A 252,270-nucleotide genomic window follows, 5' to 3' on the forward strand; every position below is an offset into this window, starting at 1 on the left:
ATTAAAGCAAATCTGTCATGAAATTTAAGAAAACAAACTGGATTAATGATAAAATAGATCTCTTAGACCTGATGAGGCTGGTGCACTTACTTTGAAAATCCATGTCAAAATGGCCCTATAAAACTTCCTGGAAGCTTTGCCGTCTGAGCAGAACTCCTAAAATGTTCATTTCAATATCAGGATTAAACAGGCATTCTGGCATGGATGTTTAGAGTAAGTGTAGCTGCCTCAACTGGTCCAAGAGATCTTTAAGTAAAACTTAAATGAAGTTCTATAACTTTCTAATAGACTTTCTTATAATCCTATGCCATATTCAAGACCTCTGTTATTTTTTCCTTAATTTTGTGCATTTTTGCAAAAACTTTTTCCATTCAATAGGTCAAAGAAAAGAAATATTTTGTTATTTGTGGGGGAGGAGGGTTTCACTTTTTTTGTCTTTTAGTATTTGTTAACTTTTCTCGTCAAATTCTAAAAATATTCTTTATTTTTGCCTTTAACCCGTTTTGCAGCTTTCTGGTGCAAAAGAAAAGGGTTACATTTTCTGCTATAAAGCCAGAAGTACATAAAATCACTGCAGGGGAGTATATTTGCATCTTAAAAAAGTCACTTTTTTGAGAAGACGTATAGAATAGATTTTTATAAAAAAGGTGATAAAATTAAAAACAAGAATGATGCGCAAATGAAAAACAGGCAAAAAAGAAAACTAGACGCAAAATGCAATAATACATATTTTATTTTTTTTTCCTGCAGTTCAATGCACTGTCCACCAGAGTGCAATGCTTCTCCTTTTAAGAAGAATAGCTAGAAAACATGGGCAGGGGATGGCAGATTGTGGCAGTGGATGGGATGGCAGGGGGTGGCAATGTGGGCATCATTTAAAGCAGAAGTTCTACTTTTGGATAATCTGGGATCCATAAACAACATGTTTGCTTATTCCACTCTGCATAGTGTAAAAAAAAAATACTCTGCACAATGTAAAAAAATATTTTTTTTGGTGCATGAAAACCATCAGCAAGCAGGGTAGTTTTTGAACAAAAAAAATAAAATTTTCTGCAAATCCCTCTGCCATCTGATCCGGTTACATCTGCCGATCTTGACCACTTCAGCATCTGAATAGCCTGATCCCGCCCCACCAGCATCCAACGTTCACGTCCTACGATATGAGCGGCCGCCGGATGTAGAAGATATTGATAAACCAAGGAGACCGGAGACTTATTCACAGCAGGGCGTCATAATATTAATCAGTGACTCATGATAAGAAAAGCGGATCTGTCAACAGCAACCAACCTACTTGTTGATGGTTTCAGCAGATCTGTCAACAGCAACCAACCTACTTGTTGATGGTTTCCCTTTTCTTTTCCTGTAAGGCTTAAAGTAATGCAGCAATATTACCATGGGGATCAATTGTATTGCAAAAATGTAGAAAAAAAAATTCTAGAGGGGGAAAAAATGGAAAATGTGGCAGTGAATTTGCATCTACCTGATGCGGCCCCCGGCGGTGTAAGGGTTACGTTACTCCATTTTTATGGCTGTGAATGGGGGAAATTGCAGCGAGAGCGAGGAGGGGGGCGCGGATTTTATAAATATTCATAGTGCAGCGGGAATAGATGGATCAGGATGCGGCTATATACAGCAGGATATTTATCAGCGTTACATCCATCAACCTGTCCAGAAAGACGGAGCGGCCCCTCCATGATAACATCTGGATCAGACACGGAGATTAAAGGCGCAGCACCTTCAATTTAAAAAAAAAAAAAAAAAAGATCAAATTTTTTTAAAAAAAATTCCTGAATTTTTTCTAATTTTATTTAAATTTATTTATTTATTTTCTGACGGTTATAGCTGTTCCTGGGAGCAAGAAAGTAATTTGTTTAGGGGGTCTGGTATGGGGTCTTAATTTTATCAGTACATTTTGAAGAGAAGTCTGGGACCATTTGGGGGTCTAGTCGCAAGTCTGGATTAATGTTTGGGGTTTGTATTCAGGATTAGTTTTGTGGGCTGTGAGCTCAGGTCTGGGGTTCATCTGGGGTCGGGAATAATTTGGGGACTGGTCTGCAGGGATCAGGAGATCGTCTGGGATCTGGATCACTTGAGGGGTCTGCTTTGTATTCCTAGGGGTCCTGTCTGCATCGGGATTCATTTTGTTGCTGGTCTGGGTTCTGGAGAATAAATGTTCATTTGGGGGTCTGGCCTAAGCCTGAATTCATTCTGAGGGTCTGGTTTCAGGTCTTGATTCATTTTGGGGTCTGGATTCATCTTTTGGGGATGCTCTGGGTGCAGATTGCTTTTTGGATTTTGGGGTCTGCACTGAGGCCTGGATCCTTTGTGGGGTGCTTGCTTATTCATTTTGGGGTCTAGTCTGATACCTTCATTCCTATATGGGTGTTGATTGATTTTGGGGTCTACACAAGTCTTTATTAATGTTTGGAAATGTTCCGGGGTCTGGGTTGTTTTTTGTGGTCTTGCCTGAGGTGTGACTAGAGGAATCTGTCTTTGCTGTGGATCAGTGTCGGCCTCTGGTCTGGGGTGTAGATTATTTGGGGGGTCTGGTCTGGGATTTTATTGCCTCCGCTGCTCCCATCCTACAGTTTTTACATCATTTCTCCCAATCTCTACACAAGAGCGGTTTAGACATCTAGAAATGATAAGGAGTGAGGTGGAATCTGAAATTCCCGATGATGACCCTGGAGATGATTGGTAGCTCTCTCAGCTCTGCTACATCCACAAGACCCCGCCACATCCTTCCCCGGCGTTTCCCTCTCCCCTGATATAATGACTCTGCAAAGTGACGTTAACTCTATTAGTAGATTCCTCCCCGCAGGGATTACATACCCGTGCAGTGGATTAACACTAGTGGCAGTAATGGGATGAGAGACGCGGCATGACAGCTGCACGCCAAATTACCAGCAATGTAAAGTCAATGAAGTGAATAAACAGCAGTTTTGTGGTGCAATGTGTCAGCGCCAGAGCTGTCAGGAGGCTCCCGGACTAATCATCATCCGAATCTATGGTTCATTCATGCTCCTGCATCAATGAGTCCTGGAGTCTGACTTGTGTCTGCTGTACAGTGCACTGCCTCTCCGTGCTGCACAGACTTGTTTTAGGTTTCTTCTACTCACCATGGACCTGTAAGGAGGTGGAGGGGAACCTCACATGCCTCCTTTCCCCTGGACGCTGTTCGCACGCTTACATGCGGCACCTCATTGTTCATTAATGTGACATGTAATGTTTATGTACTGTGATGTTATGTATCTGCCATGTACTGTGTATATGTTTAGGATTAAGGATAGAAGTTAGCATAGAGTATCAGCGGAGTTAGAATAGAGGGGGCACATTAGAGAATAGATAGAAGTATTAGATGCAGGCAGCATATAGGTTAAGCAAATGGGAGGGATCACAGAGCAGAGCAGCACAGAGCAGGGACATATATGAAAGGCACTTCCTGATTAGAGGCAGAAGCCCGGGCAGCCTTACCCAGGGCAAGGTGCATGCAGTGGATGAGACAGTTGCAGGCCATGGGGATAAAGCTGCTACAGCAGAAAGGGGCCCCAGGCTGGAGAATAGTAAAGTCGTGCACCAGCTCAACAGGACCATCCCCAGAAGGATTCGGGGTCTAAGACCAGGGCGGGAGCAGCTGAGATGGCATTCTCGCCATCTTTTCCAATTGGAACAGGAGAAAGGGCTGACAGGGTCTTGTTGACGTGGAAGGCACAGATGGGACACGGGCTGTCCAAGAAGGCACAGACAGAACAGAGTTTGACTAGAGGTACGGCAGTGAATGCCCGGAGGAAATTGAGAGATTACAGAAAGAATAGAGTCTGCCCAGAAGGCAGTGAAAGTGCAGAATATGTGGCTCTGTGTGAATTGTGCTGGCAAGATGATGAGTGCCCTTCTGATAAGTAAAGTTGAACTGTTGGAAAAAGACTGACTCCAAAGTGTTTTGTGGAACTGGATAGTCAGGAACCGGAGAGCCAGAGCTGGAAGGAACTCTGACAGTAACCATAAGTGCTCTGCTGCGCACACTGCATGTACAGCAAAAGGGACTTTGTGGTTGCATCTGTGGGGCACCAGGGTGTGGGAACACTACAACTCATTGCCACAACTACCACATTGGATGCCTTACAGACCTGCAAAAGTGAACACAATGGGAGAAGAGCCGCTACACTGTAGAGACCGGCCTGTAACACCGAGTACAGGAGACAAGAGCTGCTACACTGTAGAGACCGGCCTGTAACACCGACTACAGGAGAGAAGAGCCGCTACACTGTAGAGACCGGCCTGTAACACCGATTATAGGAGAGAAGAGCTGCTACACTGTAGAAACCGGCCTGTAACACCAACTACAGGAGAGAAGAGCCGCTACACTGTAGAGACCGGCCTGTAACACCGATTATAGGAGAGAAGAGCCACTACACTGTAGAAACCGGCCTGTAACACCAACTACAGGAGAGAAGAGCCACTACACTGTAGAGACCGGCCTGTAACACCGACTACAGGAGAGAAGAGCCCCTACACTGTAGAGACCGGCCTGTAACACCCACTACAGGAGAGAAGAGCCGCTACACTGTAGAGACTGGCCTGTAACATCGACTACAGGAGAGAAGAGCCGCTACACTGTAGAGACCGGCCTGTAACACCTACTACAGGAGAGGAGAGCCGCTACACTGTAGAGACCGGCCTGTAACACCAACTACAGGAGAGAAGAGCCCCTACACTGTAGAGACCGGCCTGTAACACCGACTACAGGAGAGAAGAGCCGCTACACTGTAGAGACCGGCCTGTAACACCGACTACAGGAGAGAAGAGCCGCTACACTGTAGAGACCGGCCTGTAACACCGACTACAGGAGAGAAGAGCCGCTACACTGTAGAGACCGGCCTGTAACACCAACTACAGGAGAGAAGAGCCCCTACACTGTAGAGACCGGCCTGTAACACCGACTACAGGAGAGAAGAGCCGCTACACTGTAGAGACCGGCCTGTAACACCGACTACAGGAGAGAAGAGCCGCTACACTGTAGAGACCGGCCTGTAACACCCACTACAGGAGAGAAGAGCCCCTACACTGTAGAGACCGGCCTGTAACACCGACTACAGGAGAGAAGAGCCGCTACACTGTAGAGACCGGCCTGTAACACCGACTACAGGAGAGAAGAGCCGCTACACTGTAGAGACCGGCCTGTAACACCGAGTACATGAGAGAAGAGCCGCTACACTGTAGAGACCGGCCTGTAACACCGACTACAGGAGAGAAGAGCCCCTACACTGTAGAGACCGGCCTGTAACACCGACTACAGGAGAGAAGAGCCGCTACACTGTAGAGACCGGCCTGTAACACCGACTATAGGAGAGAAGAGCCCCTACACTGTAGAGACCGGCCTGTAACACCGAGTACAGGAGAGAAGAGCCGCTACACTGTAGAGACCGGCCTGTAACACCGACTACAGGAGAGAAGAGCCCCTACACTGTAGAGACCGGCCTGTAACACCGACTACAGGAGAGAAGAGCCGCTACACTGTAGAGACCGGCCTGTAACACCGACTACAGGAGAGAAGAGCCCCTACACTGTAGAGACCGGCCTGTAACACCGACTACAGGAGAGAAGAGCCGCTACACTGTAGAGACCGGCCTGTAACACCGACTATAGGAGAGAAGAGCCCCTACACTGTAGAGACCGGCCTGTAACACCGAGTACAGGAGAGAAGAGCCGCTACACTGTAGAGACCGGCCTGTAACACCCACTACAGGAGAGAAGAGCCCCTACACTGTAGAGACCGGCCTGTAACACCGACTACAGGAGAGAAGAGCCGCTACACTGTAGAGACCGGCCTGTAACACCGACTACAGGAGAGAAGAGCCGCTACACTGTAGAGACCGGCCTGTAACACCGACTACAGGAGAGAAGAGCCCCTACACTGTAGAGACCGGCCTGTAACACCGACTACAGGAGAGAAGAGCCGCTACACTGTAGAGACCAGCCTGTAACACCCACTACAGGAGAGAAGAGCCACTACACTGTAGAGACCGGCCTGTAACACCGACTATAGGAGAGAAGAGCCCCTACACTGTAGAGACCGGCCTGTAACACCGAGTACAGGAGAGGAGAGCCGCTACACTGTAGAGACCGGCCTGTAACACCAACTACAGGAGAGAAGAGCCGCTACACTGTAGAGACCGGCCTGTAACACCGACTACAGGAGAGAAGAGCCCCTACACTGTAGAGACCGGCCTGTAACACCCACTACAGGAGAGAAGAGCCGCTACACTGTAGAGACCGGCCTGTAACACCCACTACAGGAGAGAAGAGCCCCTACACTGTAGAGACCGGCCTGTAACACCGACTATAGGAGAGAAGAGCCGCTACACTGTAGAGACCGGCCTGTAACACCGACTACAGGAGAGAAGAGCCGCTACACTGTAGAGACCGGCCTGTAACACCGATTACAGGAGAGGAGAGCCGCTGCACTGTAGAGACCGGCCTATAACATCGACTATGGGTCGCCCTCCCAGGGCTGTGGGGTACTCTGTACCGGGCCGGTGTCAGGGGAATGTGTCACAGCAGCGGTGACCTGGTCCGTGGCCCTGGGCGCCCAAGTAATGGGGGAATGTAGTTTAAGTGGAATAGAATAGTTCGTGACGCCACCTGTGGTGCTCGGCAAGGGAGGTGTTAAGCCGACGCTGCATGCAGATCCTCCGGGACATATGTTGTGGTGCAGCAATTATGGTATAGCCCTCCACAGGCAGGGCTGTTGTCCCAGGGCAGTGTAGATGTGGGGACACTTAGGTGGTGTAGTGTCCGGCGCACGGACTCTAGCAGTATCAGGCAGACGGACGCAGGAAGGAATGGAGGACACCAGGGCATGTAGTTCCAAAGCTTTACTCACAGTCAGTAATGCCCGCTTCTGTGCCGTGTCCTCCAGGTCAGGGACTCAGTCAACCTCCAGGCAAGATGGAAAGCTCCCCTCCAACACTCCGCCAACTTATGTGCCTTTCCTGAATGTCTCCTCTATAGCGCCTTTAAGTGTGAAGAGCTCCAGTATCGTGGTACTCTGGAGTTCCTCCTGACAGATGTTCCCAAGAACTCTACTTGTACGGCAGACAGCTGTAGCCTGCTTCGGGGACTCCCTTCTCCTGAGTCCCGCTCTCTATCCGATTGCTGTTGTGCCCCAAGTCTTAGATGGGAGTAATGCATTTACAGCCCACTACTCCACCGGTGTCTGCTGCAGAACCATAAGTGTCCATACAACCTCGGGGACCGGGCTCCGGCCTTGCGCTGAGAATCTATAGGCAGAGTTCCTCTTCTAACCCACGTCCTCTCTGTTCTCTCTACTTCTTCGTTCCGTACTTGTCTTTCTCTCTCTTATGGAAGCTTAGGTTTCAGTTCTACGTCTTTCTCCTTCTTTTCCTTTCCTGTGCCAGCTGGCTCAGATCACTGAGGCAGCTGCAGCACTCCTTCTAGCATCCCTTCTTCCAGGGATCCCCACTCCTCCCGAGTGGCTTCCTTCCTTACTGACCTCCTGTCAGACTGACCTGTCATCCTACACTTTCCCACTCTTTTATGTATCTTAACTACACCCACCTCCCAGCACATCCAGTGTTCCAAGCAGGGAACCACCAAAGGTGCTCTGCTACTCTGTAAGCACTGAGCCGCAATGTGGTTGTGCAGAACTACCCTGTTGTGTGGGGTGCGAGTGTTGGAGTGTGGAAAGGAGTTCCCACCTTACCTGGATGGTGGGGCACTGCACCTTAGGAGAAGGTGCAGTACCTCTGTGGCGACCGAGCCTCAGGGGCGCCACATACCCCCCCGTTAAACACAGCATGGCCGCGGGCTTCAAGATAAACAAAGTTGACAGTACAGGAACATACAAAATTTTTGTAATGCTGCATAAACATTTCCTATACTAAACTTCCTAATATAGGAGGCATTGTTTCTTGAACGTTGCAAACAATTCTTAATTAACTATCTAAACTTCAAGTCAAAGGTGCTATTTTTCATATTCTACGTAATTCTAAGTGCTATCATCTGTGACTCACTATCACTTCCGTATTCTTCATCTTTCCTTCTCTAGTAAACATTTCTTCTCTTTCTAGTGCACATTTTCTATTTTCTTTCAAGTGACAACTGTGACCTGGTTCACCATTTACATTTTCAGCTCTTTATTCAAATCTCTCATCTCTGTATCAAAACATTTCTCATTCTATATAAAAGCCATTTCCTAGTTACTAATACTCTCATAAGATACATCATTATCAAAATACTTCACATTAAAACTTTCAACAATTATTCTTGTAAGTGCTGGACACCGCTCCCAGCCGGGATCTCTTCCAGTGTCCTTTGAGGTAGACATCATCTTCGCAAAGTGTCATTATGTAAAACCAAGAGAGGGCACCTAAAGAGGTGCAACTGTTTACAATTACAGTTTTGGATCATACGGCGTTCATGATCTCCTCAGTTCCAAATGTAGAAACGCTGCCAATCAAAACAGGGCAACTCTGGAAATCCAAAAACTAAACCATGATATGGAAACAAAAAAAGGCACAACGGTGCTAAATACCCTCCTGGGTCACGAGAGTTACTGTAACTCCTAGTGTTCGTCCCCTCCTGGGGTGGAAAACAAATTGACTTTCCGCAGGTACTCTTCCTTCCAAGGAGTGAAATTGGCGGCCTCCTGTACCTTTGGCTTAGGCTGCTTCCAGGGGAGATGCTCTGGGTTGCCACCTCCTGGTGGGTTGATGACTTTCCGATCCATGGTTGCCTGAGGTACAACAGGGGCAGCAACAGGTACCAGGGAAGGAACACGCGCTTTCTCCTTCAGGTAGGTAGACAGCAAGGCTTCTGGTATACGACGGATGTTTAACGCGTACCAGCTGCGTAGCCCCTCATGCCGGGTGTAGGTGACATATTCCCCTGGCTGTAGGTCACGCGCTGGGTGTCCCTTCCGGAGGTGAGACTCCACGTCCCTCCGGCTGAAGAATAAATCAGAGATCCTCTGGGGGTCTGCAATGAACCCAAACCCCCGTTCCCGGTTCGCGTTGAGGACCTGCCCCCATCCAACCGAGTCCCGGGGACCGTAGCGACCCGCGCGGGCCTTCTCTTTCCCATCCAGATCTGGGCCTAATATCGCTAGCCAGCGCTGCTCCCACTCCCGGTGTTCGGCTGCCAGTTGCCGGATGGTCTGCTGGCAATAGGCATCAACCTTCTCTTCTTCCTCCCGGGACCTGCTTTTACCCACTGGGGCCCGCGGCACCACCGTTAGGGGTTCAGACATTTCCCCCCTGGGATTAGCATCTCGGTCCCAGACAAGGTTCAGCACGACCTGTCCTGCCGCTACCACGGGCATACACCCCAGGGCCTCCCCAGGTGCAGGGGCTGCAGTCATACCTGGGGCCTCCTGGCGGTGTTCCGGCTCTGGTGCAGGCTTGAGGCGATGGGCCGCTGCAGGGATGTCCACCGGAATGGCTGGTCTGGGTGCCGGCAGTGGTGGAGCGGATGATGGCTCCGGGTCTGCAGGGGCCTCTGGTGGGACCTGCGCAGCCGAGTCAGGTCTAGGCGAGAGCACGGCCTCGGCTCCCGGGGTCTCTGGTGACTCCTCCAGGCGGGCCGCGACCAGCTGTATGGACAGCGTGGAGGTGTACACTGGCGCTGCCTGAGGACAGTCCGGTGCAGCGGTGGCAGGTACCGGTGTCGCAGGTACCTGGTCCAGAGGTGACGGTGGTGTAGGCCCCTCCTGGGCGTGCGGCCTGCTCAGCCTCCACAAGGCCTCCTGCCTCAGCCGCAGATGGCACGTCAGCTGGGCGATGTCATCTTGTAGCTGCTGGCGGCTCATCTCAGAGACGGGGTCGGAGCCTTCAGCCAGGGAGATCCAACTCAACCTCCGCGTGCTCTACAGGCCTCTGTTATGATTGCGTCACCGAGGAGGAAAAAACAAAACACAAGCTCAGCCCAGAAAATCAGAGAGGTTGGAAACTAGCGTATTGCAGACCCCTAATCCTATCACACAACTAGCAGTAGCCGTGGAGTGTTCCTACGGTGATCCTAGACACCTCGTCACAGCCGGAGATCTAAATAAGCCTAAAGAGAGAAAAGGGAAAAACTGACTGCCCCAGAGCAGACCCCAAAGCAATAGGCAGCCCCCAACATATAATGACGGTGAAGCAAGATGAAAACACTAACACAGATAGAAAGATAGGTTGAGCAAACGATGGGGCCCAAGCTAACTAAAAAGGACAGGACAGAAAAGCTGCTGTCTGCAATCCGAGAAAACCCTGCTAAAAATATTACCAACACAACTGATAAGCAAAAAGGACCCTGAAGTCACTAGACTTCAAACCCTATATCAGAACTTAGAATATTCTGAAAGCAGAGCAAAAGAGAACACTGATCAAGGAAAAAGAATCCTGCACACCCCCGGACGGGGATGGCTGAACTCAAAAAACAAGGTAAGCAAAACCAAAACTAATAAGTTCAATAGCAGAGCAAAAACTTATCTTTGCGAAGCAGGAATCAGACTGGTCTCCAAGAATCCAGCAGAGAAATCACCAGCCACTCAGAAGGGCGTCGGCTGCCTTATATCCAGTCTGAAGTTCCGTTACCCAGTCACAATCCACCTGATCAGGTGTTTGGTTTCTTTCATCCAAATCAGCCTCACTACCTTCCTTCACCAGAAGAGGGAGATCCTCGGACACAAAAGGTGAATGAACAGATGAGCTCACAACAGGCCTCCTTCCCTCACTCTCCAAAATGGCATTCTTCTTCCTGCCTCGGCCCCTTTCCCGCCACTGGCTTCTTCTGCCCCTCCTTCCGGGGGCTGCGTCTTCTTCCAGCGCCTCCATACCAAGCCAGTATATGAACCCCTCGGGGGGTGGGCCATGTTGCTATCACATAGTAATTCAGGCAGGGGAGGCCCAAGACTCTTCGCGGTCTTTTCCTAGGACCTCCTATCCACGCCCTTCTTCTCCGCGCCAGCGGCCATTTTTAATATTCATGTCACAGTCTATTAAACTGGGTCGTCTGCACATTTTCAAAAGTTCAAAGTCCAACAAATCTCAGGCACACAGAACCCGATGGCATCGGGTCTTGTCATCCTGTTCGTGACGCCAAGTTGGGTTGCCCTCCCAGGGCTGTGGGGTACTCGGTACCGGGCCGGTGTGTCAATGTGTCACAGAAGCGGTGACCCGGTCTGTGGCCCTGGGCGCCCAAGTAATGGGGGAATGTAGTTTAAGTGGAATAGAATAGTTCGTGACGCCACCTGTGGTGCTCGGCAAGGGAGGTGTTAAGCCGACGCTGCATGCAGATCCTCCGGGACAGATGGTGTGGTGCAGCAATGATGGTATAGCCCTCCACAGGCAGGGCTGTTGTCCCAGGGCAGTGTAGATGTGGGGACACTTAGGTAGTGTAGTGTCCGGCGCAGGGGATGTAGCAGTGTCAGGTAGACGGACGCAGGAAGGAATGGAGGACACCAGGGCATGTAGTTCCAAAGCTTTACTCACAGTCAGTAATGCCCGCTTCTGTGCCATGTCCTCCGGGTCAGGGACTCAGTCAACCTCCAGGCAAGATGGAAAGCTCCCCTCCAACACTCCGCCAACTTATGTGCCTTTCCTGAATGTCTCCTCTATAGCGCCTTTAAGTGTGAAGAGCTCCAGTACCGTGGTACTCTGGAGTTCCTCCTGACAGATGTTCCCAAGAACTCTACTTGTACGGCAGACAGCTGTAGCCTGCTTCGGGGACTCCCTTCTCCTGAGTCCCAGCTCTCTATCCGATTGCTGTTGTGCCCCAAGTCTTGGATGGGAGTAATGCATTTACAGCCAACTACTCCACCGGTGTCTGCTGCAGAACCATAAGTGTCCATACAACCTCGGGGACCGGGCCCCGGCCTTGCGCTGAGAACCTATAGGCAGGGTTCCTCTTCTAACCCACGTCCTCCCTGTTCTCTCTACTCCTTCGTTCCGTACTTGTCTTTCTCTCTCTTATGGAAGCTTAGGTTTCAGTTCTACGTCTTTCTCCTTCTTTTCCTTTCCTGTGCCAGCTGGCTCAGATCACTGAGGCAGCTGCAGCACTCCTTCCTCCATCCCTTCTTCCAGGGATCCCAACTCCTCCCGAGTGTCTTCCTTCCTTACTGACCTCCTGTCAGACTGACCTGTCCTCCTACACTTTCCCACTCTTTTATGTATCTTAACTCCACCCACCTCTCAGCACGTCTAGTGTTCCAAGCAGGGAACCACCAAAGGTGCTCTGCTACTCTCCAAGCACTGAGCCGCAATGTGGTTGTGCAGAACTACCCTGTTGTGTGGGGTGCGAGTGTTGGCGTGTGGAAAGGAGTTCCCACCTTACCTGGATGGTGGGGCACCACACCTTAGGAGAAGGTGCAGTACCTCTGTGGCGACTGAGCCTCAGGGGCGCCACAACTACAGGAGAGAAGAGCCCCTACACTGTAGAGACTGGCCTGTAACACCGACTACAGGACCTTTTCTTCCAGGAGTTCTTCTTGATAGTGCTGGTTCCTGCTCTTTGCTGCCCCCTATGATCGGTGTAATCTTTCAGCACTACACTGAATATACTTTATGTGATCTCAGACTCGCTGCCGTTGATCTCTTCTGGGATCATGGAGCTTCAGCATTTTGTAACCTCTGTGAAATGCTAACTTGAAACAAAGGTGAAAAGTTGATTTAGCTTTCGAATGAGCCCATGGGAGGCCCTGGCAGCAGACGAAAGGGATTCCATCACAGCGGGTCCCCAATGGAGAATGTAATACACAAAGGCAAAGACTTCATGGATTTTTCAAATTAACTCTGTCACTGCTTTAATTTATGGCTTCATAATGAAGAAGTCACAACGTCCAAGATGACTAGCGAAAAGTAGAGCAGCAAGAAAATTTCATCCTGAAAATGAGTGTCTGCCCCATATTATATTTTCAATTTTTCCCACATTCTGTGCTGATCAGATAGGATCTTATCATGTATCTCTGTATACAGGGAGCTCCCAATAGTGGTGGCTGCAGACAGGATCTTATCATGTATCTCTTTATGCAGGGAGCTCCCCCTAGTGGTGGCTGCAGACAGGATCTTATCATGAATCTCTGCATACAGGGAGCTCCCCCTATTGGTGGCTATAGACAGAATCTTATCATGTATCTCTGCATACAGGGAGCTCCCCCTATTGGTGGCTGCAGACATGATCTTATCATTTGTCTCTGTATACAGGGAGCTCCCCCTAGTGGTGGTTGCAGACAGAATCTTATCATGTATCTCTGTATACAGAGAGCTCCCCTTAGTGGTGGCTGCAGACAGGATCTTATCATGTATCTCTATATACAGGGAGCTCCCCCTAGTGGTGACTGCAGACAGGATCTTATCATGTATCTCTGTATACAGAGAGCTCCCCCTAGAGGTGGCTGCAGACAGGATATTATCACATATCTCTGTATACAGGGAGCTCTCCCTAGTGGTGACTGCAGACATGATCGTGTCATGTATCTCTATATACAGGGAGCTCCCTCTAGTGATGGCTGCAGACAGGATCTTATCATGTATCTCTTTATGCAGGGAGCTCCCCCTAGTGGTGACTACAGACAGAATCTTATCATGTATCTCTGCATACAGGGAGCTCCCCCTATTGGTGGCTGCAGACATGATCTTATCATCTGTCTCTGTATACAGGGAGCTCCCCCTAGTGGTGGTAGCAGACAGAATCTTATCATGTATCTCTGTATACAGAGAGCTCCCGTTAGTGGTGGCTGCAGACAGGATCTTATCATGTATCTCTATATACAGGGAGCTCCCCCTAGTGGTGAATGCAGACAGGATCTTATCATGCATCCCTGTATACAGAGAGCTCCCCCTAGAGGTGGCTGCAGACAGGATATTATCACATATCTCTGTATACAGGGAGCTCTCCCTAGTGGTGACTGCAGCCATGATCTTGTCATGTATCTCTATATACAGGGAGCTCCCTCTAGTGGTGGCTGCAGACAGGATCTTATCATGTATCTCTGTATGCAGGGAGCTCTTCCTAGTGGTGACTGCAGACAGGATCTTATCATGTATCTCTGTATACAGGGAGCTCCCCCTAGTGGTGGCTGCAGACAGGATATTATCATGTATCTCTATATACAGGGAGCTCTCCCTAGTGGTGGCTGCAGACAGGATCTTATCATGTATCTCTGTATGCAGGGAGCTCCCCCTAGTGATGACTGCAGACATGATTTAACCATGTATCTCTATATACAGGGAGCTCCCCTTAGTAGTGGCTGCAGACAGGATCTTATCATGTATCTCTGTATTCAGGGAGCTCCCCCTAGTGGTGACTGCAGACAGGATCTTATCATGTATCTCTGTATGCAGGGAGCTCCCCCTAGTGGTTACTGCAGACAGGATCTTATCATGTATCTCTGTACACAGGGAGCTCCTCCTAGTGGTGGCTGCAGACAGGATCTCATAATGTATCTCTGTATACAGGGAGCTCCCCCTAGTGGTGGCTACATACAGAATCTTATCATGTATCTCTGTATGCAGGGAGCTCCCCCTAGTGGTGGCTGCAGACAGGATCTTATCATGTATCTCTGTATACAGGGCGCTCCTCCTAGTGGTGGCTGCAGACAGGATCTCATGTATCTCTGTATGCAGGGAGCTCCCCCTAGTGGTGGCTGCAGACAGGATCTTATCATGTATCTCTGCATACAGGAAGCTCCCCCTAGTGGTGACTGCAGACAGGATCTTATCATGTATCTCTGTATACAGGAAGCTCCCCCTAGTGGTGGCTGCAGACAGAATCTTATCATGTATCTCTGTATATAGGGAGCTCCCCCTAGTGGTGGCTGCAGACAGGATCTCATCATGTATTTCTATATACAGGGAGCTCCCCCTAGTGGTGGCTGCAGACAGGATCTTATCATGTATCTCTGTATACAGGGAGCTCCCCCTAGTTGTGGCTGCAGACAGAATCTTGTCATGTATATCTGTATATAGGGAGCTCCCTCTAGTGGTGGCTGCAGACAGGATCTTATCATGTATCTCTATATACAGGGAGCTCCCCCTAGTGGTGGCTGCAGACAGGATCTTATCATGTATCTCTATATACAGGGAGCTCTCCCTAGTGGTGGCTGCAGACAGGACCTTATCATGTATCTCTATATACAGGGAGCTCTCCCTAGTGGTGGCTGCAGACAGGATCTTATCATATATCTCTGTATACAGGGAGCTCTCCCTAGTGGTGGCTGCAGACAGGATCTTATCATGTATCTCTATATACAGGGAGCTCTCCCTAGTGGTGGCTGCAGACAGGATCTTATCATGTATCTCTGTATACAGGGAGCTCCCCCTAGTGGTGGCTGCAGACAGGATCTTATCATGTATCTCTGTGGCTGTTGATAGAATCTTTTAAGGAGTATTCACACAGTTATGGCACATTGTTTGGAAGACTTATTGCAAAAAAAGTGGTTAAATCATAGAAGTGTTGTAACCTTTAGCTGAAATCATGAAAGAGATTTCATTTAAATACATCTTTATGGCATCTTTATGGCACAGAAGAGATTCTATCCTAATGTCCTGCAGCCTATATCTGCTCCGAGACCCTGCAGCACATCCCACCACTGTGCGCTGATGTATGATGGAGTGATATAGTTTACACCAGGTGCTCCCATCTTCCCTGCGGAGTCACGCAGCCGGCTTTATACTTGTATGGACAGCTGCGTCCAGATCTCCTTCACATATCATGAGTTTTGGAGGAAACAAAGTTGTAATTACGAGATAAGACAAATCATAGACACATTTCCTTAAATAAGAAGACTGATCTTCCTGGAGGACCCAAGGGGTGACCATTGTGAATGAGAAATCCCATCCTACAAACGTCTGTCCATTGACTTGTATGGTCACAATGCTGCTGTCAATTACTCCCATTCATCTCTTCATTGTTGGTAGGGATTGGGGGGAAACTGGGAGCTAGCCCTGCACCCATAGCGCCCCACACCCTCTCCATCTTCTGCCCTAGTCTCTATTTTTTTATGATCAGTACAGGGCACAAAAAGAGCAATAAATGATGGGAGACACCGCCACTCTGTTTGCTGGACTTTTCTACAGAGTGGATAATCCCGTACATACCGTAAATTTTTCCCCTAGCCCACCTGGGATATTATATGTAAGGCCTGGAAAACCAAGGATTTTACTGTAAAACTTCTTTATCATCACAAAGTAGGTTCCATTATCGTCTTTACTAGTGTAGACCACCAGCGATATGACTATTAAATCTCTTTTCCAACCCAAGCTCACCAGGAATCTTAAGGTTAATCCAAAGTCAGAAAATCACTTTAGATTCCGCAAGGACCTTTTAGAACATCTATAGAGCCAGGAGAAGCACGGAGATCAAGCAGCTGCAAGAGAGGGGAGTAAGCTGTCAGAGACAGCCATTATTTCCAAAGAGAAGGCAGAGATTATTTATTACCGCCTCTGCCTTCCTGACCCCTGCATTCATACTGTAACGCTATATAAGTGCTGTGTATACAGTTCAGAAAGCAGCAACAGTGATCACCTGATCGGCAAATGATTAAAAGATGCTGTAGCTGATCAAAAGACTAAATTTTCCCTTTAACTGGGGCTAAAATGTCAGCACCAGTTACAGGGGAAATTAGCAAAATAAAAAATATATGATCATGTAGAATATGTTTTATGACCTCTTTGAAAAAATTATCTGCAAAATAAATTAAAAAAAGTAACAATAAACAAAAAAGCAAATAAAAAAAACAATAACCCAAACTGAAGTTTCTAGCTCAACTTCTGCTCATTCTTCAGGTGATCGGGAGCCTGTTCACACTGAAAGATTTTATAGTGGTTGTTAACGATTATTTTTCAGTGTAAATGCAGCTCTACTTGCACTGAGATAATGGGAGTAATACTCGTTTGTAAAAGAAACTCCCTTATTACATAGTGTCCCCTTTTGTTATTTATAGTGCTGACCCTTATTATACAGTATTATCTCTTGTCATGTACAGCACTGTCCCTTATTATATAGCATCCTCTCTTGTTATGTATAGCACCATCCTACATTGCATAGCACCCCCTCAGTATGTATAGCACCATCCTTTATTACACAGTATCCTCTCCTTATGTACAGCACCATCCCTTATTACATAGTATCCTTATTTGTTATGTATAGCGCTGTCCCTTATTACAAAGTATCCTCTCTGGTTATGTTCAGAAGTCAGCTCCATCCCTTATTAAATAGCATCCCCTCTTGCTATGTACAGTTGTATAGTGCCATTTCTTATTACATAGCATCCCTTCTTGTTATGTACAGCACCATGCCTTATTACATATTATCCCCTCTTGTTATGTACAGTGGGGAAAAAAAGTATTTAGTCAGTCAGCAATAGTGCAAGTTCCACCACTTAAAAAGATGAGAGGCGTCTGTAATTTACATCATAGGTAGACCTCAACTATGGGAGACAAACTGAGAAAAAAAATTCCAGAAAATCACATTGTCTGTTTTTTTTTCATTTTATTTGCATATTATGGTGGAAAATAAGTATTTGGTCAGAAACAAAATTTCATCTCAATACTTTGTGATATATCCTTTGTTGGCAATGACAGAGGTCAAACGTTTTCTGTAAGTCTTCACAAGGTTGCCACACACTGTTGTTGGTATGTTGGCCCATTCCTCCTTGCAGATCTCCTCTAGAGCAGTGATGTTTTTGGCTTTTCGCTTGGCAACACGGACTTTCAACTCCCTCCAAAGGTTTTCTATAGGGTTGAGATCTGGAGACTGGCTAGGCCACTCCATGACCTTGAAATGCTTCTTACGAAGCCACTCCTTCGTTGCCCTGGCGGTGTGCTTTGGATCATTGTCATGTTGAAAGACCCAGCCACGTTTCATCTTCAATGCCCTTGCTGATGGAAGGAGGTTTGCACTCAAAATCTCACGATACATGGCCCCATTCATTCTTTCATGTACCCGGATCAGTCGTCCTGGCCCCTTTGCAGAGAAACAGCCCCAAAGCATGATGTTTCCACCACCATGCTTTACAGTAGGTATGGTGTTTGATGGATGCAACTCAGTATTCTTTTTCCTCCAAACACGACAAGTTGTGTTTCTACCAAACAGTTCCAGTTTGGTTTCATCAGATCATAGGACATTCTCCCAAAACTCCTCTGGGTCATCCAAATGCTCTCTAGCAAACTTCAGACGGGCCCGGACATGTACAGGCTTAAGCAGTGGGACACGTCTGGCACTGCAGGATCTGAGTCCATGGTGGCGTAGTGTGTTACTTATGGTAGGCCTTGTTACATTGGTCCCAGCTCTCTGCAGTTCATTCACTAGGTCCCCCCGCGTGGTTCTGGGATTTTTGCTCACCGTTCTTGTGATCATTCTGACCCCACGGGCTGGGATTTTGCGTGGAGCACCAGATCGAGGGAGATTATCAGTGGTCTTGTATGTCTTCCATTTTCTAATTATTGCTCCCACAGTTGATTTCTTCACTCCAAGCTGGTTGGCTATTGCAGATTCAGTCTTCCCAGCCTGGTGCAGGGCTACAATTTTGTTTCTGGTGTCCTTTGACAGCTCTTTGGTCTTCACCATAGTGGAGTTTGGAGTCAGACTGTTTGAGGGTGTGCACAGGTGTCTTTTTATACTGATAACAAGTTTAAACAGGTGCCATTACTACAGGTAATGAGTGGAGGAAAGAGGAGACTCTTAAAGAAGAAGTTACAGGTCTGTGAGAGCCAGAAATCTTGATTGCTTGTTTCTGACCAAATACTTATTTTCCACCATAATATGCAAATAAAATGAAAAAAAACAGACAATGTGATTTTCTGGATTTTTTTTTCTCGGTTTGTCTCCCATAGTTGAGGTCTACCTATGATGTAAATTACAGACGCCTCTCATCTTTTTAAGTGGTGGAACTTGCACTATTGCTGACTGACTAAATACTTTTTTTCCCCACTGTATAGTGCTGACCCTTATTGCACTGTATTATCTCCTGTTAAGTACAGCTCTGTCCTCTATTGTTATGTATAGCTCCATCCTATATTACATAGCATCCCTTCTTGTTTATTATTACATAGTATCCCCTCTAGTTATGTACAGTGTTGTCCCTTAGTATATAGTATCCTCTCGTTACGTATAGCACTGTCCCTTAATACATAGTATCCTCTCTTATCTTTAGCGCCATCCCTTATTACAAAGCATCCTCCTTTGCTTTGTATAGTGCCATCCCTTATTACAAAGCATCCTCCTTTGCTTTGTATAGCGCTGTCCCTTATTACAAAGCATCCTTCCTTGCTTTGTATAGCGCTGTCACTTATTACATAGTATTTTCTCTTGTTATGTATAGCGCTGTCCTTTATTATATAGCGTCCTCTCTTGCTTTGCATAGCACCATCCCTTATTGCATAGTATCTTCCGTAATGTACTGCTCGCTCTCTTATCACATAGCGTCCCCTCTTGTTATATATAGCTCTGTACATAAGTGAAATATGTGTCTGTTTCTATGTCCTTATATCTGCAGATGTGCACCAGAGCACCTATGTGTTCATGATGTGAACTACTGCATGGACTCCTAAAATCATGTGACATGTTGCATGATATATCTGGTGCAGACTTGCCCACACACCCTAAACTGCCCAGGGCCTTGGCTGCCCTTAATCTGCTCCTGTCTATTTAGCAGCACTATTTTTATTCAATTTGGATAGCTAAAAGCATCAAACAATGCCAACATTAAGTACTGACATTATTTGACCAGATTACAGCAGTATTATGTATACACTAACTGGTAATATTATTTGTATACAATATAGAGGTTTTAGGCATTGTATGGTGGCATTATTTAGGAAATGGTGGCTTTACTTGATACTTTGGCAGTGTTGTGGAGGCACTGTGCGGAGTCATTGTAAGGTGGTATTCAGAAACACAGATTAGGACGACAGCTCCATGTATAATTTTATATGGCGGTGAAGTGTACGGTACGTGTCCTAACACCATCATCTATATTACCCTCTACAGGCGCAGAGGTTTCTGCTCTTCTCGTGTTTTCTGCACATATCACTCTTAGTTTTCCTTGCAGCGCTCTGGTGACATAATGTTTTCTGACATCTACAGCTCAGCGTGTGAACCCGCTGGTTTAGCAGCCAGATTACCTGGAGGTAGGAGAGATTTATCTCTCATCTTCAGGCCTGAAGTTCGTAACGAAAATGTATGGCATGACCCGGGCACAGTTTAGGACGGTGTCAGATTTATATGGCACTGACACTACATAATCAGGTTGTGGGTATGGTAAGAAACAATGTGAGGACAGTATGGCGCAATGTCAGCAAAAAGTATGACTTAAAACTTGCAATACATGACATTCTAGGGGGTATGGACACAGTATGGTGTTCCAGACACAGGATGGTGAGTGGTGGGATGGATGCGAACACAGTATGGTGACGGGATGTGTGCCGGACACAGCATGGGGAGCGAGGGTGACAGGATGTGTGTAGACACAGTATGGGGAATCGGGCGGATGTGTGAGTAGGCGATATGGAGAGTGAGAGGGTAAATATATGATTAGGCAATATCATAGCTCCCAACTGTCCCGATTCTCACAGGACAATCCCGTTTTTTACACCCGCGTCCTGCCCGAGATGCTATTTTTCCCACATTGCACTGAGCCGCCATGTGCCCCCATGCACCGACCCCATCCTCGTCCTCCCAGAGAGAACCACCGCAGCCTGAAATGATGTGGCTGGGCTGTGTTCTGTGTGCACAGGACCTGTGATGAGGTCACAGGGGGAGGAGTCAGGGGTCACATGATCAGGGGCCTCCGTGTCTGCAGGACTCTGCTGTGCTGGTTGTCATGGTGCTGAATGGGGTAAGTTTTTGTGTGGGGTCAGGATGGGTTTACAGGGTGGATGTAGCAGAGCTGTGTGTGTTCGAGGTGTACGGAGCAGAGCCGCATGTGTACGAGGTGTACGGAGCCACGTGTGTACGAGGTGTACGGAGCGGAGCCACGTGTGTACGAGGTGTACGGAGCAGAGCCACGTGTGTACGAGGTGTACGGAGCGGAGCCGCGTGTGTACGAAGTGTACAGAGCGGAGCCGCGTAGGTACGAGGTGTACGGAGCGGAGCCAGGTGTGTACGAGGTGTACGGAGCGGAGCCGCATGTGTACGAGGTGTACGGAGTGGAGCCGCATAGGTACGAGGTGTACGGAGCGGAGCCGCACGTGTATGAGGTGTACGGACCGGAGCCGCATAGGTATGAGGTGTACGGAGCGGAGCCGCACGTGTATGAGGTGTACGGACCGGAGCCGCGCGTGTACCAGGAGCCGCGCGTATATGGGGTATGCGGAGCGGAGCCGTGTGTACGGAGTGGAGCCAAGTGTGTACGAGGCATACAAAGTAGGCTTTTCCCACGGACACAGGAGTACATGGCGGAGCCCCGAGGAGCATTTTAAAACTCGTACATGACGGTCCACCGGAAGTGATGTACTGGAAGCGGACCCGAAATGAGGCAATTTCATGAGGAGATTGTGACGGAACCAGGAATGCTTCAGATCCATCATCATGTCCTCCTCCGACAGCGCGGACAGCAGGATCGCCTTGGAATCGGGGATGCCGGCCATGCGAGCGGATCATGATATGCCCTGCATCGGGAGGCTCAGGTGGGCATTAGAATGGGAGCCGGGCTGCTATAGTATCTTTATAGAATCTTTCTTTATTTTTTCTTTCTCTCTCTCTGTTTCTTTCTCTGTTCTTTCTCTCTGTTTCTTTCTCATTCTCTGTTCTGTCTTTCCCTCTCTTTTTCTTTCTCTCTCTCTGTTCTTTCTTTCTCTGTTATTTCTTTCCCCTCTTTCTTTCTCACTTTCTTTCTTTCTTTTTCTTTCCTCTCTTTCTTTCTCTTTGTTCTTTCTTTACTTCTTTCTTTTTTTTATCTCTCTCTGTTCTTTCTTTGTCTCTCTCTGTTCTTTCTTTCCCCTCTATCTCTCTGTTCTTTCTTTCTTTCCCCTCTTTCTTTCTCTCTCTGTTCTCTTTCTTTCTTTCTCTTTCTTTCTTTCTCTCTCTGTTCTTTCTTTCCCCTCTATCATTCTCTCTTTTTCTTTTTCTCTTTCTTTCTCTCTGTTCTTTCATTCTCTCTGTCCTTTCTTTCCCCTTTCTTTATCTCTCTCTGTTCTTTCCCTCTGTTCTTTTTTCCGTCCCTGCTTTCTCTCTCTGTTCTTTCTTTCCCCTCTTTCCCTCTGTTGTTTCTTTCTCTCTCTGTTCTCTTGTTTTCTTTCCCCTCTTTCTTTCTCTCTCTGATCTTTCTTTCCCCTTTCTTTCTCTCTCTCCATGTTTTCTTTCGCTCTATGTTCTTTCTTTCTTTCCCCTCTTTCTCTCTCTCTCTGTTCTTCCTTTCTTTCTATCTGTTCTCTCTCTGTTCTTTCTTTCTGTTCTTTTTTTCTGTTCCCTATTTCTTTCTCTCTCTGTTCTTTGCTTCCCTCTCTTTCTTTCTCTCTCTCTGTTCTTTCTCTCTCTAATCTTTCTTTTTTTCTTTCTCTCTCTGTTCTTTCTCTCTCTCTGTTCTTTCTTTCCCCTCTTTCCTTCTATTTCTTTCCACTCTCTTTCTTTCTCTCTGTCCTTTCTCTTTCTTTCTTTACTTCTTTCTTTCTTTCTTTCTTTCTTTCTCTCTCTCTGTTCTTTCTTTCCCCTCTTTCTTTCTCTCTCTATTCTTTCTTTCCCATCTGTCTTTCGCTCTCCCTCTGTTCCTTTTTCTGTCCCCTCTTTCTTTCTCTCTGTTCTTTCTTTCCCCTTTTTTCTCTCTCTGTTCTTTCTTTCCCCTCTTTCTCTCTCTGTTCTTCCTTTCTCTTTCTCTCCCTGTTCTTTCTTTCTCTCTCTGTTCTTTCTTTCCCTCTTTCTTTCTTTCTTTCCCCTCTTTCTTTCTCTCTCTGTTCTTTTTTTCTGTCCCTTCTTTCTTTCTCTCTGTGTACTTTCTTTCTTTATCTCTTCTTTCTTAATTTTCCCTCTTTATTTTTCTCTGTTCTTTCTTTCTTTCCCCTTTCTTTCTCTCTCTGTTATTTCTTTTGCTCTCTGTTCTTTCTTTCCCCTCTTTCTTTCTCTATCTGTTCTTTCTTTTTTCTCTCTCTGTTCTTTCTTCTGTCCTTTCTTTCTCTTTTCTTTCTCTCTCTCGCTCTCCTTTCTTTCTCTCTCTCTGTTTTGCTTTTTCTCTCTTTGTTTTCATTCCCCTAGTACCAGTCAGTGTGCCCACAATACCAGCCACAATGCCTTCAGTATCAATCAGTGTGATCAGCAGTGCTAAATGGGTGTGGTTGTGGCGTGGCCGAAAATCTGCTATATATACAGTGCACATTATAGTAGAGCACCATGCAGTGCCCAGATATATAGTGCACATTATAGTAGAGTGCCATGAGGTGTCCAGATATACATTGCACATTATAGTAGAGCATCATGCAGTGCCCAGATATATAGTGCACATTATATTAGCGCAACATTCAGTGCCCAGATATACAGTGCACATTATAGTAGAGCAACATGCAGTGCCCAGATATACAGGGCACATTATAGTAGAGCACCATGCAGTGCCCAGATATACAGTGCACATTATAGTAGCGCACCATGCAGTGCCCAGATATACATTGCACATTATAGTAGAGCACCATGAAGTGCCCAGATATACAGTGCACATTATAGTAGAGCGCCATGCAGTGCCCAGATAAACAGTGCACATTATAGTAGAGCGTCATGCAGTGCCCAGATATACAGTGCACATTATAGTAGAGTATCATGCAGTGCCCAGATATACAGTGCACATTATAGTAAAGCACCATGCAGTGCCCAAATACACAGTGCACATTATAGTAGAGCACCATGCAGTGCCCAGATATACAGTGCACATTATAGTAGAGGGCCATGCAGTGCCCAGATATACAGTGTACATTCTAGTAAAGCACCATGCAGTGTCCTGATATACAGTGCACATTATAGTAGAGCACCATGCAGTGCCCAGGTATATAGTGCACATTATAGTAGACCATATGCAGTGCCCAGATATACAGTCCACATTATAGTAGAGCATCATGCAGTGCCCAGATATACGGTGCACATTATAGTGGAGCATCATGCAGTGCCCAGGTGTATAGTGCACATTATAGAAGCGCACCATGCAGTGCCCAGATATACATTGCACATTATAGTAGAGCATCATGCAGTGCCCAGATATACAGTGCACATTATAGTAGAGCGCCATGCAGTGCCCACATAAACAGTGCACATTATAGTAGAGCACCATGCAGTGCCCAGATATACAGTGTACATTATATTAGAGCACCATGCAGTGTCCAGATATACAGTGCACATTATAGTAGAGCACCATGCAGTGCCCAGGTATACAGTACACATTATAGTAGAGCACCATGCAGTGCCCAGATATACAGTGTACATTATAGTAAAGCACCATGCAGTGCCCAGTTATACAGTGCACATCATAGTAGAGCTTCATGCAGTGCCCAGATATACAGTGTACATTATAGTAGAGCATCATGCAGTGCCCAGGTATACAGTGCACATTATAGTAGCGCACCATGCAGTGCCCAGATATACAGTGCACATTATAGTAGAGCATCACGCAGTGCCCAGATATACAGTGCACATTATAGTAGAGCACCATGCAGTGCCCAGATATACAGTGCACATTATAGTAGAGTATCATGCAGTGCCCAGATATACAGTGCACATTATAGTAGAGCACCATGCAGTGCCCAAATACACAGTGCACATTATAGTAGAGCACCATGCAGTGCCCAGATATATAGTGCACATTATAGTAGAGCGCCATGCAGTGCCCAGATATACAGTGCACATTATAGTAGAGGGCCATGCAGTGCCCAGATATACAGTGTACATTCTAGTAAAGCACCATGCAGTGTCCTGATATACAGTGCACATTATAGTAGAGCACCATGCAGTGCCCAGGTATATAGTGCACATTATAGTAGACCATATGCAGTGCCCAGATATACAGTCCACATTATAGTAGAGCATCATGCAGTGCCCAGATATACGGTGCACATTATAGTGGAGCATCATGCAGTGCCAAGGTGTATAGTGCACATTATAGTAGCGCACCATGCAGTGCCCAGATATACATTGCACATTATAGTAGAGCATCATGCAGTGCCCAGATATACAGTGCACATTATAGTAGAGCGCCATGCAGTGCCCACATAAACAGTGCACATTATAGTAGAGCACCATGCAGTGCCCAGATATACAGTGTACATTATATTAGAGCACCATGCAGTGTCCAGATATACAGTGCACATTATAGTAGAGCACCATGCAGTGCCCAGGTATACAGTACACATTATAGTAGAGCACCATGCAGTGCCCAGATATACAGTGTATATTATAGTAAAGCACCATGCAGTGCCCAGTTATACAGTGCACATCATAGTAGAGCTTCATGCAGTGCCCAGATATACAGTGTACATTATAGTAGAGCATCATGCAGTGCCCAGGTATACAGTGCACATTATAGTAGAGCATCATGCAGTGCCCAGATATACAGTGCACATTATAGTAGAGCACCATGCAGTGCCCAGATATACAGTGCACATTATAGTAGAGCGCCACGCAGTGCCCAGATATACAGTGCACATTATAGTAGAGTGCCACGCAGTGCCCAGATATACAGTGCACATTATAGTAGAGCGCCACGCAGTGCCCAGATATACAGTGCACATTATAGTAGAGCGCCATGCTGTGCCCAGATATACAGTGCACATTATAGTAGAGCACCATGCAGTGCCCAGATATACAGTGCACATTATAGTAGTGCACCATGCAGTGCCCAGATATACAGTGCACATTATAGTAGAGCGCCATGCAGTACCCAGATATAATGTGCACATTATAGTAGAGCATCACGCAGTGCCCAGATATACAGTGCACAATATAGTAGAGCACCATGCAGTGCCCAGATATACAGTGCACATTATAGTAGAGCATCATGCAGTGCCCAGATATACAGTGCACATAATAGTAGAGCACCATGCAGTGCCCAGATATGCAGTGCACATTATAGTAGAGTATCATGCAGTCCCCAGATATACAGTGCACATTAGAGTAGAGTATCAAGCAGTGCCCAGAAATGCAGTGCATATTATAGTAGAGCATCATGCAGTGCCCAGATATACAGTGCATATTATAGTAGAGCATCATGCAGTGCCCAGATATACAGTGCATATTATAGTAGAGCATCATGCAGTGCCCAGATATACAGTGCACATTATAGTAGAGCTCCATGCAGTAACCAGATATACAGTGCACATTATAGTAGAGTATCATGCAGTGCCCAGATATAGTGTACATTATAGTAGAGCATTATGCAGTGCCCAGATAGACAGTACACATTATAGTAGAGCGCCATGCAGTGCCCAGATATAATGCGCACATTATAGTAGAGCATCATGCAGTGCCCAGATATACAGTGCACATTATAGTAGAGCACCATGCAGTGCCCAGATATACAGTGCACATTATAGTAGAGCACCATGCAGTGCCCAGATATACAGTGCACATTATAGTAGAGCATCATGCACTGCCCAGATATGCAGTGCATATTATAGTAGAGCATCATGCAGTGCCCAGATATACAGTGCATATTATAGTAGAGCATCATGCAGTGCCCAGATATACAGTGCATATTATAGTAGAGCATCATGCAGTGCCCAGATATACAGTGCACATTATAGTAGAGCTCCATGCAGTAACCAGATATACAGTGCACATTATAGTAGAGTATCATGCAGTGCCCAGATATAGTGTACATTATAGTAGAGCATTATGCAGTGCCCAGATAGACAGTACACATTATAGTAGAGCGCCATGCAGTGCCCAGATATAATGCGCACATTATAGTAGAGCATCATGCAGTGCCCAGATATACAGTGCACATTATAGTAGAGCACCATGCAGTGCCCAGATATACAGTGCACATTATAGTAGAGCACCATGCAGTGCCCAGATATACAGTGCACATTATAGTAGAGCATCATGCACTGCCCAGATATGCAGTGCATATTATAGTAGAGCATCATGCAGTGCCCAGATATACAGTGCATATTATAGTAGAGCATCATGCAGTGCCCAGATATACAGTGCATATTATAGTAGAGCATCATGCAGTGCCCAGATATACAGTGCACATTATAGTAGAGCTCCATGCAGTAACCAGATATACAGTGCACATTATAGTAGAGCATCATGCAGTGCCCAGATATACAGTGCACATTATAGTAGTGCACCATGCAGTGCCCAGATATACAGTGCATATTATAGTAGAGCATCATGCAGTGCCCAGATATACAGTGCACATTATAGTAGAGCACCATGCAGTGCCCAGATATACAGTGCACATTATAGTAGTGCACCATGCAGTGCCCAGATATACAGTGCACATTATAGTAGAGCGCCATGCAGTACCCAGATATAATGTGCACATTATAGTAGAGCATCACACAGTGCCCAGATATACAGTGCACAATATAGTAGAGCACCATGCAGTGCCCAGATATACAGTGCACATTATAGTAGAGCATCATGCAGTGCCCAGATATACAGTGCACATAATAGTAGAGCACCATGCAGTGCCCAGATATGCAGTGCACATTATAGTAGAGTATCATGCAGTCCCCAGATATACAGTGCACATTATAGTAGAGTATCAAGCAGTGCCCAGATATGCAGTGCATATTATAGTAGAGCATCATGCAGTGCCCAGATATACAGTGCATATTATAGTAGAGCATCATGCAGTGCCCAGATATACAGTGCATATTATAGTAGAGCATCATGCAGTGCCCAGATATACAGTGCACATTATAGTAGAGCTCCATGCAGTAACCAGATATACAGTGCACATTATAGTAGAGTATCATGCAGTGCCCAGATATAGTGTACATTATAGTAGAGCATTATGCAGTGCCCAGATAGACAGTACACATTATAGTAGAGCGCCATGCAGTGCCCAGATATAATGCGCACATTATAGTAGAGCATCATGCAGTGCCCAGATATACAGTGCACATTATAGTAGAGCACCATGCAGTGCCCAGATATACAGTGCACATTATAGTAGAGCACCATGCAGTGCCCAGATATACAGTGCACATTATAGTAGAGCATCATGCACTGCCCAGATATACAGTGCACATTACAGTAGAGCATCATGCAGTGCCCAGATATACAGTGCACATTATAGTAGAGCACCATGCAGTGCCCAGATATACAGTGCACATTATAGTAGAGCATCATGCAGTGCCCAGATATACAGTGCACATTATAGTAGAGCGCCATGCAGTGCCTAGATATACAGTGCACATTATAGTAGAGCAATATGCAGTGCCCAGATATACAGTGCACATTATAGTAGAGCGCCATGCAGTACCCAGATATAATTTGCACATCATAGTAGAGCATCATGCAGTGCTCAGATATACAGTGCAGATTATAGTAGAGCACCATGCAGTGCCCAGATATACAGTGCACATTATAGTAGAGCGCCACGCAGTGCCCAGATATACAGTGCACATTGTAGTAGAGTGCCACGCAGTGCCCAGATATACAGTGCACATTATAGTAGAGCGCCACGCAGTGCCCAGATATACAGTGCACATTATAGTAGAGCGCCATGCTGTGCCCAGATATACAGTGCACATTATAGTAGAGCACCATGCAGTGCCCAGATATACAGTGCACATTATAGTAGAGCGCCATGCAGTGCCCAGATATACAGTGCACATTATAGTAGAGCAATATGCAGTGCCCAGATATACAGTGCACATTATAGTCGAGCGCCATGCAGTACCCAGATATAATTTGCACATCATAGTAGAGCATCATGCAGTGCTCAGATATACAGTGCAGATTATAGTAGAGCACCATGCAGTGCCCAGATATACAGTGCACATTATAGTAGAGCGCCACGCAGTGCCCAGATATACAGTGCACATTATAGTAGAGTGCCACGCAGTGCCCAGATATACAGTGCACATTATAGTAGAGTGACACGCAGTGCCCAGATATACAGTGCACATTATAGTAGAGCGCCATGCTGTGCCCAGATATACAGTGCATATTATAGTAGAGCATCATGCAGTGCCCAGATATACAGTGCATATTATAGTAGAGCATCATGCAGTGCCCAGATATACAGTGCACATTATAGTAGAGCTCCATGCAGTAACCAGATATACAGTGCACATTATAGTAGAGTATCATGCAGTGCCCAGATATAGTGTACATTATAGTAGAGCATTATGCAGTGCCCAGATAGACAGTACACATTATAGTAGAGCGCCATGCAGTGCCCAGATATAATGCGCACATTATAGTAGAGCATCATGCAGTGCCCAGATATACAGTGCACATTATAGTAGAGCACCATGCAGTGCCCAGATATACAGTGCACATTATAGTAGAGCACCATGCAGTGCCCAGATATACAGTGCACATTATAGTAGAGCATCATGCACTGCCCAGATATACAGTGCACATTACAGTAGAGCATCATGCAGTGCCCAGATATACAGTGCACATTATAGTAGAGCACCATGCAGTGCCCAGATATACAGTGCACATTATAGTAGAGCATCATGCAGTGCCCAGATATACAGTGCACATTATAGTAGAGCGCCATGCAGTGCCCAGATATACAGTGCACATTATAGTAGAGCAATATGCAGTGCCCAGATATACAGTGCACATTATAGTAGAGCGCCATGCAGTACCCAGATATAATTTGCACATCATAGTAGAGCATCATGCAGTGCTCAGATATACAGTGCAGATTATAGTAGAGCACCATGCAGTGCCCAGATATACAGTGCACATTATAGTAGAGCGCCACGCAGTGCCCAGATATACAGTGCACATTGTAGTAGAGTGCCACGCAGTGCCCAGATATACAGTGCACATTATAGTAGAGCGCCACGCAGTGCCCAGATATACAGTGCACATTATAGTAGAGCGCCATGCTGTGCCCAGATATACAGTGCACATTATAGTAGAGCACCATGCAGTGCCCAGATATACAGTGCACATTATAGTAGAGCGCCATGCAGTGCCCAGATATACAGTGCACATTATAGTAGAGCAATATGCAGTGCCCAGATATACAGTGCACATTATAGTCGAGCGCCATGCAGTACCCAGATATAATTTGCACATCATAGTAGAGCATCATGCAGTGCTCAGATATACAGTGCAGATTATAGTAGAGCACCATGCAGTGCCCAGATATACAGTGCACATTATAGTAGAGCGCCACGCAGTGCCCAGATATACAGTGCACATTATAGTAGAGTGCCACGCAGTGCCCAGATATACAGTGCACATTATAGTAGAGTGACACGCAGTGCCCAGATATACAGTGCACATTATAGTAGAGCGCCATGCTGTGCCCAGATATACAGTGCACATTATAGTAGAGCACCATGCAGTGCCCAGATATACAGTGCACATTATAGTAGAGCACCATGCAGTGCCCAGATATACAGTGCACATTATAGTAGAGCGCCATGCAGTACCCAGATATAATGTGCACATTATAGTAGAGCATCACGCAGTGCCCAGATATTCAGTGCACATTATAGTAGAGCACCATGCAGTGCCCAGATATACAGTGCACATTATAGTAGAGCATCATGCAGTGCCCAGATATACAGTGCACATTATAGTAGAGCATCATGCAGTGCCCAGATATACAGTGCACATAATAGTAGAGCACCATGCAGTGCCCAGATATGCAGTGCACATTATAGTAGAGAATCATGCAGTCCCCAGATATACAGTGCACATTATAGTAGAGAGCCATGCAGTACCCAGATATAATGTGCACATTATAGTAGAGCATCACGCAGTGCCCAGATATACAGTGCACATTATAGTAGAGCACCATGCAGTGCCCAGATATACAGTGCACATTATAGTAGAGCACCATGCAGTGCCCAGATATACAGTGCACATTATAGTAGAGCATCATGCACTGCCCAGATATACAGTGCACATTACAGTAGAGCATCATGCAGTGCCCAGTTATACAGTGCACATTATAGTAGAGCACCATGCAGTGCCCAGATATACAGTGCACATTATAGTAGAGCATCATGCAGTGCCCAGATATACAGTGCACATTATAGTAGAGCGCCATGCAGTGCCCAGATATACAGTGCACATTATAGTAGAGCAATATGCAGTGCCCAGATATACAGTGCACATTATAGTAGAGCGCCATGCAGTACCCAGATATAATTTGCACATCATAGTAGAGCATCATGCAGTGCTCAGATATACAGTGCAGATTATAGTAGAGCACCATGCAGTGCCCAGATATACAGTGCACATTATAGTAGAGCGCCACGCAGTGCCCAGATATACAGTGCACATTATAGTAGAGTGCCACGCAGTGCCCAGATATACAGTGCACATTATAGTAGAGCGCCACGCAGTGCCCAGATATACAGTGCACATTATAGTAGAGCGCCATGCTGTGCCCAGATATACAGTGCACATTATAGTAGAGCACCATGCAGTGCCCAGATATACAGTGCACATTATAGTAGAGCACCATGCAGTGCCCAGATATACAGTGCACATTATAGTAGAGCGCCATGCAGTACCCAGATATAATGTGCACATTATAGTAGAGCATCACGCAGTGCCCAGATATTCAGTGCACATTATAGTAGAGCACCATTCAGTGCCCAGATATACAGTGCACATTATAGTAGAGCATCATGCAGTGCCCAGATATACAGTGCACATAATAGTAGAGCACCATGCAGTGCCCAGATATGCAGTGCACATTATAGTAGAGAATCATGCAGTCCCCAGATATACAGTGCACATTATAGTAGAGAGCCATGCAGTACCCAGATATAATGTGCACATTATAGTAGAGCATCACGCAGTGCCCAGATATACAGTGTACATTATAGTAGAGCACCATGCAGTACCAGATATACAGTGCACATTATAGTAGAGCGCCATGCAGTGCCCACATATACAGTGTACATTATAGTAGAGCATCATGCAGTGTCCAGGTATACAGTGCACATTATATTACAGCATCATACAGTGCCCAGGTATACAGTGCACATTATAGTAGAGCACAATGCAGTGCCCAGATATACAGTGCACATTATAGTAGAGCTCCATGCAGTAACCAGATATACAGTGCACATTATAGTAGAGCGCCATGCAGTGCCCAGATATACAGTGCACATTATAGTAGAGCATCATGCAGTTCCCAGATATATAGTGGACATTATAGTAGAGCACCATGCAGTGCCCAGACATACAGTGCACATTATAGTAGAGCACCATGCAGTGCCCAGATATACAGTGCACATTATAGTAGAGCATCATGCAGTGCCCAGATATACAGTGCACATTATAGTAGAGCACCATGCAGTGCCCAGATATACAGTGCACATTATAGTAGAGCACCATGCAGTGCCCAGATATACAGTGCATATTATAGTAGAGCGCCATGCAGTGCCCAGATATACAGTGCACATTATAGTAGAGCATCATGCAGTGCCCAGGTATAAAGTGCACATTATAGTAGAGCATCATGCAGTGCCTGGATATACAGTGCATATTATAGTAGAGCCCAAGCAGTGCCCAGATATATAGTGCACATTATAGTAGAACATCATGCAGTGCCCAGATATGCAGTGCATATTATAGTAGAGCATCATGCAGTGCCCAGATATACAGTGCACATTATAGTAAAGCATCATCCAGTGCCCAGGTATATAGTGCACAATATAGTAGAGCATCATGCAGTGCTCAGATATACAGTTCATATTATAGTAGAGCACGATGCAGTGCCCAGATATACAGTACACATTATAGTAGAGCACCATGCATTGCCCAGATATACAGTGCACATTATAGTAGAGTATCAAACAGTGCCCAGATATACAGTGCATATTATAGTAGAGCATCATGCAGTGCCCAGATATACAGTGCATATTATAGTAGAGCATCATGCAGTGCCCAAATATACAGTGCATATTATAGTACAGCATCATGCAGTGCCCAGATATACAGTGCACATTATAGTAGAGCATCATGCAGTGCCCTGGTATATAGTGCACATTATAGTAGAGCATCAAGCAGTGCCCAGATATAGTGTACATTATAGTAGAGCATTATGCAGTGCCCAGATAGACAGTGCACATTATAGTAGAGCGCCATGCAGTGCCCAGATATAATGCGCACATTATAGTAGAGCATCATGCAGTGCCCAGATATACAGTGCACATTATAGTAGAGCACCACGCAGTGCCCAGATATACAGTGCACATTATAGTAGAGCGCCACGCAGTGCCCAGATATACAGTGCACATTATAGTAGAGTGCCACGCAGTGCCCAGATATACAGTGCACATTATAGTAGAGCGCCACGCAGTGCCCAGATATACAGTGCACATTATAGTAGAGCGCCATGCTGTGCCCAGATATACAGTGCACATTATAGTAGAGCACCATGCAGTGCCCAGATATACAGTGCACATTATAGTAGTGCACCATGCAGTGCCCAGATATACAGTGCACATTATAGTAGAGCGCCATGCAGTACCCAGATATAATGTGCACATTATAGTAGAGCATCACGCAGTGCCCAGATATACAGTGCACAATATAGTAGAGCACCATGCAGTGCCCAGATATACAGTGCGCATTATAGTAGAGCATCATGCAGTGCCCAGATATACAGTGCACATAATAGTAGAGCACCATGCAGTGCCCAGATATGCAGTGCACATTATAGTAGAGTATCATGCAGTCCCCAGATATACAGTGCACATTATAGTAGAGTATCAAGCAGTGCCCAGATATGCAGTGCATATTATAGTAGAGCATCATGCAGTGCCCAGATATACAGTGCATATTATAGTAGAGCATCATGCAGTGCCCAGATATACAGTGCATATTATAGTAGAGCATAATGCAGTGCCCAGATATACAGTGCACATTATAGTAGAGCTCCATGCAGTAACCAGATATACAGTGCACATTATAGTAGAGTATCATGCAGTGCCCAGATATAGTGTACATTATAGTAGAGCATTATGCAGTGCCCAGATAGACAGTACACATTATAGTAGAGCGCCTTGCAGTGCCCAGATATAATGCGCACATTATAGTAGAGCATCATGCAGTGCCCAGATATACAGTGCACATTATAGTAGAGTATCATGCAGTGCCCAGATATAGTGTACATTTTAGTAGAGCATTATGCAGTGCCCAGATAGACAGTACACATTATAGTAGAGCGCCTTGCAGTGCCCAGATATAATGCGCACATTATAGTAGAGCATCATGCAGTGCCCAGATATACAGTGCACATTATAGTAGAGCACCATGCAGTGCCCAGATATACAGTGCACATTATAGTAGAGCACCATGCAGTGCCCAGATATACAGTGCACATTATAGTAGAGCATCATGCACTGCCCAGATATACAGTGCACATTACAGTAGAGCATCATGCAGTGCCCAGATATACAGTGCACATTATAGTAGAGCACCATGCAGTGCCCAGATATACAGTGTGTATCAAATCATGTCCAGGAACTAAAAATCGCCCCAGCAAATATAGAATCCACAAATCACGATAGCGGTAACTGGTATTACCAGTATCAATACACGCTAACAGCAGAGATCAAAGTGCTGGTGGACATGATAGATGACCATCAGAAAAAAGCCACCCCAGCTGATGTAAAATAAGTAGTCATGGAGGTAGAGGCTAGTAATACAAATGCCAAAAATACACTGCCAATAGTATCAAAGAGCGCTGGTAGTGGTACAAAGTCGAATAAATGACAACTCACCAGGGAGGGGAAAAGGGGGGGGGTCCAGTAGTGGGGCCTCCGACGCGCGTTTCGCGACGTCCCCCGCCGCTTTATCAAGGAGGAGAGTGAATAGAAAGATCCCAGTAGGGCCTTCAAATAGCCCCTGACCCCGGTCACATGGGGATTGATGCTCTGCATATGGGCATAAGGGGTGGGGACCATAGAAAGATCCTTGGGCAAATGGAGGTTAAGTGGATTGTCCGATTGGACACTATGAGACCTAGGGGACTGAATGAGTCCTTGAGTTTTATTCCATTTTTGTGACACTCCATTTGGCCAAATAAAATTCTGTGGTTGTCCGTTCCCCCTTTTTTTGACCCCTGTTCATTTACAACATCTCACTTTATGTGAGATTACCTTTTCTTCTTTGATCCAACCTGAATGAATTGTAACATGGTTTCCCCAGTCTTTTTTAAGTCCCGCAGGACTCTATATTTCCTATGTTTTCCCTTAGTGGTTGTTTTTAATCTATTTTCTTCCTAATCTTATTGTTTTTAATTCTGAGATATGTGTTTTGTTATTTTCAGTATCATCTTATATGTCCCGGTTTTGCCTCAAGTAGCCCTATATACTGGATCTGATTTTCCTTTGTCTACAATCAAGAACATCCATTCAGGGGTTGAATAACATCGAAATTGCTGTTTATTTGAATTTTTTGCTGTATATTGTTGTATTTCACTCTTTATGTATTAATGATCTTCTGCTCACTCCTTATAATTAATATAATGTACGATACTATATACATATTATCGGATGGGGGGGTTATTTGTGGATCATTGTCTATAGTATTTTTTAGGACTTTCATACAGCATCGTTGCTCCTGATATTATGGGGCTTATTCTTATGTCATCTTGGCCCCTTGCTAGGGAATCTTGGATCAGGGATTACATACACTGTGTCCTAGTTCAATCGTTATATGGCTGTGCGCATCGCCGTGCTGTGTGCTGCTCCATGCTGCGGTCGGCGTCCCTTTACACAGTGCGCTGTGCCTCGGGTACCGACGCATGCGCAGTGTGTGGACGCCGGGCTGCAGCATAGGACCTGCGGACACCACGGCGCATGCGCCGCTTAGGCCATTTTGATTGGCTGACGCCGGTCATGTGACCGGGGTCAGGGGCTATTTGAAGGCCCTACTGGGATCTTTCTATTCACTCTCCTCCTTGATAAAGCGGCGGGGGACGTCGCGAAACGCGCGTCGGAGGCCCCACTACTGGACCCCCCCCCTTTTCCCCTCCCTGGTGAGTTGTCATTTATTCGACTTTGTACCACTACCAGCGCTCTTTGATACTATTGGCAGTGTATTTTTGGCATTTGTATTACTAGCCTCTACCTCCATGACTACTTATTTTACATCAACTGGGGTGGCTTTTTTCTGATGGTCATCTATCATGTCCACCAGCACTTTGATCTCTGCTGTTAGCGTGTATTGATACTGGTAATACCAGTTACCGCTATCGTGATTTGTGGATTCTATATTTGCTGGGGCGATTTTTAGTTCCTGGACATGATTTGAGGCCGTCAGTATATTCTCACCTGGTTTTCCATCTGGAGGGGATTTGGTCGGTACATGGGATTTATGGTCCATATTGTTTATGAGCACATCTTGTTGTATCCATCTTTTGTAAACTATTTAATAATAATAATAAAAAATTTATATTTTTTCTATATGGAACTTATTGCGTGCTCTCATGTTCTTTCTCCTAAGTATTACATGTTATTGAGCTTGCTTTAGGGTGTTGGAGCTGGGTTGTCCCTTGTCTCCTTCATATCCCTCATTTATGGGACTTTTGTTGTTAATAATGTGCACATTATAGTAGAGCATCACGCAGTGCCCAGATATACAGTGCATATTATAGTAGAGCACCATGCAGTGCCCAGGTATATAGTGCACAATATAGTAGAGCATCATGCAGTGCCCAGATATACAGTGCATATTATAGTAGAGCACCATGCAGTGCCCAGGTATATAGTGCACAATATAGTAGAGCATCATGCAGTGCCCAGATATACAGTGCACATTATATTAGAGCATCATGCAGCGCCCAGATATACAGTGCACATTATAGTAGAGCACCATGCAGTGCCCAGATATACAGTGCACATTATATTAGAGCATCACGCAGTGCCCAGATATACAGTGCACATTATAGTAAAGCATCATCCAGTGCCCAGGTATATAGTGCACAATATAGTAGAGCATCATGCAGTGCCCAGATATACAGTGCACATTATATTAGAGCATCATGCAGCGCCCAGATATACAGTGCACATTATAGTAGAGCACCATGCAGTGCCCAGATATACAGTGCACATTATAGTAGAGCATCTTGCAGTGCCCATGTATACAGTGCACATTATAGTACAGCACCATGCAGTGCCCAGTTATACAGTGCACATTATAGTAGAGCGCCATGCATTGCCCAGATATACAGTGCACACATTATAGTAGAGCGCCATGCAGTGCCCAGGTATACAGTGCACATTATAGTAGAGCATCATGCAGTGCCCAGATATACAGTGCACATTATAGTAGAGCACCATGCAGTGCCCAGATATACAGTGCATATTATAGTAGAGCATCATGCAGTGCCCGGATATACAGTGCATATTATAGTAGAGCTTCATGCAGTGCGCAGATATATAGTGCACATTATAGTAGAGCATTATGCAGTGCCCAGATATACAGTGCACATTATAGTAGAGCGCCATGCAGTACCCAGATATACAGTGTACATTATAGTAGAGCGCCATGCAGTGCCCAGATATAATGCGCACATTATAGTAGAGCATCATGCAGTGACCAGATATACAGTGCACATTATAGTAGAGCACGATGCAGTGCCCAGATATACAGTGCATATTATAGTAGAGCACCATGCAGTGCCCAGATATACAGTGCATATTATAGTAGAGCATCATGCAGTGCCCGGATATACAGTGCATATTATAGTAGAGCTTCATGCAGTGCCCGGATATACAGTGCATATTATAGTAGAGCACCATGCAGTGCCCAGATATACAGTGCATATTATAGTAGAGCATCATGCAGTGCCCGGATATACAGTGCATATTATAGTAGAGCTTCATGCAGTGCGCAGATATATAGTGCACATTATAGTAGAGCATTATGCAGTGCCCAGATATACAGTGCACATTATAGTAGAGCGCCATGCAGTGCCCAGATATACAGTGCACATTATAGTAGAGCGCCATGCAGTGCCCAGATATAATGCGCACATTATAGTAGAGCATCATGCAGTGCCCAGATATACAGTGCACATTATAGTAGAGCACGATGCAGTGCCCAGATATACAGTACACATTATAGTAGAGCACCATGCATTGCCCAGATATACAGTGCACATTATAGTAGAGTATCAAGCAGTGCCCAGATATACAGTGCATATTATAGTAGAGCATCATGCAGTGCCCAGATATACAGTGCATATTATAGTAGAGCATCATGCTGTGCCCAGATATACAGTGCATATTATAGTAGAGCATCATGCAGTGCCCAGATATACAGTGCACATTATAGTAGAGCATCACGCAGTGCCCAGGTATATAGTGCACATTATAGTAGAGCATTATGCAGTGCCCAGATATAGTGTACATTATAGTAGAGCATTATGCAGTGCCCAGATAGACAGTGCACATTATAGTAGAGTGCCATGCAGTGCCCAGATATAATGCGCACATTATAGTAGAGCATCATGCAGTGCCCAGAGATACAGTGCACATTATAGTAGAGCACCATGCAGTGCCCAGATATACAGTACACATTATAGTAGAGCACCATGCAGTGCCCAGATATACAGTGCACATTATAGTAGAGCACCATGCAGTGCCCAGATATACAGTGCACATTATAGTAGAGCGCCATGCAGTGCCCAGATATACAGTGCACATTATAGTAGAGCATCATGCAGTGCCCAGATATACAGTGCACATTATAGTAGAGTATCATGCAGTGCCCAGATATACAGTGCACATTATAGTAGAGCATCATGCAGTGCCCAGATATACAGTGCACATTATAGTAGAGCACCATGCAGTGCCCAGATATACAGTGCACATTATAGTAGAGCAATATGCAGTGCCCAGATATACAGTGCACATTATAGTCGAGCGCCATGCAGTACCCAGATATAATTTGCACATCATAGTAGAGCATCATGCAGTGCTCAGATATACAGTGCAGATTATAGTAGAGCACCATGCAGTGCCCAGATATACAGTGCACATTATAGTAGAGTGCCATGCAGTGCCCAGATATACAGTGCACATTATAGTAGAGCGCCACGCAGTGCCCAGATATACAGTGTACATTATAGTAGAGCGCCATGCTGTGCCCAGATATACAGTGCACATTATAGTAGAGCACCATGCAGTGCCCAGATATACAGTGCACATTATAGTAGAGCACCATGCAGTGACCAGATATACAGTGCACATTATAGTAGAGCGCCATGCAGTACCCAGATATAATGTGCACATTATAGTAGAGCATCACGCAGTGCCCAGATATACAGTGCACATTATAGTAGAGCACCATGTAGTGCCCAGATATACAGTGCACATTATAGTAGAGCATCATGCAGTGCCCAGATATATAGTGGACATTATAGTAGAGCATCATGCAGTGCCCAGATATACAGTGCACATTATTGTAGAGCACCATGCAGTGCCCAGATATACAGTGCACATTATAGTAGAGCTCCATGCATTAACCAGATATACAGTGCACATTATAGTAGAGCGCCATGCAGTGCCCAGATATACAGTGCACATTATAGTAGAGCATCATGCAGTGCCCAGATATATAGTGGACATTATAGTAGAGCTCCATGCAGTGCCCAGATATACAGTGCACATTATAGTAGAGCACCATGCAGTGCCCAGATATACAGTGCACATTATAGTAGAACATCATGCAGTGCCCAGATATACAGTGCACATTATAGTAGAGCACCATGCAGTGCCCAGATATACAGTGCACATTATAGTAGAGCACCATGCAGTGCCCAGATATACAGTGCACGTTATAGTAGAGCACCATGCATTGCCCAGATATACAGTGCATATTATAGTAGAGCGCCATGCAGTGCCCAGATATACAGTGCACATTATAGTAGAGCATCATGCAGTGCCCAGGTATAAAATGCACATTATAGTAGAGCATCATGCAGTGCCTGGATATACAGTGCATATTATAGTAGAGCGCCACGCAGTGCCCAGATATATAGTGCACATTATAGTAGAACATCATGCAGTGCCCAGATATGCAGTGCATATTATAGGAGAGCATCATGCAGTGCCCAGATATACAGTGCACATTATAGTAGAGCATCATGCAGTGCCCAGATATACAGTGCACATTATAGTAAAGCATCATCCAGTGCCCAGGTATATAGTGCACAATATAGTAGAGCATCATGCAGTGCCCAGATATACAGTGCACATTATAGTAGAGCATCATGCAGCGCCCAGATATACAGTGCACATTATAGTAGAGCATCTTGCAGTGCCCATGTATACAGTGCACATTATAGTAGAGCACCATGCAGTGCCCAGATATACAGTGCACATTATAGTAGAGCGCCATGCATTGCCCAGATATGCAGTGCACACATTATAGTAGAGCGCCATGCAGTGCCCATGTATACAGTGCACATTATAGTAGAGCATCATGCAGTGCCCAGATATACAGTGCACATTATAGTAGAGCGCCATGCAGTGCCCAGATATGTAGTGCACATTATAGTAGAGCATCATGCAGTGCCCAGATATACAGTGCACATTATAGTAGAGCACCATGCAGTGCCCAGATATACAGTGCATATTATAGTAGAGCATCATGCAGTGCCCGGATATACAGTGCATATTATAGTAGAGCATCATGCAGTGCACAGATATACAGTGCACATTATAGTAGAGCATTATGCAGTGCCCAGATATACAGTGCACATTATAGTAGAGCGCCATGCAGTGCCAGATATACAGTGTACATTATAGTAGAGCATTATGCAGTGCCCAGATATACAGTGCACATTATAGTAGAGCATCATGCAGTGCCAGATATACAGTGCACATTATAGTAGAGTATCAAGCAGTGCCCAGATATACAGTGCACATTATAGTAGAGCGCCATGCAGTGCCCAGATATAATGCGCACATTATAGTAGAGCATCATGCAGTGCCCAGATATACAGTGCACATTATAGTAGAGCACGATGCAGTGCCCAGATATACAGTGCACATTATAGTAGAGCATCATGCAGTGCCCAGATATACAGTGCACATTATAGTAGAGCATCACGCAGTGCCCAGGTATACACTCACTGGCCACTTTATTAGGTACACCATGCTAGTAAGGGGTTGGACCCCCTTTTGCCTTCAGAACTGCCTCAATTCTTCGTGGCAGAGATTCAACAAGGTGCTGGAAGCATTCCTCAGAGATTTTGGACCATATTGACATGATGGCATCACACAGTTGGCGCAGATTTGTCGGCTGCACATCCCTGATGCGAATCTCCCGTTCCACCACATCCCAAAGATGCTCTATTGGATTGAGATCTGGTGACTGAGGAGGCCATTTGAGTACAGTGAACTCATTGTCATGTTCAAGAAACCAATCTGAGATGATTCGAGCTTTATGACATGGCGCATTATCCTGCTGAAAGTAGCCATCAGATGCCTGTTCTTAGCTGAGAGGAGTGGTACCCAGTGTGGTCTTCTGCTGCTGTAGCCCATCTGCCTCAAAGTTCGACGCACTGTGCGTTCAGAGATGCTCTTCTGCCTACCTTGGTTGTAACGGGTGGCAATTTGAGTCACTGTTGCCTTTCTATCAGCTCGAACCAGTCTGCCCATTCTCCTCTGACCTCTGGCATCAACATGGCATTTCCGGCCACAGAACTGCCGCTCACTGGATTTTTTTTCTTTTTCGGACCATTCTCTGTAAACCCTAGAGATGGTTGTGCGTGAAAATCCCAGTAGATCAGCAGTTTCTGAAATTCTCAGACCAGCCCTTCTGGCACCAACAATCATGCCACGTTCAAAGGCACTCAAATCACCTTTCTTCCCCATACTGATGCTCGGTTTGAACTGCAGGAGATTGTCTTGACCATGTCTACATGCCTAAATGCACTGAGTTGCCGCCATGTGATTGGCTGATTAGAAATTAAGTCTTAACACACAGTTGGACAGGTGTACCTAATAAAGTGGCCAGTGAGTGTATAGTGCACATTATAGTAGAGTGCCATGCAGTGCCCAGATATAATGCGCACATTATAGTAGAGCATCATGCAGTGCCCAGAGATACAGTGCACATTATAGTAGAGCACCATGCAGTGCCCAGATATACAGTGCACATTATAGTAGAGCGCCATGCAGTGCCCAGATATACAGTGCACATTATAGTAGAGCGCCATGCAGTGCCCAGATATACAGTGCACATTATAGTAGAGCACCATGCAGTGCCCAGATATACAGTACACATTATAGTAGAGCACCATGCAGTGCCCAGATATACAGTGCACATTATAGTAGAGCGCCATGCAGTGCCCAGATATACAGTGCACATTATAGTAGAGCGCCATGCAGTGCCCAGATATACAGTGCACATTATAGTAGAGCACCATGCAGTGCCCAGATATACAGTGCACATTATAGTAGAGCATCATGCAGTGCCCAGATATACAGTGCACATTATAGTAGAGCGCCATGCAGTGCCCAGATATACAGTGCACATTATAGTAGAGTATCATGCAGCGCCCAGATATAGAGTACACATTATAGTAGAGCATCATGCAGTGCCCAGATATACAGTGCACATTATAGTAGAGCACCATGCAGTGCCCAGATATACAGTGCACATTATAGTAGAGCAATATGCAGTGCTCAGATATACAGTGCACATTATAGTCGAGCGCCATGCAGTACCCAGATATAATTTGCACATCATAGTAGAGTATCATGCAGTGCTCAGATATACAGTGCAGATTATAGTAGAGCACCATGCAGTGCCCAGATATACAGTGCACATTATAGTAGAGCACCATGCAGTGCCCAGATATACAGTGCACATTATAGTAGAGCACCATGCAGTGCCCAGATATACAGTGCACATTATAGTAGAGCATCATGCAGTGCCCAGATATACAGTGCACATTATAGTAGAGCACCATGCAGTGCCCAGATATACAGTGCACATTATAGTAGAGCACCATGCAGTGCCCAGATATACAGTGCACATTATAGTAGAGCACGATGCAGTGCCCAGATATACAGTGCACATTATAGTAGAGCACGATGCAGTGCCCAGATATACAGTGCACATTATAGTAGAGGAATATGCAGTGCCCAGATATACAGTACACATTATAGTAGAGCGCCATGCAGTGCCCAGATATAATGTATAGGCTCTGATCTGATTACAATATCTTTACACTGTTACTTAGTACAAGTGCTGGGTAATAATCCTGATGGTTTTTGGATCCAGTGCCCGGTGCCCCATATCGGAGGCCGGATGTTCCCTTGTACCACAGTCTGATGTGATGACCCGGCATCGATGCCATTTAGACAATGACTAATAATCAGATTAGGATTTGCCCTCATTTCTTTGCGTTCTCAGGCTCCTCAGCGCGTCCCTACAAAGGCCTGTCCCAAAAATTGGAGACATCTGGCGCCTTTCAGGCTATTGTGCATTCACGGCGATGATGGCGATCTCAGACCGTATAACACGGCCACGGCTCGCCGGGAGGAAGCTGCCGAAATACTGACAGGCGATCCCCTATATGAGGCTCATTGTTCTGCTTGTCGCCGCGTCATGATCACAAGCGATGTTATTACCGTCACATAATCTCCTCATATTGTTCATCACAGAGGCCAAAATAGCTGCAGCTCCAGCAACTTGCTGCAGAATTACAGATTTCAGCTCCTGGAGATCGTTTCCTTCTATCGATCTGAAATAGAGGTCACATGAGGCCAAGAAGTCAAAGAGCGGTACTACCTGACCGACACTGTTATGGGGGCACATGGCCATTACTGACTACAGGGTTTGGTACTGTTATGGGGACACTGTGGATATCACTGTTACAGTAGTGGCCAAAAGTATTGACACCCCTGCAATTCTGTCAGATAATACTCAGTTTCTTCCTGAAAATGATTGCAAACACAAATTCTTTGGTATTATTATCTTCATTTAATTTGTCTTAAATGAAAAAACACAAAAAGAATTGTCCTAAAGCCAAATTGGATATAATTCCACAACAAACATAAAAAAGAGGGTGGACAAAAGTATTGGCACTGTTCGAAAAATCATGTGATGCTTCTCTAATTTGTGTAATTAACAGCACCTGTAACTTACCTGTGGCACCTAACAGGTGTTGGCAATAACTAAATCACACTTGCAGCCAGTTGACATGGATTAAAGTTGACTCAACCTCTGTCCTGTGTCCTTGTGTGTACCACATTGAGCATGGAGAAAAGAAAGAAGACCAAAGAACTGTCTGAGGACTTGAAAAACCAAATTGTGAGGAAGCATGAGCAATCTCAAGGCTACAAGTCCATCTCCAAAGACCTGAATGTTCCTGTGTCTACCGTGCGCAGTGTCATCAAGAAGTGTAAAGCCCATGGCACTGTGGCTAACCTCCCTAGATGTGGACGGAAAAGAAAAATTGACAAGAGATTTCAATGCAAGATTGTGCGGATGTTGGATAAAGAACCTCGACTAACATCCAAACAAGTTCAAGCTGCCCTGCAGTCCGAGGGTACAACAGTGTCAACCCGTACTATCCGTCGGCGTCTGAATGAAAGGGGACTGTATGGTAGGAGACCCAGGAAGACCCCACTTCTTACCCCGAGACATAAAAAAGCCAGGCTGGAGATAAAAAAGAGGCATTCAAAGAAAAGAACACGGTCCCTACAGTCAAGCATGGCGGAGGTTCCCTGATGTTTTGGGTTTGCTTTGCTGCCTCTGGCACTGGACTCCTTGACCGTGTGCATGGCATTATGAAGTCTGAAGACTACCAACAAATTTTGCAGCATAATGTAGGGCCCAGTGTGAGAAAGCTGGGTCTCCCTCAGAGGTCATGGGTCTTCCAGCAGGACAATTACCCAAAACACACTTCAAAAAGCACTAGAAAATGGTTTGCGTGAAAGCACTGGAGACTTCTAAGGTGGCCAGCAATGAGTCCAGACCTGAGTCCCATAGATCACCTGTCGAGAGATCTAAAAATGGCAGTTTGGAGAAGGCACCCTTCTAATATCAGGGACCTGGATCAGTTTGCCAAAGAAGAATGGTCTAAAATTCCAGCAGAGCATTGTAAGAAACTCATTGATGGTTACCGGAAGCGGTTGGTCGCAGTTATTTTGGCTAACGGTTGTGCAACCAAGTATTAGGCTGAGGGTGCCAATACTTTTGTCTGGCCCATTTTTGGAGTTTTGTGTGAAATAATCGATGTTTTGCTTTTTGCTTCATTCTCTTTTGTGTTTTTTTCATTTAAGACAAATTAAATGAAGATAATAATACCAAAGAATTTGTGTTTGCAATCATTTTCAGGAAGAAACTGAGTATTATCTGACAGAATTGCAGGGGTGTCAATACTTTTGGCCACAACTGTATTATGGGGCACTGTGGATATCGCTGTTATTATGGGGGCACTGTGGATATCACTGTTATTATGGGGGCACCGTGGATGTCACTGTTATTATGGGGGCACTGTGGATATCACTGTTATTTTGGGGGCACTGTGGATGTCACTGTTATTATGGGGGCACTGTGGATATCACTGTTATTATGGGGGCACTGTGGATATCACTGTTATTATGGGGGCACTGTGGATATCGCTGTTATGGGGGCACTGTGGATATCACTGTTATTTTGGGGGCACTGTGGATGTCGCTGTTATTATGGGGGCACTGTGGATAACATTGTTATTATGGGGACACTGTGGATATCGCTGTTATTACGGGGACACTGTGGATATCGCTGTTATTACGGGGACACTGTGGATATCGCTGTTATTATGGGGGAGCACTGTGGATATCACTGTTATTTTGGGGGCACTGTGGATGTCGCTGTTATTATGGGGGCACTGTGGATAACAATGTTATTATGGGGACACTGTGGATATCGCTGTTATTACGGGGACACTGTGGATATCGCTGTTATTACGGGGACACTGTGGATATCGCTGTTATTATGGGGGAGCACTGTGGATATCACTGTTATTTTGGGGGCACTGTGGATGTCGCTGTTATTATGGGGGCACTGTGGATAACAATGTTATTATGGGGACACTGTGGATATCACTGTTATTTTGGGGGCACTGTGGATGTCGCTGTTATTATGGGGGCACTGTGGATAACATTGTTATTATGGGGACACTGTGGATATCGCTGTTATTATGGGGACACTGTGGATATCGCTGTTATTACGGGGACACTGTGGATATCGCTGTTATTATGGGGGAGCACTGTGGATATCACTGTTATTTTGGGGGCACTGTGGATGTCGCTGTTATTATGGGGGCACTGTGGATAACAATGTTATTATGGGGACACTGTGGATATCGCTGTTATTACGGGGACACTGTGGATATCGCTGTTATTATGGGGACACTGGATATCACTGTTATTATGGGGACACTGTGGATATCGCTGTTATTATGGGGCACTGTGGATATCACTGTTATTATGGGGGCACTGTGGATATCACTGTTATTATGGGGGCACTGTGGATATCACTGTTATTATGGGGGACACTGTGGATATCACTGTTATTATGGGGCACTGTGGATATCGCTGTTATTATGGGGGCACTGTGGATATCGCTGTTATTATGGGGGCGCTGTGGATATCACTGTTATTATGGGGGCACTGTGGATATCACTGTTATTATGGGGGCACTGTGGATATCGCTGTTATTATGGGGCACTGTGGATGTCACTGTTATTATGGGGGCACTGTGGATGTCGCACTTATTTTGGGGGACACTATGAATGACACTGTTGTGGGGTCATTATTCCATACAGATTCTGTACTAGTGGATAATGTGATATCTGCCCAGATTCTTTTTTTTTTTTATAAAAGATGATATTGTAAAATAAGAAACACAGGTGACATTTCTTGTTGATTCAGGGTTGTAACGGGGTCTACCAAGCTGGGCTACCTCTTTCAGTACCACCCCGTGTTTTCGGAGGTCTGCTCTGCGTTGGCTGGAGTCTGAATGAATAACGCTGGCTGGAATTCCTTGGTTAAATGGGCGCATATAAAAGATCACTGCTTCTCCATGTATTTCCAGTCTGACAACACTTTACTCACAGGACACAGAATATATCACACAGATACAGAGGGCAGGCCAATAGAAAAGCGGCAGGCCAGACATGCATTACAAAAGCTGCAGGTGGCCGGAGCCTGCGGAGGTTTACTGTGGGAATTACAAAGGTGGGGGGAGGGCGGACAAAAGGAGAATATCGTGTCCCCTCTGCCCAGGGGCGCAGCCTGTGAACTGATGCATTAGGGACATGCATCTCACATAGGACCTATTATACATACATATAACTGCACAACATATTCTGGGTGCTGAGTGGTTCTGTAACACGTAACAGGGGTCTTCTATGATGAGAATTCCTCTGTTGCTTGTACCAGGATGAAATACCCTGCGGATTGTGCTGAGTCCATTTCCAGTTCTGCATTGTCTGCTGTGTTCCTCCCCTATCTGTTAACTGATCGCACGATACAAGCTCACACTGCTGTTTGTGGATACAACAAGGGGAACACAGCCAAATTCTTAATGATTGAAACAGGTCATCCATATTGAAGACCTGTATAAAGCAGCCAGAGGCAACGCATCATCATCACTCCCAGCCGCCTGGGCCATCCTATTTATAGAGCACAAGATCTCATTGTGTGAGGCGTTCTGTGCACAGATTAATGCTGCTGGCCATACATTACCGAAAAACAACAGGGGGAGATAGGAAGTAATGTATCAGGAGAAACAAACAGGAGCGTTATCTACACAGGATAAGGATCACTATAATACTGCCCCTATGTACAATAATAACTACTATAATACTGCCCCCTATGTACAAGAATATAACTACTATAATACTGCCCCTATGTACAAGAATATAACTACTATAATACTGCCCCTATGTACAAGAATATAACTACTATAATACTGCTCCTATGTACAAGAATATAACTACTATAATACTGCCCCATATGTACAAGAATATAACTACTATAATACTGCCCCTATGTACAAGAATATAACTACAATAATACTGCTCCTATGTACAAGAATATAACTACTATAATACTGCCCCTATGTACAAGAATATAACTACTATAATACTGCTCCTATGTACAAGAATATAACTACTATAATACTGCCCCATATGTACAAGAATATAACTACTATAATACTGCCCCCTATGTACAAGAATATAACTACTATAATACTGCCCCTATGTACAAGAATATAACTACTATAATACTGCCCCTATGTACAAGAATATAACTACTATAATACTGCCCCTATGTACAAGAATATAACTACTATAATACTGCTCCTATGTACAAGAATATAACTACTATAATACTGCCCCATATGTACAAGAATATAACTACTATAATACTGCCCCTATGTACAAGAATATAACTACAATAATACTGCTCCTATGTACAAGAATATAACTACTATAATACTGCCCCCTATGTACAAGAATATAACTACTATAATACTGCCCCCTATGTACAAGTATATACCTACTATAATACTGCCCCCTATGTACAAGAATATAGCTACTATAATACTACATCCTATGTACAAGACCATAACTACTATAATACTGCTCCTATGTACAAGAATATAACTACTATAATACTGCTCCTATGTACAAGAATATAACTACTATAATACTGCCTCTATGTACAAGAATATAACTACTATAATACTGCCCCCTATGTACAAGAATATAACTACTATAATACTGCTCCTCTGTACAGGAATATAACTACTATAATACTGCTCCTATGTACAAGAATATAACTACTATAATACTGCCTCTATGTACAAGAATATAACTACTATAATACTGCCCCCTATGTACAAGAATATAACTACTATAATACTGCTCCTCTGTACAGGAATATAACTACTATAATACTGCTCCTCTGTACAGGAATATAACTACTATAATACTGCCCCTATGTACAAGAATATAACTACTATAATACTGCCCCTATGTACAAGAATATAACTACTATAATACTGCTCCTATGTACAAGAATATAACTACTATAATACTGCCCCCTATGTACAAGAATATAACTACTATAATACTGCCCCCTATGTACAAGAATATAACTACTATAATACTGCTTCTATGTACAAGAATATAACTACTATAATACTGCCCCCTATGTACAAGAATATAACTACTATAATACTACCCCCTATGTACAAGAATATAACTACTATAATACTGCCCCCTATGTACAAGAATATAACTACTATAATACTGCCCCCTATGTACAAAAATATAACTACTATAATACTGCTCCTATGTACAAGAATATAACTACTATAATACCGCTCCCTATGTACAAGAATATAACTACTATAATACTGCCCCCTATATACAAGAATATAACTACTATAATACTGCTCCTATGTACAAGAATATAACTACTATAATACTGCCCCTATGTACAAGAATATAACTACTATAATACTGCCCCTATGTACAAGAATAGAACTACTATAATACTACCCCTATGTACAAGAATATAACTACTATAATACTGCCCCCTATGTACAAGAATATAACTACTATAATACTGCCCCCTATGTACAAGAATATAACTATAATACTGCTCCTATGTACAATATAACTACTATAATACTGCTCCTATGTACAAGAATAACTACTATAATACTGCCCCTATATAACTACTATAATACTGCCCCTTATGTACAAGAATATAACTACTATAATACTGCCCCCTATGCACAAGAATATAACTACTATAATACTGCCCCCTATGTACAAGAATATAACTACTATTATACTGCCCCCTATGTACAAGAATATAACTACTATAATACTGCTCCTATGTACAAGAATATAACTACTATAATACTGCCCCCTATGTACAAGAATATAACTACTATAATACTGCCCACTATGTACAAGAATATAACTGCTATAATACTGCCCCTATGTACAAGAATATAGCTACTATAATACTGCCCCTATGTACAAGAATATAACTACTATAATACTGCTGCTATGTACAAGAATATAACTACTATAATACTGCCCCCTATGTACAAGAATATAACTACTATAATACTGCCCCTATGAACAAGAATATAACTACTATAATACTGCTCCTATGTACAAGAATATAACTACTATAATACTGCTCCTATGTCCAAGAATATAACTACTATAATACTGCCCCCTATGTACAAGAATATAACTACTATAATACTGCTCCTATGTACAAGAATATAACTACTATAATACTGCCCCCTATGTACAAGAATATAACTACTATAATACTGCCCACTATGTACAAGAATATAACTACTATAATACTGCCCCTATGTACAAGAATATAGCTACTATAATACTGCCCCTATGTACAAGAATATAACTACTATTATACTGCTGCTATGTACAAAAATATAACTACTATAATACTGCCCCCTATGTACAAGAATATAACTACTATAATACTGCCCCTATGTACAAGAATATAACTACTATAATACTGCTCCTATGTACAAGAATATAACTACTATAATACTGCTCCTATGTACAAGAATATAACTACTATAATACTGCCCCCTATGTACAAGAATATAACTACTATAATACTGCCCACTATGTACAAGAATATAACTACTATAATACTGCCCCTATGTACAAGAATATAGCTACTATAATACTGCCCCTATGTACAAGAATATAACTACTATAATACTGCTGCTATGTACAAGAATATAACTACTATAATACTGCTCCTATGTACAAGAATATAACTACTATAATACTGCCCCTATGTACAAGAATATAACTACTATAATACTGCCCCTATGTACAAGAATATAACTACTATAATACTGCTCCTATGTACAAGAATATAACTACTATAATACTGCCCCTATGTACAAGAATATAACTACTATAATACTGCCCCTATGTACAAGAATATAACTACTATAATACTGCTCCTATGTACAAGAATATAACTACTATAATACTGCTCCTATGTACAAGAATATAACTACTATAATACTGCCCCCTATGTACAAGAATATAACTACTATAATACTGCTCCTATGTACAAGAATATAACTACTATAATACTGCTCCCTATGTACAAGAATAAAACTACTATAATACTGCCCCTATGTACAAGAATATAACTACTATAATACTGCACCCTATGTACAAGAATATAACTTCTATAATACTGCCCCCTATGTACAAGAATATAACTACTATAATACTGCCCCATGTACAAGAATATAACTACTATAATACTGCTCCTATGTACAAGAATATAACTACTATAATACTGCTCACTATGTACAAGAATATAACTACTATAATATTGCCCCTATGTACAAGAATATAACTGCTATAATACTGCCCCCTATGTACAATATTATAACTACTATAATACTGCCCCTATGTACAAGAATATAACTACTATAATACTGCCCCCTATGTACAAGAATATAACTACTATAATACTGCCCCCTATGTACAAGAATATAACTACTATAATACTGCCTCCTATGTACAAGAATATAACTACTATAATACTGCCCCCTATGTACAAGAATAAAACTACTATAATACTGCTCCTAAGTACAATAATATAACTACTATAATACTGCTCCTATGTACAAGAATACCTACTGTTATACAGCCCCTATGTACAAGAATATGACTACTATAATACTGCCCCCTATGTACAAGAATATAACTACTATAATACTGTCCCCTATGTACAAGAATATAACTACTATAATACTGCTCCTATGTACAAGAATATAACTACTATAATACTGCTCCTATGTGCAAGAATATAACTACTATAATACTGCCCCTATGTACAAGAATATAACTACTATAATACTGCCCCTATGTATATGGATGTGTGAGCTATGAAAGCACAGGAAACTTGGTCAAAGTTGAAGGAAAGATGAATGCAGCACGTTATCAGCAAATAGTAGAGGCAAATTTGCAATAATCAGCCTGGAAGCTGCGCATGGGATGTACTTGGTTGTTCCAACATAAAAACAATCCAAAACACAAGGCTAACTCGACCTGTCATTGGCTACAGCAGAAGAAAGTGAAGGTTCTGGAGTGGCCATCTCAGTCTCCTGACCTCAGTATCATTGGGCCATTCTGGGGAGATCTCAAGGGCGCGCAGTTCATGCTAGACAGCCCATGAACTTACAGGAACTGGAGGCTTTTTGCCAAGAAGAGTTGGCTGCTTTACCATCTGAGAAAATAAAGAACCTCATCCACAACTACCACAAAAGACTTCAAGCTGTCATTGATGTTAGAGGGGGCACTTCACGGTATTAAGAAATGGGGTATGTGAACTTTTGATCAGGGACATTTGGATGTTTTGGGTTGTCATTATGATTTAAAAAGAGAAAACACAGTAGTTTGACAATAAATGGCTTCACCCAACCACTAACCATGAGTGGAGAAAAAGTTTTGGTGTTATCATTTATATTCTCTGAAAAAAAGGCCAAGAAAGCAAAAATTCTGCTGGAGGATGTAAACTTTTGAGCACAACTGTACAAGAATATAACTCCTATAATATCACTTGGTGTCAGTGCTCTGTGTGGTCCTGATGATATATGTGCCTGATGTATCTGTATCTTCCGTCGCTCTGATCTCCATGTGATATACTCGCTCAGTCCTGGAATGTAGGTCAGGACGCTACTTGTCTCCCACCTCTTACTATTTCTATGGTGACTTATTATGAAGCCTCTCGTAGTGCTGCCGGCTGTACCGACGCTCCAGGCTTGTTTAGTTACTATGGATGGACCAGATACATCTGTGGATGACGTATATAGGCTATTGAGGATGACTTTAAGTATACAGGAGCAGAAACCCCAGAGGAAAAAAAAACATATAAAATAATAATTTACTGTGAGATACAGCTACAGGGGTGCAGAGGTAGACGTGGCTATGATTTAATCCGTATCATATATGGGGACCCCGCTATGACTTTTTATGGGGGCCCTTGAGCTCTCTCCTGCCCCCTATGGGCTGGATGTACAGCCGATATTTTCTTTCTCTGAGCGTGCTCGCACTTTAACCAAGTGCCCCCTCGTGATGGAGATGAAACAGTATAGAATATTAGGTTTGGACGGGGTCAGAGATGACGTGCCCTCCTCGTCTGCGCGGAATGACATAAGGCAGAACAATGTGGCGCGCCGCGGTAATGTGATTTCTGTGCGGCCAGATGCACTGCGAAATTAAATGAAAAAGCACTTCATTTCTGTAATTCTGTGTCTGTGGCGGGAGGAGAAGCGTCCATTCCTGTGCAGCAAATTGCTCGCCTCGTGACATGGGGCATCTGCTACTTAAAAGCTTCACAAACAGCGGCGAGGGCAGGAAGCCCAGTACTGGAATATGTAATGGCCTACTCCTGCTGTGAGGGGTGGGGAGGCAACACCTGTGACCCCCCCCCCCACAATGCAGGGACACAACGGTGCTTCCGCAAATGTGCAGCACCTTCATGCTGGCTATCGGGTTTTCAAAAATCTCATGCCACAATAGCATCAGCAACATGAGGTCTGGCATGGTCACGTCGAAAAACAGCTCCTGGGAAACTTTGGGGCAATGGCCGCACCAGTGGGTCCACGATTGATCCATTCTGTGCTGCAAGTCACACAGTGTCTGCACCACATGAGGTCAAAAGATGGACGTCCGGCTATAGGAGACCACTGACCACAAGAGACCACGCCACCGATCTCAAATGCTATCTTGGTGCAGAGCAATGGAGGTCTGTCCTCTCCAGCGATAAGACCTGCTTTGTCTTGGGTGCAATGATAGCCGTAAATTGATCTGGAGACCATGTGGGCAGCTCCATGAAGAGTTTGGTGCGGTCGGTCCTTCTCCTGAGATAACGGTGTGGGGTTGCATTAGTGTACGGTAGCCGGACCTCTCTAGTCTTCAGTCCATGTCACTAACTGCTGAACGTTTCATTTATTTGGTCGTGGAGCGGCCATTTTTACAAAGTGTCATTTTCCAACACGACATTGCCATCTGCATGTTCCTCGTTCTCCTGTGAGCCACCTGTGTGGCCAAAACCTGCTCCCATGGCTGCAGTGTCTCCAGACTGGTCTCCGGTGGCTGCAGAGTCTCCGGTGGGACTGGTCTCCGGTAGCTGTAGCATCTCCGGTGGGACTTGTTGTCACGGGGTCCTTCTCCGGTATCACACAATCAACAGAGCGAGGGAAGTGTGAACAATCCCAAGACCTTTATTATAGGCAAAATTAGAAGGTCCATAACCAATCCACCACACTGAGGATACAATAGTCCAGAACACGAATGAAGTTCAGTAACAGGATAAGGGTGTGTGCACACGATACGGATTGTGCTGCAGAGCCGCAGCAGTTTCTGCTGCGATGTACAGTGCCATTATAATCAATGGAAAATGAAATCTGCAGTGCACACGGTGCAGAATTTTCCGTGCGGATTTGCTGCAGTTTCAAATCCGCAGCATGCCAATTCTTTGTGCGGATTCCTCTGCGGTTTGGCACCTGCTCCATTTAGCAGCCTTTTGGAAGGTAATTGAGACTCCAGACAATATGGAGAATACACGAAATGATACAAGGCAACAAGAAAACATTATGAAAATCAGTGAAATAGAAATATACACAAAATTATATCCACATAGCATATCACACCATCACACTTGTCTGCTGTGGCTGCAGTGTCTCGGGCAGGACCGATCTCCGGTGGCTGCAGCGTCTCCGACGGGACCGGTCTCCGGTGGCTGCAGCGTCTCCAGCGGGACCGGTCTCCGGTGGCTGCAGCGTCTCCGGCGGGACCGGTCTCCGGTGGCTGCAGCGTCTCCAGCGGGACCGGTCTCTGGTGGCTGCAGCGTCTCCGGCGGGACCGGTCTCCGGTGGCTGCAGCGTCTCCTCTCGGGCGGGACTGGTCTCTGGTGGCTGCAGCGTCTCCTCTCCATGGGACTGGTCTCCGGTGGCTGCAGCGTCTCCAGCGGGACTGGTCTCCAGTGGCTGCAGCGTCTCCAGCGGGACTGGTCTCTGGTGGCTGCAGCGTCTCCTCTCCATGGGACTGGTCTCCAGTGGCTGCAGCGTCTCCAGCGGGACTGGTCTCATGTGGCTGCAGCATCTCCGGCGGGATTGGTCTCCAGTGGCTGCAGCATCTCTGGCGGGACTGGTCTCAGGTGGCTGCCGCGTCTCCGGTGGGACTGGTCTCCGAGTGGCTGCAGCGTCTCCGGACTAATCTCCAGTGGCTGCAGCGTCTCCGGTGGCTGCAGCGTCTCTGGCAGCTGCAGCGTCTCTGGACTGGTCTCCAGTGGTCCAGTGGCTGCGGTGTCTCTGGACTGGTCTCCGTTGGCTGCAGCGTCTCTGGACTGGTCTCCAGCGGCTGCAGCATCTCCGGACCTGTCTCCATTGAGCACATCTGGACGTCATTGGCTGATGATTACACAGGAGATGCCAGCAGTGGATCTTGATGATTTGCAGAAGTGCATTCAGCGGCAGAACCTTCCTCAGACGACCATTAATGACCTCGGTGATAGCAGCCGAGGCTGGAGGTGCCGGGATTTTGGCACGTGGCGCTCATAGGTTTCTATAGATAGATGACAGGTAACACAGCGGTATAAGACCCTTCTCCTATTAGGACACATCGCTCTATCTTTCCGCCGTGCACCGATTCTCGTCACAGATGAACAATTTCTATTTATTCGATGGATTTTTTATTTGACTTTTCAGAGCTCAATTTGATGCCCGCAGCGATGATGTGACACGAGGTCGGAACTGCTCTGAGGAGGCCGCGGCGTCTATTGAGTCTCCTGCGGGAGCGGCCTGGAGTCTGCGGATTAAAATAGACTGGATACATCGCGAGATACCATGAGCGGAGCAGACGTGCGGCTCTTGTGTCCGTCCAGCCCGTGTGACACTACCATCATCCTGCAGACAGAATGATGGGAGTTGTTGGCTTCTAAAGAGCTGGTCTCTCCAAAACAACCACCATCTGCTTCTTTCTCCTCCTGGACTGATCTTTCATTCTCAAAATTGCCATTACTGAGATAGGAGATAACAGTTGGTGCTTATAAACTTCTATGGAGAACTGTAACTTTCGTTTCAGTGGAACTTGCAGCAGAACGTCTGTGTGTTCCATTAGCTCCGCCCTCCATACAATCTTATAAGCACCAACTGCTGGGAATGGAAAAAAACTGTTTCACTGGATATAGATTTTATCCATGAATTTAGAGTGAATGATCAGTCCTGGAGGATAAAAAAGCCGATGTCTCTGATAATATATCTATTACGAAGTAGCTTATTTTCATGTGCACTATTCAGTTATGCAATAACATTATATTGCCTGTTACGTTTTAAGACCCCCACATTTTCACCCCAAAAAACAAAGTAAAGATTATTAGGAAATATGAACCCAGTAAAAGGTAAAGGGATAATCCAGAGTAAGTAATCACCTTTTATTGTAAAGATCCCCAGACAAATATGATAATCTCAAGGTGGGACGCCAAGTAAGGCTACTTTCACACATCAGTTTTTTGCCGTCAGGCATGATCCGGCTTTTTTTAGAAAAAACGGATCCGGCATAAATTTTGGAGAACTGTAGAAACGGATCCGTTTTTTTGCTGGATCCGTCTCTGTTCCTGGCGGCTGGCCAATTGGATCTGAGCATGCGCAGACTTAAAAAAACCGGATCCGGTTGCTGGATCCGTCTTTTTCTGGATCCGGCGCATTCCGGCGCCCATAGACTTTCATTGTAGCAAAAAGCTGGAAGCGCCGGATCCGGCGCTTCCGGCTTTTTCGCCGGAGACAAAAAACGTTACAGTAGACGTTTTTTCAAGACGCCGGAATGAGACAAGTTGCCGGATCCGGCAAAAAACGGATGAAACGCAATGCCATCCAGCACGATCCGGCGCTAATGCAAGTCAATGGGGAAAAACCATTTTTTCCAAAAAAAGCCGGATCGCGCCTGAAGGCAAAAAACTGATGTGTGAAAGAGGCCTAATCACCTCTAATCTGTGGTGCAAAATGGCAGCAAATATTCTTCCCGCTGCAGGAGAAATGAAGAATGACAAGATGTCCAATGAAATCAATAGGCTCCCTATATAAAGTAATGGTGAAAAACAGTGGAGGTGGACAAACGCTGAGACATCTGTGATCCACCTTGTTGATTGTATACGTAGTTTATTCTCTGCAGTGAACTCTTCCCCAGTCAGTGCTAAACCTCCAGCCCCATTAGAATCATAGAATTGTAGAGTTGGAAGGGACCTCCTGGGCCATCTGGTCCAACCCCCTGCTCAAAGCAGGATTCGCTAAATCATCCCAGTCAGATGTCTGTCCAGCCTCTGTTTGAAGACTTCCATTGAAGGAGAACTCACCACCTCTCGTGGCAGCTTGTTCCACTCATTGATCACCCTCACTGTCAAAAAGTTTTTTCTAATATCTAATCTGTGTCTCCTCCCATTCAGTTTCATCCCATTGCTTCTAGTCTTTCCTTGAGCAAATGAGAATAAAGATGATCCTTTTACAATGTGACAGCCCTTTAGATATTTGTAGACAGCTATTAAGTCTCCTCTCAGTCTTCTCTTTTGCAAACTAAACATTCCCAAATCTTGCAACCTTTCCTCATAAGACAGGGTTTGCAGACCGGTCACCATTCTGGTCGCTCTTTTTTTTTTAAAATGTGGTGCCCAAAACTGGACACAATATTCCAGATGAGGTCTGACCAATGAGGAGTAGAGGGCAATAATAACTTCACGTGATCTAGACTGTATGCTTCTGTTAATACATCCTAGAATTGCATTTGCCTTTTTTGCTGCTGCATCACACTGTTGACTCATATTCAGTCTGTGATCTATTAGTATACCCAAGTCTTTTTCACATGTGCTGTTGCTTAGCCCTATTCCTCCCATTCTGTATATGCTTTTTTCATTTTTATTGCCCAGATGTAGTACTTTGCATTTTTCCCCTATTAAAAACCATTCTGTTAGTTGCTGCCCACTTCTCCAGTTTATTTATATCTTTTTGAATCCTCTCTCCCTTCTTCTCTAGTATTAGCTATCCCTCCTAGCTTTGAGTCATCAGCAAATTTAATCAGTTTACCCTCAATTCCTTCATCTAAGTCGTTGATAAAGATGTTGAACAATACAGGGCCCAGGACAGAGCCCTGTGGTACCCCACTTGAGACATTCTTCCAACTGGATGTGCAGCCATTTACGACCACTCTTTGGGTCCGATCACTAAGCCAGTTATGAATCCACCTAACAGTTGCCTTGTCCATTCCATACTTAGTCATTTTTTCAATAAGGATTGTATGAGATACTTTGTCAAATGCTTTGCTGAAGTCAAGATATACTATATCTACAGCATTTCCTTGATCCACCCAATCAGTGATTCCGTCATAGAAGGAAATTAAGTTAGTCTGACATGACTTATTAGTTACAAACCCATGCTGACTCTGTTTAATCACTTCATTCTTATCCAGGTACTTACATACATGTTGTTTAATAATTTGTTCAAAGATCTTTCCTGGTATAGAAGTCAGACTCACCGGCCTATAGTTGCCTGGGTCCAGCTTCTTCCCCTTTTTGAAGATAGGAACAACATTTGCTCTTCTCCAGTCTTCTGGGACTTCTGTTCTCCAAGAATTTTCAAAGATTATGGAGAGGGGTTCAAAAATTTCTTCTGCTATCTCCTTCAGTACTCTGGGGTGTAATTCATCTGGACCTGGAGACTTGAATTCATTTAGGTTAGCTAAGTGTTTCCTCACTATCTTTCTGTTTATAGATATCCTGGTTTCTTCTATTCCCTTAATAGGACAGTGAAGAACAGTTGATGTTACATTTCCTTTCTGAGAGAAAACAGATGCAAAATAGGAATTTAAAAGTTCGGCCTTCTCAACATCCTGTCTTACCATTTCATCATTTTCATCCTGTAAAAATTCTATAGCATCTTTGACTTTTCTTTTACTTTTGACATATCCCCAAAATCCTTTATTATTGTTATTGACGTCTCTTGCAAGCCTCAATTCATTGTCAGCTTTAGATAATCTGATTTGTGCCCTGCAGGTTCTGCAGACAGCATTATATTCTTCTTTAGATATGCCTCCCTCTTTCCATTTTATAAACATTTTTTTTCTTCCTTTTTAGCATGTGCTTAAGTTCTGTGTTCATCCATCCTGGTTTCCTTAAATGCTTCCTATTCTTCCCTCTTTTCGGAATTGTTAACGATTGTGCTTTGATAATTTCATTTTTCAAGATTTCCCATCCTTCCTGGACATTTTTGTCTTTAAGGATATCCAGCCATTGGATCCCTCCAATTCTCTTTCTGAATCCCTTAAATCTGCCTTTCTGAAATCTAACCTTGAAGTCTGAGTCTTCACAGGTCTTCCTCCTCTAGTTATCTAGCGATACCATCCGGACCACACATGCACGAATTGAATCGGGGTCTAGAGGGTCTTCTTTTATCCATTCACACAACAAGGATGGCTGCTCCAACGATCCACCGACAGATCACTAAAACCACAAAAGAACGACACACTCTTTCCAGCAGCGTGGGAATAATCTAGGAAAACCTTTTTGATGAATTCTCATTTATTTCCAAGCAGGACGACCACACCAGGTCCACCGCTATACTGATCGGATTAGCCCAGTGCTCTACAATCTGCGGCTCCTCCTGTTGGGAGTTGTAGTCTCACAACAGCTGGGAAGAAGCCATATTAGATTAGTTAATGTGAGATGATTGGATTAGTCGATAGAGGTTTAAAGGGGTTTGTCCAGGCGCGGGATGAAAGGCTGCATTTGCAGTTGCACGCAGTACATGGTGCTTGAGGGTCCGTAGATCCCAAAGTATAAACTATTAATATAAATTGCATATGGTAGAAAGGGACCCAGGGGCTTCACCCTCTAGTGGTGGCTATTTAGATCTGTATGTAGTGAGCCCCCCTTAGTGGTGACTGTATAGACCATTATGTAATGAGCGCCCCCTAGTGGTGGCTGTATAGACCTTTATGTAGTGAGCTTCCACTAGTGGTGGCAGTGTAAATCTGTATATACAGAGCTCCCCCTAGTGGTGGCTGTATAGATCTTTATGCAGTGAGCTATCCCTAGTGGTGGCTGTATAGATTTGTATGTAGTGAGCTCCCCCTAGTGGTGGCTGTACAGATCTTTATGCAGTTGGCTCTCCCTAGTGGTGGCTGTATAAATCTGTATGTAGTGAGCTCCCCCTAGTGGTAGCTGTATAGATTTGTATGTAGTGAGCTCCCCCTAGTGGTGGCTGTACAGATTTTTATGCAGTCGGCACTCCTTAGTGGTGGCTGTATAGAGCTTTGTGTAGTGAGCTCCCTCTAGTGGTGGCTGTATAAATCTATCTGTAGTGAACTCCCCTCCCCCTAGTGGTGACTGTATGTAGATCTTTATCTAGTGAGCTCCCACTAGTGATAGTAGTGTAAATCTGTATGCAGTGATCTTCCCCAAGTGGTGGCTGTACAGATCTTTATACAGTGTGTTCCCCCTAGTGGTGAATGTATAAATCTGTATGTAGTGAGCTCCCCCTAGTGGTTGCTGTGTAAATCTGTATGTAGTGAGCTCCCCCTAGTGGTGGCTGTATAAATCTGTATGTAGTGAGCTCCCCCTAGTGGTAGCTGTATAAATCTGTATGTAGTGAACCCCCCTAGTGGTGGCTGTATAAATCTGTATGTAGTGAACCCCCCTAGTGGTGGCTGTATAAATCTGCATGTAGTGCGCTCCACCTAGTGGTGGCTGTATAAATTTGTATGCACTAAGCTCCCTCTAATGGTGATTGCAGGCATCCTCCCAGAACAGGCAGTGTACATGTTAGGTGCCTTTCCTCTATGATAGAACAACCTATGGCACCCTTACTACATAGCTGGATATCAGTTGGATAGTCATTGAGTGAGGACACCACTTGAGTCACTCCTGGAGTGTTCGCTGCCTTTATCTGGAGGAGCCCACGGTCTTCAGAGAGTCAGGACATGCAGTGAATCAGTGTCTTCCATTGTACAGTGTTGATTAGTGGGGGCACTGAGGGGCCGTTATTCCCACTGGAGTCAATGAAAAGAGACAGTTTACATCCATTAGCGGAGCTGAGTCAGTCACCAACAATGGATGTCACTCGTAAGATGGACATTACTAATGCAGCGCCGGTGTGAAAAGGGTTGAATGGGTAATCACCTTCGCTGTGTAGGGGGGGTTGTAGAAAAAAATCTATGCACGGTACCTAATGCACTGTATATTATTATTATTTATTATAGCGCCATTTATTCCATGGCGCTTTACATGTGAGGAGGGGTATACATAATACATACAAGTACAGTAATCTTAAACAATGCAAGTCATGACTGGTACAGGAGGAGAGAGGACCCTGCCCGCGAGGGCTCACAATCTACAAGGGATGGGTGAGGATACAGTAGGTGAGGGTAGAGCTGGTCGTGCAGCGGTTTGGTCGGTCGGTGGTTACTGCAGGTTGTAGGCTTGTCGGAAGAGGAAGGTCTTCAAGTTCTTTTTGAAGGTTTCCATGGTAGGCGAGAGTCTGATATGTTGTGGTAGAGAGTTCCAGAGTAGAGGGGATGCGCGGGAGAAGTCTTGTATGCGATTGTGGGAAGAGGAGATAAGAGGGGAGTACAGAAGGAGATCTTGTGAGGATCGGAGGTTTCATGCAGGTAAGTATACGGAGGGCTCAGGTTGTGGATGGCTTTGTATGTCATGGTTAGGGTTTTGAACTGGAGTCTTTGGGTAATGGGGAGCCAGTGCAGGGATTGACAGAGGGGAGAGGCCGGGGAATAGCGGGGGGACAGGTGGATTAGTCGGGCAGCAGAGTTAAGAATAGATTGGAGGGGTGCGAGAGTGTTAGAGGGGAGGCCACAGAGCAGGAGGTTGCAGTAGTCAAGGCGGGAGATGATGAGGGCATGGACTAGGGTTTTTGCAGATTCTTGGTTGAGGAATGTACGGATCCGCGAAATATTTTTGAATTGAAGTCGGCAGGAAGCGGAAAGGGCTTGGATATGTGGTTTGAAAGAGAGGTCAGTGTCAAGGATAACCCCGAGGCAGCGATCTTGTGGGACTGGAGAGAGTGGGCAGCCGTTTACTTTAATGGATAGGTCTGTTGGGGGGGTCACGTGAGATGGGCGAAAGATGATTAATTCTGTTTTGTCCATATTAAGTTTTAGAAATCTAGCGAAGAAAAAGGATGAAATAGTGGACAGACATTGAGGGATTCTGTTTAGTAAGGAGGTGATATCTGGTCCAGAGATGTAGATCTGTGTGTCATCAGCATAGAGGTGATACTGAAAGCCAATGGACTCTATGAGCTGTCCGAGGCCGAAGGTGTAAACGGAGAAGAGCAGGGGCCCTAGGACTGCACCTTGCGGGACTCCGACGGATAGGGGGCGAGGTGAGGAGGTGGTGTGCGAGTGCGAGACGCTGAATGTCCGGTCTGCTAGGTATGACGCAATCCAAGATAGGGCCAAGTCAGTGATACCAAGAGATGAGAGAATCTGTAGTAATAGGGAATGGTCCACTGTGTCAAAGGCAAAGGACAGGTCCAGGAGGAGGAGGACAGAGTAGTGTCGCTTGGCCTTGGCAGCTAGTAGGTCATTGGTGACCTTAGTTAGGGCAGTTTCAGTGGTGTGGTGTGGCCGGAAGCCGGATTGCAAGTGGTCAAGGAGGGAGCAAGAAGAGAGGTGGGAGGATGGACGTGTTGTTCCAGTAGTTTTGAGGCGTAAGGGAGAAGAGATATAGGGCGATAGCTAGATACAGAGGATGGGTCAAGAGAGGGCTTTTTGGAGGATAGGTGTGATTGAGGCATGTTTAAAGCTTGAGGGGAAAACACCAGTTGTTAGTGATAGGTTGAAGAGATGGGTTAGGGTTGGGATGAAGACTGTGGTGAGGTTTGGGTTGAAGTGGGATGGGATCGGGTCAAGTGCACAGGTAGTGAGATGTGATCTTGAGAGTAGAGTGGAGAGTCGATCTTCTGTAATGGTGGAGAAGTTGGTTTTGGGGGAGGAGGGCAGGGCAGGTAGGAGGAAGGGCACTGGAGGTTGTTGACCAAAACTGTCTCTGATGTTATCAATCTTCTCCTTGAAAAATGAGGCAAAGTCTTCAGCTGAGATGAGTGGAGAGGGAGGAGGTGCTGGGGGGTGGAGGAGAGAATTGAAGGTGTTGAATAACTGTTGAGGGTTGTGAGACAGGGAGGATATGAGAGATGAGAAGTAGGTTTGTTTTGCTGCAGCGAGTGTGGCCTTGAAAGTAGTGAGGGACTGTTTGAATGCGATGAAGTTCTCATTGGAGTGGGATTTTTTCCATCTCCACTCAGCAGCCCTGGAAGCCCGCCTCAGTTCTTTGGTCAGACTGGTGTGCCAGGGCTGTCTGTTGATTTTGCAAGTTTTGGTATATTTGAGAGGGGTAAGGCTGGTTTCACATTAGCGCTTTTTAAGCGCACGCACGGCCGGGGGTAGCTCCGCCCCCGAGCCGGCTCTCTGCCCGGCGTGCCCGCCCCTTGCTTGTAGCGCCGCCTCCTAGCGGACAGCGGCGCCTGCGATCGGCGCACCCTATCTTTAGAATAGGGTGCGCAGATCGTGCGCAGGCCGTGCGCTAGTTGCGCTTTGACCTGCGCTGCGCACTTTTGACGGTGCGCCGTGCGCGCCAAAGTCCGAAAAGTTCGATTTTGGCGCGCACGGAGCACCGTCAAAAGTGCGCAGCGCAGGTCAAAGCGCAACTAGCGCACGGCCTGCGCACGATCTGCGCACCCTTTGCTAAAGATAGGGTGCGCCGATCGCAGGCGCCGCTGTCCGCTAGGAGGCGGCGCTACAAGCAAGGGGCGGGCACGCCGGGCAGAGAGCCGGCTCGGGGGCGGAGCTACCCCCGGCCGTGCGTGCGCTTAAAAAGCGCTAATGTGAAACCAGCCTAACTGATTCCAAAGCTACAGCTATTGTGGTGTTATATAGAGCGGCAGCGGCATCCGCATTGTGTAGGGAACTTATGTCTGTATATTATGTTTATTGCCATATGAGAGGCAGCACAGAGTATTTCAGGAGAGGAGCGTGATGATCTTCTGGAAGTTCATTGGCTCAATGTTATATAGTGGAGGGATTGGGGTCTCCAGCAGCAGAGAGCATTTCAGGAGAGGAGTGTGCTGATCTTCTAGAGGTTCATAGACTCAATGTTATATAGTGGAGGGATTGGGGTCTCCAGCAGCACAGAGTATTTCAGGAGAGGAGTGTTTCAATCTTCTGGAAGTTCATAGACTCAATGTTATATAGTGGAGGGATTGGGGTCTTCAGCAGCACAGAGTATTTCAGGAGAGGAGTGTGCCTATCTTCTGGAAGTTCATAGGCTCAATGTTATATAGTGGAGGGATTAGGGTCTCTACCAGCACAGAGTATTTCAGGAGAGGAGTGTGCCTATCTTCTGGAAGTTCATAGGCTCAATGTTATATAGTGGAGGGATTAGGGTCTCTAGCAGCACAGAGTATTTCAGGAGAGGAGTGTGCCGATCTTCTGGAAGTTCATAGACGCAATGTTATATAGTGGAGGGATTGGGGTCTTCAGCAGCACAGATTATTTCAGGAGAGGAGTGTGCCGATCTTCTGGAAGTTCATAGGCTCAATGTTATATAGTGGAGGGTTTGGGGTCTCCAGCAGCAGAGAGCATTTCAGAAGAGGAGTGTGCTGATCTTCTGGAAGTTCATAGACTCAATGTTATATAGTGGAGGTATTGGGGTCTTCAGCAGCACAGAGTATTTCAGGAGAGGAGTGTGCCGATCTTCTGGAAGTTCATAGGCTCAATGTTATATAGTGAAGGGTTTGGGGTCTCCAGCAGCAGAGAGCATTTCAGAAGAGGAGTGTGCTGATCTTCTGGAAGTTCATAGACTCAATGTTATATAGTGGAGGTATTGGGGTCTCCAGCAGCACAGAGTATTTCAGGAGAGGAGTGTGCCGATATTCTGGGAGTTCATAGACTCAATGTTATATAGTGGAGGGATTGGGGTCTTCAGCAGCACAGAGTATTTCAGGAGAGGAGTGTGCCTATCTTCTGGAAGTTCATAGGCTCAATGTTATATAGTGGAGGGATTAGGGTCTCTACCAGCACAGAGTATTTCAGGAGAGGAGTGTGCCTATCTTCTGGAAGTTCATAGGCTCAATGTTATATAGTGGAGGGATTAGGGTCTCTACCAGCACAGAGTATTTTAGGAGAGGAGTGTGCCTATCTTCTGGAAGTTCATAGGCTCAATGTTATATAGTGGAGGGATTAGGGTCTCTAGCAGCACAGAGTATTTCAGGAGAGGAGTGTGCCGATCTTCTGGAAGTTCATAGACTCAATGTTATATAGTGGAGGGATTGGGGTCTTCAGCAGCACAGATTATTTCAGGAGAGGAGTGTGCCGATCTTCTGGAAGTTCATAGGCTCAATGTTATATAGTGGAGGGTTTGGGGTCTCCAGCAGCAGAGAGCATTTCAGAAGAGGAGTGTGCTGATCTTCTGGAAGTTCATAGACTCAATGTTATATAGTGGAGGTATTGGGGTCTTCAGCAGCACAGAGTATTTCAGGAGAGGAGTGTGCCGATCTTCTGGAAGTTCATAGGCTCAATGTTATATAGTGAAGGGTTTGGGGTCTCCAGCAGCAGAGAGCATTTCAGAAGAGGAGTGTGCTGATCTTCTGGAAGTTCATAGACTCAATGTTATATAGTGGAGGTATTGGGGTCTCCAGCAGCACAGAGTATTTCAGGAGAGGAGTGTGCCGATATTCTGGGAGTTCATAGACTCAATGTTATATAGTGGAGGGATTGGGGTCTTCAGCAGCACAGAGTATTTCAGGAGAGGAGTGTGCCAATCTTCTGGAAGTTCATAGGCTCAATGTTATAGTGGAGGGTTTGGGGTCTCCAGCAGCAGAGAGCATTTCAGGAGAGGAATGTGCTGATTTGTGGAGGCTGTGATCTGCCCTGGCTGTGATGATATTAGTGAGGACAGGATGTTTGTGACGGGGTAGTGCTCTGTAGTGGTGGAGGATATTGATACGTATGTTGGGGCCCTTAAGTTGCGGGGCCCCTGGCGGTCACCTGAGCAGTATTGGCTGCGGTAATCTCCATTTATGTGTCGTTCTGGCAGCGCAGTCACCATTCTCTACATCTCCAGTCTTCATCCTCAGATGTGTGGGGCCGCGGTGCACGATGGGAGTGCGAGTCCCGCACCCTATAGCGTATTTACTGCTCTCCGGGGACGTTACGTGTGTAATGAGTTTATACTGCGACGACACCCCGAGCTATAGTCTCTCCTAAATGGGCTCCGATATATGGAGCTCATCAATCATCCGCGTTTCATATCGCTGGGCTTAATAATAAAATCGAAAAAGCAACGGCTGCAATTTACAGACGCGGGAGATGTTCAACTGCTTGTGGAACTACATTATAACAGGATGGGGACATTATTCCAGGATGGGGACATTATACCAGAATTGGGGACATTATATCAGGAAAGGGGACATGATACCCAGGTGGGAGACATTGCACCGGGATAGGGGCATTATACTAGAATGGGGACATTATACCAGGATGGAGACTTTACAGCAGAATGGAGGACATTGTACCAGGATGGGAAGAATTATACCAAGATGGGGGACATTATAGCAGGATGAGGGAAATTATACCAGGAAAAGGGACATTATACCACAATGGAAGCATTATACCGGGATGGGGAAAATGTTATAGCATGGGGCAAAGGCTGTGGAGCATTATTATGTAGAGGGTGAACAAATGTCTTTATAGCATCTAGAATGCAATAAGGGCCCATACATCTGGCCAATATGGAGGAGGGGGCCCAGGTCCAGGTTTTGCACCAGGGCCTTTCGGACTGAATATGGTGCAGTACGTGGCTCTGTTATGTGGGCGCTCAAGCTGCTGATATTTAGTGGTAACGTGGGCATTGTTATGCAGGTACTTTGTGTTGGGCTCACTGGTTGGCCATATTAGTACTGGTATTAGAGGCACTGTGGGTGGTAATATGGGGCACACTACTTGGCGGCATTACAAGGGCTTGGTACATGTATGAATGGCGCCTATGACCTTGTGATCTTGGCATGACCATAGGCAACTTTGCCTTTCAGGACGCGTATGGAGTCAGTGTATTTATCCTCCCTGCAGATTTGTCATTCCAGAATTCCGGAAAGCTGGGTGATCTGTAATGATTGCACTCAGCTTTCCAATAAAACAAAACACATGAATTCTTAAAAAAAAAAAAAATTTGCATGAAATGTCCACAAACCCCTGGATTTTTCTTGATTTTTGTAGAATTGTGGGGGCTGTGACTCTCACTTCTCTGTCAGGTATTAGCGATGCAGGGGGGTAAACGTATAATTCAGGACATTGGCGTTACAATTAGGAAGGAAGAGTCTGATTTCCCAGAAGACAATGGGGATTATAGAGAACATATTTTGGCAGCTGCATGTTGTGAAAACGATGGTATTGTATCACGCGCTGTGCTCCAAGGTCAACGCTTCAAGGTCACCGTACACAGCGGCAGCGTCATCCTGTGCACCGTACTACAGGGAATGTGACCACGGAAAAGGTGTCAGTCCTGAAGATAGATTGAAACCTGCTTAGGGTAACACATGGCATTAACCCCTTCCTTCATTTTATATATATATATATATATATATATACATACACACAGGGGTGGGATGACAAATGTATACACACTTCAGCATGAAAATTTTTTAAAAGTTTTATTACTAGATTTTATATAGACAAGAAGGGGCGCTGTACGTCACGTTTGATTTCTGCAATCACATTAAATGCAGAAAGTGGCGACCATAAATATCCAGACACATCTGATTCTGGCAAACTACTGCACAAGCAACTTTAATTGCATCGACCACAGGGATTCCTTTGCACCACATTTCACTTTCATCCTATAGTGCAGCCTGTGTTTAGCTCCATCCATCTTTCCATCAAGTCTGACCAGCGTCCCTGCCCCTGCTGAAGAAAAGCCTCCTCACAGCATGATGCTGCCACCACCATGTGTGACAGTGGGGATGGTGTTTCTGGTTGGTACATACACATAGCGTTTTGCATTTAGCCCAAAGAGGTCTCATCTGACCAGTGCCCCTTCTACCACATGCTCGCTGTGTCCCCTACATGGCTTTTAGCAAACTGCTAACGGAACTTATTATGACTTTCAAAAAGGCCTTTCTTCTTGCTACTCTTCCATAAAGGCTAGATTTGTGGCGTAAATGACCAATATTTATCCTGTGGACAGATTCTTCCCCCTGAGCTGTAGCTCCTCCTTACTGACCTTGGGCCTCTTGGCTGCTTCTCTAATTAGTGCTCTCCTTGTTTGGGATGTCAGTGTAGGCGGATGGCCATTTCTTGGTAGGTTTGCATTTGGGCACACTCCTTCCATTTTCGGATGATGGATTGAACAGTTTTCCGTGAGATGTTCAGAGCTTGGGCTATTTTTTCTAACCTAACCCTACTTTACTCTCCTCCATGACTTTATCCCTGACTTGTCAGGTGAGCTCCTTGCTTTTCATGATGCTATTTGATCCCTAATGTTCTTAAACCTCTGAGGGCTTCACAAATTTATATTTTTAGAATATTTAGCACACCCTGTATCATTTCCTTTACACATCACAAATACTTGCTACTTTTTGATGGTATCACAGAAAATCCCAATAAAATGCACTAAAGTTTGTGGGTGTAATATGAAAATATAAAAAAAAAAAGTGGAAATGGTCACAGGGTATGAATACTTTTTCAAGGATATATATTTCCTATATATCTACTATATAATCGTCTAATTCTGTCTGTAAGGGAAATCCTACATCGCTGATTGGTTACGCCCTGCCGGCCGCGACCAATCAGCGACAGGTGCAGTCCGGCTGCGATTTGGCGCGGAATTCGAACGATGCACGCCACCGCTACTGTCGGGAGATCAGAGGGAGACCCCAGACGTATCCACGAGCTTTTCCTTCACTTCCAATGTTCACTAAATAGAAACAACATTTACAAAACAGTCAGTGACATACATATACAGTAATGTGCGCGGATCTGCTCAGCTGAATTGGAGGCCGGGATTTCTTGACAAACCTGACAATCACAGGTTCTACGCCAGATCAGGCTCAACACCGGAGCCCGCACCTTTTCCTGATTAGATCAGCTGACATGTGCCGCTAACAGCTGCGGGAGGAATCGCGATCCTCCTGCGGCTGTTAACCCCGTTAAATGCCGCTGACGGCGGCATTCCAGCAATCACGAGGGAAATCCACCCACTGGTGAAAACCATCACGTGAATCGCTGGACACCGATGGGTTGGCATGACATCCAGAGGTCTTCTGGAGACTTCTATGGTTGTCACTGCTGGCTTCCTGTGAGCGCCACCCGGTGGTGAGCAATTCTACTACATAGAGGTGATCTGACCATCACGTGTATGTAGCAGAGTCGATCAGGTTATGGCAGCTTCTAGTCTCCCATGGAGGCTATTGATGCATGCCGAAAGTTAAAAAAAAAAAAAGTTTTTAAAAATGTAAAAAAGTAAAAAAATATAAAAGTTCAAATCACCCCCCTTTCTGCCCCATTCAGAATAAAAAAAATCACACCTACACATATTTGGTATTGCTGCGTTCAGAATCTCCCGATCTATCAATAAAATAAAGGATTCACCCGATCACTAAACAGCGTAGTGAGAAAAAAGTCAAAGCGCCAGAATTACTTTTTTTTGCAATGCATTAAAATAAAATAACTGGCGATCAGAAGATCGCATCTGCACCAAAATGGTATCAATACAATCGTCAGCTCAGCGTGCAGAAAATAAGCCCTCGCCCGACCCCAGATCACGAAAAATGCAGACGCTGCGGGTATCAGAAAATGGTGCCTTTTTTTTTTTTTTTTTTTTTTTTTTTTTTAGCAAACTTTGGAATTTTTTTTTCTGCACGGAAATCAAAAAGAACCTAGACATGTTTGGTGTCTATGAACTCATTTTCCAGTACACGATATGGTAAAAACCAATGATGTCGTTCAAAAGTACAAATAAAAAAAAAAAAAACAGGCCCTGACATGGCCATAGTGAGGGAAACATAAAAAAAGTTTACGGCTGTGGGAAGAAGGGGAGCGAAAAACGAAAAGGAAAAAAAAAAAAAGCTCCGGTCATGAAGGGGTTAATAATAATTATAATAATTATAATAATTAACAGTTTGTGAATACTGAAGGTTATGTCACTGATAAATGTGATAAATCCCGCTGCTCCTGGATCCGGACTGCTGAGCTGGGGGGGTCACCTCTGAGGTGCGTGTCCCTTTAAGGTTTCAGGCGTGTCAGTGATAGGGGTGCGTGTCTCTTTAAGAGCCGGGGCGGGGCGTGGTTTCTGGGCGGAGTGTCGGGGCGGGGCCTGCGGGCTGAGTACAGCGGGGTCGGTGCAGTGGTCACACGGAGCGCAGCTCTCCGCACACCCGGACGGCGGCACCGACGCTGCCGGACACCTGCACAGGGTAAGCGTGAGCCCGCAGCCGGTCACTGCCGGCCCCAGCCTGCGGGGGGCGCACACGAGCATGCATGGCCGCGCCCGCCCGGGGATGGCACTTGTAGTTGTCACCCATAGGCTTCCCGGTACTTGTAGTCCTCCGGCAGTAGCATGGCAATGCTCAAGACCCTCTGTGCGTTTCGACTTCCTGGTACTTGTAGTTTTCCAGCATGAGGAGGTCAGTGTATGGGGAACTACAGGTGTCAGCATGCCTCTCTGGTACTTGTAGTTCTCCAGCAGTTACATCTGGGCGGTTGGTTAAGTGCTCCTCACAGTATGACCCCCCCCCCTACAGCTGTTAGTCTGTCTGGTACTTGTAGTTCTCCAGCACGTGGAGGCAGGGCATGAGGAACTACAGGTGTCAGCACGCCTTTCTGGTTCTTGTAGTTCTCCGGGAGTTATATCTAGGAGGTGGGTTCTGCTACCAGTGTGACCCCTACAGCTGTTAGACTTCCTGGTACTTGTAGTTCTCAGGGAGATACACTCTCATCGTTTGGGGGTCTCAGCATGCCTTTCTGGTACCTGTAGTTCTCCAGCAGATACTTCCCAGAATGAGGAATGTGTGAATGGGGGAACTACAAGTGCCAGGAATGCTGTCAGCTGTGGGGGACATACTGGGACTTGTAGTTCCTCTCTATTGAACCACAAGACTTGTTGGTACTTGCAGTTCTTCATGTAGTTTCACAGTCCTAAGGCATCCTGGTACTTCTGGTTCCCTTGGCAGGAGGATGGAATGGACGCTGCCGGGCACAAGGCAGGACCAGGTTTGTGTTTTGTTACACACAAGTTCTGCAATGATTGTTTTTCTGTTCTCGGCCATTTTCAGGACCCGGCTTGCTGTCAGGGATCCCCGAGATCAGATACAAATGATAGCAAACCTGCAGGATGTCAACCAGGAGGCTGCCACTCACTGACAGCAAGCAGATGGATGACGGCTTAAAACTAATATTCATGCCACGCTGCCATCTTATGACTGCTGGGTGTTTGGATGACGCCACTGTTTGCCTGGTGTCAGGCCTGTGTGGGGGGGTGAGCCCCTGGTGCCCGGCGTGTGTGGGGGTGAGCCCTTGGTGCCCCGGGCGCTGTGTGTGTGTGTGGGGGTGAGCCCCTGGTGCCCCGGGGTCGCTGTGTGTGTGTGTGGGGGTGAGCCCTTGGTGCCCCGGGGCGCTGTGTGTGTGGGGGTGAGCCCTTGGTGCCCCGGGGCGCTGTGTGTGTGGGGGTGAGCCCTTGGTGCCCCGGGGCGCTGTGTGTGTGGGGGTGAGCCCCTGGTGCCCCGGGGCGCTGTGTGTGTGGGGGTGAGCCCCTGGTGCCCCGGGGCGCTGTGTGTGTGTGTGGGGGTGAGCCCCTGGTGCCCCGGGGCGCTGTGTGTGTGTGTGGGGGTGAGCCCCTGGTGCCCCGGGGCGCTGTGTGTGTGTGGGGGTGAGCCCCTGGTGCCCCGGGGCGCTGTGTGTGTGTGTGGGTGAGCCCCTGGTGCCCCGGGGCGCTGTGTGTGTGTGTGGGGGTGAGCCCCTGGTGCCCCGGGGCGCTGTGTGTGTGTGTGGGGGTGAGCCCCTGGTGCCCCGGGGCGCTGTGTGTGTGTGTGGGGGTGAGCCCCTGGTGCCCCGGGGCGCTGTGTGTGTGTGTGTGGGGGTGAGCCCCTGGTGCCCCGGGGCGCTGTGTGTGTGTGGGTGAGCCCCTGGTGCCCCGGGGCGCTGTGTGTGTGTGTGTGTGTGGGGGTGAGCCCCTGGTGCCCCGGGGCGCTGTGTGTGTGTGTGTGTGGGGGTGAGCCCCTGGTGCCCCGGGGCGCTGTGTGTGTGTGTGTGGGGGTGAGCCCCTGGTGCCCCGGGGCGCTGTGTGTGTGTGTGTGGGGGTGAGCCCCTGGTGCCCCGGGGCGCTGTGTGTGTGTGTGTGGGGGTGAGCCCCTGGTGCCCCGGGGCGCTGTGTGTGTGTGTGGGGGTGAGCCCCTGGTGCCCCGGGGCGCTGTGTGTGTGTGTGGGGGTGAGCCCCTGGTGCCCCGGGGCGCTGTGTGTGTGTGTGTGTGTGTGTGTGTGTGTGTGAGCCCCTTGTGCCCCGGGGCGCTGTGTGTGTGGGGGTGAGCCCCTGGTGCCCCGGGGCGCTGTGTGTGTGTGTGGGGGTGAGCCCCTGGTGCCCCGGGGCGCTGTGTGTGGGGGGCTCACATTGGGCATGGGGTATATTTATAAATTGTTTGCGCCGTGCTCTCACCAGGGACCATTGTTTTCAGGGTTGGCGATCCACGTGCTCTGCAGGGATTATCTGCTGCTAAAAATGGAAGCTGCCAGGGAGAATTTAAGGTGATGCTGCAGAGCTCAGTGCCAGGCTGGGGGGGGGGATGCTGCCAGGATGAGGCTGTGTCCTGCGGATGTTGCTGCCATGCATTAGTTTGCTTTGTTGGAGGAAAGTTCCATCCTTTTAATGACAAACATAACCCCCCCACCGTTCCTCTCAGTGAGTAAACCTTTTATCTGTGACTGGAAAAGCTGGGTGACAACCGTTAGGCCAATAAAAAGCTCATAAGAATGGTCACCCAGCTTTCCCAAAACACTGAATGGACAGTGTGCAGTGATGCAGGAGCAGAGAGTTTGTGCGTAAGCTGACTTCCCATTCAGGGGAGTGGAAAAGCTGAATGACCACCATTATAGTTCATACGCAAGTCTTCGTCATTGTGGAGCCCAGAAAAGCTGAGTAACAAGCTTTATGGCCATATCATATACTAATTGGACAGTCTGAATTGATGTGGCATAAAGTGTATGACGGTATGTAAGTGAACTTGCTATTCAGAAGCAAAGGAAAGCTGGGTGACATCTTGTTACTCACACACCCAGCTTTCATAGAGTCCAGACTAGGAAGATTCTAGATCAGGTGTAAGTATTTCTAATTTGATTTGCCATTCCAAAGCCAAGGAAAGCTGGGTGACAGCCAGTATAGCTCATACCTAAGTTTTCACCCAGCTTTCCTACACTTCTGAATGTACAGACTGATGCAATGTAGGAGCAGAAGGTGTGTGGATTTGCATTTTGGGAAAGATGGGTAACGACCTACGTGGTTGTTTAAAAGTTGTCACCCAGCTTTTCTAGTGGTCAGTTTGGCAATTCCCAGACATTTCTTTTCCCAGCTACATAGAAGAAGATTGGTATAGCAGTGTGTATAAGCTGATCTGGCATTCAGGAATCTGGGAAAGCTGAGTGACTTTTATGGCAGCTGTAATCTAGGTTGGCACCTCATGATACGTCTTCTGCTGTGCCCATCAGTGCTGTAGGAAAGCTGGGTTACGTCATACAGAACCGAGAAACAGCTGATGTTGCGCTTAGGCAACCCTGGACAACCCCCTTAAGGGGGCATTTAGTTAGTACATCTAAGTGAGTTCTTCTTCTTTATCTTGCCCCCCTAAAGGCATCTCTTCAGCCCTGGAATTCCCAACCAAGGTGCACGGAGGGTGGGTGCTCAGTTTGGCGCCACCATTTTGGAAGGGACCCATATCAGTGGCTGCCATTATCCCGGGACCACTTGGTGCTCCTTTCTTTTGTGCCAGTGTCGGTTATCACTGCCGCTCTGGTGTTCTGTTCATGAACCAGGAGGCACAGGATGATCAATTCTTCCAGATGCAACCGTAGGAGGAGACACAAGAGTGAGATACATTGTATCAGAATCATATTCTGGAAAAAGCTGTAACTATGGAGCAAGTTCATTACTGTGTTTGTACCCGTGTGGTGGTGGTGGTGGTGTTTTTTTTTTTTTTTTTTTGTTTTTTCCCCCTCAATTTTTAACTTTATGTTGTGGGCGGGGTTTTTGTTTTCCAGATGTCTGTAACGGATTCGTCAATTGCAGCTTTATAAAAAGTTGCTACATTTTTTTTTTGCCAAAATATACTCCACCCACCCATGAAGTATGTTGTGTGTTTTTTTTTTTTTCCTTATGGGGGTAATTTTCTGACATTTTGGCAGAACACTTGCCTTTTGCTTTAAAATAATGCATAAAAGATTCTAGATTAAAATATTAAATTCTGTGCGAACAGGTCACGAATATTTTGAAAAATTTAGTGCAAACCGTCATGAGGTGAAAAAGAAACGTGGCTGTAAAAAAAACAAACAAAAAAAAAACCGCAAATGATGCCTGTGTGATCAGCGGCGCCTGTGTCTGGGTCTTTCTCTTTTTCTGTTTTTTTTTTTTTTTTTTTTTTAAAAAGCTTTTATTTCAGCAGCAGGAGGAGGAGGTGTGAAATCTGGAGAAATAAAAACAGAATTGCGCTCGGATTTTGGAATGTATCATGCATGTGATCGGGGAGGGGAACGTGCCCAGTGTGAACCAATATGGGGAGGGATGATCGAATATTTAAAGGGACCATTTGAAGGCTACTATACCCAGCACTTCCAGTTTTTCAGGGACTTGTTGTTGTCACCCAGCTTTCCCAGACACCTGAATAGCCTGACTGCTGAGTACTGGATGTTTAATAAAGGCAGGTCAAGGTTTTTAAGATGTTTTTTGACATTTTTTTTCCTCCTTTTTATTCCAAACTTCCCCATTAAGAAATGGAGAACCTGTGTAGTCACCCAACTTTCCTAGAATCCTGAATGACAGACTCTGCTGTTTGGCCAGCCAGGCTCAGCACAATTCACTTGCGTGTTCTAGGACCTGTGAGTGCAGCATCAATGCAGGAATGACATCTCTAAACTGAATTTATCTGGCTGATATGAAACTACAACTCCCACCATGTTTTCAAAGTGACATTAATGAAATGTCAGCGCTGGGAGTTGTATCTTCAGGAGGGCTGCGGAGCTGCTTGTGTGCATGATCGAGACCCAGGAGAGGAGCTGGGGAAGGAAAGGGTGATTCACGGGAGCCGACAGCAACTTCTTCCCTGGAAATGATGAGTGCTACCAGGAGACATGAGATCATCCAGCAGGATTACTGGCAGCCCCATGTAAAACTTAACTATTACAGGTGATCTCCAACCTTTTTTTTTTTGTTGGAGAGGAGGGGTGTAAATGAAATCAAAAGCGAGAAGAACTGTCCGCTCTAGAGTATAAACCTTACTTGTATTTTGCACATTACTCTGGATACAGCCTGCAGTGTAAAGAATGGAGGAGACCATGTGCTACATCCAGAACCACATTGCCATGGCCAAAATTGTTACGAAAAATTAAGTACCGTATTTTTCTCAGAAAACTATTGCACTTGCACATGTGTTGTTATAGACATGTTTATTTTCTTTGTGTGTATTGGAACAATACAAAACGAAGAAATCTGTAAAAAGGAAAACTGGCCATAATTTCACACCAAACCCTAAAAATGGGCCGGGCAATACTGTTGTCACTCAGCAACTTTATATTTGTTTGCACCCTTTGGAATAAATAACCACACTCGATCGCTTCCTATAAACATCCACAAGCTTCTTACACCTCTCAGCTGGAATTTTTGGATCTTTCTTCTTATTCAAACTGCTCCAGGTCTCTCATATTTGAAGGCATCTTCTCCCAACACGTGATCAATAGGACGCATTGCTGCCACTTCAGAACTCTCCAGCGCTTTGTTTCCATATGTCTCTGAGGGCTTCTTGAACTATGTTTGAGGTCACTTTCTTGCTGGCAGACTCATGACCTAGGATGCAAACCCAGCTTTCTGACACTGGACACTACATTTCAACCCAAAATCCTTTGGTAATCTTCAGACTTCATGATGCTTTGCACACATTCAAGGCACCCAGTGCCAGAGGCAGCAAAACAACCCAGAAACATCTTGAGTCTCCACCATATTTGACTGTAGGTACTGTGTTCTTTTCTTTGTAGGCCTCATTCTGTTTTTGTAAACAGCATAATGATGCGCTTTACCATAAAGCTCTATCTTGGTCTCATCTTTGCACAAGACTCTTTTGCAGAAGGATTTTGGCTTACTCATGTACATTTTGGCAAACTGCAGCTGTGCTTTTTTGTCTGTCAGCAGTGGGGTCTTCTTGGGTGTCCTGCCATAGTCTTTCATTTCATTCACATGTGGACTGATAGTTGGCATTGATACTGATCCACTCTGATCCACTCTGAGCCTGCAGGACAGCTTGAATTTGTTTGGACGTTGATTGGGGCTGCTTATCCTGCGTTGCAACCCTTCATCAATTCTTCTCTGCCTTCCAGGGAGATTGGCTACAGTGCCATGGGTTGTAATCTTCTTGATTATGTTGTGCACTGTGGACAAAGGAACATCAATATCTCTGGAAATGAACTTGTAACCTAGAGATTGATATTTTTCAACAATTTTAGTTCTCAAGTCCTCAGACATCTCTCTGTTCATCTTTCTGTTCTCCATGGTTAGTGTGGCACACACATACACAATGCAAAGATTGAGTCACCTGCTCCCCTTTATCTGTTTTCAGTGGTGATTTTCATATTGTTGACAACTGTTACTTGCCGCAGGTGAGTCTGAACGAGCATCACATGCTTGAAACAAAGTTGTTTACCCACAACTTTGGAAAGGTGCCAGCAATTTTGTTCGGCCCATTTTTGGTGTTTGTGTGAAATTGTTGAATCTGCCCCCCCCCCCCCCCCCCCTCCCTCCCGCTACTTGAGTTTTCATTATTTTTGGATTCTGTATTAGTCTGGATGTGTTCAGTTACTGCAGTGCGTGCTGCCGAGGAATGTTTGCTCAGCGGCTCCTGTGTACGATTCCTCGGAGAGGCCTTGGATGAAGCCTCCTCGGTTTTGCTGCGGCTTAAGCTTTTCTAAAGTGCGCATCAATAAAAGTGTTTAGCGAGGATTGATCTGCATGTCCCGAGGAAAACCCGAGATTACGGCAGCAGCGTTCTGTTCTTGAGGTTGAAAAGTTCAAGGGGAGCTGCAGCGTGAGACCCCCGGCCCTCCTCCGCTGAGTGGAGTTTATAGCTCATTGTTTATCGCCGCCTGAGGTGCGTTACCGCCCAAAATATATCCGTACGCGGATGTGCTCCCATCTCTTTATGTGCGGAATTGGCAGAGTGGCTGAAAAATCGCCGCGAAATACATAAGTTTCAGGACCCTCATGTTTTCAGCAGAGCCCAGCATTCATTTTTGGGGTCTGACTTTATATTGACATCTGAAATCAATCCTTGTAATGAATCCAAGAACGCCAAAAAAAGGTCAAAAGTTTGGCAACACTTTTACACCAGAAAATCTGTTTGTTTGACGCTGCCTCCTGGTGTTTCAGTTCCTCGTAGTTTTAAAGAAATCCGCTGCGGAACCGCAGCAGAATCCGCAGCGTGTGCATACAGCCTTAGAATTCTCGACTGATACATTTTATCTGATACATTGTAAATAAAGTCCGTGGAGCCTCATTTAAGAGTTTCAAACACGGGACGAGCCAGATCTTCCTCCAGGGAAGGACCCAGCCAAGGAGAGGCTCCTTTCGGAAACCACCATATTAAGTGGCCCATAAGTCAATTTCCAGCTCTTTATGAGTTTACAGATATGACAAGGGAAAGACCAAGGCCAGGTATCCATCCACACTGATGAGGGGCAACACCCCGAAACAGCTGTCTGTGGATGGATCAAACTCGTTCCACGGACTTTATTTGCATATTTGTATTTCCCAGGGAGCAATGCACCTAGGATTTTGCTGTCTGAGCGCCTTTGCCGGCTGCCGCAGTGTTTTCTTTGAGGTCAGTAATTGTTTTGTGATACATTGTAACAAACTCTTGTTTGCAGAGTATTGCCTAGACTAGATACAGTTGTTGCGAACCCTCAGCTGTGGGGAAATAATTGGTTTGTGACTGCTGAAAGCTGTATAATTATTAATCTCTGGCATGCTTGTGCTGTAAGAACTACAACTCCCAGCATGCCCTGAGATAACACTGAATTAGAGGATAGGTCGTATTGTCCAATATATGATAATTGTGTGTGATCGCCATAAATTGCACTCCTTGAGATCCTGTTCACGGATCCGGCTGAGCACTCGACTCATTTGTGATCCCCTGGTCACCCGGAAACTGCCGCTTGTAAAATCTAAGCCCTTTTGGCCTCGTGCCCGATCCCAGCTGTTTCCTTGGGAAATGGAGGAGACGAGGTGAACGCCGCGACAAGTCCTGATGATTTTAGCAATTTTTTTTCTTGGCAGCAGAGGGTAACGGTGAAATTGGTGGAGGAGGGCAGGCCGGTATAACTCCGCGCTAGAAGTCAGGGTATGTGCACACAGTGCGGATCCGCAAGCATTGTACAGTACCGTGTTAATGAATGGAATTTAAAAACCGCAGTGCACACGCTGTGGATTTTTCCGCGATTTTATATCCGCAGCATGTCAATTCTTTCTGTGGATTCCGCAGCGGTTTGACATCTGTTTCATTGTGCAGGTGTCAAACCGCAGGCAAATACGCATGTAAAACGCAGGTCACTTTACCTACGACTTTACCTGCAAATCCGCGCTGTGTGCACTCACCCTAAGAGTAGGGCTTGCAGGGTCTGCGGAAAGCTGGGTGACTGCTCCCGTAGGCAGTGCAATAATGTCATGTCACGTGTGCTGTTTACAGCAGCCTGTATTCTGTGGGTATTCCTTTTGAATTTAATATTCTGGTAGACGTGCATGCATTGTCCAAAATTGTGCCAGGAAATCCTCCCCGATTTGTGCAAATATGTTGCAGATTTATGATCGCAGATTTTAGAAATGGGAAAGAAAAATAATTTGGTTGATAACAACAGATTATACTTTACTGAAGCACAACAGCGCTGAAAATTGGGATTTCGACGTACAATTAACGTCGTAGATAGAAGGAAGGTGGAAGCTGTCGGGGTGAGTTGACGTTTCTATTGTAAAACCACATTGCTGTTTAAATTTCCAGTATTTTGCTTTTTTTGGAGGGAGGGCGACAGCTCATGTAGAGTGAGAGAGACTCTGCTCCACACTAGCTATTGCCCAATCGGAAGGCTTTTTTTCTGAACCATATTTTGATCAGAGACTCCGATCAATATCGTCCACGTCTCTGGGATTTTGAACAGACCACTTGCTACTCGAAAAAAACTTCCAAGCATGTGAACAGCCCCCATAGACTACCATAGGGACAAGTGCCATCGTGGAAAACTGCTGTGTGAATGAGCCCAAAGGCTATACTTCCACAATGAGTTTTTGGTGAGTTTTTTTTTTTTTTGTTGCATATTTCTTTAAAAAAAAAAAACAAAAAACTGCAAATAACCTATTTTACTTAATGGGTGCAGAACACCTGCAACATCTTGGGAACGTAGCTTTAGAAGCCGTGAACATGCACTTTCTCTCTTACACCAGGCATTTTTCAAAATCTGTTCAGGAGTAAAAAAAAAAAAAACTACAGAAACTCCTCTTAGGAACAGTAGAGTGGATTTACAATGCAAATGAATGAGAAGCTGTGAATGCCGGCACCAGAGAGATCACGCAGAATCCCACCGCTGACACCACTTGTGAAGAACACGCACCTCGCCTGAAGTCGCTGTTGCGTCAGAAAGTAGTGCGGTTTCCCCACTTTCACCACCGTGCTGTTCCTTACCCCCTTGTGGACACGTAAGGTCAGCTTGGTACAGTTTTACACAGATGGGCCCAGGAGCGGGGAGGGAGAGGATGTGGCCCACGCAGTTGACGTGGCACCACACTGGCCCACAACCCAGACAGGCTGAGACTCCTTTCACTAGCACTAATGAAACAGAGACCTGCTAGCCCTTAGGACTGCCACCAGTTCTTGTTGGATATAAGCCCGGTCCGTTAACAGAATTATATTGGGCCAGAAACCAGGCCCAATAGCATAGAAAGTTAAACCGAGAAACTGACGTGTGGATTGAGATAAAAGAGCAGCCCATGGTTAAATTATATATTTAAATGCCTTAAGGCCACCATACACTATATACAAAATGGTTATAAATACACAATAGTGGTAGTACAAAAGATATAAGCAGATGGATCATGTCAGTTACTGGTTTAGTGTTTGACCATGTGTGCGCCGGGCCGCAGGGGGCATGGGCTGACAGCTGGCTCTTAGCTCCTTCACAGCAGGTTACTCGACGTGACTTCTTTCTAAGTGGGTGTGTACAAAAATACTTGGCACTCATACTTGGTTTTGAGTGCCAAGTACTTTTGTACTTATTTATGGGTTGGAAACCTTACTTGAGCACCGAACAACCTTCCTTTTTCTCTGGAGTGCCGTGTTTTTTTTTTTTTCTTTGCCTTCTTTCTAAGTGGACCATGTGTATAAAAGAGACCACATGGCCTTACTGTAGCCTTTATCCTCATTGGGTCACTTCATTCCTGCCCTCTGGGCTGAACCTAAATCTCCCCTTGCCTCTAGCAGCTAAAGACTTCAAAACCTAAGATGGGTCAGAACACCTTTAAAAGACTGTCTTGGGGGTGACAGTTTTGGCGCCATCGGAGCCGGCCAGAGCCCTGCTACGCATCGAGACTGAACACATCTTTGCTATCTGGTTCCTACGAGCCGTTGTTGTTAATAATAATAATCATCTTTATATAGCGCCAACATATTCCGCAGCGCTTTACAGTTTAACAGTTTCAAAACACAAGTCGTAAGTAACAACGTTAACAATACAATAATTAAAGCAAAATAAGACGAAATAAGCCGCCCCTGCTGGTGAGAGCTTACAATCTACAATGAGGTGAGGGAGATACAAAGTACAGGTGTGTATTTACAATGATGATCCAGCCATCTTGAGGGAGTGAGGGATGGATGGAGATAGTGAACGGGCTACACACGCACACTTACACATAGAATGACAGTGATTAGGGATCATGATGGGCTGCTCTGAACAGATGTGTTTTGAGGGAGCGCCTAAAACTATGCAAATTGTGGTTCGTCCTAATTTCTTGCGGTAGAGCATTCCAGAGGATTGGCGCAGCGCGGGAGAAGTCTTGGAGTCGGGAGTGGGAGGTGCGGGTTAGTGCGGAGGTGAGGCCGATAGACAGAAATGAGGGAGGAGATGTAGGGGGGTGGAGAGCTTTGTGAGTGAGAACAAGTACTTTGAATTGGATCCTATAATGAATGGGCAGCCAGTGTAACAATTGGCGAAGAGCGGACGCGTCCGAGTACTGATTAATCAGATGACCCTTGCTGCTGTATTAAGTATGGACTGGAGAGGGGAAAGTCGAGTAACGGGGAGGCCAATTAATAGTGCGTTGCGGTAGTCCAGGCGGGAGTGGTCAGGGGTGACACTGAGGGTTTTTGTTTCCATGGTGAGAAAAGGGTGGATTCTAGAGATGTTCTTTAGGTATAAGTGGCAAGAGATTGTATATGGGATGTGAAGGAGAGATTGGTGTCAAACATAACACCCAGACAGCGCGACTGCTGCCGGGGTGTTATTATGGTGCCACCCACGGAGAGGGAAATGTCAGATTTAGGGAGGTTAGTAGACGGCGGGAGCAGAAGTTCAGTTTTGGAGAGGTTGAGTTTCATATACTTATCTCCCCACCCTGTAGTGCTAGAACGGATGGAAACCTTGGGTGCGTTCGGTCCGTTCCTGAGCTCTCAAAACTAGTGTGTGGATAGGACGTCCGAAAATTCCTCTCATGAAATCATAGGTGTTTGTGAGATCTCACTCAGCCTTTTTGAGACTTGACCACCCCCGAACCCCTAAGTGTTCTCATACAGCTGCACGCTGAAGGGGGTTTTATAATCCCAGATAAAATATAAATGATGGACATGAAATTAGATCTCCCATGTTCTTCACAGAAGCGTTTTCCAGGAGATTTTGAGGCAGTGACTGGCTATGTGCACATCGAGTCTTTTTGCGGAGTTTTTTTTTTTCTGCATTGAATCTCCCAAGTTTTTGGTGAGTTTTACATTCTTGAGGAGGATTTTAAGTGTTTTCACTCAGTGGCTTTTTTGCAATAAGTTTGGTTTTTTTTTTTTTAAGGTTTTGGAGCAAAACTCATCAGATAACTTTGGTTTCTGCTCCGTTTCCTCTAAAACTCAGCAAAAAGCCATTGTGCGCAGTCACCTTCTCAGGTTCTCCTCTAAAAACTTCTCAAAATACAACATAAGCACATAGCGTATGAAGAAGACTTTGGAGAGGATCCCTTCTTTAAAAAAAAGATAAAAACATCCACAAGTGATAGGGAAAAAAAAAATCGTGAATTTAGTTACGGATTCTGAAGCAAAATCTTGATGGTTTTTATTGCAGATTTTACTCCTATACTACTACATAGTTTACTCCTCACATGAGTATCAAAAGTGCAGTGGAAATTAAATTCAACCCCCTTTCTTAATTTTTTTTTTTTTTTTTTTCCTCCCCCTAGTGGCACATAGATGAGATCTGTGGATTTTCTGCCTGTAAATCCAGACTGAAAATCCCAACGTATCCGCTACATGTTTACAGCATGTCGGTGGGCTCTAAGATGCCGTCATATAGTCCCAGATAAATATCCGTCTGAGTAATCAGCAGGTACAAGGTGATTTGCAAGGGAAATTCCAAGGAGCGTAGTTGAGGCGTAGGGGATGCTTTTCCCAGCGTCTCGTCTGTTTTTTTTGCATATATGAGAAGTGATTTCCTACAATGGGAGAACGAGGTCATTGCTGCTGTAGCAAAAATTTAAAGGGCGATTCCGGATTTGCATCATATTGACCAGAACTGTGCAGTAAGTATCGCTGACTTGTATATTAAAAAAAAAATTCTAATGGGTTTTGATAGATCCCTTTATTTTTAGTTTAAAGTCTCCTATTTTGCATCGGACTGGAGCACAATTTTATATTTTTTGCTCAGTTGTGGGAGGAGTTGTCTCCTGTACTTTGTCGCCCCCTGGTGGGTGTTGCACATTGTTTGAACTGCTTCCTGGTTTTACAATCTTTGGGTGTGTCCACGAGCAGTATTCATTCAGATCTCTTTCCTTAAATAAGAGGTTCTGCAGCAGCTGGGGTATATTTTGGTGGTTCACCTTTTTCACCAGAAGTGCAGTTCTGACTTACAACTTTTGTGTTTCCCACGGATCTCTTCTACTTCCCAGGGCATTGTGGGAATTTAAAGGGTTATTTCTATTTTCATAAATGGGTATTGTTGGATAGAGCTTGCCAAAAATATGCAGTTTTCATAATTTTTTTTCTTTTGTTTACAGCTCGTTGTCTTGGAGACCGACCACCGCTGCTAGAACTCAGAACATGCGCTGTACTTACAAGCTCTTTTCTATTGAGCTTGTAATTGCTGTTTTGAGGGCGGGCCTGGATCACTGGAGCCCTTTATTGCCTCCCCAATCTGGCCAGCTTGACTGCAGTGCTTACAAGCTTGACGGCAGCGGTGGTCGGTCTTCAAGGCACCGAGATGTAAACAAAAGGGGGGAAAAAAATGTTAATATCTTAAGAACGGCTGAAAATTTTAAAAGGCAGTAAATTGCAAAAGTGGTCGTTTTTACGAGCAGCATCCGAAAATATCCATCTATGAAGATGGGGAAATTAACCCTTTAAATGGGTCACATGTCCGGCAGAGCTAAACTGTTTTATTTCCATGAATTTTGAACGCAGCTTTGGGTGTGATCGGAGAAGCAGGAACAAAATAAAGCCGAATGTGTTAAAAAAAAGACTTTTTTAAATTTTTCTGGGATTTGTTGGAATATTAACCCGACTTGCAGATAACGTAAAGAGGCCCCGGACGTAATGTTCTTCTGCATTAGCCGGTGCAGCTCGGAGCCGCGGCCGCCGGGGGTCACCTGACCTCCCCTCTTCCTAATCACTTCAGCGAAAGCGACTTCCTCTCGTGTAATTAAAGACTTCAGACGGATCCGGCTGGAACATTTCATTTTCAGTCAGATGATTATTCCGTCTCGCATTGTGCTATACGTTCATTATACGTTCATGCACAAAGACCCGACATAATTAACTTGGGCGAAAGATAGCGAAGTTTATTTTCAAGCCGGCAGTCCAATTCTGGGGGGAGTGGGGGAGAATGAAAAAGATAATTACATTTCTTTCTAATTATTTCCTATGCAAACAATAGGCCTCGCTTCTTAAAACTTTCTATTAAAAAAAAAAGTCTGTTGCCCATAGCAACCAATCACAGCGCAGCTTTCATTGTACCAGAGTGTTTTGAGAAATTAAAGCTGAGCTCTGATTGGTTGCTAAGAGCCAAGAGTTTTCCTTTTAGGCCTCATCTATTAGTGTTGTCCCTAGCAACCAATTAAAACTCTGCTTTCATTTCTCAAACTGCTATGCTAAAATTAAAGCTGTGTTGTGATTTGTTGCCAAGGGTGCCAGCTTTGATAGATGGAACCTATTTATTTGAAGATGGCGTGCTTATACAAATAAAAAATTTGGTTTTCATTTCTCAAACCTCTTGGGTAAAATGAAAGCTATGCCATAATTGGTTGGTACAGGAGAAAGTTATGATGGATGAGGCCTGCTTATTAAACCTGTCTGAAGTGTTGCTCATAGCAACCAATCAGGATTTGTCTTTCATTTCTGAAACTCCTATGATTAGACTGAAAGCAGTGCAGTGATTGGTTGGTTGCTAAGGCAGCTTCAATCATGTTCCAAGCCTTTGCTCTTGGCGCCCAATCACAGAACAGCTTTCATGGTTCCAGGACGATTGAAAGCTGCACTCTGGTAATTATTAGTGATGAGCGAGCTGGCTCTGTAATGCTCGATACTCGCCCGAGTATCGTTGTAATCAACATGCAGGGATTGCCTGCCACGCACTGTAATGCCGCAGCCATCTTTGTTGTGGTATTAGTGACTGGCTGGCCGCACAGTGTCATCAGGTCTATAAGAGATCTGCCGCCGCCCTGCTCGTCACAGAGTGTAGGGAGAGCTGCTGCTGAGATAGGGGCAGATTTGGGGGTTTATAAGTTAGTGTGGGTCTACCATTATAGAATACACAAATCCAGCTTAATCAACAGTTTTTCTAAGGACTAATTGCGGGGGATATAGATTGCAATGCTAGGTTTGCAGGGGAGTGTATGTGCGTATATGCATATCAGTGCAAGGCATGCAGGTGCTGTATGTGGGTATATAGATATCACTGCATACATCAAGAGGGTCCATTACTGTCTGCTGCCTATTACATATACCTAGCCCCAGGTATCGGTGGCTAGGAATTTTTTTTTTTTTTTTTTGCATCTTAATCCTGATTTAATTACAAAGCAATCCAGAACCCCCTTTTTTTTTTTTTTTTTTTTTTTTCTTTCTCCATTTGCTTGTTGACACTGCAGACTATGGCCAGATTCTTTTGATAGTAGAGCGTTAAAATCCAGCAATTTTAAATGGGTTAGCCCGTCCCAGGCATCACATCTGAGTGCGCAGAAAAATCTGCCATTGTTTTTGGAGTGTCTTATACAATTTTTTTTTACACCATTTTGCTGCCAAAATTTTTTAGCTACAGTGAAGATATTTTATACTGTTTTGTCGGCCACATTGTTCTCATATCATTGCGCTCAAAAGTATGCCATTTCGGGCCTCCATAGAATTTTTTTGGTTGTGTCATAGCCTACTTATTGACACAATTCTTCTGGCCAACCCCCCCCCCCAAAAAAAAACAAGGCAGATATTCGAAAGTGGGCTTTCTCCGTCAGACGCCTCATATATCTGTGGGCTAACAATTGTGGCATTTGAGGGCTCCATTCAACTACACTGCTCAAAAAAATAAAGGGAACGCTTAAACAACAGAATATAACTCCAAGTAAATCAAACTTCTGTGAAATCAAACTGTCCACTTAGGAAGCCACACTGATTGACAATCAATTTCACATGCTGTTGTGCAAATGAAATAGGACAACACATGGAAATTGGCAATTATCAAGACACCCTCAATAAAGGAGTGGTTCTGCAGGTGGGGACCTCAGACACATCTCAGTACCAATGCTTTTTGGATGATGTTTTGGTCACTTTTGAATGTTGGTTGTGCGTTCACACTCGTGGTAGCATGAGACCTACTCTACAACCCACACAAGTGGCTCAGGTAGTGCAGCTCATCCAGGATGGCACATCAATGCGAGCTGTGGCAAGAAGGTTTGCTGTGTCTGTCAGCGTAGTGTCCAGAGGCTGGAGGCGCTACCAGGAGACAGGCCAGTACACCAGGAGATGTGGAGGGGGCCATAGAAGGGCAACAACCCAGCAGTGGGACCGCTACCTCAGCCTTTGTGCATGGAGTAACAGGAGGAGCACTGCCAGAACCCTGCAAAATGACCTCCAGCAGGCCACAACACTGTCAAGTCTGAGTAGCCGTGAGTCTGGACCGCATATTCCTCACCCTGATCATCCTTCCTCCCCCCATGTCGAGTGTCCGGAGACAACTGATCCCACACTTGGGCACTCCGAAGAGCTGTTCACTTTTCCATTTATAAATTCGGGCCTCTCGCCCGGTACCCTTGAAGTGGGGCAAGATGAGACTCCATGTAGCGATGCCCAAATAGCCACGGTCACACGAAGGCAACGGTGGGAACATGTCACAAGAGGTGGACGAAGATGAGACACAATTACCAGAAAGTCAGAAGGAGGATCAGGGTGCAGAAGTGGATGACGAGGTGGTGGATGGTATAGTAACTGACCTAACCTGGCAGGAGGACATGCAGAGCGAGGACAACAGTGCACACGGGGAGGGAGGTGTAGCACCCCAACAGGCAGGAAGAAGCAGTGTGGTGTCTGCAGACAGAAGGCGGGCAACCGTTCCTCGTAACACTATCACGACCGAAGTTGGCAGTACAACTGTTGGGTCTTCCCGAGTCTGGTCGTTTTTTTTTTTTGTTTTTTTTTAAAGACTCTCTGACGATAACCCCAAACAGGCCATTTGCACCACCTGCCATGCCCGCATCAGCAGGGGTAGCAAAACTACCAGCCTGACCACCACCAGCCTGATCAGGCACATGGCAGCAAAGCACCCGACTTTGTGGGCCAAACACCAGGCTCCAGGAACAATGTCTGCTTCTTCCACTGTTGTGCGTGAAAGCCATGTTGCATGTGAAGATACCTCCTGACTGCACCTGTCGTTGCCCACACTCAACTGCCACCATCATCAAGCATGTCCACATCCTTGTTCCCAGTGCAGTCATCAGTTGTCCATACCCCAGTCATTGGAACGCAAGCATATATATGTACATCCTACAAAACTTTTGAGGAGGCCACCAAGATGGTGAGCGGCAATGACGCCATAACTAGCATCACCATCCCGCTTCACTGTCTCCTGAAACGCTCTCTGCTCACAAAGTGGTGGCATTGCAGGCTGAGCATGATGAGATGGAGCAAGGAAGCATACAGGGTGATTACACACAGCCCAGCCTCATGTCATCCCAACATGGATTGGTTGACAATGAGGAAGAATAGGAGCTACTTTCATGCGTTACAGGCGGTACTACAAGCACAACTGCCATACCGTTCAGTGTGGATGGCCTGAGGACAGGGAGGAGGAGAGCATGGTCTTGCCTGTTAACAGTCTGCCACACATGGCCGACTTTATGATGCGCTGCCTTTCCCGTGACCCTCGTATTGTCAAAATTTTGGCTGACAGTCATTACTGGTTGGTGACACTTCTAGACCCATGCTACAAGGAGAACTTTGAATCTCTTCTAGAGGCAGAGAGATGTACTAAAATGTTGCAGTACCAAATGGCCCTTCCCATCTGAAAACGCTGATGGCAGACGTCGCAGTTCGTTGGACATCCAAGGAGTACAGGCAAGAGAGACATAACTCCAAACAAGCAGAGGCAGGGGAACACTGGCAAAGTTCTAGGAGTTTTCTCAGACCCTCCCATCGCAATGGCCCTGAGGCGCGGGGTAATGTCGCAAGGAGTGCAAAGCTTTGGAAGAGTACCTTGCTGACTGTATCAACGTCCTACAAGATTCCTCTGTGCCTTATAATTATTGGGTCTCAAAGCTGGACATGTGGCATGAAGTGGCTCTTTATGCCTTGGAGGTCCTAGCCTGCCCTGCCGCTAGCGTTTTGACACAGCGCATCTTTAGTGCTGCTGATGGAATTATAACTGATAAGCGCATCCGCCTGTCAACTGGAAATGCGGACAGGCTGACTCTCTTATAAAAATGAAAAAGGGCTGAATTGGGGCAGACTTCTCTACACCACCGCATATCAGTGAAACCTAACCTCCAGTCCAGTGTCTTTTTATGGGAGGTGTATTCCCAAGCGCCTCTTCACACCCACTCTTCCTGATTTTGGCTATTTGCGGTTATCCTCCTCCTTCTCATCATAATACATTTTATTTCTATAGCGCCGACATATTCCGCAGCACTTTACATTTCAGAGGGGACTTGTACAGACAATAGACATTACAGCATAACAATCACATAGATCATAACAGATACCAAGAAGAATGAGGGCCCTGCTCGCAAGCTTATAATCTATGAGGAAAGAGGGAGACACGAAAGGTGGGTGGTAACAGTTGCCCTGATTGTATGGACCAGCCATAATGTTAAGTGTGTAACAGTACAGATGCAGAGGGCTAATGGATGCATAAAGCATGTGGGAACATGATGCAGGAAATCTGGTTATGGTAAAACTTTTGGCTGTGCCACACAGAGATAGATTAGGTTAATGTGTCGAGGCGGTAGGCCAGTCTGAATAAATGCGTTTTCAGGGCACGCTTAAAATTGTGGGGATTAGGGACTAATCGCATTGACCTGGGAAGTGCATTCCAAAGAATTGGCGCAGCACGTGTAAAGTCTTGGAGACGGGAGAGGGAGGTTCTGATTATTGAGGATGCTAACCTCAGGTCATCAGCAGAACGGAGGGCGGGGGTAGGGTGGTAGACTTGAAACGAGGGAGGAGATGTAGGGTGGTGCTGATCCATGGAGAGTTTTGTGGGTGAGGGTAATAAGTTTATACTGAATTCTGGAGTGGATGGGTAGCCAGTGTAATGACTGGCACAAGGTAGAGGCATCGGTGTAACGATTGGCGATGAATATGATCATCCACTAGCACTAGATCATTATGGTCACCGTGGTCTGTGATGCTATAGTTACTAGAAATTTTTGCAAGGGTTTATCATGCCCATTCCAAAAAAATGTTACACTTGGTGTATGGGCATTACAAGTATAGGAGACCCGCTCCTGTAAACTGGGATAACATTTTTCGGAGGCAATCCTCCACATTTCTTCCTTGGGGGATTGGAGTGTGTGCAAATTTTGGGCAGCCCTTGTATTCACCCCATGGGAAAACTTTAGGTGACTTAAAAAAATCAGAATAATGTGAACTTTGGTTTTCCTGTGGCCATCCAGTACGTGTGTTCAAAGGCTTATTGGGGTGCGTGTGACTTTGGGGCAGGGCAGGCCTTGCATTCAATGCATAAGCAAACAGTATGGCAGTACCAAATGAATACTGGGAACTATGGTTGCATGTGGACATTCATGACGTCTGTTCGATGGGTTGTTGGAGTGCGTCCAAATTTTGGGCAGCCCTGCCACTCAATGCATACACAATAACAGTATAAGGGACCCAATGTTTAATGGGAACAACAAAGCATAGCCGGCTGATGGCTCTCTAAGAATAGTGAGGGCCGACTGCTGGCCCTCTAAAAGTAGACTTTGTGACTTTGAGTCCCTCCTTCATAAATGAAACAAGATGTGTCTGCTTATGTGTCACACACCACATGGCCAGCTAGGGTTGGTAAATGTTACAATGACATTTCCCAGTGAATGCATTTGTATTGTTTGAAGGCAATGCTAAAGTTGAAAAACGCTTAAAACGCTGCGTCTGAACATAGCCCAAGGGGTGGAGGAACATTTTGATCTGGAGTTATTTATTTTGCCTTATATACAAGTCATTAACCTGGAAAGGATGTACCTTAACATATTTCCCAGCAAAATCCATTTTGGTTTAGTTTTTGTATGTTTTTTGGTGCATCGGTAAAAATGGCATGAAACGGACAACATTGCTTACAGCTGTGACCTAGGATCCCCATGATGTCCTCGTGTCAGTTGAGCAGTGTTTCCATCATTTTCAGATGTTTTTAGACCTTTAAAAGGGCTCCTGAGGGGGATCCGCGGTAAAAATGCTCGGGTCTCCCATAGACTTACATTGGACTCGTTGTTCTGTCCGAGCACCCGAGTATTCCAATGTGCTCGGCCCGAGCATTTTAGTGCGTACTCATCACTAGGTATTAAACATCAATGCACAATATGACACCTGTAGATAATCTGGTTCTGGGAGAGCGGGAGAGATGACCCATATGGTAGGATTACACACTGGTTGCCACCCAGCTTTTCAAGGCCTCTGAATCTGCCTTTTTTTTTTTTTTTTTTTTTTTTTTGTGCAATAAAACTGGCACTTGCAGCTCAGGGGCACCGTTGCAAAATGTCCCACAGGGCCCCAACAATCACTCGTGTTTATTAGTATGTGTGTTCTGATCTAGTCAAATTGGTCCTTCTGGGCCCCAGACACCAAGGCCCATGCACCCCCACTATAGTTATGCCCCTGCATGTGGGAAAATTGTAACGATGGCCATAATTTCCAAGTTGTAATAAAACTGCGTTTGTAGCGGCCAGGGCATGCTGGTACTTCTAGTGTCGCCACCACGTGTTGGCCCACCCTTAGGATGTAGATGCCGGTGCATTCGGGGGGGGGCCGGGGGAGGGCTTCTGTGCTGCCTTTGGGCCCATGTTTTCAGCCCTTTGGCTATTTCGGGCTGCGGGCTGGATGTGGCTCGTGGCGTGCACTTTGCCCACGTCTGGTTCAGATGTATTTGTCTAAGGGCCACCCTGTGCTACTCTGACTCTCCCCCATGCTTTAAACTGCAGCTCTCCTCTATAAAGTATACTTCTGTGATCAGAGGCTGTAATTTAGCTGCATTATTAATCCTCTATAATAATAATCTTTATTTTTATATAGCGCTAACATATTCCGCAGCGCTTTACAGTTTGCACATATTATCACTGTCCCCGATGGGGCTCACAATCTAAATTCCCTATCAGTATGTCTTTAGAATGTGGGAGGAAACCGGAGTACCCGGAGGAAACCCACGCAAACACGGGGAGAACATACAAACTCCTTGCAGATGTTGTCCTTGGTGGGATTCGAACCCAGGACCTCAGCGCTGCAAGGCTGCAGCGCTAACCACTGAGCCACCGTGCCGCCCTATGCTTTACACTGCAGGATAGATCTATGATCCCTGACTACAGTGTAGCTGCTTTGGCTGTAGGATTTTGAGGTAGTCGCAATCCATCCTGCACTGCTCTGACATTTCTCCATGCTTTACACTGCTGCGCTACTTGTTCATGCACTGGTATGTGTAGCTGTTTGATTGTTGGGGTCTGACTCTTGGGATCCCTCCTCATCTCGAGATCCATGTACCCCTGATCTCGATGTGAGGGGGGGGGGGGCAAATATATTCATTGGAAATATCTTTAATATCCATAGAAAAACACCCCTTTAAGAAAAAGTATACCATATCCGTTCCATGAGGGTGGGTTCACTAACTTTCATTAGTGGTGGGGTCAGTATTTAGTGTGGGGGATGTTTGCTGTTCGGCAGCTTTGCAGACCCTCTCTGTATCCCATGGCTTTTCTTCTATAATATTTGTCTTTTCGGGTGAAGATGGAGACCATCCAAGCCGCAGCGATGGTGGCAAGTGACCCCGGGCGCTGCGTAACACGGTCGGCTAAGGGCTTGTGGTGCAGCTGCTGGTGCAGTGAGGGGTTCTGAATGCTCCCGCTCTGGGTGGTCCGCATCACAAGCGAGTCTCTCTTATTTCAGCACGTTCCACGGAGAAGAACGTCTCCAGCCTGAGAGCGGCAGCCGCCTGCTCTCCGCAGACAGTGTGTAGTACTCCGCTAATGCCCAGACCCGCAGGGAAAGTATCGGCACTCTGCTTTCCTAGACTCCTGCATGACCAACCTACAAGAATGCGAGCACAGGATGTCAGTTCATTGAGGATATGTCGGGTATAGCCGACGTGAGAGCTGGAAAAACAGACCTATTGGTTGCCACCCAGCTCTCCCAGACTCCTGCATGGCAAATCAGGAATGAAATAGTAGCAGCGGTGGATCACTGCAGAACGACTGGAAAAGCTTGATGATGGCCACTGAAATACTGGACATATTAGTGGTCAAAAGTGTGATATCGTGGTCTGTACAGAGAGAAAACGGACTGACTGGCCCCCTCTCACTCAGGTGGTCTCCTCTATTTCCCTCCCCCCTCTGGGGTCTGCAATCTATGAGCTTTCTTCTGGTGGACATTACTATTTGCTTCTGGTGGCTGCCATTCTGATCGATCGCTTTGGCCTATGCTCCCCCCACCGCCGGTATCAGTATTGATCACCCGTTTCCTGGAGTGTAACAATATTGTATCTTACAGTGATTAGGTTCTTTTGAAGGACGTTGATCTGGGGATGTATTCTGACGGAATATAGGCTGAACCGGATGGACAAATGTCTTTTTTTCAGCCTTGTTACTGGCTTCCCTAACAGCTACCTCAGCTGGTACACACTATTGCTGACTTTCCCTACCTCTGCTGGCCACGACTATTGCTGACCTTCCCTACCTCTGCTGGCCACGACTATTGCTGACCTTCCCTACCTCTGCCGGCCACGACTATTGCTGACCTTCCCTACCTCTGCTGGCCACGACTATTGCTGACCTTCCCTACCTCTGCTTGCCACGACTATTGCTGACCTTCCCTACCACTGCTGGCCACGACTATTGCTGACCTTCCCTACCTATGCTGGCCACGACTATTGCTGACCTTCCCTACCTATGCTGGCCACGACTATTGCTGATCTTCCCTACCTATGCTGGCCACGACTATTGCTGATCTTCCCTACCTATGCTGGCCACCACTATTGCTGATCCTCCCTACCTATGCTGGCCACCACTATTGCTGATCTTCCCTACCTATGCTGGTCACCACTATTGCTGACCTTCCCTACCACTGCTGGCCACGACTATTGCTGATCTTCCCTACCTATGCTGGCCACGACTATTGCTGATCTTCCCTACCTATGCTGGCCACGACTATTGCTGATCTTCCCTACCTCTGCTGGCCACGACTATTGCTGATCTTCCCTACCTCTGCTGGCCACGACTATTGCTGATCTTCCCTACCTCTGCTGGCCAAGACTATTGCTGACCCTCCCTACCTATGCTGGCCACGACTATTGCTGACCTTCCCTACCTATGCTGGCCACGACTATTGCTGACCTTCCCTACCTATGCTGGCCACGAATATTGCAGACCTGGCCACAACTATTGCTGACCCCCCCCCCCCCCCTTCTACGTCTGCTGGCCACCAATACTGGATACTTACAGTAGGTGATTACAAGATGACAGGTCGGTGGCGGGCACCAGTCGCCCCTTCACAGCCTTCTCGTTGATGCATTTGCTGTCTGCTTCAATCAGCGGATCAATCTAGCAGAAAAGGCGCTGCGTAAGCTGCTCAGGTCATCGGTTGGGGCGCGTGAGGACGTGGGGTGGGGGGGGGTTTGGGAGTCGGACGGAAGACAGTGATTGAAGGCCAATTAGACTTGGAAATGGATTCTGAAAATAGCGGATATTGTGAGACCCTCCAACCGCGCCGTCTGCACGAAATGAGGGAATATTACACAGGAAATGGAAATATTGTATTTTTCTTTCTTTTGGTTCTTCGGCCTGGCCGACTATGTGCTGTCAGGTGGATTTCAGAGGAGGCTCAATCATAGCGGCTGCAACTGCAATTCCTTACAAAGGAATCCACAGAGACTATAAAAGCCGCGCTCCAGATCTGTACACGGGGAGTTTTTAATGTTTTGCTAAAATTTCCTGTTGCTGAATGAATGTTATTGTGGATCACAGCGGCATTAAAAGGGTTTTCTAGCTTTAAGTAAAAATTGCTCAACCTGCAAATCAAACTTAAATAAAACAAACAAACAAAAAACATAAACCCCTTGGTTTTAATTCTTTATTCTTATTAAAATCTCTGGTTATTGTCAGTGAATGGAAACATTGTTGCTTACTTTCCCAGGCAGGAAACCTGATCTGAGAAGTGGATACAAACGTAACCACAATGACCATACAACAGCCTGGACCTCAGACTGATACATTGTAGCAACCCAGCAGAGATGTGTGTACAGCTGATGTTCCCATAGACTGTGAATGAAGGGGTGGAACGTGTGCGGGGCTGCTGATCCTGTCCGGCAGGGCACTTCAGAGCCCCGCTTTTTGGATTTGTGGTGGTCCCAATCCTTTATCCTGTGGATGGGTAATAATAACTTTTAATGGCTGCACCCAGAAAGTTGCGGTGATTTCTACATTGAATGGACTATGACCGGGGATCAAAGTTCACTGCTGAATCCATTATTCAAGTTATTTAGTAATCCTATAGAAGATGGGAGTAGTAGTGCTGGTTCCAAGGCATTGTGACATCGCATGTAATTTCCTTTTTTTTTTTCCCAAAGTTTTCGATTTTCCCATCACTGATTGCAAATTGCATGTAATTCATTTTCCATAGACTTCAGTGCGAGTCCTAAGCGACTTCCACGTGCATGCAACTTTTTATTTATTTTTAAGGAAAATGCACAGCACTAACATACTTTTGCGAAATCAGTAACAGACACACAGTTTTTGGTCCGTGTAGTCCCAGCTGAAGTGTGCAGTGACACATCTGGGTATAAATAATCTGTATGCACCATATGTACTAGAGCGAGAAAAAATCTAGGAAGGTCACTTGTAGAGAAGGAGCTAGGTGTCCTCGTGGCTCACAGGCTAGAAGACGGCACAATGTCAGACAGGTGCTTCTAAGGCCTGCGAGATATTGTCTTATCCTAAAAGACGCATGGATTTACGGGACGGGGACGTAATAATGCCAAATTTCCCAAATGTTTACCCGTATCCCCTTTCTATTAATGCCCTCGCTCCCGTTTCTTGGGTAAATTGTCTTTCAACCATATGAAGTAATCAATTATATAGCATTGCTCAGAGTTAGACCATTGCATTCCTGAGGCCACCAAACTGGTTGGTAACCCCGGGGAGATGCGGGTCACCCTTCCCTGCAGTGATTTGGATCACATCCTTAGGATTTCAATTTTTGGTGCATGGGAAGCCAAAAATGCCCCTAAACTTTTTCCAAAGCCCCCGCCTCTTCATCAATGCATTGCGTATATATATATATATATATATATATATATATATATATATATATATATATATATATATATATATATATCTATCTATCTATCTAAGCTGGAAGGCCCAGATCACAGTATATATAAAACAGGAGGGGGATGTGAATCTGCTGAGTAACGCGCTTCCAGCCTCTTGATATTTTCTGCCGTCTCAGCCGACCACGGGCAGCGATTATTTCCTCTCCGATGGTTTCCATTGTTGCGGGAAATTTCATTCGCTTTTATCTCCCGTTCGCACATTTCCAAGTGAAATGTCAAGAGAGCGGCGGTCAGTGCGCCTACGGTTTGCGCCGTGCGCTCAGAAAGGCGGCGCTCTCTTCTCTACCGGAGTTTGAATCAGAATTTTAAGCCCCCAAAAATTAAATTATTGTAGTATTGATCGTTAATGGAATTTTTCATTTCGGCAAGTTGTAGGGTTGGAACAGTCGATATGAACAGACCAGAGCCCCTGATGGGGGCCCTTTCACATTTCGGTGGACCAGTACATCACAATTTTGGACAATATCTACAGTTTTCAGTTCCCTGCAGCACCCCCGCAGGGTGGAAGGAGCATTACTCTGAGCCAATGTATGATCTATGGGAGGACAGGACAGTAGGAGTCCTCCGGAGACACTCTTGTAACTTCTCTACACTTTGGCCCAGAGATAAGGATCTTGGACAGGGAACATTAATGGACGCTGTAATTATTAGAATTTTAATGGGGCGAGGCACGAAGGCAGACCCTGTGTCTGCTCTTATTGGACATGTGGTCTTCTTAAAGGGCTATATTCATGATTGATTTCCAGGCGAGCGTTTCTCCGCTGTCCCCGGCTTCCTGCTTGCCAGGAGGTTGGTGTGCTCTTGAAAGACTGATATTTCGGACCTACAGTGCGCTCGCACCGCTAGTCTGAATTGTGCGCGTTTTTTTTTCTCTATGGCAGGATCACTGACGCCGTCCAGAACTAGTGAGCTTCAGATCAGCGCTTACAAGCTCTGCAGCAGGGAGGTTACAAGCGCTGGGCTCTTTGCCTACGAAACCAGCCACTGCTGATAAACTGCAGAGGTGGCTGATGAAATCTAGCATTAAAAATTCATACTGTAACTAAGAATGGCGAGGATTTTTTTAATAAGGGGGAAATTGCAAAGTTTTTGTGATAATTTTTTTTTTTTTTTTTTTCCCCAAGCACCATTTATGATGATGGGACCACCCCTATACAGGGGACTAATTATTAGGCTTTGCTTCCAAAACTGAAGGGGGCTTCTAATGAGCACACGAGTTGCTGATGGGCAGCATGCCCTCAAGACTTTTTTTCCACAAGATGGCGGAGTCGGGAGACCCCCAAAAATGTCATCCCTTTTTAGTAGGCAGGTAAAGCGACTTCAAATTTTAGGGTGTGTGCACACGGGGCAGATTTTGCTGCGGATCCGCTGCAGTGCCGCGAGCAAGGTACAGTACAATGTTGACCAATGGATTTTAAAAACCACAGTGCACATGCTGCGGATTTTTCCACGGTTTTAAATCCGCAGCATGTCAATTTCTGCAGATTCCACAGCGGTTTGACACCTGTTCCATTGTACAGGTGTCAAAACGCAGGGGAAAACCACAGGTAAAACGCAGGTCATTTTACGTGCGGATTTACCTGCAAATTCTTGCTGAAAAATCTGCAGCTGAATCCGCACTGCGCGCACTCACTCTTAGAAGTGAAGCGACAGATCTGTATTGTGGGCAGGAGAGTGAATGACACACGGCTCTAACGGTTCCCCGAGGACACGTCACTTCTGCGCGTGCGGATGGATGAGACCGTCATTGGTTTGTGGATTAGTGACACATCCGTCCTCCAGGGAACGTGAGCGCAGCTGGAGCGTGAAAACGTGTTTTCCGAGCGTTTGATTTGGAGGCAGGGGCAGGTCTGGCGGCTTTCGTCCAATGGAAATGCGGCACATGGATGACCAGAGCGTACATGTCACATAGAGGGGTAAGAAAGTACTAGTTGGCTTCTGTGAGACTACAACTCCCAGCATTCAGGAGAGGAAAGGGGGTGGGGGTAATTGGCTCTGGGTCATGGCGTTGATATTGGACACCTGGCACCGTAATGGGGGCACATTTTGATCATTGCTGAGTGTCGACAGGTTACAAGTGCAGTGTGAAGGGTCGCGGCTCACCATGGCACGCTGGGGTGTGAGTGTTCTAATTGGGCCGGTGCTCTTTAAGCCCCTGTGTCGGCCCCCCGCTCGTGACCGGCCGCTTACAGTAAAATGAGATGCAAAACACGGAGAGCAGGAAATATTTGTCCGCTTAGGTATTCGGCACAACAAGCGGCACGCCTAACGAGCCAGCGGGGAAAATGTGCTGCTGTTGACGGATGAGACCACATGTGACATTGGGAAGCCCCTCCGCCTGCGCGAGCGAGATGGGGGCAATGAGAAGCTAGGAAAACGTATGAGCGCTGCCGACAAGTCTCGAAACGTGTACACACACACGGGGGCATGAAATATTCTTTTCCCTAAATGAGGTTCAGAGAGAGCGAAGTATGACGCAAGGACGAGAACCGCTCTGTGCCCGCCGGCGCTTCACTATCCAGGACATGGGACAACAACCACCATCATGGAGCTATGATAGGATGTACAGACATCACCCAACTTTCCCAGAATTCTGCCAAATGAAGGGGATAATACTATATAACTTCGCAAAGCTGCACTGGAGTTTGTCAATCCATATTCCCCAGAATATGGGAATGAGAAACAACTGAGTGCTTTGGAGAAACAAAAAAATTTTATATATATATATATATATATATATATATATATATATATATATATATATATATATATATATATATATATATATATATATTTTTTTTATTAAAAAAACAACTTTTCTTTGGTCCCTTTGGGCATGTGATCACTTGTCTACTTGTATATGAATTATACTGCAATGACAATTGTATATTGTATTGTAACTTTAGAAGTCATCTTTAATGGTCTGCGCACACATTAAATATTTGGTGCAGGAAAAATGCAATGTACAATACACTAATTTTTCATTAAAATCTGCAAGTCACCAACAAGCAACGTGTGCACGAGACTTCAGGATTCTCATTCACTTTTATTTCATTTTATTTTTTATTTCACATTTCATTTCACATATATACACTGCTCAAAAACAATAAAGGGAGCACTAAGATACCACATCATAGATATCACTGAATGAAATATCGCAGCTGCAAATCTTTATTCATTACATACTGGCATACATTGAGAACAAGAAAACATAAAAATCATCAATGTAAATCAAAATGAATATCCCATGGAGGTCTGGATTTGGAATGATGCTCAAAATCAAAGTGGAAAATCAAATTAATTACAGCCTGATCCAACTTCAGTGGAAATGCCTCAAGACAAGGAAATGATGCTCAGTATTGTGTGTGGCCTCCACGTGCCTGTATGACCTCCCTACAACGCCTGGGCATGCTCCTGATGAGGCGGCGGATGGTCTCCTGAGGGATCTCCTCCCAGACCTGGACTAAAGCATCTGCCAACTCCTGGACAGTCTGTGGTGCAACGTGACATTGGTGGAGGGAGCGAGACATGATGTCCCAGATGTGCTCAATCGGATTCAGGTCTGGGGAACGGGCAGGCCAGTCCACAGCTTCAGTGCCTTCATCGTGCAGGAACTGCTGAAACACTCCAGCCACATGAGGTCTGTCATTGTCCTGCATTAGGAGGAACCCAGGGCCAACTGCAACAGCATATGGCCCTGTGCGGCCCTCCAAAGAAATGCCCCCACACCATTACTGACCCACTGCCAAACCGGTCATGCTGAAGTATGTTGCTGGCAGCAGATCGCTCTCCACGGAGTCGCCAGACTCTGTCACGTCTGTCACATGTGCTCAGTGTGAACCTGCTTTCATCTGTGAAGAGCACAGGGCACCAGTGGAGAATTTGCTAATCTTGGTGTTCTGTGGCAAATGCCATGCGTCCTGTACGGTGTTGGGCTGTGAGCACACCCCCCCCATCTGCGGACGTTGGGCCCTCAGACAATCCTCATGGAGTCGATTTTAACTTTTTGTGCAGACACATGCACATTTGTGGCCTGCTAGAGGTCATTTAGCAGAACTCTGGATGTGCTCCTCCTGTTCCTCCTTGCACAAAGACTGAGGTGGTGTTCCTGCTGCTGGGTTGTTGCCCTCCTATGGCCCCCTCCACGTCTCCTGGTAGCGCCTCCAGCCTCTGGACACTACGCTGACAGACACAGCAAACCTCCTTGCCACAGCTTGCATTGATGTGCCATCCTGGAGTGGCTCAGGTAGTGCAGCTCATTGTGTGGGTTGTAGAGTCAGTCTCATGCTTCCACGAGGGTGAAAGCACAACCAACATTCCAAAGTGACCAAAACATCAGCCAGAAAGCATTGGTACTGAGATGTGGTCTGTGGTCCCCACCTGCAGAACCACTCCTTTTATTGAGGGTGTCTTGATAATTGGCAATTTCCATCTGTCTATTCCATTTGCACAACAGCATGTGAAATTGATTGTCAATCAGTGTTGCTTCCTAAGTGGACCGTTTGATTTCACAGAAGTTTGATTTACTTGGAGTTATATTCTGTTATTTAAGTGTTCCCTTTATTTTTTTTTTTGAGCAGTGTGTATATGGACAAGCCCTTTAATTCTCTGGCTCTTATACTCCATATTCCCTCTGTAAGAAGACGCCACAGAGTCTTGGACCAGTCACAGACACCCAGCTTTATATGCGGACCCCCCCCCCCCGTATAACAGAGGCGTCCTGTCCGTTAATTCCATGTGTCGCCCTCATATATATGGAGGAGTTTGTCACCTCTGATCGATATGTGAAATGCGTCAGAATTTCTCTCCGGTGAGCTGATAGAAATGTGCCGGTGATCGGGGAGAGCTGACATTTCGCTAATAAGCCTTCCATGTTGTCACCCCGGGGCACAGGCTGAACTTCTAATCTCCGTCTTATTAAATATGTATTGTATTCATCGTCAGGTTTCCTTTCTATGATAAACTCATTATAGCCGCTCCATCTGCAGTTTATAAAAAGGATCCAGGTCACACATGGACGGTGAGCAATAATGTGATCAGCGGCGTCCCTTAAAGGGCTACTGCCAATACGACACCCGCCGCCGCAATCATTTCTTAAAATATTGTATATACCGTATTTTTCGGACCATAAGACTCGCCCCAAATTTCCAGAAGAAAAATAGGGAAAAAAATTAATGCGTCAAATGAGGGTCCGTGTTACATTCCGAATTATTTGGCTTACCTGGGGCGTAGGGTGTGATGTGGAACGCTGGTGGAGTGGGGGTCACAGGAGGTGGTCTGGCTCATCCCTGGCTGGTGCAGCAGGTTCGGTGGTGTGGGGGCTCTGCCATTTTGTGAAAGCCCCCACATCCATCCTAGGCTGATGGGCGACGATTTGGCAGATGATCGGTGGTGCGGGGGCTCCGCCGGCATTGGTGGAAATCCCAGAGGCCCAGCACATGCATCCCGGGCTGGTGCGGCACTTTTGCAGGTGATCGGCGGTGCAGGGGCTCCGCCGGCATTTTGTGAAAGGAGCCCCCGCACTTCCATTGTTGTAATGCTGAATTGAAAATGACCGCACATAGTGATGAGATCTCGTCTCCTGAGATCTCACTCTGTGCATGCGCCGCCTCCGGTAGCCATTTTCCTGAAGCTCTATTCAGCATTACATTGCAGCCTTTTTCCTGAAGCCCAATTCAGTATTATATTGTTGTAATGCTGAATTGAGCTTCAGGAAAATGGCTGCCGGAGGCGGCGCATGCGCAGAGTGAGAACTCAGGAGACGACATCTCGTCTCCCGAGATATCACTATGCGCGGCCATTTTCAAATCAGCATTACAGCAATGGAAGTGCGCGGGGGCTCCTTTCACAAAATGCCGGCGGAGCCCCTGCACCGCCGATCACCTGCAAAAGTGCCGCACCAGGCCGGGATGGATGTGCGGGGGCCCCGGGATTTCCACCAATGCCAGTGGAGCCCCCGCACCACGGATCATCTGCCAAATCGCCGCCCATCAGCCTCGGATGGTGTCTCCTGGTAAGTGCATCTGGACCATAAGACGCACCCCCATTTTTTCCCCCAAATTTTTTGGGAAAAGTGCATCTTATGGTCCGAAAATATGGTAATCAGATTTGGCTCTTGTGGACTGAATGTCCTCCTGCCTATGGACGGAGAAAAGTGTTATCATTCTTTTTACTCTGCTGCTCACATAGTCCATTATTTAGGAGGCAAAAGTTTCAAAGAGGAGTGGGGGCAGGGAGGTGACAACTGCTGGGAGTATAGTGCAGGCTGTAACAAAACGGCTGGCATGAAAACCCAAAACTAAGATGTGTACGAAACCTTTCCAAAAATGGTATAGCTCTGTATACATATCCCCTATATAGCTACTATAATACTGCCCCCTGTGTACAAGAATATAACTACTATAATACTGCCTCCTATGTACAAGAATATAACTACTATAATACTGCCCCCTATACACAAGAATATAACTACTATAATACTGCTCCTATGTACAAGAATATTACTACTATAATACTGCTCCTATGTACAAGAATATAACTACTATAATACTGCTGCCTCCTATGTACAAGAATATAACTGATATAATACTTCCCCCTAATCTAGTTGTACATTCTCACTGTGCACAAATAATACAGATTAAAGGACCGTTTTGTTGCTTGTCACAGTGCAGGTCATGAATTATGGCCGCCTCCAAGTCTTTGAGACAAGATAAGAATATCCCTGTATCAGCAGCATCATGATTATGTATCCAATTTAACCCAAGAGAATGTATATGTGCCTATGAGGAGAAAAAGGTCATCACATTGATGCAGTCATTAGGAAGGACCATGCCCATAAGCACAGGAATCCAATACACTAGAACCGAAAAATGCTTTAATTATTTACAATACCCAATGAAGCAGAAAAAGAACACAATCTCTCCATGCTTTTTTAAGGCTTATTCTTAAGAGACTGGAAGGCAACACATATTTATGGATTACAGCACAACCCAAAGAATGTTATTCTCCACTTAAATCCATCATCCCAAGAATACACATTTTATAATTGTATCAGAGCAGTTCCCATCTGACATCTGTTCATGTGCACAGTTTTAGCTAATGTGAACCAGTATTATAGTAGTTATATTCTTGTACATGGGGGCAGTATTATAGTAGTTATATTCTTGTATATAGGGGCAGTATTATAGTAGTTATATTCTTGTATATAGGGGCAGTATTATAGTAGTTATATTCTTGTACATAGGGGCAGTATTATGGTAGTTATATTCTTGTACATAGGAGCAGTATTATAGTAGTTATATTCTTGTATATAGGGGAAGTATTATAGTAGTTATATTCTTGTACATAGGAGCAGTATTATGGTAGTTATATTCTTGTACATAGGAGCAGTATTATAGTAGTTATATTCTTGTATATAGGGGAAGTATTATAGTAGTTATATTCTTGTACATAGGAGCAGTATTATGGTAGTTATATTCTTGTACATAGGAGCAGTATTATAGTAGTTATATTCTTGTATATAGGGGAAGTATTATAGTAGTTATATTCTTGTACATAGGAGCAGTATTATAGTAGTTATATTCTTGTACATAGGAGCAGTATTATAGTAGTTATATTCTTGTATATAGGGGAAGTATTATAGTAGTTATATTCTTGTACATAGGAGCAGTATTATAGTAGTTATATTCTTGTACATAGGGGCAGTATTATAGTAGTTATATTCTTGTACATAGGAGCAGTATTATAGTAGTTATAATACTGCTCCTATGTACAAGAATATAACTACTATAATACTGCTCCTATGTACAAGAATATAACTACTATAATACTGCTCCTATGTACAAGAATATAGTAGTTATATTCTTGTATATAGGGGAAGTATTATAGTAGTTATATTCTTGTACATAGGAGCAGTATTATAGTAGTTATATTCTTGTACATAGGGGCAGTATTATAGTAGTTATATTCTTGTACATAGGGGCAGTATTATAGTAGTTATATTCTTGTACATAGGGGCAGTATTATAGTAGTTATATTCTTGTACATAGGGGGCAGTATTATAGTAGTTACAAGGGAGAGGAGGCCGGCACTGGGGCCTACAAGGGAGAGGAGGCCGGCACTGGGGCCTATGTACGTAATAGCAGGTACGCAGAATGCAATGACGAGACGTGAGACTGAGTTGTACTTTGAGAAGTAACTTTTATAATTTGAAGCAGCTAGGGCTATACTAAGCAACCAAAACAAAGTAACAACAATTGTCCTCACAGGGACTCAGTACAACCAAACACTATTAAAGAGAGCACGAATAACCTGGCAAAGGCTGGTTACTATAGGGCTGCGGTATGGCCGACTACGGGTCCTTATTTCCTATAGTGTCACTTATCCGTCCTGACGTCCCTCGGCGTCTCTGATGAAGCTGCTTTGGCGTCGCAGCCGCTGGGCCAAGCTGCTGAAGATCTGGCATAGTCTTCAGCGCCCAGGAGGAGTTGGGGCACAACAGGCCCTGGGTGAATTCTTTTTAGGTAACCCCATTTTACTAGAAAGTAGTTGCGATCTGGGGTACCACATACAGATGATGGATTGAGTCAGGCTCGCCTGGAGTCATTCTGGGGATCCATCCTGCCAGGTGGGGTTGGGGACCTTCCTTCTGCGCTCTGTTTTCAGGTCCCTGCTGCTTGCAGCTAAGCTGTGACCCACTCCTGCGTGATGATCTCTAACCTGTATGACTGACAGCGTGAGCCTATATCACGGGTACTGTCCTTTTCACTGTCAGCCCCGGGGTCTTGGTCTGCTGCCGTGCCTTCAGGTATTCAGTGTGTCCAAGGAACTTGCAGTCCCCTGTACTCCAGATTCGGCTGTCAGGGCATACAGCTCCTGCACAGCCAAGGACTCTGGCGTCCCTTTTTATATCAGCGCTTCGCTCTGGGGTCAGCTATATGCAATTTTAGTTCCCCCAGAGCCTCTTGTCTCTGCTCCTGTCCCTTTTATGCTCGCCCCTCCCCTTGCCGTCCTGTCACTCTCAGCTGTCCACCTTCCTCCTCCGTTCCCCGTGTACAGTTCCCTTAGGAACCTAGATGACGGTCCCCCTTGGTTCCGGCCCGGACACTCTGCAGGGGCTCTCCTCCCTACAGCCCTGATAAGCTCAGCCAGCTGCTGCAGCCAGGGGCGGGGGACCAGAGCGCGCTCTCCGCCTACAGCGCATTCTTAACCCCTGCTATGTGCGTCACAAGCACCGACTGCTGCTTGCGTGCTTGCACCTGTAAAACAGCCGTTCCCGTACATTTAAAGGGCCAGCGGCAGGAAAAATGGGCCGTTGGCCGCATGAGTAGGCGCCGCCAGCCCACGGCCCACAATGAGAAACACGTCGCGGCCCAGCAGGAAAATGCCTGGTTTGAGCAGATTATCAATTCGGGCCTGCCTGGTTTACAAACCACAGTATCACAAGCAAACTCGCCTGAGCTAATCCCTATAGAGAATCTGAGGTATTGTCAAGAGGAAGATGAGACAGCAGACCCAACAATGCAGACGAGCTGAAGGCTGCTATCAAAGCAACCTGGGCTTCCATAACCTCTCAGCAGTGCCACAGGCTGATCGCCTCCATGCCACGCCGCATCGATGCAGTAATTGATGAAAAAGGAGCCCTGACCAAGTATTGAGCGCATTTACTGATCATACATTTCAGTAGGCCAACATTTCAGATTTTACAATCATTTTTCAGGCTTGTGTTATAAAGTATTCTAATTTACTGAGATAATGACTTTTGGGTTTTCATTGGTTGAAGAACTGAAATAAATTCACTTTTTGATGATATTCTAATTTTGTGAGATGCACCTGTATGTTCTTGTGAAATGTCTGGGATTTTCTTGCCGCCTTTCTTCCGTGTATACTCAGTGGATATGAGGCTCTCGTTCCTTTCTGTGTTCATCGCTGTATTCTAACCTTGGTTGAGGTTTTGCCTTCTGATAATTTTGGTGTAATGGAAGCTTCTGAGACCAATGTGGGGGGTAGAACGGATCATTGGATGGAGATGATGGTGGTTCTCTCTCTAGGGATCCATGGGATATTTTGCTCTTGTTGGCAGTTTATGTCGAGGGAAGAGCTTGATATTTCTGACTGTGTGAACAGACTCAAGGTCTCGATAGGGGGAAAAAAAATAGATTCAACCAGTTTGTTAGCACGTTTGCGCGAGGCTTCCACCACGGTGGACGAGGGCGTCTGGCGGAGGAGATTACCGTATTTGAGGCTTAGAGGTGGCCGATGCACAAATGCTTCTTTACTATAAAAAAAAAAAAAAAAAAAAAAATCTGCAATGAAAAATTCCCAATAGTTTGAGCCTTTATCTGCTGGCCCTCACGGAAACCTGGATTCAGGATTCTGACACCGTCTCTCCTGCTGCCATTTCCCAAGGTGGCTTACAATTCTCCCATTCCCCGAGACCGACATACAGACCTGGTGGTGGAGTCGGCATACTCCTGTCCCCACAATGCACTTTCCAGGTCATCCCCCCCCAGCTCCATCACTCTCATTCCCTTCTTTTGAAGTCCACACAATCAGGCTCTTTCGTCCCCTCTCCCTCAGAGTAGCGGTCATATACCGGCCCCCAGGCTCACCCACCCACTTCCTGGACCATTTCTCTGCCTGGCTGCCGCACTTCATGTCCTCAGAACTACCAACCCTTATCCTGGGAGACTTCAACATCCCCATTAACAGCCCCACTTCCACATCTGCATCCCAGCTTCTATCACTAACCACTTCTCTAGGCCTCTCTCAGCTCTCAACCTCTGAGACACACAAAGACGGTAACACCCTGGACCTGGTTTTCGCCCGGCTCTGCTCAATCTCCTACCTAGATAACTCACCGCTTCCCCTCTCTGACCACAACATTCTCTCCTTTACACTCACAAATCCTCGCTCACCCCAGCACCCTCCTACCTACCATTCAGTCAGAAATCTACAAGCCATTAACCCTCATACACTTTCAGACTCCCTACACTCATCATTGTCCCCAATCTCTTCTTTGTCCTGTCCTGATCTGGCTGTACATCACTTCAATGACACTCTTAGAAGCACCCTTGACCAAGTAGCTCCCCTCACCCTCAGAACCTCCAAGCACAGAGTAAAACAGCCCTGGCTCACATCGCAAACCCGATTTCTCCAGCGATGCTCTAGGTGTGCTGAACGCTTATGGAGGAAAACACGCACACCACAAGACTTCATACACTTCAAATTTATGTTAAGGACATATAACTCTGCCCTTCACCTTGCCAAACAGACCTACTTCACCACCCTGATCTCCTCACTATCCAACAACCCCAAGAAACTTTTTGACACCTTTCACTCCCTCCTCAGGCCAAAAGCACAAGCCCCTATCACAGACATTTGCGCTGATGACCTGGCCTCCCACTTTATAGAGAAAATAGACAATATCCGTCAGGAAATCCGCTCCCAATCACCAAGTTCAGTGACTCCCATCTCTTCCTGCATCTCCCCTGGCTCACTCTCCACATTTGCTCCCATCACAGAAGGATAAGTCTCCAGGCTCCTCTCCTCTTCTCGTCCGACTACATGCACAACCGACCCCATTCCCTCACATCTCCTCCAGTCTCTCTCCCCAGTTGTCACAACTCACCTAACTACAATCTTTAATCTCTCCCTCTCCTCTGGCATTTTCCCCTCCTCCTTCAAACACTCCATTACTAAAGAAACCCACCCTCGACCCATCCTGCACAAACAACTACAGACCAGTCTCCAATCTCCCCTTCATCTCTAAACTCTTGGAGCGCCTGATATACTCCCGCCTTACCAGTTACCTCTCCACTCTCTCCCTCCTAGACTCTTCACAGTCCGGTTTCCGCCCCCTACATTCGACAGAAACTGCACTCATCAAAGTGACCAATGACCTTCTGACAGTAAAACGTAATGGTGACCACTCTCTGCTCATTCTTCTCGACCTTTCTGCAGCTTTCGACACTGTTGACCATCCTCTACTACTCTCTAGGCTCCAGTCACTAGGCATTAAGGACACTGCTCTTTCCTGGTTCTCCTATCTTTCCGACCGCTCCTTCAGTGTTCTGTTTTCTGGCTCCACTTCATCTCCTCTTCCTCTCACTGTTGGGGTACCTCAGGGCTCAGTCCTTGGCCCCCTTCTCTTCTCTCTCTATACGGCCCCAATTGGACAGACCATCAGCAGATTTGGCTTTCAGTACCATCTTTATGCTGATGACACACAACTATATACATCATCCCCTGACCTTACCTCCGCTGTACTACAGAACGCCACTGACTGTCTGTCTGCAGTCTCCAACATCATGTCTGCTCTCTATCTGAAACTCAACCTCTCCAAAACTGAACTTCTGCTCCCACCATCTACTAACCTCCCTAAATCTGACATTTCCCTCTCTGTGGGTGGCACCATAATAACACCCCGACAGCAGGCGCGCTGTCTGGGTGTTATGTTCGACTCCGATCTCTCCTTCACCTCCCATATACAATCTCTTGCCCGCTCATGCCGCTTACACCTAAAGAACATCTCTAGAATCCGCCCTTTTCTCACCATGGAAACAACAAAAACTCTCACTGTCGCCCTGATCCACTCCCGCCTGGACTACTGTAATGCTCTATTAATTGGCCTCCCTCTCACTCGACTCTCCCCTCTCCAGTCTATCCTTAATGCAGCAGCCAGGGTTGTCCTTCTGGCTAATCGTTACTCAGACGCGTCCGCTCTTCGCCAGTCGTTACACTGGCTGCCAATTCATTACAGGGTACAATTCAAAGTACTTGTTCTCACCCACAAAGCTCTCCACAGTGCGGCACCCCCTTACATCTCCTCCCTCATTTCTGTCTATCGGCCTAACCGACCGCTGCGCTCTGCAAATGACTTTCGACTAACCTCTGCCCTAATCCGTACCTCCCACTCCTGACTCCAAGACTTCTCCCGTGCTGCGCCAATCCTCTGGAATGCTCTACCCCAAGATATTAGGACCATCCACAATTTGCATAGTTTTAGGCGCTCGCTCAAAACACATTTGTTCAGAGCGGCCTATCACGTTCACTGATCAAAGTCATGTTATGTTTGTGTGTGTGTGTAGCCCATTCACTATCTCCATCTAACCCCCACCCCCTGAAGATGACTGGACCGTCATTGTAAATACATCATTGTAAATACAAACCTGTGCTTTGTATCTCCCTCACCTCATTGTAGATTGTAAGCTCCCACGAGCAGGGTCGTCTTATTTCGCTTTAATTATTGTATTGTTAACGTTGTTACTTATGACTGTTGTTTGAAACTGTTCAACTGTAAAGCGCTGCGGAATATGTTGGCGCTATATAAATAAAGATTATTATTATTATTATTATTATTATTATTATTTATTATTATTACTTATCTGTCAGTTTGCTGGAAAATAAATATTCCTAAAAATGTTGACTTTTTTTTTTTTTTTTTTTTAAAAAGGTGTTTTTCCTTGTGACACTTCTTGGCATTGCAGCTTATGCCTAATACATGAAATGTGGAGGTGTCTCCCCACCGGCAATGACCGTGGATGTGAGAGGCGCCGGTCCGTGTTCTGAATCTGTGTCGTCTCCGCAACATACAGCTCCTCGTATCCCAGCTTCCTAGACTCTGACGTGGTGTTGAGCTTTAGTCTGGGGCCAGATGGCGACTTTGAACGAGACACAGTGTGAACGGAGACAGCTCCGTGCTGCCGCTCCATCATGGCACAATGCAGGGGACTGCGAGGAAGGCGTCACAAACAATCCTACGGGTTTTGCTTCTTACTTGTTTGACAATCATTTTCTTGTAAAGAAAATTCAGTAATCTTGGAATTTTCATTCACATTCAGCACTGAGGCTGTTTTTAAAATCCTATTTGCTTTTTTTTTTTTCTTGAGTTTTCAGTAGACTGCTTATCATCAAAGGCAGGATTACCGTGACTGAGAACACCTCTATATATAGTAGATGTCACAGCTCACCTCCTCCTCCTGTACAATGACTGATAACACCTCTATATACAGTAGATAACACAGGATGCACCATTCACAATAGGTGATGTCACAGCTCACCTCCTCCTCCTCTACAATGACTGATAACACCTCTATATACAGTAGATAACACAGGATGCACCATTCACAATAGGTGATGTCACAGCTCACCTCCTCCTCCTCTACAATGACTGATAATACCTCTATATACAGTAGATAACACAGGATCCATCATTCACAATAGGTGAAAGACTGCCAAAAATTTTGGCAGAACGTTCCTTATATTATGCAGCGAGATATCCGATTTCTGGGGTGGCAGGATCATGCGCGGCCCATAGTCCAGCCAGGAATCTAATACTTATCTATCAGGAGTTCACCAGCAGTGGATGATGAGGCCGTAGTCTCCTGGCCCAGTTTTGTATACATTATATAATACCCCCGCAATGACTGTACTGCCGCCCGTATACATCTGCCAGGAGCCGCTCACTGCAGATGATATAGTTTAATGGAATATGAGGCCGCACGGCTTTCCCTCCCCCTCGATGGTTTTATCTCCGTTTAATGCCAGCGACAATTAGTGGTAAGCGCCCCATAGAATAGAGAATGAGCCCCGTCTGGGAGCGCAAAGTGCCGCCATCTATCGTATGAGTTGTGGAGCCCTGTGGAGTATAATAGTATTGTACACTGCGTTGTCATCGGCTTCTCTTAGGGACTTTATTTTCAGCTGGACGACGCAAATTGCTCCTGTGAGACAAAAAGTGAACAAAAAGTAACAACACTAAGTGTCGCTCCAGTCACGATTCCAAATAACATCTGCAGTTCCATAAAGACTGATGATGATCTGAAATCTAAGTTTTACTTTAAGCTTTGTTGTGCTTTTTTTCCTTATATAGCACAAATCTGAAATTTAATATAGTCCTGGAGAAGATTTCTGCCCGGCGGCTGATTGGCTTCCACCTACCGAGTAATGTGTTGTACATTCAATGCCAAGAAAACTGGGGGAAAAAAGTTGTCAAAAACAACCCAATATTGCACTCCTTCAATGTACACAAATATAACTTGTCTAATACTGCCCCCTATGTACAAGAATATAACTACTATAATACTGCCGCTATGTACAAGAATATAACTACTATAATACTGCCCCCTATGTACAAGAATATAACTACTATAATACTGCTCCCTATGTACAAGAATATAACTACTATAATACTGCCCCTATGTACAAGAATATAACTACTATAATACTGCCCCTATGTACAAGAATATAACTACTATAATACTGCCCCCTATGTACAATAATATAACTACTATGATACTGCTCCTATGTACAAGAATATAACTACTATAATACTGCTCCCTATGTACAAGAATATAACTACTATAATACTGCCCCTATGTACAAGAATATAACTACTATAATACTGCCCCTATGTACAAGAATATAACTACTATAATACTGCCCCCTATGTACAATAATATAACTACTATAATACTGCTCCTATGTACAAGAATATAACTACTATAATACTGCTCCTATGTAAGGACTCTATTAATTAAAATCAAAGCCTCAAATTTACACGGTTCACCATAAACTGAAAATAATTAAGAGCGTACTTGTCATTAGTAGCGAATTATCTTGTCGATAAATCCGTGGTGTTCCTGTCTCCGGAGTTCATTAGGCTTTGTAGTCATTAGGAGTAATGTTTGTGTAAATCAGCTAGAACTCATCACAGATGAAGAACTTGTACTGATTGATCTTATAGAAAATAAGTCACAGTTCAACTTCCGGTTATTTAATTGTTTTCTTAAAGTGCCCCCGTCAGCAGGATTGTGCACAGTAACTACAGACAGTGTCTGGTCGGCGCCGTTATTCTGATTACAATGATACCTGGTGATAAAATCTGTCTTGTGGTTGTTGTGGAATCTTTATTTTCAGTTTTGAGTTAATGACATTCTCGTTCTCCGGGGCGGCCTGTGGGGGGTCTTCATGTCGTGTTCTGGTTGGCTATTCACCAGTATGGCTTCTGACAGGTCACTGATCCCTCTGACTGCCCACTAGTTTACATAATGAATATTATATGTAGCTTGGGATAAAAAATACTCTTCTGCACCGTGATCGCATAGGTACTGTGTGTATTATTATTTTGTTTGATCTTATCCTAAGGCTACGTGCACACGCTGCGGATTTGGGTGCGGATTTGGCCGCGCGGATTTTGTAAAATCCGCAGGTAAATCTGCAGGTCAAATAACTTGTGGTTTTACCTGCGGATTGCTCTGCGGTTTTGCCCTGCAGTTTTTCATCTCCACAATGGAGGAGATGGCAAACCGCAGCGGAATCCGCAGAAAGAATTGACATGTCAATTCTTTCTGCGGTTTCAAAACTGCAGAAAAATCTGCACCGTCTGCACTGCGGTTTTTTATTCCCTTAGGGAATAATGGTACTGTACACCGCAGCAGAATCCGCAGCGTGTGCACACACCCTAATAGTCATAAAAAAAAATTGATAATGGCCGCTAATTGGGATCCTAGAGCTGCTGCTGTGCAGGCCTGCAGAAGGGTTTTTTTTTTTAGTGTTTTTGCATATTCATTATGTAAATTAGGGGGCTGGTCAGTGAGGGATCAGTGACCTATCAGCGGTTTTCATTATGAATAGGTAATCAGAGCACCACATGAAGACCCCCCCCCCTCCACAGGCCGCCCCGGAGCACGAGCATATCATTAACTCAAAACTGAAAATACAGATTCCACAACAACCACAAGACAGATTTCATCACCTGGTATCATTGTATGATGGGTATATGGGCATGGGACTATGGGATGGAGGATGGGTATATGGGCACGGGACTATGGGATGGAGGATATGTATGATGGGTATATATGCACGGGACTATGGGATGGAGGATATGTATGATGGGTATATGGGCACGGGACTATGGGATGGAGGATATGTATGATGGGTATATGGGCATGGAACTATGGGATGGAGGATGTGTGATGGGTATATGGGCATGGGACTATGGGATGGAGGATATGTATGATGGGTATATGGGCACGGGACTATGAGATCGTGGATATGTATGATGGGTATATGGGCGCGGGACTATGGGATGGAGGATAATTATAATTTGCTATAATTGACCACAGTTAGTTACTATGCCCGGGCAGCGCCGGTCTCTTCAGCTAGTATGCAAATAAAGTCCGTGGAGCCTCATTTAAGAGTCTCAAACACGGGACTAGCCAGATCTTCCTCCAGGGAAGGACCCAGCCAAGGGGTGACTCCTTTCGGAAACCACCATTACCACCATATTAAGTGGCCCTTTAAGCCAATATCCAGCTCTTTACGAGTTTACAGATATGACAAGGGAATACCAAGGCCAGGTATCCATCCACAGACAGCTGTTTCGGGGTGTTGCCCCTCATCAGTGTGGAGTAGGATTCTGGCTAGGTGGGAGCAATGCCTAGTAGACCAACATCACGAAACAATCACTGACCTCAGGAAGACCAGTCAAAGAAAACACTGCGGCAGCCGGCAAAGGCGCTCAATCAGTGAAATCCTAGGTGCAATGCTCCCTGGGAAATAAGAATATGCAAATAAAGTCCGTGGAGCCTCATTTAAGAGTCTCAAACACGGGACTGGCCAGATCTTCCTCCAGGGAAGGAGCTGGATATTGACTTAAAGGGCCACTTAATATGGTGGTAATGGTGGTTTCTGAAAGGAGCCACTCCTTGGCTGGGTCCTTCCCTGGAGGAAGATCTGGCTAGTCCCGTGTTTGAGACTCTTAAATGAGGCTCCACGGACTTTATTTGCATATTCGTATTTCCCTTTGCCGGCTGCCGCAGTGTTTTCTTTGACTGGTCTCCTTGAGGTCAGTGATTGTTTTGTGATGTTGGTCTACTAGGCATTGCTCACACCTAGCCAGAATCCTACTCCACACTGATGAGGGGCAACACCCCGAAACAGCTGTCTGTGGATGGATACCTGGCCTTCGTATTTCCCTTGTCATATCTGTAAACTCGTAAAGAGCTGGATATTGACTTAAAGGGCCACTTAATATGGTGGTAATGGTGGTTTCCGAAAGGAGCCACCCCTTGGCTGGGTCCTTCCCTGGAGGAAGATCTGGCTAGTTCCGTGTTTGAGACTCTTAAATGAGGCTCCACGGACTTTATTTGCACACATGTGCTCAATGGGATTTAGATCCGGACTCATTGCTGCTACTTCAGAACTCTCCAGCGTTTTGTTTCTATCCATTTCTGGGGGCTTCTTGAAGAATGTTTGAGGTCTTTGTCTTGCTGGAAGACCCATGACCTAGGAGGCAATCCCAGGTTTCTCACAGTGGGCACACTACATTGTGACCCAAAATCCTTTGGTAATCTTCAGATTTCATGATGCTTTGCACACAGTCAAGGCACCCAATGCAAAGGGTCCAAAACAATCCCAAAACATCTGTGAACATCCACCATATTTGACTGTAGGTACTGTGTTCTTTTCTTTGTAGGCCTCATTCTGTTTTCAATAAACAGAAGAATCCTGTGCTTTGCCAAAATCTTTATTTTGGTCTCCTCTGTCCACAAGACTCTTTCCCAGAAGGATTTTGGCTTACTCACATACATTTTGGAAAAACTGCAGTCTAGCTTCTTTATGTCTCTGGGTCTCCTGCCATACCATTTAATTCACATGTGATTGGATAGTTCACACTGACAGGCCTCCTTGAATTTCTTTGGACCTTGTTTGGGGCTGCTTATCCGCCTTCTGGATTATCCTGCGTTGCAACCATTCATCAATTTTTCTCTACAGTCCACATTCAGGGAGATTAGCTACAGTGCCATGGGCTGTAAACTCCTTGATGATGTTGCATACTGTTGACAATGGAACATCAAGATCTCTGGAGATGGACTTGTAAGCTTGAGATTGTTATTTTTCTACAATTTTGGTTCTCAAGTCCTCAGACCGTTCTCTTCTCCTTTTTCTGTTCTACATATTTAGTGTGGCTCACCCACACAATGCAAAGTGTCAACTTCATTCCTTTTTATTTTCATTCAGATGTGATTTTCATATTACCCTGTTGCTTGCCATAGGTGAATGTGGATGAGCATCACATGATTGAAACAAATTTGTTTACCCACAATTTAGGAAAGTAGAAAACAGTTTTATCCAACCCATTTTTGGAGGTTTGTGTTAAAATCTATATATCAGTCGTGTTTTTTGTTATTTATCAACGGTTTGCCTGCATTTGTGCCCCATTTTCCTTTTTAATTTGTTCTTTTTTAAGTTTCATTTCCTTGTACTTGCCTTCTGTCTTGTCTGGAGTGTCGCCGCTCATCGACTTGTTTCTGGTTGCGTCCTCCGATTTCCTGCCGCTTTTCACATCTCTGATCCTGTTATTTGGTATTTATAAAGGTTGGCGTTGTGAATGATTATAGCCTCCTGGAGAGGAATTGTCATATGGTCTGGAAAATGTCACCTTCACCTTGCCGCTCCTTAAAGGGAAATGTTACATTAATGTATCTTCCAAGTGAGTGAAAACAGAAGTTAGTGACGAACCTAAACCCCTGGTACAGAGTTATGTGGCTTTTATTTACAGGGAAAGTATTCTGTCCAAATAGTAAAATGCCTGCGTGCGACGAGCGATCCTCTGCAGAAATTCTCTTAAGCAGCAGTTTGTGCTCCAGAGCTGCTCTTCCTAAAGTAAATGATAACGTTGTAGCCATGTCTGCCATTATATTTTTTTATGCATTGTAACTGGGTCAGTCTGAAAATTGTACTTCAGTTTTGTTGTTTAATAGTCATGTGACCCTTTTTATTTTTTGTTCTCCATTGTCAGGAGGAGCAGGCCCCAATGGACATTTAATAGCCGTCTGCTGAATAGCTGGAGAGAGTATGGTAAAGCACCAACCGCTGCAGTACTATGAGCCGCAGTTATGTTTGTCATGCCTGACCGGAATTTACGGTTGCCGATGGAAGCGGTATCAGCGGTCACATGATGATACAACAAAGGTAAGAATAATTTATATAAATCTTTATTATGGTGATCTGTTTGATTTTATTTCTACTTTAATTATCTAGAATTCTATCTGCAGTCGCCACTAGGGGGCGCTCCCTGTATACAGAGATACATAAGATCATGTCTGCAGCCACCACTAGGGGGAGCTCACTGTATACAGATACATAATGAGATCCTGTCTGTAGTCACCACTAGGGGGAGCTCCCTGTATAAAGAGATGCGTGATAAGATCCTGTCTGTATCCACCACTAGGAGGAGCTCCCTGTATACAGAGATACATAAGGTCCTGTCTGCAGCCACCACTAGGGGGAGCTCACTGTATACAGAAATACATGATAAGATCACGTCTGCAGCCACCACTAGTGGGAGCTCCCTCTACATAGATACATGATAAGATCCTGTCTGCAGCCACCACTAGGGGGAGCACCCTGTATACATAGATACATAAGATCATGTCTGCAGCTACCACTAGGGGGAGCTCCCTGTATACAGAGATACATGATAAGATCCTGTCTGTAGCCAACACTAGGGGGAGCTCCCTGTATACAGAGATACATAAGATCATGTCTGCAGCTACCACTAGGGGGAGCTCCCTGTATATTATTGATTATGATGTATATGTAGTGAGCTCCCCCTAGTGGTGACTGCATGCAAATAGAATTTTATCATTCACCTGTGCAGGGGATTTGTTGCTTTGTATCAGTAAACCAATCATACACTGCTTTTGAGATGATAATCGGCACAGTATTATATTTAGTTGACATTCACTTTAACACGGATAATCTGTTTTATAGGAGACCGGTTCCCCGACCTCATGAGTTGTCACTCTGTGTGGCTGTACACAGTGATATGTGAGCATTGCACAAGTATCACAGGCTGCCATTCAGGAGTCTTGGAAAGCTGGGTGATGGCTGTGGTGGGCGTTGTGTTTGCGGGTGGGGGTAAATGGCATATATAGGTACAGCATATGGAAGCAGCCTCTGATTTGCGGCACTCTCTGATCCCGGCTGTTCTCCCAGCTGCTCGCTTTGTAAATCTCCATCTTCCAGTCTTATTTATTCTGTTTTTTTCCCTTTCTGCTCTTCGGAATGATTCTATTGATTAGTTTTCTGCGCTGTTGTTCTCTCATTATCCTCCTGTCATTATCTCCCTTGGCTACACAGCACTGCCAATAGACTAAATAATCCACCAAGTCCCTTTTCTGTCTGGATGTTTTTACTTGTCTGATCCTGGAAAAGCTGGGTGACTATAACCATGACCAGCGCTGGTCATCAAATTTCCTGAACATCCATAGCTGCAGTGTAAAGCATGGAGGAGTGGAAGAGAAAGAGGTTGATTTTATTCACCCATATACAATGCAGTGAAGCGGGCGTCAGTGTACTCGCAATAATCCACCTCTAGGGGGGGTCTCTGATCTGTAACATCCTCTACTTAGAAGTGTCCAGATCGGAGATCCAGCGATCAGGTGTGACCTGTGAAAGAACCTTGCTGTGTGTTAATCTTCCCTGCAGTGCCTCCACTGGAGAAATAGGATATTGCACCATCCTTATCAACACATAGGATTTCAGTGTGTAACGCAGGACCGGTCGGGTACTTTGGAGGAAGGCTAGATGGGATGTGTCTGCCGGTAATGTGCTCAGCATAGGTAACTTCCCTGCCCGTAGCCATACTGTGTGCTGATCCGCGTCAGTCATTTTGGCTGAATTCTGTGATTTCGGTGCTCTCCGATAGCTGCGGTCATTCTGTTGTTCATTACTGGCTCCTGAATAACCCGTCTGCTCCAGCGAAACGACCCCCTGGAATAGTGCAACATACAACACTACTCCATACAACAGTGTCCAGTGAGGATGGATATGGTCAACATGATGATTTTTTTATTTATTGAATTTCAACAATGGCCACTATAAATAACAGATGTCAAAAGGGTATACTTTACATAGTGGATATAAATTAAACTGATCCTGAGTTACATCCTGTATTATACTCCAGAGCTGCAGTCACTATTCTACCGGTGCAGTCACTGTGTACATACATTACATTACTGATCCTGGGTTACGTCCTGTATTATACTCCAGAGCTGCACTCATTATTCTGCTGGTGCAGTCACTGAGTACATACATTACATTACTGATCCGGAGTTACATCCTGTATTATACTCCAGAGCTGCAGTCACTGAGTTCATACATTACTGATCCTGGGTTACATCCTGTATTATACTCCAGAGCTGCACTCACTATTCTGCTGGTGCAGCCACTGTGTACATACATTACATTACTGATCCTGGGTTACGTCCTGTATTATACTCCAGAGCTGCACTCACTATTCTGCTGGTGCAGTCACTGTGTACATACATTACATTACTGATCCTGAGTTACATCCTGTATTATACTCCAGAGCTGCACTCACTATTCTGCTGGTGCAGTCACTGTGTACATACATTACATTACTGATCCTGAGTTACATCCTGTATTATACTCCAGAGCTGCACTCACTATTCTGCTGGTGCAGTCAGTGTACATACATCACACTGGAGAAGCCGGACTGTTTTCTGCAGAGAATATACAGTAATTTCCTCCTCATTGTGCTTACACTGAGCCCCGTCCACCATCTTTCGCATTATGGCGTCACTCTCCGGTGCGCTATGGTGCAGTGAGCCTCCTCCTCGTCTTCCGCTCCCTCCTGGTCTTGCTTTGTCTTATTCTCGGGGTTGTGGATACAATCTCTGGTTTCCTCTTGTGACTGTAATCTGAGAACATATAATGTAAGTCTTGTACAGTGGAGCGTGCGACCGTGTAACTCCGGGTCTCGTGCGCTCCGTTATGGCGGCTGACTTCTGTCCCACCAGTTATGTGACATCTGATCGAGTGGCATCGGGGCAGCCGACCTCATAGGAAAACCCAGCGGCTGAACATGGCCGCGGCGCCCTCCGTAGCCCCTGTGTGCCATGGCACGCTGAGTACCAGACATTGCACTTACTGGTGACACAGGGTTCACTTTTTAAACCATACCAGTGAAATATTGCAGTCCTATGTAAATCAATAAATGATTGATCACTCTGAGCTTTATCTGATAAACTGTAGTTTTACAGTTCAGCTATCAAGTCCCATCGCCTAAAGGAGCGATGCAGATTAAGCTGATGTTACTTCTAGCCAGGGCTGTGGAGTCGGAGCTCATTTTGGTGGAGTCGGTATAAAATGGACCGACTCCTAAAATATAAAATTGGGTACAGTAGTTCAATGCAGAATGTGCTGAATATTTTTTCATAGGAATTTGGGAACGTTATGAAATGTCCTATATAAATGGCTGCTCTATTCCTGATCTAAGGCTACATTCACACACTGCGTTTTTGCTGCGTTTTTTGAGGATACGTTTTTCAGCTGCAAAAGCCGATCAGCTTTTTAAAAAACCGCATCACCTGAAAGGTTTTTGAGCTCATAGATAGTTTTCAATAGCAAGAGCGGATTTCTGCTCTATCTATATATCCATATATCCATATCTGTCTATCCATATCATATCTGTACAAAAAAGAATGAAAGCCGGGTAGCACGCAGACTAACACTCCTTTTTTTTTTTAGCACCAGTCAGGTACACCTCATAGCTGCCCAAAAGGACGCCCAGGACAGGCATTGTTCGTCTTCAGTAACACATCAACATCAATTGATAGTTGGAATAGATAGACTGCTTTCACCACATCTTAAGGTGCAGGCTTTATTTTCAAGTGTAGGGGTGTGCAGTATGAGGTTCTGCAGCAGCTGAGGTGCAGTTGAGATTCTGTGGAACTGTATGAGGTTCTGCCCCCCCCCCCTAGTTTTGATCCTGGCTAAAACCGTTTCTTATCGATATGGCGAACCCTCAGGTAACCGTAAATGAAGGTCAATGGACACAGGTGGCTGAATTGAAGGAATTGCTTAATCACCTATTTACCGTGACTAAAAAATTACAAGCTGACGATTTAACTCCTGGAATTTTCATAAGGGAGTGGAAGAACTTGCTATTTTGCCTGTCCCAAGGAGGAGGGTTAATTGCCGATGGCATTTCTGCTTCAATGAAACAGAGAGACACAGCTATTGGAAAATTAAAATTTTTCTGGCAGCTGTTTATGTGGACCCGAGTCATCGTTTATTGCTTGATGATCAACAGCTTACTAAAGGAAAAGAAGCTCTGACTGAGGTAGCAGTTAGGATGAGTGGCCTACAGGAGGACTGCCAGGCGTAAGAGGACTTGGGTCCTGACAGTGCTACTGCTGCCATATCTTCATCCTCATCAGATGAGGAGATTGACTTTGACAAGTATTTGGATGACATGGAGCAGGCAAAGTGTTGCTGCAAGGAAAAAGATTTCACTCCGTCTCCTATAGCAGCAGATTGACCATATTTCAGCAAAATGTTTCACTTGTTCTCAAAGAAATAGAAAAATTCAACCGTTCATCAAAACTGACTGTGCACGAGGCAATTCCTTTATACCCGGAAATTGTTAGAGATGTTCCCATGTGGTTACGGCTTTGCCTCCAACCCAAGTTACTGTAGAGAGGTTGTTCTCTGGCCTTAAAATTATTAGGTCAGATGTGAGGTCATCTATGAAGGAGGATCTGATGGAGGCAATTCTATTTATTACAACAAATTCATAGACTGCACAAATGTTTAGTATGTTTTTGTGGAAAACTGTTTTTTGCCACTTACATAGTTTATCACATAGTGTGTGTATGTGTGTGTGTGTGTGTGTGTGTATATGTGTATATATATATATATATATATATATATATATATTCGATATTACATATTTAGTTTTTTATGTTCTAAAGTTGTATTCCAATATATATCTAAATATCTTGATTATTGGATCATAAAAATGATTAAATGTCTGAGGTTCACATTGTACTACAATAAATTTTTCTCTTAAATATATGCAATATATGTGGGAGTCGGAGTCGTGGAGTCGGAGGAAGGGAAATTGATGAGTCGGAGTCGCAGGTTTGGCTTACCGACTCCACAGCCCTGCTTCTAGCGCAAGAGGTGGAAAAGCAAGAAAAAAACACTCCGAGTGCGATGAAATGCTGAAAAGAACACCATTCCGGCATTGTTTTGGGGATTTTGCAGTGTTGAATGTGCGATAAGAATGACCTGGTTACACAGTTCCCCAGGTCTGTGCCATCACTGCGGTACCAAACTTGTAGAGTGTCGTTTTTTGGGGGGTTCCACCATTCACAATAGATGATGTCACAGCTCACCTCCTCCTCCTGTACAATGACTGATAACTCTACTATATATAGTAGATAATACAGGATACACCATCTACAATAGGTGATTTCACAGCTCCCTGACTGCTGAGAATCGTGAGCATTCAGCTCCTCTCCTCCCTCTCGCAGAACAGCGCCCCCTACATATCACAGAGTATGCCCACTACTGTCTCACCGCTTGTCTCTTGTCCTGTGTGACCTTACATTAGCCGGTGGTTTTCAGCATGTCTGTGGATTGGGGCAGGAGGCGCCCAGTGCTCGTCGCTTGTTCTTATTAATCAGGTCTCCAGGCGTTGGTGGCGAGATCCTCGTCTGTGCCGACTCCGGCCCCTGGCTGCCGGTCAATGAATGCGCTCACAGGCGATCTGCTCTCCTGATTGAGCATCGTAACCTTCCCCGAGAGCTGACAGAGATGTCGTCCGATAATGACCTGGAGCTTAAATTCTGTTTGCTACGTTTTTTTTTTTGGTTTTTTTTGTTTTTTTTCTTCTTCTTGGATTGGCAGTTTTTTACATTTTTTTTTTTTTATTTTTTTTTTGCATAGATAATAAATTTGTATGTATATATGTTAATAGTTGTGCAATTCTTTGTACCAGAAATTTTTTAGACTCCCTCTGTTTTCAGTTAGTATTTTGAGTAAATTCCTTATAACAGGCAAGATTAAAATGACATGTAATGTCTCTACATGCAGTAGATAACACAGGATCCACCATTCACAATAGGTGAGGTCACCGCTCACCTCCTCCTGTACAATGACTGATAGCACCTCTATATACAGTAGATAACACAGGATCCATCTGCTGACACCCTCCCTGTGTACCGCCATGTGCTGACACCCTCCCTGTGTACCGCCATGTGCTGACACCCTCCCTGTGTACCGCCATGTGCTGACACCACCCTCCCTGTGTACCGCCATGTGCTGACACCACCCTCCCTGTGTACCGCCATGTGCTGACACCACCCTCCCTGTGTACCGCCATGTGCTGACACCACCCTCCCTGTGTACCGCCATGTGCTGACACCACCCTCCCTGTGTACCGCCATGTGCTGACACCACCCTCCCTGTGTACCGCCATGTGCTGACACCACCCTCCCTGTGTACCGCCATGTGCTGACACCACCCTCCCTGTGTACCGCCATGTGCTGACACCACCCTCCCTGTGTACGGCCATGTGCTGACACCACCCTCCCTGTGTACGGCCATGTGCTGACACCACCCTCCCTGTGTACGGCCATGTGCTGACACCACCCTCCCTGTGTACCGCCATGTGCTGACACCACCCTCCCTGTGTACCGCCATGTGCTGACACCACCCCCCCGTGTACCGCCATGTGCTGACACCACCCCCCCGTGTACCGCCATGTGCTGACACCCCCCCCCCCCCGTGTACCGCCATGTGCTGACACCACCCCCCCGTGTACCGCCATGTGCTGACACCACCCCCCCGTGTACCGCCATGTGCTGACACCACCCCCCCGTGTACCGCCATGTGCTGACACCACCCCCCCGTGTACCGCCATGTGCTGACACCACCCTCCCTGTGTACGGCCATGTGCTGACACCACCCCCCCCTGTACCTCCATGTGCTGACACCACCCCCCCGTGTACCGCCATGTGCTGACACCACCCCCCTGTGTACCGCCATGTGCTGACACCCCCCCCCCGTGTACCGCCATGTGCTGACACCACCCCCCCGTGTACCGCCATGTGCTGACACCACCCCCCCGTGTACCGCCATGTGCTGACACCACCCCCCCGTGTACCGCCATGTGCTGACACCACCCTCCCTGTGTACGGCCATGTGCTGACACCCCCCCCCCCTGTGTACCTCCATGTGCTGACACCACCCCCCTGTGTACCGCCATGTGCTGACACCACCCCCCTGTGTACCGCCATGTGCTGACACCACCCCCCTGTGTACCGCCATGTGCTGACACCACCCCCCTGTGTACCGCCATGTGCTGACACCACCCCCCCCGTGTACCGCCATGTGCTGACACCACCCCCCCGTGTACCGCCATGTGCTGACACCACCCCCCCGTGTACCGCCATGTGCTGACACCACCCCCCCGTGTACCGCCATGTGCTGACACCACCCCCCCGTGTACCGCCATGTGCTGACACCACCCCCCCGTGTACCGCCATGTGCTGACACCACCCCCCCGTGTACCGCCATGTGCTGACACCACCCCCCCTGTGTACGGCCATGTGCTGACACCCACCCCCCCTGTGTACGGCCATGTGCTGACACCCACCCCCCCTGTGTACGGCCATGTGCTGACACACCCCCCTGTGTACCGCCATGTGCTGACACCACCCCCCCGTATACCGCCATGTGCTGACACCACCCCCCCCGTGTACCGCCATGTGCTGACACCACCCCCCCGTGTACCGCCATGTGCTGACACCACCCCCCCTGTGTACGGCCATGTGCTGACACCCACCCCCCCTGTGTACGGCCATGTGCTGACACACCCCCCTGTGTACCGCCATGTGCTGACACCACCCCCCCGTATACCGCCATGTGCTGACACCACCCCCCCGTATACCGCCATGTGCTGACACCCCCCCCCCGTATACCGCCATGTGCTGACACCCCCCCCCCCCCCGTATACCGCCATGTGTTGACACCCCCCCCCGTATACCGCCATGTGCTGACGCCACAGCAGCCGTGGGATACAGGAACCTGTGCTAATCAGAGGTGTATAACCCATCCTATTTGCCCGTAGAGAGTTGGCTGAACAATGCACAACTAAATATTATGTAGCCCCCGATTCATCGTTGCTTTTGTACCTGTTTTAGTGTGGTGGTGGTGTTGTATCTATATATGATCACTTATTTCTTGTGCTCTCCAACGTTGGATTGTTTTGTCTTCACCGATATTTGCAGTTCATTTCATCAGTTGTGACACTGTAGGTGACGTGGAGCTGTACTGTGCAGAAGTCATCCGCTCGTGTTGTGAGCGCAGCTCTGGAGGTGACTGATGACCTTACATATAAATGTAGCAACGTTGGTGCAAAATGCATGAAGCTGTGCGCTTGTGTTCCGGGGTCCTCTGTGTGTAAACCTCTGGTTGTGGGGTCTGCGGGGGGACGCGTTAGCGGCTGCTGTGTAATCTACAGATGGATCTCGCTGATCGGCGTTGGGTGAGTTACATTCCGCGTCTTCCAGATTCAAGGCCGCCTGTAACGGATGATGCTTCTCACCGCACTGGGTTTATGATCTCACCCCCCCAATATTTGGCCTCGGAGGAGAGATTCACTGCCCGGCTGCGGTGGAGCACATTTGGCGCCTTCATTCCTGCAGTCTTATAAATCACAGGTAAGTGAATAATGGCGCAGCGGCGTTGGCCCGCGCCTCGTGCGGTGCGCTCCAAGGGCAGCGATTATTCAGCCTTGTAGTTATTGGGGTCGTCCTGGGTCTAGCCGACTTTACACTTCAGCTTTTCCCCCCCAGTTGTCAGAATCGTGCATCCACAGTAATTATGTTCCCATCTACTTTAGTTGCCAAAAACTCCACCCTCTCCAGTAGTAAAGGCTGTGCCTCTTGTTGCCTTCTCTATTCCCCAGTAGTCACAGCAGTCCATTCCCTCTGACATCGTTTCGGCTACCTCTCCTTTCCCTTAAGTGACCAGTCACAACGGGAAGCCTCCTTCCCCATGTTGTTTGCTCCCACCCTCTGCCCTTTGCCCAGTTGTCTGAATACTTTCCCCCAGCAGTCACATCTGTCCACTCCCAACAAGACCATCCTCTCCCACTTCAGCAGTAAGTTTTCGCTGTTTTCCTCCTATTATCCACAAGTCACAGCAGAGCTTCGCCTCCCTCCTAGTGCACTCTCCCCAGATTGTCTAGTTGTCCCTCCATTTCCCCCAGCAGTCACAGCTGTCCCAACAAGACTAACTCTCCCCCGCTTCAGCAGTAAGTCATTGCTGTGATCCTTACGGGCTACACCTGCCCCTGCTTCTTTCCTTGTATCCTCGTTGCTTGATTCCATGCGTTTTATTCCGTTGCCGACCTCGGCTGACTTGCCGCTTTCTTACCTGACGATGCTGATTTTAGATTTTTGTCGTCTCTGGTATTTAGTTAAGATCCATCGTGTCCCAAATTTGCAAAAAATGGCACTTCAACATGCAATATACAACTCAGTAGGGGCAGTAAATATACTGCCGCCTATAAGAAGCGAACCATAAATAGATTAAAAACTCACATTTATTAGAAAAATTAAAACAAATATATAAAAGGCTACTAGTCCATAATTTATGTAAACCTACCCCAAGGGAACAACAACAAACCACAAATGACAAAATAATGTTGGAGCAAGTTCACATAGCACTTACAATGTCTGCCCTATGAGAGTCACATATATAGTATGGTAAAATTATATAATTTAATTCTTAGGAAAAAAGTACCAGTAATCAAAATATACAATGTGTGCTCAAAGCATCAATCATCATCCAACTGGTATACCTAAATATCAGGTTAACTGTGACCCCTTGTTAATATGTTTCAGGTTATATAGGCGACATAGCAGAAGAAACGCGCGTCGGGGCGCAGGGGACCACCACGAGCACTTCTTATTTTTTTCACTTGAATTTAACTATTAGCACTTAACATTTGTGATGTATGTGGCTGTATAACAGGCTATGTCGCCTATATAACCTGATACATATCAGTAACAAGAGGTCACACTTAACCTGATATTTAGGTATACCAGTTGGAGGATGATTGATGCTTTGAGCACATATTGTATATTTTGATTACTGGTACTTTTTTCCTGAGAATGAAATTGCCTAATTATACCATACTATATATGTGACTCTCCTATGGCAGACATTACAAGTGCTATGTGAACTTGCTCCAGCATTATTTTGTCATTTGTGGTCTGTTACCTTGGGGTAGGTTTACATAAATTATGGACTAGCAGCCTTTTATATATTTGCTTTAATTTTTCTAATATGAATTTTTAATCTATTTAAGGTTCGCTTCTTATAGGCGGCAGTATATTTATACTTGAGTTATTGAGTTATATGATGTCTCTGGTATTTGACCGATACAACCCTTTTCTGCCAACCTACTCCACCGGCCAGCTGCTCTTTGTGGACCCAACCCAGGGGGTCCTTTTTATTAGTCCAGATCCCTGGGGTCGAAGGCTGAAGTCCAGGGTTCCCCTGGGAGCTATACATGGCGTGACTAGTACAAAGTCTGACCACGGAAGCCCCAATAAGAGCTGCCAGGTTATCATGAAGCATCAGAAAGTCCCCTAATACATACAGGCCACACCAAGGCCTCACCTTCCCCCATGAGAGTACCTCCATTACTCTCTGAGCTACCCCTGTTGTCTGAGCACTTGCCCAGTAGTCTCTTCACTCCATTCCTTTCTAAACAGCCTTCCCCTCCACAGAAATCAATCACCGCTAAAAACCCCTTTAAATTCAACAGGTCTGAACGCGGCCTCTCCTTCATGTTCTCTCCGCCAACAATCTCCTGGAAGGCTCCCTCTGCCAGGTGCCCAGCTGTCCCCCAGTAGTCACAGCAGTCTACAGCAGAGCCGTCTTCTGCCGCACCTTCTTGGGAATCCTCCTCCCCCCCCCCCCCCGTATTCAGATATCGCATCAAGACTTCACCTTGCTCATCACAGACTTCATTCTCCGATAATGCGCCCCTTCCTGGTAACCCATTATTCTCAGCAGCCCCCCAGTAGTCACAGCAGTCCTCTCCCTAACCCCCTGGTATTGTAGTTTCAGGATCGTGGCTGCACACAGTGTCACGGTTTCTGGAAGAGGGCAGCCACATTTTTCCTTGAACGTCCATGGGAACATTTTGTGTCGTTTTTGTGATGTTACTTTTGATGCGCGAGCGTTCTCCTGTTTAGACGCGGCGTCCTTTAAATGTCAGGCCGCACCGCTGATTACCCGCTGATTGTGTGCGGCTGTTATTTACAGCGCCAGAACTCATCACTTCACTGCAGATTAGATTGCTCAGCACAATTGGTTTCGAATACACTCGCCAAGTGATCCTCCGCAGACTGGAGGCTACTTACATCTGCAAAAGGCTGCGAGGTGCCAGTAATGAGCATTGATCGGAGCAAAGGTCGGGTCTGCTGGAGAATGTTGTTCGGGGACGACTGCCACAGCGTTAATGGGAGTCTGACTGCAGACAAAAGTGCTAACAAACGGGGTTAGGATGGGCAGCCACATTACGGGGCGACTATGGATTTATTGATATTAAAGGCAGAGTATCTGAAAGGTCACTACTGGCATTAATAATGGAGACTGCGGTCCTGGGGGCAGGAATGTACTGGGGAATAGGGGAAGACATTTCAGCTGCGTTACTGCACAAATGTTAAAGACCAGAACTAATATAATACTGTCCCCTATGTACAAGAATATAACTACTATAATACTGCCCCCTATGTACAAGAATATAACTACTATAATACTGCCCCCTATGTACAAGAATATAACTACTATAATACTGCCCCCTATGTACAAGAATATAACTACTATAATACTGATCCTATGTACAAGAATATAACTACTATAATACTGCTCCTATGTACAAGAATATAACTACTATAATACTGCCCCTATATACAAGAATATAACTACTATAATACTGCCCCTATGTACAAGTATATAACTACTATAATACTGCCCCTATGTACAAGAATATAACTACTATAATACTGATCCTATGTACAAGAATATAACTACTATAATACTGATCCTATGTACAAGAATATAACTACTATAATACTGCCCCCTATGTACAAGAATATAACTACTATAATACTGCCCCCTATGTATAAGAATATAACTACTATAATACTGCTCCTATGTACAAGAATATAACTACTATAATGCTGCCCACTTGCTGTAGAGCGTAGACTATAGGTGCTGTATCACTGTATATGAGCCTACATTCGCGCTGTGCAGTAATTTTAGTGGATGTTTCCTGATGAATTGGTTCTGGATTCAGAGTTGCAGTATTACTGATGACTGTATGGCGGCTTTCTGAGGCTTATACATCAGGGCTGAGATTTCATCAGTATGTGGAGTCGTTTATCAGGAGCTAACAACAAATCCTCTTAAGATTCCGTTCTGCAGCGAGGTTAACTAATGGAGCGTCTCTTGCTGCTGTTCTCGTGGTAAATAGGGATTTCATATCCACCCGGTGCCATCTGTCAATATCCATCTCATCCGGGTAGTGATAAATCTACAAATAATGATACACAGCAGAACTGCTGTCTGCAGAACCCGTGACATTTCTAGAAATGTGGATTGTGGCACAAAGCGAGGATGTCCAGCTCCTTAAAATATCATCATGACTATAGTGTGTTTGTCAAGGAAAAAAAGAAAACCTTTAATTTTTTAATATTTCCTTTGAGATAGAATCCCATCATTCCAGATATGAAGCCCGAAATACTGTTATTTTTGTAGAGATGCAGTTAGATGATAAAATTCTGATTTCCTTTGGCCACCACTAGGGGGAGCTGAGGAGCTTTCTGCATACAGTTTCATTATCGAGTTAACTGTTCAACTTCCTAAGGCCCCCCCCCCCCCCCGTGGTTGCAGAAGGTTTTGAGAAATTGCCACTAAAGAATCCATTTTTTTTTCCCTCCTTTTGTTTCGGAGAGTCATAACTTTTATTTATTTGTTCCCAACCTTTTGGTTTTAATTTTCATGTGTGGTAAAAATAAGCTGGTGATATGATTCTACAGGTCAGTACCATTAAAGCAACAGCAAACTTTTTTTATTACTAGCATCATTATTATTTTTATTTTATTGACGTTTTATTAGTAGTTTTTTTTTTTTTTTAATGTTGGCATTTTTTATTTTTTTTCACGCTGTGGGCTGTAGTTTTTATTGCTACTATTTGGCGGTACATACCCCGTTTTGATAGATTTGTATTGCATTTTTGGTGGAGGTGCGGGAACAGGATAAAATGTGAATCCTGATATTTCAGTTTTTCTTTATAGCCCCTTCCCTACAAGGTATACTTTGATACGTTGCACTTTACACTTACAGCTATACCAAATGTTTTAATATTGTTAATTCCTGTAATTTTTAATAAGGAACATTGAAAGGATTCCAATTTTTATTTTTATGTAATTTTACCTTTAAAATAAAATTCCTCTGTCAGACGTACAGCAGCATTTAAGTGGTTAAAGAGGGGAGATCTGAGCTAGCTCCTTTCTCTCCGGTCTCAGGTCCTGAGCCTGCTCAAAGAACTTGCCACTGCTGCATGATGGGTCTATACTACAGAGAGTGGGAAGGGGGTCAGGAAATGATCGGCACAGATTTGGTTGATGTCAGTGAAGGGAACAGTAGAGATTGGAAAACAGTAAGGAATCTTAATGTAGGTTAGATTTTACAGTAATGGACGACGGTCAGACGGCAAACGAAAATCCCTTTTTCTTGTCAAGAATGCGATTAATACAGCAAAGAAAAAAATCTTAGTCTTATTAATCATTTAGTCCTTGTCCTGGTCGCCTTCCCTGGTGTTACGGAGGTCAGCAAATCGCACCACCACGAAGCACGTGTAGAGGAAATGCATGGCGGGTGTCCGCATCTTCCTGGCGTTACTCTGCTGCGCTGGCTCTTCTCTAATGCTTTGATCACAGTAAGAAATATGGAGACGAAGAAAACAATAATAATCAGAGGATTTCCTGAGTACAGTGCAAAGGACGAGGTCGGAGAGACACAGGAAGGGGGAAAGGTTAGGAATGTTTCTACTAATGCAGAACATTATCATTATCCGCACAGAGACGATAAATGTGATCAGTATTATCCTATTACACAGTATTATAGTAGTTATATTCTTGTACATAGGGGCAGTATTATAGTAGTTATATTCTTGTACATAGGAGGCAGTATTATAGTAGTTATATTCTTGTACATAGGGGCAGTATTATAGTAGTTATATTCTTGTACATAGGGGGCAGTATTATAGTAGTTATATTCTTGTACATAGGGGCAGTATTATAGTAGTTATATTCTTGTACATAGGGGCAGTATTATAGTAGTTATATTCTTGTACATAGGAGGCAGTATTATAGTAGTTATATTCTTGTACATAGGGGCAGTATTATAGTAGTTATATTCTTGTACATAGGGGCAGTATTATAGTAGTTATATTCTTGTACATAGGGGGCAGTATTATAGTAGTTATATTCTTGTACATAGGAGGCAGTATTATAGTAGTTATATTCTTGTACATAGGGGCAGTATTATAGTAGTTATATTCTTGTACATAGGGGCAGTATTATAGTAGTTATATTCTTGTACATAGGGGGCAGTATTATAGTAGTTATATTCTTGTACATGGGGGCAGTATTATAGTAGTTATATTCTTGTACATAGGGGCAGTATTATAGTAGTTATATTCTTGTACATAGGGGGCAGTATTATAGTAGTTATATTCTTGTACATAGGGGGCAGTATTATAGTAGTTATATTCTTGTACATAGGGGGCAGTATTATAGTAGTTATATTCTTGTTCATGGGGGCAGTATTATAGTAGTTATATTCTTGTACATAGGAGCAGTATTATAGTAGTTATATTCTTGTACATAGGGGCAGTATTATAGTAGTTATATTCTTGTACATAGGGGCAGTATTATAGTAGTTATATTCTTGTACATAGGGGCAGTATTATAGTAGTTATATTCTTGTATTTAGGGGCAGTATTATAGTAGTTATATTCTTGTACATGGGAAGCTCATTTTATTATTCTGATTGGCTAATTGGTATGCTAGAAAGCGTATTCTAATCGTCTTTTACTCTTTTGTATAGCGCCACCGTATTCCGCAACACTTTTTATACACATCATCACTGTCCCGACTGGGGCATAAAACATACAGTGGGTGAAATAAGTATTTGATCCCTTGCTGATTTTGTGAGTTTGCCCACTGACAAAGACATGAACAGTCTGTAATTTTAAGAGTAGGTGAATTTTAACATTGAGAGAATATCAAATATAAAATCCATAAAATCACATTGTATAAATTATATACATTTATTTGCATTGAGAAATAAGTATTTGATCCCTCTGGCAAACCAGACTTATTACTTGGTGGTAAAACCCTTGTTGGCAAGCACAGCAGTCAGATGTTTCTTGTAGTTGATGATGAGTTTTGCGCACATGTCAGGAGGAATTTTGGTGCACTCCTCTGTGCGGATCGTCTCTAAATCTTTTACATTTTGAGGCTGTCACTTGGCAACTCGGAGCTTCAACTCCCTCCATAAGTTTTCTATGGGATAAAGGTCTGCAGACTGGCTAGGCCACTCCATGACCTTAACGTGCTTCTTTTTGAGCCACTCCTTTGTTGCTTTGGCTGTATGTTTTTCTCATTGTCTTGCTGGAAGACCCAGCCACGACCTATTTTTATTGTCCCGGTGGAGGGAAGGAGTTTGTCACTCAGTATTTTACATGGCTCCATCCATTCTTCCATTGATGCGGTGAAGTAGTCCTGTGTCCTTAGCAGAGAAACACCCCTAAAACATAATGTTTCCACCTCCATGCTTGACAGTCTGGACGGTGTTCTTTGGGTAATAGGCAGCATTTCTCTTCCTCCTAACACGACAAGTTGAGTTAATGCCGAGGACCACAATTTTTATCTCATTTGACCACAGCACCTTCTCCCAATCACTCACAGAATCATCCAGGTGGTTCATTGCCAATCTTCAGACGGGCCTGCACATGTGCCTTCTTCAGCAGGGGGACATTGCGTGCACTGCAGGATTGTAAACCTTTACGGTGTAATGGGTTACCAATGGTTTTCTAGGCTGATCTCTCACCTTCCTCATGATCAAGGATACCCCATGAGGTGAGATTTTGCATGGTGCCCCAGATTGATGTCAGTTGACAGTCATTTTGTATTTCTTCCATTTTCTTACTTATTGCACCAACAGTTGTCTCCTCACCCAACGTCTTACTTATGGTTTTGTAGCCCATTCCAGCTTTGTGCAGGTCTATGATCTTGTCCCTGACATCCTTAGAAAGCTTTGGTCTTGCCCATGTTGTAGAGGTTAGAGTCTGACTGAGTCTGTGGATAGGAGTCTTTTATAAAGGTGACTATGTAAGACAGTAATGCAGGTAATAAGTTGATTAGGAGCGTCTAACTGGTCTGTAGGAGCCAGAACTCTTAATGGTTGGTAGGGGATCAAATACTTATTTCTCACTGCAAAATGCATATAAATGTATATAATTTATACATTGTGATTTTTCTGGATTTTAGTTTTGAGATTCTATCTGTCAATGTTAAAATTAACCTACCCTTAAAATTAGACTGTTCATGTCTTTGTCAGTGGACAAACTTACAAAATCAGCGAGGGATCAAATACTTATTTCCCCAATTGTAAATTTCCTATAAGCAGGTCTCTGAAGTGTGGGAGGAAACGTGCAAACACCCGGAGAACGTACTTGCAGATAGAATGCTGGAAGCCTACAGGGCTACCCACTGAGCCACCGTGCTGCCCATAAGTTCAGTACATATTCCTTATTATTGGTGTCTAGGACACTTGATCCTTTTTGAATCCTGTTAAAAATATTAAAGATTGGATCATTATCTTGTGGTTTTCTATTGTTCTTACATATAGAATACCTGTTTTATTGCTGTTGTGTTTTTTCACACCTTAATTATTGGAGATGAAAAGTACATTTTCTCCTCTTTTCACTCGTCCTGACAATAGATTCAGTGTGACAGTGCAGGGAGCTGAGAAAATGGAGCTGTTGGTAGGATATATTTAGTGATCATGAATATGTATCTCTGTACGAGTCCTTATGTTCCTCAGTAGTGAATCTGTGTTTCCCCGGCCAACCAGAGAGTTTCCATTAGGGAAATTCTGAGTCATGTAATTGGTTGGGATACATCAGATTAACAAACGGTGGTGACACATTCGAACATGACAGATCTAGAACTACTGAGCGGAGGATGAGTGGGTCATGTATTCTGCTCTAATGCAGAGGTTTAAACACTGAAGATGTGATACTTTACATTTATAATTTTGCCCAGTCTTTTTTTTTTTTTTTTCTTTTCCTTCCTCTTTCTTCCTTGCTAAAAGAGAGAGATGAAATGGAGAGTTATGGAAGTGATCTTTCTTCCATCTCCATTATTTCTCCCTTCCTTCCATCTCGGTCTCGGTCCCTTCCTTCCGTCTCGGGCTCCACTTCCTTCCTTCTCGGGCTCCCCTTCCTTCCTTCCGTCTGTCCGTCCGTCTCGGGATCTCCCTTCCTTCCTTCCTTCCTTCCTTCCTTCCTTTTTTCCTTCTTTTTTTCCTTTTTTTTTTTTTTCCTTTTTTTTTTTTTTCCTTTTTTTTTTTTTCCTTCCGTCTGGGGCCCTCCCCTTCCTTCCGTCTGGGGCCCTCCCCTTCCTTCCGTCTGGGGCCCTCCCCTTCCTTCCGTCTGGGGCCCTCCCCTTCCTTCCGTCTGGGGCCCTCCCCTTCCTTCCGTCTGGGGCCCTCCCCTTCCTTCCGTCTGGGGCCCTCCCCTTCCTTCCGTCTGGGGCCCTCCCCTTCCTTCCGTCTGGGGCCCTCCCCTTCCTTCCGTCTGGGGCCCTCCCCTTCCTTCCGTCTGGGGCCCTCCCCTTCCTTCCGTCTGGGGCCCTCCCCTTCCTTCCGTCTGGGGCCCTCCCCTTCCTTCCGTCTGGGGCCCTCCCCTTCCTTCCGTCTGGGGCCCTCCCCTTCCTTCCGTCTGGGGCCCTCCCCTTCCTTCCGTCTGGGGCCCTCCCCTTCCTTCCGTCTGGGGCCCTCCCCTTCCTTCCGTCTGGGGCCCTCCCCTTCCTTCCGTCTGGGGCCCTCCCCTTCCTTCCGTCTGGGGCCCTCCCCTTCCTTCCGTCTGGGGCCCTCCCCTTCCTTCCGTCTGGGGCCCTCCCCTTCCTTCCGTCTGGGGCCCTCCCCTTCCTTCCGTCTGGGGCCCTCCCCTTCCTTCCGTCTGGGGCCCTCCCCTTCCTTCCGTCTGGGGCCCTCCCCTTCCTTCCGTCTGGGGCCCTCCCCTTCCTTCCGTCTGGGGCCCTCCCCTTCCTTCCGTCTGGGGCCCTCCCCTTCCTTCCGTCTGGGGCCCTCCCCTTCCTTCCGTCTGGGGCCCTCCCCTTCCTTCCGTCTGGGGCCCTCCCCTTCCTTCCGTCTGGGGCCCTCCCCTTCCTTCCGTCTGGGGCCCTCCCCTTCCTTCCGTCTGGGGCCCTCCCCTTCCTTCCGTCTGGGGCCCTCCCCTTCCTTCCGTCTGGGGCCCTCCCCTTCCTTCCGTCTGGGGCCCTCCCCTTCCTTGTTTTTACATTTTTTCCTTCTCATTATGGCGCTCACCATCGGCTCTCATACAATTGGGTCAATGTGATCTCCTCCTGTTAATTACCTTCACTTTGTTTTGGAAAGCTTGTGTTTCCTCTGTCTTCTCATACAAGATCTAGCTTTTGATATTCACGCGGGACCCCCATGGGTAGCAGCGCTGGCCACCGATATTATATGTAATGGGTGATATCGGGGAAGTTTCTGCTGTATTTATTTTGGGGAAGATCACTTTCACCTTTCAGAATTGTAGAGGTCGTAAAAACTTTAATAGGATGGCGGTCTCATGTTTTTCAGGAGATGTCTGTGCACGATACTTGGTCATTATGATCCTTCAGGTTTCGATGCCTATGTAAAGTGAGGGACCACATTAGTCCTGCAGCCAAGATCTTTAGTTTTTCCTTCAGCTGTATATTTTGCCGAAGGGAAGAAGGAAAGCACAAAAATATACCATCTGCAACTTGTGTTTGTTAGTTTGCATCCATCTTCTGAAGATTCCAGTCTGTCTGGCCTTTGGTCCCCTCTTGCTGCCGCTTTTCGTGCTTGCTCTGTGGCTGCACAATCTGATCTCAGCCTAGTAATAATTAATTGGTTTTCCGTGTTGCCCTCGTTACCAGATACTTGCACAGCAAAAGATAAAGCTAAGTGATTAGCATTTCATTAGGGCCACCGCTTCTGTTGAGTAATCTTGTTTGGGAATTACACTCATCCCCGATGGGACTTTTATAATTTTAGGCTGCCTTAAAGGGGATCTTTGGAAATGAGCAAAAAAGTTTCCATGAATTAGTGCCCCCTCTCCCGTTTCCTGCCGCTCTGCTCAATGCCTCATCTGATTGTTGGACACCATTTTATTATCTACTGAAGCTTACCGACTCCATGGCTTAGCCGCCATCAGCCAGCACCGAAAGATGACGTCTGGCCTGACTGCCTATTTGGACCTTTCTCCAAATTTTTCATGTTGAACTGGATCCACGAGTGGCTGTAGAGCAGACAAAAACATTTTTTAAAAAACATTGTGGAGATAATGGCAATCAAAGTATTTGGCGTCTAGACAGTTATTTTTTAAGTCAAGTGGGCATTACCATAAAGCTTTCCCTGGGGGTGTGATTAGAATGCTGGCAGCACTTTGTTCTTTCCCACCCCCCTTCTTGTATGTGGATGCCTGCTTATAATTGGTAGAGCTTACAGCATTATGAGAGGGATAGCTACTAGAAGTGTTTGTCGTGAGAATCAAAATCTGCAGGACTGTCCTACCCTCTCCCCCCCCCTGCACTGACTGTGGGAGATGAAAGCTGTCTGGAGATCACACTCGGGTCTGCTGTGCTCCAGCACCTGCCATCACACTGCAGTGAGGTGAGAAGACTGTGTGTAAGTGCAGTTGTGTGGGGCGAGTTTTTCTTTCCCCATTGTATTTTTGCCTGCTTATGATTGGTCAGTGTCAGTTGGGGGGGAAAAAGTACACGCCTCCAGAGAAATCTTTCTGGTAACACCCACTTGGATTTAAAATTTATTATTTTAAAAGGAAAGACTGGAGACCATGTGCAGTCTTGGGATTTCCAGCCGCACACATGACGTGAAAGGAAAGTTTAAAGAGAAGTGGATAAGAAATCTTGTATTATGAAGACCGGAGCAGTCTTATCTACCGGTCAGTGTAAGCCCCATATCCTGGAGGATCGAAGTTATAAAAGATTTTTACTTAAGGCCACGTCCAGGAGGCATACTAATTTCATGTGTATGCCCAAATTTATAACTCAAAAAGCTCAAAAGGGTGACAGATTCCATTAAAAAATAAAAATGAATGGTTTAGACGCCAAATACTTTAATCGCTAATATCTCTGAAAAGGTGAAGAAAAAATTCTGTTTATTAGTGGCTGTAGGGCACATACTGGATGGGTTTGTGAGCAGCTGAAGAGTTGAGAGAGACGGCTGCTCACCATATATATATTCCACCCCCGGGTGTGGTTCACTTTGTAAATTGACACCTGTTGGTCCAATACATGTCTGTGTGGAAGGATGTGTTCAGATCTCCTGGATTGAGTGCCTTTGCTAATGGACTGCTTTATGTTTACTTGTGTTTTACATTTGCCGGGTATGTCTAGGTGTTTGGTGATGGTGAATTCGTAGAATTTTAGAACTGTGAAAATATTAAAAAAAAAAAAAAAAAAAAAAAAATCTACACAAATGTTTTTTGCCCCAATTTTTATTTTCCCAAGGGTAACAGGAGAAAATGGAGCCCCGAAACTTGTGTGATTTCTCTATAGTACCCCAATACACTATATGTGATATAACACTACTGTTTTGAGTGCACGGCAGGGCACGGAAGGGAAGTAGTGACGTTTTGGAGCAGAGATTGTGATGGAATGTCCTGAGGAAGCGATGTCACGTTTGCAGAGACCCTGATGTACCGAAACGCTGAAAGTCCCGCATAAGTGACCCCTCGACCTCAGTAATGATGATAATAATGCTTTTGGTTTTACCAGTGTGTGAATTTATAATGTGGTTTTATGCGTCAGTTGTGCGGAGTACATCAGATTTTATAAGTGTGTTGTGTCGGCAGGGTAAATCCAAATGTTATTAATTTGTGGACACTTCGAACCAATCCTTAATGCAAAGTCCAGGGTTCTCAGGGAGGTGTCACCATGGTAAATTGTGTCTTCTCGGATTCCCCTCTTGGAGCATACGCTGCACCGTTTTTGTGATCTTCCCTTCCTCGCAGTTTGGGGAACCTTATCGGGAAAATGTTAACCTGGGACGATACAGGCCCCATCAATTTCAGAAGTGCTGGGACCCTCACCTTCATGAGTGCCAAACATTAGGGCCTTGATGACGATGACTACCTCTTCAAACTGAAGGAAAGAACCCATATTGGCTGCAGATCAAAACAGCCATCTGTACAATGTGCAATGTTTTGTACCATTCTTTAGCGTTTCGCATGGCACTGTATGGTCTGAGGACCTGATTGGAGAGATCTGCACCCCCCATGTACTTATTATAATCCAGGATACAATCTGGCTTTGGGACTTGTGTTGTGGTACTTCGGACAGTGACAAGGGAGCTGTGGTCAGGACACGGACATTGCTTTTGTTCCTATACTTGACCACCAACATTGGGCTCTGCATTCGCCCTTTCTCAGCAGTTGCCCAATTTGTGGCTCAGGGAGGCCTTTCTGCTTTCTTCGCACGGTGCCACATAAGACCCTCTATGCCAGAGGTACAGTCTTAAGAGTGGGATGTTGGTGTAAAAGTTGTTAGTGTAGAGGGAACCTTTATCCAGCAGTGGGTGCAGCAATTCCCACACAATTTTCCAACTCACCCCCAGGACAGGGGAACATTCAGGGGGTTAATCTGGGTGTCCTTAGACCCTAATTCTGTGGGTGTACCCTGAGGTACTCTCGCACAACTTGTACGGTGTAATTCCATACCTGGCCCACTTACTGGGCAGAATTTTAGCCTCCCTTTTGAAACGAACCAGAGATTTATCTATAGCAATGCCTCAGCCAATATTAAGCTGAAGTGGCCAACCACTTGGTGCATTTTATATAGATGATCGAAGTTGGGATCGCCTCGGGGAGAATACTGCGTGTTATCATTGTAAGGCAAAAAATGTTGGATCGCTTCAAATCATGTCCTTGTCCTGGACATAAGGAATACCGGTGTACTGTAGAGTATATCAGTTCTCCAGTATTGCCGAACCTCTGGTTTTCTGACTATGCCCATATGCAGCATAATGCCCCGAATTGTCATCATCCCCTCTGCTGCATTTACAGGGGTCCATACGATGACATGAGATTTTGGGTGAAAATTTTGAGCAAATTTGTCTTGGCCACCATAACACTTATTTCCTTGCTGAATAAGAATTTTAAAAAGTCAATTTCAGTGAGGTCTAAGCCTCCTCAATCTGGAATCCTGAGCTGCTGATGAAATCCAAAATAACGGGCTGATACTTTTCGGGGGATGCAATCCATATGCATAGCTCCCAACCGTCCCGATTCTTGCGGGACAGTCCCGTATTTGACCCGTCCCGCCCAGGATGCTATTTTTCCCGCATTCCACTGAGCCACCACGCCCCCCCCCCCCCCCCCATGCACCAACCCCATCCTCGCCATCCCAGAGAGATCCACGGCAGCCTGCAATGATGTCCTAGGCTGTTCTGTGGCTGTGCACACAGGACCTGTGATGAGGTCACAGGAGGGGAGGAGTCAGGGGTCACATGATCAGGGGCGCTGGTTGTCATGGTGCTGGATGAGGTGAAGTTTCTGTGTGGAGTCAGGAGGGGTTTACAGTGTGGATGTAGCGGAGCCGCGTGTGTACGAGGCGTACGGCGCAGGCTTTTCCCGCGTGCACAGGAGTACACGCGGAGCACTTTAAAACTCGCACATGATGTTCCACCGGAAGTGACGTGCTGGAAGCGCTGACTGGAAATGAGGTAATTTCAGTAGGAGATTGTGACGGAACCATGGAGGCACTTCAGGGAATGCTTCAGATCCATCACCGTGTCCTCCTCCGACAGCGGACAGCGAGATCGCCTTGGAATCGGGGATGTCGGCCATGTGAGCGGATCATGATATGTCCTGCACCAGGAGGCTCAGGTGGGCACTACAATGGGAGCTGGGATGCTATAGTATCTTTACAGAATCTTTCTCTCTCTCTCTGTTTGTTTCTTTGTTTTTTTTTTTTTTGGTTTTTTTCTCTCTATAATCTTTCTTTATTTTCTTTCTCTCTGTTTTTTTTCTTTCTAATTCCCCTCTTTCTTTCTTACTCTTTGTTCTTTCTGTCTCTCTCTGATCTTTCTTTCTTTCTCCTTTCTCTTTGTGTTCTTTCTTTCTTTTTTCTCTTTCTCGCTCTGTTCTTTCTCGCTGTTTTTTTTTTCTTTCTCGCTCTGTTCTTTCTTTCCCCCATTTCTTTTTTTTTTCTTTCTATCTTTCTTTTTCTCTCTTCTTTCTTTCCCCTTTCTTTCTCTGTTCTTTCTTTCCCCTTTCTTTCTTTTGCTTTCCCTCTGTTCATTTTTTCTGTCCCCTCGTTCTTTCCTTTCTTTCTTTCTTTCTCTCTGTTCTTTCTTTCTGTCTGTTCTCTGTTCTTTCCCCTCTCTTTCTCTGTTTGTTCGTTCTCTGTTTGTTCGTTCTCTGTTTGTTCGTTCTCTGTTTGTTCGTTCTCTGTTTGTTCGTTCTCTGTTTGTTCGTTCTCTGTTTGTTCGTTCTCTGTTTGTTCGTTCTCTGTTTGTTCGTTCTCTGTTTGTTCGTTCTCTGTTTGTTCGTTCTCTGTTCTCTCGTTCTCTGTTCTCTCGTTCTCTGTTCTCTCGTTCTCTGTTCTCTCGTTCTCTGTTCTCTCGTTCTCTGTTCTCTCGTTCTCTGTTCTCTCGTTCTCTGTTCTCTCGTTCTCTGTTCTCTCGTTCTCTGTTCTCTCGTTCTCTGTTCTCTCGTTCTCTGTTCTCTCGTTCTCTGTTCTCTCGTTCTCTGTTCTCTCGTTCTCTGTTCTCTCGTTCTCTGTTCTCTCGTTCTCTGTTCTCTCGTTCTCTGTTCTCTCGTTCTCTGTTCTCTCGTTCTCTGTTCTCTCGTTCTCTGTTCTCTCGTTCTCTGTTCTCTCGTTCTCTGTTCTCTCGTTCTCTGTTCTCTCGTTCTCTGTTCTCTCGTTCTCTGTTCTCTCCCCTCCCTCTTCTTTTTTTCTGTTCTTTCTTTCCCCTCTTGTTCTTCCTCTGTCCTTTCTTCTCTCTGTTCTTCCTCTGTCCTTTCTTCTCTCTGTTCTTCCTCTGTCCTTTCTTCTCTCTGTTCTTCCTCTGTCCTTTCTTCTCTCTGTTCTTCCTCTGTCCTTTCTTCTCTCTGTTCTTCCTCTGTCCTTTCTTCTCTCTGTTCTTCCTCTGTCCTTTCTTCTCTCTGTTCTTCCTCTGTCCTTTCTTCTCTCTGTTCTTCCTCTGTCCTTTCTTCTCTCTGTTCTTCCTCTGTCCTTTCTTCTCTCTGTTCTTCCTCTGTCCTTTCTTGTTTTCTTTCTTTCTTTTCCTCAGTACCTATCAGTATGCTCACAGTACCAGCCAGTGTGATCAGCAGTGCTAAATGGGCGCGTTTGGGCGTTGTCATTGGTGTGACTAGTTGTAAAATGGGTGTGGTAAGGGGCGTGGCCTAAAATTTGCCAACCTTTGTCCCTCTTTCCCTTCTAAAGTTGGGAGATATGCATATGGGATTGATTGCTGTAGGGGTTGCCTCAGTCCTAGGAGGTCCCTCCTTGCTAGATGAGGAGGAAGAGTAATAGAAGAATGTGGGATCTTCCTCACGGCCTGAATCCATGTCTGACGCAAGTAAAGCGTCGGCCTCCTCTGCTGAATATCGTCTTCTTGATGTATGGGTCAAAAACACTTGGGATGTGTGTGTAAGTGGTTCTTTTACGCGTGTATTGTGTGGGGTGTGTAAAGATTACTATTTATAATGAAAGAGTGAAAATAGAAAAATTTAAAAAATAGTTCGTATAAAAAAAAAAAAATTATCCAGTAATGTTCACTACACTAATGCCCTACCTATGATCTCTCAGGTAGCACTGAGGGAGTATACAACCACTCTGCCCACCAGCTCTGAGGTAAAGATGGCGTGCAGAATGATGATCGTGATTTTATGATCTTGGTCGTGATTTTTAGATTAACTCCTTTTGGAGCTGATTGGTAATTACCGTAACTATTGTTCAGCCAAAGGGATTAATCAGCCGAGGTGATGTCTCGATCCCCCATCCATTGTGACTGCTGTCATTGGTGCTGTCTGACATGGCACCAATCACAGCATGTCACGTTAATTTGGTAATTTTTTTCCCCAACTTTATTGCGACATCGCTGTGATTGGCTGGTTAGAATTGATCTGCGAATCAGTCACAGTGATCCCTAACGTGGGTGAGTGGTACAGTCCTCCGGGGCGACATGCAGGAGTGGCCTGCTGTCTGAGACGGCAGCCAACTTTAACGGTCACTGCATAGCGGCGCAGTATATGTCCTTAGCTTTGCGGTAATGCAGCTTGGGAAGGGGCTATCGAAAGTAATTTTTGTATTACAAGGACAGGGGAACATCGACTGTTTACTTTGAGATACAGGAATTGGTGCCGATACCCAGGTTTGAGATTTGGGGTGATTCGGAGTTAAGATGCTTATGGAGGTGACCATACATTGCAATTTTCAGCAATGCCCCATAGTTTTTTCTCTTTGCCACGACACCACCCACTGAGAGAGGGGATCCGCCCCAGGAACAGGAAACCTACAGAGAGATAAATGGGGCGGTCCCCCTCGCTCCCTCAGTTTGGTTTCCTGTTCCTAGGAAGGAACCCGCAGAAGAGGATGCCTGGTCTGGTAGCCGCCTGCCTGCATAATATGAGCAGCAGGGGCCCCAGGACCGGAGGCAGCGTCGGGCGGAGAGGTGCATTCCCCCCCCCAGAGCTGGCGTAATGCAGGTGAGGCTGGAGGCGAAAGTGGTGCCAAAGCTCACTGGGGTGATGGCTATACCCCCCCTCCCCCCCCCCCGGGGTTGGACGCATTACAAACGCCATCGGGCGTACTGAGGCCGGGACCCCCCCCCCCCCCCAGAGTGGCAGAAGGTGCGCTGTGTGCTGAGCGGCGCTGCTGGGAGTCATACCTGCGGCAGGAGAAGGTCCCAGTGCGTGGAGGGGGGCGCAGACGCGCGGTGTCGCCGGCCGCATCATTTGCGGTGACCCAGCGCTCCAGGAGAGGCAACCCGGAAGTGGAGGAGAACTTCCGGGATTAGGCTGAAGGCAGAGACCGCGGGACAACGCCCGCGCATGCGCAGTAGGGAGAGAGAGAAAAAAAAAAAAAAAAAAAAATGGTGGACAAAAAAAAAAAAAAAAGGAGCAAAAGGCTTTAAAAGGAAGCCACAGACACAGCACTAGTGCGCAGTCATGTCGTCGTTAGATGACTCAGCTTCGCTCCCATTAGGTCAGCTAGTGGTATCCCCACTTGGCAGTAGAGAGAGCAGTGCTACGAGGAAAACCAATAGCACCAGAAGAAGCGGCAGCTCTAGGAAGGAATCCATTGGGCCTTCCAGGCAAGACGAGCCGTTAGAGAAGAAACGTAAGGAAAAGAAGTCGTCCCATGCCTCGCCTCAGCCTGGGTCCCGGACACCGCAGCCGGTAGTTGCTGACGAAATTCACGGGTGAGTGTTTTTTGGTCAGGTTAGATAATTGATAGCCTTCTCTTTCTGGTCCATACCCCTTTTAGGCTAAAAGAACAGAGAAGGCGAAACATAGAGAGTGTGCCTTATGTTCGCAGCCCCTCCCGGATGGCCACCCAAAGAGATTATGCCAATCATGTGTTGAGGAGGCCTTGCAGGAGGAATCCTCACGAAAGAAGGAGGATATCCGGGCAATGATAAGAGAGGAACTACGGGCCTTAGGCGGTTCCAGTAGTCTAGGGGGTCACTCCTCCATGAGAGAAATACGTTCACCTAAAGGAGGAGTCTCGCTGGCGTCCAGGTCGCCGTCAGATACCGGAGAACTAGATTCCGATAAGTCCCAGGAATACCTTTCCTCAGAGGACGAGGATCAGACGTGTTTCCCCACGGACAGTGTCAGTAATCTTGTGAAGTCTGTCCGAAATACCATGGGGTTGCCGGAGAGTAAGGACCCCAAGACCCCTCAGGACATTATGTTTGCGGGTATTTCTCGTAAAAAGATCCGAGCATTCCCAGTGGTCCCAGCTGTAAAAGACCTAGTTAAGAGGGAATGGGAGAAACCAGGTCAAAGGACCTTCCTCCCCTTAACGTCAAAGCGTAAGTATCCCTTTGACGATGAGGAGTTAACGGCCTGGTCGAGAGCCCCCAAGGTGGATGCGGCAGTGGCCTCTACCTCCCGTAGATCCTCCTTGCCGGTGGAGGATTCGGGAACTTTGGCTGATTCTTCGGATCGTAAGACCGATACATTCCTCAAAAGATCTTGGGAAGCTTGTACGGCAGCCTTTAAGCCCGCAATAGCAGCCACATGTACGGCAAGATCTATGTTGGTGTGGCTGAACGACTTGGAGGACAATATTAAAAATGGAGTAGCTAGGAGTAGGCTTCTTTCCTCTATGCCCCTCATTAAAGGAGCAGCGGCCTTCCTCTCCGACTCCTCTGCGGATTCTCTCCGGTTGTCGGCTAGAGCCGCGGGACTGACCAATGCAGGCAGGCGGGCCTTATGGTTGAAGGGGTGGAAAGGAGACACACAAACAAAAACTAGATTGTGTGCTATACCCTGCCAGGGAGGGCCTACAGGAAGCCGCCGTTCGGAAAAAAGAGACTTTAGACCCCAGGATCGCTGGGGAAATAAGGACCCCAAGCAAAGAGGCAACCTATTCGGGAAACGTCCCTTCAGAGGAGACAGATCCCGATAAAACCGATATACCGGTAGTTGGCAGGCTATTAAGATTCAGCCGCCAATGGATGAAGGTGACATCAAACCCGTGGGCCCTAAGTATTGTATCATCAGGCCTAAAATTAGAATTCGTTCGGTATCCACCGAACTCCTTCTTATTGACTTCTATGAAGTCCCGTTCTCAGCAGGAAGCACTGGAGATGGAGATTGCGGTACTGCTATCTAAACAGGTTCTAGTGGAGGTCCCAGACGACGAAACAGGGATGGTCTTTTATTCTCCTCTATTCTTAGTCCCAAAACCAGATGGCTCTTACAGGACTATAATAAATTTAAAAAAACTTAATACCTTCCTAAGACTGAGGTCGTTTAAAATGGAGTCGATTAAGTCTGCAATAAAGCTTTTGTTTCCCAGGTGTTATATGGCGGTCTTGGACCTAAAGGACGCCTACTACCATCTCCCCATATATCAAGGGCACCAAAGGTTCCTCCGGGTAGCAGTCTGGTTCAGAGGTCGGATTCAGCATTTCCAGTTTGCGGCAATGCCATTCGGGCTATCCATGGCTCCTCGGGTATTTACCAAATTAATGCTGGAAGTAATGTCATATGTAAGGCTGAATGACACCCTAGTTGTCCCTTATTTAGACGACCTGCTCATAGTGGGGAATTCTGTTTCACAGTGTGAAGCAAGAATAACTAGAATTATCTCATCCCTACAAACACTGGGTTGGCTAATTAACTGGGAGAAATCCAGACTGGAGCCAGTGACCTGTCAAAGGTTTTTGGGCCTGCAGGTAGACTCCGTAACTGAGGAGTGCTTTCTGCCAAACGCCAAAGTAATGGCCATGATTGACAAAGTACAGAATGCTACAGGAAGACCCGTAATATCATTGAGACAGGGCATGTCCTTGCTGGGGTCACTAATATCATGCATTCCAGCGGTGCAATGGGCTCAGTTCCACTCTAGAGGACTACAGTGGGCTATTCTGCAGGAGACAGACTGCAGGGGCGGCTGGAAGGGAAGATATCCCTATCGCCCGAGGTGGTTGAATCCCTAGAATGGTGGTTAATTCCTTCCAATCTATCGAAGGGAGTACAGTGGTGGGTGACTCCCTCCAAGATACTCACCACAGATGCCAGCCCCTTAGGTTGGGGAGCCCACCTAGAGGAGCACATGGTACAAGGCTGGTGGCGGGAGAATGAAATAGAGGCCTCCTCTAATGTAAAGGAGCTAACAGCGATTTTTTTTTTTATGCGATATCTCGCTTCCTTCCGCAGTTGAGAGGCGCCCACGTAAGGATCCAGACAGACAATACCACCGCAGTGGCCTATATAAACCGGCAAGGAGGCACGCGGTCAATGCCACTGATGTCTATCGCGGGAAAGATTCTGGAGATGGCCGAGGTCCATCTTCTCTCCTTGTCAGCGCTCCATATAAGAGGAGTGGACAACTCCCGAGCAGACTATCTCAGTCGCCAGGCCCTATACCAGGGAGAGTGGGTCCTCAGCAGAGACGTGTTCGAAATGATAGCGTCAGAATGGGGCAGACCGGAGATAGACCTATTCGCAACCAGAGCCAACAGGCGCGTAAAAAGGTTCGCTTCTCTCTACAGGTCGGACAACCCAGATATTCTAGATGCCCTCCAAACACCTTGGGCATTCCAACTAGCCTATGCCTTTCCTCCGATGGTGCTACTACCAACAGTAGTCAGGAAAATAAGACAGGAGAGGGCGAGGGTCATCTTGATAGCCCCGTTTTGGCCAAAAAGACCGTGGTTTTCATGGCTGAGAGCCATGTCGGTAACCGACCCGTGGATCCTGCCGCTGCACCAGAATCTTCTCTCGCAGGGACCCTGCTACCATCCACAGGCCAAAGCCCTGCACCTAGCGGCCTGGAATTTGAAAGGGAGCTACTGAGGCAGAAGGGTTTCTCAAGGAACCTAATCAATACCCTGCTACAAAGCAGGAAGGAGTCCACGACAAAAATTTATGCTAAGGTGTGGAGGAAGTTCCTGGCCTTTCACCCAACAAAACTAGCTGGTGAAGTACCCATTACGGCCATTCTAGAGTTTCTACAAAGAGGCCGAGAACTTAGACTCTCAGTAAGCACTCTTAAGGTCCACGTGTCAGCCCTAGGAGCCCTGTTTAACTATAACGTGGCAGCAAATAGATGGGTGACTCGGTTTATCTCGGCCTGTCAACGAGCAGAACCGGTGCATGTGCCTCGACTTCCAGCGTGGAACCTTACTTTAGTTTTGGATGCCTTCACTCAGGCACCATTCGAGCCCATAAGCTCAGCATCAGTAAAGTGCCTCTCATTGAAAACGGCTATGCTGGTGGCCTTAGTATCGGCCAGGAGAGTGAGTGATCTTCATGCTCTGTCAGTAGACCCACCGTTCCTGTCAACAACACGAGACAGTCTCATTTTAAAGACGGACCCGTCCTATCTGCCCAAACGGGCAACTAAATTTCATAGGTCTCAAGAGATATGCCTACCTTCATTCTATGAGAACCCGTCAACACAGGACGAGGAGAAATATCACACCTTAGATGTGAAGAGAGCTGTGCTAGCCTACCTTGATAGGACCAGTCCCTGGAGGCAGAGTAGGTCTCTTTTTGTCTCATTCCAGGGCAGCAGGAAGGGGTCTGCAGTTACATCAGGCACGATATCCAGATGGATTAGAGATGCGATCACAATGGCGTATCTGACAAAAGGAGAAGACCCTCCACTGGGGATTAAGGCGCACTCTACTAGAGCCATATCATCCTCCTGGGCCGAGAGGGCGAACGTCCCAATTGAACAAATATGTAAGGCTGCAACCTGGTCTTCTCCATCTACCTTTTATAGTCACTATAGACTAGATTTGTCCTCTACCGAGGATCTAACTTTTGGTAGATCAGTCCTTGACACGGTGTGCCCGCCCAAGTGATTATCTCTGAAAATCTCTCAGTGGGTGCTGTCGTGGCGAAGAGGAAAAACCGGATTACTTACCGGTAATACTCTTTTTGTAGAGTCCACGACAGCACCCACTCACTTCCCTCCCGTAAGAATTTTTTCACACATGGGTCTCCTTGGTGGTGGAGATTATGATTTAAGTTAGGTATGTGATTAAACTTAGTAAGCTTAAAACTGCATAGGGGTAAGATAAATGAATCGCCCAAGCAAAATGACTAAAACATGTATGGCGGTTCCTCCGTTGTTCTCGGTAATACAAACTGAGGGAGCGAGGGGGACCGCCCCATTTATCTCTCTGTAGGTTTCCTGTTCCTGGGGCGGATCCCCTCTCTCAGTGGGTGCTGTCGTGGACTCTACAAAAGAGTATTACCGGTAAGTAATCCGGTTTTCCTGTTCCTAGAAGGAACCCACAGAGGAGGATTCCTGGCCTGGTAGCCGCCTGCGGCATTATATGAGCAGCGGGGGCCCCAGAGCAGGAAGCAGCGACGGGTGGATCAAACGTTGAACTCCCCCCTCAGCTGGTAATGTAGGTAAAGCCTTGGCGAAGGGTGCCTGGCTCACCTAGGGGTGCATTGGGAGCGGCACCTGGAGATTTCCCTTGGAAGGGGATACCGCATTACTGAGCGCGGCACAGCTTCGGGGAACCCCCCCTCCCCCCGAGCATGACGAGGCCAGGGAAGAAAGGAAACCCTGAGCTCGCGCAGGACACGGTAAGTGCCCAGAGCGCTGAAGGGGAGAATGGACATACCTGACGGTGTCAGCGGTATGTCACTCCGGTGATGCAGGGTCAGCGGTCGGGAGATGCGCGGTGGCCAGAGGAGGTGAGAAGGCTGGTGCCACCGTTCCGCGACCAGGCGGCCCGGAAGTGCAGGAGGAACTTCCGGGGCAGGAGGCAGAACATCGCGGTATCGCCGGGCGCGACAAAAATGAGGAAAGGGGGGGGGGGGAGCGAAAGCGAGACCGGGAAGCTGCATGAAAGCATCGGCCAGAGGCACACCAGTGCGCAGCCATGTCGTCGGCAAACAACCTGGTTTCGCTCCGGGAAGGACAGCCAGGGGAATCCCCACATGGTGGTACTAAGAAAAGTGGCAGCACAAGAAGTGGTAGCACTAGAAGAAGTAGCAGCTCCAGGAGGGATACTAGCGGATGCTCTAGGTAGAGCGAACCCTCGGAGAAAAAGCGGAAGAAATATCGCGTGCCTCGCCTCAGCCTGAGTCTCGAACCCCGCAGCCGGTATTAAGCTGACAAAATTCGCGGGTGAGTGTTTTGGAGTCAAGCTCCTAGCTGATGGCGCCCCTTTTTTTTGTCTGTATACCCTTAGGCCAAAAGAACGGATAAAGCTAAACATAGGGAATGTGCCTTATGTTCCCAACCCCTCCCGGATAGTCACCCTAAGAGGTTGTGTCAGACCTGTATTGAGCAGACCTTGCGGGAGGAGTCCTCGGGTAGAAAGGAAGATATCCGTACAATAATCAGAGAAGAACTGCGGGCCTTAGGCGGTTCCAGTAGTCAAGGAGGGCACACCTCCCTTAGGGGGATAACCTCACCGTCGTCTTCAGAGGCTGGGGAACTGGACTCAGATATATCTCAGGAATACCCAACCTCAGAAGAGGAAGAGCGGACTTGCTTCCCCACAGACCGTGTTAATAATTTGGTCAAGTCTGTGCGGAATACCATGGGGTTATCCGATATTAAAGAGCCCAAAACCCCACAGGAAATGTTCGCGGGTATCTCCCAAAAGAAGGTCAGGGTCTTCCCAGTAGTGCCAGCAATAAAGGAGCTGCTAAAAAAGGAGTGGGAGAAACAACGGCAAAGAACCTTCATCCCCTTAGCTTCCAAACGGAAATACCCGTTTGACGATGACGAATTGGTGTCTTGGTCGAGAGCCCCCAAGGTGGATGTGGCAGTGGCCTCCACCTCTCGCCGATCTTCCTTGCCAGTGGAAGACGTGGGAACATTATCTGATCGTTTGGACAGCAAAGCGGATACTTTTCTCAAGCGATCTTGGGAGGCATGCACAGGAGCCTTCAAACCGGCTATAGCGGCCACGTGCACGGCAAGGTCCATGATAATATGGTTAGATGAGTTGGAGGAGAAATAAAAAAACGGAGCGTCCAGAGGCAGGCTCCATTCCTCTATTCCCCTGATTAAGGGTGCAGCCGCCTTCCTATCTGACGCCTCAGCTGACTCCCTCCGTCTATCTGCCAGAGCGGCAGGATTAACCAACGCAGCCCGGCGGGCCTTGTGGTTGAAGGGGTGGAGAGGCGATATGCAGACTATAACGAAACTCTGCTCTATGCCCTGTCAGAGTAAGTATCTGTTTGGCACACAGTCGGACGAGATCCTGACAAAAGCGGGTGAGAGGAAAAAGGAATTCCCTAACCCATATATTCCCTTCAACAGGAGAGCCTTCAGGAAGCCTCCATTTGGGAAGAAGAGAGATTTCAAACCCCAAGACCGCTGGGGCAATAAAGATCCCAAGCAGAGAGGCAGCCTATTTGGGAAACGTCCCTTCAGATCGGGGGACAGGTTCCGGTAGCGACAATTCATCGGTAGGTGGCAGGCTACTAAAATACAGCCACCAATGGGAAAAAATAACATCCAACTCCTGGGCCATTAATATTGTGTCATCGAGACTAAGGCTAGAATTTGTTCGGTACCCACCGAACTCCTTCCTATTGACTTCTCTGAAGTCCCCAACGCAGCAGGAAGCTTTGGAAATAGAGATAACAGGCCTCTTGTCCAAGCACGTTCTGGTAGAGGTGCCAAGAGATGAATGGGGAATGGGATTTTATTCTCCCCTGTTTCTAGTCCCTAAGCCGGATGGTTCTTTTAGAACAATAATTAATTTAAAAAAGCTTAATACATTTCTGAGGCGGCGTTCCTTTAAGATGGAATCAATACGGTCGGCAATAAAACTTTTTTTTTTTTTTTTTTTTCCTAGGTGCTATATGGCAGTCTTGGACCTAAAGGATGCCTATTACCATCTCCCTATATGCCGAGACCACCGGAAATTTCTGCGAGTGGCAGTCTGGTAGAGGGCCTGATACAACATTTCCAGTTCACGGCGATGCCGTTCGGGTTATCCATGGCACCCCGCGTTTTTACCAAGCTAATGCTAGAGGTGATATATTTAAGGCTGAAGGACACCTTAATAGTTCCGTACTTGGACGACCTGCTCATAGTAGGGAATTCGGTTTCCCAATGCAAGAGTAGGATAGCTGATATTATCTCATCCCTGCAGACACTAGGCTGGATGATAAACTGGGAACCTGTCAGACGTTCCTGGGCCTTCAAATAGACTCTGTAAGTCAAAAATGCTTTCTGCCAGAAACAATAACACGAGCTATAGTTAACAAAGTAAGGATGGCGAGTGACAAAAACACGATGTCCTTGTTGGGGTCCCTAATATCATGCATTCCGGCAGTGCAGTGGGCTCAATTCCATTCCAGAAAATTGCAATGGGCCATTTTGCAAGAAGCAGATAAGCTACAGGGGCGGTTAGATGGGAGAATGTCCCTATCACCAGAAGTGATCAGCTCCTTGGACTGGTGGTTGAACCCCAACAATCTAACAGGAAGGGTTCCATGGTGGATTGTCCCCTCTAAAATAGTCACCACGGACGCTAGCCCCTCGGGGTGGGGGGCCCATCTAGAGGAAGATATGGTGCAGGGTCAATGGTCTGAGCTCGAAGCGGGGAATTCGTCTTATATGAGGGAACTAACAGCGATATTATGCTATATCTAAATTTTCTCCCGCAGCTAAGAGGTACCCACACGAGAATCCAAACAGACAACACCACCTCAGTGGCATACATATACCGGCAAGGAGGTACGCGACCAGGACCGCTCATGTCTATCGCGGAGAGAATCTTAGAGATGGCTGAATCACATCTCCGCTCCTTGTCTGCTATCCACATCAGAGGAGTGGACAATTCCAGGGTGGACTATCTCAGCTGCCAAATTTTACATCAAGGAGAGTGGGTTCTCAGCCGGCACATCTTCGAGATGATAGCGGCCAGATGGGGCAGACCAGAGAGATCTGTTCGCCACAAGAGCCAACAGATGTGTAGAAAGGTTCGTTTCGCTATACAGAGCGGACAGTCCAGACGTGCTCGATGCCCTCCACACACCCTGGACATTCCAACAAGCCTATGCCTTCCCTCCAATGGTGTTGTTGCCAACAGTGGTCAGAGAACTAAGGGATAAAGGGGCGAAGGTCATCTTAATAGCCCCGTTTTGGCCCAAGAGGCCGTGATTTTCATGGTTGAGAGCAATGTCGATAGCTGACCCCTGGATTCTCCCACTACATCGGGACCTTCTTTCACAGGGACCCTGTCACCATCCCCGGGTCAAAGCCCTGCACCTAGCGGCATGTAATTTGAAAGGGGGTTATTGAAATTGAGAGGATTCTCAAATCTTATTGACACTCTGCTACTGAGTAGAAAAGAATCCATGACGAGGATTTATGTTAAAGTATGGAAAATTTTTTTAGCTTTTCACCCTGCAGATTTTTCCAGTGAAGTACCTATTAGAGCTATTCTAGAATTCCTGCAAAAGGGCGAAGAGTTTAGACTCTCAGTTAACACCCTAAAGGTCCATGTATCAGCTCTAGGAGATTTATATAACCACAGTGTGGCAGGTAATAAATGGGTGGCCAGGTTTATTTCGGCTTGTCAGTGAGCGAATCCTGTCCACATCCCTCAGCTACCAACATGGAACCTTAGCTTGGTCTTGGTTAACTTCACTCAGGCCCCATTCGAGCCCATGCATTTAGCATCAATGAAATGCCTTTCATTGAAGACTGCTCTACTAGTAGGTCTAGTCTCGGCAAGAAGAGTAGGTGATCTCCAGGCCCTGTTGGTAGATCCCCATTCCTTTCAGTGAGCCAGGACAGACTAGTATTAAAAACAGACCCATCTTATCTTCCCAAACGCGCTACTAGGTTTCATAGATCCCAAGAGATCTGCCAACCCTCCTTCTATGAGAACCCGATAACACCAGAGGAGGTTAAATTCCGCACATTAGCTGTGAAGAGAGCAGTACAAGCCTACCTAGATAGGACCAGTCCCTGGAGGCAGACCAGGTCTCTTTTTGTCTCCTAACAAGAAGATGTCTAGAGTTACGAGAAGCACGCTGTCCAGGCGGATCAGGGTTGCGATCACGATGGCATATTCGGCAAAGGGAGAAGACCCTCCACAGGGTATAAAGGCACACTCTACTCGAGCCATATCATCCTCCTGGGCAGAGAGGGCGAACGTCCCAATTGAGCTAATATGTAAGGCTGCAACCTGGTCTTCTCAATCTACGTTTTATAGTCACTATAGACTAGATCTATCCTCCTCCGAGGATTTGGCCTTTGGTAGATCGGTCCTTAACACGGTGTGCCCTCCTCCCAGGTGATTATCTCTGAAAATCTCTCAGTGGGTTCTGTCGTGGCGAAGAGAAAAAAACAGGATTACTTACCGGTAATCCTCTTTTGTAGAGTCTACGACAGCACCCGCTCACATCCCTCCCTTAAAAATTTACAAGTTTACATGTGGGTCTCTCTGGTGGTGGAGAATGAAATTAGGGATTAATATGTAGCTAGGTATAGCAAACGTATAAGTATGTATAGATGTGAATCGCTGACCTAGCAAATTGACTAAAACATTTATGGCGGTTCCTCTTTGTTCTCTGTAATCCAAACTGAGGGAGCGAGGGGGACCGCCCCATTTATCTCTCTGTAGGTTTCCTGTTCCGGGGGCGGATCCCCTCTCTCAGTGGGTGCTGTTGTGGATTCTACAAAAGGGGTATTACCGGTAAGTAATCTGTTTTTTGTTTTTTAATTATTTTGCCCTTTTAGTCACACTCTAATATGTCTTACTATTAATCATTGGGCTTAGAGACAGGTAAATGCCTCACTGATCAGAAGGCAGTAGTGTCTGGCTGCATGCCCATACGTCTATTTGCTTTGTAGTTGCAGTTTTGATGCATAAAAATTGCTTTGTTCAATTTTTTTTTACTTTCTGGTCCGGGTGGTATTATTGATGCTGACACTTTTTATGTCCTACCTTTGCCTCTCAATAGTAACCCGCGTGGATCCTCTGAGCAACGCGTCTGTGTTTTTCGCTGTCATGTTTCATCACTTTCTTCTGCCGTATTTGGTCGGGTCATGTCCCGGCAGTACCGGTGTCAGTCTGACCGATACTTATATTCGAGGCAATGAAGCTAAATCTCCTGATGCTTTGTAATCTGCAGGTTTTATCTTTCTCGCTTTGTTGTGTTTGGCAGCAGCTCGTAGATGATGTCTGCTGGCTGGGCCTGATATTGACGTCTAGTGACAGATGCCCCTGTGGGAATTTACGAAGTCGCCCAATGGTGCATGTCAATTCCAGTAAGTGGAGCGATGCAATCGCCCCGTTTTATAGCTTTTCCCAGTTACATAGACTGAGGGCAGTAATGTACAGGTTGTGAAAGTCGCACGTCTGCTGCTTACCTGGGATTACACCACCATAGTTATTGTGTGGCCTTTCTGCAGCTTTCAGCGGTTTTCTTTATTTCTCGCTGATATAACTTGAACAATTCTTGAATTTTGTCTTGTATTTGGAAGCCATTTTTTGTAATCGCAATTTACAGCAACTGCTCACTTTTTTTGTTATTGTGCTAGGATAGTTTAATTGCTTTTAAAGCACCACTTGACGCTTTTTAATTTCAGCATCGGAATGCTGTCACTAATGTAAGTTTGGTCTTTATTCTTAAAGGGAATCTGTCACCCTTTTTTTGAACTATTAGCTGCCGGCATTGACATCAGGGGCTTATCTACAGCATTCTGTAATGTATTCTGTAATGCTGTAGATAAGCCTCTGATGTAACCTGAAAGAGAAGAAAAACATGTTATATTATACTCACCGAGGTGGGCGGTCCGGTCCGATGGGTGTTGCGGTCCGGTCCGGCGCCTCCCTTCATGCGATGACGTCCTCTTCTCCCGTCCTGAAATGACTCCGGTGCAGGCGCACTCCTCTGCCCTGTTGAGGGCAGAGCAGAATTCTGCAGTGCGCAGACGCCAGACCTCTCCCGACGCCTGCGCACTGCAGGACTCTGCTCTGCCCTCAACAGGGCAAAGGAGTGCGCCGGAGCCATTACAGGACGGGAGAAGAGGACGTCATCGTATGATCAATCAAATTTATTATCGCCAAGTACATATATACATGGAATTCTTTGTGGCAAAGAGGCAACATAATATATAACAACAGATACAACAAGTAACATCTAACAAGACAGATACAGTATATAGTCTACACATGACGATTTAATCGTTGAACAGAGAGTGGATAGAAGCTGTTCATATGGCGGTTGGTGCTGAATTTGGGGACTCTGAAGCGACGTCCTGAAGGGAGTAGTTGGAATGAGGAGTGTCCCGGGTGAGAGGGATCGGATGAAATTTTCAATGCGTGGGATCGAATACTCTTATCATAAAGATCCTGGATTTTAGGCAGGGGGGAACCTATAATTCTCTCTGCTGTTCTGAAAGTCCTTTGTAAGTGGAGTTTACAATGATGAAGCGAGGCGTCGGACAGGACGGCGACACCCATCGGACCGGACCGCCCACCTCCGTGAGTATAATGTAATGTGTTTTTCTTCTCTTTCAGGTTACATCGGGGGCTTATCTACAGCATTTAAAAAAAAAAAAAAAAAAAAAAAAAAAAAAGGTGACACATTCCCTTTAACAGCCGCCATTTTCTGTTCTCTGTGCCGCTCTGATCCGTCTTCTGCAGGTTGTGACCTGCCGGATCCATCTAGTGTTTAGTTGCACCAAAAGTTACTACTAAATAGAATAACGCTCTCAAAGACTTACAGTGGCATGTAAAAGTTTATGCACCCCTAGTCAAAATAAGGCTGCTTTTACACTTGTTTTTGCGGGCTGATTTTGAAAGATCGAGCTTTCTCTATCTTTTATACGGCGTACGGACACAGCCCCCATTGTAAATCAATGGGGCCGCAAAAACACCCGTGACTTCAGTTTTGCGGAACGCTGTTTTTTTTTTTTCCAATACTATTTCCATAGTATTGAAAAAAAAAAAATGGCGATCCGCAGACTCTTACTGTCCGTTATTGTGGCAGACCACAAAAAATGCGGCGATATGGCCCACAATAACGGACCTCAAAAAATGCGTTAAGTATAAAAGTAGCCCAACTGTTATTGTGAACAGTTAAGCAAGTAAAAATATTTTAATCTCTTTACATTTTAAAAATTAAAAAAGGGTCGATGCAAAGTTTGGGCACCCTGCTTTATTACCTTTATTACCCCCTTTTGAAAGTATCACAACTTGTAAATGCTTTTTGCAGCCAGACAAGAGCCTTTCAGTTCTTGTTTGAGGGATTTTCATCCATTCTTCCTTGGAGAATTCATCCAGTTCTGTTAGATTCCTGGGGCGTCTTCCATCCTCTATTTTGAGGTCTAACCACAGATTTTCAATGATGTTCAGATCAGAGGACTGTGAGGGTCATTGTAAAACCTTCAGCTTGCGCCTTTTGAGGTCGTCTATTGTGGATTGTGAAATGTGTTTAGGATCATTATTCAGAAGGAGCCATCTTCTCACCTTCAGCTCTTTTACAGAAGGTGTTATTTTTGCATCAAGAATTAGATAAAATTTAATTGAATCCATTCTATCCTCTACCCGTGAAATGTTCTCGGTGTCATTGACTGTAGCACAACACCAAAGCATGATTGATCCACCCCCATGCTGAATAGTTCCTGACATTGTGACCTATTTTTTTGCTCCACACATACCTTTTGATCATTGTGGCCAAAGATTTGTATTTTAACCTCTTCGGTCTACAGTACTTGTTTACAAAATGCATCAGCCTTGTTTAGATGTTCTTTTGCAGACTTCTGACACTGAATTTTATGGTGAGAACACAGGAGAGGTTTTCTTCTTATGACTTTCATGAAGGCCATAGTTTTGCCGGTCTCTGTGAACAGTAGAATAGTGTACCACAACGCCAGAGTCTAAGTCTTTTTGAAGGTCTTTTGCAGCCAACTGAAGGTTCTGATTTGCCACTCTGCAGTCCTGAGAGCAGCTGTCACTGAAATTTTGCTTGGTCTTCCAGACCTTATCTTGACCTCCATTGTACCTGATAACTGCCATTTCTTAATTACATTTCGAACGGACGAAAGGGCAACTTGAAAACACTTGTAGCCTTTCACTGCTTTGTGGTCTTCCACCGTTTTCAGAGTGTTAGGCAGCTGTTTAGAAGAACCCATTGCTGCTGTTTTGTGGCCCAAGGTTAGAGGAGGCTGGGTGTTTATAAAGTTGGGGAAATTTGCATCACCTGCCCTTTCTGAATGATGATGGTGAACAAGCCGTAACACTAACAGGTTAATTAAGGTCTGAAACTTTGGGAACTCTTGGAGATTAGTGTGGTCAGATAACTTTGACCAAACTTTTTCTCCTTCCCATTTTCCTTTTTAGTAATTTTTAAAATGTAAAAGATGAAAATACAAAGAAAATGTGTCATCTGTAACTTTAGACCTTTTAGACATCATTTCATCTTCAACTTGCTTTACGGTTCACAATAACAATAATTTTGACCAGGGGTGCCCACATTTGCACATGCCACTTGTGACCATTACCCCTGACTTCTTAATACGGTAGTTAGAAGTTGTGGTCTCAAGATGGCAATCGGGACCAAAGTGGCGCAGGAAAGAGCTGGAGACTGCAGCTATCAAATGTAAAGATATGAACGGGTAAGGCCTGTTTCACACTTCCGTTTTTTCAAATCCGTCAAAATCCGTTGTTTTCCGTAAAAAAACGGATCCGCCATTTTTTGCAGGATCCGTTTTTTTTGTCCCATAGACTTCCATTACGGTTACCGCGGATCCGTCAAAAAAACGGATCCGTTTTTAAAAAAACGGATCCGTTTGCATCAGTTTCCGTCAAAAAAACGGAAACGGATCCGTTTGGCGGACACAAAAACGGAAGTGTGAAACAGGCCTAACATGGATTAGTGATACCACTCTGGCACTGAAAAAAAAAAAATGCCCTTTAAGGTTGAAGGTAGACAGAAATCCAAAGATCAACCTATAGTCTAACATATGGATCCACAGGAGGGGAATAAAACATCAAGTGGACACTGGCTCCATATTCCCCATATTAAGGGAAAAATTCCTACCTCCGACTCCACATACGGCAATCAGACTAGTTCCCTTGATCAATTCCCCATCACAGAATCTAGTACCCATAACCCATTATGTTCAGGAAAGGCCTCCAGGATCTCACTGTATATGTGTAGTGAATCAACAAATATAACATCATTTGGCAGAGAGTCCCACAGTCTCACTGCTCTTAAAGTAAAGAATCACCATCCATCATCTTGATTAGATACACCTGTAGGGTTTTGCTGAGAACCAGGAAGTAGCTTCGTAGATTGTCAATCTCTAGAGGGAGTCTCAATCTGCTGAAGGAAGCAGTCTAGTGTGCTGCTGGTGATTAATCAGGCAAAATGTAAACTGTGTAGCCGAGAGAGACACATGCCGAGGTCTCTCTCTGAACAAAGACTGCTCTGAGAAGTCTGTTTGTGAGAGTTGCAGAGAATCGTGTCAAAGCTGCATCCTGTTCGGTGTGAACGGTATACGCAGATGAACAATTCTGTTTGGCGCTGGAAGCTGCTGGAGCTCCGCCTGAAGAGGATACTGAGCCTCAAGTATCAGTGGCTGCTGTGGACAATAGCTGTTTTGTTTGATCGCGCTGGGGCTAGCTCAGCCTTGTATGCGTAGCCAGGATCTGTTCTGTTTAGTTAGTGCCTTGACAATTCTAGGGATTTATGTTTTAGTTTTGGTGGTGTTGCAACCTGTGGAAAGCCATAAAAACAGCAGGTGTTTGGACCAAAACTTCATGGCCTGTGTGATTTCCACGTAAGGCCAAATGTCTAATGCCTACCCGAGAGTGAGTCTCTACAATTGGTGGAGAATGCAGGCATGAGGTTCTAAAGAGCCCAGGCGATTCCAATTCAAAGATTGAATATCCTGGCTAAAAGCAGCAAACAGTCTGAAAGCACGGAGGAGCTGTCCTGCCGGAAGGTGACATTGCTCCAGTGTTATGGAGTTGCTGTTGCAACTTAGAGTGCTGGGAGCCATCTCTTTTAAGTTGAGTTGTGCGGATGAGAACCGGGGGCTGGAGGACTGCAGCATTGGCCAACACAGCTCCTACTTTACCTACCCTGCCTGCGGTGCTGTTCCTCATCCTGGAGAGGGACCTCAGGAATTCCAGGTGACTGTGAACAGTATCCAACTGACATAACTTCCGGACTCAGGGAATTTGGTGACTCTGGTAAAGGCCAGGCATCCACATGTGCTAGTACCTGGGGTGGGGGTAAGGTCTATCAATGGCAACACCAAGAACTATCGCATGGCCCAGGTCATCATACGCTCAGATTGTGGTTCAGTCTCAAACCAAGTGGGAGTGGTCAAGAACTTGTTGCATGCTATGGGTGTTGTGGGCAGAAGTGGTAGCTGCCAGTAGTCCGTTATGGCGCCAGGAGTCAGCTGGGGTGATGGGGTCACATGATGTGATAACAGGGTTACATGGTGTGAAGGGTGAATTTTCTCTTGCTCTATTGGATAGAGAGGAGGTTTTGGTGCACTGAGCACAGACCAGCGTCAGTGCAGTGGCTAGGACTGTGTGCAGCTGTATGATGTGTCTGCATTGGTAGTGCAGTGTGCACTGTGTGAGGCTGTGTCTGTAGAGCTGTATGGTACTTTTGCAAGTATTGTGAGGTTACTTGTGTTACTGGACTGACTGCATGGTGCATGCGACAGAGCCTGTGTTCGTGATGTAATGTGCACCTGTGGGTTGTTGCTGGTGCCCAGCCCTCTTCTTTGGGCAAAGGAGGGGGATATGTAGCTTAGCTTGTAAGGACATTTAAATCCCAGCTCTGCAGGTTCTTTATTATATAAACCTGTAGGGTTTTGCTTAAAATCAGGAAGCAGCTTCATGAAGTGGCAGTCTCCTGGATGAAGCAGGGTGGAGTGTCCTGCTGGGGAATGACCAGCCAAAATGTGAGCTGTAGCTGAGCGAGATATATGGTGGGGGTCGCGCTCTGAATTGAGACTGCACTAAGCAGTCTGTTTTGTGAGAGTTTGAGAACTGTGTGGAAGCTGCAGCCTGTTCAGTGTGAACTGTGCATAGAGTTGAACACTTCTGTTTGGCGCTGGAAGCTGCTGGAGCTCAGGCTGAAGGAGATGGCGAATCTGGTGGGGTCGTGCCTCTTCTGTGTATGAAGTCTGCTCTGGGTGAAAGGACGGTAATCTGTTCGGGACATATGTGATCACTATTAAATGGACAGGCCGCGTGCAGAAAGCCACAAGTATCGGTGGATGCTGTGGACAATAGCACTTTTGTGTGCCCAAGCTGGCACTAGCTAAGCGGTGTCTGAAGTAGTTCTGCTCTGTTTAGTTGGAGCCTGCACAAGGCCGGGATTTATATTCGAGTTTGCTTTGGCCAGGTGATGGAATTATTGCCTGTGCAGGTACTGCAATAATCACCTGGGCCATACTAAGGAAATCCTGAAAACATGACCTGTTGGTGACTCTTGAGGACTGGAGTTGGGGTACCCTGCTCTGGACACAGAGGATGCCCCCTTGTCATTGCAGGGCTAATGGTAAAAAAATTATACAGCTCTCTGTACTGTCCCCTCATATATTTGTGCATTGCAACAAGATCTCCTCTAAAATTTCGTTTTTCCAAACTCCAAAACCCTAAGTTTGAAGTATTTGAGACACTGCAAGTTTTCCCACCTACAAAGAATGGAGAGGTCTGTAATTTTTATCCTAGGTACACTTCACCTATCAAAATATAAAAATAAAAACCAGAAAATCGCATTGTATGGTTTTTACATATTTCATGCAATAAAATGCAAATTAAGTATTTGATACAATAGGAAAATAGAACTTAATATTTGTATGCGGGGAAAGTCTGCAACATCGGCAGTGTATCAAATACTTATTTTCTCCACTGTATGCCCAAGTCTTTTTCACTGACCGTTTTAGCCAGTGTTTCACCATTTAGTACAGAATTATACTTTTTTTTTTTTTTTTCTCTTCTCACCTACCCTAGTGAATGAACTTCCATTTACGTCTATCTAAGAGGACTACATAGTTTTCCTTCAAAACACTTTTTATGTTTAGGAGTTTATGGGATAGATTCTTATTATTCCTTTCTTTTCATTTTGCCTTTTGTTCAATCTTTATCTTTTCCTCCTCTGTTGTCATCGTCCATTTCTCCTCCTCGTTGCCTTCGTACGTTTTTTTATTTTATTTTTTCCTCCTCGATTTGTTGGCTTCTGCTTCTCCTCCTTGGCCATCGCCATCTCCTTCACTTTGTCGTTTGTCATCCTTCCCCTTCATATGTGTCTTTTTTCCTTCTCTGTCGTCATTGTCGTCTTCTCACTCTTTGTTCGCTTCTTTGTCACCTTTTGTCAACAAAACCAATTTGTATTGTGGACTCAAGGTGCAGATCTGGTGTCATGTTGCAGATTTTTCATAGTTCTTTTATCCTCCTTTTGTTGTCATTTCTCCTCCATATCCATTGTCGTCTTCTACTTTGTCATCTTTTCATTTTTCTTCTTCTTTCCATTCTACTTCTTTTGCGCCTCTTTCTGCTGCAACTTCACAACCCATTCTTTTCTGTTATTTCTTCTTCTCCATCATTTTTGCCTTCTCATTCTTTTTCCTATTTTTCCCCCCTTTTTTTTTTTTTTTTCTTTTATCAATCTGTAATTATTATTTTTTTTTTTTCCTCTTCCTTCTTCTTTGTCATCTATTGCCATTTTAGTCCCGTACATCTACAACTACAATTATGCAAACAAACAAAAAATAAAATGTATTTGAATAGACCATTTTGGAGCTGTGATTTGTGACGAGCCTCGTGACTAATGTTTCCGTTTAGCACATATATATCGCTGACATCTGCTCGCCATTTGCTATATGCATGGGAAGTGAATACTAGAGAAAACTGCACATTTGTAACGATAATTAAGTATAATTTTGCTTTACATGTGAAATGTTGGCGGTGGCAGAAAGTCTTTATATCCTAGATGAATGTTTCATCCCGGCTGAGTTCAATTCTTCATTTAGAGGAAGCAATTTACATTTGCAATTTCCCGTATGTTCAGCCCCTGGAGGGAATGGTGGCACGTTTTGCATGTAGTTGGCTCTGTTCTGGGTTTGCATGGACGCGTGTCTTTTATTTATATTTTACAATGACTGTTTGTGGAATAATTGGGACTAATGGCGCCTGTGGGATACCATTGTACTAGCAGAATTTGCTAAAGTAGGAAAGCAAAATATTACAGTCCCTAGTAAGGTATGTACGCGATATCCAGTCCAACTAGACTCGGAGCGTCATCCAGAAACACAGCTCTGAGCTTCTGGGCCTCCATACCCAAGGCTATGTCTCCATCTCTGACAGCTGCTGGTGGATCAAGGAGGAGTGGGGATGGCGACTCGAGGACAGCCTCCTCCTCTGTGGCTACTCAGGGATGGCTTCCCAATGGCAGCTCTGGCACAAGTGGTAAGTGGTCTGCTGACAGTTTAGGGACGAGTGGGGAAGCGCCTGCTGGTGGCTCAGGCACAACTGGTCTGCTGGCAGTTCAGGGACGAAGGCTGACGTGTGCTCTCTAGTGGAGGTCCTGTGCCTCGTATGCAAGAGCATGTCTCTGTCTGTAAGTGAGGATGGGTGAGCTGGTGGCTCAAGGACGCGTGAGGATGGCGGCTCGGGGATGGCCCCTCCCCTTTTCCCAGATTGGTGACCACCCTTCCAATGGCGGCTTGGGTACAAGTGGCAAGTGGTCTGCTGGCGGTTTAGAAATGAATGGTAACACGCCCCCTGGCGGCTCAGGGAACAGTGGGGGATGGACCCCTGGAAATGTTTTCCCCATCATTACGGGCACCTTTTACATTTTCTTGAGACTTAACAACCTGTTACCATTGTACACTTGTGAACACTGTATAGAACGCATGAGCGTACGCATGTCCTTCCGTACACATGCGTTCCCATAGACAGTAATGCGTTTATTTGACGCACTCATCCGCATGCGCATGACTGTGCATATTTGACGGATTTTTGCCACTTCCAAAAATCTAATGTTGCGTTCACTGGACCCCGCCGCACACCAAAAAGCAAAGCAAGCGTACGCTGACGCATGCAAACTGATGCAAACACATGCCCCTGCGTACACCATGTTAAAGATGGGTAAACATGATGCATTCGGATTGCTGCGGCTGAAACGCTGCAGACACAACCACAAATGTGAAACAAGCCTTAGACCGCAGCAGCTATATTGTGGTACAGACACGATTAAGAAGAAATGGGACAGGGACGTCTATACAGTGCGACCTTTCTTATTACAGAACATTTCACCACCACCAGTGTAGATAATAGTGTTTTGTTTAAATCTGGTATTAATTAAATTATTGCAAAGAGAAGATCCTGCGACTAAAGTATGAAGTGCCGTCATATTTAATCTCGGTAGATTTGGGATGATGGGCAGATAATGTTACTACATGGCATTATTGTGTGCACGTCTCACGTAACATTACAGTCCTCGGCCCTCCTGATCTTCAGTCCATCTATACAAGGTCTTTGTGACTGTTCTTCAGTTCTTGTCTCTTATTTCAGAGGCTGTGTCCTAGATTTCTCCTTTGGACAATATATCACTTTCACTTGTTCTTTCATCATTTACCTCTTCCTGGAATATTGTTTTTTTTTTTTTGCATAATGACCAAGCTAAAAACGCCAAGAAATAAAAAATCCTCCTCACCCTACCCATCTACAGTATTCATAGTCCTGCAGGAAAGCAGTGAGACTGCTATAATACTGCCCCCCATATATACAAATATAACTACTATAATACTGCTCCTATGTACAAGAATATATCTACTATAATACTGACCCTATGTACAAGAATATATCTACTATAATACTGCCTCCTATGTACAAGAATATACAGTGGGGAAAAAAAGTATTTAGTCAGTCAGCAATAGTGCAAGTTCCACCACTTAAAAAGATGAGAGGCGTCTGTAATTTACATCATAGGTAGACCTCAACTATGGGAGACAAACTGAGAAAAAAAATCCAGAAAATCACATTGTCTGTGTTTTTTTTCATTTTATTTGCATATTATGGTGGAAAATAAGTATTTGGTCAGAAACAAGCAATCAAGATTTCTGGCTCTCACAGACCTGTAACTTCTTCTTTAAGAGTCTCCTCTTTCCTCCACTCATTACCTGTAGTAATGGCACCTGTTTAAACTTGTTATCAGTATAAAAAGACACCTGTGCACACCCTCAAACAGTCTGACTCCAAACTCCACTATGGTGAAGACCAAAGAGCTGTCAAAGGACACCAGAAACAAAATTGTAGCCCTGCACCAGGCTGGGAAGACTGAATCTGCAATAGCCAACCAGCTTGGAGTGAAGAAATCAACTGTGGGAGCAATAATTAGAAAATGGAAGACATACAAGACCACTGATAATCTCCCTCGATCTGGTGCTCCACGCAATATCCCACCCCGTGGGGTCAGAATGATCACAAGAACGGTGAGCAAAAATCCCAGAACCACGCGGGGGGACCTAGTGAATGAACTGCAGAGAGCTGGGACCAATGTAACAAGGCCTACCATAAGTAACACACTACGCTACCATGGACTCAGATCCTGCAGTGCCAGACGTGTCCCACTGCTTAAGCCTGTACATATCCGGGCCCGTCTGAAGTTTGCTAGAGAGCATTTGGATGATCCAGAGGAGTTTTGGGAGAATGTCCTATGGTCTGATGAAACCAAACTGGAACTGTTTGGTAGAAACACAACTTGTCGTGTTTGGAGGAAAAAGAATACTGAGTTGCATCCATCAAACACCATACCTACTGTAAAGCATGGTGGTGGAAACCTCATGCTTTGGGGCTGTTTCTCTGCAAAGGGGCCAGGACGACTGATCCGGGTACATGAAAGAATGAAGGGGGCCATGTATCGTGAGATTTTGAGTGCAAACCTCCTTCCATCAGCAAGGGCATTGACGATGAAACGTGGCTGGGTCTTTCAACATGACAATGATCCAAAGCACACCGCCAGGGCAACGAAGGAGTGGCTTCGTAAGAAGTATTTCAAGGTCCTGGAGTGGCCTAGCCAGTCTCCAGATCTCAACCCTATAGAAAACCTTTGGAGGGAGTTGAAAGTCCGTGTTGCCAAGCGAAAAGCCAAAAACATCACTGCTCTAGAGGAGATCTCCATGGAGGAATGGGCCAACATACCAACAACATTGTGTGGCAACCTTGTGAAGACTTACAGAAAACGTTTGACCTCTGTCATTGCCAACAAAGGATATATCACAAAGTATTGAGATGAAATTTTGTTTCTGACCAAATACTTATTTTCCACCATAATATGCAAATAAAATGAAAAAAAAACAGACAATGTGATTTTCTGGATTTTTTTTTTTCTCAGTTTGTCTCCCATAGTTGAGGTCTACCTATGATGTAAATTACAGACGCCTCTCATCTTTTTAAGTGGTGGAACTTGCACTATTGCTGACTGACTAAATACTTTTTTTTCCCCACTGTATCTACTATAATACTGCTCCTATGTACAAGAATATAACTACTATAATACTGCCCCCTATGTACAAGAATATAACTACTATAATACTGCCCCTATGTACAAGAATATATCTACTATAATACTGCTCCTATGTACAAGAATATAACTGCTATAATACTGCCCTCTATGTACAAGAATATAACTACTATAATACTGCCCTCTATGTACAAGAATATAACTACTATAATACTGCTCCTATGTACAAGAATATAACTACTATAATACTGCCCTCTATGTACAAGAATATAACTACTATAATACTGCCCCTATGTACAAGAATATAACTACTATAATACTGCCCCCTATGTACAAGAATATAACTACTATAATACTGCCCCCTATGTACTAGAATATAACTACTATAATACCGCCCTATGTACAAGAATATAACTACTATAATACTGTTCCTATGTACAAGAATATAACTACTATAATACTGCCACCTATGTACAGTACAGACCAAAAGTTTGGACACCTTCTCATTCAACGAGTTTTCTTTATTTTCATGACTATGAAAATTGTAGATTCAGTCTTCAGGCATCAAAAATATGAATTAACACATGTGGAATTATATAATTAACAAAAAAGTGTGAACCAACTGAATATATGTCTTATATTCTAGGTTCTTCAAAGTAGCCACCTTTTGCTTTGATTACTGCTTTGCACACTCTTGGCCTTCTCTTGATGAGCTTCAAGAGGTAGTCACCGGAAATGGTCTTCCAACAGTGTTGAAGGAGTTCTCAGAGATGCTTGGCACTTATTGGCCCTTTTGCCTTCACTGCGGTCCAGCTCACCCCAAACCATCTCGATTTGGGTTCAGGTCTGGTGACTGTGGAGGCCATGTCATCTGGCGTAGCACCCCATCACTCTCCTTCTTGGTCACATAGCCCTTACACAGCCTGGAGGTGTGTTTGGGGTCATTGTCCGGTTGAAAAATAAATGATGGTCCAACTAAACGCAAACCGGATGGAATAGCATGCTGCTGTAAGATGCTGTGGTAGCCATGCTGGTTCAGTATGCCTTCAGTATTGAAGAAATCCCCAACAGTGTCACCAGCAAAGCCCCCCCACACCATCACACCTCCTCCTCCATGCTTCATGGTGGGAGCCAGGCATGTAGAGTCCATCCGTTCACCTTTTCTGTGTCGCACAAAGACACGGTAGTTGGAACCAAAAATCTCAAATTTGGACTTATCAGACCAAAGCACAGATTTCCACTGGTCTAATGTCCATTCCTTGTGTTCTTTGGCCCAAACAAGTCTCCTCTGCTTGTTGCCTGTCCTTAGAAGTGGTTTCCTAGCAACTATTTTACCATGAAGGCCTGCTGCACAAAGTGTCCTCTAAACAGTTGTTGTAGAGATGTGTCTGCTGCTAGAACTCTGTGTGGCATTTACCTGGTGTCTAATCTGAGCTTCTGTTAACCTGCGATTTCTGAGGCTGGTGACTCGGATGAACTTATCCTCCGCAGCAGAGGTGACTCTTGGTCTTCCTTTCCTGGGCCGGTCCTCATGTGAGCCAGTTTCTTTGTAGTGCTTGATGGTTTTTGCCACTGCACTTGGGGACACTTTCAAAGTTTTCCCAATTTTTTGGACTGACTGACCTTCATTTCTTAAAGTAATGAAGGCCACTTGTTTTTCTTTACTTAGCTGCTTTTTCTCCTTCGCCTCATTGGGGGACACAGGTACTGTGGTGTATGCTACTGCCGCCTGGAGGCTGACACTAAGTGGAAAAAAAAGGTTAGCTCCTCCTCCGCTGTATACACCCTCGCCCCAATTGCGGGCGGAAACCAGTTCATGCTTAGTGTCCGTTGGAGGCACACACGTCTGTTTTTTTTCTCCACAGACTTTTTTTTTTTCCCCTTTTTCTATGAAGATGAGACCGGGGCGACGGACCCTATTGAAAGGGTCTGATCTCCCCAAACCAACAACGGGCGAGCACGTGTGAGTGTCGCCTCCACGTATCCTCTCCTGCAATGGGGGACATGTCTGGTCTTTTTTTCCCAGACTTTTTTTTATTTTTACCTTGCTTGAAGATGAGACAGGGGCAACGGACCCTATTGAAAGGGTCCGATTTCCCCAAACCAACAACGGGCAAGCAGGTGTGAGTGTCACCTCCACGTATCCTCTCCCGCAACATGGGACATGATGCCTGATCTAGCCCTGACCACCCCTAGGTATTGAAACCATGGGCTCTACAGAGGCACAAGCATAGTCTGTGCGGCCCCCACTGCTCCACCAATGCTAGACTGCGGTGCTGCAAGGCGGCGGACTGTCCCTCTCCTCATCCCTGGAGGGAGGATGGAGCTAGGGTGCCTGCACCATCCTGGATGTGGCCCCCCTCCCCTCTACCTGAACTGGAAGCATTCTCACAGAGGGGGATCGCCTGGGAGGATTCCTGCAGCAGCGTCCACAGGGCTGGAGCCCCTAGCCTTGTTCGGTAGGCGAAGGTAGTCCCCCCCCCCCCCCCCGTTGCGCATGGTGGCGTGTCCTGGCGTCCGGCCACGCTTCCGCGGCTGGTGGACGGCTGATCGCCTGACACCCCCCCCCCCCCATCGCGGGCAGGCGCCAAAAATCCAGCCCGCGGCCTCCGCCGGTGCTAGGCCGCGGTGCGGAGGTCTTGCCTCCCTTCTACGCATCACTTCCGATGGCCTAGGCTGGCGCCGAATAAATTGAGCCCCTGGCTTCGGACCAGCTAGGTCGAAACCGGAAGTACCGTCAGGACGCTTCTCTCAAAGAAGCGCGCATGGAAGGAGCAGCGCTCGGCATTGCCAGGACACGTGGGGACATAGGACTGGGGTAAGTGCTGCACCCCAACCCTAGAGGCCAAGCTACGTGCAATCGAGGAGTGCCCCCCCAAGCAGGGCAGAACTGATGACTGGCAGATACAATATGGCTGGAAAAGTGAAGACGCACACGTTCCTATACACTGCATGCATCTCTTGTCGGGCCGCTATTCCGCGGGTGCAGATCAAACAATTATGCGAAGCCTGCGATTCCAAACGCGCCCAGGAGCCCTCCCCTGCGACTGAGCCCAGTGTTCCAAGTCCCCCAGAATGGGCTCTATCACTGTCGCAGGCTATGGCATCGCTTGCAAAGGCGATCAAGTCCCTTTGCGCCCCGGGGCAGGGGTAGTGGCCCGCCTGTCTTGGAGGGGTCTTCCATCTCACAGGAGCCTCCGGCCTGCAGGGGCCGCTCTCACTCCAGGCAGACGTGGAGGAAGCGAACCCACACGGCGTCTCCCGGCCCATCTGGTGCCTCGGCATTAATGAGTTCTGCGTCTCGCTCTCCTTCACCAGTAGTCGAGAGCGGGCAAAGCTCATATTATGACTCGGACGTACCCCTGGACCTAGATACCCCGAGGTGTTGAAACAGTGGACCGCCTCATCGAAGCTGTCAATCAGACGCTAGGGATTGAGGATGATTCCACCCTGGCTAGAGGCCATAAGGTGTCTTTTAAGCGGACTAAGCGGCCGCATAGAGTATTTTACACTCACCCAGAGTTCGAGGACATAGTGCAGCGACACAGGGAATGGCCGGACAGGCGTTTCTCGGGCCAGAAGGCACTCGAGGCGAGAGATCCTTTTGCCCCGGATCTCTGTAAAAAGTGGACGGAATCCCCAACGGTGGATCCACCTGTCACGCTTGGCTTCTAAAACCCTGTTATCCGTACCTAGTGGTTCTTCTATTAAAGATCCCACTGATCGTCTCATAGAGAGCTTGGTTCGCTCAGTGTTAGAAGCATCAGGATCCACACTCTCTCCCTCGTTCGCGGCAACGTGGGTAGCCAAGGCCATGATTTCTTGGTCAAAATCATTGAATAGAGCCGTGCAGGATAGGGACCTACCGGCAGAGGTATCAGAGATCGCGAGTCAGATCGCTGTGACTGGGGACTACTTAATCAATGCTTCTTTGGATGTGGCCAATTGCGCGGCGTTTGCGGCCGCAAACACAATTTCCATTAGGAGAGCTCTATGGTTAAGAACATGGCGGGCCGATTCAAGCTCCAAGAAGTCCTTGACTTCCCTGCCTTATCAATGCGGCCGCCTATTCGGAGAAAGATTAGACCAGACCAGCTCATCTCCAACGCCACAGGAAGAAAGAGCTGTTTCGTCCCTCAACAAAGGGTCAAGCTGCTATTTCGCCACCAGTTTCAGGCACGATTTTGGGCCTTTCGCAACCCCGGGTGGACTACAGCGGCCGGTTCCGCTGCTCCAGGTCGCCCCAACCAGGATAGGGACAGACAGGTCTCATATAGAGCCAACCCGTTGGGGAGAATGCGTGCTCGCCAGCCCAGGTCGAGGGGAACCAGGTCCCAGAGATCCTTAGCCAAATTACTCGAAGCGTTTTTTTAGGCGACATCAGCAAAGTAGGCGGCCGCCTACTCTGGTTTCGCCACGTCTGGGTCACCATAGCACACGACTCATGGGTGACAGAGCTGGTGTCCTCGGGGTACAAGATAGTTTGTCAGGTACCTCCCAAAACGGTTCTCTTTCTCGTCTTCCCAAAGCGGAGACCCGGTCAAGGGCGTTTCTAGGAGCCATCGAGTCACTCCAGCACAGAGTCATTATTCCCGTGCCGGAGCATGGGGGCTCAGGGCTTCTATTCCAACCTATTCGCTGTCCCCAAAAAGGACGGGACCGTCAGGCCTGTTTTGGACCTGAAGCTCCTGAACAAATTCATCAGGATCAGACATTTCCAAATGGAGTCTCTCCGTTCAGTTATATCGGCCATAGGGCAGGGAGAATATTTGGCCTCTATCGACATCCAGGACGCCTACCTGCACATTCCCATTTTTCCTCCGCATCAGAGGTTTCTACACTTCGCCATCAATGGCCTACATTTCCAGTTTGCAGCGCTCCCCTTCGGGCTAGCCACCGCCCCCAGAGTGTTCACAAAGGTCATGGCAGTCGTCATGACCATCTTGCACTGTCGGGGCATAGTCGTCTTGCCGTACTTAGACGACCTCTTGGTCAAGGGCCCTTCGTTTCGGGCATGCGAGGAGAGTGTCAGCACCACGCTGGATACTCTTTCCCGCTTAGGGTGGTTATTCAACATGAAGAAATCATCCCTTGTTCCAGCCCAGAGGATTTCTTTTTTAGGGATGATCTTCGACACTTTCCGAGGGTTGGCAATTCTCCCTCAAGACAAAGCCCTAGCGCTCCGGCAGGGAGTCCGGACACTTCTCCAACCAGTCCCTCACACCATTCGTTTAGGGATGAGGATACTAGGGAAAATGGTTGCAGCAATGGAAGCGATCCCGTTCGCCCAATTTCATCTTCGCCCCCTGCAGCACGCCCTCTTGTCATCCTGGGACAAGAACCAATTCACGCTTGATCATCAGTGCCGGTTATCCTCTCTGGTCAGACAGTCACTTGAGTGGTGGACAGCCAGTTCCTCACTGCTTCAGGGGAAACCTTTTCCCTCAGACCAGTGGTTAGTAGTCAAAACCGACGCCAGCCTCCTCGGCTGGGGAGCAGTTTTTCGCCACGACACGACCCAAGGACAATGGTCGCAACAGGAGGCACGCCTCCCGATCAACTTTTTGGAAATACGGGCAGTTTGGCTGGCTCTGCAACATTTTCAGCACCTTCTAGCAGGCTGCCCCGTCTGGATTCAATCGGACAATGCCACAACGGTGGCTTACATAAATCAAGGTGGCACCCGCAGCAGAGCAACCATGCGCGAGGTAGGGCACGTTCTTCACTGGGCCGAGTGGAACCATTCGGTGGTATCGGCGGTCCACATCCCGGGCGTGGAAAATTGGGCGGCGGACTTCCTCAGCCGGCAGGGTATTGGGTCCAGGGAATGGTCACTGCACCCCGAGGTCTTCCAGCAGATTTGCCAATGATGGGGATCACCGGATGTGGACCTGATGGCCTCCAGGGTGAACGCCAAGGTACCCATGTTTGTCGCTCAATCCCGGGACCCACAAGCGGTCGCCGTGGGTGCGTTGGTTCTGCCATGGAACCAGTTTCGCCTCCCATATTTATTCCCCCCGCTGCCACTAATTCTGAGGGTCATCAAGAAGATCAAAACAGAAGGGGTTCCAGCAGTTCTGCTGGCCCCAGACTAGCCCCGTCAAGCATGGTACGCAGACCTAGTGCAGCTGCTCGCCGACGTTCCTTGGCGGCTCCCAGAGCGCCCAGATATAATGTCCCAGGGCCCGATCTTCCACCCGAGCTCAGGGGCCCTGTGTTTGACGGCATGGCCGTTGAATCTTGGATTCTGACCCAGGCGGGGTTTGGGCGCGAGGTGGTTGCTACAATGGTTAGCGCCCGGAAGCCTACCTCGGTGAGAATTTACCATCACACCTGGAAGGTTTTCTTTGCTTGGTGTCGAGACCGCGGTTATTCTCCACTGAGATTCTCTATTCCCAACATCTTGGCCTTTCTCCAGTCTGGCCTAGACTCAGGGTTGGCCTCGAGCTCCCTTAGGAGACAGATATCGACTTTATACGTCCTTTTCCAGTGCAGAATTGCTACCAATATGCAGGTGAAGACTTTCATCTAGGTTGTCTCCCACTTGGTACCTTCTTATAGGGCGCCCTAGGACGCCTGGGACCTTAACCTGGTCCTAAGCGTTCTGCAGGAAGCTCCATTTGAACCGCTACAAGATGTTTGTTTATTGTACTTTTCCTGGAAAGTGGTATTCCTTGTAGCCATAGCTTCCATCAGGCGAGTCTCGGAGCTGGCGGCCCTATCCTGCCGAGCACCGTTTCTCACCTTCTACAAGGATAAGGTGGTTCTCAGACCAGCTCCCCCCTTTCTGCCGAAGGTCGTTTCCTGGTTTCACATTAATGAGGATATTGTCTTGCCCTCTTTTTGTCCAGCACTGGTACACCGTGTGGAAAGGGCTCTTCACACGTTAGACCTGGTAAGAGCCCTCAGGAGGTAAGTGTCACGTACGGCACCCTTTCGGCAGACAGACACGCTGTTCGTGCTCCCCGAGGGACGCAGGAAGGGACTCGCAGCCTCAAAATCGACCATAGCCAGGTGGATCCATCTGACTATTGAGGAGTCTTTCCGCATCAGGGGTGCGCCAGTTCCAGCAGGGATCAGAGCACACGCTACTCGGGCAGTGGGCGCCTCTTGGGCTCTTCGGCACCAGGCTTCGACCGAACAGGTTTGCAAGGGAGCAACCTGGTCCAGCCTGCACACGTTTGCCAAACACTACAATATTCATACTGAGGCTTCAGCGGATGCAAACCTAGGTAGAAGGATTCTCCATGCAGCGGTGGCGCACCTTTTAGACATGAGGTGCGTGTAGCTTGGATCGGTGAGTCAACTTCCCACCCAGGGACTGCTTTAGGATTTCCCACAGTACCTGTGTCCCCAATGAGGCGAAGGAGATACATGGAATTTTGTGATAAACTCGCCGTAAAATCCTTTTCTCCGAGACGCTCATTGGGGGACACAGCACCCACTGTTATGAATGAGTAACCAAGGAGGAAAAACGAAAACAAGCTAAGCCCCAGAAAACCAGAGAGGTTGGTATCTAAGCGGATTGCAGACCCCTGATACTATTCACACAACTAGCAGTAGCCATGGAGCGTACCTACGATGATCCTAGACGCCTCATCACAGCCGGAGAACTAAATAAACCTAAAGCAAGAAAAGGGGAAATCTAAACTGCCCCAGAGCAGACCCCAAAGCAATAGACAGCCCCCAAACATGTATTGTCGGTGAGACAAGAGGAAGACACAAATACGGATAGAAAAATAGACTGAGCAAGCGATGGGGCCCACACTAACTAGAAAGGACAGCAAAGGAAAGATGCTGTCTGCAATCATGCACAAAACCCTGCCAAAAAATGTCCAACACTGTCTGATAACAAAAACCCTGAAGTCGCTAGACTGCAAATCCCTATATCAGCACTCTGGTATATTGTGAAGACAGAGCAAAAAAGAGACCAATCTGATCAGGGACAAAAAGCAAACTGGCATAAACAGATACATAAGAATGGAAATTCAGCACAGCCCCAGCAGGGGCTGGCTGACCACAAAAACTGAGTAAACCAGACCAAATCTCATGTGAAAAAATAGCAGAGCATACTTAGCTTGAGAAGGCAGGAACAGAACTGGAAACCAGAACCTCAGGGCAGGAAAAATCACCAGCACAAAATTAGGGAGTCTGCTGTCTTAAATCCAGTCAGAGACTCCTGATGTTCACTCACAGTCGTCCTCCTCAGGTGGCAGGTCTCTGCCATTTAGATCAGCTTCATTACCTGCTGTCACCACCAGAGGGAGCCTGGATGGAGAACTCACGACTCCTCTATCAACTCAGCCAGCTCCACCACCCTCACCAGAAGCCAGAGGTAAACCAGAAAATGAGTTCACAACAGTACCCCCCCCTTGAGGAGGGGCCACCGAACCCTCATCCATGCCACCAGGCCGATCAGGATGGGCCCGGTGAAAAGCCCGAACCAATCTATCGGCATGAATGTCAGAGGCAGAGACCCAAGAATTGTCCTCCTGGCCATAACCCTTCCACTTGACCAAATACTGGAGTCTCCGTCTAGGCAGACAAGAATCCAGTATTTTCTCTACCTCATATTCCACATTACCTTCAACCAACACAGGGTCAGGAGGTGCCGCCACAGGAACCACTGGCTCAACAAACCTCTTCAACAGAGACTTATGAAACACGTTATGAATGAGTAACTGAGGAAAAACAAGCTAAGCCCCAGAAAAAGAGGTTGGTAACTAAGCGGATTGCAGACCCCTGATCCTATCCACAGAACTAGCAGTAGCCGTGGAGCGTACCTACGATGATCCTAGACCCCTCGTCACAGCCGGAGAACTAAATAAGCCTAAAGCAAGAAAAGGGGAAATCTAAACTGCCCCAGAGCAGACCCCAAAGCAATAGACAGCCCCAAACATGTATTGTCGGTGAGACAAGATGAAAACACAAACACGGATAGAAAAATAGGCTGAGCAAACGATGGGGCCCACACTAACTAGAAAGGAAAGATGCTGTCTGCAATCACGCACAAAACCCTGCCAAAAAAATGTCCAACACTTTCTGATAACAAAAACCCTGAAGTTGCTAGACTTCAAATCCCTATATCAGCACTCTGGTATATTCTGAAGACAGAGCAAAAAAGAGACCAATCTGATCAGGGACAAAAAGCAAACTGGCATAAACAGATACATAAGAATGGAAATTCAGCACAGCCCCAGCAGGGGCTGGCTGACCACAAAAACTGAGTAAACCAGACCAAATCTCATGTGAAAAAATAGCAGAGCATACTTAGTTTGAGGAGGCAGTAACAGAACTGGAAACCAGACCCTCAGCGCAGGAAAAATCACCAGCACAAAATTAGGGAGTCGGCTGTCTTAAATCCAGTCAGAGACTCCTGATGTCCAATCACAGTCCTCCTCAGGTGGCTGGTCTCTGCCATTTAGATCAGCTTCATTACCTGCTGTCACCACCAGAGGGAGCACGGATGGAGAACTCACGACAACTCTATCAACACAGCCAGCTCCACCACCCTCACCAGAAGCCAGAGGTAAACCAGAAAATGAGTTCACAACAACCCACCCTGATAGCCAGTTGGCTCTTGTTTATTTAACTAATGTGCATTTTCATTGATATTAGGATGTTTCTTTTCTAGACATATTGTTACCTGCATTAAGGCTGATTTTTGCTTTTTTGTTAATTATATAATTCCACATGTGTTAATTCATAGTTTTGATGCCTTCAGAGTGAATCTACAATTTTCATAGTCATGAAAATAAAGAAAACTCTTTGAATGAGAAGTTGTGTCCAAACTTTTGGTCTGTACTGTACAAGAATATAACTACTAGAATACTGCTTCCTATGTACAAGAATATAACTACTATATTACTGTCCCCTATGTACAAGAATATAACTACTATAATACTGCCCCTATGCACAAGAATATAACTACTATAATACTGCCCCTATGTACAAGAATATAACTACTATAATACTGCTACTATGTACAAGAATATAACTACTATAATACTGCCCCTATGTACAAGAATATAACTACTATAATACTGCCCCTATGTACAAGAATATAACTACTATAATACTGCTCCCTATGTTCAAGAATATAACTACTATAATACTGCTCCTATGTACAAGAATATAACTACTATAATACTGCCCCCTATGTACAAGACTATAACTAGTATAATACTGCCCCTATGCACAAGAATATAACTACTATAATACTGCCCCTATGTACAAGAATATAACTACTATAATACTGCTACTATGTACAAGAATATAACTACAATAATACTGTCCTCTATGTACAAGAATATAACTACTATAATACTGATCCTATGTACAAGAACATAACTACTATAATACTGTCCTCTATGTACAAGAATATAACTACTATAATACTGTCCTCTATGTACAAGAATATAACTACTATAATACTGCCCCCTATGTACAAGAATATAACTACAATAATACTGTCCCCTATGTACAAGAATATAACTACAATAATACTGTCCTCTATGTACAAGAATATAACTACTATAATACTGCCCCCTATGTACAAGAATATAACTACAATAATACTGCCCCCAATGTACAAGAATATAACTACAATAATACTGCCCCTATGTACAAGAATATAACTACAATAATACTGCCCCTATGTACAAGAATATAACTACTATAATACTGATCCTATGTACAAGAATATAACTACTATAATACTGATCCTATGTACAAGAATATAACTACTATAATACTGCCCCCTATGTACAAGAATATAACTACTATAATACTGTCCAGACCCTCAGCGCAGGAAAAATCACCAGCACAAAATTAGGGAGTCGGCTGTCTTAAATCCAGTCAGAGACTCCTGATGTCCAATCACAGTCCTCCTCAGGTGGCTGGTCTCTGCCATTTAGATCAGCTTCATTACCTGCTGTCACCACCAGAGGGAGCACGGATGGAGAACTCACGACAACTCTATCAACACAGCCAGCTCCACCACCCTCACCAGAAGCCAGAGGTAAACCAGAAAATGAGTTCACAACAACCCACCCTGATAGCCAGTTGGCTCTTGTTTATTTAACTAATGTGCATTTTCATTGATATTAGGATGTTTCTTTTCTAGACATATTGTTACCTGCATTAAGGCTGATTTTTGCTTTTTTGTTAATTATATAATTCCACATGTGTTAATTCATAGTTTTGATGCCTTCAGAGTGAATCTACAATTTTCATAGTCATGAAAATAAAGAAAACTCTTTGAATGAGAAGTTGTGTCCAAACTTTTGGTCTGTACTGTACAAGAATATAACTACTAGAATACTGCTTCCTATGTACAAGAATATAACTACTATATTACTGTCCCCTATGTACAAGAATATAACTACTATAATACTGCCCCTATGTACAAGAATATAACTACTATAATACTGCCCCTATGTACAAGAATATAACTACTATAATACTGCTACTATGTACAAGAATATAACTACTATAATACTGCCCCTATGTACAAGAATATAACTACTATAATACTGCCCCTATGTACAAGAATATAACTACTATAATACTGCTCCCTATGTTCAAGAATATAACTACTATAATACTGCTCCTATGTACAAGAATATAACTACTATAATACTGCCCCCTATGTACAAGACTATAACTAGTATAATACTGCCCCTATGCACAAGAATATAACTACTATAATACTGCCCCTATGTACAAGAATATAACTACTATAATACTGCTACTATGTACAAGAATATAACTACAATAATACTGTCCTCTATGTACAAGAATATAACTACTATAATACTGATCCTATGTACAAGAATATAACTACTATAATACTGTCCTCTATGTACAAGAATATAACTACTATAATACTGTCCTCTATGTACAAGAATATAACTACTATAATACTGCCCCCTATGTACAAGAATATAACTACAATAATACTGTCCCCTATGTACAAGAATATAACTACAATAATACTGTCCTCTATGTACAAGAATATAACTACTATAATACTGCCCCCTATGTACAAGAATATAACTACTATAATACTGCCCCCAATGTACAAGAATATAACTACAATACTGCCCCTATGTACAAGAATATAACTACAATAATACTGCCCCTATGTACAAGAATATAACTACTATAATACTGATCCTATGTACAAGAATATAACTACTATAATACTGATCCTATGTACAAGAATATAACTACTATAATACTGCCCCCTATGTACAAGAATATAACTACTATAATACTGTCCAGACCCTCAGCGCAGGAAAAATCACCAGCACAAAATTAGGGAGTCGGCTGTCTTAAATCCAGTCAGAGACTCCTGATGTCCAATCACAGTCCTCCTCAGGTGGCTGGTCTCTGCCATTTAGATCAGCTTCATTACCTGCTGTCACCACCAGAGGGAGCACGGATGGAGAACTCACAACAACTCTATCAACACAGCCAGCTCCACCACCCTCACCAGAAGCCAGAGGTAAACCAGAAAATGAGTTCACAACAACCCACCCTGATAGCCAGTTGGCTCTTGTTTATTTAACTAATGTGCATTTTCATTGATATTAGGATGTTTCTTTTCTAGACATATTGTTACCTGCATTAAGGCTGATTTTTGCTTTTTTGTTAATTATATAATTCCACATGTGTTAATTCATAGTTTTGATGCCTTCAGAGTGAATCTACAATTTTCATAGTCATGAAAATAAAGAAAACTCTTTGAATGAGAAGTTGTGTCCAAACTTTTGGTCTGTACTGTACAAGAATATAACTACTAGAATACTGCTTCCTATGTACAAGAATATAACTACTATATTACTGTCCCCTATGTACAAGAATATAACTACTATAATACTGCCCCTATGCACAAGAATATAACTACTATAATACTGCCCCTATGTACAAGAATATAACTACTATAATACTGCTACTATGTACAAGAATATAACTACTATAATACTGCCCCCTATGTACAAGAATATAACTACAATAATACTGTCCTCTATGTACAAGAATATAACTACTATAATACTGCCCCCTATGTACAAGAATATAATTACTATAATACTGCCCCCTATGTACAAGAATATAATTACTATAATACTGCCCCCTATGTACAAGAATATAACTACTATAATACTGCCCCTATGTACAAGAATATAACTACTATAATACTGCTCCTATGTACAAGAATATAACTACTATAATACTGCCCCTATATACAAGAATATAACTACTATAATACTGCTCCTATGTACAAGAATATAACTACTATAATACTGCCTCCTATGTTCAAGAATATAACTACTATAATACTGCCCCCTATGTTCAAGAATATAACTACTATAATACTGTCCTCTATGTACAACAATATAACTACTATAATACTGTCCTCTTTGTACAAGAATATAGCTACTATAATACTGCCCCCTATGTGCAAGACTATAACTACTATAATACTGTCCTCTATGTACAAGAATATAACTACAATAATACTGTCCTCTATGTACAAGAATATACTGTAACTACAATAATACTGTCCTCTATGTACAAGAATATAACTACTATAATACTGCCCCCTATGTACAAGAATATAATTACTATAATACTGCCCCCTATGTACAAGAATATAATTACTATAATACTGCCCCCTATGTACAAGAATATAACTAGTATAATACTGCCCCCTATATACAAGAATATAACTACTATAATACTGATCCTATGTACAAGAATATAACTACTATAATACTGCCCCCTATGTACAAGAATATAACTACTATAATACTGCCCCCTATATACAAGAATATAACTACTATAATACTGATCCTATGTACAAGAATATAACTACTATAATACTGCCCCCTATGTACAAGAATATAACTACTATAATACTGATCCTATGTACAAGAATATAACTACTATAATACTGCCCCCTATGTACAAGAATATAACTACTATAATACTGCCCCCTATGTACAAGAATATAACTACTATAATACTGCCCCCTATGTACAAGAATATAACTACAATAATACTGCCCCCTATATACAAGAATATAACTACTATAATACTGATCCTATGTACAAGAATATAACTACTATAATACTGCCCCCTATGTACAAGAATATAACTACTATAATACTGCCCCCTATATACAAGAATATAACTACTATAATACTGATCCTATGTACAAGAATATAACTACTATAATACTGCCCCCTATGTACAAGAATATAGCTACTATAATACTGCCCCCTATGTACAAGAATATAACTACTATAATACTGATCCTATGTACAAGAATATAACTACTATAATACTGCCCCCTATGTACAAGAATATAACTACTATAATACTGCCCCCTATGTACAAGAATTTAACTAGTATAATACTGCCCCCTATATACAAGAATATAACTACTATAATACTGATCCTATGTACAAGAATATAACTACTATAATACTGCCCCCTATGTACAAGAATATAACTACTATAATACTGCCCCCTATGTACAAGAATATAACTACTATAATACTGCCCCCTATATACAAGAATATAACTACTATAATACTGATCCTATGTACAAGAATATAACTACTATAATACTGCCCCCTATGTACAAGAATATAACTACTATAATACTGCCCCCTATGTACAAGAATATAACTACAATAATACTGTCCTCTATGTACAAGAATATAACTACTATAATACTGCCCCCTATGTACAAGAATATAACTACTATAATACTGCCCCCTATGTACAAGAATATAACTACAATAATACTGTCCTCTATGTACAAGAATATAACTACTATAATACTGCCCCCTATGTACAAGAATATAACTACTATAATACTGCTCCTATGTTCAAGAATATAACTACTATAATACTGCCTCCTATGTTCAAGAATATAACTACTATAATACTGCCCCCTATGTTCAAGAATATAACTACTATAATACTGCCCTCTATGTACAAGAATATAACTACTATAATACTGCCCTCTATGTACAAGAATATAACTACTATAATACTGCCCCCTATGTACAAGAATATAACTACAATAATACTGTCCTCTATGTACAAGAATATAACTACTATAATACTGCCCCCTATGTTCAAGAATATAACTACTATAATACTCCTCCTATGTACAAGAATATAACTACTACTTATCTGCCACATAAAGGATCGTTCTTTCCCGAGCACGCTTCCCTTCCCATTTCTGGTAGTCATAATATGTATTTTAATTTTAGGGATGATTTGCTCCCTCTATGGTCCTATTAGACCAGGTGTCTCCCTTCTGTGTTTCTTGCCTCTGCCTAATATTAATGTACCGTAATCCATCTCTACCTACAGACGCCAGGTCAAGTTATAGGATGTGCCAGCCAGTCTTTGTATGTGTTCCTGGCGTGACAGTCGGTCTGTGTGCCGGACGTGCAGGGGGCTCTTTGTCTACCAGACATGTCGGTGGGCCGTTGACTTTGCTCTCTTCTGTATTAGAGTACATAGAGAAATAATAAAGACAAGTTATTGGACAATCAATGGAGCAGAGCATGTTTTGAAATGGGGGGGCTGGGGTGGTGAAGGAAGTTCCTGCACTTATTGTGCTGGCGGAATTCTGATGGAACATAGCTCCCCACTGAAAGCGTGCGCGAGAATCAATGCAGTTCCAGAATATACTGAGATGTACAGTGGTCTGCATCCGATGGCGGCACTCACCGCCAGGAACTAGTAATAGTAAGCATATGAGTGTGCTTGTAGTGATGCCTCATTGTTACCGCAGACTGGTGCACTCAGGTGTCCGTGATGTCTGGCGGGAGCACAGTGTGCAGCTGGACCCTCAGACTGGGGGGGGGATATGGCGGGGGATGAGGGCAGCAGACCCTTCTTTCCAGCAGATTTTGGGTTGTGCTGACATTGTGTTGTGGCGCTGTCCAGTGTCCTGATACATTGTTACAAATTGGTACATTGTTCTCCCCTTGTATTGATGCTCTGGTTTCGGGCAGCGCTGCCGTCCTTTCCTTTCCTCTCTGTTCTGTTGTCGATAATCTATTTTGGATTTGATCACAAGTGCCGGCCACATCTGTAATCTCTCCCAGGAAAGTGCTGAGCGGAGTCTTCGAGCGCCGGGTGCGATAATTACACGGCACGCGCGGCTCTGTCGGTAGGATGACGGTAATTGGCAGCGTTTTGTGCCGAGCTGCTCCATATGCCGTGATTAGAAAGTCATTGGGCTGCTGGGCATCCGCATCTGTGCCGGGAGCGGTGACGCTGCTTCTTCTTCTGGGCGCTGTCCCTTCTCACACGGTCCTCACAATGACGGTGTAATATTCCAAATATTTAGCTGTAAATCCACGGAGATCGTTGTTATCACTGACGGGAGATCCTGCAGAACGTTCTGACCACGGATCTGTAATTTCTGCTGTAATGAGAGAGATGGTGTGGTGCCTCCACGAAGCTGCTGTCCATCCGGCCCCCAGCAGTGAACCCCTGGTGCAGTTACTATGTTGCCAAGCCCACTTCTCTAGTCATTTAACTTTTCTCCAGTCCTGTTCTTAAAGGTATGAACTGAAATCTCCCATGGTCATAAGTATTCAGCCCCTTTGCTCAGTGTTGAGTAGAAGCACCTTTTGAGCTAGTACAACCATACGTCGTCTTGGGAATAATGCAACAAGTTTTTCACCGCTGGATTTGGGGATCCTCGGCCATTCTTCCTTGCAGATCCTCTCCCGTTCCGTCAGGTTGGAAGGTGATCGTTGGTGGACAGCCATTTTCAGGTCTCTCCAGAGATGCTCAGTTGGGCTTAGGTCAGAGCTCTGGATGGGCCAGTCAAGAATGGTCACAGAGTTGTTCTGAAGCCACTACTTTGTTATTGTAGCTGTGTGCTTAGGGTCATTGTCTTGTTGGAAGGTGAACCTTCAGCTAAGTCTGAGGTCCAAAGCACTCTGGAAGAGGCTTTCATCCAGGATATCTCTGTACTTGGCCGCATTCATGTTTCCTTCAATGGCAACCAGTCGTCCTGTCCCTGCAGCTGAAAAACGCCCCCATAGCATGATGCTGCCACCACCATGTTTCACTGTTGGGATTGTATTGGGCAGGTGATGAGCAGGGTCTGGTTTTCTCCACACATACCGCTTAGAATTATCACCAAAAAGCTTTATCTTAGTCTCATCAGATCAGAGAATCTTATTTCTCATAGTTTGGGAGTCCTTCATGTGTTTTTTAGTAAACTCTATGCGGGCTTTCATATGTCTTGCACTGAGGAGAGGCTTCCGTCGGGCCACTCTGCCATAAAAACCTGACTGTGGAGGGCTGCAGTGATAGTTGACTTTGTGCAACTTTTTCCCAACTCCCTACTGCATCTGTGGAGCTCAGCCACAGTGATCTTGGGGTTCTAATTTACACCTCTCACCAAGGCTCTTCTCCCACGATTGCTCAGTTTGGCTGGATGGCCAGGTCTAGGAAGACTTCTGGTGGTCCCAAACTTCTTCCATTTAAGGATTATGGAGCCCACTGTGCTCTTAGGAACCTTTGAGTACTGCAGAGATTCTTTTGTAACCTTGACCAGATCTGTGCCTTGCCACAGTTCTGTCTCTGAGCTCCTTGGCCAGTTCCTTTGACCTCATGATTCTCATTTGGTGTGACACGCACTGTGAGGTCTTATATAGACAGGACTTGATCTGTAAAGGCGCACACCTATCAGTTTATTAAACACAACTGGACTCCAATGAAAGAGTAGAACCATCTCAAGGAGGATCACAAGGAAATGGACAGCATGTGACTTAATATGAGTGTCTGAGCACTTAAGACCATGTGAGATTTCAGGTTTTCTTTTTTAATAAATTTGCAAAGATTTCTAAATTTCTTTTTTTTTTTTTTTCAGTCAAGATGGGGTGCAGAGTGCACATTAATGAGGAAAAAAATGAACTTTTTTGAATTTACCAAATGGCTGAAATGAAACAAAGCGTGAAAAATTTAAAGGGGTCTTAATACTTTCCGTACCCACTGTATGCTCTGAGGCCCTATAGAAAGGGTCTGCAGTAGAGCATGAGGTGCTAATGTTTTTTTCCCCTTTTCAGAAGAGTTTCCCATAAGCTCCTTTTAGTAGCGAATAAAATCGTTCTGCGCTCTACTCCTTCTCCTCCGGTCCTGCGATGATGTTTACACTGCAGCTCCATCACTGTTGATTTCCGCTGAGGTCTATATCAACAGAGCTGCTGAGCTCAGTGATTGGCTGCAGTGCTGTCAACATTGCAGACAATCCGACTGGGGTAGCGGGAAAGTCGGCGCTGGATCCGGGCAGGGTAAGTAAAGCGCAATTTGTGGAGCTTTTTAGGAATCGCTCTTCTAAAAAGGGACAACCCCCTTAATGATTGAAAATGCGCAAAAATCTCCCATCCCCATCCACCCCATCTCAGTCCTGTGTGTGGCTGTAAGACCACTCCCTGCACCATTAATTCTCCAGTAGTTTAATATTGATGATCTATCCTTTAATGGTTTTTTTTGTTTGTTTTTTTTTTTTTTGTTAAATTGACATACCGAAGCCAGTGGGATAAAAGAAACTTTACTCACCCCAGTAATCCACTCCCCGATCAGAAAGGGACATCCAAACCATGAGTGATCAATACAAAAAGGGTGGGGGAACAAGAGGTGCAATAGTGCCCTATCACTAGTGACACTACGATGTGAGTGGTGTAATGCAGTTCCACTCACCTATTCCGGTTGTGTGACCCACAACTGGCTTGAAGACATAACACAGTATCAGCTGCTGCAGGACCTCCACCGACCACTCCAAAGTGGAAAAACTGCCAGAGAATATGGGAAGCAAGATGTGCCACAGTCCGCACTGCTGAATCCACAAAATCACCTGGGATGCAAGATGTAGTAACAAAGTACTGCTTTATTCCTTCCTACGCGTTTCGGCGCCCTTCCTGGCACCTTCCTCAGGGATATGATTAAAAATGATTGAAAATGCGCAAAAATCTCCCATCCCCATCCACCCCATCTCAGTCCTGTGTGTGGCTGTAAGACCACTCCCTGCACCATTAATTCTCCAGTAGTTTAATATTGATGATCTATCCTTTAATGGTTTTTTTTGTTTGTTTTTTTTTTGTTAAATTGACATACCGAAGCCAGTGGGATAAAAGAAACTTTACTCACCCCAGTAATCCACTCCCCGATCAGAAAGGGACATCCAAACCATGAGTGATGACCTCCAGACCACCAGGCTCAATCAGTGGCTGCTGCGGTAAGGACAGTGACTAAGCTGAGCAGCAGCGCTGGAGTGGGGGCGCCTGGCTTCTTTTGTTCTTATGGTTTCCTCCCATTGATTTTATTGAGAGTAAAACCCCCTTTAAATATCCGTTTGTAGCCCTCTGCCCAATCAGTTTGAAAGAGCTGCAGCACAGATCCTCATGTGGTGGAGAGGTCGTAAATTGAATTGCATGCAGTCAACCATAGAAGTGAGTTGGAGGCACGCTGATTTTTTTATTTTTTTTAAAAAAATTTTAAGAGACCAGAAGTGTGAAGCCACATGTACATGCACATGATGTGGCACTTATGCTTTCCTAGTGGAGCTGTATCATCACTTCCAGGACTCCTATTAATGACATTGGTTGGATGTTTGGGGTTGTCCGGCTGCAGCATAAATTTGGAGTCAGAGGCCTCATATCCGCTGCATGAAGTTTCCTTTGCCAACCACTGCGTCTACAGTCCTCCATGTTAATCACATCTGTTGGCGCTTTTTCAAAAGATCTTGCAGAGCACATCATGAAATTCCAGTCTGCTGTGAAATATTATCCTGGGAGACACCTTGGTGATGCATTATAACTACCTTGTGTTCAGCCTTGCCCATGGTGTTTGACATGAACCTGTCTTCCACATCCTTGCCTTTTGTAGCAGTTTTTTCTGCTCCTCACCCCGTTGTAAACCTCCTACACGTTTCAGTTAATGGTTGTGTCTTAACCTACGTATGACATTGAAAATGTCCTAATTGGTTACTTGTACTCCAGAGTATAATCCTACAAAACCCCAGACTTTGTGGACTGTTTTTACTTTTATTTTTAAAACCTTTCTTACCCTGCAGCAATCTTTTTCCACACCTGCCTAAAACTTTTGCACAGCAGTCTATATCTCTGAAACTTCTTGCTTCGCTGATTTCTTTTGACGGTGGTTAAGAGCATCTTCAGGGTGAGGAGCAGAGAGTGTTTGGAAGGAATGGTGACGTTCTTGAAGAAGCCCGGAAAGCTTTAGAGCGCGTGTAATCCAAGTGAGCATTCTAAAAGCGGCTTTAGCCCTTGTCCGCGGCCGCAGTGTCTCTGCCAGCTCCTTGTATCCAGCAGCTGGAGCCTGCGGGCAGCCGTGTGGTCTGGGCTTCATCCCAGCCGGAGGATCAGTGACGAGTGTCTCCAACCTTCTCGGTGTCGTGTAATGATGGTAGTAAGGTCTCGGGTGCAGGGCATGCTGGGAATTGTAGTTTTACATCAACTGAACAGCCTCCGGTTGGAGGCCTCGGTCCTCCACGATTGGTTCTGTACATGGACACCAGGCTGGTGACTTTTATTTACACTGATACAATGTTGCAAAATAGTTCAACAATGATTATAGAGAATTCCCAGTAGTGATACAATGTAACAATCCTTCACCCCTAATTACTAGCATTAGATCAGAATAGGGAGGAAAAATGGAAATATTCAGGCAAAAGATGCAAACCCTTCATGAGGACTTCTGGCAGGAAGACGTTTTTTAAGAAAGCTATTAATATTTAAACTTTTAGATACAGTAGATATTAGAAGATATTAATGTTTAAAATTTCCATTTATAAACCCTTGATGCTGTGCGTACGACGACTGTGGAGAGCGGAACGTAGGAGCCGGATTCTGGGATTTACTTTCCCTTTACCAAGCGTGAATTGTGGAAGAACCTGCAAGATGTCAGCACAAGACAAAGCTTTACACCCGTGCCTCCTGACATGTGACAGGACCTAACGAGCCCCAAAAGTATTTCCTCCACATTACTCCTAATTAGACACGTAGCACAAAGAGCTGATCTGATATCACTGTCTGTCTGACACTTGGAGCCGCTGCTAACTGTGCACATGCTGGCGGAAGTATTCATTATAAGGAAGAAACACGTAGAAAAAAGGCAAACGAGGGGAGGAGAAGTCTAACGACATCCAGGGGGACCACTCTGTAATGGATCATATATCACCCACAGCTATACGTGGTAATTATTAGGATGAATTGGGTATAGTTTATTGATACTTAAAAATAAACTACTATAATACTGCTCCTTGTACAAGAATATAACTACTATAATACTGCTCCTATGTACAGGAATATAACTATAATACTGCCCCCTATGTACAAGAATATAACTACTATAATACTGCCCCTATGTACAAGAATATAACTACTATAATACTGCCCCTATGTACAAGAATATAACTACTATAATACTGCTCCTATGTACAAGAATATAACTACTTTAATACTGCCCCCTATGTACAAGAATATAACTACTATAATACTGCCCCCTATGTACAAGAATATAACTACTATAATACTGCCCCCTATGTACAAGAATATAACTACTATAATACTGCCCCCTATGTACAAGAATATAACTACTATAATACTGCTCCTATGTACAAGAATATAACTATCATACTGACGTGATGTTTATTTCCCGGTACGTTGTTTGCCTGGGACCAGTATTCTATCACATTCCCTCTGACATGGTTGTATACTCTGTGATTGCCCTGAACTAAATATTTGTGCAGAGTCCTGATACTTGTACATGTTCTGGTGCAGTCGTTTATAAAACACTTCTGCCTCTAGATATATTGTGTATTCCGCTATTGCTGCCCTCATGACTACGACTTTCTGGTAGTATAAATCTTGGGCGTGGACATCCAGATGTCACGCTCAGGTCATCTGTGTCTCCTGTGACTGTTCATTATGCTGCTGCCGGTTTGGCGCTGTGATGTATCGGGGACTTTCTACTCATCTGTTCCCTGGATTACCTGTCTATCCCGTCGCTTCGTGTCATTTTCATGGCTGTGTAACTTGTCAAAATATGACAGATGCTGAAAGTTGGCTAAAAATCCTTGGAGCGCCTCACATGCACTAAATAATAGCTATGTGCGGTAGATAAATGAATGCGTGTATGTATTGATTGAAGAATGCCGCCATACAGTGTAGGATTAATATCACCATGCATTGAGTAATGTCCTAATACAGGGATGGAATCCTCCTTGCATTGTCCAATAATGTCACCGTAAATAAATACCACCATACTGTGACAGAATGATAAAACCACAGTGTAGCTGTGTAAGATTGAACGACACTGACCTAGAAGTGCTGCCATGCAGTAGTATTACTACTACAATGCTGCAATGCTACAATACTATCATATACTGCCTGAATAAAACCGCCACCCAGTGCTTAATATTTGCAGTGCTTGAATAATTCCACAATACTCTTCTGAATAATACTGCACAGTGCCTTAATAATACCACCATACTGTGCTGAATGTTACCATATACTGCCTGAATAACTCCACCCATACAGGGACTAAACGGTAATACAGTTGACTTAATAATATGAATACCCCGTAAGTTTTGGAATATCACTGCTATATAATGATTAATGCCGCCATAAAGTGCTGATTAGTACAATGCCGTTAATGAATAATATCTGAGTGCAATGAATAAATATTACCGCCATTCAGTAACTCAATAAATACCACAATACACTGTCAGAATAAGGTCCTCATATGTTGCCTGTATAATTCCTCCTGTGATTAATATTGCCATAAATGTATACCACCATACACTTGGTAACACTAGCGTACAATGACTTGTTAATATCCGCATAACTAAATAATACCGCAATCCAGTGTCTAATGCTGTGCTGCAGCCGCTGAGCGCTATGACCCTCTCGTTGACCTGTCTCAGCGAAATTCTGACGTATCGATGTGCCGTCGTTTGTGCCATCTGGATTTTAGTCAGACTGATTTTAGTTCTCTCTGATTTTGGGAACGATGGATATATCGTACAATACGGCTGTATTACTGTTCCGCAGCGGTTGTCATCCATCTTTCCGAGCCCCCAGAAGAGCAATAGTCCCTAAATAAGGGCAAGGCATAGGATATAATACCGCAGATCCAGAAAAGCTTACAAGTCCTTTAAAGGGATTGTCTAAAAAAGAAATAGTCGGAATGTTCTGAGTTCCCGTTTCCCGGCCTCATTTTGTGTTTGGTTCCGTGGTGATATGATCGTGTGATCGCCTTCTTCCTCTCGGCTGAGACTCGATTCCTTTTGGCAGAACCTCCGTGTTCATCGCCTGGTTCAGCGTTTGGACAGCTCCGGGGGGGAGGGGGGGTTGAGGCTGCCGTCTGCCAGGCTTCACTGCTTCTATTGACAGTCTTCTCCATGCCGCCATGTCTCCTCCAGCCTCAGCGGTGTCAAGGTGATCGTCTTCCCTGAAGACCTTCATGTGTTTCCAGAAAAGTATTCTTCACCCGTGTAAAGAACGGTCAGGTTTCCATATGTGCCGCCGCTCCAGCTACGTGTCGCGGTACTGTGGGATGACATTCGCCCACCCAACCTGGCTGCATCCACGTACTATGGCGCGGTGTGCTCTACAGAGCCATCTTTCTTTTTATAATTTCTTTGGAAGGAGTAATATTTGGTTATTAGTAGTGCTACATAATAGTGCCATATAGTGTCATGACATCACTGATACGAACTTTTGTGCCACATACAGTGCCAAGATGCCCACCATACTGTATTACTAGACGAACACCACTCAGCATGCAAATACCCTTATACAGTGTGTGATGAATACCATTCAGTGTGCCAGTGTCTGGGTAATACTGCCATAGAGTGGCTGTGTAATACCGCCATACAGAGACTGACAACAATCACTTAGTGAATGAATGATACTGCTATAGTCATTGAACGCGATCAGTGTGATTGTTTAACACCGCTATACAGTCACTCAGCAATACCACCATGCAGTGACTGAAAGTTACATTTATATAGTGACGGAATAATACCGCCATATAGTCACCTAAATCATTTGGTGATAAAACAATATAACCATACATTGCGCCCCCTGTTAGTATCGTGTTATTTCTAAATACCACCATACAGTAAACCCCAGTTTACCATCCTGCAATGACTGAATAAGAGCTCTATAATATAGTACTATATAGTCTTGTGTATCAGTAATGGTGCCTGAATATTACCGATTATATAGTAACTGAATACCACCATAGTCACTTCATGTCATTTAGTCATGAGACAATACCGCCATACAGTGACTGAGTAATACTGCCATACAGTGACTGAGTAATACTGCCATACAGTGACTGAGTAATACTGCCATACAGTGACTGAGTAATACTGCCATACAGTGACTGAGTAATACTGCCATACAGTGACTGAGTAATACTGCCATACAGTGACTGAGTAATACTGCCATACAGTGACTGAGTAATACTGCCATACAGTGACTGAGTAATACTGCCATACAGTGACTGAGTAATACTGCCATACAGTGACTGAGTAATACTGCCATACAGTGACTGAGTAATACTGCCATACAGTGACTGAGTAATACTGCCATACAGTGACTGAGTAATACTGCCATACAGTGACTGAGTAATACTGCCATACAGTGACTGAGTAATACCGCCATACAGTGACTGAGTAATACCGCCATACAGTGACTGAGTAATACCGCCATACAGTGACTGAGTAATACTGCCATACAGTGACTGAGTAATACAGTGACTGAATAATACCGCCATACAGTGAATACCACCATACAGTGACTGAATAATACCGGCATACACTGAATAATGCCGCCATACAGTGACTGAGTAATGCCGCCATACAGTGACTGAGTAATACTGTCATACAGTGACTGAATAATATCGCCATACACTGAATAATACTGCCATACAGTGACTGAGTAATACCACCATAGTCGCTTCATATTGCTTAGTCATGAGACAGTACTGTCATACAGTGACTGTATACCTCCATACATTGATCTATTAATTCCGCCATACATTGGCTGAAAAATGTCGCCATACAGTGACTCATGGAGGGATTATTCCTGTTGGGCAAATTGTAACCAATCCATAGGGTAGGAGATACTGTGCTGATCGGTGGGGCCCCGGACGCTGGGCCCTGCGCTGATCCCTGAACCCACTGCCTTGGTGGATGGCGATACAGGAGCAGAGGGTCAGTCAGGACTGGATCGGCCATAAACAAGCGGCCGTTTCTACTGGAGAATGACTGGAATAATAACGCCAGATAGAATGTTCTGCATCTCGATAGAAGAGCGCAGCTCTGGGGCGAATTCACCCGACAGATGAGCGCGTTACATGAGCCTCCCTCCTGGGCTACAACATGCCTCCGGAGTCTCAGGTGGGGACACATTTCCTTTTCTGCTATTTTTGGATCCGGTCATTAATCTTATTCATTGCGGATGTTTCTCCTCTGCTAAAATTATTTGACTTTCTAAGATTAGAGCGATGCGCGACCCTCGTTCTCGAGCGGAGGACGTCCATAGCTGCCGGGAATCTTACCTCTCTGTGCCATTGTTTCACACCGTCACCGTGGTCCCGTCTACAACCAACTGTTCTTTTTATCAAGTTGATTTTTTTTCCTCCTTTTCTTTGTTGTACATTTGTTTTTGTTTTTTTTATTACATTGTTTTGTTTTTCCTTTTCTTGTGATCGTTTTGACATCCACAAACTGCGCAACGTTCGTTAACAGTTGATGTCACCAAAGATTTAACTACAGCAGCACAATAGAATTCCTTCAACCGAAATGTAACATTATCCCCAAAGTGTAACATTTAAAGTTCCGGATTGGTGCAGAATCGCGCCCTATGTTTCCCGTTACTTTCAATTCCTCGGCTTCCCCTTGCGCCGCTGTAGCCATAACTTTCAAGCAGATGCTCTTGGAATTCCATAAATGCTGCAGCAGTGACTCATAAATCTGAAGTCCCAGAAGGAAAACCAGGACCTGCATCTTTATGCTGGAGAAAGTGACATCTTCTGCCCAGTATCTCCTCATATACTGGGAGCTCCCCCTAGTGGTGGCTGCAGTCAGGATCTTATGTATCTCTGTATACAGGGAGCTCCCCCTAGTGGTGGCTGCAGGGAGCATCTCTCATGTATCTCTATATACAGGGAGCTCCCCCTAGTGGTGGCTGCACAGACTTTTTATTCATTAGCTGTGACCCCCTAAAGTTTAAAAATGGTGGAGTTCTAGGTGGGCCCTATAGCACCTTGTTAATGGTCTGTCTAGCTTGACGTTTATATGTACACATCCATTGAGATCTATTTTATTTGTGACCCTTCATTTGTATAACAGGGAATTGCATAAATATCAATCCCCTTATTAAACTTGTGCAAATTGATTGCCGCCATAGCCACGCAGACAATCTCCATATTCTCTGCCCTTCCTCAGGTAATGAATATTGGCTGGAGAAGTGGTTGAAAGACAATTCCCTAACCGATAACCAAGAGTTCCCCTTTAAATTCCGTAGTGTGTGTGAAGGTCGGGTGTGCGTGCGGTTATTTTCCACGGACAGCCTTGGCTTCTTATCTTTAATGAAGTCCTGGCCAAATAAAAGATGGATATCTGCAATCACAGGACAGAGACGGAATGTTAAATCCTGAAATATTTCACATTCCCGCTGTCGGAATAATGACCCTGAAAATGATTAACCCTCTGAAGGCTCCGCTGTGTGCGGCTGCTGGATGATGATGACGATATGGACGATATCTGATTTCTTAAAAATCTTAAAATCGGGCTAAATAGTGAAAAATGTAAATACAAAGTGTATTAGAAAGATGTAGAAGTTTTCATCTATATATAACTGGAAATGTCCATTCCATGTGATGATCAGTTACATATTGTACTCTGCCGGCATTCTCATCCTTATTCCTCTGTTTCTCCACAGTGGGAGCTTCTATGGTTTATGATCCTCACATTCACCTTCTTCCTCATCCTCACATGGTTCTATTTCTGGTGGGAAGTTCACAACGACTACAATGAGTTTAACTGGTGAGTATCCGTCAGATTCCCTCCATACAGAAAGCCGTCACAGGTCCTGTACATACACACGTGGTCAAAATTGTTGGCACCCCTCGATTAATGACAGAAAACCCCACAATGGTGACAGAAATAACTTGAATCTGACAAAAGTAATAATAAATAAAAAATCTATGAAACTGAGCCATTGAAAGTCAGACATTGCTTTTCAGTCATGCTTCCACAGAATTAAAAAAATAAATAAATAAATCTCATGAAATAGACCTGGACAGAAATGATGGCACCCCTGAAAATGTGACAAAAGGGACATGTAAAATCACGGTGTGTCCACTAATTAGCATCACAGGTGTCTCAAATCCTGGAATCAGTGAGTGGCCTGTATAGAGGCTACAGATACTCACTGTGCTGTGTGGTGACATGGTGTGTATCACACTCAACATGGACCAGAGGAAGCGAAGGAAAGAGTTGTCTCAGGAGAATGTCCTATGGACACATGAGATAAAAATGGAACGTTTTGGCAAGGCACATCAGCTCTATGTTCACAGACGCAAAAATTAAGTATATCAAGAAAAGAACACTGTCCCTACTGTGAAACATGGAGGAGGCTCTGTTATGTTCTGGGGCTGCTTTGCTGCATCTGGCACAGGGTGTCTAGAATCTGTGCAGGGTACAATGGAATCTCAAGACTATCAAGGGTTCTAGAGAGAAATGTGCTGCCCAGTGTCAGAAAGTACCCAAAGAGAACCAGCAGTCAAAAAATCCATAAAATGCAATATTTTATTGAATAATGTTTAAAAAAATATTATTATGGACATACAGTGCATGGATGGGGAGGAACAGCAAATATAGAAACACAGTGGTCATAGGACCAGCCACACTGCAGACGCAGCACCAGGAAGCTTGGTCTCAGTCGCAGGTTATGGCTCTTGCAACAGGATAATGACCCAAAACTCACAGCTAAAACACCCAAGAAAGGCTAAGAGGGAAACATTGGACTATTCTCAAGTGGCTTCTATGAGCCCTGACCTAAATCCTATTGAGCATCTTTGGAAAGAGCTGAAACATGCCGTCTGGAAAAGGCGACCTTCACACACGAGACAACTGGAGCAGTTTGCTCTTGAGGAGTGGCCAAAATACCTGTCGAGAGGAGCAGAAGTCTCATTGACAGTTACAGGAATCGTCTGATTGCCTCTAAATTGTTAAGTTACGGGAACCATCATTTCTGTCCAGGCCGATTTCATTAGGTTTATTTATTTTTTTTTAAATTCCGTGGAAGCATGGCTGAAAACTATTGTCTGACTGTCATGTGTTTTCATAGATTTTTGATTTATTTTTACTTTTGTCAGATTCAAGTTATTTCTGTCACCATTGTGGGGTTTTCTGTCATTAAACGAGGGGTACCAACAATTTTGACCACGTGTGTAGGGCTCCGTATTATAGTAGTTATATTCTTGTATATAGGGGCAGTATTATAGTAGTTATATTCTTGTACATAGGGGCAGTATTATAGTAGTTATATTCTTGTACATAGGGGGCAGTATTATAGTAGTTATATTCTTGTACATAGGAGCAGTATTATAGTAGTTATATTCTTGTACATGGGGACAGTATTATAGTAGTTATATTCTTGTATATAGGGGCAGTATTATAGTAGTTATATTCTTGTACATAGGAGCAGTATTATAGTAGTTATATTCTTGTACATAGGAGCAGTATTATAGTAGTTATATTCTTGTACATAGGAGCAGTATTATAGTAGTTATATTCTTGTACATGGGGACAGTATTATAGTAGTTATATTCTTGTATATAGGGGCAGTATTATAGTAGTTATATTCTTGTACATAGGAGCAGTATTATAGTAGTTATATTCTTGTACATGGGGACAGTATTATAGTAGTTATATTCTTGTATATAGGGGCAGTATTATAGTAGTTATATTCTTGTACATAGGGGCAGTATTATAGTAGTTATATTCTTGTACATAGGGGTCAGTATTATAGTAGTTATATTCTTGTACATAGGAGCAGTATTATAGTAGTTATATTCTTGTACATGGGGACAGTATTATAGTAGTTATATTCTTGTATATAGGGGCAGTATTATAGTAGTTATATTCTTGTACATAGGAGCAGTATTATAGTAGTTATATTCTTGTACATGGGGACAGTATTATAGTAGTTATATTCTTGTATATAGGGGCAGTATTATAGTAGTTATATTCTTGTACATAGGGAGCAGTATTATGGTAGTTATATTCTTGTATATAGGGGGCAGTATTATAGTAGTTATATTCTTGTACATAGGGAACAGTATTATAGTAGTTATATTCTTGTACATAGGGGCAGTGTTATAGTAGTTATATTCTTGTACATAGGAGCAGTATTATAGTAGTTATATTCTTGTATATAGGGGCAGTATTATAGTAATTATATTCTTGTATATAGGAGCAGTATTATAGTAGTTATATTCTTGTACATAGGGAACAGTATTATAGTAGTTATATTCTTGTACATAGGGGCAGTATTATAGTAGTTATATTCTTGTACATAGGGAACAGTATTATAGTAGTTATATTCTTGTACATAGGGAGCAGTATTATAGTAGTTATATTCTTGTACATAGGGAACAGTATTATAGTAGTTATATTCTTGTACATAGGGAACAGTATTATAGTAGTTATATTCTTGTACATAGGGAACAGTATTATAGTAGTTATATTCTTGTATATAGAAGCAGTATTATAGTAGTTATATTCTTGTATATAGGAGCAGTATTATTGTAGTTATATTCTTGTACATAGGAGCAGTATTATAGTAGTTATATTCTTGTACATAGGGAGCAGTATTATAGTAGTTATATTCTTGTACATAGGAGCAGTATTATAGTAGTTATATTCCTGTACATAGGGGCAGTATTATAGTAGTTATATTCTTGTACATTCGGGACAGTATTATAGTAGTTATATTCTTGTACATAGGGGCAGTATTATAATAGTTATATTCCTGTGCATAGGGTGCAGTATTATAGTAGTTATATTTGGGAGATTTTGCTAAATGAAATTCTCACCGCACAATTGGTATCAATCCTGAAAAGAATTAAGAGTTGGAAGCGTTTAAAGAGACCAGGATGGATGTACAAAGAACATAATCACTTGTTAAAAAGGAAAAAAGAAATGTACGGTATATCAAATGGCAAGAGGGGGGCATATCTAAAGAAGAATATAATGCGGTTTGCATTGCATGCAGTGGAACAGTTAGAAGAGCTAAAACATATAATGAAGTAAAGCTTGCAAGGGAGACTAAAAGTAGTAAAAAAGGATTTTAGGGGTATGTTAAAAGCAAATGAAGAAAAGTCAAAGATGTTATAGGATTTTTACAGGATGAAAAGGGTGAAGTAGTCAAAAATGATGTTCAGAAGCTCAACTTTTAAATTCTTGTATTGCATCTGTGTTATGTAAGAAAGCAAATGTAACATGACTGATTTTTACGGTGTCATCGAAAGAATAAAATAATCCACATGATCTATAAACAGAGAGATGGTGAGGGAACTCTTAGCTAATTTACATGAATTTACATCTCCTGGTCCAGATGAATTACATCCTAGGGTACTGATAGTTAGCAGAGTAAACTGCAGAACCACTGGGCAGAATCTTTGATAATTCCTGGTGAACAGAAGTCCCAGAAGATTGGAGAAGGGCAGTTCTCCTTCAAGGGTGAGTTCTCCTTCAATGGAAGTCTTCAAACAGAGGCTGGACAGACATCTGTCTGAGATGGTTTCTTGAATCTTGCATTGAGCAGGAAGTTGGACACTATGACCCCAGGGGCCACTTCCAACTCTAACATTCTAGGGTTCTTGTACACCGATTGTAGTATTATAGTTGGAGTAAATATTTTGGGCTCAGTTTATCAGATCGGTTGCTGACTTTATAAGAGTGACTATTTAGTGGTTTTCTGTTATTGGCATTTAGTCTCTAGATATGGATTGAGCTGTGATGTCGGTGTTGTCTCTCGCCTTGTAGAAGTGATCAAGATGGATGCATTGCTGAATATTAAGACCGGGTGTAAAGTCAGCATTTTTGTAGCGCGACTAACGTCCTGGGGGAGTTTTGAGACGGCAGGACATTACTGTAGAGCAGATACATGGAGTGGGCCGAAGAAATAATGGAATTATCTCACATGATATATTTTTTCTTTGTCTCATGTTTGTAAAAACAACAGCCGTTTTTATTTTAAATGATTGATGATAAATCTTCAAGAATTTACTTGTTTACTAGTTTAAAAATTCTGTGCTTTCAGGGATTACAAACATTCCTATTTATATGTAACGGGGGGCCAGGGCTGTAGTAGTCGTGACTAACGATGGATGCTCTGTCGCACCCGGGCCCTCCGTCACATAAACACATTGTCCCTTCTGTTGTGCACGTGGTGGTTCGCTTACTTGCACGTCAGAGCCCACTCCGGTCTGCTGGGGCCTTCTTCCTTTAAGTATCACACAATGACAGAGTCCAGATCTAGTTCCAACAAAACAACTTTACTCAGTTCTTTACACAGCTTGTCCAGTTTAGTCACAGAAATGGCACAAGATTCTTCACAGAGCATAGCCTTTCCTCTCCCCGTGCTGTCCTTCACTCCTCCATGAATATCGCAGTGTCGTACCATCTCCTTCGGTGCCGCAGCTTCCTGAATGACCAGACTAACCCGCTTCAGAGGTTCCCCTGCCCGTTTCGACCCGGACGTTTGGGATTGTTCCCACGAAGTTAGCTGCTACCATCTTGATGCTGCCCTGTATTCCTCCAATACCGTGTGACTGTCAGCCCATAGGCCCTGGACTGCTGGGCTCCTTGCTTAAACGTTGCGGGACTCAACTGTCCTGTCCGGGCTGCCAGCCCCTACTGACTAAAACCCAGAAAGCTGCCTAACTTACTCCCGGTAGGCCCCTCCTAACTACACTAAAATCCTATTAGTATATCTCATCATATTATGCACCCCTCTAGTGGGCTAATCTAAATACTAAACTTTCCCTACAATTATACCATCCAAGAAATATATATTTACTATACACTATGCAGCAATATTATAATACATATAACACATCAGACATATTAAATATGCTTTACATTTCACAGTATAACATTAAATATACCAGCTTCTCAGGGACGTAGAAACATGCGCATGGGGAGTGGGGCACAAACTAGTCCTTGTACACCCCTTATATATACATACAGTGTCTGCCAGGTTTCCTATCTCAGAATACCATAGTATAAAGAAGGAGGGGTTCAATTCAGGTATTTCTAGTTTTCTAGGTTTTCATTTAGTGCATTTTGGTGAAAAATATTTGTGCATCCTGTGAGTCCTGCTTCCCCCAACACAATCATAGAGAGAGCCTGTGAGTCCTGCTTCCACTGCCCACTCATAGAGCCTGTGAGTCCTGCTTCCACTGCCCGCTCAGAGAGAGCCTGTGAGTCCTGCTTCCCCTGCGCACTCATAGAGAGAGGCTGCGAGTCTGGCTTATTCCGCCCACTCAGAGAGCCTGTGAGTCCTGCTTCCTCCACCCACTCAGAGAGGCGCTGTGAGTCCGGCTTCCTCCGCCCACTCAGAGAGAGCCTGTGAGTTCTGCTTACCCCATCAATCACAGAGAGGCTGAGTTCTGCTTCCTCCGCCCACTCATAGAGAAAGCTTGTGAGTCCTGCTTCCTCCGCCCACTCATAGAGAGAGCCTGTGTGTCCTTTTTACCCCATCAATCGCAGAGAGCCTGTGAGTCCTGCTTTTTGTGTCCTATAGTAAATAAGTTAATTTCCTTGGTGATGGGGCGCGGGGCTTTGGTCATGCACATGATGTAGAAATCTGTAGCTGATCTTATTCCTGATTTCGGAGTCTTAAAAAAAAAATTTCATTCACTTTTTTTTTTTCTCTTTTTACCATTTCTGCTTTATGTCTGTGAATGTGATCAGGTCCTGCTATGCGAGGATTTGCTGATTCCACATACTTCGCTGTCTGCAAAGCATAAAATCCACGTAAAGGGTTAAGAAGCAAAACTACAGTGTGACCTGATAAACATGGATACTGGCGGATTAAACACCTTCCGGTGCTACAGTATATAGGAGCAACTTTTAGTGTCTTTAATCTATTGAGGTTAAGCCAATGGGACTTTACCAGGACAGCTATTGTGACCTTCACATTAATTTATTAATTTAAAGGGCCATTACCCTTAGTTCTCAGAGTAAGTGTAGTATGTAGATCTTTGCATTGAACACACAAAGGGTTCCTTACTAATGCTATTACTATTCTTACTTTGGATTAAATCTTGTCAAAATTAGAGCTGGGGGCGCTGTTGCATTGATGACTATAAAAAAAAAACTCTTTAATGCAACAGTGGTGAAGTTTGGTACTGCATCTTATCAAACTCATTGCTGGTTGTATTAATATTTTAAATGCATCACGTGACCCAGTCTATCGTATCCAAATGTCTCTTCTTGGAAATGCCTTGCCACAGATGGTGCCCTTTACTGTGCCCTGTGCCCATTGCTGCTCTGTTTTTTCCCATCTACATTAGGGATTATGGTGCTTTCTATCATCTTGTTAACTTTGCTGCCAACAGTTTCCTTAAGACAGTGCCAACGAAAGTATCCTATAATGCCGGCTGAGGTTGCCCCCGTGGCGGTGCCACTGGCTGAGGTTGCCCCCGTGGCGGTGCCACTGGCTGAGGTTGCCCCCGTGGCGGTGCCACTGGCTGAGGTTGCCCCCGTGGCGGTGCCACTGGCTGAGGTTGCCCCCGTGGCGGTGCCACTGGCTGAGGTTGCCCCCGTGGCGGTGCCACTGGCTGAGGTTGCCCCCGTGGCAGTGCCACTGGCTGAGGTTGCCCCCGTGGCGGTGCCACTGGCTGAGGTTGCCCCCGTGGCAGTGTCGGATAAAGCTCCCTATAATAGATTTTTTATAGCACTAGTACCCACAATGCCAGGTGAGGGTCATGCAATTCTTAGGAGAATGCTTTTTAGGGTGGGTCTGAGGTCGGAGAATTTCTAGGTGACCTGTCCAGATATCATGTTTGTGTTTTCCAGGTATTTATATAACAGGACGGGGCGGTGGAGTGACTGGTCCATTCCTATCCTGGTGTCCACAGCTGCTGCCTTCACATATATCACTGTACTCCTGGTAAGACACCATCAGTCACCGCACTTTACCTTTGCTAAACACTGAATATCCTATCATATACTCCATTCACATCCAGAGCTGTATCCACTATTCTGCAGGCTCCCATAATGCTTTGTTTATATCATGCCACCCTTTAAGAGAGGGTGCAGATTTTGTCTCGCAACAGAGTGTAGTGCCAGTAGATTCCTAAATGTTGCTTTGGATGTGACTGGAGTTTGAGTGTAAGGAAAACACACACACACACACACACACACACACACACACACACACACACACACACACACACACACACACACGAGCACCGGGGAGATCCGGATATCATCCCGTCGTCATCAATCTGTGACAGAACTTACACAGTTACAGCTCTCTGGCGCCCCCCTTACCCTCAGGTCAGTCAGGGAACTGCACCAAGGATAAGTAGTCGCCGGAGAGGCTGCACTGTCACGTACCGGTTATCGGGGCATTCTGCAGTGAGGGCAGTATACATATCACCAGTCCCAGGATGGGTGTATATCTATAAACCTCTGATCCGCCACTGCCGGTATCCCCCAATAACACCAGGACGGTATGCTGCCCCCAGTTCCTCGTTAGAAATAAGCCCATTCTGTTAACAAGCTTATATCGGGTCAGGAACCCACCCCCGGTAGCGTATAAGTACTAACCGAACTCACAGACGTAGGAAATCTGGTTTCGAGTTAAAAGAGCAGCCCAAAATTAATATTTTAATTGCCAAAATGCACAGTAGATAATACAGATCTATACAGAATATTATTCAGAGAACAGCCAGAGGTACAGATATAAACTGGGGTACGGGTTGGGGGATAGCAGTTAGCGATATTTGTCAGGATACCGTGTCTTATAACATGTGGGCCCCAGGGAAGCCCGGAGTCCACAGGTCCTTCCTTAGTTCCTGGTCCGTCTCCACATGTGACGTGGCTTCCTTGGCAGAACAAAGACGGGGCTGGAAGTGTGTAGCCATCTTTTAACCCTTAGCTCACCCCCTCCCCTATTTGCCACTGCCCCTCTGGGTTGTACTGAATTCTCCTCCCTTGACCACCTAGCTGAAATAATTCCCAGTATCTAGAATGGGTCATAACTTCTCAGAGGGAGGTCCAAACGGGACAACGGACGTCTCAACGGGTTCGTTGGGGCTGGACCGATAGAGAGTCCAAACTCGGGTCAGCTAAGTGGTTCTGGAGAGCCAGTCTCAATAGCTCTGAATCCGGGCGTGCTAGAGAGATATGAGACACGGGGGTGCGTGCAGGGGGGCTCCCAGGATTCTGGTGGTGTGTCGGACATGACCCTGAGATGCACGGTACTCTCATAATTCATCTCTAGGTGTCTGTGACGCTGGGTCTAGAGTCTGGTTTGATGTTGGCTGCCTTGCACAAAAGACAGCGTGGGGTCCTAGCTCTGCTCCTCTCTGCCTTCATTAACACCGTGGCCTCTAATTTTCTGGCCAAATGGTAAAAGTCCTGCTCTGGTGGGGAATCTATGCTTTTCCCAAAGGTAGGGGCCACATTTCAGGAGTGGAGGGAGATCTCCTGAATCTATGGGGCCAGAATCCATAAATCCAAAATGGAGTCTCCCTCGTCCCTCACAATGAACAGCATGGGTTGGCAGATACCAGAGAGCAACAGATTACATTGAGCACCCAGAGAAGTCTTGCTATAAATCAATGACTGTCGACAAATTAAAGTAACCCATTCCCATATGATAGGTTTTTTTTATATCCGCCTGTCCCTTTAAGACATCACTAATCCTGGGGTCCGGCGGTACTGTCCTGCAATTACTCTGCATTATGTTGTCTTCGGCGTTGCAGGATTAATCCTCGTCCCAGTGATCCATCAGCTGCAGTTATTAATATTCATAGGATAATGGCTCTTCAGACACAGCTGTTTAACGCCACCGCCGGGCGCGCTCCGGGGTGACACGAAGGTCGAGGTAGTCACAGTATTACTAGTGCCTCAGGTGGAGCCGAGGGAAGGGAATATAATGCTCCGAAATGTTTTATGGGGGGGTCGGCGAAGTATAAAACTAGCAAATTTGTCTTATTGCAACAATCCTCCATCTATAAATGTGCTACATGGGAAACAGGACTCCTATAGGCGACAAGAAGGTACTACACTCCTCGAAGAAATGACACCGCACTCCAGCAGGCGGGAGGGCGGAACTGCAGTTTTAATTTCAATTAATACGAACAGGACTTTCCATTGCACACCCTTTTAACTACAATCCCCTCTGCAGAGCCTGACTTGGCTGACACCAGAGAGCAGCAGATTGCACACAGTGCTAACCGCGTGTGTTTTTGCGTTGCAGATATTGGCACTATGTCACATCGCTGTCGGACAGCAGTTGAATCTACACTGGCTGCACAAGGTAATTTTTTTTTATCATAGAAATTTCCAAAACTTTTTGATATTTCATTAGTAACAGTGAGGTTCGTACTCCGCACAAAAGCTCAGCGTCCTCCTTAAAGGGATATTACTCTTAAAGGGACTTGGATATTCATGGATGATGACATCAAAACAAATGTGTGCGTCCGTTTGTTGCAATGTTAGGTCCGCACAGGAATGGAATTTGTCCTTGCAGGGTGTAAAGGGAACAACTGGAATTTGCCTGAAAACTTTTGTTCCTTTTTTTTTTTTTTTTTCCTCCCGGTTCCAGGGCTGCCTCGCCATTGTACTCATCGCCACAGTGGTAGCCATGGCGTCTGTAGAACAAATGTGGGACGAAGAGTGGGAAGTCCTGTTAATATCCTTCCAGGTGACTTTACGCCTTTCACCGTTTTACTTTTCATCCTGTTCTGTGTCCCTGCGCTGGATGCTCCAGCTCTTCCTGCCTCCCTCACAGCAGCACATCCCAGCACAGCCTGAAGCACTTCATGTACCAGCAGCAACTGTGTTCTTTATAGGGGGGGAAAACTCCCTTGATCTTAAAGGGACAGCTGCATTATCGACAAGGGGGCGGAGCTTAATTTTTTTTTATTAGGAAACAAATGTACAAGGTACAGTACAGACCAAAAGTTTGGACACACCTCATTCATAGTTTTCTTTATTTTCATGACTATGGAAATTGTAGATTCACTCTGAAGGCATCAAAACTATGAATTAACACATGTGGAATTATATAATTAACAAAAAAGTGTGAAACAACTGAAAATATGTCTTATATTCTAGGTTTTTCAAAGTAGCCACCTTTTGCTTTGATTACTGCTTTGCACACTCTTGGCATTCTCTTGATGAGCTTCAAGAGGTAGTCACCAGAAATGGTCTTCCAACAGTCTTGAAGGAGTTCTCAGAGATGCTTAGCACTTGTTGGCCCTTTTGCCTTCACTCTGCGGTCCAGCTCACCCCAAACCATCTCGATAGGGTTCAGGTCTGGTGACTGTGGAGGCCAGGTCATCTGGCGTAGCACCCCATCACTCTCCTTCTTGGTCAGATAGCCCTTACACAGCCTGGAGGTGTTTGGGGTCATTGTCCTGTTGAAAAATAAATGATGGTCCAACTAAACACAAACCGGATGGACCATCATTTATTTTTCAACAGGACAATGGCCTCAAACACACCTCCAGGCTGTGTAAGGGCTATCTGACCAAGAAGGAGAGTGATGGGGTGCTACGCCAGATGACCTGGCCTCCACAGTCACCAAACCTGAACCCCATCGAGATGGTTTGGGGTGAGCTGGACCGCAGAGTGAAGGCAAAAGGGCCAACAAGTGCTAAGCATCTCTGGGAACTCCTTCAAGACTGTTGGAAGACCATTTCCGGTGACTACCTCTTGAAGCTCATCAAGAGAATGCCAAGAGTGTGCAAAGCAGTAATCAAAGCAAAAGGTGGCTACTTTGAAGAACCTAAAATATAAGACATATTTTCAGTTGTTTCACACTTTTATGTTAATTATATAATTCCACATGTGTTAGGCTAGTTTCACACTAGCGTTTATGAGCGCAGCGACGGCCTGCGCACGGCCGCCGCTAAGCCCCGCCCCCTGCCGAGCCTCCGCTGGTAGCTCCGCCTACCGGCACATGACGCTGCATGCGCCCTGCGTCCCCTATCTTTATCACTGGGGGTGCAGGCCGTGCGCAGTATGCGTTTGGCGGCGCATGCGCCTTTTTGACGGTGCGCCGACCTGCGCCAAACGCAACCTGCTGCAGTTTGGTTGCGCCGGCACACCATCAAAAAGGCGCTTGCGCCGCCAAGCGCATACTGCACACGGCCTGCGCCCCCAGTGATAAAGATAGGGGGCGCATGCAGCGTCATGTGCCGGTAGGCGGAGCTACCGGCGGAGGCGTGGCAGGGGGCGGGGCTTAGCGGCGGCCGTGCACAGGCCGTCGCTGCGCTCATAAACGCTAGTGTGAAACTAGCTTTAATTTATTTTTTGATGCCTTCAGAGTGAATCTACAATTTTCATAGTCATGAGAATAAAGAAAACTCTTTGAATGAGAAGGTGTGTCCAAACTTTTGGTCTGTACTGTAGGTGTGTGTGTATATAAACTTGCTGAATCCTTACATTGGATTTAGTAATCTTTTAGCAAAGGACTAAAAGATAGGGATTTGGAGAGGGCTTTAAAAATGCATGAGCTCGCGGGGTGATAACTACACACATTTTGTGTAAATTTTTTTTAATCTTTTATTGTGTACCTGACATTTTGGCAATTTAACTCCTGTTTAATCTTCTCATAGGCAACAGCTCCGTTTTTGCACATAGGAGCGTTGGTCGCCATCACGCTGCTCTCCTGGATCATTGCTGGCCAGTTCGCAAGATCTGAAAAAGCCAGTGAGTCCTGTCAATCATTATGTGAAAGCGATTTTACTATTTCATATGAAGCTTCATTTACTCCAGTCACATCCAAAGCTGCAACTACAGCAAGGTTATGTACAAACAGAACATCCTCATTCTAAGTGCTGCTCTAGATGTGACTGGAGTATTGATGTATCAATTTCATAAACCATGAACTCCCCCTAGTGGTGACTGCAGACAGGATCTTATCATGTTTCTCTGTATACAGGGAGCTCCCTCTAGTGGTGACTGCAGACAGGATCTTATGTATCTCTGTATACAGGGAGCTCCTCCTAGTGGCGGCTGCAGACAGGAACTGGCTGGACAGACATCTGACTGGGATGATTTAGCGAATCCTGCTTTGAGCAGGGGGTTGGACCAGATGGCCCAGGAGGTCCATTCCAACTCTACGATTCTATGATTCTATGTGTCTCTGTATACAGGGAGCTCCTCCTAGTGGTGACTAGACAGGATCTTATTATGTATCTCTTTATACAGGAAGCTCCCCCTAGTGGTGGCTGCAGACAGGATCTTATCATGTATCTCTGTATACAGGGAGCACCCCCTAGTGGTAGCTGCAGACAGGATCTTATCATGTATCTCTGTATACAGGGAGCTCCCCCTAGTGGTGGCTGCAGACAGGATCTTATCATGTATCTCTGTATTCAAGGAGCCCCCCCCTAGTGGTGACTGCAGACAGGATCTTATCATGTATCTCTGTATACAGGGAGCGCCCCCTAGTGGTAGCTGCAGACAGGATCTTATCATGTATCTCTGTATACAGGGAACTCCCCTAGTGGTAGTTGCAGACAGGATCTTATCATGTATCTCTGTATACAGGGAGCTCCCCCTAGTGGTGGCTGCAGATAGGATCTTATCATGTATCTCTGTATACAGGGAGCTCCCCCTAGTGCTGACTGCAGACAGGATCTCATCATGTATCTCTGTATTCAAGGAGCCCCCCCCCTAGTGGTGACTGCAGACAGGATCTTATCATGTATCTCTGTATACAGGGAGCTCCCCCTAGTGGTGGCTGCAGACAGGATCTTATCATGTATCTCTGTATACAAGGAGCCCCCCCTAGTGGTGACTGCAGACAGAATCTTACATTATAAGATTCTGTCTGCAGTCACCACTAGGGGGGGCTCCTTGTATACAGAGATACATGATAAGATCCTGTCTGCAGCCACCACTAGGGGGAGCTCCCTGTATACAGAGATACATGATAAGATCCTGTCTGCAGTCACCACTAGGGGGGGGGCTCCTTGAATACAGAGATACATGATGAGATCCTGTCTGCAGTCAGCACTAGGGGGAGCTCCCTGTATACAGAGATACATGATAAGATCCTATCTGCAGCCACCACTAGGGGGAGCTCCCTGTATACAGAGATACATGATAAGATCCTGTCTGCAACTACCACTAGGGGAGTTCCCTGTATACAGAGATACATGATAAGATCCTGTCTGCAGCTACCACTAGGGGGCGCTCCCTGTATACAGAGATACATGATAAGATCCTGTCTGCAGTCACCACTAGGGGGGGGCTCCTTGAATACAGAGATACATGATAAGATCCTGTCTGCAGCCACCACTAGGGGGAGCTCCCCGTATACAGAGATACATTATATCTCTGTATACGGGGAGCTCCCCCTAGTGGTGACTGCAGACAGGATCTTATCATGAGTCTCTGTATAAGGTGAGCTCCCCCTAGTGGCGGCTGTAGACCGGATCTTATCATGTATCTCTGTATACAACGGAGCTCCCCCTAGTGGTGACTGCAGACAGGATCTTATCATGTATCTGTTTACAGGGAGCTCCCCCTAGTGGTGGCTGCAGACAGAATCTTATCATGTATCTATGTATACAGGGAGCTCCCCCTAGTGGTGGCTGCAGACAGGATCTTATCATGTATCTGTTTACAGGGAGCTCCCCCTAGTGGTGGCTGCAGACAGAATCTTATCATGTATCTATGTATACAGGGAGCTCCCCCTAGTGGTGGCTGCAGACAGGATCTTATCATGCATTTCTGTATACAGTGAGCTCCCCCTAGTGGTGGCTGCCGGAAGACACATTTTTAAATTTATATTTATGGATGATGGGATTTAGAGTTGAGGGGTGGGAGTAATCAGTAGCGAATTTGTGTCTCTTTTTCTCTCCATTCCTGATCTTTGTCCTCTTTTCTCCCCAGTTTTTCAGATCTGTTTAATCCTGGCTTACTTGGGCGTAGTCATTGCACTGTATCTCGTCCCAATGACCATTTCTTCGCCTTGTATCATGGAGAAGGATTTGCTGGGACCGAAACCTTCAATCATTGGCCATCGAGGCGCGCCGATGGTAAGAGACGCGATATTTGTACTGGCTGTATTTAGTTATACAGGTGATACCGTAGCACTGACTGCTGACTGATTTCCCCTCTGGAGCTGGTGACTGTCCCTATATACTCCTATTATTGGAGCCCCACCTGCTGCTGCTCACACAGCTGTATCTGTAGGTCTGCTGATGTTTAGCTCACAGAGCATTGCTAGACTGGATGCAATTGCAGCAAATCTTCAGCTATGAGAAGTATCGGATCCGTGTCTTCATTTCTTCTTTGACAGCAGGCAGAGGAGTCCCAGCCCCTACATATCCACCAGTGAGTTATGGGATCTGCAGAAGATTATGCCGCCACCTAGTGGTGATGATCAGAACTGCACCCTGATTCCCACCATCAACCTGAGCAGCAGTTGATTATATCCAGACTTAGAATAATTGCATGTAGAGACTCCTGGAAGAGACAGATGTGATGCCCGCCTGTCAGTGCCCATCTGTGATGACTGCGGCCACATTGTCCATCACCTGCATACAGAGACTCCTGGGGTGATTAATCTGAGTATCACATTGCAGGAGAGTAGATTATAATCCTCCTAATACTCTGCTGTGCAAGGACATCCGGCACAGTCACTGTGGGTGAAGCTGGCACAGTGCCGTAATCTGCCGTCTGGTGCAGTGTAGCTGTTATATAAGGCCATCGGTGGTGCAGTAATATGTGCGCGTGACTGGGGGGCATCATGTTTCAGACTGCAGTCTCACAATGGGGATACATCACAGTCTGATATTGTGGGACAGATAGGCCAACAGTAGTGGGTAAAGCAGTCTGATCCCTGCTGATCCGGTTATATTATACATCCTGGTCCCTGGTGGTCTGGTGTTAATATAGATCCTGGTCCCTGGTGGTCTGCTGTTATTATAAATCCTGGTCCCTAGTGGTCTGCTGTTATTATAGATTTTGGTCCCTGGTGGTCTGGTGTTATTATAAATCCTGATCCCTGGTGGTCAGGTGTTAATATAGATCCTGGTCCCTGGTGGTCTGCTGTTATTATAGATCCTGGTCCCTGGTGGTCTGGTGTTATTAAAGATCCTGGTCCATTGTGATCCAGCTGCGTGATTGTCCACCTGTTCCCAAGTGTCAAAATGCTTGATGTATCTTTGACTAACATTGTGACAAGGTGCTGGTGGTCCAGCAGTGTTACATTATCTAATCCCTGGTGGTCCGGTATTATTATTTATTTATATAGCGCCATTAATTCCATATTGCTGTACATGAGAAGGGGGGGTTACATACAAAGTTATAGATATTGTTTACAGTAAACAAATTTACGATGACAGACTGGTACAGACGGGAGAGGACTCTGTCCTTGCGGACTTAGATTCTATGGGATAGTGGGGAAGAGACAGAAGGTCGGGGGTGCAGCAGCTCTGGTGGTGGTGAGGCGGCAGAATGGTCATTGCAGGCTGTAAGCTTTCCTGAAGAGATGGGTTTTCAGGTTCCGTTTGAAGGATCCGAGGGTGGTGGATAATCGGACGTGTTGAGGCATGGAATTCCGGAGGATAGGGGATATTCGGGAGAAATCTTGGAGGCGGTTGTGTGAGGAACGAATAAGTGTGGGGGAGAGTAGGAGGTCTTGGGACGATCGAAGATTACATGAGAGAAGATATTGGGAGATTAGTTCAGAGATATAGGGACGGGAAAGGTTGTGGATGGCTTTGTAGGTCAGTGTTAGTAATTTGAACTGGATTCGTTGGGGAACTGGGAGCCAATGGAGGGATTTGCAGAGGGGAGAAACGGGAGTAGCGAGGAAAGGGGTGGATTAGTCGGGCAGCAGAATTGAGGACAGACTGGAGTGGTGCAAGAGTTAGCAGGGAGGCCACAGAGGAGAGTGTTGCAGTAGTCAAGGCGGGAGATAATGAGGGCATGTGCAAGAGTTTTAGTAGATTGAGGGCTGAGGAAGGGACAGATTTTGGAAATATTTTTGAGTTGGAGGTGACAGGAGGTGGTAAGAGATTGGACGTGTGGTTTGAAGGACAGGGCAGAGTCGAGAGTTACTCCTAGGCAGCGGATTTCAGGTTCGGGAGAGAGCGTGATGCTGTTTACCATAATAGATAGATTGGGTAGGGAAGATACGTGAGATGGAGGAAAGATAATGAGTTCAGTTTTGTCTACATTGAGTTTTAGGAAGCGAGAGGTGAAAAAGGAGGATATGGCTGATGGACACTCCGGGATTCTGGACAGCAGAGAGGTGACATCTGGGCCAGAGAGGTAGATCTGAGTGTCATCTGCATACAGGTGGTGGTACTGGAAGCCATGGGACTTTGAGTTGTCCTAGGCCAAGAGTATAGATGGAAAAAAGTAGGGGCCTCAGGACAGAGCCTTGGGGGACTCCAACAGAGAGAGGGCGGGATGAGGAGGTAGTGTGGGAGAGGGAAACACTGAATGTGCGGTCAGAAAGGTATGAGGGAATCCAGGACAGGGTGAGGTCTTTGATGCCAAGGGAAGAAAGAATCTGTAGCAGTAGGCAGTGGTCAACTGTGTCAAAGGCCGAGGACAGGTCAAGAAGGAGGAGGATGGAGAACTGTCTGTTAGCTTTGGCTAAGTCATTAGTAATTTTGGTCAGGGCAGTTTCAGTGGAGTGGTGGGGCGGAAGCCAGATTGGAGGATGTCAAGGAGGGACTTAGATGAGAGGTGGGAGGAAAGTTGAGCATGGACATGCTGTTCAAGGAGTTTGGAAGCAAACGGGAGCAGTGATATGGGGCGATAGCTGGGCAGAGCAGTTGGGTCAAGGTTTGATTTTTTGAGGATGGGTGTTATGGTGGCATGTTTGAAGGCAGAGGGGAAGGTACCAGAAGTTAGGGATAGGTTGAAGAGATGGGTTAGGGCTGGAATGAGCGTGTTAATGAGGTTGGGGAGCAGGTGGGAAGGGATGGGGTCAAGTGCACAGGTGGTGAGGCGTGATTTGGAAAGGAGATGAGTAAGCTCTCCTTCAGTGATGTTGGAGAGGGAGGTTATTAGGGAAGGGTAGAGGTCTGGTATGTGGAGTGGTTGGGGTGGTGGAACTGTAAAGTTTTGTTTGCCTTGTTTGGTCGATCTTGTTTTTGAAGTAGGTGGCAAAGTCCTCGGCAGAGATGAGGGGAGTTGGAGGTGGCAGTGGTGGGCGGAGGAGAGAGTTAAATGTGCTGAACAGTTGCTCTGGGTTGTGGGATAATGAAGATGCAATGTTTGTGAAATAGGTCTGTTTAGCAGAGGTGAGGGCTGATTTCAAGGCAGGTGTAGCTTGTTTAAAAGCAGTGAAGTCGTCTGGCAGGCGTGTTTTCTTCCAACGCCGCTCCGCGACCCTGGTTGCTTGTCGAAGTTTTTTGGTGAGGGTGTTGTGCCAGGGTTTGCTTATTAGTTTGTCGCACTTTGCCATGCATGAGAGGGGCGACTGAGTCTATGGCTGATGTGAGGGTGATGTTGTAGAAAGTGGTGGCACTGTCCATGTTGTGGAGTGAAGATATGGAGGACAGAGGTAGAAGAGAGTCTGAGAGTCTGCGTGTCTTGATGTGTGATGTTTCTGCGAGGATGTGCTAGTGGCTGGACATGGGGGGCAGGTGAGGAGGACAGGAATGAGAAGGTGAGTAAGTGGTGGTCAGACAGGGGGAAGGGAGAGGTTGTGAGATTGGGTAGGGTACAGAGGCAGGTGAAGATTAGGTCTAATTTATGTCCATCTGTGTGGGTTGACTGAGGAGGACCACTGAGTAAGTCCAAAGGATGAGGTAAGTGACAGGAGTTTGGATGCTGCTGGCTGGTGGGTGTCAGTAGGGATGTTGAAGTCCCCCATGATGGTGGGGATGTCAGCAGAGAGAAAGTGAAGGAGCCAGGTGAAGAATTGGTCGATGAAGGCAGTGGCTGAGCCCGGTGGTTGGTATATGACAGCCAATTGGAGATTAGAGGGAGAGTAAATACGGACACAGTGAATCTCGGAAGAAGGGAGGATAAGTGAGGGTGGGGGTTGGATAGGGTTGAAGGGGTGGTTTTTAGAAAGAAGGAAACCCTCTCCTCCGCCATGTCTGTTGCCAGAGCAAGGAGTGTGGGTAAAGTGGAGGCCACTGTAACTCAGTGCAGCAGGGGAGGCCGTGTCAGGGGGCGTCAGCCAGGTCTCAGTGAGGGCCAGGAAGGAAAGGTTGCGGGAAGTAAAGAGATTGTGGATCACGTGGAGCTTGTTGCAGACGGAGCGGGCATTCCAAAGTTCTCCAGAGAGGAAGCAGGGGGGGTGAGGGTCAGTGGCACAGATATTAAGTGTGAGGGATTGCGGTAGTTTCTCTTAGTGTGAGAAGTATAGGGGTGAGGATTAGTGGGGAGTATGAGGCGGGGGGGGGGGGGGCAGGATTGGGGGATATGTCACCAGCAGTGAGAAGAAGCAGAGAAAGGGAAAGCAGGTGGGTGAAGGAAAGTGACCGGCTTATGTTCTATTTTAGTAGGAGAGGTCTGAGGTTAAGGAGCAGGTCTGCAGATAAAGTGAGGTAGGGGGTAAGAGAGAGGGGAAGATAGTTATTTGGTTTTAGGGTGCTGGGGTTTGGGATCGCGAAGAAGAGTGAGGATTTGTGGAGCAAAAACGGCGAGGGCAAATGTGAGCATGGTTAAAGAGCAGGGTAAAAAGAAAGGCAAGTAAAATTAGAAAGCAGTGGTTATTCTTACCTTCTGACCGATTTCTGGACTATTTCTGGACTATTTCTGGTATATTTCTGATGTTACACTTTAAATGATGTCACATGTGACCAAGGTCAGATCTGACCTGCTCTATTCAACTTATACCATTCAGTAGTGTTACATTATCTAATCCCTGGTGGTCCAGTAGTGTTACATTATCTAATCCCTGGTGGTCCAGTAGTGTTACATTATCTAATCCCTGGTGGTCCAGTAGTGTTACATTATCTAATCCCTGGTGGTCCAGTAGTGTTACATTATCTAATTCCTGGTGGTCCAGTAGTGTTACATTATCTAATCCCTGGTGGTCCAGTAGTGTTACATTATCTAATCCCTGGTGGTCCAGTAGTGTTACATTATCTAATCCCTGGTGGTCCAGTAGTGTTACATTATCTAATCCCTGGTGGTCCAGTAGTGTTACATTATCTAATCCCTGGTGGTCCAGTAGTGTTACATTATCTAATTCCTGGTGGTCCAGTAGTGTTACATTATCTAATCCCTGGTGGTCCAGTAGTGTTACATTATATAATCCCTGGTGGTCCAGTAGTGGTACATTATATAATCCCTGGTGGTCCGGCAGTGGCACAGGCTGCCCAGCAGTTGTGCACACTAGTCATTTTTCAGCAGTAGAGCTTTGTATCTCGGCGCCCCCTGCTGGTGAGTTGGCCCTGAGCTGCTGTCACCGCTTGGCCTCATTTTGTCACTCCGGTTTTGACATGTTATTTCAGATTCTCAGTCTCGCTCCTCCGATGGCTGACAGCGCACTGATCCGTGCAGGTAGCCGCCATTTCTGTGCCCCCCTGAATTTAACCCCTCGCGCAGCGATGTCAGGATTTTATGTAGCCCAGGATTGATGAGCTGAGTGGTGCACAGGAGGCATCAGGCTCAGTGTGCCCCGCACCCCTGCGTGCTGCTGGGTACGGCCCCAATCCCGTCAGTATGCACAGCGCCCCCCCGGTGGATTCACATTAGCAGCTCATCCCATGGGTTATCGCCTGTATCCGCTGTATCTGTGCTGCGGGCCGCAGTGAATATGGAATCATGTAACCAATTAGCAGCGCTCGATATTACTGTGGCGCACTGGTGGGAGCCCCCGGGGGACCCCCACAGTGTCTGGGTAGGAAGCTGAACATGGTGGAACACAAGATTATTAGGGGAGAAGCGCATAATTGGGGATGGAACCGCTCTCCTATATAAACAATCCAATAATCTGGCACCCGCCAGTAAAGAGCATTCCAATAATCCCGCACCCGCCAGTAAAGAGCATTCCAATAATCCCGCACCCGCCAGTAAAGAGCATTCCAATAATCCCGCACCCGCCAGTAAAGAGCATTCCAATAATCAGGCACCCGCCAGTAAAGAGCATTCCAATAATCAGGCACCCGCCAGTAAAGAGCATTCCAATAATCAGGCACCCGCCAGTAAAGAGCATTCCAATAATCAGGCACCCGCCAGTAAAGAGCATTCCAATAATCAGGCACCCGCCAGTAAAGAGCATTCCAATAATCAGGCACCCGCCAGTAAAGAGCATTCCAATAATCAGGCACCCGCCAGTAAAGAGCATTCCAATAATCAGGCACCCGCCAGTAAAGAGCATTCCAATAATCAGGCACCCGCCAGTAAAGAGCATTCCAATAATCAGGCACCCGCCAGTAAAGAGCATTCCAATAATCAGGCACCCGCCAGTAAAGAGCATTCCAATAATCAGGCACCCGCCAGTAAAGAGCATTCCAATAATCAGGCACCCGCCAGTAAAGAGCATTCCAATAATCAGGCACCCGCCAGTAAAGAGCATTCCAATAATCAGGCACCCGCCAGTAAAGAGCATTCCAATAATCAGGCACCCGCCAGTAAAGAGCATTCCAATAATCAGGCACCCGCCAGTAAAGAGCATTCCAATAATCCGGTATTCCATAATGAGAATTTGCAATAAGCCGGCATTTGCCCATATAAAGCTTTCCGATAATCCAGCGCTCGCCAACCAGCATAAGTGTCCGGATGAATCTCTCGGATTTCGCTTCCTTCATTCTTCACAACACAATACAGAAACATTTGTTTGGTCCTGATAGTCTGGAGGGAGCAGAAATCGAGCCCTTCTAGATAACACGAATGGCGCTCCAGAGCTGGTCCATGGTGATTCCCCGCTACTATTTGCCGGACTAAAGGAATTGTTTTACTTAATAGTCTTCAGGTTTTTTTTTTTTCTTTTTGGTTTTTTTTTAATGGAGCTACAGCCAAATATTACAGATGGGGGTCACCACTGGGCCACCAGGGACTGAGATCTGTACCAAAAGTAATTGGCTATTGCTTTCTGCATGTCTGTTCAGTCTTGTGGTACAAGGTTCAATCACTTATGTACTGGTGATTCAGCAGCTTACATAGTCTGACCCCTGGTGGTCTGGTGGTGATCTAAAGTGTCATAATATTTGATGATGCAACTTTGTGTAGCCGTGTAGTCCTGCAGTAGTATATGTTCTAATCCCTGGTGGTTCAGAGTTATTGTAGACCCCGAATCTTTGGTGATCCTGCGGTGGTAAATTGTCCAGTCCCTGGACTGATCTCTGGTGGTCGAGTGGTGAATGCAAATCAGTTGTTGTCCACCTGATTACCAGGGTCACAATGCTTGATATGATGGTGTAGTAATGTCCTACAGGCAATCCATCAGTGGTGCATAAAGCTGTTTAATGCCTGGTGGTCCAGTGTTGTTAAAGGTTTTTTTTTTTTTCTGGTGGTCCGTGGCCTATTTCCTGGTGCTAAGGAGAAGAGTTTTGGTTTATCTGGGGCTTTGATCCCTAAGGTTACAGTATTACTGTATGACCAGATCCCTGGTGGGCCAGTGATGGTACATTTATTAAGGACGTGGTCCCTGTTGGTTCAATGCTCCACCCATGGTTGTCCTGTGATGTGGTATGGAGTCTTATTCATGAGTTTACAGCTATGGTCCTATCCCTGGTGGTCCCGTGGCATGTAACTCCCCCCTGTCACCATCATTACCCACCTGACAGTGACGAGTGGTCCGCACGGCATCATGTACTAACCTGACTAATGGTGTAATCGGCTCCTGTTGCATGTGGGGCATTAGGGCATGATGTTTGCCCTTGACACCAGGCTCGCCGCCCCTTTAATGCCACTGCCTCTCTTGTTTTTCAGCTTGCTCCAGAAAACACTTTAATGTCTTTTAAAAAGGCGCTGGAGCACGGGACGCGCGGCCTGCAGGCGGATGTCACGGTAAGGTAAGGACGGACATTCACGGCGTGCTATCTGCTGCAGCCATAGAATGTCGAGACGTTGTCACACCCTCGATGGGTTGTGCTCTAGTCACCTCCAGAGCTGCATGCGAAGACTCTGACCTCTCTCATCACTGGGCCAATAGGCGCTCTTGCTCAATCCGCTAACTCCACAATTGCCTGCGTAAAAATCGGAGAATGTCGGATGCAGCTTTGGTGGAAACTGGAGTACAAGACGTTATACGAGTAAAGCAAAGTTTTCCCAAAGTTAGTTGGCTGTTCTGGGGGAAAAGTATGCGCTCTGGTCACCGCAGCGGTAGAGGAGAGGGGCGCTATGCGGGGGGGCATCCGCTCTTGGGGGGCGCTATGCGGGGGGGCATCCGCTCTTGGGGGGCGCTATGCGGGGGGGCATCCGCTCTTGGGGGGCGCTATGCGGGGGGGCATCCGCTCTTGGGGGGCGCTATGCGGGGGGGCATCCGCTCTTGGGGGGCGCTATGCGGGGGGGCATCCGCTCTTGGGGGGCGCTATGCGGGGGGGCATCCGCTCTTGGGGGGCGCTATGCGGGGGGGGCATCCGCTCTTGGGGGGCGCTATGCGGGGGGGGCATCCGCTCTTGGGGGGCGCTATGCGGGGGGGGCATCCGCTCTTGGGGGGCGCTATGCGGGGGGGGCATCCGCTCTTGGGGGGCGCTATGCGGGGGGGGCATCCGCTCTTGGGGGGCGCTATGCGGGGGGGCATCCGCTCTTGGGGGGCGCTATGCGGGGGGGCATCCGCTCTTGGGGGGCGCTATGCGGGGGGGCATCCGCTCTTGGGGGGCGCTATGCGGGGGGGCATCCGCTCTTGGGGGGCGCTATGCGGGGGGGCATCCGCTCTTGGGGGGCGCTATGCGGGGGGGCATCCGCTCTTGGGGGGCGCTATGCGGGGGGGCATCCGCTCTTGGGGGGCGCTATGCGGGGGGGCATCCGCTCTTGGGGGGCGCTATGCGGGGGGGCATCCGCTCTTGGGGGGCGCTATGCGGGGGGGCATCCGCTCTTGGGGGGCGCTATGCGGGGGGGCATCCGCTCTTGGGGGGCGCTATGCGGGGGGGCATCCGCTCTTGGGGGGCGCTATGCGGGGGGGCATCCGCTCTTGGGGGGCGCTATGCGGGGGGGCATCCGCTCTTGGGGGGCGCTATGCGGGGGGGCATCCGCTCTTGGGGGGCGCTATGCGGGGGGGCATCCGCTCTTGGGGGGCGCTATGCGGGGGGGCATCCGCTCTTGGGGGGCGCTATGCGGGGGGGCATCCGCTCTTGGGGGGCGCTATGCGGGGGGGCATCCGCTCTTGGGGGGCGCTATGCGGGGGGGCATCCGCTCTTGGGGGGCGCTGTGCGGGGGGGCATCCGCTCTTGGGGGGCGCTGTGGGTGTAGGGGGCACCTGCTCCTGGGGGGGCACCCGCTCCTGGGGGGAGCTGTGGGTGTGGGGGGGCACCCGCTCCTGGGGGGGCTATGGTGCCCTCAGGTGACACATGCTCATCGCTGAGATATGGGGGCCATCCATGCACCCTGCAAACAGCATATGCTTCTAGAGAATGGCGACCAGGAGCCTGAGCAGCGTGGGCCGTGTGGGCGTCCGGCCCACGCTCAGCCTGTTCTGCAGTCATTACTGAGTGTGCGGCAACAGCGGCCGTTCTGTGAGACAGATTGTGAGACATGAGCTGGGAGAAGCCTCCATACATGCAGCCTCTCCGCTCGCTGCCAATGGAAGGAAACGTCCTTGTTCCAGACTCCAAAAAAAAAAAAGACCAGTTTCCTTTTTTTGCCTTCCAGTATCGGCCTCTGCCCAAATAATGGAGCACAATGTTCTACAAGAGGGTGGTGCTGCCCCCTGCTGGTAAAGCCTGAGATCACTGATCGCCCTCTGGGCTGCTATCCGCGTAGAGGAAGGTGCAGCTCGCTGTCCGGCCCGATTTCACAGCGTTTTATTAATCCATTCCTTTGGTCTCTGCAGTTCTGATGGGATTCCCTTCATAATGCACGACGACACCCTGAGACGGACCACGAACGTCAACCAGGTCTTCCCCGAGCTCTCGGCCCACCTGTCCGCCATGTTTAACTGGACCGACCTCGAGAGGCTGAATGCTGGAGACTGGTTCATTAAGGTAAATGGCAGTCTATCGAAAAAAAAGGTCTAAAAATGGAAGAAAAAGTTACAGGTGTCAAAAATTAGGAATAACAATGAAGTTTTGTTTTGTTTGATGCAAAGTTAAGAATTTATTTAAGAACAACAACAATAATAATAAAACTATACACAGGTAGTATCGCCACAGACGTCGGACTGATTTGGAGATTTGCACTGAGATGTCATTTTTATCGCCTAAAGATAAAACGCAAAAATAAAATACCGCATAAACTCGCGTATAAGTCGAGATTTTCAGCCCATTTTTGGGGGGCTGAAAGTTCCCCTCTCGGCTTATACGCGAGTCATGTACGCCAGGGGGTCGGCAGGGGTGTCGGCAGGGGTGTCAGATCATACTTTCCCCCCCTGGCGCGTCTCTGCTGCCCCCCCCCCGCTCTCCTTCCTTCAACGGTCACGTGGTACTGCTCATTAAAGTCATGAATATGCGCATATACATGACTTTAATGAGCAGTACCACTTGACCGCTGAAGGAAGGAAGAGCTGCCGGACGGAGACCGTGCCAGGAGGGGGTGAGTATATGCGATATTCACCTGTCCCAGGTCCACCACTGCGCGCCACTCTGTCCTCCGCGTCCTCTGTCAGTGACGTTCAGGTCAGAGGGTGCAATGACGTAGTTAGCGCATGCCGCGCCCTCTTCCTGAACGTCACTGACAGAGGACGCGGAGGACAGAGCGGTGCACAGCAGTGGACCGGGGACAGGTGAATATTGCAGGTGCTGGGGCTCTGAGCCAGCGGTGATACCAGCACCTGTCCCCCATAGCGCGCCGGTGTCCCCACCAGCACAGGACACCGGCATCTGGCCCCCAGCGATGACAGGTGGGGGGGGGGGGGGGGGTCGGCTTATACACAAGTATATACGATAACCACATTTGCATTTTTTTCAGCATTTTAGATTTTTTTTTCCCCCCATTTTTCAGTACATTATATGGTGAAATGAATGCTGTCGTTTCAAACTACAACTCGTGCAAAAAAAAAAAAAAAAAAGAATAAAACCTTGTATGGTGAAGTAAGTTGTTGGAAAATGAGCTTGTGTTCTTAGGGGGAAAAAAAGGAAAAGGAACTAAACTTGTGTTAAAATGAATGAGTAGTACTTGACCTGCCACCTTGTGGCCAGTGGCGGTACGGCATTTCTTTCATTTCATCTGATAATTTACATTTTCTAAGCTAAAGTGACTTTCTGCCTCTTCCCTTGATATGTTTTCTCCTCCTGAACCACCAAATAACTTATCTGGCTTCTACCAGAAACATCCCTGCACTTGTTCTCAGTTTCTTTCTTCATTAATTTGAGTAGAACTGAGCTGCAATACCAGACACAACCAGTGAACAGATGTGGCGCTGTTTCTGCAACATTTTTGCAATTCTACACAAGCAATTTAATGTGGACTTTTCTTTATATCTAGACCGATCCTTTCTGGACCGTCAGCTCACTTTCCCTGGTGGAAGCAACTGAGGCTGCAAACCAGTCCGTATGTAAGCTGACCGACCTGCTGGACACGGTGAAAGAAAACAACGCGTCCGTCCTTCTGAGAATCCGTCAGCTTCCGACCAATCATCCGCACTACGATAACTACATCAACATCACGGTGCACAGCATCCTACAGTCAGGATTACCCCAGGAGCGGGTGAGAGACATCCCCCGAAAACCACAAACATCATAGAGGACACATTCACTAACACACAGCATAACCTATCACCTACACACCAAGAGACAGAATATACCGCCCTGTACTGCCCCCTACAGGATGATTATCTACACACACACCTGTTTATATTATCACCAGCAACAGAACCCAACTGTGGACAGATCTACAGGGGAAGTATTATAGTAGTTATATTCTTGTACATAGGGGGCAGTATTATAGTAGTTATATTCTTGTACATAGGGGGCAGTATTATAGTAGTTATATTCTTGTACATAGGGGGCAGTATTATAGTAGTTATATTCTTGTACATAGGGGGCAGTATTATAGTAGTTATATTCTTGTATATAGGGAGCAGTATTATAGTAGTTATATTCTTGTACATAGGAGCAGTATTATAGTAGTTATATTCTTGTACATAGGGGGCAGTATTATAGTAGTTATATTCTTGTACATAGGGGGCAGTATTATAGTAGTTATATTCTTGTATATAGGGAGCAGTATTATAGTAGTTATATTCTTGTACATAGGAGCAGTATTATAGTAGTTATATTCTTGTACATAGGAGCAGTATTATAGTAGTTATATTCTTGTACATAGGAGCAGTATTATAGTAGTTATATTCTTGTACATAGGGGGCAGTATTATAGTAGTTATATTCTTGTACATAGGGGGCAGTATATTAGTAGTTATATTCTTGTACATAGGGGGCAGTATATTAGTAGTTATATTCTTGTACATAGGGGGCAGTATATTAGTAGTTATATTCTTGTACATAGGAGCAGTATTATAGTAGTTATATTCTTGTACATAGGGGCAGTATTATAGTAGTTATATTCTTGTACATAGGAGCAGTATTATAGTAGTTATATTCTTGTACATAGGAGCAGTATTATAGTAGTTATATTCTTGTACATAGGAGCAGTATTATAGTAGTTATATTCTTGTACATAGGAGCAGTATTATAGTAGTTATATTCTTGTACATAGGAGCAGTATTATAGTAGTTATATTCTTGTACATAGGGGCAGTATTATAGTAGTTATATTCTTGTACATAGGGGCAGTATTATAGCAGTTATAATATTGTACATAGGGGCAGTATTATAGTAGTTATATTCTTGTACATAGGAGCAGTATTATAGTAGTTATATTCTTGTACATAGGGGCAGTATTATAGTAGTTATATCCCTGTACATAGGAGCAGTATTATAGCAGTTATATTCTTGTACATAGGAGCAGTATTATAGTAGTTATATTCTTGTACATAGGGGCAGTATTATAGCAGTTATAATATTGTACATAGGGGCAGTATTATAGTAGTTATATTCTTGTACATAGGGGCAGTATTATAGTAGTTATATTCTTGTACATAGGGGGCAGTATTATAGTAGTTATATTCTTGTACATAGGGGGCAGTATTATAGTAGTTATATTCTTGTACATAGGGGCAGTATTATAGTAGTTATATTCTTGTACATAGGGGGCAGTATTATAGTAGTTATATTCTTGTACATAGGGGGGGTAGTATTATAGTAGTTATATTCTTGTACATAGGGGGTAGTATTATAGTAGTTATATTCTTGTACATAGGGGGCAGTATTATAGTAGTTATATTCTTGTACATAGGGGGCAGTATTATAGTAATATTATTGTACATAGGGGCAGTATTATAGTAATATTCTTGTACATAGGGGCAGTATTATATTTATAGATGCAGTTTCCTGTCTGTAGGTTATTTGGCTCTCGGATGATGAAAGATCTTTCGTACGACATTTGGCTCCTAATTTTAAACAAGCTTCAAACGTCAAAAGAGATCCTAAATTCTTGAAGGATCGGGATATCACATTCGCCACCCTGAGGTACACGGAGGTGAACCAGGAGGACATCAGGTATGTTATATTGTGGGACTCATTATGTATATTTTATACTTTTCGGGCCGGTGACCCAGTAATATCAGTAGATTTTATTAGCACGTTTCTCCATATATCCACGCGCTGATGTAACTATCTGTCTGTTCGTTCTGGATATTTGTGGCTTGTACAGTATCAGCCCTTTCCTGCCATGTGGCTGATAACAGGGAGCAATGGCGAGATCTAGTCTGGGGTCCATCTTACGTCCTGTGTTCTCTGCAGGGAGTACAGCGCACAGAACCTGACCCTCAACACATACACTGTCAACGAGCCGTGGTTGTTCTCGGTGCTGTGGTGCGCCGGCGTCGAGTCCGTCACATCCGACTCCTCTCACATCCTCAGTAAGGTGCCTTTCCCCATCTGGTTACTGGTAAGTAATGGACCTGAGACACTCGCTGGTCAGAACTCTAGAGCCAACAAATTGGCTACTTGTATTTTTGCTGTTTTTTCCCTTTACTGCAATCAGTGCTGCAGTGTAAAGCATGGTAAAGAAGACGACAGCCTCCTTAGCCCCCTGATAAGACATGATTTGGCTTTCTGACTACAATAGACAGTGCTTTTAAGATAGTTGCTGATCATTGCTGTGTGCTAATGAAACAGAGCTGCAGTGTAAAGCATCGTGCATCCTCTAAGGAGACAGGGGTTGGATTTTAGAGTGTAACAGACAAGGTTTAATACAGCAGAGAGGAGTGGAAGGGGGTCACAAATCCTCCTGTGACCCCCGCACACGGCTAAACCCTCTACTTCTGAATTTTTCAGACTCCAGATGAATACTCGCTCATATGGATCACGTCGGACATCATCTCATTCACTGTAATCATAGGAGTGTTTGTCCTGCAGAAGTAAGTGAACCCCAGCTATTCCCTTGTTGATCTGTACATCCTGTAGATGCAACTTAAAGGAGAAGCAAAAGTGACCCGATACAGTGCGTTCTGGCCGGCGCGGGACACGGCGTGCTCTAGCTGATGCACTGGACATTATAATGTATCTGTTCTTCTTAATGTTCCTGTAAGTCTTCGCCGCCATGTCACGAGTATCTGTACGCAGTGGTTGATGTGATCTGCCCTGATCACTAGGACAAATTACCAGCAGGGTCAGTAAAGTGTCCTATCGTCCTGCTTCTCTCCAAGGCTGTCTCGTTATAGTTACTAATCGCCAATGTAATCGCCAAAATAAAAAGGAGACGCAGCAGGAGACTTGGAGGTTCCAGTGGTCGGACCCTCACGGATTGGTTATGTTTTGGCGTGAGTAAACCCTTAAGTAAAGAATAATAATCTTTATATAGCGTCAACATATTCCGCAGCGCTTTACAGATTAACAGTTCATACACAAGTCATAAGTAACAACGTTAACAATACATTAAAGCAAAATAAGCCGCCCCTGCTGGTGAGAGCTTACAATCTACAATGAGGTGGGGGAGATACAGAGGACAGGGGTGTATTTACAATGGTGTATCCCATCTTGAGGGAGTGAGGGATGGATGGAGATAGTGAACAGGCTACACACGCACACTTAAAATGACTGTGATTAGGGATCGTGATAGGCTGCTCTGAACAGATGTGTTTTGAGGGAGCGCCTAAAACTATGCAAATTGTGGATAGTCCTGATTTCTTGGGGTAGAGCATTCCAGAGGATAGGCGCAGCGCGGGAGAAGTCTTGGAGTCGGGAGTGGGAGGTGCGGGTTAGTGCGGAGGTGAGGCCGATAGACAGAAATGAGGGAGGAGATGTAGGGGGGTGCTGCACTGTGGAGAGCTTTGTGGGTGAGAACAAGTACTTTGAATTGGATCCTATAATGAATGGGAAGCCAGTGTAACAATTGGCGAAGAGCGGACACGTCCGAGTACTGATTACCCAGATGGACGATCCTGGCTGCTGCATTAAGTATGGACTGGAGAGGGGAAAGTCGAGTGACGGGGAGGCCAATTAATAGAGCGTTGCAGTAGTCCAGGCGGGAGTGGATCATGGCGACAGTGAGGGTTTTTGTTGTTTCCATGGTGAGAAATGTTCTTTAGGTGTAAGCAGCAAGAGCGGGCAAGAGATTGTATATGGGAGGTGAAGGAGAGATTAGTGTCAAACATAACCCCAGACAGCGCGCCTGCTGCCGGGGTGTTATTATGGTGTCACCCATGGATAGGCAAATGTCAGATTTAGGGAGGTTAGTAGATGGCGGGAGCAGAAGAAGTTCAGTTTTGGAGAGGTTGAGTTTCAGATAGAGAGTGGACATGATATTGGAGACTGCGGACAGACAGTCACTGGCATTCTGTAGTACAGCGGGGGTAAGGTCGGGGGATGACGTATATAGTTGTGTGTCATCATCATAAAGATGGTACTGACAGCCAAATCTGCTGATGGTTTGTCCAATTGTGGCCATGTAGAGAGAGAAGAGAAGGAGGCCAAGGACTGAACCCTGAGGGACCCCGACAGCGAGAGGAAGAGGAGATGACGTGGAGCCAGAGAACAAAACACTGAAGGAGCGGTCAGAAAGATAGGAAGAGAACCAGGAGAGAGCAGTGTCCTTAATGCCTAGTGACTGGAGCCTAGAGAGTAGGAGATGGTGGTCAACAGTGTCGAAAGCAGCAGAAAGGTCGAGAAGAATGAACAGAGTGTGGTCACCGTTACATTTTGCTGTCAGAAGGTCATTGGTCACTTTGAGTGCAGTTTCAGTCGAATGTAGGGGGCGGAAGCCGGACTGTGAAGGGTCTAGAAGGAAGTGAGTGGAGAGGTAAGGCCTGTTTCACACATCCGTTTTTTGGCATCCGCCAAAGTGTGGAAAACTGATCTGTTTCCGTTTTGCCACAAACGGATGCTACCGGATCCGTTTTTTGGACGGATCTGCTTTAGCCACTAATGCAAGTCTCTGGTTAAAAAAACGGATCCACCAAAAAAATGGCGTATCCGTTTTTTTTGCTAAACGGCGGATTTTGACGGACTTCTAAAAACGGATGTGTGATCCACCTCTAACGGGTAAGGCCGGAGGTGACTAGGCGCTTCAAGAGTTTAGAGATGAAGGGGCGATTGGAGACTGGTCTGTAGTTGCTTGTGCAGGATGGGTCAAGAGCGGGTTTCTTTAGAAATTGAGTAACGATAGTGTTTGAAGGAGGATGGGAAAATGTCCGAGGAGAGGGAGAGATTAAAGATTGTAGTTAGGTGAGTTGTGACGACTGGAGGAGATGTGAGGGAATGGGGTCAGTAGTGCATGTAATCGGACGTGAAGAAGAGAGGAGCCTGGAGACTTCTGTGATGGGATCAAATGTGGAAAGTGAGCCAGGGGAAATGCAGGGAGGAATGGGTGTCACAGCACTTAGTGGTTGGGAGCGGATTTCCTGACGGATGTTATCTATTTTCTCTATAAAGTGGGAGGCCAGGTCATTTGCACAAATGTCTGTGATAGGGGCTTGTGCTTTCGGGCTGAGGAGGGAGTGAAAGGTATCAAAAATTTCTTGGGGTTGTTGGCTAGTGAGGAGATCAGGGTGGTGAAGTAGGTCTGTTTGGTGAGGTGAAGGGCAGCGTTATAGGTTCTTAACATAAATTTGAAGTGGATGAAGTCTTCTGGTGTGCGGGTTTTTCTCCATAGGCGTTCAGCACTCCTAGAGCATCGCTGGAGTAGTCGAGTTTGCGATGTGAGCCAGGTCTGTTTTACTCTGTGCTTGGAGGTTCTGAGGGTGAGGGGAGCTACTTGGTCAAGGGTGCTTCTAAGAGTGTCATTGTAGTGATGAACAGCCAGATCAGGACAGGAAAAAGAGGAGATTGGGGACAGTGATGAGTGTAGGGAGTCTGCAAGCGTCTGAGGGTTAATGGCTTGTAGATTTCTGACTGTGTGGTAGGTACGAGTGAGCTGGGGTGGGCGAGGATTTGTGAGCGTGAAGGAGTGTGGGCAGAGAGGGAAAGCGGTGAGTTATTTAGGTAGGAGATTGAACAGAGACGGGCAAAGACCAAATCAAGGGTGTTACCGTCCTTGTATGTCTCAGAGGTTGAGAGCTGTGAGAGGCCGAGAGAAGTGGTTAGTGATAGAAGCTGGGATGCAGATGTGGAAGTAGGGCTGTTAATGGGGATGTTGAAGTCTCCCAGGATAAGGGTTGGGAGCTCTGAGGACATGAAGTGCGGCAGCCAGGCTGAGAAGTGGTCAAGGAAGTGGATGGGTGAGCCTGGGGGCCGGTATATGACTGCTACTCTGAGGGAGAGGGGACGGAAGAGCCTGATGGTATGGACCTCAAAAGAAGGGTATGAGAGTGATGGAACTGGGGGGGTGACCTGTAAAGTGCATTGTGGGGGCAGGAGTATGCCAACTCCACCACCAGGTCTGTTTGTGGGTCTCGGGGGAATGGGTGAATTGTAAGCCACCATGGGAGATGCAGCAGGAGAAACGGTGTCAGAGTCCTGGATCCAGGTTTCAGTGAGGGCCAACAGATTAAGAGAGTTGTTCAGAAAATAGTTGTGCTGGAAAGGAAGCTTGTTACAAGCAGACCGTGGATTCCAGAGGGCACAATTGAAAGAAGGAGATGAAGGAGTGCCAGTAATATTAATAAGATTAGTATGGTTTCGATATGAGGTAGGGTAGGGGTTGAGGTTGGGGGATGGTGGACCGGGGTTGGGGGTTATGTCCCCCAAAATCAGTAGGAGTAGTAACATAAAGACCTGTAAGAAGTTTTTTTTTTTCCTGCGATGTGTATGGGCAAGATGTGCTGAGGTTTTTCAGGAAGGTGAGGAGTGCATGTGAGCTGTACATGGGAGAGGAAAGTATAGAGGGGCTGATGTGTATGAGGGGTGATGGACTGGTGAATGTGGATGGCAAGGGAACACAGGAAGATAGAAATAAAGCACATGGCTAAAAGGGAAAGGAAAGTGTGGGTTACCTGACTCCTGCCCTGACTAACTGCCATAGAATAACTGCTTTTGTTTGATGCTTTGCTGAATGCGTGCGACCCCTCACATGCGTGTTCCCTATAGAATGAATCTAAATTTATACACCACACTACAGGGCCAGGAGAGAGGGATTGTGGGAGCGGGTCAGTTATAAGTTAGCAACAGCTGCTCAGCACATCCTGGTTTGGAACAAATGATCAAAGACAGTCTTGATTCCATCTCTATGCTTATAGCATCTCTCCCATGATAACCTCTCCAGTGATCCCCCCATGGATATACAGCAGAAAGTACTGAGAACAATGTAACAGATGAATTATTACAAAGGAGTTGAATGAGATGATTACTAGTGATGGGTGTGTAGCATCGTTGCTCGGGTTTTCCCAAGCATGCTCGGGTGTCCTCCAGGGATTTTGGCGTGCTCGGAGATTTAGTTTTCCGCCTTTCAGCTGCATGATTTGCGACTTGTAGACAGGCTGAATACATGTGGAGATTCCCTAATATGCAGGCATTCCTCACATGTATTCAGCCTGTCCAGCAGTCGCAAATCATGCAGCTGACACGACGAAAATGAAATCTCCGAGCACGCCAAAATACCCGGAGGACACCCAAGCATGCTCAGGAAAACCCGAGCAACGATGCTAAAAATTCATTATTTTCTTACAAGACCTTTTTTTCCTTTTATCTACCTCGTAAATCGTTCAGCAGAAGTTTCCGAGGACTAATAGGATTTCCAGGAACTGTCACGTGATCCTTTTGGTGCCGTCTGATTGGTTGCATGCTTCCACAGTGGAGGGGGACACAAGGGTAGCACTCCAATTCAGCCCCAGATTTTTCCCTGTGGCGAGGCCATTTAGTGAGAGCAATGACTTTTCTTCTATGTGGTGTTTTCTAACTATCCAATGCCGCGAGTGCCTGCTGTTTTGATGGGTTCCCTTTAAGGGCCTGGTCAGCCAGGGAGATCTCCTCCATATCAGTGCATGGGTCTCTTATAACCTCTAGGTGTCAGTCTTGTGACTCATATCTCGATGCTCCTCTTGCTGATAGATCTGACAGCAGGGGGCGCTGTTAGTACTGGGGTCCTGATTTTTAGATCATAGCTAAATACTACAGTTGGCCATATGGACAAGGGTTGCACGACCCCTGTGCTGTCTTTGGTGGTGTACCCCTTTAAATTGTAGATTTTCTGCTGTGACTGCAAGAGGATTACTTTCTGGCTATCAGTTTGTCAAAAGTGGTTTATTTGTCGCCAGTTGTCAGTCTTTGCTTTCTTCTCAACGTTTTGCATTCACAGGCGCAGAGTAATATTCTGATATCTCCGTCCTGTGTCGCTTGGGAGGAAATAAACTAAACTCCAGATGAGGTTTTTTTTTTCCCACTTGCAGTACCAGTTCTTACCACCGCGTGGCAGCACCTTAATGGAATGTTTTATTACCTCTCCTCCAGTCACACCCAAAGCTGCCCCTTGGTGGTCCAGTCTCAGTATTGTATTTCTAGGGTGAGCTTGGTGAGCACACATCTACATACTGAGTGGGGGAGAACTTGAAGGGATGGGACCAGTTGAGAGAAGGATTTCTAGAAATGCATCCTCTTTTCAGGTGTCTTATTGTCCGCTGAGAAGTTGAAGCATCTGTCCGAGCTCAGAAACTGCATTAATGAAACTGCACCACCCCTGTCCATGGCATATTGCAGTTTAGCCCTATTCTGGTGAACTGCAATACCAGACGTGGCCTATGCACATGGGGGGCGCTGTTACCGAGAGAAAAAAAATCTGGTCTTTTTTTTTTTTTTTTTTTTGTACTGTGAAACATCCATCTCCGACATGTTCTAAAATCTGAAGAATAAGGTGGCTCCTGGGAGCCAGTCCATGATGCCAAGGAATAAAGTCTTGTACCAATCTGAAAGGGAATTTTTCACCTTGAGGATGTTGTCTGATCTGCAGGCAGCATATTATAGAGCAGGAGGAGCTGAGCGGATTGATATATAGATTTGTTGGTAAATATTCAGGAAAAATTGAAATGCATTAATATAATCCTCTGCTGATTCTTGGTTTTGGAGTCCAGTGGGCGGAGCTTCTCACTGGCCTATCAGTGATTAGGACCGCCTACTGGACTCTTGTGGTTAAAAAGAACAGAGGTTAAGATCAATAAATTGCAGGTTATGCTGAATCCTTTTTTCACAAAACTCTATATCAATCCACTCAGCTACTCCAGCTCTATCGCCCCCTGCTGGCCAATCAGTTCCCTTTATGTCATATGAAGTTTTATACTCCAGTCACATCCAGAGCTGCTTTCTGAGATCCCTTACAGTAGCTGCTTGTTCGGTGTCTTCTGCTTCTACACTTCAGTATTGCAGTTAGTGAAAGCAGGCATATCCCACAATGTAAAGTGTTAGCGTTGTGTCCATTCGCAGGAAGCAGAATGCAGCTTTCAGTGTGACTAGAGGAGAAAACCAAGCTATGTATATTATATCTAGACTGGAAACTATTTAAAGGGGTCACCGCATCTAATTGTCCGGAATTTAGAATAAAGGCCCATCTTGTCCAATAACTTTGTCTAGTGTTCATTTGAATGGGATTAAACTGCAATTCCAGTTACAGCCATGAGGGGAGCCATTTCTGGGAGAAAACTATTTTTTTGTATCTTATCCAGGACTTCCCCCTTTCACAGGATTTATGCATTCACACACTTTTTTTCTCTCATTTGTTTCCTAAATGCAGAGTTAAGCAACTTTCTAAATAGTCTTCAATTTACAGCAGCAAAATGATTGAAAAGATTCAATGGAGAGGAACGAGGAGGAGGGGGAGAGGCTTGTTCACAATGTTCAGTGTGGAGAGAGGAGTTATAATCTAGTCTTAGAGGGCAGAGAAAACATGCTATTGATGAGGCTGAAAGCACATGAAGAGGAAATAAGAGTGGGATAGAAGCTGTGCTGATCGAACACACACACACACACACACACACACACACACACACACACACACACATATATATATATTTATTTTACTAGGAGAGACGCATATTACTAGGAGACACACAGATCTCGCATCCAGCCTATATTACTTGGAGCAACACACAGACCTCAGATCCAGCCTATATTACTGGGAGGGACAAACATAGGTCAAATCCAGCCTATATTAATGGGAGAGGTACACAGACCTTACATCCAGCTTATATTACTGGGAGGGACACACATACCTCACATCCATCCTATATTCCTGGGAGGGACAAACCTAGCTCATATCCAGCCTATATTAATGGGAGTGGTACACAGACCTCACACCCAGCCTATATTACTGGGAGTGGTACACAGACCTCACACCCAGCCTATATTACTGGGAGTGGTACACAGACCTCACACCCAGCCTATATTACTGGGAGTGGTACACAGACCTCACACCCAGCCTATATTACTGGGAGTGGTACACAGACCTCACACCCAGCCTATATTACTGGGAGTGGTACACAGACCTCACACCCAGCCTATATTACTGGGAGTGGTACACAGACCTCACACCCAGCCTATATTACTGGGAGTGGTACACAGACCTCACACCCAGCCTATATTACTGGGAGTGGTACACAGACCTCACACCCAGCCTATATTACTGGGAGTGGTACACAGACCTCACACCCAGCCTATATTACTGGGAGTGGTACACAGACCTCACACCCAGCCTATATTACTGGGAGTGGTACACAGACCTCACACCCAGCCTATATTACTGGGAGTGGTACACAGACCTCACACCCAGCCTATATTACTGGGAGTGGTACACAGACCTCACACCCAGCCTATATTACTGGGAGTGGTACACAGACCTCACACCCAGCCTATATTACTGGGAGTGGTACACAGACCTCACACCCAGCCTATATTACTGGGAGTGGTACACAGACCTCACACCCAGCCTATATTACTGGGAGTGGTACACAGACCTCACACCCAGCCTATATTACTGGGAGTGGTACACAGACCTCACACCCAGCCTATATTACTGGGAGTGGTACACAGACCTCACACCCAGCCTATATTACTGGGAGTGGTACACAGACCTCACACCCAGCCTATATTACTGGGAGTGGTACACAGACCTCACACCCAGCCTATATTACTGGGAGTGGTACACAGACCTCACACCCAGCCTATATTACTGGGAGTGGTACACAGACCTCACACCCAGCCTATATTACTGGGAGTGGTACACAGACCTCACACCCAGCCTATATTACTGGGAGTGGTACACAGACCTCACACCCAGCCTATATTACTGGGAGTGGTACACAGACCTCACACCCAGCCTATATTACTGGGAGTGGTACACAGACCTCACACCCAGCCTATATTACTGGGAGTGGTACACAGACCTCACACCCAGCCTATATTACTGGGAGTGGTACACAGACCTCACACCCAGCCTATATTACTGGGAGTGGTACACAGACCTCACACCCAGCCTATATTACTGGGAGTGGTACACAGACCTCACACCCAGCCTATATTACTGGGAGTGGTACACAGACCTCACACCCAGCCTATATTACTGGGAGTGGTACACAGACCTCACACCCAGCCTATATTACTGGGAGTGGTACACAGACCTCACACCCAGCCTATATTACTGGGAGTGGTACACAGACCTCTTATCCAGCCTATATTACTGGGAGGAACAAACATAGCTCAAATCCAGCCTATAGTAATGGGAGAGGTACACAGACCTCACACCCAGCCTATATTACTGGGAGTGGTACACAGACCTCACACCCAGCCTATATTACTGGGAGTGGTACACAGACCTCACACCCAGCCTATATTACTGGGAGTGGTACACAGACCTCACACCCAGCCTATATTACTGGGAGTGGTACACAGACCTCACACCCAGCCTATAGTAATGGGAGAGGTACACAGACCTCACACCCAGCCTATATTACTGGGAGTGGTACACAGACCTCACACCCAGCCTATATTACTGGGAGTGGTACACAGACCTCACACCCAGCCTATATTACTGGGAGTGGTACACAGACCTCACACCCAGCCTATATTACTGGGAGTGGTACACAGACCTCACACCCAGCCTATATTACTGGGAGTGGTACACAGACCTCACACCCAGCCTATATTACTGGGAGTGGTACACAGACCTCACACCCAGCCTATATTACTGGGAGTGGTACACAGACCTCACACCCAGCCTATATTACTGGGAGTGGTACACAGACCTCACACCCAGCCTATATTACTGGGAGTGGTACACAGACCTCACACCCAGCCTATATTACTGGGAGTGGTACACAGACCTCACACCCAGCCTATATTACTGGGAGTGGTACACAGACCTCACACCCAGCCTATATTACTGGGAGTGGTACACAGACCTCACACCCAGCCTATATTACTGGGAGTGGTACACAGACCTCACACCCAGCCTATATTACTGGGAGTGGTACACAGACCTCACACCCAGCCTATATTACTGGGAGTGGTACACAGACCTCACACCCAGCCTATATTACTGGGAGTGGTACACAGACCTCACACCCAGCCTATATTACTGGGAGTGGTACACAGACCTCACACCCAGCCTATATTACTGGGAGTGGTACACAGACCTCACACCCAGCCTATATTACTGGGAGTGGTACACAGACCTCACACCCAGCCTATATTACTGGGAGTGGTACACAGACCTCACACCCAGCCTATATTACTGGGAGTGGTACACAGACCTCACACCCAGCCTATATTACTGGGAGTGGTACACAGACCTCACACCCAGCCTATATTACTGGGAGTGGTACACAGACCTCACACCCAGCCTATATTACTGGGAGTGGTACACAGACCTCACACCCAGCCTATATTACTGGGAGTGGTACACAGACCTCACACCCAGCCTATATTACTGGGAGTGGTACACAGACCTCACACCCAGCCTATATTACTGGGAGTGGTACACAGACCTCACACCCAGCCTATATTACTGGGAGTGGTACACAGACCTCACACCCAGCCTATATTACTGGGAGTGGTACACAGACCTCACACCCAGCCTATATTACTGGGAGTGGTACACAGACCTCACACCCAGCCTATATTACTGGGAGTGGTACACAGACCTCACACCCAGCCTATATTACTGGGAGTGGTACACAGACCTCACACCCAGCCTATATTACTGGGAGTGGTACACAGACCTCACACCCAGCCTATATTACTGGGAGTGGTACACAGACCTCACACCCAGCCTATATTACTGGGAGTGGTACACAGACCTCACACCCAGCCTATATTACTGGGAGTGGTACACAGACCTCACACCCAGCCTATATTACTGGGAGTGGTACACAGACCTCACACCCAGCCTATATTACTGGGAGTGGTACACAGACCTCTTATCCAGCCTATATTACTGGGAGGAACAAACATAGCTCAAATCCAGCCTATAGTAATGGGAGAGGTACACAGACCTTACATCCAGCCTATATTACTGGGCGGGACACACAGAGCTCACATCCAGTCTATATTACTGGGAATGACACTCCCAATTTTATTAATTAAAAGTAAGCACTCCTTTTTTTTTTTTCTTTTTTTCCATGTCAACGGTGTCCGTAGCTTTTCTCCTAACACTTGACGCTTGCAGTGTTGGGAGCGTTTGTGATGTGTTGACTCTTCCCTCCCCATAACGCAGTTGACTAGTCATAGCATAGACTGCGATGAATATTCCGATGTGCGGTGTCGATTGTCTCTACATCTGATAATGGCCGCCCGCTGATGTGACTAACGTTTGCTTTCTTGCCGTGTTTTACTTTCATAACACTCTGACTTCTTTGCATGTTCCTCTCTCTGCTGCATCCCGGCATCTCACAGCTATCACATAATCAGGTAATTCTGCCGTCCCGCTCCTCAGTCCACCTCTGTCTGTCCCAATCTGACCCGTCATGGCGGAAGCCCAGGAAAGTCCAGCTGCCGGGCGGGTGTAGGGGGTGTCATCACTTTTTTTTATTACTATCTTGCATAACAATAGATGATTTTTACGCAAATTTCGATATGTAGAAAATTGTGTTCTAGAAGGCGCCAACCGGATCGTGAGACCACCATTATGTGCGGTGATGCAAAATCCTTAAAGAGAATGTGTCTTGTATCCGGAGATGGAGGGGGGATTACCAGAAACATTACCTCTGCCCACAGTAACGGCACCAAACGCAAGAGGATATAGTCTGTGTCAAGTATGAAAACGTTTTTGTTTTTTTTTCTCTAAAAGTTAATTTATGACATCAAGGAATATTTTGGATGATTTGTACTGGCACCAGATATGTAAATCATGACTCCTCTGGTAGGGGGTTGTACTTTCATAAAGGGAATCTGGCACCATGTTTTTGCTATGTAATCTGAGAGCACCATGATGTAGGGGCAGAGACCCTGATTCCAGTCGTGTATCATTTCCTAGGATGTGTTTTGCTGTTTCAATAAAATCAGTGTTTTATCAGCAGGAGATTATCACTACAGGACTAGGTGTCTTGTGCCTCCTAGTCCAACCACGCCCCCACCACTGATACATTGTATACAGAAATCAGCCAATCAGTGGTGTGGGCGGGGTTATACACGGCTCAGCATTCCAAGCTTTCCGAGAAAATTGTGACTGTATCACAACTGCTGCACCCAGTAAACTAATTGATACATCGCTGGAATCAGGGTGTCTGCCCCTACCTCATGCTGTTGTCGGATTACATGGCAAAACCTGCCGATACTTTCCCTTTTTAATTTTTTTTTCATCTTAGTCTTTAGGAAAACTAGAAGTTGAAAGAATGAAAAATTGACTGAGTTTTTAAACTTTGGCGCAAATAATTTTGGCGCCAGTTATATAATTGGCTCACTGGGAAATTGTACCGTTTATTCTTTTTAATATAGTTGTAGTAAAAAAAAAAAATTGAAGTGGGAAAATTGATTTTAGGAAATTGTCTGAAGGGCTTATACTCCCACAAAAAGGATCCTTGGCACCAGATACATCACCAGTGATTATTCCTTTGTTTCCTGTTTGTACAAATCCAAACCAACAAGAAATCGAGACTCTGGAGGGATCCATTTTTACAAGAGCACAGATGAATGAAGTGGTGCCAATTATGGCGCTTTCAGTAAGGGAAGTTCTGAGTTTTTGTTCTGTCCATTGCCCTTGTGAAGAACGTAAGGAAGATCTAGAAGAAAGTCATGTTTTACTTGGACGGTCTACTTCTGCAGATTGGCAGCAGATATATTCGATTGCTTTGCGCAGGAGTAGAGTTGATCGAAAGCATTTGCAGGAACCGAGTCCATCGACCATGTCTGTGGGCCATGATTGCCGGATCAGGTCCCTGCGGATGTCTTCCCATCCACAGGTATCCCCAGTTCCTCTGGACTGGTGCGACACCATCGTTGTGGCATGACCCAAGCTGAACAGTCAAAAGTGGCTCCGGGGAACGAGGTCCACAAGGCTCTGGTCTGGCAGCCATGGACTACTGATGTGGCCACTGGACCAGATCCCTATGAAACATGTTAATCCACATCTTCTAAGGCTGTCTTTACAGTTGGCCCCCCCGTCTGCCTAATCCTTGGCATAGGTTTGTGTGGTGCCTCCATATGTGTCCAGATCGGTCATCCTTGTTAGTGTGACTTGTTCAGATTTTCAATGACTGTGCCGCATTCATGACACAACCTCTTTAAGGAACATTTTGGCATCTGGCAATTTTGGGTCCTAAATATTCTGGTGACCTGAAGTTATCGACCAACTCCCAAAATGGTGAGATCCGGTGCTGTCAAGAGTAGGAAGAAATCTACTAGTGGTGATCTTGTCGGATGACCCAAGTAATATCCCGTCTCCTCAGAGTCCTAAGAAATTTTCAAGTCTTGAGTCCGAGCGATAATTTTTGCGACATGGTATATGTATGGTCGGCAAGCCATACATTAGGCACACATGACGCAAATCTCGCAAGAAATTGTCTTTTAGTGACCGAAACATAATTGGAATTTCTGAATATATTAAACAGGAAATTTACGTTTGAGGAAAGTTTTACCCATCTTCTCTGAGATCCACGATTCCCTAAAATTATACGTGAACTTGGACTATAAATTTCTGGAACGATTGTCTACAGAAATGGTTGTAAGAGATTTTAGGTTTCTCCAGTGAAACCTCGGACACGCGTTGTCTCACTTCTCATCTTTGCTTTGTGTTTTCCAACTCTTGACTTCACCTTTCATTGACATCACTATCGCTATTCGAGCCTGTCCTAATGCTGTCGTTCACCCCATTGGTTACCACTGTCCTCCGTCATCATGTATCTTAATCTAATGGGATCCACTTGGCGTCCAGTCCCGACTATCCTTAGCTTTTGCTAGAATGTGTTACTGTAGTACAAGTCCCTTTCTGTCGTCTTTATATTCTGCCCCATTGAACCCCAGTTGGAAGAAGGCCTCTGCATTTCCTTACCAGCCTTTGGTCTTTGTTGGGTTTTAATTTAATTTTGTGTCATTTTAAGTGTAAGATGAGCCGCAACTACAAATATGTACATGCTTTACAGACCCCTTCAGACATTGAGAGATCTTCATGTGTTCCTTCCTCCATGGTGAGGAAATTGAAGGTTCTGATGGTGAAGATGGTCCTTTCTGTGATATGATGTATTCACGTCCTTCTGAATCTCCCATCGGGGTAGAAGTTTAGGAAGCGTGCGACTGGGCTTACCCAAAAGTCGACCTTTTGATCCATTGATCGCTATAAAACTTTGAGGGGAATTATATTAAATGTCTACGAGAAACAAGGGTCTATGCATTTCGATGAAGGGTGATGAAGTGATGGCACTCCAGCTCTTAGAAGTGTCTGCTGATACTTTGTGGCCCCACGTGGAGGTCAGCGGCTGATAAAGCAAGAAGACGGCGCACGTCATGGAGTAATAGCAAGAGTTCTCGGTGCAGAAGTATGAAATCAGCTCTAGTCTTGGTGTCCATGGATCCGAGCGTTTAACGCCGGTTTCAGTAATGGCTTGGAATTTGCCAGTTTTTTTTTCTACTGTTCTGAAAGTTTTGTGACATTTCCGTAACTTTTTGTCGTTTTCAAGACTTTTGGTATCAGATCGTCTAGAAATTTTAGCTGGAAATAAAATCTGATTAGACAGTTGTAAAGGTCAACAGGTTCCTATCTGGGTGGAAGTGTCTGATGCGTACAGTTGGAGTAGATTTTATTGCAGCCGTCATGCAATGTGTCCGTCACATGTGGGATTCGATTTTCACCAGCTGGGAATGAAATCTTAGCTGCTCCATCGCCTGGGTGTAAAACCGTTTACAGCTCCGTTGACATCTCCAGCAGTAATTTCCATTCCCGTCCAGGTTTTCTTTTTGAATGGGTGTATGGCGGCCAGGGTGGTAGTCGTGGCAATGAGCTGTAGGATTCCCACACCCTGGTGCCGCAGAAAGGAAGCATAATGTCCCTTCTGCTGTATGTGCAATGTGTGCAGCAAAACACTCATTCATTGCCAGAGTCCCCTCTGCTTCTGTCATTCCGGCTCCAGATCCACGGGTCTCACAAACAACCTCAGAGTCAATGTCCATTCTTAACTCTTCAACTTCACTCATCAACAGGGTTTTCATTACAGATGCGGCACAGTGCATATATAGTGACAGTCCTAGGGCTTTCCCTATCTTTCTGGCAATCTCTGCCTCGATGGACAATCCCTGTCCCATCCTGGCAATCACTGCCTCGCTGGACAATCCCTGTGACGTCCGTGCCTCTAGGTCCACCAGCTTCCTCCCATTCCCCTTGTCCGGTTTCAAAAGGAAAAGGCTCGCCATTTCCGCTCCGCCTAATCTTGGTCGTAGGCCCCGGATCCTCTTCGGAATGGTTACAGTTTAAGTTGGTGACCGCCTGCACGCCACTCAGCCTGGGGTCCCTTCTTGCTTTAACAACTTCACCCCCATGGCTATCAGACTGTCCTCTTTTACTGCTGCATCATTACTGCTCTCTAGCCAGTGATACACTAAATATAGCTCTCCACTACACCCATCTGTAACTCTGCCCAGTCTGGAAAACCCCTTATGCTAAGTATACCTATTCTAATACTCTCATTCCCTACCTCTAGTGTGCCCCCACTATTCTAGTCCTACGATTGTCCTATGCTATCCCTAATCCTTTACACAACACATTACAAGTACATACACTTTACAGCAGCATTACATGATTACATTAACAGTCATGAACACCAGGAAAACGCACACATGTAATGTGAATACTGTCCAAAGAGGGTGAGGCATATGACGGCCTCTGTCGCCTCCTTACATGGGAACGGACCTGTCCTGAATTGTCCTCAGTTTGCCTTTTCCCCAGCTCCTATCTAACAAATACCGTAGTCTGACAAACTTTTTTTCCTTTCCAAATTACTGATTTAATCCATTTTTTTTACAATGAAATCTATGGGAAATCGGTCATAATGTGGATGGTTATCCGTCATCCGGATCAGTATTTTTTTTTTTTTTTAACTTTTAAAGTGATGCGCACGCCCAGAACCCTGGAGGCGACAGAGGCGCCGCTGCTCATATCAGTGCCGCTGTCAATCAATGTCAGCTGCATTTACATGACACGCACACCGGCTTCTATCGCCGCCTCCTTCCTGACTCGAATGTTGGAAGCTGTGTTATACGGGCAGCCAGGGGTCTTCCCTGACTCCAGGCCCCAATAACGGTCACCGTAGTCCTTTGGTGAAGCTGAGCCACAGGTTGGGCTTCATTAAAGAGTAGCTATTTCTCTATATACTGTATAGTGTCAGGGATCGATCACAGGTTCAAGTCACTGAAAGAGAGCAAAAATGGAAAAAAAATGTTAAAGTTTTAAAAAGAAAAAATGAAATAAATGTTTTAAAAATTAAAGTAAAAATAGAAATAAAATTTTAAATAAAGTTTTAAACATTTGCAAATATAAAAAAAATGGAAACACCGGTGTTGCCATTTTTTTTTTTGGCCACCCATTCCCCCGCCTGCAAGAGAAATGTAGTCCTAAAAAGCAATCAAAATGAGTATTGATACAAATATCAGTGCACAAAAAAACAAGCCCCCCTCCAGCTTTATGAACAAAAAAAAACTTTAAAAAAAAAAATTTGCCATGACCAAAGTTCAGATTTTTAATATAAATATATATATATACAGTGGGGAAAAAAAGTATTTAGTCAGTCAGCAATAGTGCAAGTTCCACCACTTAAAAAGATGAGAGGCGTCTGTAATTTACATCATAGGTAGACCTCAACTATGGGAGACAAACTGAGAAAAAAAAATCCAGAAAATCACATTGTCTGTTTTTTTTTTCATTTTATTTGCATATTATGGTGGAAAATAAGTATTTGGTCAGAAGCAAAATTTCATCTCAATACTTTGTGATATATCCTTTGTTGGCAATGACAGAGGTCAAACGTTTTCTGTAAGTCTTCACAAGGTTGCCACACACTGTTGTTGGTATGTTGGCCCATTCCTCCATGCAGATCTCCTCTAGAGCAGTGATGTTTTTGGCTTTTCGCTTGGCAACACGGACTTTCATCTCCCTCCAAAGGTTTTCTATAGGGTTGAGATCTGGAGACTGGTTAGGCCACTCCAGGACCTTGAAATGCTTCTTACGAAGCCACTCCTTCGTTGCCCTGGCGGTGTGCTTTGGATCATTGTCATGTTGAAAGACCCAGCCACGTTTCATCTTCAATGCCCTTGCTGATGGAAGGAGGTTTGCACTCAAAATCTCACGATACATGGCCCCATTCATTCTTTCATGTACCCGGATCAGTCGTCCTGGCCCCTTTGCAGAGAAACAGCCCCAAAGCATGATGTTTCCACCACCATGCTTTACAGTAGGTATGGTGTTTGATGGATGCAACTCAGTATTCTTTTTCCTCCAAACACGACAAGTTGTGCTTCTACCAAACAGTTCCAGTTTGGTTTCATCAGACCATAGGACATTCTCCCAAAACTCCACTGGATCATCCAAATGCCCTCTAGCAAACTTCAGACGGGCCCGGACATGTACAGGCTTAAGCAGTGGGACATGTCTGGCACTGCAGGATCTGAGTCCATGGTGGCGTAGTGTGTTACTTATGGTAGGCCTTGTTACATTGGTCCCAGCTCTCTGCAGTTCATTCACTAGGTCCCCCCGCGTGGTTCTGGGATTTTTGCTCACCGTTCTTGTGATCATTCTGACCCCACGGGGTGGGATTTTGCGTGGAGCACCAGATCGAAGGAGATTATCAGTGGTCTTGTATGTCTTCCATTTTCTAATTATTGCTCCCACAGTTGATTTCTTCACTCCAAGCTGGTTGGCTATTGCAGATTCAGTCTTCCCAGCCTGGTGCAGGGCTACAATTTTTGTTTCTGGTGTCTTTTGACAGCTCTTTGGTCTTCACCATAGTGGAGTTTGGAGTCAGACTGTTTGAGGGTGTGCACAGGTGTCTTTTTATACTGATAAGTTTAAACAGGTGCCATTACTACAGGTAATGAGTGGAGGAAAGAGGAGACTCTTAAAGAAGAAGTTACAGGTCTGTGAGAGCCAGAAATCTTGATTGCTTGTTTCTGACCAAATACTTATTTTCCACCATAATATGCAAATAAAATGAAAAAAACAGAATGTGATTTTCTGGATTTTTTTTTCTCAGTTTGTCTCCCATAGTTGAGGTCTACCTATGATGTAAATTACAGACGCCTCTCATTTTTTTAAGTGGTGGAACTTGCACTATTGCTGACTGACTACTTTTTTTCCCCACTGTATATATATATATATATATATATATATATATATATATATATATTAATTATAATATACAAAAAAAAAACCTTTTATAAGTTTATGTTCATTTTAGTACTAACCTGGAGAATCGTACCAGCAAATCATTTTTACCATGTAATGAACGCCGTAAAAACAAAACCCTAAAGAATGGCGGCATTTTGTTTCTTTGCAGCATTTTCCCGCACTTGGAATTCTTCCTGTTTTGCTTTCAGTGCTTTATATGGTAAAAGGATTGGTGTCATTCAGACCTGCCACAATAGCCGATCCCTCAGATAGCTGTGCCATAGAAAAACAAAAAAAGTCCAGGTTTTAAAATGTTTGTTTGTGTTTTTTCCCCACAGAACTTAATCTTTAGTTGCGAAGTTGCAGCAATTTTTGCTCCGTTTGTAACAGATCTGTTTTTTTTGTTTTTGAGAACCGAACGTGTAAACAGATCCTAAGGAACCCGAACAGGGAGGTCACACGCGTGTTACTTAAATGACGCGTTTCGGCCGACGCGTCTCCCACGGAGATCACACGTCCACTATGAACTTGGGGCATCTCCTGTTTTCTCACTCATAATTTTTGGCCAAAAACGGAGGCTTTCTCCACCTTTCTGCTTTACGGATTTTGGTAAAGGATGCGGGAATGGATTTAGCACAATGATTGAAACTTAAAGGGTCGTCTAGTTTAGAAAACCTATTCTCATAAATTATAGTGGTGGATTTGAGTTAATAGGCGGGTCCTGTAGAGGATGACCTGACAATCGGAGACTGTGTAATGCTTCATTTCACCTGTGGGGGAGCTGCAGGAAAATTAAACACTTACCGTCCATCTTCTCCACTGAGTCCTGGCAGGAGGACGCTTTGTAATTAGCTTATCATTCTTTTTAAATAAATATTTTTGATAGAACCCTCAAAACTGCCCATAAGTATTGTCATATCCCAAAAGAAAGGCCTTAATTATCCCCCTCTGGAACAAGAAGACGACCCCCATTTTGGGCCATTCTGGGGGAAGAATCGCATTTAGCACTCATCACCTCTACCCATGGCATGATTGACTGTTTGCACTGGTTTTGCTGCAACAGCTGGAGACCCCCATTGCCGCCATCTTGGGCCTTCCAAAACTTCATAAGAAATCATTAATTCTATACTATATGGCAAACTAAAGTATTTTATTATGTAGTAAAAGCGATCAAAGGATCAAAACCTCTAAAGGGGCTAAAAAAAAGGAAAAAATCCTGATATTTCAAATTTCTCTAGATTTCCCAAATCAAAGTAATAAAAAAATAAAAAAAAAATAAAAAATGCCCTCACGCCACTCCAAAAAGTTACGAATCTGCGATACAATCCAAACACGTTTTTGTTTGGAAATTTTTGGACCCACTAAAACAACGAAAACTACACGTTTGGTATCGCCGTAATCGTACTGACCTGGAGAATCCTATCGTCAGGTCGTATTTACAGCACAAAGAAAGCCGTAAAGGCGAAACCCAAGAAACTATGGCGGAATTTAATTTTTTTTTTTTTTTTTACCTTTATCACCCTGCTTCTATTTTTTTTTTTTTTCTCCCATTTTTCAGTAGTTTATATGGTAAAAATGAACGGTGACCTTACAATTGGTCACAAAAATAAAGAGAACTAGCCTTCGTACGGAAAAATAGAAAACTTCTCAAAAGAAGAGAAGGAAAAAATGTAAAGGAGCTCCGTCAAAAAGGGGTTAAAGGGAACCAGTCAGGACGGTTTTAGTACAGAAAACAGGGCGATGGCTGTATAGATCGTAGAACAGGAATACAAATAATACCGTCTTGTAGTGATCCGTTGTGCCGGCGTTAGTGCATTTCGGCCATACCCATAGAAATTCGCCTTCCTCTTTACCCGGGGAGCCGCCTTCAGTCAATCTCTGCGTGACCTTTGTTGGTCCCATACTGTTAGGATCAAGTGGACACTGTCATCTCTTTACAGTAGACCCCAAAATAAATCCAGTGCTGGGTGTCTCGTATGTCACGACGTGTATTGGGCACATCACAGCCATGATGCCCGGCTGTGGCGCTTTGGTGCAAGTTTTCATTTGGCTCCGGGCGTGACTGTTGGGTTTCATGTTCCCGTTATCTCCTGAGATGGTTTCAGCCATTGTCGAGACCTCCATATATCATGGACAACCCCCTTCCATGGCGCGTTGCAGTGGATGGCACCACATTCGTATCCATCGAGGCATTGCTCTTGCACGACGTCTGGGTGACTCCCCCACCACCTGTTTTTTCTGTTCCCCCTTCACAACCTCCTGTTCCTCTCCCGATGTACAGTCGTATTCCTTGCACCCCTCGTGCACTCGGCATGCTCCTTTCTCGGTGCAGAGAATCCGGTTGTGTAACACCCGTGTGTCCTGTGCACCAGTTTTAACCCTTCACTGAAGGTCCTGTTATTTTGACCTATGCATCTTCATAATTGTTCAGTTCCTTTTGACCCGGGGCCGACTTGTGTCATAGCCATTACTGATTCCAGAGAGTTTGGGTCTTTTTGATGATAACTCGTCCTCTGTTGCAGGTGGCGCCTGGGCAGCATCAGGACCTACAACCCGGAACAGATCATGCTGAGCGCCGCGGTGCGGAAGTCGAGCCGGGACGTCCGGATCATGAAGGAAAAACTCATCTTTTCAGGTGACTTGTTTGATTTTGCTGCTTATATCTGTGTTGAGTTTTAAAAACTTTCCCTTCTCCATTATTTTGTGTTGGCTCACACGGTTTACGCTTCTGTATGATCTATGGGGTTTTTAGTGTTTATATTAATAAACTTTAAGATATATTAAAGTTCTGCAACTTTTATATCATGTGTGTTTTAATTCCTCACTAGTTTATACCTCTGCATGTTGTCAGTGAAACGAGAACATTTTTTGAGCTGAGATGCTGGACTTATAAACTATCTGAGTGGGTGGAGGAAGCAGGACTCACAGGCTCTTTGTAGGAGTAGGCGGGGAGAGAATGATTCGCAAGGCTTTCTCTAGGAGTGGGCGGGGGAATCAGGACTCACAGGCTTTTTCTAGGAGTGGGTGGGGAAGCGGGACTTGCAAGCTTTCTCTAGGAGTGGACGGGGAATCAGGACTCTCAGGCTTTTTCTAGGAGTGGGCGGGGAAGCGGGACTTGCAAGCTTTCTCTAGGAGTGGACGGGGAATCAGGACTCACAGGCTTTTTCTAGGAGTGGGCGGGGAAGCGGGACTTGCAAGCTTTCTCTAGGAGTGGACGGGGAATCAGGACTCACAGGCTTTTTCTAGGAGTGGGCGGGGAAGCGGGACTTGCAGGCTTTCTCTATGATTGGGTGGGGGGAAGCAGGACTTGCAAGCTTTCTCTAGGAGTGGGCGGGGGGAAGCGGGACTCTCAGGCTTTCTCAGAGTGTGCTCATAAACGTATTATTGTGCATTTCTCTCCTCAGAGATTAATAACAGCATTGACACCCCCGAGGAGCTGTCGCTGTGCTCTGAAAATCGCTATGAAGGTTTCGCCAACAATGCCATAACTCCAACCACAGACTCGAAAACAAAGAGCAGCCAGAGAATCGAGGAGACCTGACAGAACCAAACCGATACGTTATTACAGTGAAACCACAGACCAGTCCCATCCTTCTGCTCCTTCTCTTCATTCGTGTCCACTTCTTTCCGATCCGAGACATTTTACGGGACTACGACTACTTTAATGCCAGAATATTGTTTATTTTTGCAGATTATTTTTTTTTTTTTTTAGTCTTGTTGTATAATCTGGACTGTGAGGTTGTAAATATGTAGAAAATTATTTGACTTTTTTGTGTATTTTTGTGACTAGGACACAAGCGAGCTCTTGTGTAAATTGATGATTTTTTTTTTCCCCCCCTCCGAGAGAATGTTGAACACAGCCTGATTGAGTCCGTCCCATCCTTAATCTCACCTTGCGGTCCAATAAACGTATAATGTCCACAGGGAGAGCATCTTATCTTCTTATACTGGAGGCGGCCATATTATGTCTCTTCAGCACATTCAGAGAAAGAGCCAAGGAATGTTGTCTGCTATACAATACACTGCCTCTCCAGACTGCACAGACTTGTTATAGGCCCCTCCCTCTCAGGCAGTATGGGAAGATTGTACATATCATTCAACTTCAAGATCCATCTGCACATGCAAGGCCAAGAGGAAAAAGGTGCCAGAAAGATTTCCAGTTCTGTTCTATCCACATCCCGATGGTGATGGACTTTGTGTAAGAAACGCTGGGCTGTATTGTAATTTATATTATTTCCTTCCCCGAGAGGTGGGTCTCCACTGTGAATAACTGGGTTCTTCTTTATAAAATTTCAAAGGATAGATTAGGACATTATTTTAATGTTGGCAGTAATCCGGAGTTCTGTTATGACTTATTCTCCAGTCGCAGCCAGAGCTGCATTCAAAATTCTGCCAGTTGCCTGAAAGGTCTTTCCATCAGTGTTGTACAATATGCTATCAGAGGCCAGCAGAATTGTGAATGGTAATTCAGCGGTATCTAGAGTATTGGGAATAAAATACCGTGAGATTAGTGCCGATCTAATGGGGGGGGGGGGGGAATATTTGAAATTTATTATTTTCTTACATCCTCGCCCTGTGGACTTGCCTTTGGAACACTACAGGACAAATTTGATAGTGTCCCCTCTAGGGCAGGCCTCATGGGTCGGAGCATGACACAGGTTCAAAGATCACCAAATAGAGAATCCCTTTGTCATAACCCCGCCCCTGCGGATCTTCCATTGCTCACACCACAGTGTATCACTTCTACCTGATGCATTTCTGAATGAAGCCTTGACTGCAGTTATAAAGTAAAATAAGACCTGAGGGTTTTATGCCGGTATCCTACTACAGAAATTAATTTAAAAAAAAACTTATTTTTTAATCACCAGTTAAACATTTATAATGGTGCAGTGACCAACACCTACCTCCAGGGTGGTACTGTAGCTTCTAGTGTATAGCAATATACTGACCACATTTTATATAGCCGGGGCATATTTATTGTGTATTTTGTACTTTCCTTTTTAATATAATGCCAAAAATGGAAAAGGGTATAAAATAAGATTCCACACGTTGCTGTATAGAAGCTCCAGCACAAAGTGACGCATCATATCAGAGAGATCAAGAGGTTCGTCCTGATTTTTTAATTTTTTGTTACAATTTTGTTTTTACATTTCCTTTCGTTGATTCATCGTTATCCTTTTCTGCACTGGAAAGAGAAGGGTTAAACGTGAAGCTGCTGCTCGGTTATCGTCGCTCTCCCTAACTCGGCTCCATCGCTCTGTGACCCCTGGTGACCGCCGCACCTTTTCTACAACCGTCCTTGGAAAAACAGTATTTATTCCGGTGTCTTGTGTGATCAGGCTGTGAGAACCTGGAGGTCTTATTGTATTATGTTCAAGAATAAATGCATTTCGTATGGTTTCCTACCAGAGCTGGCTCTTCTTGTTCATCTCTACTGCTGCCATTAATCTTTGGCTTCTCCTGGTGTAAGTAGTGTAGTGGAGCAGGGTAATGGAGGGCATGCTTGGGGAGGAGCAGGGTAATGGACGGCATGCTTGAGAAGGGTAACGGAGGGCATGCTTGGGGAGGAGCAGGGTAATGGACGGCATGCTTGAGGAGGAGAAGGGTAACGGAGGGCATGCTTGGGGAGGAGCAGGGTAATGGAGGGCATGCTTGGGGAGGAGCAGGGTAATGGAGGGCATGCTTGGGGAGGAGCAGGGAAATGGAGGGCATGCTTGGGGAGGAGCAGGGTAATGGACGGCATGCTTAAGGAGAAGGGTAACGGAGGGCATGCTTGGGGAGGAGCAGGGTAATGGAGGGCATGCTTGAGGAGCAGGGTAACGGAGGGCATGCTTGGGGAGGAGCAGGGTAATGGAGGGCGTGCTTGGGGAGGAGCAGGGTAATGGACGGCATGCTTGAGAAGGGTAACGGAGGGCATGCTTGGGGAGGAGCAGGGTAACGGAGGGCATGCTTGGGGAGGAGCAGGGTAATGGAGGGCATGCTTGGGGAGGAGCACGTTAATGGAGGGCATGCTTGGGGAGGAGCACGGTAATGGGGGGCATGCTTGAGGGGGACCAGGGTAATGGAGGGCATGCTTGGGGAGGAGCAGAGGAATGGAGGGCATGCTTGGAGAGCAGCACGTTAATGGAGGGCATGCTTGGGGAGGAGCACGGTAATGGGGGGCATGCTTGAGAAGGGTAACGGAGCGCATGCTTGGGGAGGAGCAGGGTAATGGGGGGCATGCTTGGGGAGGAGCAGAGGAATGGAGGGCATGCTTGGGGAGGAGCACGTTAATGGGGGGCATGCTTGGGGCGGAGCAGAGTGATGGAGGGCATGCTTGGGGAGGAGCACGGTAATGGAGGGTGTGCGTGGGGAGGTGCATGGTAATGAAGAGCTTGCTTGGGGCGAAGAAGGGTAACGGAGGGCATAGTTGGGGAGGAACAGGGTAACGTAGGCCATGCTTGGGGAGGAGCATGGTAATGGAGGGCATGCTTAGGGCAGAGCAGGGTGACGGATGGCATGCCTGGGAAGGAGCAGAGTAATAGAGGGTAAGCGTGAGGAGAAGCAGGATAACGGAGGGCATGCTTGGGGGAGTAGCAGGATGAAGGAGGGCATGTGAGATACGGACCCTGTATAGAATTATATTTATCTGTAATATTAGGGCTGGGAAATCTGAAATGATATCTGGAGTCGTCTTGTACTTGGGTGATGGATCCACATGAAAAATTGTTATGCCATCCACAGCATTGGGCTCCTGCTTCAGCCTCTCCCCTCATTTTACAGCACCTCTCCTTCCTGATTGGTCGGCTTCCTTGCTCCTCAGTCCTCCGGGGCTTGTTCGGATGCTGTTGCGTCCTTCTTTAAGGCCATGCCCAGCTTAGAATAAGCGGCCCCACCGCCGGGGCTCCTGCCCAGGGCTAATGGCCTCATGTATGTCTATGAGACCAGATATTCTGCTCCTAGAATGCTCCATGTCTTATCCGCGGGGTCCATGTAAACTCCACATGGGTCGGGGAACAGGACTTAAATGTCACCAGAAACGCTGGCAACTATGAAACATGACCGAAGCAACTATTCACTAGTACATGGGTGGTGGTGGGATGGTGAACACTGCAGCCGGTGATTGGCCGAGGCGGTCACATATCAGTCCCGACTGAACAGAATATACAGAGGCCGGCTTTGGGAGCAGAACGGGTCATATTTGCCAAATTATAATCAGGCCTCTGTGGGATGTGATCGGTCAGAGGGTGAGACACATCCTAACCCCTCTAAGGACACACGGGCGCTACCTAATGATGGAGCATCCCATAATAATGTACAAGAACCTGTGGAAGCCGAGCGGGGCGGCTGTCGTCATACTGAATATATATACGCTAGACCGCCATATTGTACGTCACGTGACCAAACTGTCCAGCCGCTGTAGGGCGAGACATCACAACTGTGATTGGACAATGTGGTTATCTGTTGTGATGTCACTATAAAAACCCAATTTGTGTATTTATTATATATTTTGTTGTTAAAAAGTGCGCAGGCGCAGCTGCACTGCCTCATAGTCTCCTAAAATTCACCTTTCCATTACTTCTGCCAGTAGTAACAATGGCGCCGGTTGACGAGTCCTTGGTTACGGCATTTCCTGGTTGTCTAAACAAAAGAAAATAAACTCTAAACTCCGCCCCTATTTAATGATTGGCTAACACCCTGCCCTGACAAAAGGATTGACCAATGAGGAATAAGCTCTCCCGTCGCTAGAGGCAGAAATTAATAATAGCCTTCCAGAGTCTCAACGTCACTTCCTGTCCATGGTATACAGAGGCGCCATTTTCTTGTAGTCTTAAAACTTGTAGCGAGACATAATCACGTGAATTCTCGTACTCCCAGAAACCTCTGCGGCGCTCAATACATTTACGATGGATGTGACGGTGTTCTGGGAGCGGCGGACAGCCCGGTGTCTCCTGGATGAGGTGACGCACTGACCGCTGTCTTTATTCTCTGCTGCCCGCGGCTCCTCCGCCTCTTGTGAGCGGATGTGGAGGTGTCGCCAATAGCATCCAATCAGATAGCTGCTTTCATGTTGGTAACGTGACCTCTGGGCTCTGGTTGCTAAGGGCGACAGCTCCTTTCTGCTGTGACTAATACGCCATTTTTCCGGTGTTTTTTTTTGCCTTCGCTCTTTTCTCCCCCTTGTTACATCACTTTTTTTTTTTTTACTGACTGTTTTATATATTTTTATTGCATTTTTTTCCCTATTTTTGTAGTGACAAAGGCGATTCGTGTTTTTTTTTCTTAACTGTACAAGTGAAATAATGTTATATTTTTGTAGATTGGATTTTTACAGATGCGGCGATACCAAATCTGTGTTTGTCTTTGTTTAGGAATGATTTAAACTTTATTTTTATTTTCTTATTTGTAAAACATATTTTCTTTTTATTATTTTACACGTTATTTTATTTTTAGTCTTCTCTAGGGGGCGGCAATGATCATTGGTTAGTTTAAACCGGTTTAAAAGCATTTAAGTAGTTAATCAGAAGCTGTCAGGGGGCGAGCTCCGGTGTCCACTGTTCGCGGTCCAAGGGGCGAACTCCAGTCTCCGCTGTTAGCACGGTCGGGGGGGGACGGTCTTCGGGCTCTGGTGTTGGGGCGGTCGGGGGGGGGGGTACGGTCTTCGGGCTCTGGTGTTGGGGCGGTCGGGGGGGGGGGGGAACGGTCATCGGTCTCTGGTATTGGGGCGGTCGGGGGGACGGTCTTCGGGCTCTGGTGTTTGCGCGGTCGGGGGGGACGGTCTTCGGTCTCTGGTGTTGGGGCGGTCGGGGGGGGGGACGGTCATCGGGCTCTGGTGTTGGCGCGGTCGGGGGGACAGTCTTCGGGCTCTGGTGTTGGCGCGGTCGGGGGGGACGGTCTTCGGGCTCTGGTGTTGGGGCGGTCGGGGGGGAGACGGTCATCGGGCTCTGGTGTTGGCGCGGTCGGGGGGACGGTCTTCGGGCTCTGGTGTTGGCGCGGTCGGGGGGAAGGTCATCGCGCTCTGGTGTTGGAGCGGTCGGGGGGACGGTCATCGGTCTCTGGTATTGGGGCGGTCGGGGGGACGGTCTTCGGGCTCTGGTGTTTGCGCGGTCGGGGGGGACGGTCTTCGGTCTCTGGTGTTGGGGCGGTCGGGGGGGGGGACGGTCATCGGGCTCTGGTGTTGGCGCGGTCGGGGGGACAGTCTTCGGGCTCTGGTGTTGGCGCGGTCGGGGGGGACGGTCATCGGGCTCTGGTGTTGGCGCGGTCGGGGGGACGGTCATCGGGCTCTGGTGTTGGCGCGGTCGGGGGGACGGTCTTCGGGCTCTGGTGTTGGCGCGGTCGGGGGGAAGGTCATCGCGCTCTGGTGTTGGAGCGGTCGGGGGGACGGTCTTCGGGCTCTGGTGTTGGCGCGGTCGGGGGGACGGTCTTCGGGCTCTGGTGTTGGCGCGGTCGGGGGGACGGTCTTTGGGCTCTGGTGTTGGCGCGGTCGAGGGGACGATCTTCGGGCTCCGTACCCCGCTGTTGGCGGTGGCTGCATACACCTGCACAAACTGTTACGTCCTAGATTGGGATGGAAATGTAATTGGTTACTATGGGCAACGGCTCCACTTTTTTAAATTTTTTTGCACACTTTATCCCCCTCACCTTTTTTTTTGTTTTACTCTTTCTAAAATGGGGCCAGTGTCCTAATACTGCAAATCACATTAAGAGAAGGTTCGTCACTGACTGCAGGGCAGCAGAACATTTACTCAGAGCTCGAAAAGATTTCATTTTCTGGCACAAGGAAAAATAGAGACGGGCGGCGGTTGTATGAGAGGGGAGGCATGTGAATGAGCCGGGCGGCGGGTGTACGCACAGCACAGCCTGTGATAAGTCTGACGTGGGACAACACCGATGTATGAAACACCGATCGCAGGCAATTCCCCAAATGTCTTCCTCTATGTCACCATTCATGTTTATTGACTTCTGCTTCTTGGATCTCTGTGTTCATTGTTCTTCCTTTGATTTCTCTTTTACTTCTTTGTCTTTCTCTTCTTTTTCATTGTTTTCCACTTCATTACCTTCCTCGTTAGCTTCATTATCTTCCTTTTGTTGTTCATTCTCTTCCTCTTCTACTTCATTTTCCTCCATTCCTTTTCTTGTATTCGTCCTTCTTCTTGTTCATAGTTTTCCACTAGTTCTTGTCTTCGGCTTCTTCATTATCTTCCTCTTGTTGTACATTGTCTTCCTCTTGTTTGTCTTGTTGTTGTCTTCATTATTTTCCTCTGATTGTTTTTTGGCTTCGTTTTGTTCATCTTCTCCCTTGTATTTTCATCATCTTCCCTCTTGTTGTTCATTGTCATGCTTCTATGTCATTGTATTTTTTCTTCTCGCTCTTTGCCTTTCTTTTGTTCTTTGTCTTCCGCCTCTCCTTCATTGCTTTTCTCTCCTTGCTCTTGGTCTTCTTTTTGCAGTGACCTCTATATAAGACATGCACAGTCTCTTTCCCTTTCCTCTACAGTTAATTCTACTTTCTCGGACATGTCCTGTCTGCCCGAGGCTTTTCTTACACATAGATGAGATGTGAACAGAGCGCAGGTTCTAGACAATCCTCCCTCAGTGCTTTCTTACACGTTCAGTGTTTCTTCTGTGTTGTGTTTTTTTTTTTTTTTTTTTTTTTATTCTTTTCTTCTTTCAGTTCCGGGATCATCGATGCTGAGCTTCCTCCATGATTGGTGTCTACCAGAACCTGAGCCTATTCCACCGCTGATTGGCTGAGGATGAAGACTGGCAATGATGAGATGAGCAAGAGAATATTAGGTGTTACCCTGGAGATCATCTATCTGCTGACCGGTGAGGTGAGCGATGCTGGATGTTAGGTCATAAGACAAGAGTTTGGAAAGTTCTTGGTTCTTAAATCTAGTCCTTTCCTTGTCTCTATCTCTTTATTAGGATTATGGACCAGTGAAGACATCCATCCGACCTGTGACCCCCAGTTTTTCTAGAGGACGGAGCAAAACTCATCTCCTCACGTCGCCTCGCTTGCTAATAGTGGAGAGACCCCATGAGAAGAAGATCCTAGACCTCACCAACAAGATCATTGAGCTGCTGACCGGGGAGGTGAGGTCTGTGGGTCGTTATGTGCAGATAATGGGGATAATGTGTCTGGACGATGATGTGTGTCTTTCCAAACGTCAGGTTCTTGTGCGGTGTCTGGACGTTGCTGTCTATTTCTCTGTGGAGGAGTTGGAGTATTTAGCAGGGCACAAGGATCTGTACAAGGACATCGTAATGGAGACACAGCCGGGTAGGGGATATAACTATATACACACGTCCGATGATAAATCTTATATATATTCTGTATTTAGTCACTGCATTCTCTGCAGAGTCCAAGAAGAAAGGTCACAGACGAGACAACGCACAGGAGTCAGCAGAGGAAAGTGCCGTACGTGATCACCACGTAGGTAGTATAGGGTGATGTTCTCCTGCCATAAGTCAGGTGCTATATGTCGTGTTATGTCATTTTGAGATGCCCCTTACCTGGAGTTCTCCATGGACAGCAACATCTGTCTTCCCATAGCACGCGGCGGAGGCCACCTTAGTCTCCACATAGCACGCAACGACTTCTATATAGTACTCGCCAGTCTGTATACTGTGGCATGTAAAAGTTTGGACACCCCTGGTCAAAGTTAGTTAAGCAAGTTAAAGATAAAATAATCACTAAAAGACCTAAAGTTAAAGATGACACATTTGCTTTGTATTTTAGGCATATATAGGTGTGTATATATATATATATATATATATATATATATATATATATACACACTTTCTTCTTATACATTTTAAAAATTACAAAAAGGAAAATGGGCTGATGCAAAACTTTGGGCACCCTTGGAAATGTTTGTTCAGATAACTTTCACCAAGGTTTCAGACCTTAATTAGTCTGTTAAGGTGATGGCTTGTTCATGATCATCATTAGGAAAGGTTAGGTGATGCAAATTTCCCAGCTTTATAAACACCCAGCCTCCTCTAACCTTGTGCCAAAAACACAGCAGCCATGGGTTCTTCTAAGCAGCTGCCTAGCACTCTGAAAATGGTGGAGGCCCACAAAGCAGGAGAAGGCTATAAGAAGATAAAGCGTTTCCAGGTTTCCCTTCCCTCAGTTCGAAATGTAATCAAGAAATGGCAGTTATCAGGAACAGTGGAGATCAAGATAAGGTCAGGAAGATCAAGCAAAATGCCAGTGAGAGCTGCTCGTACGATTGCTAGAGAAGCAAATCAGAACCCCCGCTTGACTGCAATAGACCTTCAGAAAAATTTAGCAGACTCTGAAGTTGTGGCACATTGTTCTACTGTTCAGAGACACCAGCACAAATATGGCCTTCATAGAAGAGTCATCAGAAGAAAACCTCTCCTGTGTCCTCACCATAAAATTCAGCATCAGAAGGTTGCAAAAGAACATCTACACAAGCCTGATGCATTTTAGAGACAAGTCCTGTGGAGCGATGAGGTAAAATAGAACTCTTTGGCCACAATGATCACAGGGTTGTGTGGAGAAAAAAGGGCACAGAATTTCAGGAAAAGAACATCTCACCAACCAATAATCATGGCGGTGGATCAATCATGCTTTGAAGTTTTCACCGGTAGAGGGAAGAATGGATTCAATGACATTTCAACAAATTCTTAACCCCTTAACGACCAGGGGTATTTTTGGTTTTGCATTTTCATTTTTCCCTCCCCTTCTTTCCAGAGCCATAACTTTTTTTATTTTTCCGTCTATATGGCCCTGTGAGGGCTTATTTTTTGCGGGACAAGTTGTACTTTTAAATGACACCATTGGTTTTACCATGTCGTGTACTCGAAAACAGGAAAAAAATTCCAAGTGCGGTGATATTGCCAAAAAAGTGTAATCCCACACTTGTTTTTTGCTTGGCTTTTTTGCTAGGTTCACTAGATACTAAATCTGACCTGCCATTATGATTCTCCAGGTCATTACGAGTTCATAGACACCAAACATGTCTATGTCCTCTTTTATCTAAGTGGTGAAAAAAAATTCCAAAGTTTGCTAAAAAAAAAAAAAAAATTGCGTAATTTTCCGAGACCCGTAGCGTCTCCATTTTTCATGATCTGGGGTCGGGTGAGGGCTTATTTTTTCCATGCCGGGCTGATGTTTTAATGATACCACATTTGTGCAGATACGTTCTTTTGTTCGCCCGTTATTAAAATTTAATGCAATGTCTTGGCGACCAAAAAACGGAATTCTGGCGTTTTGAATTTTTTTCTTGCTGCGCTGTTTAGTGATCGGGTTAATGCTTTTTTTTTTTATTGATCGGGCGATTCTGAACGCGGCGATACCTAATATGTGTATGTGGGATTTTTTTTTTTACTGTTTGATTTTGATTGGGGCGAAAGGGGGGTGATTTGAACTTTTAGTTTTTATTTTTTTTATTTTTAAACTTTTTTTTTTTTTTACTTTTGGCATGCTTCAACAGCCTCCATAGGAGGCTAGAAGCATGCGCAACCCGATCGGCTCTGCTTCATATGGGCGATGAGCAGATCGCCCATATGTAGCAGATTTACTGCTGTGCTTTCAGTGCCGACCACCGGGTGGCGCTGAAAGCCATATGCCTGGAACAACCATAGAGGTCTCACAGAGACCTCTGGTTGTCCAGGCAACATGACGCCGACCCCCGATCACGTGACGGGGGTCGGCGCGCGATGACGTCATTTCCGGCCCGGCGGCCGGAAATGCTATTTAAATTCCCGCTGTCAGCTTTGACAGCGGGATTTAACTAGTTAATAGGCGCGGGTGGACGGCGATTCCGCTCGCGCCTATTGCGGGCACATGTCAGCTGTTCATAACAGCTGACATGTCCCGGCTTTGATGCGGGCTCAGCGCCGGAGCCCTCATCAAAGCAGGGGAGATGTCTGATGACTGACTGTGTCCGTCATTGGACATTAAGGGGTTAATACAAACATAACATCATCTGTAATAAAGCTGAAGGTGAAAAGAGGAATAGGATGGCTTCTACAAATGGAGAATGATCCTAAACACACATCACAGTCCACAATAGACGACCTCAAAAGGCACAAGCTGAAGGTTTTACAATGGCCCTCACAGTCCCCTGATCTGAATATAATTGAAAATCTGTTGCGAGATCTCAAAATAGCAGAGGAAGCAAGATGCCCCGGGAATCTCACAGAACCAGAAGAGTCTTTCGTGGAAGAATGGATGAAAATCCCTCAGAGAAGAATTGAAACAGTCTTGTCTGGCTGCAAAAAGCGTTTTCAAGCTGTGATACTTACAAAAGGATGTGCTACTAGGTACTAACCATGCATGGTGCCAAAACTTTTGCATCTGCCCATTATCCTTTTAGTAATTTTAAAATGTAAAATTAAATATATATATACCGTATATACTCGAGTATAAGCCGACCCGAGTATAAGCTGAGGTCCCTAATTTTGCCACAAAAAACTGGGAAAACTTATTGACTAGAGTATAAGCCGAAGGGTGGTGCTGCACAAGGGTTAATGGTGGCCCAAAAAGA

At 45.7% G+C, this 252,270-nt stretch overlaps 2 protein-coding genes across 4 annotated transcripts in view; both read left to right on the forward strand.

Annotated features, from left to right (window-relative positions):
- The first annotated feature begins 70,498 nt into the window (after positions 1-70,498).
- GDPD5 (glycerophosphodiester phosphodiesterase domain containing 5) lies at positions 70,499-243,174 on the forward strand. Of its 2 annotated transcripts, XM_073548592.1 has the most exons (17): positions 70,499-70,653; positions 115,530-115,702; positions 191,141-191,244; positions 198,292-198,385; positions 200,705-200,764; positions 201,053-201,151; positions 203,070-203,163; positions 205,357-205,502; positions 213,319-213,401; positions 215,381-215,531; positions 216,970-217,191; positions 218,942-219,099; positions 219,343-219,490; positions 219,880-219,962; positions 230,854-230,868; positions 240,289-240,401; positions 241,171-243,174. In XM_073548592.1, exons 2-17 carry the CDS (start codon positions 115,586-115,588, stop codon positions 241,305-241,307), a joined length of 1,824 nt encoding a protein of 607 aa, XP_073404693.1. In that variant the 5' UTR covers positions 70,499-70,653; positions 115,530-115,585; the 3' UTR covers positions 241,308-243,174. The 2 variants fall into 2 exon arrangements, with proteins under 2 accessions (XP_073404693.1, XP_073404694.1); XM_073548593.1 differs by lacking the exon at positions 230,854-230,868.
- A 2,395-nt stretch (positions 243,175-245,569) lies between these two features.
- LOC141051591 (oocyte zinc finger protein XlCOF8.4-like) overlaps positions 245,570-252,270 on the forward strand; it is a 27,718-nt gene continuing 21,017 nt past the window's right edge. Inside the window, exons 1-5 of one of the 2 annotated variants that reach the window (XM_073548596.1) lie at positions 245,570-245,706; positions 248,421-248,580; positions 248,675-248,842; positions 248,921-249,029; positions 249,109-249,182. In XM_073548596.1, the coding sequence (XP_073404697.1) occupies positions 248,503-248,580; positions 248,675-248,842; positions 248,921-249,029; positions 249,109-249,182 (429 nt within the window). In that variant the 5' untranslated portion in view covers positions 245,570-245,706; positions 248,421-248,502. Of the gene's footprint in view, positions 245,820-248,420; positions 248,581-248,674; positions 248,843-248,920; positions 249,030-249,108; positions 249,183-252,270 lie in introns of both variants that reach the window. The other variant, XM_073548597.1, reaches the window with a different exon arrangement.

This window comes from Dendrobates tinctorius, unplaced genomic scaffold (assembly GCF_039654945.1).
Source record: "Dendrobates tinctorius isolate UK_male_01 unplaced genomic scaffold, ASM3965494v1 ptg000157l, whole genome shotgun sequence".
Lineage (NCBI taxonomy): Eukaryota > Metazoa > Chordata > Amphibia > Anura > Dendrobatidae > Dendrobates > Dendrobates tinctorius.

Bases quoted from the DNA above. Each gene is read 5' to 3' on its own strand.
- GDPD5 (XM_073548592.1), top strand. From the start codon at position 115,586: ATGGTAAAGCACCAACCGCTGCAGTACTATGAGCCGCAGTTATGTTTG. The intron at 201,152-203,069 runs GTGACTTTACGC...ATCTTCTCATAG, and splicing joins TCCTGTTAATATCCTTCCAG to GCAACAGCTCCGTTTTTGCA. The intron at 203,164-205,356 runs GTGAGTCCTGTC...TTTTCTCCCCAG, and splicing joins CGCAAGATCTGAAAAAGCCA to TTTTTCAGATCTGTTTAATC.